The sequence below is a fragment of the Antedon bifida genome, chromosome 8, assembly GCF_963402885.1.
Source record: "Antedon bifida chromosome 8, ecAntBifi1.1, whole genome shotgun sequence".
NCBI classification, from domain to species: domain Eukaryota; kingdom Metazoa; phylum Echinodermata; class Crinoidea; order Comatulida; family Antedonidae; genus Antedon; species Antedon bifida.
In genome coordinates, this window is record NC_136233.1 from 5,509,744 (window position 1) to 5,790,516 (window position 280,773).

The window sequence follows — 280,773 nt, forward strand, 5'->3', positions numbered from 1 at the left end:
ACCACCTGATGTAACCCTGTTTACTAATTAAATTAAGTTAGATAATTAGTTATTGACGATTAAAACGAATTTAGGTTCAACGATTTGCCCCAAATAGGGGTGTTTTCCGATCGTGGTATACACTGTCTAATGGATGTCCATCTTGAAAAATACCCGCCAAAGAAATGCGAGGAGGCTTCGCATTTTCCTATCTCCTCCTACGATAATTGTTTTTAATAGCTGAAAACCGGTTGAACAGCTAGAGTACAGCATCATAATTTCTTTAAAAAATACTATTTTGATAGATTTAATATACGATTATACAAATGTATTGATTTGCGTTGAATGGAACATCCCAATCTCTCAGTCTGCCAGAGTTTGGTTTATCACAAGTAGGTAAATTTATGAGCCCTTGGTTTAACACATACGGAAGGTAAATATATGGGCCCTTTGAGAATAAACTTGCAATACTTTGACAATACTGTAAATACCTATTAACTATTGTTGGTCCTTATTTGAATCGAACATTTCTTACTGTGAATGTTCGTACTGTTAGATGTAATATAAAAATATACACAAATAAACTTTATTACTGAGATTGTGGATAGGCTCTACTGTTAGATATATAAACACATTATTATATACAAATAAACTTTCTACTGACAGTTCCTTCTCAACGTTTGTATTAATTAATAATTACCAAAAATATAAACGTCGTAGTGGTGTATCGTGACATGTACTTTAATATTTCAATCGATTATGACAGTGACAGTTTTAACAAAGTATTAAATCGCAAATGTTTTACTGTATTTATAGGTATATTATTTATAGGCCTATAAAACATGAAAAAAATATTTCGTTACTGAGTGGATAAAGAATATATTTAAAAATTGTTCCTCTTTGTACCTATCCGCTTTCCCATCCCTCAACCCTAATGTTACATACAAAACACAAATTGGGTTTCTTTAAATGACTCCAAATCAAAAATGTGGACTCATTTTGTGATAATTTTCTCCTTCGGAAGTAATTCCCAGGACTAGGGTGCTAATTTTAGTTGACTACATAAATCATCGTGTCTATTTATTCGTTTCTGTAAACGACAATGCATTATAGTCATGCGGTACGGTAAGTACATTTGAAATCGCCAGTTTTGTTACGCTGAAATTACTGTGTATTCGAGAACCATCTAGTATTAAAATATGAGCGCAAAGCGTTGTAGTGCTGCTGAGTTGTGCCTATTGTGTAGTCATAGAATATATAAGGTATAATTATAATATACACGGGTCCCGTATATGTTTTAATGGCATGATGACGTTATCCAAATCAAAGAAAGAAAATTACAGAATTGTAAATCGTCCAAGATAGACAATGATTTATTACTGATATTTTTTCAAAAACACGGGTGAAATGGACTGATACTGCTAAGAGAGAGAAATGCCTAATAAAGTCTACTTTAGTTTTAAAATAAGAAAAAAAAAAGCATTGTATTTTGTAATTCTCACACTCTAGGCCCTTAACGTTTATTTCTGTTTGTTTTTATATTTCTTTAATGAATAATTAAACTTTCTTTTACATTTCACAACTTTAAAGAGGTTTGTACAGCAATAACATTAGTACATTGACAGAGAATGCATTCGCTGGTTTGGAATCATTGGAAGGACTGTAAGTGACGTTGTTTATGTGTACATACCTATGACGTTACTGCACAAATATACACATTATTATTTAAAAACAATACTGTAATTTAAAACTAGTAGTAGTACATAAATATATAGGCCAAATGCTTATTTGTGTCATATTTTAAATTAAATTCTTCATTCTTCCGTTGCAAAATGTAAATTAAATGGTGAGTTTATGTGCTGATAAGCACAAACGGATGTATAAAAGTATTATTGTCAGAAATCTTAATAAATGTGATAATTCATTTCAAAAAATCCACATCAATTTATATTTATTCATTTGAAAAAAATGTTGATTGTTTTTGAATTGTTTAATGAATTATTTAGCAGTATTAGTATGCATAATTAATAAAACTATATCTTTTACATTTCACAACTTTTAAGGGATTTGCACAACAATCAAATTAGTACATTGACAGAGAATGCATTCGCTGGTTTGGAATCATTGGAATGGCTGTAAGTGACGTTGATTATGTTTACATACCTATAAAGTTAATCCTAATGTTATTTACTGCACAAACACACCTTTAAAAACAATATTTTAAAACTAGTACATAAATATAGGCCAGTGCTTATTGTGTCATATTCAAAATTAAATTCCTCAATATTAAACTGTATGAAAGCAAACTTGAGCCTGAAACTGTAAAGGCTTTCCGTTACAAAATGTAAATTAAATGGCGAGTTTAGCAATTATTTGCTGATATGCTCACAATGATTGTATAAATGTGTTATTGTCAGAAATATTAATAAAGGTGATAACTGATTGCAAAGCATTAACATCATCCTATATTTATTTATTTGAATAATTTAAAAAAATTTTGATTGTCTTTTAATTGTTTAATGAATTATTTAGCAGTATAATATGGTATAATTAATCAAACTTTCATATTTCACAACTTTGAAGGGGGTTGCACAACAATCAAATTAGAACATTGACAGAGAATGCATTCGCTGGTTTGGAATCATTGGAATGGCTGTAAGTGACGTTGATTATGTTTACATACCTATGACGTTACTGCACAATATACACAAATTTAAAAACAATATTTTAAAACTAGTACATTATAGGCCAATGTTTATTGTGTCATATTCAAAAGTAAATTCTTCAATATTAAACTGTATGAAAGCAAACTTGAGCCTGAAACTATAAAGGCTTTCCGTTTCAAAATGTAAAACTAAATGGTGAGTTTAGCAATTATTTGCTGATATGCTCACAATGATTGTAAAAATGTGTTATTGTCAGAAATCTTAATAAATGTGATAATTCATTGCAAAGCATCCACATCAGCCTATATTTATTTATTTGAATAATTTAAAAAAAATGTTGATTGTCTTTTAATTGTTTAATGAATTATTTAGCAGCATAGTGTGGTATAATTAATTAAACTATATCTTTTACATTTAACAACTTTTAAGGACTTTGCATAACAATCAAATTAGTACATTGACAGCCAATGCATTCGCTGGTTTGAAATCATTGAAAGAACTGTAAGTGACGTTGATTATGTTTACATACCTATGACGTTAATCTTAATGTTATTTACTGCACAATATATACACATTTAAAAACAATATATTAAAACCAGTACATAAATATAGGCCAATGCTTATTGTGTCATATTCAAAAGTAAATTCTTCAATATTAAACTGTATGAAAGCAAACTTGAGCCTGAAACTATAAAGGCTTTCCGTTGCAAAATGTAAAATTAAATGGTGAGTTTAGCAATTATTTGCTGATATGCTCACAATAATGTATAAATGTGTTATTGTCAGAAATCTTAATAAAGTTGATAATTCATTGCAAAAAATCCACATCAGTCTATATTTATTCATTTGAATAATTAAACAAAATGTTGATTGTCTTTTAATTGTTTAATAAATTATTTAGCAGCATAATATGGTATAATAATAAAACTATATCTTTTACATTTAACAACTTTTAAGGTGGTTGTACGACAATCAAATTAGTACATTGACAGAGAATGCATTCGCTGGTTTGGAATCATTGTATAGCCTGTAAGTGACGTTGATTATGTTTATATACCTATGACGTTAATCCTAATGTTATTTAGCACAATAATAGGCTATATACACATATTTAAAAACAATATTTTAAAACTAGTACATAAATATAGGCCAATGCTTATTGTGTCATATTCAAAATGAAATTCCTCAATATGGTGATATTAAACTGTATGAAAACAAACTTGAGCCTGAAACTGTAAAGGCTTTCCGTTGCAAAATGTAAATTATTTTGCTGATAAGCACACAATGATGTTAATAAGTGTTATTGTAAGAAATCTTAATAAATGTGATAATTCATTGCAAAAAATCCACAATATTTATATTTCAATAATCTAAAAATGGTTCATTGTTATATTTAATAGCATAGTAAGCCTGTGGTGTAATGAATAAAACAACAATATACACAATATGTATACATAGATATATGATGTGTGCTTTTTTAATTAAATCAAATCATTCAATCAAATAACAGGAAATATTCAGGTGTTATATAGTATGGTATAATTAATAAAACTATCTTTTACATTTCATTATTTTTAAGGTTGTTGCAAAGGAATCAAATTAGTACATTGACAGAGAATGCATTCACTGGTTTGGAATCATTGCAAGACCTGTAAGTGTTATTACATCATATCCACATACGTACCTCCATACTGTATATCATGTTTTATACACATTGTACATACATCGTAACCTTATTTGGTTACTTTTGTCGACATGGATTATTTTCATAATAATTCATTATTGAGTAAATCAAAATTATAGTATTTATTAGTTTGTTACCAATATTAGGTAACGGTGACGTTGTTTATGTTTACATACCTATGACGTTAATCTTAATGTTATTTACTGCACAATATACACATATTTAAAAACAATATTTTAAAACTAGTACATAAATATAGGCCAATGCTTATTGTGTCATATTCAAAAGTAAATTCTTCAATATTAAACTGTATGAAAGCAAACTTGAGCCTGAAACTATAAAGGCTTTCCGTTGCAAAATGTAAAATTAAATGGTGAGTTTAGCAATTATTTGCTGATATGCTCACAATGATGTATAAAAGTGTTATTGTCAGAAATCTTAATAAAGTTGATAATTCATTGCAAAAAATCCACATCAGTCTATATTTATTCATTTGAATAATTAAAAAAATGTTGATTGTCTTTTAATTGTTTAATAAATTATTTAGCAGCATAATATGGTATAATAATTAAACTATATATTTTGCATTTAACAACTTTTAAGGTGGTTGTACGACAATCAAATTAGTACATTGACAGCCAATGCATTCGCTGGTTTGGAATCATTAAGAAGACTGTAAGTGACGTTGTTTATGTTTACATACCTATGACGTTAATCTTAATGTTATTTACTGCACAATATATACACATTTAAAAACAATATTTTAAAACTAGTACATAAATATAGGCCAGTGCTTGTTGTGTCATATTCAAAATGAAATTCGTCAATATTAAACTGTATGAAAGCAAACTTGAGCCTGAAACTATAAAGGCTTTCCGTTGCAAAATGTAAAATTAAATGGTGAGTTTAGCATTTATTTGCTGATATGCTCATAATGATGTATAAAAGTGTTATTGTCAGAAATCTTAATAAAGTTGATAATTCATTGCAAAAAATCCACATCAGTCTATATTTATTCATTTGAATAATTAAAAAAAATGTTAATTGTCTTTTAATTGTTTAATAAATTATTTAGCAGCATAATATGGTATAATAATTAAACTATATCTTTTGCATTTAACAACTTTTAAGGTGGTTGTACGACAATCAAATTAGTATATTGACAACCAATGCATTCGCTGGTTTGGAATCATTAAGAAGACTGTAAGTGACGTTGTTTATGTTTACATACCTATGACGTTAATCCTAATGTTATTTACTGCATAATATACACATATTTAAAAACAATATTTAAAAACTAGTACATAAATATAGGCCTATGCTTATTGTGTCATATTCTAAATTAAATTCCTCAATATTAAACTGTATGAAAGTAAACTTGAGCCTGAAACTATAAAGGCTTTCCGTTGCAAAATGTAAAATTAAATGGTGAGTTTAGCAATTATTTGCTGATATGCTCACAATGATGTATAAATGTGTTATTGTCAGAAATCTTAATAAATGTGATAATTCATTGCAAAGCATCCACATCAGCCTATATTTATTTATTTGAATAATTTAAAAAAAATGTTGATTGTCTTTTAATTGTTTAATGAATTATTTAGCAGTGTAATATGGTATAATTAATAAAACTATATCTTTTACATTTAACAACTTCTAAGGTGGTTGTACGACAATCAAATTAGTACATTGACAGCCAATGCATTTGCTGGTTTGGAATCATTAAGAAGACTGTAAGTGACGTTGTTTATGTTTACCTATGACGTTAATCATATTGTTATTTACTGCACAATATATACACATTTAAAAACAATATTTTAAAACTAGTACATACATATAGGCCAATGCTTATTGTGTCATATTCTAAATGAAATTCCTCAATACTGTATGAAAGAAAACTTGAGCCTGAAACTGTAAGGCTTTACTAAATGTGATAATTCATTGCTAAAAATCCACATCAGTCTATATTTATTCATTTGAATAATTAAAAAAGAATGTTGATTGTCTTTTAATTGTTTAATGAATTATTTAGCAATATAGTATGTAGTATGGTATCATGAATACAACTTTTTGTTTATATTTCACAACTTTGAAGGTACTTGGAAAACAATCAAATTAGTACATTGACAGATAATGCATTCGCTGGTTTGGAATCATTGAAAGTACTGTAAGTGACGTTGTTTATGTTTACATACGTTAATCATAATGTTATTTACTGCACAATATACACATATACACATATTTAAAAACAATATGTTAAAACTAGCACATTAATATAGGCCTATGCTTATTGTGTCATATTCAAAATGAAATTCGTCAATATTAAACTGTATGAAAGCAAACTTGAGCCTGAAACTGTAAAGGCTTTCCGTTGCAAAATGTAAATTAAATGGCGAGTTTAGCAATTATTTTCTGTTAATCACACAATGATGTATAAATGTGTTATTGTGAGAAATCTTAATAAAGGTGATAATTCATCAGTCAGTAATCCACATCAGTCTATATTTAATTTATATTTCAATAATCTAAAAATGGTTCATTGTTATATTAAATAAGTATTTAGCAGCATAGTAGGCCTGTGGTGTAATGAATAAAACAACAATATACACAATATGTATACATAGATATATGGTGTGTGCTTTTTTAATGAAATCATATCTTTCAATCAAATAACAGGAAATATTCAGGTGTTATATAGTATGGTATAATTAATAAAAACTATCTTTTACATTTCATAATTTTGAAGGTGGTTGCAAAGGAATCAAATTAGTACATTGGCAGCCAATGCATTTGCTGGTTTGGAATCATTGAAAGACCTGTAAGTGTTATTACATCATATCCACATACGTACCTCCATACTGTATATCATGTTTTATACACATTGTACATACATCGTAACCTTATTTGGTTACTTTTGTCGACATGGATTATTTTCATAATAATTCATTATTGAGTAAATCAAAATTATAGTATTTATTAGTTTGTTACCAATATTAGGAATATTTAGCATTGTTATAGCCTGTGAATCAAATTTAAGTTAGTAAGCTATAAGATTTAAAAAGACATTTTTAATTTTATTCGTATTTATTCATTCATTTTGACACACCAGCCCTGGTTTTTATTCTTACAAAGTTATTACAATTTAATCTCACTCTTATTTGTTGTGACGAAATACCTCTCCTCAAAGAATTGACCAATATACATTAACTATTAGCTTAATTAAACAGGTATTTACAGGACAACAATATAACTACTATTGATCAAGGCGCCTTCTCTGTTTTTGCCTCATCACTTGGAAAACTGTAAGTAATTTATTCTGAAATTCATATGCAGTTTCTCGAAATAATTAATCACTTCAATTAGGTACTTTTCTTATGCTATAAACATGTTATCCAAGAAATAACGGTATCAACAGGATAGGTTTACATACATTTTTTAAACATGGGTAAATTTTTACAAGTTAATCTAACAAGTAGAACAAACAACTTTTTATATAATTAAACATATAAGTAGAAGGATTATCTTAAGTGCCGACGGTGATAAAAATATTATTTTGAGACTACATTGCATCAGTTAGACACTAAATTGATTGTGGTATACCTTCATGAATACGATATCACTAAAACGACATCGGTGCTATCCAAATGAGACATACTCGTAGATATTTAGTTACATGTGAGCTACACTCATTGACACTGATTTGAAATTTGTTTCCATATTTATTTATTTTTACAGAGACATCAGACGCAACAATTTACAAGTTTACAGAGAAAGTACTTTTGAAGAATTGAAATATATAACAGAATTGTAAGTATGATGTCGGATTTAGAAATTCTTTATATTCATTAAATGATATTTTTATTTTGTTTTAACACAGTTACCAATTCCACATGCATGCCGACAGTGGCCCAACAAAATTGTTTATGTAGGCCTACAGCTTTTAGGTTATTTTAAATTTCTCCTTCACTTCTATCTTTTAAATTGGTCGTACACGTCATACTTTTGCTATACGAGTAGATTTGATTGGCTGTAAAGCAGTCGTTATTCCACCTGTTATAAACTTAAAACCATTATAAACATTGTTATAGTAGGCTACTACTGTATTTAACAACTTCCATTAAATTCAATTGTTTTTTTAACATAGATATTCAGATTTGTTTCGTCTCTGTTGCGTTGTTGGAGAAATTGAAGTATGTGAGCCTACTGATGCTTTTGCGTCCTGCACTGACTTACTAAAGAGAGAAATTCTTAGGATATTGATGATAGTTATTGGACTGTCATCTTTTATCGGTAACTTGATTGTCATCATATCGCGAAGGATAAACAAAGAAAATAGGTCTACAGTTGATTCTATTCTACTCACTAATCTTGCCGCATCTGACCTCCTGATGGCAATTTATTTGCTGATCATCGCAGGTGCGGATATACACTACAGAGGAAGATACGCGAAGGTTGCCAGCGAATGGAAAAACAGCTTTCTCTGCTCGTTTTCCGGTGCTATTTCAACACTGTCTGGCCAGTGTTCAGTGTCAACCTTGATGCTTATGAGTATTAACCGTGCTATAAACATCGTCTATCCATTCAGCACCAAGCGGCTCAAACGTACGAAATGCAAAATTATCATCGGTATTGCTTGGCTAGTATGGCTTTGTATTAGTTTCCTTCCACTGGTAGCTAACAAGTCACATGTCGCCATACCGTATTTTGGCGAGAACTACTACGGAAAACAAAGTGTGTGTCTCGCGTTGCCACTAACACGACATCGATTACCAGGCTGGGAGTACGCCACTGCCATATTCATCGCATTCAATGGCTTGGGTTTTTTTGTTATCGCAGCAAGTTATTTGACGATTTTCCTCTCCGTTAAACGATCTGCAATTACGGCTAACAGAAGGCAGAGACGAGAAGAGGAAATCAAAATGGCCGTGAAACTAGGGTTTATTGTTTTCACCGATTTCTGTTGCTGGTTTCCCATCATAGTAATGGGAATTTGTTCAGAGATGGAGTGGTGGAGAATTCCTGATGATATATACGTTTGGGCAGCAACATTTATTATTCCCATTAACTCATCAGTAAACCCATATCTTTACACAATTATCTATATGTGTAAAAGCGAGCGCAGGCCATAAAGCGCTGACATTCCCCGTGCTTTCTCAGTTTATTTATTTACTACATTTATTTATTCAATTTTGATTCACAAGGGTAGCTCTAACAGGTGTACTAGTACAACTGTCTTGAAGAGGACCTTTTGAAAACATTATACAATTATACAAAAAGACATTCAAATATCAAATTACAAGTAGATTCATAAAGCCTGTCATTACAATTTGTTTTATGTATCCAAAAATCCGGGCGATTTCCGCTAAACGGCACAAAATCACCAAAAAACAGCTATTTTTTGGAGGTTTTTTCAATGTAAGTTTGTTATTAATTGACCGATTTTTATGGCTGTTTCGACATTGTAATGCCTAATTAAGTACCTACAATGTCATGTTATTTTTAATTTTAAAAAAACTTAAAACGTCGTCGTCGGCATTGATTTTTAAAGTTAGACGATTTGAAAATTGCCCTGTGTTAAAGAATAGGCTTGTTTTGCCAATTTGTTGAGATTTTTACAAAAACGTTTGTTCTAGTTATCCAATGATATTGGCTGTTCCACCATGCAAAAGCTAATCAATCAAGCTTTCTAATGACCTAAAGTAAAATGTGATTGGTTCAGATACTTCGTCGGCACAGCCCCTTTTTTGAAGCAGTGTTTTGGTTTGTCAGTGACCGGCTAGTGTTAAAGGATAGGCAAAAACCTTTCCTGAGCAGTCAGAACGTAACGTTAAAACTAAAATTACAGTTGCTGAAAAACTACTTATTCAAAACGCTTTATTTTTTCACGAAAGTTAAGAGTTATTATCCCTTATTTGTAATATGTAAAATGTATTTAAGATTAGGGTACAGGATATTTTATATAAGTAGTATTAAAACACTTGGTTTATTTGAAAACCACCAGCGTGGTTTTGCCGTATTGGCGGACTCGTCTATTTTACTAATAGGAAAAGGATTGTAGCACATATATAAAACGTTGAATTTGACCCTATATGGTTTCCATTTCTGTTTTCTAATGTAAAATTAATTATATATTATTAGTATCTCTATGTAATATATAATATATTCATATTGTACTAGTTAGCATCTACATGCCGTTATGCTGCACTTTGTTTTGGTGATTTTTCAATGAATTGTATACACAGTGAGTTGGTATACCATTGGTTCTACTAAAATTATTATTACTTTTATTTGTTTGTGCAATATTTGAAGATTGCTAAAAAATAGAAATAATTTAAATATAATGTATTTAACAGATTAAGTGTACGCACTATGCCTATGGAACAGATTACCTATCGAGCGTAGTTCAGTATGAAACATCTGATAATTCTATTATTACCCTGTATCAGCCTCCGCCCTTTTGGGCTTTTTTCTCCTATACAATACTTATTGTTAATGCACCATAGTTATTTTAAGGGGAGTAGTCTCCTAATAAATAGTTCTTAGCACTCTAACATTGTTCTTTTGTATCTATTGTATTGTTTTGTTTTCTTTCATTAAAAACTTTTGTTAACTGTCTGAAAGTTACCTCCTAGCAAAGTGGGACGACCCAACATGGTTCATTAACCACCACTGTGTTAGGGAGCAGATTGAGATCAAGTGATAAGAGCCCAACGCACTAAAATTAAATAGGCCCAAAAAACAAAACAAATTATTGTAATGTTTCCTGTCGATCGTTAAGTTGCGTTGAGTTGCGCTAAGTTGCGTTGAGTTGACATATTCAACGATTTGACAGGAAAAGGGGGTAAAAAATTAACGTTACAAGTCGTTAAAGTCTGAAATCATAAATTTACAAGTAGATTCATAAAGTTAAAATTCAGGTTTTTAAAAAGTTAAAACATTACAAGTTAAAGGATCAGGTGCCGTTTTCGGCCACCTCGACTTGTATGGACTATACCATTATAAAAAGATGGGAAAATAGGGGTGTCCCATTTATTAATTGAGTGTGTTGATGTGTTAAAATACTGCTAGCTGCTTTTGTTCTTTTGTTTAGTGCATTATGTTTCAGCAACAAAAGGAAAACAACTACGCCCTGCATGCTGTAGAATTAAATTCAAGTTTTCAAGTTAATACAGTATATTATGGCTCTTTATTTCTATATAATTTTTAGGTATCCTTCCCTAATATATTAGGTGGATTCCCTAAGGTGGATATTGAATAGTTTTTACGGATTTATAGATACAGAAAATATATAAAGAAAGTTTTTATTCCAGTTACAAATAAAAAATTTTGTCAATAAATCTGTACCATTTTGTTCCCAGAAAACACAGCGTTTGACATTGCAAGTTTTTAGGTTTGGTTTTTCTAAAACGTTTTAAACACGTTTTTAAACGTCTTCTGTGTAGAAATACATGTTCTAATTGAACAACATTTGCATCAAAACGTTATAATAGCGAATGCAAACCGGGGCTGATAATGTCGCCATGAAGATCAGGATGATTGGTGTCTTCCAATATAGCATGGAATACATCGGCAAGCCGTTCGCTGTCAGAACGAGTCAAGCATTTGCATAGACAAACCAATTACTCTCCCCGCTTGTATACTGTCAGATCAATTATGTTTTCGAAAATCAATCCTTATTTCTTTCGTTTTATTTATGTTTAGTTCAAGAAAATTGTAGCCATAATCGGTAAATCGAATAATATCAGATACAGAGAATAATCGTTGTTTTAAGTCCAACTATAGCAGAGTCGTCGTAAAATAGAAACACATATAATTATGTCTTCAATGAATCTGTTACCATTTTGTTTCTGTATCTACAATCGTTTCGTTTCTGTCAATGAATCTTCAATTGTGCTTGTCTAATGATTCCAGGTTCTTGGGTTTAAATCCATGTTGTTGGGATTTATCCCTTGCAAATAAAAAATATGATTTATCTACCGATAGGATTGGGCCGATTAGAATGCATTTGCCAACATTCTTTTACATATTTTACAACATTATAGAGTGTAGGTAATTTAACCGATTGTAATGTAGTATTTAGGATATTTTAATATCGATTGTACTGTAGTATTTAGGATGTTTTAATTCCGATTGTACTGTAGTAACATGTTTTAATTCCGATTGTATTGTAGTATTTAAGATTTTCTAATTTCGAATCCGATTGTACTAAAATTTAAAGTGTTTAAATCCAGATAGGAAAACATAGGCCTAGTATTTAATTAATATGCTTTAATTTTGATTATACTGTAGTGTTTAGTTTAGTTTTTATATATAATAAGTAAGTATACCTACTTATATAGTTTTTATTTATTTATTCATAGGAATCACCTTTATATCAGTGTCACACATTTATCAGTTAATGGTGCATCCAATTTACAGACAAAATTACAAATAACATAAGCCACAAAGTTCTAAATACTAATACATAACATCAAAAAAAATGTGAACAAATTCATTAATTAGATCTGTATGAAAATACATAATACGTAAATTGTACAATATATATAGGTCTAACTACAAAAATACAGAATAGGCCTAATAAATAAATAAAACATCCTCATAGAGATGTCTGTAGCTTGTTTACTATAATTATTAATCAATTAGTTGAGAGGGGTAATGCTGATAAAATTGTAGATCTAGTAACCCATGCTTTCATGAAATATTTTTTACAATAAAAATCAAAGATTTCTCCTAATGTTTCATTTTCAGTGAATAAATTGTCTAGCATAAGTGGTGTTTTAATTCCTTAGATCCACAATTAAAATTATCCCAGTACATACTTAAATTATTGTCTATGAGGTTGTTCTTAGGATCCAAGTATACATCATTTCTAACAGAGTTTAATGAAGGACATTTAAATAAAAAATGGTTTACTGTTTCTTTTTCGTTAGTAATACACATCTTACATAATCCTGTGTTATGATTTGACCAGGATTGCCTACGACCCTCAAGATCTAGAGAGTTTGATGTTGCTTTAAATTTTTAAATTCATACTCGTAAAATTAGTTTTATCTAACAAATATTGTTAAAGGTTTGGAGTTCCTTTATACATAGTATATTCCGTTAACGTTGTTTTGCATTGGGCCTTTGAAAACCACTCGTTATGATCAACTTGTTTATTATTTTTCCTAAATGGCTTTATCCAGTTAGTAGATGGTTCTTGATTAAATTTGTCTATAAAATTTGTTTTATTTAAAATATCTTTAGTTAATATAGTAATATTGTTACAAAATCATTTCCTAACACAGTACCTAATAATAACATGCCTTATAAAAAGTACATGCATTGCTAGTTTTTGATGTTTTGTATTGTTCCTTGTAGTTTGTACTGTAGGTTACATACAGAACAATTGTATTGTCTTCCCATTCAATAGACACCCTCCTCTACATAAAACATAATACACCACACCCCTATCATAATAATGGTATAGTCCATATAAGTCGAGGTGGCCGAAAACGGCACCTGATCCCAAGTTAAAATATTAAATTTTATTTATTTAATTTTTTATTTTATTTATTTTTATTTTAACCATATTTAATGAGGGTGATCCATCCAGCATTTGCTGATCATTTGGGACCCTCAGAACAGATACAATATACAACAAGGCCAACAGCCATTAAGTCGCGTGCTACAATGCATAGTGATACCGGACCGACAGACAGACCGACAGACCGACCGACATAGTGAACTATACTGACCGAAATTACTGAACATGTTTAAAAATGTTGAAATGTTTAAAAACATTTATATTTTTTTAATTTACACGTGCGTAGCCTGTCACTTTTGACGTGCTCGTATAACGTAATTTCTAGTTGAAAAGTAAGTCAAGAAAACAGAAATCGGGCAAAAAGAGTGCGCAATAACATTTAACGCACTCATGGCAATTTTGTAAACGCTTAAAATTGCCTGAAACGTACTTTTATTTCATCGAAAATAAATTTTGAAAATTTTAAGCGCGCGTACGCATGCGTTACATGCGCTACGCACGTAATTGTTTTGCCCTATGATGATTTATGCCCTGAAATTTATGAGTACCAAATTTTATTTAATTGTGAAGATATGACTACAAACGTGATTTCGTTAAATCGTGCGTAGACCGAGTAATTTTTTATTGCGCACCGTGAAAACATAACCACATCGATTCCTGGCCATAAGGAATATACTGTGAAAAATTGACTTAGCTAGATTAAACTGATATCAAGATAAGGTCAGAAAGCGATAAAACGCATAGTGATACCGGACCGACAGACAGACCGACAGACCGACCGACATAGTGAACTAAAAAACAACAAGAAAAGAAAAGTAAAAGAAAAACCAAAAAAATAAAATTAATTACATAAGACTAAAAATCCGAATAAGAAAATTTGAAAAATAGAAAATAACTGAAATGTTAAATTAAGCAAAATATAAAAAATATATATATAAATAAAAATTTAGATCTACTATTTTACAATTAAAATCTGGAAAAGGATTACATAGTTTTGAGAAAAGTCATAAGTCATAAGAAACTTTACGGAGTAATTTATTTTTGCAAACTACTCCATCAAGAAACTAAAAGAAAATTACTACATTTGAGTTTTGATACTAAATGTATATACGAATATGATAATTTATTTTTGTATTTTTACAAATAAATTTATGTAGTATTTTTAATTATAAAAAATAATTCTTTTTTTGGATTTATTTATTATTTTGTGTGACAGAGGTTCATTTCGGCTGCCATAGTTAACCAATTAAAAACACATCCCTCTGGGTGACAATGGTTAGTAAAGCCGCCCTAACCCTTGTACTCAATAAGATGTATTAAGTTATGAAAGTAAGAGTTCATAAACCGGGGGAAAAATAATAATAATCCTGGATTTATATAGCGCCTAATGTTGTGAAACCTCTAAGCGTTGAACATTATTACCCCAGTCATTTTTTCCTGATCAAACACGTATGGAAACATACTACCATAATGCAGCTAGTAATCAGCGCAAAGTTGTGTCTTGATCTAACATATACATGGTGGAGAGAGACCAACCTTATTTTGAACATCACTCTTCCAGGAGTTGGTGTAGAATACAAGAACTCTTCAGTTTCTCGATTAAAAGAAATGTAGACCATTTTCGAGTTCGCTCCATATCAAAAGATCCTTCGAAATAAGTGTTTTTTTATACCTGAAACAAATTTGTTATACAGAATAAAAACATTACTTTATGTTTATGTTTTATTTTTATTCAATTTGACTTTATTTTATATTAAAAGGTGTACCTATTTGTCGCTAAACTTTTGACCTAAAGTTTCCTTTTAATCGAAATGCTGCCTTGTTGTTGGGGATGGAATCATCCAGGAAATACAATGTTTGTCATCTTGTTATTACCTGAAAAATGTCCATGTCAGAAAAAAACAGAGCCCGCTTCAACGTATACAACTTTTCTTGACTCCCCATCAAAATCAACCGATTGTATAGCACCAGACGATATATCAGCAAAGTACAGTCTTAAAGCAAGAATGTTTTAAATGCGTAAACGTGTGGAGGTTGTTGTTGGAATTAGATGTCAAAAGATTATAGAAGTGGAAGTCGTCGTCCTAAAAATGATTATACTCATCTATTTACCGTTAGAAATATTCTATTCTACCTTTGTGATTTGAAATCCAAAGTCATTCCACTTGCTTTACCCAGTTGGGAGTTCACAATAATTTTCCTTTCACTTCCATCAAGTCTAGCACGCTCAATATGTGAATATATTCCAAGCTCTATCCAAAATATATATCTACCAAAGGACATAGATTTTGTTTTATTAAAATTAATTTGCTCTCTTAATTTTATTTATGCTTTAAAATGTGACACTAAATTAATAATAATACTTGTTTTGTAACAATTACCGGTGAATTGGGTCAACTTCAATACTCGTTGGCTGCACTGTATGAATCACAACATGACGATACTGTCCATCATACAATGACATCATGACATGATTATTAGTAAAATCAGTCCAGTACAGTGTTTTAGATAGATAGTCGATAGCAATACCTAAGAAAATTAATATAACATTACAATAAAACAAATAAATAGTTACACGGAACCAGAAGGTATTATGATTTATACAGCAAATATACCTCTCACTGAACCCAAATTTGTAGAAATCAGCCTTGGTTTAGCAGCTATCTTTAAATCTAAGCTGAAGATTGATTTAACATTTTCATCCGAAAAGAACAAAATTTGTCGTGTGACGTCTGCTTCTAATGCAATTATAAGATGTTGGTTGTATAGCAATTCGTCAATAGCATCGTTTGGTGAGAGAGCATACGGAAAGTTTTCGAGTTTTCGGATAGACGTTTGATTTGAGTATAGTAAAGCTGGCGTGGGGAAGAATCCATCTAGGAAAAAACAACAGCAATTAGCTTATAGATTAAGACAAAATTAAGCGGACGAGATAAAGAGGCAATTCAATTGTTTTTCTAATACATTTATTCATCTTTATTTAATAACACTTTTCTAGTTAAAAATACTGTTGCTAACTGTATTATGAAGCAACAAACTGCAAGCTATAACTTTTGTTTTATTGCTGTTGACTCTCTTTAACCTACCACGCTGACATAGTTTTCCACCAGGCAACAGATAAAATGAGTCTGTACACACGCATCTGTAATCATCATTTTCAGCACTAGTGCAGACATGTAAACAAGGATTGCTCAAACAAGGGGCTAAAAAGATGAAGAAATTACCAACTTAATAATGCAATCTTAAGATTACTCCTACATAAAATTAGGAAGATGTCAATTATTTGTATGCGTTTGTAATGAACCAACAATATATTTTTTTACAATTGCGTTGTTAGAATGTCTTACATACATTGTTGATTTACTTGACTGTCATCTTCGAATAATATTGAAATTCCATATGGGCGCCAATCCAAATCTACGTAAAAATAGACCTGTTCTGACGGTTTATGAATACCCCATACTTTGTGATTCCAATCAGTTATGTAAACATGTTCCTGAAAAATATTGAGAACGTAAGTCTGACTCTTTTAAAACAAAAGCAGCAAACGTTATCTTTTTAAAAATTTACCTGTAAGTTAGTAATAGTAATATGCTATTTAAACTATTCATTAACTAAGCCATCTAAATTTTACTCTGCATTATTACCTTATGTACTTTTAACTTAAAAAACTCAGATGTAAACCTGGGCTTTCTGAAATGAATGCGTCGATATGATCCATTAAGGTCACATGACTCAACCTTAGAATACTCATCATCAACGTCTGTCCAATAAAGTCTAAACATCGAAGCAGCAAAGTGAGCCAACATGTTCATTTTATAAAAGTAAACATATATATATATATCCGATAGGTTATCGACACAATTGCAATTTGTTTTGTTGTTAGTATAAGTTACCTGTTGTCGGCATTAGGCGAGGTTATACCAGTGGTGATAAAATCTGTTCTGTTTGTTCCATCGAGATTTGCTTTTTCTATTTTCGGCACTTTTCCACAATCACTCCAAAATAAAAGTCTGTAAAAGAAAGAATTTATATGGCCATAAACACAGATGTTCCTGGTTTTTTTTTATAAATACACATTCAATAAGACATTTTTAGAAAATAATTATTATTTGCTCAACTCCTACTCTTGAGATTTATTACCCGCCGTTTATTATTTCTTCCTTTTTCAAGTTCTTGCTAACTTTTTTTTAAAAACAATATTTAATGAGGGTGATCCATCCAGCAATCGCTGATCATTAGGGACCCTCAGAGGTTCACAAGACAAACATATACGCAAGATGCTCTACATAAACAAAGTCGTAATTATTACAAATCTTTGGGAGTGGAGTTGTAATTTTGTCCTTAGAAAAAATCCTGACATGTGACGCAGGACCCCTGGAGTGGTAGCCAAGCATCATAACCACCAAGCCACAACAACCGGGTTTTACATTGTTTTAGTAGAGAAAAGAAGGTGACATGTACTTCAAAATTAAATGTACAGTATATATTTATTGCTAATAATTTCTTGTCAAAGTAACCTTAAATAATAAATTGCTATAAATAATATTTAAAAAATACTGTTATATCACCCTTTGACTGGATGAACTGCTATTCCACGTGGCTTGTCTAATCCTTCTCTCACCAAAATAACATAGCGTCGATTGTCCCTATAATTGATTAGAAAAATCCAGTTGTATGTCTGGTCAATAATGTACAGAGTTTTTGCCAGCCAGTCGACAGCAATTCCTTCAACACTTTTGGAGGTTTTATCGATTACTACACTAACACTCTCATTTGCAATCAATTTTGTTTTGTATACCGACGTGCGCAAGCTAGCACTGAAAAATACCGTCTGATCGGTATTGTCAGTGTCTAAAGCAACAAACTTCCCTGGTTCAACAGTAAATGTTAACGTTTTTTCCACATCTGTCTTTGTGCCTGCTTCATATTTCGATAGATTTGCAGACATAGTTACAATTTTTACAGCCGGTACCGATGGGTTTCTTGTGTCCACTTCTGTCCATATCAACCGATCGTCTGCTGATGAAGAAGTTACTAAAACAAGCAAACTTGAAAACAAGACAATTTGAGAATAAAAAATTGTTTCAACCTGTTCAAACTAATCACATAAAAAAGACATATTTGTACAATAATATAATTCAAACAATAATAATAATAATAATACAAATAATAATAATGCAAACAAAACAAAGTATTAAATCATGGAGAAAAGATCTCAGCAAGATCGAGGAAATCCGAAAAGGAAACATGAGATTAAAACACAAAGAAAACAATAGATTGAATAGAAAATACAGCCTCGAAGAGAAAGGCAAGTTTCAGACATATTAAAGCAGAAAATCAAGGCAGGAGGAATTAAGGTTAGGAGATATGATGAAAGATGTCAACAGTTCAAACAGAACCGCCAATTTAGAACAAACCAGAAACGGTTTTTATCAAACTCTGGATGAAAAGGGAAAAGAAGAGCTAGATAAACCTGACCTTGTCCAGGGATACTGGTTTTAAAATGTGTCTGTATTACACCTGAATGACTATATGTCCCAAGGAAATGTGCCTGAGTGGATGGTAAAAGGAAGAACAGTATTAATTCCCAAAAAAAATCCTGCAAAGGGCACTCAGGCAAATAACTCGTCCTATTGCCTGTCTGCCAATAATGTGGAAACTACTCACAGGAATGTAAATGTAAATGTGGGAATAACCTGCGACTCGCAGCCTACTGGGCTGAATTACGCACATGTGTGGACAACACATACCACAACTCTCTACTCCACCTAAGGGTCCCTTCGTATCAAGTGCTGCCACCAAACGGCGCCTGTTCGTCTGTCCACAACGACAGGGGCTGAATGGACCAGTACACCGGGGTAACCCCCTACTTTTCCGAAAGACTTACTGGGTTATTTAAAGTGCACACGAGCCAGATGTGTACACTGGACCTCCAGTTTTAAGTCATTATCCGAGAAGACTTGTTCTACCACCAGAACAATGGTCGAGAAGTGAAAATTACCAAGATCTGGCTTTTGAAATCAATAGAATCCACAGAGCAAAAGTTATTGTGGTTCCAATCGTAATTTCAAAAAATTCAAATACATGCATGAACATTTAAATGTACCGGCTCCGTAGGGAGCGCACACATGTCGGCCATCTTGGGAACAGCACACATATTAAGAAAGTGTTATCGCAGTTGATACATGACCAACAACCCAGAAGAACACTGGAGATAACCGATAAATAATATTCATAATATTAATAAGGAAATCTTATATTACGCCGGTTTCCATCACAAATTAGATGCTCATGGCGCATTGACACAACAATACAATGAATGAAATCATGAAGTACAGTCAAAGTCCGAGATGATGATAAAGGTCTTAAAAGGTTAAAAGCTTTGATTTAAAGAAGTTAAAATAATTATTACTTACAGAATGCATTGTATTGGTTCCATCACGCTCTTTTGTAATTGAAACGTAGCCCTACATTAAATACTGACTATGAAACAAGAATTTATATACAGTAGTAAAAGGAAGTTCATGTCTTTCCAAAATTGTTACATGATACGATGTAGTCTTTGAGCATGCTATTGAACTTTTTTTCCCGGAACTAGCAATTATGAAATTGCCTATTCACATGATCGAAAAAGAACGTGACATTGTGACATGCTGGCTACAACTTTATACAGGCCTACTTTAGCACTCCGAATAGACACTTTTTCTGTATGATGTATACAGAAAATCTAATTATGTGTATAAACAAGTTTATAAATAACGTTTATCCGCATTGAATGTGATGTCCTACATTAAAATTGACGGTTATAACTTTTTAAATATTTCTATTCTCATAAACTCTGAGAAAGAGAAAATTCATCTGTAATTTGTTTACAGGTTTTTCTCGTAAAAAACATATTCATATTTGTAACTTTACATATATATATATATGTGTGTATTTTAACAGGTTGTTTGTAGTATAACATTCGTTTTTGAAAATTAAACTACAATCTCCATATTGTCCCTCTGGAAAATATTTTTTATTTCAAATTTGTTTTTTAATGTGTCATTTTATTGTCACATAATAGTAATTTTACCTGAAAAAATGTAATTTAAAGCAAAAAATACTTAACTTGTCTGTCAGACAATGGTTTTTGGATTATAATTAAACGTTTCTTTTCTCTTTTTATACGTGAATGAATATTATTTTTTTGTTACAGAAGTGAATAACTTTGATATGAAACACAGACTCAATTTCTGTCACTTTAGTTTATTTCGGGGGTTTAAGTCTGGGGGTCACTTCATCACGCCTAGATACTTCAAGTGTGAAGTATCCTATTACAAACAAAAACTTTAATGGACTGTTTTGATAATAATTAAATGATTATCTGACAGCGAATTACAGTATTATATTTTTTGGTCAAATGGAACTCATAAATACCAGAAATGCTTTGGGATTCGTAATTTTATCATGACGTGTCCTAATAGACTCTCTTTTTTGGATCCAGCAGCTGGGAACTATAAATTATAGTCGAGTTTCCATTTTAGCAAAAACGTCAGTACTATAACTGCTGCTTGCTTTCAGCTTATAAATGAGTCATCTCTTGTGACGTAGCGGGCTAGAGCAGCAGCGTGAAAATCCAGCTCTATAGCTTTGAGGACATGTCCCTGTTTTATACCCATGCCAAATCCCAGCTCAATACTACAACGAATAAGGGAGAAATTAGTAGTACTTTATAAATCCGATTTTTTTCGATTGGTACAGTGTTTATGACGTCATAATTCTGAATCCGGTTGAAGTACGAAAATGTTCTCTCTATAGCTTTGTTCACTTATTACCCTTTAGTATATGCATGCTATGTTTCAGAGCCGTCAGACGACGCGTAAAGAACTAGTAGGACTTGAAAGTTGGCTCAATAGTGTCCAGATGGAAGAAGAAGAGGAAGAGGAGAAGATGAGCGAGTCCTTTACTCTGGAGAAATTCAATTCAACTTTAGCTGCAAATTGAGAGGGGTATACATAGCTATGATAGGCATAATAATGGTTTGATAACATTTGATAATATGACATGTACGTTGAAAAAGCAGTCGGATTTACTGATTACATTTTCTACTGACTCATAGCTTGATGGTCTAAATAACATTACAGGTATCTTTTTGAATTATATGTGCTTCCGGGTGATCTAAACTGAACGTGAAATTTTCACGACAAAACGACGAATTTCGTTTCTATTTCGCTAGGCTACACGATTACACCTAACACCCACGACAGATATCTACCCAGCGGAACAGACAACGACATAGGCACTGCTTTTTGTTATCTTAGCGTCTTTTGTCTAACTGTCAGTGTATTGTTCTAACGTGTGCTGCTTAGCAACCGGACTCACTACATACCTGTAGCCTTTGTTTCTTTTTTGACCAAACGAGAGTGACATGGCGAATGCAACTCAAACCAAAGATAAGTACACAAAATGTTCTACAGCCTCAGGAAAGATCTGCATCTCAACGTGTTCTCTCAAAGGGAGCGCCAACAAGGGCAATACCATTCGATGTTGCATATGTGGCCACTGGTATCACGAAAGCTGCCTGAAGTTGAGTGAGGTGGAGTCAACTGGCGTTTGGCCATGTTTCAGTTGCAGACATATGTCATCTGATGTATCCGAAATACTTGTTCTTGTAAAGACTCTCATAGATACAACTAATAACCATTCGAAAGTTATTCGGGAGCAATCTGACAGGATACTGCAATTGGAAGAACTACATATGAAGCAGACGGATACGATAGAAGGTCTTAGTGCTACTATCAAAAAGCTAAACAACGAGACGCTTACTCATAATGAAGATGTAAATTCACCTGAAACTATAGATCAGAGGGTGCAAAAAAACCTGCTAATTGGAGATTCACTTGTAAAAAACATTGTCTCTTTGAAGGATGACTTGATTGTTCATTCAATAAAAGGAGCATGTATCAGCGACATAAAATCGTATTTTGATGATCCGAATACTGGTACATTCAAAGATATTACAATAGTCTGCGGCACAAATAACCTTGCTTCGAATAACTCTGCTGATGAAATCGCAAGTGAATATACAGATTTAATCACGCAGGCAAAGTCCAAATCCGAACAATTGACTGTGTCCAGCATCCCTCCCCGCGTTGACAACAGGGTTGAACCTAATGTGATCTTGGATTTAAACGCAATATTGAAAACTGTCTCCGAAGAAAGTGACATTACTTTCGTTGACAACGATAGCAACTTTCGATACAAAGATGATTGCCCAGACAAATCCCTTCTTTGTACAGATGGTCTTCATTTATCAGAAGCGGGAGTAAATCGCCTTCTACAAAATGTGTCTCTAAGCGAAAGCGCCATCTTTCGAGATGGGAGAAGAAACTCAAATCAGCGTTCCAAAAGGCAGTCTCATCGGAAGGCTTACAAACCAACCCGGCGGCAGCATTACTCTACACTCAACGCGAACAGCAACAGATCATCAGACCGACGTAGACCAGTTACGTGCTACAACTGCAGGCAACAAGGTCACAAGCAACAACACTGCCCATACGAACAATATCAACCAAACAACTGGTATCACGACGGACCGTTTTAACTGTCTCAAAAATAAAGGTTTACATCTTGTACACCTAAACACACGTTCATTGATACCAAAGATGTCGGAACTTCGCGGACTCGCATTAAAGTCAAACGCAGCTGTCATATCTATCACAGAATCGTGGCTTGACGATTCTGTTCCCGACCAAGAAATCAAGATTGATGGCTATTCAACTCTACGCAACGACAGATCAAGATCAGGTGGAGGTGTATGTGTATATATACGTAATGACATTGCTTTTAATACAAGATTTGATCTACACAACGATCAAATTGAATCAGTATTTTTTGAAATTTTACTCCCCAAAACAAAACCAATTTTAATTGGAAATATTTAACGACCCCCGAATGACAATGGTTTCCTCGACAACTTTGAAAACACTCTGTCGAATATTCAACCAGATTACGAATTCATTATTCTGGGTGATCTAAATATTAATTTTAAAGATAAAACCTCGGCTCTTCTCAACAAATTGTTAAATCTTTTAAGGTTGTTCAATTGTCAACAACTTATTAATACGCCAACGAGAGCTACAAGTAAAACAAGTACGATAATTATAGATCACGTAATTTGTAACAACCCTGATAGGATATCTCAGTTTGGCACTATAGATCTTGGAATAAGTGTCCATGTTCTTATTTATTGTACACGGAAAATTTTGCGAAGTTCTATTAATAAACACAATAATGTAAAAATTAGGTCTCTAAGGAAATACACTACCACCGCGTTTATATCTAAGCTATCAGATATTGATTGGTCAAGTATATAATTATAATCTTAATGATGTTAATCTTGCTTGGTTAAATTTTAAGTCAATAATGAATAATGCTATTGATGAGATTGCCCCTTTAAAAGAGGTAAGACTAAAAAATAGAACCGAACCATGGATAGACGATACAATCCTACAAAATATTCGTCACCGTGACTCATTATTGAGGAAGGTTAAAAGACATAGAAATGACGAAAAAATATATTCTGATTTCTGTAATCATGTATTGTATGTTGATTTTGACCGAATAAATGAATGAATGAATGAATGAAAGTACGTTGTGTAAATGAATAGGTGTCATATTGGCTGATAATTAAAATATCTTATTTTGATACCGCGGTCCCCAGCCTTCTTTTTTCTCTCACCATCACAGCAGCCACAATCAACAAACCTTAACTTCTCCCCTGGAAAGTTCAAATGTAGTAACTTTTCCTAGTACAATTTCAATCATAAAGGCTACTTCATTACGCCAGTATGTTCGCTCTTCCAAACACACCCCAGATACTGGGTGATGTGTTTAAGACGGTTCCAGTACAAATTATGTTAGCCACTCCCAACCCATAATCCCTCAGTGGCAGTTTTCAAATGTAGTTTAAAACATTCCCAATAAAGTTTCAGTCATGGTGATAGGCCTACATCCCCACCCCAAACTCCCATCCCCTTCCCAAGGATAATTAAAATACTTTAACGTTTTCCAACCACAATTCTGGTCAATTTGATAGCCTACTACCCCTAGCCTTAGCAAATCCCCACTATCCCCTGAACCCCAACTCCCACACCCTATCTCCCAACCCCCTTCCAACAAAATCCCTGGACTTTTTAAAATGTAGTTTTAAACCTTCCCAGTACAATTGCGATCATTTTGATACCCTTTATCTATGGTTACATGCAGAAACAGAAATTTGTATAACGAACAAACATCGAAAGTGGGGAAAATTGGGCAATTTTGACCACATTTTGGCCCCTAACTTGGATCCCAGATGGCGGATGATGTTCAAATAGTTTAGAACTTCCCGGTACAATTGCGGTCATTTTGATACCCCATATGTAAGGTTACGTGCAGTAACAACAATTTGTATAACGAACAAACAAACAAACAAACGTACAAACTCTCTCACTTATAAAATAGATAAACGACGATTTTAATATTAGACCCTATAAAAGATCTCATAAATGCAAGATTTTTGGTCATCATTGATAATTATGAATGACCACATTCCACCGATTTCTGTACACCTTTCCATTGCCTTCATGTAATTCTAGGCGAATCTGTCTGTATTAGAACGGTCAACAGCTAATGTTGTAACAAAAATTGCCTCCCAGCTAATGTAGTTACTATCGCCAGCTAATGTAGAAAATATTATATATTTAACAAACCTATGTCTAAATTATTTGCAAATGCATCTCTTTACTTAGGTATCTCGTAAACAACCGACTTTCAAAACGCGGCCATCTCGTAAGCGACCATACATCGTAAGCAACCACCCTCGTTAGCGACCACCTCTATTGAGTGGTCGTTCAATAGAGGTGGTCACTTACGAGAGGTGTGGTCGTTATATTACGGGAGGTTGTCGATTATGAGAAGCGGACCCTTAAGAGAGGTGGTTGCTTACGATGTATGGTTGTTTTAGGGAGGTGGTCGCTTACGAGATGGTCGCTTGTTGAAAGTTGGTCGCTTAAGAGAGGTGGATAGATTGATTGATAAGTAAAGAGAGAGGTGGTGGTCCTTTAAAAGAGGTGGACACTTACGAGAGGTGTGGTCTTAAGAAAGGTTATCGATTATGAGAAGCGTTCCCTTAACAGAGATGGTGGTCGTTCAACAGAGGTTGTCGCTAACGAGGGTGGTTGCATATGATGTACGGTCTGTTTTTTGGGAGGTGGTCACTTACGAAATGTCCACCTTTTTGATAGTCGGTCGCTTACGAGAGGTGGATATAGACTGATAGCTCTAATTGTAAAGAGATTCATTTGCACCTGATTTTAGACAAATATATAATATTTTCTACATTAGCTGGCGTTTTCTACATTAGCGGTTGTAACAGGCCTATTCATTTTCGTAGGGGAAAACAACAAAAATAATGATTTCGCTTTAAAAAGACAAAATAAACTAAACCAGAAAACCATTGCCTTCCAGACAATTGGTTTCCAATTGATTTGATTTTTTTTTTCAATTATAACTGCTTTATCAGATAAACATTTTTTTAAATTCGAATTTTTTGTGACATTAGTATAATGTTAAAATGACCTATTCAACAAAAGAATCAGCGGGACAATCCAAAGACCTGGCAAACATGTTATAAAAACTCGACACAAATAAAACACTAAAAATATATCATATATATGTATATCAAAGTTTATTCAATGTACGGTGGTGTAGCTAAAATAGTATGCTCGTGGCGGCAAGCAGTAGGTTTGACTCGTTATGGAATCTTTGGCAGGCTTCAGTCTAGACTGACAACTTCTCAAACGCACTCCGTTCAAACTCAAGACGAAGCTGGTCAGAAATTTGCATAAAATCACAGTAAATGAATGCAGCAGACAGGTCGGCTTAATGATACATTTTTTGATGTTATTTACTTAATTCAGGTTGTAAAAAGTTAAAATCGATGGCACAAAAATCACCCAATACTCTTGATGAAAACGGTAAAAAGCCATAAGGTCATCATTTTGCTAAATGCTTTGGTATTTGTAAAGCAAAGCAATGCTGTAACAGACTACTAATAGAGCACTGTTTTTTTTTGCTGATGTTTTTGCAACAGTGTTTTAACAGTTGCTAAACTAAAATTGTCAGATGTTAATAATGGTCTTTATGTATTGTTATCATGGTGCATTTTATTTCCTAAATGATGTTAGTTAACTGCAACTTTTTAAAACAAAAATGGCAACCAATTACATTTGATTGCAAGATGTTGATTGCAATCAAGGTGTTTCTTTTTGGTAAATTAAACTTCTCGTTTTTTTTTACCTTTTCAGACACTTTATATTGGTACAGAAATATATAACTAGTTTCCTACTATACATGATATACTATTGGCAACACAACGTTGTAGATGTGTGCGACCACTAAGCATACCTAGTTAGCCTTCTACAAAAGACCATGGATACACACTGTATCACTATTGCCAATAGAGGTCTCAAAGTGCATGCCCACATAAAACCAAGTAACCCACGATCCGACTGCATTCCGAATGCACACATCAATCGCTATTCAATGCCCAATGAGTCTGTATTTGCCATACCATGGACAGCCAGAGACTCCTCCGCTTCAAACCTCATTTTGGAATTCACCCGACCCCAAGAACACCACAACTAAAGCCCGATATTGAAATATTTAACCATCAACTTTTACCTACACAGTGCATTGCAGTAACACCCTATTTGCAATCCGATTGATCTAATATTGGAACTAATAACCAATGAACTCGCTTTTCTCGCATTGATGTTAGAGAACAGCTTGAATGGGAAGTGACAAGGGAACAAACCATTTGAAAATGTTTATGATTATTAACCGCCAGTGGGTAGAAAGTTTGACAGGCTAAACAACATGTAGACTTGCCCCAAGTCTGTAATTATTCTGAGGCTTTTCAATGTTTGTCTGTACCTGAAATCGGGCCTGAATCGGGCTCAAGTAAAATATTTATCTTTTTACTAATATTAAGATCAAATGACTGTTTTATGAGTTCCTATCTTGGCAAGGTGAGATCAGTGTCCTGTTGTTAGATTGCATTGGTTTAAGAGGTGCTACAATGTAAAAATATTATTTAAGAACCTAAAGATGTGTTATTTTATATATGAATAATAACAAATGTACAGATTCACATTAAAACATAACTGTTTTCAAGCAATGGTGAAGGCAACCTAAAGCATTTTAAAAAGTAGTTTTTGATTGGTGGTGAAACCAAAAATTATCAGTTAGATTTAATATCCACTGTACCTGCATTCTTACTCAGGAGTGAGAATGCAGAATGTCCAGGAAACTTATATTGTAACAATTGACTGATTTATTTATAGCCTATTGATGACATCAAAGAGCAACCTACCATCAAACCTACTTTCAACACTCCCACAGTTGAACCAATTGGGCGGCCATCACCCACTTTCTCAACTACGACATACGTTGTATCCACTGTCAAAAGTGTTGAGAATGTACAAGGTGAGAAGAAAGGTATAATGCAAAAAAGGTAAGTTCACAGTGGCAGGGATTGAAATTCTAGCTATAGAGAGCATTGTTTCTCATGTACAATGAATGGTAAACGGAAACTAGCTATAGAAGAGTGAGACAAGCTAAAAACAATAACTGAATATGTTGGCATAGACCTGTTAAAAAACAGGAAAGAGCTGCTGTTGTGGTTGTGATCTTCACTTTGCCCCATTGCCTAAAAAGTAAAATACTTGTTCTAACAAAACTGATAAACTCCTAGTATAGCTTGGTTCAGTGGTGTAACACAGGGGGGAAGGGCATTACTAAGGGTAGTTGCATTGGGGCTGCTCTTGCTCTGAGGCTCCTTAAGCTCTGTGGATCCTGGGTCTAGCCTGTGATAACACATAGCTGTCTGGTTTGGATCCACCACCAGGTTGAGCACATAACTGTGTTGATTTTGCCACTAAAATGTGTTATTACTAAAAATGTCTTTCATATAACAAGGTGTATACTTTAAAATCTTAATCATATCAATTTTTTTTATAGAGATAATTATGAGATATCTAATATTATATCTAGATATGCATTATTCAACGTCAAAAGTTTAATTTAAATTTATTTTGTAAGAGTTTATTTTAATTACATATTTTAGTGTGTAAGCATAACGTAAACGAACCAATCAAATTCTTTATGGAAAAAAATAATATTGATCTAATATTTGTTTATTGTAATAATAATCTAAATTATTTTTTTTTTACAGTATTAGTGAACCTAGTTTTTTTGACATATGAGGAAAAATGCACTCTCAAATACCGACCAGGGTGCGAACATAAAACGCGTCATCTAATAATGGGACAAGACAATATTTAATTGGGCCATTATTCTAAAGTGGAAATTTTACCAGGTAGGCTATTTGAGCGTGTACACTATTGTATGTCCTGATAAACTTTCTACTTTTTTAGGTTAAAAATCATTCACTTTTTCTTAGTATTTGTTTACCTGTTGTACCTTTCACTCATACATCAATGAGAGAATAGTAAGATTACATCACAATTGGTAATTGTTCAAAATATTTAACCAATCAGAGAACACATAAGGTGAAATTACCATGCAGAAGTAAGCGCAAGTCAAAGACAAAATGAATCAATATCGGGCACGAGTTGCAGCATTTTTTTACCGACAAATGCTACTTACATAACATAGGCAACACTTGCAGGCTTTACGAATGCATCTCACGAGCCAAACAAATCCATGAGATTCAAAACGAAGACTCCTCTAACCGACCACGACACAGCAAACGAGCTCATTTGAACATTGATAAGCGTAGACATACGCACTCGGAACGCAATCGCATAATGCGCCACTCGGATAAATATAGGCATGCACATTGACAACCCCATTGACCTTTGAACTATAGTCAGTAATTTGTGGAAAAATACATCCTATAGAAAACAATAGTTTGCAAATTGTCCATTGTAGACAATTACAAATAACAGTGTGTTATTCTTTACCTGTACCAAATAGTGCCTGTACATTAAATTAACAGAGAAGTTGTTGTATAGGTTTATCGTTGCCAAAATGTATCTTGTCAAACATCAATTTAGTTATAAAAATGCAACCATTATAAATATACTTATACTAGCAATCATTAAAATACTGTTTTGTATTTTTGCAGTACTTCTATATTCCTTTAAATTAAAAATGTAATTTAGCTACAACAATGATAATAAACCTCTATGTTTGGCAAAATACTGTAAACATTTTCAAGCATCAGGATTAATTAATGCAACCAATTAAAACTCTCCAAAACCTTACTGTAAAAAAAACCCCCAAAATAACCGATCAGTCATACCACAAAACAAATAACACAACCCATGCTCATAACTTCACAACAACTCAAGAGATATGTAAAGAGATTTGAAAGAAAGAGTCATAGACAGGTTTCGCCATCCACCTACCATAAGAAAAACACACTCCTCTCCCCTACAAACTTACCGCCATTGAGCTACACCAAAACAATTCCTGAAAAAAAAAAAGGAGAAACATAGTAAATATAGGCTGTGAACTATTTTGAATAGCTTTAGGCTGTAAACTATTTTTAATAGCTTTATTAATATATTTAAATTAATTTTTGGTGATAGTACATCTCGTATTGCAATCATATTATTTAAATGGCTTTTTTTTAAATCAATTATATCTTGAAGATAGTGGTGGCAAGAAAACCATTAGCAAATAATTTTAAAAACCATGCTGTATTATCTTTACAACAGTTTGGAAACAAAAACTAAACTAATTATAATTTCATACTTAATCATAACTATTAAGCAACGGTTAGAGGCGTATCCAGGAATGGACGCGCACTCCTCCCAAAGTATGATTTGCTATAAAAAAAAAACTGATGTTAGTTAGAACAATGAAGGATGTGGTTTAAACGACTGCTTACCTTACACTTAATAGGGCATGACCATTCCAGGGAGGATTACATCCTCGTCTGGAATGATGCCCGACGAAATATGGATTACGTTTAAGTTGGAGTTGTAATCACGTTCAAAATCACCGGGCAAGTCATCCGGTTCTTTGGGCTCATCTTCGAAGGAGGGCTGTAAAACAAATTAAAATTATCTAATAATTTTCTTTTTTTTAAAAGTACTCTTGATATAAAGTACTCTAGTGTATTAATTTTTTTTTTTATAGAAATTATAATAAAATGAATGTTAAAATCTATTATACATAGCCATAATACATTTGTATAGAAAAAAAAACAATTTCACCAAAACCAACCATCCTATATGTAATATAATATTATATGTATTTATAATTACAACCAAAGTTATACACCTATGTCCATATTGTACTTTTTTTTTCTTTTACATTCAACCAAATCCACCACAAACAAACACCACAAAAGACAAGATACTTACAGATGCACTACCGGATGACCTTCCGGATCGGCGTCTTAGTCTGAGAAACATCTTCCTTAAGTTGAAACGTTCTTTAAGGACGTCAATCCAGCTTTTCTCAGTGGGCACATCGGGAAAAGCAGCCTTAGTTTCTGGTGGAAATTCACACTTTTCGATCGAACCACTTGGGGAATCCCGATCTACCACTGGGGCGGCACTTGGTTCAACTTCGCTGGTAGGAGGTTCGGGTGTGGTGGGTTGTGCTGGAGAGGTTCTATCTAAAAATTAATGATAAAATAATATTATTCATTTCTAATTATAACTATTATTTTTTGAAAATAATTTTTTGCCCAGTATGTATGCTCTTTTAAATTAGGTCAATGCTGTTGTGTTATAAATTGATTGATTTCTATTTTTTAAATTTTGGATTGTTTTTTCAAGTATCCTTTGTTTAATTTTATTTATTTTGTCTTTTATTTATACATTTGAATATTTTTAATTTTATTTTTCATTAATTTTGATTAATTTAAAGAAATTAATTTAATTGTGTATTCCATTATGTGTATTACACACAACATGTTATTTTGCTCAGTTTCTTAGTAGCTTATTAACTTATTATTTACTGTTATCGTTAGCTTAATTGTGTTATAATATACTTTTTACTTGAATATTTTGTTTATTATACTATGATGGGTAAATCATTGTTGAGTTAGCTTTTTGCATTATACCTTTCTCCTCAACTTGTATACTCTCAACACTTCCAACAGTGGATACAACGTATGTTGTGGTTGAGAAAGTGGGCGAAGGGCGCCCACTTGGATCCACTGTGGGAGTGTTGAAAGTTGGTTTGATGGTAGGTTCCTCTTTGTCATCAATAGGCTATAAATAAATCAATCAGTCAATTGTTACAATATCATAATACAAAATTACTATTCTACTTACTTACTAATTACTACTAACCCTTTTTATTATCTGTCTGTAATTACCTCCGCCAGAATGGCGAGAGGTTATGTAGTCGATTGAGTGTGTTTCTATATTTTTTCATTAGTTAGCAGGATTACTCATAAAGTTATTGCCAGACCTTTACCAAATTGAAACCACAGATATGTGGTCATGAATAATAAATAATAATAATTAATAATAATTACAAAATAGTAATAAAAATAAAAAAAGAACCATAGATCTCAACGGTGAGAGGCTGGATACATAACCACACAAAACTCACAAAGCTACTCTCTCTAATTCTTCTCCTCCGCCTACTCCTTATCCACGAAAGGAATACATGCTGGTTTTCTGATAATGTGGGGTCATCAGCGGTCGCTGCTGATGTAGCAGCAGCAGCATCAGCGGCGGCAGCATTAGCTGCGGCAGCCGGTCCAATGGTATCTAATACCTAAACAGCAATAAAAACTATTAGTATTGCAATCATTTCTTAACATCACATTTTGTTGTTTTAATAAAATTATAATTTATCTTTATAAAATGTAAACAGGTCTTTCGATAGACAGAAAAATTAAATTACGATCATTGACATTTTACAATAATTTTAGTCAGTGCAAAGTTATATTTTTATCTCAAACAAATATATCCATGCAAGTTGAAACCCCTCAAATAATACTAAATTGAAAGATTGTCCCCCGAAAAAATTTGTTTTTATACAATTGTTTGTCATATAATGGTTATTCACTTTTCACTAATTTTAATTTTTTATGTTTTGGGGACATCTTTAAAGTCTTTTTGTGACTTTTTGTGAAACCAAATAATTCTGGTCATTATTCTGGAGGTTTATTACCTCCGCCAAGGAGGTTATATTTTCACCCCTGTATGTTTGTGTTTATACTATTATGTTTTAATTGATAGTAACTTTTTCAAAAAAATAATAACACAAACAATAAAACAAACTATGAAAAATTTTGATGAATCACAAATTATTAAAAAAAATCAACATTAAGTATTTCAAATGTTATTGTTAAATGTTAGTTATTATTAGTAACATTAACAATCATTTAAAGCAAATCAGTCAATAATTGAAAACTTTAATAACAACAAATATATAATATATATTATTTAATATTACAGTTAATAACAATAACAAAAATAATTTAATAACACATTTTAAATAAAAAGAAATGTATTATCTTTATTTGAATTGTTTAAAAAATAAATTTTAAAATTGATTAAAATTAAAATTACATGTAATTCTTAAATTTTTCAGTTATTAATTTAATTAATATTTAATAACCCCTAATGATTGGAAAATTTAATCAATACATTATTATATAGGGCTAGTATAAAATAACAATGATCTATAGTAAAATTTTAATTTCCATTTCTTGAGGAAAGTTAAATAAAAACATAATATAAATTAAAATAATTTTAAATAAATCAAAATAGGTATAGGCCTATAAGTATTACAATTTTAAATTATGAATATGAGCTATAAAATTATTTTAAATTAAGTAATTATTTTTTGAAATAAAGTTCAAGTTCATATTTAATTAATAGAATATAAAATATTCATATTTGAAATAATAATATCTAATAACATTAACTAGAAAATAAAATTATAAAATATTAAATTAAATCATTGTATTAATAAATCATTTAAATTGTTACAAAGTTTTATAAAAACGGAAAATACAGAAATACAAATATATTAAATGAGGATACAAACAAATAAACACACAGTGACATAAAATTATTCACATATTTTATTTACCAATAATTCTGCTTATCCCTTGGATAAAAAGTAGGCATCTAAAGAAAGGCTGATTATTAAATACAAGAATACATTAGCACAGAAAACTAATTAACTAACTATGTAGGTAGACTAGGCCTATTCTATTCAATTCAAAGTGACATTTATTTACTTCAAAAAAGAGATAAAAACCGATAACATAAAAAAAAGCAGAATGCTTGTGGAAGACAAGAAGTATAGACAAATAATAAGATTATATTAAACAGACAGATAAAAATAAAATTTAAAAAAATATCATTTAAAAATTAATAATATTTATAGGCCCCTAATAGCCTAGGCCTACTATATAATAATAATTAAAATATACTTTTTAAGTCTGAAAGAAAGCTTTTCTTAGATACCTAAAACTAATAATAGGCCATACACACTGTTGTTGGATTGGATTGGTAATTCTTAGAGAGCACCTAGACTAGCTAGGCCTAGCCAATTATTTTTTATTTGATAAAAAGAAATAAAACAATTTATATTATACATTATTACTAGGCTAGAGGCCTAGCTAGGCCTAGCTAGTTAGGCCTGGCATAGCCGTAGGGACTAATTAAAATTTCTCTTTCTCTAATAATTAAATGCCCAAAGTTAGCCTGGCTAGGCCTATATACTTGGATGTGTATTTTTGATGCGCTAGCTAGCTCTCCTTGAACGTACCTTTTTTCGATCCTCCTCACGAGACGTGCGTGCGCGCAAACACACACACCAAAGGTATACGTACGTACAAACGCTCGTTTTTCCAGCAGGCCTAGTCTCCTGCTTGCTACTAACTAACTATCCTAGTCTAGCCCTAGGCTCCTAGCTAAAATTGAATAAGATCAAACTTTACCTGGACTCTTGAGGAATTGGTTTTGCAACAGCATAGAGTAGATAACATTTTTATTTTAGTACGATTTATGTTAAAGAAACCGTATGTAACTTTGTATTTTATTATTTTTGTAGTACGCGTACGTAGTTAATGGTTACCATGCGCACAACTGTGAGACTATTAATTGCATATGCGCACATACCAAATCATGATGGTGTAGCCTCATATTATTATACACACTAAAAACAGGCTCTCCTCCGCAGATGCTGGCCGGCCTTGTGTGTTTCTTCCATCCTCGCGCGCACCAGCAGCAAGGCTCAATTTAGCAGGCGCGCTTAGCTAGGAGGAGGAGGAGAGGCCAAGCAAACTGTCCAATTTTTGCATTAATTCATTGTTTATTTAAAATTGTACTTCCCAATTTGTATAGTGTTATAAAACTTTACCTCGATTCTTGAGGTATTGTTCTTACAACAGCATAGAAAAGATAACATTTGTTTTAGGTTTTCTGAACGATTACGATACAAAAGAAATGAATGTAACAACTTTGCATTATAGGTTATGTACGCGTACGTAGTAATGGTAACCATGCGCACATATTGTGAGCCTATTTGCACATGCGCGCGGCACAAACGAATCATGATGGTGTAGCCTAGAATTTTGGAAAGCACCATGTTTCTTTGATTCTCATGCGCCGCGCACCTTCTAACGCTCGATTCAGCATGCGGCGCGGCCTAGGCTAGAAGCCCTAGAAAAATGTCAACTTTTCCAAGTTTTTTATTGATTTTTTCAAATTGTCTAACCCCCATACAAACAATTTTATAGTTATTAAACTTTACCTGGACTGTAGAAGTATTGTTTCCGCAACAGCAAAGTAAAGAAGGCATTTTAATTTTAGGTTTTCCGAGTATGCGATGAATGAACAAGTATGTATACTATATGTACGTACGTAGTTATGGTAACCACACGCACATCAATGTGATAGCATCTTTTGCACATGCGCAAAACATAGATGATGTAACCATTGTTGTTTGCGCATGCTCATATGTGACGTTGTATTAAGTATTCTGATAAAATTCAATCTAAAGTACTTTATCTATTTTATCACAAAACAACAATAAATAAAAAATGATAATACTCATTTTTAGTCGCGTGGACGCGACTCTATAGTTCACTATGTCGGTCGGTTGGTCGGTCGGTCTGTCTGTCGGTCTGTCTGTCGGTCCGGTATCACTATGCATTGTAGCACGCGACTTAATGGCTGTTGGCCTTGTTATATAGAGCTTTGCACAAAGGTTCTAAGCGCTTCACATTATTACCCCGGTCATTTTTTGGATCAAACATGCCGGACACATACTACCATAAAAAATGCAGCTAGTAAAATCAGCGCAATTGTGTTTTGACTTTACCATGTACCCATTTGTGCCCCTGGGTGGAGAGAGGCAAACCAACATGTCTTAGAGGGATGATCCTTGTCCACCGTAACATCGTCCATGACATTGCGCCACGCACCCTTCTCCGCGGCTTTTTGAAATTACTACTTTTAAGCAAAAAAATCGTTTTCTTATAGTTACAACATGAGAAAGATAACGATACATATCTGTCCATGGAGGTATAAAATTAGATACCTCCATGATCTGTCTATTAATCAAATTGTATTTAATATGATATTTATCAAAGACAGCATAAATGGTTATTGTATAGTTCTAAAATGAAAACTTTTCAATTTCGTTTGTTTTATGCAAGATACATATTTATCTATTTATCGATGATCGTTACATGGGCCTTTTATACAGATTCAATTTACTATAAAATGGCATAAATTCAAATAAGCCTACATTTGCTTAAATTTTAAAATGGATATAAAATAAATCAAAAAGATAAATACAGAGCTATAGACTATAAAAATATTTCCTGGCCACAACGAGAATATGAATCAAGTTGAGTCAATCAATCAATGAATCAATCAATTCAAATAATATTTACCAAAAGTTAGCCAGCTTTATATATAAAATAAATAGAATAGTAAAATATGTTTCGTTTTATATATTAATGTGAACATTGACTGATTTATTTTTTCAGCAAATGTATATACTGCCATATTATAATATAGACTTGTTTAATAAATAAAAACAAAATAAACGATTTAAAATGATATGTGTACCATTCTTTGCGTTGAGTCAAACTACTTATAAAATGCAGTCAACACAACAGCACCATCAAAATAGTAATTCAATACGAATGGAAATATCGGCATGCAGATTTTATTTAAAAAAAACACAAACAAATCAAAGCAGTAATTGAATAAAAAGAAAGTATTTCTTTGTAATGACGCTTTGATTTCATTCATTATAGAAACAATACATCACATGATAAATGGTCATTGACTTTGAGGCGCATTGATTTAATGCATAGGCTTATAATAAAAGAAAAAACACATAAGACAAAGCATAATGTTCGGTTGCTTTTCGTAAACCAAAAAGTCGGATGATGCGTAAATCATAATTTTTTGTCAATACTAAAAAATGTCCTTTGTGAAAGCAACACAAAAGTTGAGCAAATAATAATTGTCTCCTCTGTACAAAATAGGGATGCAAGTACGTACATGCTCACTTTTAATCTTATTTATCTTTGACTGCAACAAAAATGAACGTCTGTATCCAGTGTAGAGAACCTGTTAATCATCGCCAGGAGGCTGTTTTTTTTTTTGCGAGGAGTGCCAATGATGGCAACATCGAACTTGCGGTACTGGAATAACACGTGCTGCCTATCTTGCTGGTATCCACGACGGCTACATTGATTATTTATTTTGTTTTATTTAATTTAATCAGTTAGTTAATTTGTAACTTAAAATTAAAATTGAAACTGAAATAATAGTTTAAAATAAAAATAAAATATAATCTTAACATTTTTGTAAATTGATTTAATTTTTGTTGATTATGAATTTTTATATAATTGTTGCTATTCAATAAAATAAAATATTTACTTAAAGTTGTTTATATTATAAGTATTTTTGTTTGTTGTCCATTAGGCTATGACTTGATACCACTATAACTACTAATCTATTAATCTGGAAAAAAAAAAGAAAAATTAATTGTTCAAAAGTTAATTAATGAATGTATTCATTTATTAATTTGTGTAGAAATAGTGCGTATGCATTACATTTCCGCAAACACATTACAGTATTACTTACAGTATTCACAACACTACAGTGTTACTTAAGCCCCTTTCTCACAGATGTGCCTGCAATATACCGGTACAGTGCTGGCGTCGTGCCGGTATCGTTACCTATGGAACGCCATCGCTGCCTCTGGCAGCAAACTTTAATTCTATTCGGCTCTTTTACCATTACGTTCGGCTCTTTTAGCATTCGGCGCATTTCTATTCGGCCCATTTACCATTACGTTCGGCTCTTTCAGCATTCGGCGCATTTCTATTTGGCCCATTTACCATTACGTTCGGCTCTTTCAGCATTCGTCTCTTTTTTATTCGGCCCATTTACCATTACGTTCGGCTCTTTCAGCATTCGTCTCTTTTTTATTCGGCCCATTTACCATTACGTTCGGCTCTTTTTGATTCGGCCCTTTTTTATTCGGCTCTTTCTGCATTACGTTGGGCTCTTTTTAATCGGCATTTTTTTATATGGCGCAATTAAAATCTAACCTTTGACATGGGGGCCGGAGGCAGCGATGGCGTTCCATAGTTACCGGCATATACCCATTCTCATCGGACTATCGTGCCGGAAATATAACCGGTATATACTGGCTTTCTGTGAGAAAGGAGTCGGACATATTCGGCCAATAAAAAGTCTCTGACAAAATAATTATTGAGGGCGTCCTTTATTGTTATTATTTTTGTCTAGCGATATATCGCGGCGAAAGTTAAGTTACAGATTATTATTATATTATTATTATTATTATTACCCTTTTTTAGTTTATCCTTGGCCTACTTTAGGCTAGAGGAGAATACTTTTGTTTATGTATAGTTGTTGCTAAAAAGAGTAAATAAACTCTCAAAGATAATATTTAGGTACAATACATTAATTATACTTAGCCTCTAGGCAACGTATAAACTGCACATCATATGCCCTATAACGGAAAATTGAAAATCAGACAATTAAGGAATTTATTTACAAAGACAACGAAATTGTCGGGTGGGTCTGAACGACGAACACCAACAAAACGTGCGATATGGCTATTGGAGAAAATGAAGTTCATGATACTTTTAGAGAAGATGCTGAAAACACTCCAGCGTCCCCAGTTCGTACACGGTGTCTGATCATTTCGGCCGCCAGTCATTTCGGCCGCTGGTTATGGAATTGCCAAATTCATGAAACGCCAAAAAGGACAAAATATGTATTGTTCATTTCGGCCGCCAGAATTGTAATTTTTCTTGAATATGTATGACACGCCATGTGTGTTAAAATGTTAATATTTTACTAAAGACTGTATTAAAGCCCAATCGTCGGTCTTCAATTCCAGAAACAGCAGCGATATTTATGGCGTGCACATTGCCATCACGAATATTAATGATATTTCTTTAATAAGAAGAGGTGATGCTGAAGTTTTTTTATGTGCCAGTCAAAAACACTTTTATTCGTATGTTTTACATTTATTATATTCATAAAGAAACACATTTTTACAAAGCACACACATCTTCGAGACCTGTAATATAAAAAATCAATATTCATTTTGACCAAAATATTCAGACGGTAATACCGTAATATAACTTTAAATCTACGGCAAAAACAAAATGTATTTAGCCCATTGCACAACTGATCTCTGGTTTAAATGACCATAGTTCTCTGTGGCGTTCCATAGACTTGCTAAAGTTATTTTTTTCACTGTAATACTGTACAGTTATTTCTGGCTATTTCAATTTGGTGCGCCATACCTGGCGGCCGAAATGATCATGCCATATTTTGTCCTTTTTGGAGTTTCATGAATTTGGTCGTTCCATAACCGGCGGCCGAAATGACTGGCTGCTATGTCTACATAAAGAAATTTATAATTTATAAGTGCTAGTAAAAGGACGCTAAAAATGTTTGTAATTGAAAAATTTGGATCCACTGTTCTCTGTTTAACAGCAATATGTTTGCAATCTATAGCTCCCATACAGCATGGATAGTTCCAAGATGTGTTGAAGTTACCTGCTACGTCCTTCCATTCAGCTTCAGTGTTTGAAAATATAGTAAATTGTTATGTTATTAACTTTTGTTCTTTTAGACACCTCACGACGACATACTTCTTGATGAAAGTATGAATGAAAAAGATGACGACATTGTAGGGGATGACGCTGGTGAAGGTGAACCTGAACTACCCACTAATAATATCGACAAAAGCCCCAACCAAGAAAAGAAAAATTCCCGTCGTAAACAAAGAAAAGATCGGGAAATGGAAATACTGGTGGGATTAGCCTCAGCGATTTCCATGCGAAAGAGTGAGAAGAAAGATAGTAGCATGGATGAGGTTGTTATGCTACATACAATAGCTCTTCACTACGTACATTAGATCCACAGACACGATATTTGGCACAACATCAAATAAACAAAATTTTGTTTCGTGTACAAACTGGCACAACACCACCCTACATGCCTCATTTTACCAGTGCTCAATTCATTCCTTAGACGATGTAATCAATGTTCAATAAATGTGTTGTTTTTAAACCTCATTCATGCTACAATTTTTTTTATGGTAACACTATAAACTTTTCGCATTTTCTTAATGCATTTGGTGACATTGTATTTGTTATAATAAGGAAAGTTTAAAAAAATGTATTTTTGAATAAAAATTAAAATGTATATATTGTGGTTCATTTAAATTTATTTTATAATATAAAATTTTGTATTTAATATTGCTATAATGAAATTTATAAAATCATTATATTAACCTTCAAATATACTGTATATCTTTCAAGAAAACCGAAAAAGATGAGACTACTATCTGTGTTCTCACTCTTTCAAGGCTAATCCCTCCAGTATTAGTCCTTGTATTATTGTTTATGGTAACAGTATAAACTTTTCTGATTTTCTCAATTCATTTGGTGACACTGTATTTGTTATTAATGAAAGTTAAAATGTTTTGTTGAACAAAAATGAAAATGTTTACATATACGATGTACAATAGTATGTGTTTCATTTAAATTTATATTATTTAACATTTTGTATGACATTTATAAAATCATTCTACCTCAAGACAATTGTCAGGGCTTCAGTCGTCTCATAAATAATATTTGACACTGTTCTTTCTCCAATTCTATACTGATATGAAAGGCTTTTGAAAGTTTCACCTAAAATCCCAATAAAACAATTAAAATTAACTTAAATTAAAGATATTGTCTTCCTGAATAATTAATAGGCCTATATATATATGTTTGATGATGATGTAGATTTGACAAGATAATAAGATATGCCGATATTTCAGACCATATTATGGCCTATCATTAATTATTTCACCATCTCCTACCAAAGTCAGGTAGGCTACTTTACGTACCTGAAGAGTTATTAATAGTCTCTCCTAGCATTAATAGATGGGCGCATATGCGTGTCTCGTTTACTTATCAACAGACTAACCATTGATAAAATGACATTAAACAGGTGTCTGTCCATACGATGGAAGGCCTCCAGTAAGGCTAGGCCTCGGCTAGTCTGCTGCTGCAAAATCAGCACTGTGGTCATGTTGCAAGTGTTGTCAAAACAATATAGATTATCTGATAAAAATCATAGAAAGTAGGAAACCTTTTGTCATTTTTCCCCTGACTGTATAGTTTTTCACGATTTTTTACATACGTATAATTCCCATTACTCTTCTTATTGCTACAAATGTAGCTTGAGCCCTTAGTTTATTTGATATATCTATCGATTGGTGAGATTTTGTGAGATTGTCTTTGCTAGGCCTAGGGTAGTGAAAGCAGTAGGTCATGGCTTCTAAAGTAAAGATCAAGGTGTCAGGCCTAAGCCTAGATCATGTAATGCAGGAGGCACAGTTGATAAAACGATAGTAGATATCGAAGGTGAAGATGAATGTGGTTCATGTGGTGGCCATTTTTTGTCAGGTGGTAAATCTGTTTCATGTAGTCTATGCAAGCTGTGGTTCCACATAGATTGTTAATACACAGGAGAATACCATTTCATGTTCGAGAGCTGAAGCGATTATTAGAACTTGACGTCATAGAGAAAATTGAAGGACCAACACCGTGGGTCAGTCCAATTGTTGAGGTACCGAAGAAAAATGGAGTTCGTGTATGCGTTGATATGCGTGAAGCGAACCAAGCTATCAAGAGAGAAAAACACCCAATACCAACGTTAGATGAAATTGTATCTGATTTGAATGGTGCATCAGTGTTTAGCACATTAGATTTGTCATCTGAATATCATCAATTTTCACTCCATCCTGAAAGCAGATATATTACAACGTTTAGCACACACTGGATCGTTATAGAACGATCGCTTGTATTACGCATGCGTAGAAAGGAAGAAACATTTGCATAATTAAAAAATGCTTTACGTTAGTTGCAGCAAGTCATACGATAGGCGAAAGGTCGTCACTAGAAGGGTGATAGACAGCTATAATGTATAGTAATTTTAGCTATAAAATGCAGTAAATGTATATGAATAAGGGAAGCTAAATATCCTGCCAAAGAAGTGAGTCTAATTATGTTAGTAGAGTTTTAAGTGTGATTTTATTAAGCCGAGCTAGTAGGCTAGCCTCGATCATACTTCATAAGCTACATCGCGAGTAGGCTCATACTGTGATTAACGCTTTGTTGTGCGTTGACGATTAGACATGCGGCGTTGCATGTATTAGGGAGCGATAATTATGTAAGTTAATTGTTTGATTGACGCTGAGGGCGTTTATAGTTTGTTGCATGATTCGCTAGAGTTGAGGGCGTACGTTAAAATTGTTATTATTGTTGTTCTGAATACATTTTGTATGGATTATTTCTGTTTACTTACAGATTGAATAAATACACAAAGCTTATAAAAAGCTTTATATACAATTAGCAGGAGTTGTTGTTTTCTTACGCATTGAGTTTCCCTGACGCACCAACAATTCAATTTCTTCGGGATGGCCGAGGAAAACGAACGACAACTAAAAAGACAAAGACGCAATGCCAAAGCTAAATTCACAAGGTTATCAAACGCAATGGGAACCCTGATAGAAAGGAATCGCCCAAAAAATGAAATAAACGAAGCCTTCTTAAAAATAAGTGAAGCATACGAATCTACACAAACGAAACACGATCAGCTGATGGATGTCATCGAAGATGATGAAGACTGTGAAAGGCAAGAGAAGTGGATGTTAGAATGCCAAGATAATTTCCTAGAACTTTCCATTCGAAATAAGGAATACCATCCTATTGGTGATGATGTTGACGAAGAACAAGAAGCTGATCAACAAGATGAGCAAAACGACCAGATCAGGAAGTATCAGAACAACAAGTTGGAGCTCAAGGAGCCGAAGAAAACCTAGAGGCAAATCAAGTAATAGTTGATGGCAAAGCTGATAGAGGTCAAGCGATCGATGGAAATAATGAAAATGTTGCTCAAGGTCAAATTGTTATAAAATTAGATGAAAATGATGCAGCCAATACTCAAATGATGCCAAGCAACCCATCCTCAAGAAAAAATTATTTATTTAAAATTGAAAGGCCAAAGCTACCTAAGTTTTCAGGGGATGTAAGAGACTACTACATCTTTCGTGCCGACTTCCGACAGTTTATAGAGTCAAGATATAGTAATAGAGAGGCAGTAACCATTCTGAGATCCAGTCTGCAAGGAAAACCACTGGAATTGATTAGAGGCTTAGGTGAAGATTACCGAGCAGCCTGGAGCTATCTGGATAATGTATATGGTGACCCAAGGTTTATAGCAGATGCAATTGCTCAAGATATAAACAAATTCAAGCCACTTAAGGAAGGTGAAGAGAGCAGATTTTGTGAATTAACACATTTAATAAACAGAAGTTATAACACATTAAAGGAAGCTGGCAGACCGAATGAACGGAATGGACAACAATCACGTGTTAGCCATGATAGAGCAGAAATTAAGCATTGAAGACAAAAAAGTTTGGTTTCGTCATCTAGATGATAAGGAAGCAACTTTAAACGAGCTGATCAACTGGATAATGGGAGAAATGAAATCACGAATGAGGGCTACTGCTCAAGTTAGATCCAACAGTAATACGAAAGTATCTCAAGTAAATCAAGTAGCCGCAACAAAAAGATACAAGTGCTGGATTTGCAGTTCGGACAGTCACTGGACGGATAAATGTAACAAGCTTAAAGAGAAAACACCGCAAGAAAGATTAAATGAGATGAAAGCTGGCAAGGCATGCTTTGGATGTCTAAAAAAAGGTCATGGCATGAGTGTCTGTAATAGAAGAAGACAGTGTTCACAAGTAGTGAAAGGGGCACAATGCAAGTATTTTCATCACCCTCTACTGCACACACCAGAAGGAAGCCAAGCAGTAACTACAACCTCTATAGGAAATTCATCAATATTGCCAGTATTAGTAGTAGAAATATTGGGTAGAAAAGACACACGCTGTCAAGCAAATGTGCTTTTGGATTCAGGCGCTCAAATCAGTTTAATAAGAAGTCCACTTGCAGAACAATTACATCTTAAAGGAAAGGAAGTGGTAACTACAATAAAGAAAGTAGGCGGAGAAGAAGAACAGTTGTTTACGAAGATATATGAAACCCGTATTCGACCAATGAGAAGCAAACAAGAGTTTATTATTAAGGCTATTGGTATTCCGTCTATAAGTGACGACGTGGCTGATATAGCGAGACGTTTCAAAATTGATACCAAGGATATTTATTGAGGACATGGTGATGTAGATTTGTTAATTGGAATTAACCACCCAAACATACACATTGGTGAAACTAGAGAGGCAGGCAACCTAATTGCTCGACACTGATCACCATTAGGCTGGGTGATTTTTGGGGCAGTGACAGAAGGTCGACCGTCAAACAATGTATTACATGTAAAGTTTTCACAACCAGTTTACTTAAGAATCCTGAGCATGCAAAAGCTTATAAGAACCAAATCAAAGAGATGGTAGACATGAAATTCGCTAGAAAGTTATCAGACAAAGAGTTATCATCATACGACGGTCCGGTACATTACATCTCTCATCACGGAGTGTTGCGCCCAGATAATAAAAGTACGCCACTTCGAATCACTCTGACTTATAGGTCTGCATCTAACTTAAAAAAGCACTGAGGCCAAGCATTGAGTAGATCAGAGGCTGTCAAATATTTCATTCAACATATCCCAGTAAGTATTACATGCACAATTAATTTCCTAATACAGGAGTATCAAAACTCATTGCTTTAAGACACATTCAAATGGGAAAATAATACTTAAGGCTAATAATAATAAATAACATTTATAAAGCGCAAGAGACAAAGGTTTCAAAGCGCTGTGTTTTCCAAGATCTGTGCAAGTAGTAGCGTATGATTATGCTTCTCTGAAGAGATGAGTTTTGAGTTTAGTTTTAAATGTGATTACAGATTTTGATGAGCGTATTTCGAGGGGTAGAGTGTTCCAGAGTTTTGGGGCTGCGACAGCGAAAGCACGATCACCGTAAAACCGAGTTCTGGAACGGGGTCCAGGTTTTAGAAGAAGTCTGCAGGATGAACGAAGCGAAGAGTTGGTTGACGGAGTAATGATGTCACATATGTAGGCTGGAGCACATCCGTTGATGGCCTTATATGTCAGCAACAGGATTTTAAAACGAATGCGCTGAACTACAGGCAACCAGTGTAAGTCACGAAAAACGGGAGAAATATGTTCATGTCGTTTAGTGCCAGTGATAAGTCTTGCGGCGGAATTTTGGATTCGTTGAAGAGGAGACAGATAAGAAGTTGGTAGGCCGTACAGAAGCGAGTTATGACAGTCCAGACGGGATGAAACAAAAGCATGAACAAGACGTTCAGTTGATGTTTTGTCAAGGTACTTACGAATCTGGCCGATCTGGTAAATTCCAAAGGAAGCACCACGACAAACATTACGAATGTGTTCTTTTAAACCGAGGCTGTTGTCTAGTTGGACGCCAAGATTTCTGGCTGAGCTGGAGGTAGAGACACAAGTATCTCCGATATGGACCAAAGGAAATGATGATGCCTCACGGAACTTTGAATGAAAATGGATCATTTCAGTCTTGGAGTCGTTGAACATGAGTTTATTTTGAATGGCCCATGAGCGAACATCTGCGATGCATGATTCAAGGCTGTTAACAGATTCAGAATGATGTGTAGGTTTCATGATTAAATATAGTTGAGTGTCATCTGCATAGATCATATGACGAACTTCCGGGTGGGAATCAATGATGTTGCTGAGTGGTCCAGTGTATAAGATGAAATCAAGTGGACCTTTTATGGATCCCTGCGGTACACCCCAGGGTAGAGCGAACTCATCAGACATCGAATCACCCACAATGATTGCTTGTCTACGATTCTCAAAATATGAAATAAACCATTTCAATGCGGTTCCACTTATGCCGTATCTTTTCTGAAGACGTTGAAATAATAAATCATGATTGATAGTGTCAAATGCGGCGGAGTAGTCGAGTAGAATAAGTACCGCTTCATTACCTTTGTCTAAAGCAAGTAGTAGATCGTTTGTAACACGTAATAAAGCGGTTTCAGTTGAGTGGAAGCGGCGGTAGGCTGATTGGACTTTTGAAAACAGGAAATGTTCATCCATATATGCTTTTATCTGAGCAGTTGCAATTCTTTCCAAGACTTTGAAAAGGAAGGGAAGATTTGCTATTGGTCTATAATTTTGTAGGACGTTGGAGTCGAGATTTTGCTTTTTCAACAGTGGCATAACGATGACAGCGACATGTTGACGATTTTAGTGATATGCGGTAGTAGAGCGTCAATGCAGTTTTTTAGTAACCATGTTGGAATTGGGTCAAGTCTACTGGACTTAGATGCGCTTTCAGCGATGACTTTGCGTACCGTATCTTCTGATGTTTGCTCGAATTCAGCGAAACTACTATTACATGAATCGTCGACGTTGACAGTTATTAGTGGAGTGTTTATGGAGTTAAGTTTCTTGCAAATCTTCAGAATCTTTTCATTAAAGAAACAGCCAAACTGGTTTGCGAGATCCATTGAAGATGTGTGTTTTGGCAGAACAGGCGAAGAATCGACCGAGTACAGTTTACTTATGATGCGGAAAAGGTTCTTGTCATCCGCATTAGCGATTTCATTGCGATGATAATTGCATTTTGCTAGATCTAGCATATCTTTATATGCTTTGCATTCCAACTTTGTTAATTAATACTTTGTTAAAGACAAAGCGGTACAAAACAGACAGCCCTATTTATTGGCTATCGGACCACCAGCACGCCCAAACTAGTACTTTCTCATCTTAGACCAGCGTTTTCGAGATATAAGGGGTAAAAGTTCAAAATTGACCTATTACAATAATGTTTTATGTATATGTATCTATATATAAATTATGGTTAATTCCGACATAGGCGAGCACAATGGAAAAACTTCGGTATAAATCTCCGCCTTGGAAACCTACCTTATCTATCTTAGATGTACTGTGAAACGTAGATTTGATAACATTAGTTTTCAGTACTACGCTATTGTTCCATTTTTGTCTTTTACAATGACAAAATTTAGCGTTACCTATCGAAATTTGTGGATATCACAGGGTTATTTTAACACACTCGCGCTGTTGTTCAACTGGCTTCCGGGTCCGTCACTTCCGGCAAAATGGCCATTGGTGGCGACATTCAATATTAAATACAAATATTTTAGTGGTTCAACGTATCGTGAACTACTGCAATTAATTTGTTTTAGATATTCCACTATTCAATTATTATATTGATTAAAGGCATTTACTTTACGTGAACTACAATTTGTTTTAGTAATTTAACTATTATTGAAGGCCTTTACTTTTACGTGAACTACAATGTGATTTTAGTGATTCAACTGAATCGTGAACTACAATTTATTTGTTTTAGATATTCAACTAATCAATTATAAAGGCCTTTACTTTACGTGAAATACAATTTGTTTTAGTAATTGGACTAATTATTTATTTATTAATCATTTTATCAAATTTAGACGGGATTCCATGTTACTATAGGAGGCTAATTGAACTAATTATTTATGCTATCTATTAATCATTTAATCAAATTTAGGTGCGATTCAATGTTACTATATAGTCGGGTCAAAATATAAAAATATAGGGCCTAACCCCAAAAAAATTGCAAGAAAATGTTTTTTGATGAATTACAATAAAATATGGTCTCAAAAAACATATATCAAAAGTTTACCAAAATCGGACTACCGCAAAGGTTCAAAATTTGACGTTAAAAAAGATGGCCGCCAATTTTTAAAAATCGGTAACCGCTTGTAGTAGACAGCTGTATTTGGTGTCAAATTGTTCAAAATATATATGTTTATATTTACACTTTTTGAACATTTTGTTGAAACATGACCGGAAATTCCAGTTTGTGACCTTTGACATATATGGCATGACGTTTATATATCTACGTAACCGCAAATCACAGAGTCTTGATATTGGTGTCAAAATGTTCAGAAGATACATATTTATATTTATCCTTTTTAAACATTTTGTTGAAACATGACCGGAAATTCCATTTTGTGACCTTTGACCCATATATGGCATAAAAAAATGTTCATATCTACGTAACTAAAAATCATAGAACCTTGATATTGGTGTCAAAATGTTCAGAACATACATATTTATATTTACTGTTTTTGAACATTTTGTTGAAAAATAACCGAAAACATAAGGTTTTGACCTTTGACACGATGTCTATGCAGAGCCTGTAATATACATACAGGATCTGGAAGAATTGCATGTGAAAATGGATTAAAGGAAAGGCAAATGGCAGTGAAAACAATCAAATGCAAACAATGGTAAAGGATCTTGATTGTGTAACTATACAGTTTGAAAATAATGTAAAAATAATAGATTCAAGAAAATATCATGATACACACCAAGAAATGTCAACAAAAGGAAGAATTAAAACCATCATAGCACATTGGCCTCTGATATGATATCAATCAGTTAAAAGCTGAACAGTTACAGATTAAATCAAACTAATTGGAAGCAATAACAAGGGAGAAGTGAAACAATGCAAACTAGAACGTTTACAAGGATTAAAGGAAGGAGGTTAAAGAAGGAGAAAGTTGTAAGAGCTGTGGTGCAATAATGAAAACAAAATATAATGGAATTCTTCTTGAACATGCCTCAAATCTTGAGCAAGCAAACTTGAAGAATTGACGAAGAAGTGAAAAAACAGAGTGATGATGAAGACGTAATATGAACGTGGACACTACAATGATAAAATAGTTAAATTATAGATTTATTAAACAAGAACAACAAAGTATAATGTTGGAGCTAGAAATGCTATAGACTACATGTGTTTCACAACTTGGATCTTGGAGGCAGATCCGTTATCAAAAATACACATGGATTAGTTGTCATCCTCGCAAGAACTGCTTGACAAATCCAATCATACATTACATCTAGATGGAACGTCTAAAAGAGGAGAAAACTATGGCACAGTTGGAATTGTCACGATTCGAACATCTACCAAAAGTTATGCGAAACTGGGAACAATGATGGCAAATCAACAGATGAATTAATTATCAAATTTGAAAGTAATCATTCACCACAACCATTATACAGGCTCTGCTGAAGAATCTACACCGGATCCACTTTCTCTGCAAATAATTTCCAACAAAATCCAAATACTGTACAAACCAAAGATGACACAATTTAACTTCTCGCTACAAAATATGGCAACAAGAATCATAAAAACATCTGAACTCTCCATCGAAATGTAAATGTGCATCAAATATTCCCATTCCAGATTTTTTTGGAAAGTGTGTGGAGCATTTATACGAGGACGAAATTACAAAGGAGCAGAATCTGAGTGGTATGTCGAAACAAACAATTAAACTGAACGTCCACAAACCTGGCAGTTATTACAAATAAAGATTCCTCTATATTAATCTGTAATCAAGTTAGAAATAAATTAGGTATTTTATATTTAAGAATGTTTACAAAACACTACGTTTGAATCTTCAACACGCTGTGTGTCTAAGTGCGTAAAAGCTGATTACAGGCTCTGTATGAAAATATCATTCGCGTAAAACATGCCTCATATACAGGTATGTGAAAATATTTCATGCCATAAGTATCAAAGGTCAAAACCTTATGTTTTCGGTTATTTTTGTACAAAATGTTCAAAAACAGTAAATATAAATATGTATGTTCTGAACATTTTGACACCAATATCAAGGTTCTATGATTTTTAGTTACGTAGATATGAACATTTTTTTATGCCATATATGGGTCAAGGGTCACAAAATGGAATTTCCGGTCATGTTTCAACAAAATGTTTAAAAAGGATAAATATAAATATGTATCTTCTGAACATTTTGACACCAATATCAAGACTCTGTGATTTGCGGTTACGTAGATATATAAACGTCATGCCATATATGTCAAAGGTCACAAACTGGAATTTCCGGTCATGTTTCAACAAAATGTTCAAAAAGTGTAAATATAAACATATATATTTTGAACAATTTGACACCAAATACAGCTGTCTACTACAAGCGGTTACCGATTTTTAAAAATTGGCGGCCATCTTTTTTAACGTCAAATTTTGAACCTTTGCGGTAGTCCGATTTTGGTAAACTTTTGATATATGTTTTTTGAGACCATATTTTATTGTAATTCATCAAAAAACATTTTCTTGCAATTTTTTTGGGGTAATGAAACAGTTTGACCCGACTATATAGGAGGCCTGGTAGGCCTACCAGGGAAACACAGGGCCGTAACCAGGTTTGACGGCGGGGTGGATCGTTAAGTTCTTTAGTGGAACCCAGGGGCGGATCCAGGATATTGAAATAGGGGTGGAGTAGCTTTGCGAGCGAAGCGAGCAAACATTGGCTGGGGGCCAGGGGGCCGCCAAGGGCCCCCGGTCGGGGTCCAGGGGCCGAGGGCCCCTGGAAATTTTGACGTTCTAGCGCATTGTAAGTCGTTTAAAACGATTTACAAACATCTCATAATGTCATTTACCAAACACTCTAAAGCTCGCAAATTACGACATGTGGAACATGCAGCTGATACTTACCTAGGGTACCAAATGCAAGCTAACAACTTGCCTGTACTTTACGCCCCATACGCCCCCGCTAGATCCGCCACTGGAACCATACCCTCGATTTTTTTTTCTCTATAGGCCTATGGCCGCAAATCGCATTTCCGGCTATTCTCTTTTGTTTATGAACTATAAGTTGGTGTAATTACCAGCCCACAAATTTCAATTGCCGACCTTATATTGTCAGAGGACGGCATTCTCTTGCCGACCGAAATTAGGCTAGATCCCTCCTCCTTTCAAGCCTCCTAGCAACAACATGGTACATTAGGGATCGTATCATTGAGACTTTAACAGGCATATTCACCATCATGTGGTGTTTAGGTAAAAAACCATGGAATTAAGATGATCTCTGAATTCACTCAACCGTTGCATCTTGCACTTGCGTGTGAGCTGCATGCTTTCTCTATCAAGCAGCTGGCTGGGCACGTCACACGCACGCGGAGACCTGTGTAGGGGAATACCCTGTTATGTCAAGCAAACAACTATGCTGTGTGTACAGCTCGCTAGCTCCAGAACCACGATGTTCAGCAGTTATCAAATAGAACTTATCTTGTAAATTTTAGTGTTAGGTTTTTATATTTTTATATATATATTAATTAAATTTATTAATGCTTGACTAGGCCTGTAGTGAACAATCGTCGTGTTGTGTTAGTATGCCCAGCAGTATGCCCAAGCGGAACTCGCTGTTCAGCGGGGGGGATCGTACGATCCCCCCGATCCCCCCCTGGTTACGGGCCTGGAAACACCTTTACTGTTTATATTATCGATTATTTCTGTTGCTTGCTCTATTTATAATTATAAATGGTGTCTACTACAACCGATATATAAGTAGGCTACGAAAGTTGTTATTTGATCATTTTGTTCCAAAATTAACAAGATGCATCACAAAAAAAACATGCATTACTCATCAGTCATATGCATAGGTGTCACCCGGGCTTCAATTTCTCGAGGCATTGGTCATATGTTCGAGAACCATTCGGGTACACCCACTAGAGGGTGCGCTTGAGCGAAGCGAGCGAACCCTCTAGTTATAACAAATTTATTGAAGCACAATTTGGTCTTTTATTAAATTTTTATGATTATATTCAATCACCTTATGAAAAAAAATCCCTTTGTGATTAAGGGTCAAATGTCAATATTGACCAATAATAGAATGTAGCTATAAAACCAAATAAAAACTAATATTTAACAAAAATTTGATGTTTTCTCATCCTGTTAATTAATCATACGTAATGTAAAAGACCGAATACATCATTTCATCAGTTGAAATAAGGTCAATTTCATCAGTAGACATAAGGTCAAAGGTCAACATTTCAATATGCATATTAGAATAGTTACCAAATAAATGCAAAGTTGTCCAAACTATGATATCGATGGTTTTACATGTAATCAAATTATTTGATCAGTAAAGTTATGTATTTCAATATAATTTTAATCAATATTATTATAATACTGTAATTAAAATGGACCTGAAATGGATTTTCGATTTTTTTCATTTTAGAATGACGTTTTGGGGGCTATTAGGTGTTGCTAGAACGTATATTGTTACAAAATATAAATTCGCCCTTTTGGGGAAAGCCCCATTTGAAAATCAAAAAATTTCGCGGGTGACGTCACTTTGCGAATATATTCCTATCCCTCCAATGGACAATTTGCAGTTTTTTGGCTATAACTCTTGAAATCTTTGGAGTATTTTCTAAAAAATGCTTGTGCTTTTGCAGAAACATATTTAGAATTTTTTTATATAAAATTATTACCGTATAAACGGTTATTTATCAAGTAAATGACGATTTAAAATCTCCAAATCGACGGGTTTTTTCTGGCAATACCGACGTTAGCCTGGCAACGTTGTCCAGGATACAGCGCCGTGTGCATGATGCGTATCCATATTTTTCGGTTGTGTATTTTCAAAAATAGAATTTTGTATATCGTTCGTAATTTATACTGCTAAAATAAATGTGTTAGTTTCTTTAGTTTTTAGTTTAGCAGAATTAAATTAGTAATATGAGATGGTAATTTATTTGTCACGAATAAGGCAGTTCGAAAACGAATTTGATTCATATTTTACTTTGGCTTGACAATGAGCAGCAAGTTGTTGATATCGCTTTGGATGCACATGAAACGGAGCCTCGCATGGGTGGGTGGAGGATCGACTCCGGGCGCTGGGGCCTAGGCCTAGTAAAGGTTTGGGAGGTAGGCCTAGGCCTTCTAAATTCGGGTTTTAGTACAAAGTACATTTTAGGGCACTAAATTTCAACAACATTATATATTGAATAAATTAGTATTAGTGTCAGCGCTTCGCGTATCTTTCCTGGCCGTCGATCATTCACGGACTATCGGGCGGCATACACGCTCTCGATCATACCTCCATGCTCTCGATCGTCGTGTGTATATGTGACGTCGTGAATATAGATGCTCCCGACGGCCGTTGAAATAGAATATTGCAATGGCGTGAGTAATTTTCGCTAATTTACCAAGGTATCTTAAAATTTCGTTTTTTCTCAAAATACTATACATTTTGTTTTTATTTGTATGGGTTTGTGTTAATTTGATACATTTAAATAACATGTGTGAATTTCTTAAAAATCGAAAGTCCATTTCAGGTCCATTTTAATCAAATCAGACATAAAATGTTACCTTGACCTTGAATAATATAAACGGTTAAAGCACAACTTGTAAAACTTTTCAAAATTCATAAATAAAGGACGAAAAAAAGATTAAGGAATATATGGAGCTTACATACCTGTCATGATAATATATATTACCGATACACCGCCCTCTATGTCTAATAATGATACACAAATAAAAGTACACGGATGTAACCTGGCCAACTAGAAATGAACCACGTTGTTGTGTTTGCTTATCGTAAATTGCCTCCTACCCTTCCACCCATATGACATGGTGACAGCGACGGGATTATTTTTTGATCATTGACACATATAGAAAGACGGCGAGTATACAGAAAACAAGGCAGTTAGCAGCGCCAGCCAATTTTAACTTTTCCCAACCGGCGGCATGGCCCGAGTGGCGCCTCCGCTTTGAACGATATCGAACGGCTACAAAGCTACACAAGGAAGACGATATACAAGTTAGTACCTTAATATATGCGATGGGGATGGAGGCTGAAACCATTTTCAAATCTTTTACCTTCACCGAAGATGAGGACAAACAAAATTACATTAAAGTAAGAGATAAATTTAACGAACATTTCATCCCCAAAATAAACGTGATTCACGAGCGGACAAAATTCTTCCAACGACAGCAACATGAGGGAGAAACCATTGAAGAGTACGTGCATGAACTATAAGATGTGGCTGAAAAATGTGATTTTCAAAGCTCAGTGGTCAAAAGCGAAAACATCAGAGATAGAATTGTCGTTGGTCTAAAAGACAAAAAGGTTTCAAAGGAACTTCAACTCATGACAAAGCTTACGCTTGAGGGCGTTATACAATTAGCAAGAAATGCTGAACTTGTTGATAAACAAATGGCAAACCAACTGGATTTTAGTTCATCCAGCAAAGTCGAAGCAGCTAATGCAAGCATAGGACGTGGTAGACAAACCAGCAGATACAGACCTGGGGTAAGCGAACCTAGAATAAGTAATGACAACACAAACTATAAATATAACCGTACTGGTGGAAGAAACACCCAACAATGTGGCCGGTGCGGATATGTACATCAAAGTACAACCTGTCCAGCGAAAAGTGCAGAATGCCGTCGCTGCAACAAAAAGGGACACTTTGCAAAATGTTGCCGCGCTAAAGGAGTGGGGAACTATCATTGACAGATGAACCTGAGGAGTTGTACTTGTTAGATACTGTCACATGTAATGATAAAGATGAGGAGCCTTGGCTAGTAAATTTGAAAGTTGGAAACACTACGATCAAATTCAAAATTGATTCAGGAGCTGATGCTACAATAATATCCTAACATGCATATAATCAGCTAAAGCCAAAACCGAAGTTAACTCCAACACACATTATTCTCAAGAGCCTAACAACAAAATTAGTGTCACTAGGCAAGTTTACAGTCAAAACAATGTATAACAATGAAAGTTACACATTTGATATTCATGTGACTAGAGGAACTATGAGTAATCTATTGAGTCGCAGCACGTCATCAAAGATGGGGCTTATTACCGCTAACATACAGGAGATCAATAGTACCACTATTGGACTGTGGAAAACTGAACCGGTAAAAATTTGTCTAAAAGGAGCTATCCCGTACCACAATCACATGTTGTGACGTCACAAGTGCATACAATATTTGTTTTAATGAGAGATGATTTAGCATGCAAAATTTGTATACCATGCAGTTTTTGTTATGTTCTTTTTTTTCATTTTAGGTGTTTTTTGGAATTAAACCACAAAATGGTAAGAAGCGTGAAAAGAGATACAGAAAGAGTTGCCACCCAAAAGTCGAAAAGTTTTGTGAGAAAGTTTTTGAAGCTGAGTGGTTGTAAATCACTGGAGTTTGTCATACTGCCAACAAAACTTAAATAAAAATATGATAGTTTTTCTAAATTAACATGCCAAAATGTTACGTTTTTTTAAATTTCTGAACATAGAAATTTACATAAATGTAAATATGGTAATTTTTGCACATGTTTCAAAAGTGGTTGAAAATATTTGAAACTTTTTCTATTGGGTTGATGTACTTGTACTTGTAATCTTCGCACGTGTAAATATTTGCAATTAGTACCACCATATTTATAGGTTGTTTTTTTTACGCACTGACATTTTTTATTTTAGTGTATTTTTGCATTGTATTTATTTTTTTGGTAGTTCGTTTGCATGCGAAGATTAATGTACAAGTTAAGTAAGTGAGTAAAGATGGGTATGCACCTCAAAAATTAAAATCGTTTTATTCCAGAGGTTTTTTCCAAGAGATGGCCGATTGTGGCTGATTGTAGTTTATATGTGATAAATGCCAGTGAATATGAATGTGAATCCGATTGTGGCTGATTGTAGTTTATATGTGATAAATGCCAGTGAGTATGAATGTGACTATGAATAAATGAAATACTGATGGAAATCAATGCTGCCTTCATATGATTGTGTCCGACTGATCTCGAGCTACCACATCACATATACATGAAATGTATGTAGACATACAGATAACCACTGACTGCTAGAAGTGTTTCTTTACAGATGTTATCTTTATAGAAATATTTCTGTTAATAAACAACAGTGTTACCGTTTGTATACAACACATTTTTTGTTATTGTACAACACCAGTGAATGAAACTAATTGACAGCACATTTTGTGTAAATGTACAGATGTTTTTTTTACAGTGTTGGTTAAAGCAAATAACAGAGTAAGCAAATTAGCTTGTTTTTTTCATGGGAAAGCAGCAAATAAGCCTATCCTACTGCACTGCTAAAATCAGTCCCACTGTCCATTTGACCAATCCTGCACCTTTCTCTAATAATCATCATGTCGAATGTTTAGACACAACAGCAAGTAAAAATCCTTCTCACCATACGTGCAAATCATGAAATCATATCAATGTTTATCAACTTATCACTCGCAGATTAAATATACATGAGTTTGCCTAGAGGCTAGTTAGTAGTAGGCCTAGAGTAGTCCTTGGCTAGAGTATTCCAAGCTTAGTAGAGGCTAGGCCTAACTAAAAAGTTAGCCTAGGCTAGGGTCAGGCTATTTTATATGGAGGTAAAAAATATTTTTTTACCTAAGATTTTCTTTATACATTAAAAATTAAATTAAATAAAATTCTAGATAAGACATTTATTGATAATTTATTAAATCAGATAATCTGTTTGTATGGTCAGATCATTAACAATTTGCCTACTAAACAGGCCGAAATACCACAACTAACTAAATTTCTACAATATTTTTTTTATGCCAGGAATTTGGTGTGAAAAAACGCAACAACAGGTAGTGTATAAACTAAAGGCTCTCAAGGCGCAGTTTTTTTAAAGCAAATAACATAAACAAGACTTCTGGAGAGAGGAGGAACACGTTTTATGCACATGACCTATGTCATGACATACAGTATGGGGCTACTCTGCACTAGCAACACCAGTCAATTTGTTTAGTTCGATTCAAAACATTGGTAAGTTGTCTTTTTTCTTGATACATTTTTATCCCACAAAATATTTAAATTACATTTTGATTATTAAACAGTACACAAACTATGTTTTTTTAAAAACTTAAATAGAATCTGTTGAAAAATCCAATGGAGTAGGAGGTGACAGTGCTAATGAAGAAGTAGTAGTTGAAGTAAGGGAACTAATGGTAGAGAACACAGACGAACCAAAACCAAGCGTAGAAGAGAACAGAGGAGCCGGAGATGTAATAGTATTTCGAGATGAAAGAGTAATCGGAGATGAAAGAGTAATCGGCCAATGATGGTAAACTTATTGTTTCTGAAGAGGATTTCACTAGGATTAGCCATGTCTTTTTAAAATTACATGCTGAAAAGCATGTACCAGCTGAAAAGCATGTACCAGAACGCACAATTCACCTTGGCCATGGATTCACAAATTTCTTATTTAAAATCAAAATTGAAGGATAATGGCTTTCCGAAACTACTGTTACAAGTATCATTAATCATTTTTATGCAAGTGATTTTTTGAAAGGAGCAATTAATGAAGATGAAGATTTTTTATGATCCTATGAGAAATATGTTTTACAAAAAAACTTCAGGCACATTAGCCCACAATCAATTTGTTTGGGTAAAAATAATAATGGTATTACTCTATAGATTATCACTATGCTCCACTGAAAGAAACACTGTCTTAGTCTTCTGAGATACAGTTCTGTACAAGTTTCAAAGCTATGATTGCCATGATAATTCTGATTCAGATGTGATCAGTGATGGACATCTGCTCACAGAAGCTTACAATCTTCCATGATGCCTTTGAAATTGTAAGTAAAACAAAGCACAAAATGTTGGTGACGTGTGTATGGAGTGTTGACAAAGTGCGAGGCAAGCGAGGCACGCCAAATATTTGTGCGAGGCATCATTTTATCATTTCCAAAAGTGCGAGGCATGCGAGGCATATAGTTTACAATTTCAAAAAGGTGCGAGGCATATCTTAACGTGCTATTATGCTATATTATAGGCCTAATAATCAATCGATACAAGCGTATCTAAATAGATTCGTGTATACACTCATCATGAACATAGCAGAGTGAAAATAATATTTTGTCACACCCCTGCGCCTCGATCCGGTAGACCCGAGAGATGGAAAATACCTCTTTACTATTTAGCAGGTAGCGGAATGATTCAGCCCTCAGCTCAGAGGATTGTGGTGCATTCCCCTCCTATAGCACGTGGTTTCAGCAGCAACGCACAGACTTCTCTCTGAGCGGCGTGCCAAAGACATTTTTGACATTCCATTCTCTAGGAACAACACGTGTACCTCTCTCGCAAATAAGGTGAACAGCGATTGCCAGGACAAGTTCAATAACTGGCGGTGAATAAAAGGTAACTGATATGCCGATCAAATAACATGCCGCAAAGAAAAAAATTGCGACAGAATTCTGGAGCGCGTGTGAAAAAAGACTTACGTCCGACAATTGTAATACTAGGCCTAAAATTAAACTCAATTAAAATCAACATCACTACCTAGTCTAGACCTAGGACATCCTACTAAGGATATTATGATGAATTTTTCTATTTTATTCTTTAAAAGGTTAACGAAACCGTGTACAGTATCAACAGTAACATTTTTCCTTACTGACAGTGACAAAATCTATTGAAATTGTACTTGATTTTCACCAAATAATGCGTTAAATATATGGATTCCACAGAGTTTTTAGCCCTCTAATTAATTTTGCTCTTTTGGCGTTCCATAGAAACCAAAATATTGAACATTGAGTGTGCGAAATGCGAGAAAAACAACGTCTGTAAAATCACCAATTTAATGGATTTATTGTTACTTTTATGTGATTTTTCTTCATTAAAGTAGGCCTACTAATTCTAAGCTATGGTATTCAGGATAAAGTTGGTTAAAATACTAGCCTAGCGGGCCTAGGCCTAGGCTACTTCAATTTCGGTGATTTCCTGCCTCGCAGATCCTCAATTAATCACATTCAACTTGTCCTTCTTTGTAATGAGAAGGATCCTAAACAAGTGAGACATAACAAAATATTTGGACCATTAATAAAGGATCTAAGTGATATTGAGTACAAAGGTATAGATATTGTCATGGGATGTATGAAAGGATTTGTTGTTGCATTTTGTGGTGACAATTTGGGTTGTCATTGTGGAAAACTTCAGTACTAACCAGTACTTATGTAGATTTTGTCACATTACTCTTGACCAGTTTCATAATGGGGAAAGTTATAAACTTGCTGAGGGACTTACTAAATTGGTAGCCACTTGGGATTAAATTTTCATCAGTTTTTTGTTGTCTTACGTGGGTTCATCCAACTTTTATTTCCATAAATACATAATATAATAATTTTACAGTATAGTTCTTTTTGAGTTCATCTTTTTCATTATTATCTTTTTCATTATTATCTTTTAACACTTAACTTTTTTTTGTTTGTTTACAGTTAAAGCCCCCTTCCCTACGTTTTTTAGATCTAATTTAAGATCACAAACTATATTTAATGTAAAACTAATACTATATGGTCCTATTGCGATAACTTTTTTCGTCTTTAACCGGTTAAAAATGTGAAAAATAAGTCGATTCTAATAATTATAGCGGCCCGCTATAAATCCCAAAATGCATTGCGCGCGGATTGATATTTTTGTTTTTCACTTGTAATTCGCCCACTTTTCGATCGATCGTGAGGCCAAAACAAATGGAAGACTCCTAACTTTTCAGCGAAAATACCGGGTTTTCCCCAATTTGTATCATCGGAGTCTGGCAAAAATAGAAAGACAATTAATGCAGCAACTATACAACGTCAGGCTAGGTATATAGCTAGCGTACGATGTTCGTACGTTACCGATGTTTACCAGCTAGGCCTACAAAACTAAGCCTAGCTAGGCTAGGCCTAAGACCGTCCGCGAGAGGTCGGTCGCCGCGAGCTACTTAGGTAGTGCATTGTTTCTCACTTTTTATCATAATTTACCATAAAACGTACATTTAAGACAAGGAATGACATGGTTTAATGTTTTTAAAGTGATATATATGTATTATTTTCCAAAAAACGTCCAAAATTGCAGGGAAGGGGTCTTTAAACATATTGTGTTACCTTCTTTTTTTTTAATCCATAATTTATTTTCCAACTAATACATAATTTATTTTTCAACTAAATACATACTTTATGTTCAACATACATTTCTACTAATGTTATTCCATTTACATATATTTTATAGCATAAACATAATTTGACTTATATTACATATTTAAAAAAAAATAATATTTTACAAAATTATGTTTGTATCATCATACATATATTTTTCTGCTTGTATTGTTTTTACTTTTATGTTAACTCATAACATAATTTATCAACATTTCTTATTTTTTAAAAACGTATTTGTTAACATATATACTAAAGTTTTGTTTTCTTATTTTTTGTTTGTTTATTTATCTATTATATATATGTTCCTTATAATTTAAATATATTTTCATAAACACTTTAACGTCGTTTAATACTCCTTTATTTATTATACAATTCCCCCCTTTTTTTTTTTTTTAGTTTACATAGCCTATATCCTTTGATAACTCTATACCCATAAGTTACAATTTCCATTGTATACTTATTTACACTTACAGATAAATAATATTGTACCTAGCCACTGATTGATATCACAACTTTGGCTATGAATACATACTCCTAAACATATATATATATATACATACTGTTTAGCATGCAAACCTTATTTTTTCAATCATTTCATAATTTTACATTTGACTGTTCATCTATTTAGACAATATTCTAGACGATTATGATCTAATTTTTCCAATTTCTTTCTAGCCGCAAGATTATCAATTGCATATTTTATATTTAATTTTTCTTAACATTTTTATTTTTAGTGAATAACAACCATGCATTTACAATTTTATTTTCTGTTTGAAAAAGAACACTTGCCTTGTAAATACAAAAAGTAAAAATTGATAACAACTCATTTACAATATTATTGGCTACACCAAGAATAATATATTCAAAACAAGAATAATCAACAAATGCCTGATTTTCTTTGTTACAAGAGTTTAACATGTTATTAAAATTATACCAAAAGGACGCATTTTTTCACAGTTAATTAGCATATGCCCTTCATCTTCTATTTCTATGTTACATCTGTCACACATATCTGAATCATAGATCTTCCATAACTTAAGTTTCTTTTTACAACATAAAATTCTATGCAACAATTTAAAATTAAATTATATTATATATAAAATTAATATACTTTTCTATGCCATATTGTATTCCAATCTAAAAATTCTAAATTAAGATCTCTTTCCCATTTCGTTTGAACATTTGGTTCACTGGATTTATTCACCAAAAATTCTTTGTAAAATGTTTTTACTGAAGCGTTTTTGCCATATAAATCATATTTTTCCACTTCAGTGTCTGGGAATTGCAGGTTTTAAACAAAAATATTCAACAATCCAGCTCTTTGATGTCTAGTTTATCAACAATTTCTTTTGAAGACTTAAAAGTGTTGTCATTAACAATATCACTAATTTGTGTAATTCCAGAATCAATCCAGTTTTGATTATATAAAGATTTATTGTTTAGCACAATATATTTGTTGCCCCACAAAATCTGTTTATTAATTTCATCTATACCTTGTGGTTCAGTGTAAAAATAATTATTATATTGTGTACAAATTGATATAATTTCTTTATAGAAAGTTGGAATATCAGCTAAAAACTTGTTTTTTTTATCTATTTGCGACATTTCTGATAAGTATCTAACAGGATGTAAAAAATATAGCGGAATACACTTCCACTTTCCTGGATCGGGGCTAAGTAACCGTTTTATCCAGTTTAATTTGAATGATTTTACAACTAAATTAAAATCAGTTAGTTTTATACCTCCGTGTTTAATTTCTTGAAACATAATATCTCTTTTTCTCCTTTTCCATTCCAAATGAACTTAAAAATAATACTGTTAACTTCATTTACAATATTTGTGGGTACCTCTATTATACTAGCATTATAGACTAGTTTGGAGAGTGCCAGTGTCTTACTTTACCAAAAATACTTAAATTTCTTTTTTCCCAGGTTTTTAACACATTTTTAAAATGTTCAATCTTTTCAACCCAGTTTTTTTTGTGGCATTTTGTTTTATCATAACCAACAAACAGTTTTTAACTCACTGCAGTATTTTCATGTAGCTGCTCCTGGATTTCCACCTTGCTTAGGACACGACTTGTTTGAAGGTGTGGTAAATTTTGCTTTGGCCATTTATTTAAAGCAGGTTATAAAAAAGGAAAGATGGTTACCGTGTAAAATACTGAATAGACGATTGAGCAAGTTTAAATTTCTAGGCTTTGATGCAAATAACAAACCTGCTTCTGTAAACATTAAAGGAAAGGTGCTTGGTGGACATGCTGTTCAGAATTGGTGTTTGATACGAATGTTGCAGTTGCGTGAAATAGTTGAATTAATGTGTGCGCCTAATATTACCAAAGGTCATCAGATTGCATATTTGAATGTTATAACTGAAGAATACAATATTAGAATAGTGAGAAGAAGAAAAATGTTTCCTGATTGTAAATTAAAACCTAAACACCACTTTCTTGCACACTATGCTGGTTTAATTTTAAGTTTGGTCCTCTTATACGAACATGGACTATGTAAGCATTCATATTTCAAGAAATGCTTGCAGCACTGCCAAAATTTCAAAAATGTAACAAAAATTTTAGAGTTAGATATGTACACCAACTCTTTCAAGCATATCTTAGCAGTGGTACTCTATTACCTGATTGTATTGATATTGGAAACTTTGTATCCAGACCTATATTCCAAAGATTAAAATGTAAAAACAAATTGTTATATTAAATGTATTTTTACAAACATCGCCCATTCCAATGTCTTTAGATTATTATTATCTTATAGTGATTGCTGTTAGAGATGACCATAGTAGGATACATTACTATTGTGCAATTCCATGTATTTTTTGGTTTTTTTTTTCATTTCCAACTTGGCCAAATGTAAAAATAATGAGGAGCTCGGTCAAATTTGCTGGTGCTCATGTATGGAATGATCTACCGCAATCTTCAAATTATTTTAATTTCAAATCAAATTATAACCAGCTTGTTAAGAGTTTTATGCATATGGAACCAGAAAAGGGCTATAATGAAGCTAAACAAGCCATCGTGAAAAGATATGGTAATAAGTTTAAATTGGCGGAATCATATCTTCAAAGAGTTAACGGTTTCTCAGAGATAAGGCAGAAGATGGAGGTAGAATCTCAACGTTTTCATTACTTCTTTTAGAGTGTAAAAATGTAATGTTAGATTTGGGCTATATGGATAAACTTAATGGTACCACTAACCTTCAAGTAATTATCAAGAAGCTTCCATACAAGATGCCTCACCAAAACTGATGCTATCCAGCAGAACCGTCGAGTTGTATTTCGAGATTTAGTGGAATTTGTGTCTACACAGGCTAGGATACTGGACAACCCAACATTTGGTAGGATAAAGGATGAGAAGGTAATGGGAAAGACCCCATCAAAATATACGAAGAAGGATACTATGAGCGGTGCATTGCAAGCGTAGAAGAAACATCTGACAAGGACTCTCCCATAAAGAATGCGTGTCCGTTAGAAAAATGTTCATCGTTTGCAAAACTAAACAGAGAAGATAAACTTAACTTCTTGGAAAAGGAAAGGAGATGTTATGGTTTCTTAGGAAAGGGACACGTATCCAAGAAGTGCAGTAAACGAAGTACATGTAAAAAATGTAACCAGAAACATCCCACAATTCTTCACAGAGATGATATACCGCCCAAGGAACAAATTAGTGGTGCTTCGGCAAGTCAGCTCGCTGCTACATCGAAAGAATTTGTACCAGCTAGTAGCGACCTGGCAGCAGCTTGCGTTGATGACGATGCAGATTGCGCGCTGGCCGTCGTACCAGTTTTGGTAAAGCTTAATGGGCGCCAAGTAACAACTTATGCATTTCTAGACCCAGGCAGTAACATCTCTTTTATTTCAGATAAGTTAATGCAACAATTAGGAGTAGGCGGAACCAAAGGTTCAATTTCATTCAAAACGATGGGCGTGCCACATACAGCCCCCGCGAAATTAGTGAAGAATATAAGAATACAGGCTTTGGCTGGGAAAGAAAATGATGTGACGATTCCTTTGGCCTTCTCGAAAGAAAACTTACCTATTGAGCGGATATTAATACCCATGCAAGAAGAAATAGATAAGTGGGCCCATCTGGGTTGAGTGAAAATCAACTATATTGAGGCCTACGTTGGGCTGCTGATTAGTATGAAGGTTCCAGGAGCTTACACACCCCTCGAGATCAAGACTGGTCCTGAAGACGCACCTCATGCAACAAGATTCAAAACTAAGGCATTTGCTAAGAGCTTAAGAGAAAAATTTGGAATGAAACTTCTTAATCTACGTATAACACCAATATATTTCTCCACGTAAAAAATGTATCAAACGTGATTCCTAAATACTTAAAACTATCGACCCTATCTACAATGTTATCATTAATTAAACAAGAAATATTACAAAAGTTTGGAAAATTATGTTTGGAACTAAATAGCATGAATTTGGTTTTCTTAACGTTAATTGTGAGTTTGTTTGTTTTAAACCATTTTGACAGGATCAGAAGCAGAACAAAGGACATTAGTGTCATCAGCAAACATTGCACATTTTGAATTAGGAGTTATAATTTCTGGTAAGGAATTTACATAAATAATAAATAGAAGTGGCCCAAGGATGGATTCTTGAGGCACACCAATAGTTAACATCTTTAGGTTCAGATAATTTTGAGTTAATTTTAACAATCTGTGACCTTCCAGAAAGAACCAGTTCAGTGTAGTACCTCTGATCCCATATTGTTCAAGTTTAATTAATAGACGTTTATGGTCAACTGTGTCGAAAGCCTTTTTTAAATCAAGAAAAATGGCAGCAGTGACTTTGCCTTTGTTAAGAAAAATTTCAAACAATTTTGTTAGTGTATTTGTTGACTTAACAGGCAATATTATGTTGGTAACGAGGAGATGGATATGAACAAAATTCTAAACATATTTGAGAGGACAGTGTGCAGTGGTTACACCAACTTTGTTGATCTTGTGGAACAGAATGCTGGCCCTTTTGGGCAAATGTCTACATCTGTCTATTGCCAAAACTCCAAATCTGTACCGCATGTCAAATGTGAATATTTGATGCAAGTATTGCGATGACTTGCAATGCAATTTGTTCAAACAGCGTAAAAGGAATACCATTACAATCTGTTTTATGTACCCAAAAATCCAGCCAATTTTCGCTAAACAGCACAAAATTGATGGAAAACAGCCATTTTACGGTAGTTTTTTAGTCTATTTTAATAAATATTTGACCGATTATTATGGCTGTTTATTATGACGATATTTTATAAGCTTTTTTTATGCTTCATCAAGCTGAAATTTTGTATGGATTTGGAAACGTGTTTCTATGAGCCGTTTGCTTGATAATGTACCAACAGAGCTTGGATACAATTTTAAATTTTCGATTTGTATGTTTTTGAACTTAAATTCTGCACAATCTACAATATAGAGCCCGGGAATTTTGAATGAGTCCGGCCAACATAGTATAGGCACAAGGGCGCTCCAAGCATCTTTCAACTTTAAAACAACTAAATAAGTATTTTTATATCATGTTTTGCATAGCTGTCTGTGTATTGACGATATTTTATGTTTTTTCAAACTGAAATTCTGTATGCATATTTAGCTGAAATTTTGTATGGATTTTAACCATATTGTGTTTCTATAATGAGCCGTTTTGCTTGATAATATACCGACAGAGTTTGGATACTATCTTTATATAGTCATTGGATTGATTTTTTTTTTCGATTTGGATATTTTCGATCTTAATTTTTATGGTATTGATTGATAGCCGGTAAGGAAGGATAATAATAATAATATTCATTTGGAACAACACTTTTTTTAACAGTGGCACACATGCCTAGATGGTGCGTCCATTCAAATTACAACATTTAATACAAAAACAATGGAAAATAAAAACTGAAATGAAAACATTTTTCATATTTGATTATGAACTAAAAACATAAAATTTGACTCGCTATTACAAAACTTATTATTATATTAACTAAAACTACACTAATACAACTACTAATTTTGCAACAGCAATGGAAAAGAAAACACACATTTTTAAAATAAAAAAAGTTGTAATACAATTTCATTTCTTAGTTAGGATACTTCGCTCTGCAAATTGGAAAATGTCATCCATTGGATTTCGTTTGTACCCTTTGCGCCCTTATCTTTGGGCATATGGGATCTAATCGTGGTTTATTTTGAACTAATAATAACACCATATCATCTATTGCCGGGAAACTTGGATCGATGTACATTAATCAGCTATATGGTGATTGTGTTCCTCTGGGCATAAGTAGAAAAACAAAAATCATAAGAACTACAGTTAAGTCAACCACCAATCATGTACTAAATGTGTGAGATGTAACCAACATGGTATACAATGTGACTCATGTGCTATTTGGTACCACATCAGATGTATTGAAATGGACAGTCTGACGTAAGATTGCTAACGTTACTGATTTCTGGTATTGTTTTCAATGTGTGTTGCCCCAATTCAATGATTTACTTTTTGACTCTTCCAGTGTTGACGAATACATAGACAGCAATTTTGTTGACTTTTATTTATTTATTTGTTCTTTCTTTAAACTGAAATACACTTTCAATACAGATGTACTGATTTCCAAAGTGGTTCAGTAAACATATTTACAAAAATAAAATATAAAAGAAAAACAAAAAGAAAGAAAACAGATAAAAAACTATTTACAATTGTGAAGGCAAAAAGGTTAATACATATATGATTTCTATAGTGAAGATTTAAAAGTTGCCAAAGACATATTATGGAGTTCTGATTTTGTGTTATTTGGTAGAGAATTCCATAATTTAGTTGATCTATAAACAAAAGTTCTTTTACCCTGAGAGTTATTCCATAACGGAATAGATAAATCATTATTACTTTGGGAGCGAGTGCATTTATTATGGTTATCTACAGTAAATTGAAATAATATTGTTAAGTATCTTGGAGCTATTTCTTTTAAACATTTAAATAGCATTATAAGAGTATTTTCATTCCATTTTTCTGTAAGTCTACTCCATCCAAGAGTACTTAAGATATCATTAATAGGGGTATACATGTACATAGGCCGATTTAAATATTTATTTCAAAAGTATAAATCAAAGAAAAAATCAGGTGGATTGACAGTTAAAATGTTTCTTGAAAGTTAAAAAAGGTTAAACGCAAAAAACTGAAAATATATGATGCCGCAAAAATTAGAAAGTGAAGGAGACTCAATAAAATGATAAAATGGACAGGGTATTAATGTCGACAAATGGCTTTTTGTAAAGGATACAGACTGTATTTCCGATGCAGTCTTTCATGAAATTAGCAAAACTGATAATGCTCACATTCCAAAACTTAACTCTATAAGAAAGTGAATCAATGAACTAAATTCAGTATTCACAGTCCAAAAATGTCATGATTTAAAGGCAGTTTGTCAACCATTAGAAGAGAAAATAGTATCGGCACTATAATAGCATTTGGTCAAATTAGGACTGGTTGCAAATTAAAACAAACTGATACAGTTACAATAAAAATAGCAGGAGATGGTACCAACTTTGGAAACCACGATAACAAATGTCAGTTTTAAAATTATTTTTGAGAAATATTTTAGCCCAGAGTATGTCATTATAATGGCCAAGATACATGAAAACTATCAACTTTTAAAACCAGTTTTTGCAAACATTAATGAAGTAATTAAAAAACAAAGTTCATTTGTCGTTGATAACATGACCATTAAAGTAAAATATATATTGTGTGCAATATGTTTAAGTTCCTTAACATATGTACAGGAATTGGTGCTATTTCAAACTTATGCTTGCACCCATGCTTATGGTGCACATGTAGCCAGAAACAGTTGCATGATACATTCTTGATTGGTCCATGTGGGATGAAACTAGAACTATTGACGCTAAATGCTAGAAAGGCTGGAAGTAAAAAAAATAAATTAAGTTGCATTAACCCACATATCTTAACAATTCCGATTAAAATGTCATAATGGATATCATTACATTTCTCAGAGTCTCTGATCAACTAATCAGACAATTAATAAAAGAATTGATAACGAAAGACAAAATTGAAAAAAAAAATGTTGATTTGACAAAGTGCATGAATTTACAAAAGTTACAAGAATTCATTCAATGGAAATTCGCAATTGACAAGGACACAATTATTAGCATACCGGGCATTTAGAGTTAAAAAACACTGAAAAATACAAGAAACAATCGATTTAAGAATGTTAGTACCATGGCATAATCACATTTATTTAAGGGATTAGCTTGTCACAAGGTCATTTGATTAATAGAATTTCTGTTTTTCATCTGGCGTTACTTTTTGAGTATTGCCAAGTCAAGTCAGCCCCACGTCAACTCGGCCAACAAATAATCGGTCAACTCGGCCCCGTTAAAGTATGGAACGCAAAAAGTGCAAATGAAGGGGATTGATAAAATAATATTATGTTAAAAATATTTGGTATACTGGGCTTCAAAAATGGTAATGCGACTGACATTTGTAATGTGACTGACTTTAGTAATGCGACTGACCATACTTGCAGAGCTGAATTACAATGCAGGGGCAGCATACTACCACAATGCACTTTGCCTGGCAACTTTGCATAGAGCATTGCAAGATACATTCAAGTTGTTTAGTCTCTGACAGTTTAAAAAGAGACACTGGTCGCTTACATAGACACAGCCCTGGGCCCTCTGGGAGATCAGTCTTTGACTGAAGAGGTCACCCAGTATAAAGATAAAACAAACAAACAAACAAACAAACCTCCCATCAGAAGTTAAAACTGTAAGTTTATGGTCAGATGGCCCACGTTCCCAGTTCAAAAACAAGTTTGTAGCTGCTGCAATTGAAGCCCTTGAAAAAGAGCAAAGTATCATAATCAAGTGGTCGTTTTTTGCGACTTCCCATGGAAAGGGACCTGTCGATAGTATTTGGGGCTCAACAAAGCGGTTTGTGTGGGAGACGTACACACACAGTAAAGAACGCAGCAAGCTTTGCAATGGCTGCATCAGCTATGCCAAAGGTCAGGGTAGAGGAACTGACACCAGATAACATCAAACATAGAAATGAGAAGTTGAAACTAGATGCTATTTTTGATCAAAAATATAGCGCAAATGCATCACATTCAGGTGGTTAAAGATGGCAAAGTTGTAGTCTGGTATTAACTGCTGACAGTGTTGTAGAAGCTGGTGACAAAGAGATGGATGAAGCAGCAAGTCAGAAAAACAATAACAGTGTTTAATAGTGTTCTTGCAATCTATACTTTACTGCAAAACTTTTAATAACTTTCGAGTAATAAATCAGATTGAAGCCTAATAACCCTGTGTTATTATTAGAATACGATGGATTATGATATTTCTGATCTATAAAAGCTTCTATATAGGAAACTATTATTAAATAATCTAACAGAGTTAGATAATTCCATTCGTTCTACAGATCGACTAAAAAAGCGTTGCCGAACAGATACTGAGATAGCTGCAAGGAATTGTTTAATTGGTATTTGTTATTTATTATTATTATAGTTATTAATAAAGTAAATTTAATAATATTATAGATGTAATTATGTTACAATAAAATAGCACGTTCCATTTACTTAAGCCAAATTAGAGAAAATTAGTTTAGTTTTCGAGATAACATTTTTCATTGAAATTAGCAAAGTTGTCATGTTGTTTTGTTTGACAGTTATTATTAAAAGTTACCAAAGTTAACGCATATCTTTGTGTGTCGTCTTTACTAAGTTGTTTGAGATAAACAAACATGGCACTACGAGCAATTAAGGTTCAGCCTCCTAAACTAGATTTAACAAGTGACAGACTGTGTTACGACTGATTTCGTGTATGGAAAACCCAATGGGAAGCGTACATTGCCGTCACTGAACTTGATCAACAGCCCAACCAAGCACAGTTGAGCGGAAGAATTTGATGACTATCTTGTTAGAGGCAGGTAGAATTAACATAAAACGCGAGTACTATCCTCATACTGCTCTGCAGGAAGCTGTAGCCGATATCGCTGCATCTGATGCTCAATTCTTTACAGTGGAAAAAGGAAAATGGTTCACTTGACAATGAGGAGCAAACAGCAAAGACCGCCACAGAAAAGGAAAACATTTCACTTGACAATGAGGAACAAGCAGTAAAGACTGTTACAGACAAAGAAAACGTCAAAACCCAGTCATGTAGCAAAAACAGAGGACCGGTCATATTGAACAGATTACTGAATTGGATATTGAGAACGCAGAGAGGGAAGTAATAATAGAATCCCAGTCATGTAGCAGAAACAGAGGACCGGTCATATTGAACAGATTACTGAATTGGATATTGAGAACACAGAGAGGGAAGTAATAATAGAAGCGTTAGAACCGAATAGACGACAAACGAATGATGAAGAATCTGTCAGTAAAAATGAGAAAGAAAACAACAAACGTCCGAGTGACAGTGACCATGAACATTTAGAAAAAGAAGAAAGCTGGAACCGTCAAGAATCTGAAATAGTTTCATTTATTAATTCCTATCTAGATACCGGTAAGTAGTTTTATTATTGGATTTTAAATATTTACTGTTTAAATAAAAACTAATTTGATACAATTATATGTAATCATTATACTCAACAATAGGCCTATATTTTGGTATTCGGTAAATACTGTAATTCATCCAACTTTTGTCTACATACGCAAAATTGTAATGTTATTATTAACCTATATGATCATTACCGTTCTATGTTACACAGTGATCGTTGCAGTTATCATTTATTTATATTCTGGTTTTATAGATCCAATAAGCACCGTCAATCTACCAAGACTAAGCTCATCTTTTGAAAGCAATACTGACGGTAAGTGGATTATATTATAGCGACGATTGCGAACACTACATTCTTAAAACTATAGGCCTACATTAAACACTGTGTGCGTTATATTTAAAAGAGAAAATGCTGTATGTCTAACTTTGGGATTACCATCCAGTGATCTAGCTCCAACTTTCTGAATAAAGTACAGTACAATTTCTGGGCACATATTAGTATAGTTCCTACAATATTGTCGCCTCAGTTCAATGGTTGGCTGAGGTTATTCATTTTTTACACGTTTAAATATTGTTTACATTTTAATTTTACACTCTAGAAAACGCACCAAAAAGGCATTGTTCGGACGAAATAATAGAAGAATGATAAGAGAAATCATTGACAACCAAAAAATCGCCCAACTCATCGCCAAATGATAATTCCACGACCGCTACTGCTGAAGCAGTTCCAGCTTTATGCGCCTGTAGTAACTAATTCCAACATCGACAGGTTTATCGTACTTGGAAATGTGCAGCCAGAGATACTATTTCCTTTAAACACATATGAAAAAGTTTTGAGATCTGAACAAACATCAACTTTATTAATTAAAGGACTCATGGAAGAAATGTTTACGAAGGCTGAAATGGCTGCAAGTAACGTGGGCGGTAAACGCGGGAAAGATGCGCTGGAGCATAACAAAATTTCAGCAATTTTTAGCCAGACTTGTATACAATTTACAGCGGCCGGCATCAGTTTGCCAAAAAGTGCTGACATGATAAAAGCGGTGAATGACAAATGCCGATACTACAGATTTCATTCGCAACAACTAAATAAATGAACGTTTAATACAATAAGACTAATTTGCTGAAATTACCTGTTTGTTCTCTGTTTGTAATTTAAACATTTTGTTCTCAAAACTTAATATTGTATGTATTGTCATTTATTATTTTCGTATAGTTAAAACTTTTGATCTTTGGGGTTTTTTTAAATATCTTTTTTCAACTACTGTACTGTATTATTTTTGGCAGGTTTTATCAAACAATAAATAAAAGTGATGTGTTTAACTGATTGTTTGTTCGGGTTTAAATGGTCTTGTTTGTTTATACTGATGTAGTTTCTCAATTATTTAATTAATGCAAGTTTATTTACAGTAATTTGTTTATTAATAAAATAGACGTACACAATATTTTGACAGGCGCTTGTACAGAGGGGCGTAAAAACATTATTCATATGCCCAATATTGTAGACACTATATATAAATGTGGAATATATTATTTATACTTTCTAGTGACAGGCCACACTGCACAATTTTAATGTATATATATATATATTATATGTAGCGACAATAAACACGTCTAAATCACAAGCTGAACATTTTATTGCGGTTCACGCGTCGATATGAGCTGTATCATGTTACACCCAGAGACCAAAATGTGTAGTTACTTTCAATAGCTCTACCTCCATCCCAACAATCGTTGCCGGTGTTCAATAGAGAGGCTAAACAAAGAACTAATAATAGCTAAGCTACGTGACTACTTTGCCGAATCATTATGAATTCTGAGGTACGCTCTAAAAATAGAACACTTAAACGATCCCGACCGTCCATATAAACACAAGAATTGCGCTATATTTGGAGATTAAGCAGCATTCACAGCAGGCCGGCTTGTTTTTGAACGTCACATAAATCACAAAATAGGAATTGGCAGAATCTTTATTGTTCTTGACGTTCGCCGAAAAACAAGTAACTCCGAAAATCAATGGGCGTGTCTCCCGTTTCCGGCTGATACTATCCTTATGAATATTCATCAATCTGCTAATGCAATTAATGAAATCCACATGATCATGCATAAACGAACATCCGTTAGGAGCGTTGTGTTTACCGCGTTACACGGAGTAATATAATTTTGACACGGCCCCTTACCAAAGTATGTCATTTATGTTTTCAGTCAGCTGAAGATCACGAAAACCCTGATTCATCAAGTAAATTACTTAAATTATTAAGTGGCATTAAAATTGTAAGAAACATAATTATCTTAGCACAGCAAATTGTCAATAAGTGAAAACCACTTATTATGTATTTTAATATAATAATTTGATTTATTTGTTTCATAATAAAGCACTGTTGAAGGCAATCAAATCTACAATTTTTACTCTAATAGGTTACAAATCACAAAACTGCCAAACAAGCCCCAGCGGTCTTAGTTCTAGAAGAGGATCTATTTGAAATGATGAGCCTTTTAAAAAAAACCTATTCACTTATGAATTAAAAACAAGTACAAAAAAATGTTTCTATATTAATTTACACACTATCTTAATTTTTTTTAGTTGAGCTGTCAAACATTTTCAGAAATGAACATTGGACTGTTAAACGCATTCATTATACAGTGATGTCCTTCAAAACAAAGTTACAATGGATAAGGTAAGTGGAGATAACATTATTTGGTAAATTAGAAAGTTCAAATAAGCTTTTAACACAGTAAAAATTCAACATACCTTGAAGAAATCGCCGTAATTAGGGCATTATAACGCCCTAATACGGGATTATAACGCCCTAATACGGCGTTATAACACCCTAATTACACAATCCGTTCACACATACATGCACATGCGTAGTACATCAACAAACGGATTGTATAAGAAATATTCTTGTATTACCCAGTAGTATACAGAGTTAGCAAGTTGAATGTTAAATTTTATTTTCTACCAAAAAATAATAATTATGTTATTAATACAATATAGATACAACATTCGCAAATGAGGCTACATTAGGTAACTATACATTGTATGTTTCCTTTATGCATAGCTGCCTTGGTTTAAATTACATTTTAACATAATACAAAGAAAAAGATTGAAAAATAAAACTAAAATTAATTATCAAACGTAAATCATGGTACATTTTAGATTATAGGCGTTAGATAAAGAGCTTTAATAAGTTGAAAAGGCATATTTTATATATATCATTTTTTATAGTTTATGTAGAAATGTGTCAAATGCGTTTGGCAAGCCTAGAAGACACCGACACCTAGAAATGCTGCTGTTTGTAGATACCAATAGTAATTTAGGAAAATAATCTTGCTTACAAAAATGGAAATCCATTTTCGTGGGAATAGTTTTCATCAGCATATCATTGATACACAGGATGAACAACCAGAGACTTATAAGGGTAATAAGTATGTGTTAGTCGTCGGTGATTACCTAACGAAGTGGATGGAAGCATATGCCATCCCAGACCAAACAGCCGAAACAGTCTCGAAATGTTTCGTGGAGGAATTTGTACTGCGGTACGGGATACCTAAACAACTGCACACGAATCAGGGCCGAAATTTTGAATCAAGAGTATTAGCAGAGACTTGCCGAATGCTAGGAATAACCAAAACTAGAACAACGCCATCTCGAAGACAGAAACAGGGGTATGATAAACTTGCTAAAAAACCTGGTTTGGACGTTGGAGAATTTGTTTGGATGTTCGACCAGACAAAACGAAAGGGCTTGGCCCCCAAGTTAGAATGCAGATGGAAGGGACCATACTTAATTGTCAACGCTTTAACCGAAGTGACATACCGGATAAGGCTGTGGTCCATTGTGATATGCTGAAACCATATGAGGGACATCCCATCAGAGGATGGGGGCAAGAATTGGAACCAACAATTGCACAAGAATTTGTCTCTAGTAGACTCGGTCCTGAGTGACCCCCCGCAGCCTAAAGTGAAAGTGAGGAGGCTTAGTTGTGGAAAGCCGTCATACCTTAGCTTGGAGCAGAGGAAGCAATTGACAGAGCCAATTGACACGGAGTCTTCTGATCAAGGGTCCGCCTTGCATCCAGCGCTGATGAGCAGAGTGAGAGAAGTAGTCGAGGAAGTGGCGATAAAGCACTTCATGGAAGATGGTCGGGTAACGAAGGTGGACTTATCGATTTTAGTTCCTTAAAGACATTATATCTAGCTACATTTCGTTATATTTGTATTTTATTTTAGTTTGTTTAACTTTGTTTCCTTGGATTCGACTTCACAAGATTCAAGGGACGAATCTCTCTAAGGTGGGGGTAATGTGATGAAAATGGGCCCTCTACAGTTAATTACGGTTCATTTATAAGGGATGTCCCGGGCCATGTGAGTAGAGTTGATTCAGAGCACTTGACCTGAACGGACGCATGAGCCTCATTGTCATATTGTTGTACCTGTAATTTTTATACTTAGTCGGGTGAGTTTTGAATAAAGCAATTGAAACCAGATTCATTGTGTAGTCTTTTATTTGATTATTTTGACGTGGACCAACTAGATAAGTCAGTGGGACACACCTGCTGCCGAACCCGGAGGTTTTTAACGTGACCTAATCTAAAAACGTTAATTATTATTCATATTATTATATTTATTAGGCCCTAACTAGGGGCCTAGGAGGGGAAGCTACCTGTCTTGGCACAAGGCACAGTTATGCTTCATGAATGATGACAGCGACCCAGTTGCATCATGAAGGTCCATTTCTTCCATGGTATTTTGAAGGTCCATTCTATAACTACTAGCTAGGCCTAGACCCTATTATTAATTAGTAAGAAGGCTAATGTAGTTTTAATAAGGTTTATTTTGTTTATTTTAGAAAAAATGGATGACTCTATGATGGAACAACTAATTATGGAGGTCCAAAATAATTTGATACTGTACAATTTGGGGGATAATACAAAGAAGGTAGACGAAAAATGGATATTTGGGACGAAATTGCCACGAAAGTTGGAATGGAATCTGGCAAGTGATATAAATACAGTATATAATTAAGAGTGTACAATTGGTATGTATTTACAGGAAAATGTACAATACTGTTCAGTATACCGTATTGTTCCTAATAAACGCCCCGCCCTTAATGAACCCCCCCTCCCCCCTTCATTTTCTAATTAACACACCTTAGTGCCCAATCTATATAAACAGAGGATTCTCACGTTTAGAATTGGTTTTCAGCTAACAACGTGACAAACATGTAGGCCTACACCGGGCGCGTAGGATGCTGGACACTTTTTTTAAATTCGCGACAACATACATCGCTGGTCTTTAAAAACCAGGAAAACAACGGGGATCAGACAATCGCATGCTTATTCAAACAACACGGAATTGATACAAGGCGTCTGGTTCATGAAGACCTTTCGAGTTGTTAGAACTTTTCATCAAGTTGAGGGCGGATGTCAATAAGGACCCTGTTATATGCAGCCCTAGGTCTTAAAAACAATCTTTTTTTAAAGCACTCCTTTTCTTACAACCAGTAATACCTAGCTTGTATAGTGTTTATGTATTGCCTTTATGCAATATAATCAGGCATAGTTCTAATTGACAACCCGATAGTTGTCTTTAAAAAAATATCTTTATCAAAGGCATTTACATTTTCAAAATGGCCAATTCTGTGGATGACTTGCTTCCCTTTATTTTCAACTATATCCCTGCATCCTTTTGAACATTCAGTGTAATGATCTCGTCCTTTCCTGTTGACATGACCAGAAACATGATAAATTGAAGTCCATTGTACTAATAGAATGAATTCATTGAAATATTAAATCAAATATTATTTATCTTGATTATTTTATTTCAATGTTGTTGACTGCAATATAATCAGGCATAGTTAACACTAGGGTTTTAAACTTTGTTTTATTTTCCAAAAGAATTCATTAGTTTTATGAACCCCAAGCCCTAACAGGAGGCAAAGTATTGGATATATCCATATCCAATAAATTTGAAGTTTCAATCATCATAAAGAACAACCAGACCACAGTTCAGTACAACCACAAAATAGCTGTACCGAACACTACAACGTACCAGTTAGAGGAAAGAAAACCGAATGCTTTTGAATGTTGCACAAAGAGAGCATAAAAAAGAAAAAACATGAAAACCAGACTATGTGTAAATTATGCAAGTCTGGCTGATGGGACAAAGAAGAGAGATGAACTAATTAGTATTGAGAGAAATCATTGTTGGACGAACTAATTGGTATTGAAAGAAATCATTGTTGGCCAGTTCACAAAATAGCTGTACTGAACACTACAATGTACCAGTTTCACAAGAAAACTGAATGTTTTTGAATGTTGCACGCAAAGAGCATAAAAAAGAAAAAACATGAAAACCAGACTATGTGTAAATTATACAACTCTGGTTGATGGGACCAGAGGAAGAAGAAATACGAACTAATTGGTATTGACAGAAATCATTGTTGGATGAACTAATTGGTATTGACAGAAATCATTGTTGGCCAGTTCACAAAATAGCTGTACCAAACACTACAACGTACCAGTTAGAGGAAATGGAATGGTTTCACAAGAAAGCCAAATGCTTTGAATGTACAAGTGCAATATTATTCAGGGCCGTAGCCAGCATGAGGCAGATGATGCACTTTCACCACCCACCCCAATTCCGCAGCACAGATCGTCGTATTTTATATTATTAATTATATTTAAAACATCTTTGCCTTATCTGTTTTTGACTTCTCGCTACGGCCTTGTTATTTATTTACTATTTATTTCTCAATAAATAAAATCTCCCATCACCATTATTTCTTTAAACCTATAAATAATTATATATGCTTCTAAATTAAATATTTTTTTGTGTTAATATGTTTTGAAATGAAAAGATTATGTAAATATGTGTATATAAAGATATGTTTTGAAATTGTCATTTTTAGTATACAGAGTAATAGACCTATAAATAATTATATATGCTTCTAAATTAAATATGTATTTGCATTTTTGTTTGTGTTAATAAATAAATAAGTCTGCTTGAAATTGTAATTATTTCTACTTATTTGTCTTATATACGAAAACAACGTTTAAAAAATTGTTTTCATTCAGTCTGCCAACGACATTTTTTTTGGCTTTGATATGAAATATGAATCAATACCTTTACGATTGACGATTTAGTGACACTTATCAGCATGTTAACGCGGGTTTCAATTCGTGTTAACGCAAATTGGAGCGAAGTAGCAAGATAGTAGGTAATGCAACGCAACGATTTACTGTCACTCTTGCTCGCGATCAATTAGGCCTAGCATCAGGTAAATTTCTGTTAGTTTTACATTTTGCCAGAGACATATGATTATGCGTTTGTCGGGGAATATAATATACAGTAAAAATCGTTCGCGTTCACTTCGTAGCTTCAGCGCCTAGAAAACAATTACCTTCCATTGACCGTAAGTAGACCTACATCAGAGGGATATTATGCACTTTATATGCATTCATTATTTCCAGCGATCATTTCATTTTTTTATTCGACAACAAGCGGTCCAGGGGTTGCGACAGCAACAGAGCGCCATAACACATTTGTGTCCGCAACCCCTGTAACATATAACTTAATACAAGTTAAAAATGAATATAAAATATACAGATTATATTACACAATTTAAAATACACCTATACAATTAAAATAAAGTTAGCGTTTATCAAGCAGATATTTTTTCAATTTCGACAGAAAATTTTTCAAAGGAAGAGTAACTGCTTGATCTTTGATTATGGGGGGTAGTGATGACCATATAACAGGAAAATTGTTGATAGACGAATATTTTAAAGTATCGGTACGTGCAAAAGGGTGGACAAATGTGAGTAATTCAGGATGGCGTTGATTGATATGAATATTATTGTTTACAGTACTACAAAAAGTTACATTATAAAAACAACGAAATATAAAGGAAATTAAAATCATTAAACATCTATCACGTAAGGATAACCATGGATTAAAGAATAGAAGGATATGCATCGACGTGAGATCAAGGGTTCCTTGACTCTCGCCGACAGACCGCGGACCGCCCACAATGTTACAGTTTAATTAACCGCATGGTAACAACGAAACGGTAGAGTGCCTAATATTTTGTTTACTGCACATGTGCAATGACATTTAACCTTGTTGGCTACGCTTCTTTCGCGCGTTCTTTGGTGGCATGATGTTTTAGCGCTAGCAACAATGGCGACGAACACTTTATACGACGACGAATTTAGTTATAACCTTTCTGATGAGAAATTCGAAGTCGAATTAAACGATCTCCCAGATATAGAGTTTCGTGAAGAAGAGGTTGTCTTGGATTCAGACAATGGTTGTGGAGGAAAATGTGTTAATGATGGTCCAACAGGTTCTGTCGTCGAAAGCGAAGGAGACCGCTTAGGTTTAGGCCTGAAGGGTAAATATATTAGGGCCTAGGGGCCTAGCCTAGTTTATTATTCCCTTAGTAGTGCTTAGTAGGCATAGTAGTGTTGTTTCTGAAGATGACGAATTTAACATTAACAACGAATTGCCCGCAACCGAAATTAGTGATGCAGCCAAGACTTGAATTGAATTGAAGCCTTCCCTTGGAGGCTTGGAGATTACAGGCGTACTTTTTTTAAATTAATAATTTAAAATTAATTCATTATTAATGAATCAATGATTAAACTATGCTAGCCTAGTAGTAGTAGGCCTACAGTAGGAGGAGTAGTACTAAGACAGTACACTAACTAAGCTTTCTATAAATCTAGTAGTAGGGCCCCTGGCAATTATTCAAACTTTATTGCCAGGCTAGTTGCAAGGCTACCCTCATACAATATAACAGAGAAGGGGTACAAATTACATAATTGGTTAATTAGATTGTGTTTGGTTATTTGTTTTGTATAAATATGGATAATTAATTTCTTTCCCTGCAATTTTTAATGTTTTGTTTTTACCTTAAAAACATTAAATCAGGTCATTCCTTGTCTGTGAGTGAAAAGTGAAATGTATGCATATGATTAATTATGATAAAAAGAGAAAAGCAATGTACTGCCTACAGTAATTAACTCATATAGAATGTCCTCTCGTGGTAGACCTAGCCTTTCTACAATGAATGACCTATTTAGTTATTTTCACACAGATGTCACCAATGTGACAAAGAAGCCAGAGAAATTGAAGACTACAGCTAAAAAGAAGCCAGATAAATTGAAGACTACAGCTAAAAAGACTAGAAAAAGTAGTAAGAAGACTTTAAATTAATTTTAACTCCCACCCCCATTATCGCCATGGGCATAGGTCGTGTTTCCGTAGCTAAACATAAATTATCTTGTTTTTTTTTAACCAGATAATTAATAAAAAATTAAATTGTTTTTTTTTTGGATTACCGGTTAATTTTTGGCTGCAGAAACACGGCCTTAGTCTATAATAAGACATCAATTATTTTGTTTGTACAAATTGATTTGTTCTTTATACTTATGTATTATTATTGTTCAATTATGGTAAATTATTTCTCTGTTATTTAATCTATATTAGTGGGAAAAAATATAAACACAACAGAAACAGGAGACATATGTCTTACTGTACATTTCATGTGTCATGCATAAGGTGTCATTTTAAAAATCATGGACCACTTTCTACTTTGTAGTAGAGGAAGAGCAAACTTAAATTTTTAACATTCCATTCATTTATGGAATTTCATCTAAAAGCATGACATTTTATTTCATAGGCCGAAAAGATTTAGGGTGTTTTATTATCTTAATTGTACATTTTATATTGTATGTATGTATTTTCAGCTGTTCAAAGACCAACTATTAAATTTACGAAAGAAAATGCAATCAATAATAGTCAGTCATACTTGATGTCAGCGTTAGAACAGGTCATGCACCATCTTGTGTACACAGCCGATTATCCAACAGCAAAAGAAGTTTTAGCTCTTGCCAAAGTGTTACTTGAAAATAATAATACATCAGAGTTTCAGGACTACTCTAAAAACACTGCTAAAGATTTTTGGCAAATTGTGACAACTGGTGACACAAAGACCATTAAACCTGAGGGTAATGAAATGGTCTGTCGTGCATTTCATCAATATTGTATCAATAACGGTACTGTTAGGTGGAAGAATTTAATGGAAGCTTTAAATTTGGACAGTGAAGGTCAACATGCTAGAACATTAAATCACTTTATCATGAGAACAATTTTAGATTTAATGTTAACTGATCGTCACAATAAAGACATGCCCATACCTGAGGTGAAAGACCCAAAACCATTGGACAGCAATGAAGAACAAGTAGTTCGATATGTGGCTGGATACATACCTTATGCACTACTTAAGAAATTAAACAAAACAACCAGCATAACAGCTAAGACCTACTGCAAATTTCTTGCAGAGTGGCAGGTAAAGGGTTCTGATGCGACTCATTCATTTTTGGACTACACACAATTATGGATAGCAAAGCAGACACGTGGTCGATTGTTTAATGTCAATGATGATGTTTACTTATTCTTTAGAGCAATAGAGAATGAAAACAGAAAGTATTTAACTGTGAGTAGACTCGATTCAATGCCAAATGCAAATATCCAGCAGAAAATTCTTGACACTGTATTGGAAAACCCAACTGTTCATAAATATTGGTGCAATCTGATACGCAACAAAATTACAGGAGAGGCATCAAAACATTTGCTTGAATTGATTATCAAGCTTTGGCTCAAGATACGTGTACATGCTTTTTTAAAGGTTTATCTTGATTTAAAAAAGGCAGACAGCAAGTCATTGTCGCGCAAATCTGAGAAAGCGTTAAGAAAAGAATTATAGAAAAGTTGTTGCATGTACACATTTGTGTTCTACACTGCTGTACTTAACCTTTTCAATATGTTTTGTTCTTCTTATTTAAAATTTTAGATGTTTATATGTGTTTATTTCCAGAAAAAGATTTGAGCAATACTTTACATTTGAACAAAAACAATTGTGATATATTTTAATAGCTATTTAAACAAATAAAATCAATTAATAATGATCACTTGTATGGTATGATATGATATATGTATTTAATCATAATTCTTATAAACATTCAGTATAAATAACATCCAAGTCCACAACCTTTATTAAAGCTAAGCATGTTAACTCTACCCCCATCAGGAGAAGGGGTGTATTAAGAGGTTTTTTAACAAATGACATAGTTAAAGTATACCTTTTATAGATACAAATTGTCAGAAAATTCATGGATTTTCTATGGATACATTTACTTCCTTCGAGGTAGAGGTGTCTCATCTAGTAAACTACTTTCCTCCATAATTTTGCAGTTACCCCTTTTGGATGCCTTGGCACAATCAGATGCGACATACAAGGATTGCATATTATGACCAAACTGTGTAACTGTAGGGTTATCAGATGCACCACCTGCTGCTCTCTGTTTACTAAAATATTGCTCTAATGGGTCCTGATTAAATTTCTCACTTAATAAAAAATCAACATCAGGCCTTGCCAGAAATTCTCCAGCGAGTTCAACAAATGCATTAACTAAGGATATAAAATAAAACATATTGATTATTTTTAAACAACATCACATAACAATTAAACAAAGCAAACACTACTGTACATTGGATGCAGAAGCAGAACGTTTTATAATTATTGAAATTAAAATCAAACCTAAATGTTAACGTTCCTTGTTAGGAACCTCATGAATTTCAGCACTTTGACTAACAAATGTTCAGCTATACACAAATTTGCTAACCTGTTATTCTGAGACCTTCTAGTGTCTCTCTACTTAAAAGCATTTTCTTCTTTGTTCCATCACTAACATTTTCGAGGTTATTGATCTCAGCCTCCCATTCGTCCAGAAATCCAAGAAAGTAATTTTTTAGCCACTGAAAATATAATGTAGTGGTTTGCCTATAATAATAATAACAAAGACAACGTCGACGACAACAATAATAATAATATGGATCAGTCTATTAATCTATAACAGTTTCAAATTGTAACCACTGTCAATTCAAATATTTTTTTGTATTACAAACCTTGAATCGCCAGTCCTCATTTGATCTATAGGGTGCTAAGGCTGGCTTAATCTTACTGATTCCCTTATGTAACTGTGAGACGTTCAAACAGTCGAAAAATGTGTCAAACATTCTTACGAATTTGATGGTTGATTTTGTGTCATACCGTCCATGGCATTCGAGTGCATTCGCAACTGTGTTGCTTAATACCTGAAGCAAAGGGTTAAATTAATTAATTGCTAAATACATACATCGATTTCATGTTGCTCTATATATTAGACTTATTTAAGATGAAGGAAAGTGAAAATTCTGACATACCTGCGCAGCCATGTACACTCGCATTCTCAAAGGAGTTAGATGAAGATGCTCGTATGATATCTTATGTAAACGTCGTAACCCTGGAGAACACCTGTCTAGTCCGATGTCCCATTCATATAGATCTAGAAGATGTGACCACTTGATATCTTGCTTGTTGTACTACAGTATAAGAGAAAGAACTTGCATATGGTTTCATGTCATCCAATTAAATAAAAACAGAAATTAATTATTCATTTAACACAAATCAACTAATTTTGTAATTTACAACTTACGTGTAGATGGCGAGTCTTATTATGGTAATTACTGTTTTCAAAGTTGTTACGTGTCGTTTTTATAAGATGTGGAACATCACAGATGAAATATATATTTCTGGATGGGTCAATTGCATTTGTTGTAGAGTATGTAATTGTTTTACAATCAGGATTAGAATGTAGTCTATAAAACTTTCTGTTTGGAGATGCACCATCTGATACTAAAGCGCGAACTCTAAATCCTGCTGTTTCTATATACTCGATCGCTTCCCATATGCAAGAAAATAGTTCATCACTAGTCGCTCCTTTACTTGGATAGTACCCGACTGGAGAATGTAACCTTCCAAAAATACCACGAATCATAAGTACTAAAACATGCGTTGCAATGGGTGGCTCTTGTTCTCCCTTACATCGTCTCTCGAATGCTTTAATTTCATTAGCTAAACTACCTACGTCTGTGAAACCTGTAACATGGCCAGTTTTGACTGAAAAGCAAAGACCAGTCTTCACTTTCATTTCATCAAATAGTAAAGTTACGTCTTTCTTTAGTTCTCCACCCTCTTTGTGTAGACCAATGTCCGCAACTATCCTTTTCAACATTTCTGGTGAAAACCCAGAACTGTTGTCGGCAAAATGGCTGTATGAATGTAGAGTCCTGGGATGCGGTAACTTTATAAAACCAGCCTCCCTTAATAAATTATATGAAGAAGCAGATCGATTTTGCAATGCAACGCACCAACGAATTATTGCCGGGTGCCATCTCATCTGCTTACCTTTATCAACTTCCATGTAAGGTTCACTATAGTGGAACCAGTGCGGCTCATCCTCATGATGTTAACTTGGTCACCGGTGGACCAGGACAAAAGTCCCGCCTTCTGCGCAACTTCTTCATACAACTTCAAACTTGGCAGTGGTTCTGATGGTACTGTTTTACACAATGCGCATTCACGTTCATCAGAAGACAAAAGTGTAATGTTGCAAGTTCTTTTCATATTCCTGGTTTTCCTCTTTCTCCATCTTTTTAATTTCAATTGGCAACAATGACAAATATGTGGTGGATGTACATCTATGTCATCACTAGCAATGTCAATTTCCAATGCATCCTTGATCAATTTAGAAAAAGTATTTTTCAATAACGGTTTCCGGTCCTTCATATAAACTTTACTGCTACCACATAGCATACAAATCGTTTGCAGACACAAATGGTGATTGCTCATTTTCTATCTAGAAAATATAAAATATTGTTGCACTGTATGTATTCATACATATATGAACAGTATAATCAGTGGCGTAACGGCTATGTGTGCTCACTGGCTAAACCCAGGGGCCCTGAAGCTTGGGGCCCATGAGCAGTGCCCAGAGGAACAGGCATAAAATATGTCAAAAATGCTAAAAACGTCCGAGGCCTCGATCTTTGAAACTTTGAGGGCCACTGAGTATAATGTTTATTGAAAACAGTTATTAAATTACATTGTATGTTATTGTGAAGACCCTAGTGTAGGCCTACTTCATCAATATACCAGATAAAAACAATACTATATTGTTATTGGCTTAGAATTGTAGATGCTATAATTGTAAGTAGTATAGGTTTCTGCCGCGATTGATCTACGCTAATGTTTTTATGACATTAAAGTAGCATTTTATGACCTGTAGTAGCCCTACATCTGAGAAAATAACTATTTGTTGTCTCAGCCTACATGTAAAATTACAAAATCAGCAAGGATACTAGGCCTTCTAGGCTTACTATACTAGTAAACCATATGATTTGCTGACATTGATACTGCCTAGGTAGGCCTAGGCTAATCTTAAGTGTAGTAGATACAACGTGTAATCATGTCTATATACTCACCGTTGTCTTACTTCTTGTGTGAATAATAATAGGTACTTCGTTTGTTCCTGATTAAGTTTGCCCTGTGTGTACTTTTCAAAACGACCGCTAGGTAACGAATCGCAACTATACATAGCCAGCCAATCCCGGATCAGAGATCGCTGTTTTCATTCAATTAGACCCGGTGATTGGATGTGATGTGGATGACATAACCACTAGCCAATCACCAGGCACTACAATTTAAATATAATCACATCGATAATTAAGGAGATTTATGAAGAAACCACTGCTTAGCTATATATTAAAAACACGATTGTTGTATGTGTGAACACCGGCCACGCTAACAACATACATGGTCAAATGCATAATTTAATATTCTATAGATTAACGCAATTTTTAATGACAGAAGATGGCAGGCAAATAATGATAATTCAAATATAAAAATTGCATATTTTATTAATATTACCAACTACTTAAAATTACCAGTCGTAAGAAAGTGAACTTTTCGTAGTCCGATTGTGATGAAACTAAAACAGAATTATTCAGCAATATATTTTTGTTGTCAATTAATCATCGACGCAGACATGTCAATAGAACATTCAGACTGCGCATACGATTTCTACATGGTTACGTTTTGGTCTAAAAAAATGTAACAGTTGATTCGCAGCGTTTTACAGAGGGCCGCGGTTAGAGACAATGAGCGTGTTTGTTTGATTGGCAGTGGGGTCCCAGAATACGTCTAGAGGCCCGTCGCTGAACCTGTTCGAGGCGTTCTATGTGTCCTCCATTTCTGGGGCCCCACGCCGGCAAACCATACTCAAGAATAGGTAGCACCAAAGTTTTGTACAGACACGAAATCGCGTCTGGAGAACAATTTCCGGCTACAGAAAAAATAAAGCCTAACATTCGATTAGCTTTAGATATCAGATTATCGATATGAACATTCCAATTCAGTTTAGAATCGATATGTACTCCTAAATGTTTATGGCTATCCACCACCGCAATTGTCTCACCATTAAGAAAGTATGGCTTAACAAAGTTACGCTTTCTGGTGATATGCATTAATTTAGTTTTGTTGACATTGAATTTCATTTGATTCTTATCAGCCCAATTAGATAAAATATTTATATCATTTTGCAAATTAACAATATCGTTGGCATTTTGTCTGTGTCTATAGAGTATTACATCATCTGCAAAAAGAAAACATTCAGAAGAAACATTATGATTAACATCGTTCACAAACATATTGAATAAAATTGGACCAAGACAACTGCCCTGAGGTATACCCGATGTGACTGGAAGTACGGAAGAAGTAGCCCCCCTGAAACACACTTTCTGATTCCTATCAGTCAAGTATGAAGATATCCATTTCCAGATATTACCTTGAATATTAAAACCATGTTGATTAGGGTTAAGTAAACCGTTGTCATACGTAAAGTTATTAATATTATTTACGATAATCTTCTCTAAAATTTTACACACCAAAGAGGAAAGGGCCACTAGTCTATAATTAGTTATCGCTGCCTTATCGCCAGATTTATGAACTGGAATAGTATTCACACATTTCCAATCATTGGGCACAGTACCAGTATTAAGGGAAGTACGATACAGCAACCAAAGGGGATAGGCAATTGAGTGCGATATCGGCTTGAGTAATTTGACTGATATTAAGTCTGGTCCAGGAGCGGAATTAGACCGAAATGTAGAAATGGTGTTAATTATATCATTCGGACTAAATGAAATATCAGCAAGTACAGGGATTTTAAGAGAACAGGGGGGAGGTTCGTTAAAATTAATCCGATCCTATTTGGTTCTGTTCAGCAGAGAAAAAAGATCCGGTTTTATGGCCTACATATTGGTGGCGTGCTAGTCAATCCATCAACAGAAGTTCGTAACCTTGGTGTACAACTTGATTGTAAAATGACCATGGAATCACATATCAACAAAATCTGCCGATCTGCTATTTTCCATTTATGTAACATTGCCAAGATCAGACGTTACTTGAACCAGTGTGCAACAGAGCAGATTGTACATGCTTTTGTTACCAGTCGGCTTGATATGGGAAATTCCCTGCTGTATGGTCTGCCAAAGAAGCAGTTGCGGACTCTCCAGAAGGTGCAAAATTGGGCAGCTCGCTTGGTGATGTGTGCCAAAAAGTATGATCACGTCACACCATTGTTCAAAGAGTTAAATTGGCTACCCATGGAGTCACGTGTTAAATTTAAGATCCTGCTGCTGGTGTTCCGATGCCTAAATAGTTGCGCTCCAAAATATCTCTCAGAATTGTTGACAGTCAAGAAGGGAAAGCGAGAACTAAGATCTAGTCATCAGGTGCTACTGGACATTCCGAGGAGCAAACATAGTTGGGGAGATCGGACTTTCAGTGTTGCTGGACCTAGGCTCTGGAACCACCTACCCTTGAACATTAAACACACATCATCATTGAGTCACTTTAAGTCACTACTCAAAACTCACCTTTTCTGATTTTTTCTACAGCGCCATGAGCAATGAATGTTGGAATGGCGCTATATAAATCGAACGATTGATTGATTGATTGATTAAAATGAACGTTAACATCATTAAAAATAGAAGTAAAATAACGATTAAAACCGTTTACAATGTCTTCAATGTTGGAGTAATGAGAGTTATTCGTTGGATTAATAAATTTACTGGGTAAAGAAGATGAACGTTTTTCTTTCACAAACGCGAAAAAACGTTTTTTATTGTCAGCGGATCTGAATAGATCGTTTACGTAATCCTTATATGATTTCCTGATGGCATAGTGAACTTTGTTTCGCCATTGTTTGTGAGCATCCCAGTGTTCTTGTATGCCAGAACGTCTAGATTTTTTAAAAAGTTTCTTTTTCTTCTGAATCATACGTTTAATATCCTTAGGTATCCATGGACTGCTCTGTTTACGTGCTCTGCTTTTGACCCTCGGGAAACTATCGCGAACTGCGGCATCAATAATGTCCATGAAGCCACTCCATGATGCGTTTACGTCATTTTCGTTAAGGAACATACTCCAAGGTGCCAAATGCAAGAGATTATTTAGATGATGGAAGTCACCTCTGTTCCACTTAATAAATGAGCGTATTGTGGATGTAGTTGGTAAACAGAGACGACAATCGATATCAAATTCAATTGCATGGTGGTCGCTCTCAACTGGATTGTCAACGACGCTTATATTTCTTACTGAGGATCCCGTATTTGAGAACACGAGATCTATCTGTGAGCCATCATTAGCGTTTGTGGAAGGTCAAGTATTTTGGTTTACTAATTGATCGAAACCATACATGTTTAACACGTCGATGAATTTATGTGGTGCATTAGGCCAATTGATATTAAAGTCGCCCAAAACGACAACCGATTCATATTTATGGAATGAATGTTCTTGGCTAGCTAGTGCAAGTTCAAATTGATCCCAATAAGAAACAGTTGAGTCAGGGGGTCTGTACACAAGGCATAACAGATGCGATTTGTTGTGACATGTGATAGAGACCCATAACATTTCAATGTTCAGTTCAGATGCAATAACCTTTGATTGCAATGTGCTGTTTATACCAATCAGTAAACCTCCGCCACGGGTAACAGATTCGCGATCGCGACGAAAAATGTCAAATTTATTAGAAAAATGTAACATCTGCGTATCATCCTCGGAGTTCAACCATGTTTCCGTTAAGCATATAATGTCTAATCCATCTGATTTAGTATCGCAGAAAATATCCAAATCAAGAGACTTATTGCGAATACTGCGACAGTTGGAGTGTAAAACCGAAACAGATTTTTTGGTTGGTCGATCACTATGGGATTTGTCAGAGTTGTTGACTGGTCCTGGATTAGGATGGACATCCCCGGACGTGAGCAATACTTTAAAGTTGGCGGTTGAGTTTGGATAGTACTGTGTTGGTGCTTTGAAAAATTTCCGTTTGTGTGGCCTGACTACCAATCCATTGTTGTTGGTAAATGGAGCGTGAATAGCGCGAAAAACAAAAGATTGTGTCCCGTACTGATCGATGTAATTAGGCCTATAATACATATATTTATGCACGTCGCCACTAATTGATGAATATAACTTCATAGGTAATGATGTATCAGGACTATGAATCATAAATATAACAGTACAAGTCAATGCAATTAAAAAACGAAAGTTTATAATGGCACACCTTACCGCCGCCATACTCCGCTCTGTGACACAAATTGCTGATTGAAATTCCGGGTCCAATTCCGAATAGGATCACGACTTGCTGAATAAAATTCTGGGTCGGAATCTCTGTTAAAATAGCTCCAATACTGATCAAAACGACAACTACAGTGTCAAGATTGAAGAGGCCCGGCAGCGATGGTATGAGAGCGAGTTAGGCCCAAGGAGTGGCTCTGATGCTCCAAAAGTATTACAGGCGATGAATGCCAGTGAGGGGTAGCAAGGTGAGCAGAAGTGTAAACAAATGTAGCTTAGAGAGCTCCACGTGAACACGTCCAATGCTCATCAACATTTTCCGTACCTAGCTATTAAACATAGCTAGGTACGCACTTGTCTGGCGGTATCGCTTTGTACGAATCGTTCAGCGTTGGGTCCACACACGTGATATCATGTTCCATCCAGGGACCAAAATGTGTACTGTAGTTACTTTCCAGGCGAAGTTTACAGACGGTTACTTCGTGTACGACCCAATGGGAAAAAACCTCGTTTGTGGGTTTCCGGCCGTTGTGTGCATAAACTTGTAACGCAGATATATTTTCTTTGCAAGTGGCCACTGTTTTAAAAGTGTAGATTTCCAAATAAATTATTATTAATAATTCATTTTTTGTACTGTAGTATGTATTACATTTTTTTTGTAATTCGCAGATTTAAGTGTATGTTAAGTAACAATTAACGTTTTGACCTAAACAATGATAAGCTAGGCCTAGTCTCAGATTTGTTGGTTCTGTGAAATGATACCAGGTTGGTTAACAACATAGGCGGTAATACGCGTTTTCTATCTATTGTTTCACCATACAAGCAATACAGACGGGTTTTAATCACTCAGACGCGTTTTCTATTGTTTTACCTACTAACAGCGAAGACGGGTTTCAATCACACAGACGCGTCTTCACCGCGATTGGGTAGCTCATGAATATTCATAATAGATCGCTGATGAGTGGCAAGTTTCCAGACGCGTCTCTGTGGTCTGAAATAATTTGTAGATGACGCCTTAAATGAAACGGTATAAGTTTTAGAAGAGCGACACACATCGCTCAACATCCATGATCTATAACAGATGACAGGGTTGATAGATTTCTACAATACACTTTGAAAATGAGAAGACTGAGAAATTATGAGCATCGGTTAATCGCAAACATGGATGAAACACCAGTTTGGTTCGAGTCACCAGGAAAGTCTACTTTAAATAAGAAAGGACTTTCAGAAGTTTCTGTTGCCAGTACGGGACATGAAAAACAGATGTGAAAAATGATTCCCTGTCCAAGGCATATAGACATAGAAGACTCAATGACATTGTCAGTTGATGATTATGACATTGCTGTAATGCTGTGCAGAAAGCCTATAAAATGTTCTATGTCAAGTACCCGTCAACACATCATCCAATGGAACATAACTTTTATTTGTCAACATTTGCTTGTTGCAAAGAAGGATGGAACGCTTCATCTGTGCATATATTACAGTAAGATTAATGCAGTGACTGTTAAAGATTCATTTCTGCTTTCAATGTTGATGAAGTTTTAGATGTACTAGGAGGATAAAGACCTTCTCAGCGCTTGATCTGGCTCATGGCTAATCAAGTAAGAAACAATGGACAATGCTTTCAGTGTACCTTGGGGCTTATCTGAATTCCTGAGGATGCCGCAAGGATTGAGTAACTCTGCTAATACATTTCAACGACTAATTGTTTTTATATTTGCAGACATGAACCTAAATGACCTTGTATTATATCTCGACGACATATTAATATTTTCCTCCACATTAGAAAAACATCTGGCTAGATTGGAGAAGGTGCTATCAAGAACCAACAGCTAATTCCCATCTGGTTCATCACCACCAATAAATGAATATAGGTGTACCTCTCATCAATGAGGTGGCACATGAATGGTCAACTTAATTTTTCTGTTTAAATGTCTTAATTCTAAGTTTAACTGTGATCTTGTTGTTTTATTTTAATGTCCCTGTTCGTAATCCTCATTGTAAACCCCTTCGTTATGTTAAATTTTCTTGTGTTGTGTTGTGTTTAAATAGTGTTTTCTGTAGACTTTCGTTGTTGTACAATTCTTGTCTTTTATTTTATAATATATATATTTTATGATCAACCAGTTATTGGTGCCTTGCACTGTTGGTTGAAGAATAAAGAATAAATAAACATTACTGACAGTATTACATTACAGTCACAGGTGACGACTAAAAGACTATCATATCCATGGATATGGCACTCTACAAGAAGTGCATACAGATCTTTGATGCAAATGAAGACATGAAGATTACCAAGATTGGGTGAGCTCCATACAACAATGGCTACCTTGAGAGCCTTATGAAAGTAAGTCAAGATGTTAAAGCATCGTTGATACAATTAAGAGAGAAGCTAGACAAAACCATATGGACAAAGTTTAGTGGCTGGATAGATGCAAAGTCACAACATGCCATGCTTAAGTCTTAATTAACTATACTAATCGCTTGGAAATTATACTAGAATTTATTATAACCCAGACATCAAACCTCAAGCTCCATATCATATCTGGTGAGCAGCTTGGAAAGATATGTTTTGGCATGGACCGCCTTAAATATATGAGGCTTTGGCCAAGATATATTGCAGATATGAAATCGTTGGAGAGTGAAGACACATAGATATGGATGCAAGATAAGATTTCTGTAACAAAGTCAGCAATACCATTCAGGAGTAGACCATGCTGTGGAACAAGTGAATAAAATATTGAAGAGGAGGGTTAGTTGGCATGTCAAACTGTAACGCTCGACAGTGATGGAGACGAACAATCAGGATTACCACCATGAAATGATGACAGTCAAATGCAAATGATTTAACAGAAATTTTCAGAAAATTAAATCAGCTTTGTCAAAGAATGGTAATCCATTTTCCATTGAAGGTAAGAGGCTGTTCAATTCAATAACAATGGCATACTGTACATACTAATTGAATATTTCAAATCGATTTGAATGGACAAGCACTGTACGAAAGTTACTTTCGGCAAACAAATTATAAAAGCAAGCAGAAGTCTGTGGTTAAAATTGAAAAGGTCAAATTCTAAACTTTACAGTTCGGAAACTACTTAAATCTTGGAAAGTTAAAGGTAAGAAAAAATATATGAGAGTGGGGTTTTAGTTGGAACATGGTTATTTTAGGACATATGCAAAAGTAATTTGTTTGTAGTCTGCTGCCACCAAGTGTTAGGTATTTGTCATGGTCCAGGTCATCCACCATATTGCCTGCATGCTTATTGATACAACCATGGAGGTAAAACAACAGTGTTGAATTGGGAAAGGTATGTGTGTTTTGTTTCCTTTTAAGTAATTTCTTTGGTAATGTGTAAATATTTAATTATCTTAATGATATTTAAAAAAAAAAAAAAGTTAACATTTATTTTTAAATATCCATTTGAAACAAAATGAAATTGAGTATCTTAATGATGTTCATGATCATATATTAGGATGAATAGTTTATTGGTATATTAGACTCTATTACAAGTTACACAACTAAAATAAGAATACATGTTATTGAATGCTTTGTTCCCTGAAACATGCTAGAAAATATCCCATGTGCTCATGGGGTTTGTTGGAACATACGTTTTCCAACTAACCCCTATGATACATTATGATATAAACCATAGATTCCAACTGTCAAAGCGGGATTGTGCACACACGTTTACTTCGGAAGGTTGGAAACCAGACTCCACTCAATCACTTCAGCGATACCTCGGTATGTTAAACTACCTAGCGAAATTCATACAAAACTTGAGCACAGTAGCCGCCCCGTTAAGGTAACTTGCACATAACAATGTCCAGTGGTGCTGGTATGATAAACATCAGAAAGCGTATGAACAACTCCAAAGCATGATATGTAACGCACCTCTGCTGAAATTTTATGATGTACGCAAAGCTATTACACTCACATGTGATGCGTCACAATTCGGTCTAGGCGCTGCATGCTTACAGAATGGTGAACCAATAGCATATACAGCAGGGAACCCAGCAGACATTGGTGCGTTGAATTGTTTACACATCCGGTTAGCGAACCCAGCGCATCCGGGCTATCTTTTGATCATGCGCGTGACAATCTTCAGTTGTGGTAGGCCCTATTTATGTTAAATCTTTGTACTTTTGTAACTCTTCACAATAAATGAATAATAATTCGTCAAAGTAACGAATTAAAATCAAGATAATAAAAATAAGTTAAAATAGCTTAATTAATTAATTCTCATTATACTAATTATTAATTATGAATATAGGCCTTAACCCTTTCACTGCGTATACCCGGTACTACCGGGTATAAACAAACGTCGTTGAAATACGTATACACGGTAATACCGGGTATGGGCAATACATTGATTTAATCGTATTTTCCTATAATATATAGCACCCTCTATGTTTTTTCGATGAACTGGAATATTTTTGCAAGTCATTGAAAATATTTTCCAGCAAAAAAAACGGCCCTCTATAGTTGTATTATCGTCTTGAAAATCATGCGCCCTCTATAAAGTTTTCTTACGCGTGACTAGTTATTTCTTTCTTGGAAAGTTGTTTTGAGTAGCGAAATGCGCAACAAAGGTTATATGATGTTAGTGAAGCTTTGAATCAGATATTTGCTGATTCAGACAGTGAAGATGACTTTGATATCAATGATGCAAGTCAATCGTTCCCGTCTGCTGACTATAGTTCCGATGATAGTGATTCTATGATGAGTGCTGATTGTTCGTTAGATGTGGATAATGAACCTGACGTAGGCCATGGATCACAGGATGTAGATATGTCTGTGGACAGTGACGGTGAAGCGAGCGTAGACAGTGACGATGAAGCGGTGAGTTCTGATCGTATATCAGTATCAGATGATGATGAGCCAGTGCCAGTTGTGCGTGGTCGTGGTAGAGGAAGACGTGGTGCACGTGTTCGTGGTGGAGTAAGACGTGGTGCACATGTTCTTGATGGCAATATAGATCTACATGGTGTACGCGGTGGCAATAGAGGAGGCAGACGTGGGCCACGTGTTCGTGGTGGTATACGTGGAAGAGGAGGTCAGAGGGGCCGGCCTCGTGCTAGAGGACAGGGGCGCAGGCCTGCAAGAGATCAGAACCCAAAGATAAATTGGGACATTGATCCAAATGATAGTTTTCAACCAAAGCAAATTCCATTCTCTGGTGGGGAACGACTCAAAGTTAGAATGGGTGATAATGCTTCAATTGAGGAGTTCTTTTTTCAGTACTTTACTGATGATATATTTTCGCATATTGTAGAGGAGACCAATCGATATGCTCAGCAGTTCATCAATGCAAACCGTGATAAACTGAAAAGTCGAACCAGGGTTCATCAATGGGTTCCCACTACCGTTCCTGAAATGAAGACGTTTTTCGGTTTACTTGGACTGATGGGTATTATTCACAAGCCTAGGCTAGAAATGTATTGGAGCACTGATGATTTGATACAAACACCTATATTTGGCCAAATAATGAACAGAGATAGGTTTTTCCTGATAATGAAATTTCTACATTTTGCAAACAATGAAGACCCTGCACATGACCCCCACGGATGTCAATAGGGACAGGCTCTACAAAATTAGGCCTCTCATCAGAATGGTTCGAGAACGAATGCAGCGTGTTTATTCGCCATCTAAAGAAATCTGCGTAGATGAATCCTTGCTTTTGTTCAAGGGGAGACTGCTGTTCAAGCAATGCATTCGAACAAAACGTGCACGTTTTGGAATCAAGTTTTATGAACTATGTACATCCGATGGCATATCTCTTGATTTTATTGTATATTCAGCTGAGAATATTTTCAGAGATCATCAAGACCCTCATCCTCAAATGCTTGTTACTGAGCGTATTCCTATAAACATGATGCAGCCTTTTCTTGACCGAGGCCACACACTTTATGTTGATAATTTTTATACATCTCCAGCTCTGGCTACGTACCTTCTCGATCATGATACATACCTTTGCGGCACTGTCAACCCAAAGCGTTCCGGTTACCCCAGTGATCTAGGGACAAAGGCGCTTGACAAGGGAACATCATGTTTTATGAAGTCGCAAACGGGAAACATGTTAGCGGTAAAGTTCCGGGCGCTAAAAAACAAATCAAACAATAAACCAAAAGAAGTGTGCATGCTGACCACGGAAGGCAGGGCCGCTATGATCCCAACTACAAAACGTGACAAAGACAACAATCTTATTCACAAGCCATCATGTATAATTGCGTATAATCACAACATGGGAGGAGTTGATATGGTGGACCAACAGCTGCACAGTGTGAGCATTGTAAGAAAAACATACAAGTGGTATAAAAAAATAGCTCTCAGAATGTTCATGCAGTGTGCTCTAAGTGCCCACAAACTCCATCGGAAGTTCACGCCATCTACCAAAGATTTTTTGGCTGATTTCAAAGATCTTTTGACAGTACTTGTGTGTTCAAGCCCTAGATTGAACAAAGAGGTAACACGTCATGAAGTTGTACAAAGGCTAACTGGGAAGCACTTTCCCGTGAAAAGAGAAAGTAAAGACGGCAACACAAAAAACAAGAAAGACAAAATGTGCCGGGTGTGCTGGGCTCGTGGTCACCGCACAAGTGCTGGAAGAGAGATCAAGACAGTGTGGATTTGCAAAGATTGCCCAAGTAACCCAGGTTTGCATGCCGATAAAGATTGTTTCAGGGCCTACCACACAAAATTGGACTATTCTAAAGAGGATGATGAGTAAGAGAAAACCAAAAAACCATGACGTCACATAATAACTTTGATTTGTGCATAATTTGAATAAAACAATGAAAAAAATTCAATTTGTTTTTATATTTTTATTTGTTATACGTATCTTCATCAATATCCAGTTGGAAAAACATATTCCATAAGAATTTCTTATAGAAAATATAGTTTTTATCATTGATTCGATAAAAAACACGAAAACCAAAATATCTGTAATGACGTCACATAATAACGTCATGGCGGCCATTTTGAAAGTAACAAAAATTTACCTGCCCCGATAGGGCAACATCTTGTTTATCACAACACGCAAAAAAAAAAATTTTTGAAACAATAGTTAGTTTTTGTACTATAGTGAATTTTTGGAAAAAGTCATTATTTTCACGATTTTGCCCTAAAACTTTGATTTGTGCATAATTTGAATAAAACAATAAAAATAATTCAATTTTTTTTTTAATTTTTATTTGTTATACGTATCTTCATCAATATCCAGTTGGAAAAACGTATTTCATAAGAATTTCTTATAGAAAATATAGTTTTTATCATTGATTCGATAAAAAACACGAAAACCAAAATATCTGTAATGACGTCACATAATAACGTCATGGCGGCCATTTTGAAAGTAACACAAATTTACCTGCCCCAATAGGGCAACATCGTGTTTATCACAACACGCAAAAAAAATTTTTTTGAAACAATAGTTAGTTTTTGTACTATAGTGAATTTTTGGAAAAAGTCATTATTTTCACGATTTTGCCCTAAAACTTTGATTTGTGCATAATTTGAATAAAACAATAAAAATAATTCAATTTTTTTTAAAATTTTTATTTGTTATACGTATCTTCATCAATATCTAGTTGGAAAAACGTATTCAATAAGAATTTCTTATAGAAAATATAGTTTTTATCATTGATTTGATAAAAAACACGAAATCCAAAATACCTGTAATGACGTCACATGACGTCATCAATATGCAAATTTTTTTTTTTTTTTATACCTAACTGTAGACTAACCCTTTACTTATCACATACCACAAAAATAATTACACAATTATCTCAATTAGTATTTTTTTGCAATTTATTAAAATATCATGTTTTTCTTAAATATTACTACGCACAGAGGTGGGAATAATGCACTGCAGTGAAAGGGTTAATAATAATAATGCCTACTACCAGTCACAAACAGACAGTGCACTTCCCTTAACTCATTTAAGACTCAACTCAAGAAATTCCTTTTCCAACAAGCTTTTCATTAATTTAACATTTCCTGCTTTTATTTTTGATGTAAAGCGCATTGAGAAATTGCTTATATGCGCTATATAAGAACAGACTATTATTATTATTTATAATACTAATAGATTTTTTAACGGTCTAATTTTATGTATTGGAAATGAATAAAATGAATCAAATTATTGTTGTCTAGGTCACTATGTGTGGTAATCAATAATAACGTTTCGGGTCGACGGCGGCAACAAAATACTAGGGTATGTACGTACAACCCTGAGTCGTGCGCATCGGAATCCAACAAGATTACCACGACTATCCCCGATGAATTGTGCGTCGGGAGCTGTCGAACACGCTAGATTTGTTAAGACCGGTTCAATAATAAAGTAAACAGAAAGATGCATTTATTGTATGGGCCTATATTATACAAAACAATTATTAACGAAAGCAAGTTCAGGCAATTAGCTAGTTTCTCAATTAAATTAGGGTAAGTTCATCCGCACACTTTACATCTGGAACATTGTTGAAGTTTAATTTATAATACAATTAAACATTATAAATAATTATTATTTAGGTGATAATGATGAAGTTGGAAGTGTAGAACAAGACTCTGGAAATATATTAGATGTATCCAGTGGTAAGTGGTTATAACTTTTTTTAAATGTACAATACAACCACCGGGCCGGATCCAAGGAATTTTTAGTGAGAACTGTTGAGCGAACTGTTGAGCTACCATTAGTCTGGAAATTAACCATTTCGGTAGAATACTATGAAGCAATAGTTAACGATCCAGCAATTCTAAGCAGAATAGAAGACGTATTCATGGATTTCCAGGCAATGTCTCATTCCGATGTACCCAATCAGGAAAGATGCGCAAATTGACGAAGGTGTCTGGCCATAATATGGATACATCTAAAACTGAAGTTATGAAATCTTGAGCAAATTGCTCTAGCTGTATTAGTTATCCCACACAGTAATGCAGCAGAAGAAAGAGTATTTTCAATTTATTATCTTCTCATTTAAAAATGAAGGAGTGGCTTAATGATGCACCTGGCGATAACATGCAATTCGTGCCAGCATTAATTGATTAAGCTGACTTTCTATTCATCTACCAATCCGAGTTTCAAAGGCAACTATTGAATGAAGTTTGCTTGTTAGAAGCCACATACAGAACAACGCGGTACACTATGCCTCTATTTTCATCTGTGTGAAAACAAATGTAGGATATAGTGTTGTTGCAACTTTTTCTACAATACTTGAAGATCAGCTCACCATTGCAAAGGCACTTTCTATAATAAAAGAGTGGAATCTTCAGTGGAATCCTCCTTTTTTCATGGTAGACAACAGTGAAGCAGAAATAAAGGCAATTGAGAAGACATTTAAAGTAATACGTTGTAAAGTTTGCGGTACACCATGTGCAAGTTTCTCGACGTTTCAAACAATATCAAAATCGAATCAAATTATAAGATGTTCATAATGTACTGCCACAGTTAACAAAGACAATATAACAAATAGTTAAAGCACTCTTACTTAACTTATTATTCATGTTTTGGTTTTTTTTATAATGCACAATTTACTTGTGTCTCAATCGATTAGCAATCAATACTAATAATGGCATCGAAAGGCAGAACCGTACTCTTACATACTGGAATGTTACAGACGGTGATCAAACGTTTTTTGCCGGAAATGCACCGAAGGTAAATGTAGGTCTATTCCTAGCAAATGAAGTGATATCATAAAAATAATGTAATAGCACTATAACAATAACAATAATACGAATATAAATTGTAAGACATTTCTTATAACCCTGTAGGTACATCAGAAGTAATATCACGGCGTAATCCGAGTATCGACAATACAGCTCAATTCTACCAAACTTTCTAAAGAATCGACCAAAACAACTTGTTGATCACTGTCGAAAACGGTTGCCAGTTAAAGATGAGATGCAGGCTGCCATAAGTGAAACCGAAAATGGTTCCTTCAAAGTACCCAGCTTCACTTCATCTACTGCAGATTATATTGTAAAGCCTTGGTAATCATGATACTACAATATGCTGTCGTTTTAGTGTTATGATTGGATACACACTGGCCATGCAAACACCTCCTTGCAGTTATGCTGTTAGTTACACACGGAAAGTACATGGGAAAATCTACCAGAGTACTACCGGAATCATCCACTGTTTACGCTGGATGAAGAGTGTGGCAGCATTCCAGAAATTGAAGACAACATGGATATAGGTGACTCAAATGTCAGAGAAATTATCTCTCCTCCTGAAGAAAGTTTAAGTATTAATGACATTAAACTGTCGGACAAAATCCGAAGAGAAACTGACAAAATTCGCTTCATGTCGTATCTCAACATTCCAGTAGATATCCTCATCACAGTGACACAAACGCTTGAAGAGATACGTAAGAGTATGTGGGCTACAGTACCTAAAGAAAGTGGTCTCCCGTCTTGCAAGAAAACCCAACCGTTATAAATACAGAAAGGTTGCCATTTGGGATAAGCAGTGGCACCAGGACCGGTAAATATTATTAGTTATGGAGGAATATATATATATTTCCTTCATGGTAACCAGGATACTGAGATCAAATGGTTTATCTGTGGCTGCTTCCCGCGGAGAATATGTAAATATTACCGTACTGTTACGAGCTTGACAAGGTGAGCTCAGTGTCCTGTTGTTAGATTGCCTTGGTTTATCTAATATTAAAAGCATTTTTCATTTTTATCTCCATATTAATAATTATCTTTATGTATTTTTTTAAGTGTTTAATTATAGACCATAACATAATTCATGCAACATTATGATTAAGAGTGTCAAATGCTTAATGCAAATCAATAAATTGGAAGGTGGAAAGTGCTACTATTGATGTTGATTTTTATGCAAAACATTTAAAATAGTCCTACTAAATAAAACAATATAAATCAACTGTCTTGTATATGCATGGTTGATTTTACATTTGTTAATGAAATATATTTTATTTATTTGAGATATTAGATGATGTTTTCTAAATAATGTTTCACAATTTAATAAATGTCGGAATTCTTTAAAACTACTTTTCAATTAGACCTTTTTTCAAAGTGTTTTATAGTAAAATGATCGCAGAGAATACCCCTTTCAAAACGGTGCATTTAAAACGAGAACATTACTGTATGTACACACAGAAAACGCTTAAGTTGATGCACAAAGAAAGGCAAATAAAATTATGGATGAAGAGTAAAAAAATCAAAACCAATGGAAACTAGAAAGTATCCATAAAAAAAAGGCAAGATATTGCAAGAAAGAAAGCAAAGATAGAAGAACAAAAAGTCCAAAGAAATAAAGAAAAGAAAGTTGCAAAAAGCAAAACCAAATTCCAGCATCAACAGCATCTACATAGATGCAGAATCCAACCTCTACAAATAGCAGCACAGGAAAATCAACATACAAGTTCCATCAACATTTATGCAGAGTTAACAAATCATGTAAATAGGATTATAAATGATAGCACACCAAAACGCAGAAAAAAGGGTAACAGTTAAGTTTCTGAAAGACAACTCAAGGGTAATGTCTAACAAAAAAGATCAATGGTGTTCATGTAGCAAAACGGCATCTTCTATGTACACTAAAAAGTAAAGAAAAAGATTTCAAGTCTTTTACATTCTATAAGATGATACCCAAAAACATTAGATGTCTTTGCCTATCTCACCACCCCACATCTCACTATTCGTCTGCCACCTCTTTCGGACAGGTCTCAACCAAAATACCATAAGAACGTATCTAAGTGCCATTGCATTCATGCACAAAATTACCAACAATCCAGACCCTACTAACATACCATTGTTAACTATTGTCACAAGAGGTGCTGGGAAGCTATACAACGTTGCCAGCCGCCGCTGACGCCTTTACCCGGTTACCACTACCATAATGGAGAAGCTTCTCGCTCAACTCAAATTTATTAAGAGCAACGAATACGAAAGGAAACTTTATAAAGCTTTGTTCCTCACCTGTTACTACGCTTGTGCGAGGGCAAGTGAAATGGTACGGACCAATAATCCGGAACACGTTCTAAAACTTCGCGACATTACCATCTCACACACCAAGGTCACCTTCCAATTTAATTCATTCAAACACCACAAGGGCGATTCCCAACATTTCAGCATTAACAAAAAAGGAAACAGCATATTATGCCCGGTAAAAGCGTTACAGGATTACAATTCGATCAGGCCTACGACTCGGGGGAAATTTTTCATATTTCAAACTAGAGCTCCACTACTTAGGAAACATTTAAGTCATACATTAAAAGAAGCCGCGTTACACGCCAACTTAGACCACACCCGGTACAACACACACTCGTTCAGAATCGGAAGGGCCACGCAACTTAGGGACCTGGGCGCAGATGAACAAGAAATTAAAGCTACCGGAAGATGGAAAAGCGACGCATATAAACGGTATATCCGACCCCACTGCATAACCCTTAGTAAGGACTAATAAAAATGTAAATTTACATTATAACTCACTTACATCCATGCGACTATTTACGTTTTTTTTTTTTTTTCTCTTTCAGTATTGTTTATTGGCGATATGTTAGTACAACTTTGCTCCCATTGCAGTGCACGGTAGTGGAGCCCTCGGATTAGCCTTGGGTGGAAGGTGCTGATGCTCAACATACTGCCATGAAGTATCTGCGTATACTTTCATGGGGAGCATCGTTGTATTAATGGTGATTTTTTTTTCTTTGGAGACTTTCCCGGGGAGTCCTGGTTGAACCATTTTAAAAAAAATCTCAGTTTCAAGTGGGTAAATGAACATTAATTCTTCCTTGTTTCCTGCACTTTGGTGGGCTGCTCTTGGCGGTGCCTTGGCACCTGCCGCGGGCTATTTTTCTCTGAGCATCCCTGTTGTGCTTACTTAGAATTGGAAAATTATTGCTATATATGACTTTTATGTGCAGTTTTACATGGGCGAATGTTCATTTACTAATAAACTATTTAAGCCAGAACTTATGTTGTATGCATCTTTATTTAGTATTCTATGAGTTTGTTAATCGTCGCTGTCTCCGAGTAGCAAAAATCAAGAATTGGGTTGTGAACACAATTCTATTTTGAGAACGGAGAGGGCGGGTTTTCGACCTCTTTGATCAAGCACGCTCTCTGTTAACACGATCACTTTAAGTTGAAGACAAATTTCCCTCCCTCCCGCCCAATATTTAGACACTTAATAAGGGCTATTTTTCTCTGAGCATCCCTGTTGTGCTTACTTAGAATTGGAAAATTATTGCTATATATAACTTATATTTGCTTATGACTTTTATGTGCAGTTTTACATGGGCGAATGTTCATTTACTAATAAACTATTTAAGCCAGAACTTATGTTGTATGCATCTTTATTTAGTATTCTATGAGTTTGTTAATCGTCGCTGTCTCCGAGTAGCAAAATTGCAACTAAACAACAAATTACTGTTTGATAGCTCTAATGAATCCATCTGTCCTTACAATAAGATTCCTAGTGTGAAGTGTGTCCACCGAGAATGTGATGCTTGTGGAAAAAGTATGCTGTAATGTTCGAGGCAATGTTAAACAATGCATTGGTCATCAAGTACCATCAGTGGGAAGGAATACGACTCGTAATATAAACAAACATGGAAAATGGTGAAAGATGGATACAGGCTCAGAAAAAATCCAACTCAAAGCTGTGATTTCTATGAAATCTACCAGCCAGCATTGACTTTTGTCTTGCTGTAATGGATTTCTCACAGAATATAACCATTCAATCAACAGCAAGATGAACTAGATTTGAACTCGTCGGACGAGTTAGTTATCCGCACGACAAACGCCAGGTGCAAATCATACGTAACTTACATTAGAATATTGCGCACGGAAAAAGATTATGCCATTATTAACCTGAATCAAATAATGTTAGTGATGAATTCTGTCTATATTGTCTCATATGCTATTATACAGTATACACAGTGCAACTGTATACATACTACATACAGTGTATTAGCATAGGTGAAATTACGAGCAACATTTCAATAGCTTCTATAATACGTTTTAATCATGACTATAACTTTAAATTCAAAGAAAAAAATATAGAAGACTAACAACGACTTTTACAATAGCAACAGGTGATCTTTTAATTGTAAAAATCACGTAATAAATGGTATTTACATTAGTTATATTTTTTAGTTGGTTTGCGTTTAAACGTGTAGTCAACAACTCTACTATTAGTAACTTTCCACTGTTTGGCTCTTAAATACGCAGGTAAACACCGTCCAGGGCAGTAACCCAGATGAACATACCATCAAAACAAGTCATTAAGGAGGTGTTATTAAGACAATCTGCTTGTAAACAAGTTACAGTATAAGGGTTGTTTACAGTAAAATGACAAAAACAGTGATAGAACCTGATTGGTTCATTTTAACTTTTCATAGTAGTGATTGGTGATAACCCAACCCCACCCAGTTTTTGGCCAAACAATATTTTTTTTTTAGTTCGTTTAAAGTTTCACAAAAGTAAGAAGTGTTTTCAATTAAAATGTTAAAAAAAATGTACATCGTGGAGAAATTTGAAAAACGAAAGAGGACAAAGGAGGGGTATTTTGGAGTGGGCATGATAATTGAAGAGGGGGGGGGGGGGGTAAAATGGTTATCAGTTGTTATGTAAATGATGTTGAGTCTCCAAGCATGAGCAAATTGATGACTTTGGAAACTGGTGTAAAGGTGATAATTACAGACGTAATTGGGGGAAATGATTGTTTGAGGTTAACAGCAAAATCTAAGGTAATGTTTTTAGTTCGTTATTATTTACTTGTTAAAATGACGTTGTTTAGTTTTGTTAACTGCGCATGGATATAGAAAATCTTGTAAATTGAAGACCTAGTCTAGGAGGCCTAGTCCTGGAGGCCTAGTCCTGGAAGAAATAATACAGAAGTTACAATATAGGCCTATACTATAGTATAAAACTTAATTGAGTTGAGTTTAGTCATATTATCAATACTTTAGATTTTAGATTTTAAATATTTCATGAGAATTTGTTAGGCCTAATTTCCGTTTTTTATTATTTGCGATTGTAGGTCATGACGAAAGTGGCAAACTTCAATGTTGACATGGGGATAATAAACAATTTTATCCGACCAGAAGTTGTGTCTCTATCGGAGGCGAAGGGTAGTCCACAGAAGAAACGAATTTCGGTGCAGGGATGTGTTGTTGAGGTAATTTTATATTTCATTTATTTATTTTTTTACATATTTATTGTTGAAATTGAGAATAATTCAGAATTTCGGATAATAATGCTGGGGTAAGTATTAGGAATTTTGTTGAAAAGTTGAAATGACAGTGTGATTGATAGTTTTGGGTTATGTAAAATTATGAAATGTTATTACCGTTGTTTCATTGCTGTAATTTTTATTTTAGATGGGAGAGTATGTATGTACTAATTTGTATAAGAGAAGATCGATAACGTTAGGAAATGGAGATATAAAGATGGAAGTAGTGCTGTGGGGTGAGGCGGCGGCACCCACCATTGACTTAGTGGCAAATGAGGTGATAATCAGTGCAGTTGTTGTGCAGGACAGACAACTAAGAAGTACGCCGTCGACGGTGGTAGAAGTAAGTTTTGTTTTGTTATAACTACTTTAAACTGAAATTCTATTTTTTTATATTGGAACGAAAAATGATTAATTATGATTTAATTTCCAGCTATTGTAAATGAATATCGAGTAGAAAGAATTGTATAATCGACATCGCTCTGTATTGTCAAACTCCATTTGTTTAACCAATTAGTAGTGTCATTTAAATTACTAATCAATATTAATTATATTTTATATTTGGTTTGTATTATAGGCGAATGGTATGGATAGCGTAGAGGGTGTGATTATCGCTGTTGGCGACACCAGTGATGGGTATGTAAAATTCTACATTATTGTATTGATGCTTGTACAGTGTTATTGAATGTTTTAAAAGGGAAATTGTGACATAACCGTATTTTTAAAAATAAACGCCCCGGGGTGTTATTTGTTAAGTGGTAGTTGCGCTCCCTCGATAGCCTGGTCAAAAAAAAAAAATAAAATCAGTGACTTCTGTTACAGTGGCGGACTCAAACGCTCACATTATCTTATCAGTTAAAAATTGACATGCACCCTCACATTTTGCTTCAAGGATGGATCCACATGGATGCACCACCCTGGCGCAAACGCGCTGGATCCGCCCTTGAACATGAAGTTTCATGTTTAAGATTATTACTATCGTTTTTTAATGTAAATCCACAAAAATATACAATAACTTTGAAAATGAAAATCAACATATTTGTGTTAACAAGTTATAAAAACTGTATATTTTTTTTTCATTAAAATTCACTTCACTTAACAGACATGGAATATTTTAGTATTAAATTTATAACACAACAATATTTGAATGCTATTTTGTAGTAATGCTGTTTAAATTTATTTTTATTTTAGATATCCAGTCGATATTTATTTGGAAACAGAAGAATTTTTAAAGCTTCCGGAAAGTACACATTTTGATATCAACCTTATCACTTTACCCTGCGGTGTAGAGTTTTCGGCCGACAGTTCGGGGCTTATATCAGAAATCAAAATGCTACATTTTGAGGACTAAATTGTGTAGGCCTACAGATTATATTTAGTTAATTAGTGTTAACTGTTTTGATAAACGACTAACAATGTCGAGTCGATAAAAAAATGGTAATAAACGTTTAATTAATATATATTTAAATTGTGTCATGTGAAATATGTTTATTGCTTTTTTTGTAAAAATAATGTAGATTACATCTGTACTGTATTTATTTTCATAAATACCCTCTTCTTCGCGTTCTTTATGAAACATTGTTTAGATAGCCGTCCTTTAATAGAGTTTTATAACATTTATACACACAATTGTAGGATATTTTAACATTATAGTTGTAGTCAAATTGTTGATTGCAGATGATTTATAAATTTGTACTGTATTATATTTATTAATTTCTTGTCAAGATGTATAAAATACAGTACTAAAAGTGTTTGTTTATTGTATCACGGTGAATGATATTCTATACGAAAATATTTGTATTGATTTATATTTCTTATACCAGAATATCGTGTATAGGAAAATAGGTTTTTTTTAATGAACTTTGAGGTAACGGTTCCCGGTGGTTCAAACAAAAATCTAGAGTTTCTCTGTAGAGATAGTTTGCGACATGAGCGATTCACGTCAGGCGCCGTACACCACCCCGCTTCATTTGCCATTTCAATGCCAAAACTTTGATATGAGATATTTTGCGCTGACGTAATTTTGCAGGCGCGTAAATTATTCAGCTCTAAAGTTTTAGCGTTGATGATAATTGTATGTATCGATGCAAAAAATTCTTAATTCAGTTTTTTTTTCTTTTCTTCCACGGCCGTTTAGCGAAGCTTTTACAGAATCTATCGAATGCAACCTCAATATTTGTAGGAAAGTTAAGTATGGGCCTGGATGCACCAAGAACATACATTATGATCTAATGTTCCATATAGAAATGCGTTTCATACATCAATTTCACTTGATAGATCCTGCTCAAGCATAGCCAATTCCTCCAGTCTAATAATCTGGAGAACAGGGCATGAGAAAAAAATATTTTATATCTTCTTTATTATATCTATGCCATCATCTCAGCTATTAACCAAAGATATAGCGCTGGAATATGAAATCTTTGTCGGATGTGCGTTTCAGTCCAGACGTTGGCGGTGTCTTTTTTATTTTCTATTGACGCGTGCGTTTTTGAAAGTTTATACAAGCCCAAATTAATAAATTATTATTTCACAGGCTAGGCTAGTAATAACGAATGTTGATTAAATTACCCTAAAGCCACTTTAACATTTAATTATATTTCTGGTTATTATTTTACTTTTGCCTTTTATGATTTATGGAAAATACGTTTATTTACAGCGGTGCACTGTACTATTTGAGTCATAAAATACACAGTATAGGTCTATATAAATAATAAAGATTTCGTACAAGGCGCAAATGCAGTTTTGTACCCACCCTTAAAATCTTTAAATTGTTTCAATTACCATAACAATAGTTGATATTTTAAGATGACCTAAAAAGTAATATTTATGGATTTAAATGCAAGTGAGCGATTTGTAGAAAATATCTGAAAATTATAACTCTAGTCTTCCTATGTTGGTTTATTTTGGCGCTAACGGCCGCCCATAATCATGGACATGCGTGATTTGATTGGTAATCTCTTCTTCCTCGATCACATTTTAATAGATGTCACGCTAGGCTGAACAACACTCTCATGAATAATAAACAGTTAATTACGTCATACTATATATATACGAGGGTTAACAGCAAAACAATATTTAGAAGCTAAATACAGCAGTCTTTCAGAAGTGACGTCATTACAGCTATTTTGGGAGTCCCTGTATTTTTAATTAAATCAATGATAAAAACTATTTTTTTAAAGAAATTATTATGGAATTAGAGTTTTCCTAGTGGATATTGATGAATAATGATACATTAATGGCAAATAAAAATGTCAAATATTTGTATTGTTTTTTTTAAAATTAGAATTAAAGCACATTGAAATGAAAATTTTAAGACAGTAATAAACAAAAGAGGGTGCAACATTTAGTCCTGGAAACACATTTTAATTAATTGCAAATTTTATTCAAGTTTGTTGAAAAAAAAAATATATTATTATATATTATAGGCAATTATGATTTAGTCATTGTTTTTCCCGTACCCGGTTATGCCAGGTATATATGTGCATTTAATTGACATTTGTTTATACCTCCTGGCCTGTCCAGATACACGCAGTGAAAGGGTTAATTTTAGTAATGTTTTCATTACAGTGAATATAATTATTGCTGAACAATATTCTAAATTGTTTACTGTACTAAAATAGTTGCATGCGAATCTTACATTTTATTTTAACCCAACTTGAAATTTAGGCTAATTTAATGTGGCCCCACAGTTTGAATTGTGGAAATTGTTTCATTTATCAAGTGTAAACATTACAAAGAATGAATAATTAATTTGCACACATCAATTTAGTCAAAGTGTCAAATTGAGAATTTTTGTCAATTACGAATACATTCTTGTTTAGAACGTTATAACACCAGTGGTAACAAAAATACAGTAAATCCTTTATTTGCCACTGTTTTGGATTTTGTGGGGAAATGTTGGCAGCCTTTGGCTACAAAGCTAATTTGGTTAGTTATGACCATCTCCTCTGTAAACAATTTTTTTTATATTATAAATTTTTCTGAAGGTTGATCACATTTGTCCAAATTATGTGATAAAGCAATTTTTACCAATTTATATTTTAATTTTAGTTTTCTTGATAATCAAGATTTATTGGTACATAATATGACAACAATTTCGTTCCTCAACCTAGATGTTTAGTGTCTTTAACACGTTCACTGCCACGGCGTATTTATACGTCAAAAATTGCGTGTCGCTACTTGCCAAGACGTAATACTACGTCAAAATCGTAGCACTTTTGTATTGTATGTAGAATCGCTGTCAGTGGTGATTGGAACAGGAATTATCGCATGGCAGTTTATGAATGATGTACGTAAACGATAATCTAAAAATAAATGTCATATGTTTGTTTGTGTTTATTCCCTCATGCATTGAATATGGTTGATACGATGGCGCCCTCACACTCAATATAATCATCTCAAACATGTCATAAATTGCGCTAATAGTAAATAAAAATAATAATGCACGTGGACAATGACGTATGAGCGTGGACAATGACGTATATGAACAGTTTGACCGATTTTAGCGCGGAAAATCCCCGACGTATATTTACGTTCCTGGCAAAGTCAATAAAATTGTTGGACCATTGCCAGTGACGTATTTATACGTCTCAACGGTTTTTCCCGCCATCGTATTTTGAATGACATCATGATAGTCTGTGACCAGATGTTACACTTTCAAACTGTAATTTAATATGTAAACGGGACTTGGCACTGGGACAGAAATTACGGAAAATGCCTTGGCAGTCAATGTGTTAAGTGCCAGATCTTTTTGATATATATATTTTGGGCATGAAGTCTGAAAATAGAAAAAGAAAAAAGATAAAATTTATCAAAGTAGAGAAAACATTTGTACAATGCAAAGACCACCAAATTTTAAATGGACATAATCGAAAATCATTAATAAATATTGATTTTTTTTTGCCATATTAAGGTATCTTATTTATTCAAATAAATGCTCTGTAGTGTTTATTGTTCAAGGAGGCTTTTAGAGAGGCGTTTATTCAAGGAAGGCATTTATTTGAAGGTGGAGTTTAATTTTTTGGTGTGAAATGGGAATATATCCTCAAAATTACATCCCTTGATATGAAAACTACAATACAATTAATATCAAGACATGATAAAACAAATACATTACAAATTGTTAAAAATGCAAAATAAAGTTTACATCATTTAAAATCGGTAAAATCTACTACAGGTACCATGAAATGTGTTATACAGTATTTTGTGTATTATGAGTGTGCTGCCGATTAATCATTATTAATTTTACATGATACCTATGACAGGGCCTTATTAAAAAAAATACAATAGTTTTTGTAGTTTATTTTAACCTATAAAAAAAATTGGGTTATGTAAAAGATACCAACTAGAATCATATAGTTTGGACTACATTATTTTCAAGTTATGACTCACAACATAGTATGTTTCTTTGATCTATCATCTTTAACGACTAATGAGTTTAATTAAGCGATTAATTTCATAAACAATCACAAAGATTGTGAAGTGAATGATTATATCATGCGTATTATAATTACTAATACTATGCAAGAATTTTCTCTTATAAGTCATAGGGTAGAGAAAAAATATATATAACATTATTAATAATTTTTCTTTCTCTTTTATTGCAGAGTTTTGAAGAATTAATCCGCTGGGTCTCAGAAGAGACCCGGATCTCCGAAAGAGATCCTGCTCTCAGAAAGAGAGTACCAACGAGGATTAACCGAATAATGTATTACATATCAGCAACAACGAAAGCAAAATTTAAAGCAAAATCTCCACTGGATGATTTAAAACGAAATCTTAAATCTTTTTATAGACAGCAGTCTATTATCTATCTATCTATCTATCTATCTATATCTATCTATTTTCTATTATCTATAGAAAGTTTATCAAGACTTTTGCAGAACCAAAAAAGTTAGGCATAGTGAATATAAACATTAGTTGTCTCGAAACACAATTTGGAAAGATAAATATAAGTTTAGCAGGAAAAAAAACATATTTGTATAAAGTAATTACGAAGTAGAATACATCAATTGTATAGAATTTGAAAACAATTTCTGGATTTGATTGTCCATACATAATGGATACACAATTAATAACCTTTATTATTGGTATGTTGTTTTTAATGTTCTTCTTAATGTTATGGTGCTTTTTTTAGAATAATAAAGAAAATACAAATAAAGAGTACAATAATGTCAATACAGCTGGTAATGTTGATAGTGGTATTATAGATACAACAGAATTTGAAACAGTCATTGATGAAATCTTGGACCTACTTGATCAATGTTGTTTATCTAAGAATGTCAGAGACATGAGCACTATAAAACTGGAAAATGATGATACATGTAATGTCGATTGTGAAGTTATCAAAGATACAGCAGAATTTAAAGAAATAGTTGATGATATCCTAAACTTATTATCTTATGGTATAACGCTTGCCTCAGAGTTTAATAAATGTGTTCTATGTAGTATTGAAGTGAAAGCAGACGATACGTACATGTCATAATATTTCTGTTCTGATTCCCTGTGTTTAGATAAGGATGCTTTAGACTAGGTCTGCTTAATTTTATTAGCCAATCAAAATCGTATAATTTTGGAGGGAAACTTTGGAGGGAAAATGTTATCCTCCTCTGAAGCCCCTAATTTGCATGTCCAGTATAAGAGTAGAATGTAATAGATATTAGAGGAGAAGAGAAAATAAGATCAAAGTAGATAGACGTATAGATTATAGAGAAGAAAGGTCTAGACTGGTAGAAAGATGTATTAATCGAGTTACAAGAAATAAAAGTTTTAGTTGAATACAGTAAACTTTTTGTATGACAAATCATTCAGTGTCAGTGTACGTCGCGTGGATTTATATACGCCTGAGAATGCTCGGAACCAACTCTATATATTCACTACATGGTGGCAGCGGTGAACATTTTTGTTTAAGATACATGATTTAAGTATCAAGAAGAAGAAGAAGAAGTGACAATGCCTACTCTACGGGCCTGTTAAATCGTTATTCAGTGTCAGTGTACGTCGCGTGGATTTATATACGCCTGAGAATGCTCGGAACCAACTCTATATATTCACTACAGTACATAATATGTGACTGTTGCAGTAAATATATCCACGTGACATGTGTAAGAGATATTTTTGAAGACAAGCTATGTGATTCCAGAGTAATTTGGATTTGTCCAATGTGTGGAAAAAGTAATTTTGCTGGTAATTTGTTGGGCGATATAGGTATTCCTTGTCATTTCAATAGGTATATGATTCTAGAACATGATGAGTATGTCACTAACTTTCAAGAATTAACTACAAATGAGTCCAAGTCCAACCGACAGAATATAAAAAGAATAATACCAAAAGGAATTGTCAACAAACAGGAAGTGAAGATTTACTTGATAGTAAATGGATAAAGGTAAATCAAGAAAAAGTACCAATAACAGAAAAAAGGAAATAAAAAAAGAGGGAATAAGAAACGAAGAAAGCGGGTAATAAATGGTATAATAACTATAGAGCCAAGTGTTACATATATTGGTAAAGCTGTAAAAGATTTCTATTAAAGACGAAAAAAGAAAATGAAAGTGAATCAAAATGTGGATAGAAAAAACAATGACGGGGATGTACTAGACAATTCACAAACAATAAGCGCTGATGTAAGTAGGCCTACAAGTGGTGTTTTTTCAGAAGTAAACAATACAAAAATAACGAACACAATACAACAAGTTTCTGGTGGTGGTTCTAACATGAAACAATTACGAAAAAAAGGTCGTTTTGTCAAAAGTAAGAGGTCAAATAAGAAAGAATCACAAGAAAAGAATGATAACCATAAAATGGAAGAGATTAGTGAAATAATATTTCAGATTACTTGGCTAATGATGACAATTTAAAAATAAAACGTAATGAAGACAACATTTACACAACAGCTAGTGATGAACCAAAGAGTAATAGCAAAATTAATCATCAACTAACATTAGATAGTAGTTTTGATGATCATGAAGTATTAATAATTGATAAGGAACAAACAAAAACATCCAATGGAACAATTAGGCAAAATACACAACCTAGAAATGAATTTAAACAATATAATATGAATGATGATAACAGTGTCGATATTAAAGTTTCAACCAATGCATGCAACATATCTGATGATGATACTAAAGACGTTGCGTCGTTTAAAGAATATAAAAGTGTTGTAAACCCATGTAATAGTATTACTAATAATAGAACTATAGCACAGGGTAGTTTTAATCAAGGGAATCCTAGATTTGGCTATGCACGTGGTAAACAGTGTGTTGCAAATAGTCTTGTAGCTATTCTTTATTCAACTAAGAGGAATGGAAATGTATTTTACACAAAAGATCTTGACACAATATTGACTCTTGGAAATGAATTGTACTACTATATTCAAAAAGATTCCACTATCAATGAGGACCCGTTAATGATTTCTGAACTGCCAAAAGAATTGGATATTTTGGATAACACATTTGTAATATCTCCCAAAGAATTGGTGTTTGGTATAATAGATGGTAATCTCGAATTGATGGCTGAATATAGAGCCTTGTCATTAAATCAAGCTCTTGAACAAGAATTACACCAATATGATGCATGTTTCATGAATTTTAACACAAGTACATTTGCTGTAATTAAACGTGTAAATGGTTTCCTTATATTTGATCCACATGCAAGAGATTGTGTTGGTTGTGTTAGTGAACATGGAAAGAGCATTTTAGTTTACAGTACATCTTGGAAAGGTGTGTACAGTTATTGTATAAGATTAGCAAGATCAATGAACTGTAATTTAAATAAAACGGAGTTTGAACTGACTGGTGTAAATGTTCAAAATAAGTCTATGGTTTTATGTTCCGCTTCTTCTGTCATATTAAATGATAATTATGAACAAAACAACTCAGAACATTTTGATGTTGATGAACCTAGTACGTCTCGCCGATATAGTACCACGACATTACCTGACAAGAATATTGATTCTAAATTAAAAGTAAAAAGACATTGTAATAAAAAAGGTCATGTTTCAAGAAGTAATAGATGGCAAACTAATGACGACATTGAAATTGTTAATGTTGAATATGGAGAAAAACAAGACAAGAATTTTGAATTTATTCCGATCTTAGAAGCACAAAAGAAAAACATGTGTAATAAAGTAGGCATTAATAGTGAACATACTGGTAAGAATGTTGGTATTATCAACGCTAGTTTTGGGAACCCTCTACAAATTAAGCAAATTACTGGTGATGGTAATTGTTTTTATCGTGCAATTTCATACATTATTTCAGGAACGGAAAATAATCATTTAATTCTAAGAAAAGCAATTGTTAATCATTTATTGGAGACCGATGAATTGTTTAGTAATACATTAAGTCATGAATATAGAACAGTTAATGAATATGTGTTTAAAAAAAGAGTAATGGATAGTGGAACATGGGCTTCTAATACTGAAATAAGTGCAATGGCAAACTTGCTTAATGTAGATATTTATTCATTCAATGATCAACTTTTGACTTGGCAATTGTTTTCAGCACGAAAACCAGGAAGAATAAATGATGTTACAACTGACAATGGTATATATATTCTGTACACCAGAAATGTGCCCTTTAATGTAATAGAATCTGTTGACGTGAATTTAAATTATGTTCAGGAAACAACAACAATTGTAGATAGTGATCTGGATATCTCATCAGAAATGAATGTACATGACCCTACTGTCATAAACGCAAAAGAAAAGAAAGTCATAAAGTACTTGAAGACGCTAAATATAGATGACCAAGTTTTAACAAAGTGTTTTACTGTAAAATATGCTGATGATACCTGTCTTGTTGGTCTTGTAAAAGATAATTCTACTCGATACTTCGATAATGTAAATCGGTTCTCTTATTGGTGTAATGATAATTACTTGAAGTTGAATATCATGAAAACAAAAGAGGTTATTATTGATTATAGGAAACATGATAAAAACCAAATTGAGCTGATAATTATGAATGATAAGGTTGAGATTGTAAAACATCATAAATAGATACAATAATTGATGATAAACTTAACTGGAAAGAACATTCAACATATTATTTGAAACCAAATTTTTGTTTATAGTGAAGGACAAAATTAAGTTGAACTTACCCAACGTTTCATTCGTACTTTTTCAAGGTAGTGATGTCAGCTTGATTTGCCGACACTGATCATGGCATAGTCATGTGATGTTATTGTGACATGCGCCCTCTATAAGTTGTTACTTGAAAACCTGGGTTCATCATGCGTATCATCATCATATATGCGTGGCAGCAACTTTCCTCCTTGATCTCTGTTCATGTTGTTTTCAGTTTTTCTAATTATAATTGCTTCTTGCCATCCTCTCTTATGTTTCCCTCTTTCTTTAACACTTTCGCCTCCCAATTAGGTGTATGGTTTTCCTTTGTAGCATGGTCTGTAATTGCAGATTTATGTGTTTGATGTTTGATTGTGACATTCTGCTTGACCTTGTCATTACCCCCTTTTTATGTTCTTTTATTCTGTTTCCCAGTTTTCTACCGGTTTCTCTTATGTATATTAGGTTACAATTCATACAGGGTACACCATACACTACTCCACTTGTGTCCTCCGGCTTAATCTTATCTTTTGGGTGTACTAGAATGTGATCTTAATTTGTTTTGGGGTACAAAGTAAGAGTTAATTTTATGGCTAGTGAGTGTTCTACGTATCTTTTCCGATAGCCCTCTCACATAGGGTAAAGCTACGCTGCCATGCATGTCTTGCTTATTTTCTCCTTTTTTCCGACTATTCTTTTCTTTTTTGTTGTTTATCACTCTATCAATGGCCCAATTTGGGTATTCACATATATTAAGTACTTTTCTTATGTGATTCATCTCTTCTCTTTTGCTCTGCTGTGTTGTTATTATGTTTTGGCATCTGTCCACTAATATGTTAACGACGCTCAGCTTATGCTCAAGAGGATGATTTGATTTGAAGTTCAACTATTGGTCTGTATGTTTGGGTTTCCTGTAAATCGAAGTTGTTATTGTACCGTCAGTTTTTTAGTCCAGAAACGGGAGAGTGTTGTCAGCCATTCTTTCTGTAGTAAACTTGATACTTTTAGTAGGGTCTATGGTGTTAAGATGTTGGTTAAGATCTTCTATGGATTCTTTTTTAACCACAGCTAAAACACTGCTACATACCTTCACCAATAAGTAGGTCTGATGTTGTCATTTGCTCTGCTTGGCCTCAGTCTCCAACCATTCTAAAAACAGGTTTGCAACGATTGGGCTAATTGGACTTCCCATAGCTATGCCAGATTTTTGCCTGTATATGATGTTTCCAAAACTAAAGTATGTGGTGTTCACGACCAGAGACAACAGTTCCATAACGTGGGACTCACCCAGAGGTTTTTAAGTAACAACTTATAGAGGACGCATGTCACAATAACATCATGTGAGTATGCCATGATCAGTGTCGGCAAATCAAGCTGACATCACTACCTTGAAAAAGTATGAATGAAACGTTGGGTAAGTTCAATGTAATTTTGTCCTTCAGTATAAACAAAAATTTGGTTTCAAATAATATTGTTGGAAGGAGATGAATTTTTTCAATTCTAACATACTATGTTACCAATAGTTGCAAACAGAGGCTTTATTTTTTAAGACGTATGAAGAAATAATAATAACAATAAAATTTTGGTGTTGTTTTGCGAATCAGTAATTTAATTAGTTTTAACATTTTGTGCAATAGCTTGGTTTTATAGCGTCGATAAACAATGTTTGAAGACAGTAGAGAAAATCAGTAAAACAACTTACAGAATAATAGGAACTAAAGATAGTAAGAATGCTAAAGATATTGTTAACAGTGCCATAAGTAAAAAATTTAAAGTAATTATGTCGGATAAGTATCCATTACCTTGTCTTTAGTAAGTCAGGGCATTTAGTGTACAAAAGATGGAAAACCAATAGAATGAGAAACTCGTTTCAACAGTTGTACCAATCACAATTAACCTTTGTATGAATAAAAGTGGTGGGATTCCTGGATACCACACCGAGTGTTATCCTCACAAGGGACTGAAAGGTAAATTTCAGAATATATAATATTAATAATAATTATAATAATGTCAAGCACTTATTGCCAAGGCCTCTAAGAAAATAAAAATAAGAAGAAAAGAAAATATCTGTAAAAGTATATACTGTACTCAACTGGTACAGCGTAAAACAGAATGTGTTTAATTCATTCATCAGCAACTTGCCTTTATTATTCCTAGATTCATCCTTTAATTTGATTCCAACTCCATTAACTGTCATTGTAATTTAGTATCTGGTCACATAGACACTGTAGCAATGAATATTAATTATTGAACACTATTCTTTCACAGCACAAGAAGTGTTGGAAACTACTCCAAACGTTGAGGAAATTGCAGGTGATGAACAGCAAGTTCCCAAGATTCTTTTGTGATCTATGATGCCTGAAGTTGATGTTGATCGTGCACATGCGTTGCCACCACTATGTATTGCTTGTAATTGTGTACAATACAACTAATAGCATTTCAAGAAAACGGGGAGTGGAGAAGTTGGTGCAGTGTGAGACAATTGATGGAGGATGTTTTTAAAAAAACAATGCTAAAGAAGATCAAGAAATGCTATTAAAAAGATTTGGTAGCTATTGAAGCTAAGTATCACCAATCATGCTACTTAAAATGTACAAGAGTATGTAGATGCTACAGTAAAACTGAAAACCCAGATGTAGATCTATACAGAGAATAATTAAAGGTAACAAAATGTTGCGTTTGACAAAGTTGCTTGAGGTATTATATCTACTGTTAGTGAAGTTAAAGGTCTAGATGCTTCTAGATACAGATCACATAATAAAGAAACGACTTAATATGTGGTATTCAATTTTAAGATTTATTTGCCCATACAGAGTCACTGATAGTGAGATTGTGTGCATCGTAGTGTAGGAGAAGATGCTATTGAGGAGGCAGTCGGAGAGTCTTGAACATCAACTGATCTGAGTGAATGTGAATCCGCTGTAAATTTTCAACCATTTGTGGTTGAAGGGACCAAGCAACGATACTCAGCAGCCCTGATCCTAAGACAAGTAATGTAATCATGTAGGAAAAGCACCTTGAAATACACCTTGTGCCGCCTTATATGGAGAGCTTGGTTGGTCTCCAATTAACGAGTTTCATAACGCTCTTCGTATGAAATACTTCCATAGAATTATAAAGATGGAAAACTATCGATGGCCAAAAATTATGTTTATTGGAATGCTACAACTTAATTGTGAATTTAAAGACTTAAGGTATAAGTTTCTATCTTGTATAAACGATATTCTCTTGAAGTGTAATTGTGAATCCAAAAATATTTTCACCACTCTCTCAAATTATAAAGAAGTCTACTTTCCAATTTCTGAAATCTTAAGAAAACTTAACTCTATAATGATAGATGAATGGAGATTGAATTACAAAATAAATCAAGTCTCCACATCTATGAAACATTAAAATCAAAACCTGGACTTGAAAACTACTTAATTGATAAAACTAATTTTGAAGGTGCTGCATTAAAATTTAAAGCTCGTTCAAATACTCTACCTTTGAATGATAGAACTGCAAATTGGAATATTGATAATAATAAAAAATTCGGACGAAGACATCCATCATTTCATCCTTAATTGCCCAGCTTTAAATAATATACGTAATCAGGAATTATTTAATTTATATGTGGATATGTATAGAAATAGCAGCAAAGATATGTTTGATACTTTTTATACTTCTCATGAAAATGACAAACTTAAATATATTTTGGGATACTCAGATAATTTAATTGATGAAGAGTGTGAAAATATTTTGGATAGTTTTTGTAAAAGATACCTAAAACAAGCATGGAAATTTTGAAATTAATCACTGAATTCCATGACTCAATAACTATGTTATCTACATTGCTACATTAAGTAAATTGAAAAAAAAAAGTGGGGGGAGGAGGGGGTTGGTGGGTTTTTCGTAATAAGCTGTGTTTATCAGTTGATTTTATTTAATACACTTTTACTATATCTTGTTTTGTATTCATTTGTGTAAAGTAATGATCTACTGTATGTATCGATGTAAATTGGAGGTGTGGGGGGGGGGGGGGGGGAGGTAGGTTAGGGGTTGATAGTTGCTTTTGCCTTTTTTACTTTTCTGTTAATTGTTATATTTTATATTGTGAAGGATGCACCTTTGTGCTAAGTGTGCCACCGATCTAAAGGTGTAATTCCAAATAAATAAATAAGTAGGAACACAAACAGTGTATGGCCGCCTACTTCAGATGAGTTTACATTGGAGAAAGTGAAATCTTTACGCCCGTATTCTTAAAGGCCAGATTCAGGCAGGATTTTTGGATATAGTATTTGATTTAATATACATAAATAGAAAATGTGACACAAAAATCATTACGAAAATGCACGATTTTTTCTAAAAATTGTTACTTAAAAAAATCCGTCAAATTCTCCTACAAAATCTAGTTAAACTTTTTTTCAGTAGTTAGGTAGTTCAATAGTTCACTACTAAATATTCATGAGATGATTATGTGCCATATCCGGTATGCACACAACAAACACCACAACGCGCGACAACCTGTGACCTCAGGACCTGTTTCATTCTCCTCATCGTTGTCACTGTCGAAACATCTTGAGATCGCACGTTTACACAATTTAGCCTAGATAAAAAATGAAGCACTGCATGGTGTTTAAATGCCATAATAAGTCGGGAAGGAACATCAATGTCACGTACCACCGGTTGCCGTTGGCAGACAAGAAGATGTTAAAGAAATGGTTGGATATTTTGAAATTGAAAAATCCACCTCAAAATATCAACACAAGGATATGCAGTGACCACTTTCCCAAGGATTCGTTTCAGCCGTACGGGACAAAGGGAAGACGTGTTCTACGGAAAAATGCGGTTCCGTCACTTCTTTTAGGCTATGATGATGCTGCTAAGGATAAACCACAATCTTCAAGAACATCATCATCACGGGCATCATTATCATCATGTTCTGTTCAAACGTTAGTGGCTACTTCGGAAGAAGAAGAGGAGGTAATTGTTTTGCAATATTTGTTAGGCCTATTTTACTTGGCTGCATGCATATAGCCTAGGCCTAGCTAGTTAGGGTAGGTAGGATAATATTACTTTTAAAAACTGAGAGAGTTATGAGTAGATGACTCCACAGGTATGTCCTTGGCTTGAATAGATTAGCTTTTATTAGGGCTTACATTCCATGATGAGATTAATGTATTTACCTCCATCATGGCCTAGGGGCATGAAGCTATGATGAGTTAAACATACTGTACCAAAATTAAGGATTAACCAAGGAGGGCCTGTCTATGCTTATTTATAGGCTATTTAACTACTGTACAAATGTATTTCTGCATATATAAAGTATTTTCATGGGTTTTCATTCAGACACAGTTATGTTTCATCACATTTGTAATAGATGTCTATCAAGGCAGAGATGTAAATCTTCTTGGTCTAGGCTAGGTCAATTAATAGTTGATGACTATATCATGTACTGTATATTTTTTTCACCAACAGATGGATTTTGCACCACCTTCAACATCAACACCAAAAAAACTGAACAAGAGAGCTGATGATAGCGAAATCGGTGAATGCAGCTCGTTTGATATAACACCTCAACAAGACAATGACCCTTCATTTAAAATGGTTAGTGATTCTGATTCGAGTGACTCCTCGGATGATGAGATGAAAGATGTTGATGAGATTGTGGACTGTACAAAGTACATAATATACGACAAGTGCTTACTGCAGTTGGTACGGTGTCAAGAAGCTGGATGTGGTGCGCCAGTACCAGAACCATCAAAATCTACATCTGGCAGTATGTTGATAATCAATGGCACTTGCCTTGAAGGGCATAAGTTTCATTGGTTGTCGCAGCCACTGTGTGGAGAGACAAAACGTCCTGCTGGCAATGTTGCAATAGCAGCCGCAACCCTGCATACAGGCAACACCTTCACTACCATGAGTGAAATTTTTGAAGAAATGAAGTTGGCAACAATTCATAAATCCACTTTCTACGAGTTGCAGCGAGATTTCTTGTTGCCAAACATTGAGAAGATGTTCAATACTCACATGGAAGACGTTCGTAGAAGTAAGTTTTATTGTTTACTTCTATAAAGTGAACAATCGTTATTGTTCATTAATCAATTATTTAATGTTTTAAACAATTTTTTTCAGGTACTTTTACCCTTCCAATGTTTTGGCATGTACAGTAGTGTTATTTCTTCTATTTAATTATTATCATCATTTTTCCAGCATATGAAAATCTTGAAGACACAGTTGTAGTTGCCGGGGATTGCAGACATGATTCGCCAGGGCATAATGCCACCTATGGAACGTATTCATTGATGGATACAAAAACAAATGTTATTGTAGCATCCCACACTGTGTCGGTAATGGAAGAAGGTGTGCCAAACTCGCACCATCTGGAGAATGTTGGGCTACAAAGATGTTTAAATGAACTGAAGGTAAAAAAAATAATTTTCTTTTGTCATTCATGTCAGATTTGAAAGATAATTTTTGATCATGCAAAATCATTTTAACACTAAATTTTACAATATAAAGTACTGTATCTAGTAGAATCATAACAGCAAATTTTATATTTGTAGGAGCATAAATTTAAAATTGATGTACTGGCAACCGATCGTCATCCCATGGTTGCGAAAAACATGCGAGAAAACTACCCAGATATTGTTCACGAATATGACATTTGGCACCTTGGGAAATCATTAAGGAAGAAAGTTGCTGCAGCAGGGAAAAAACATAAAGAGCTGCAGCAATGGCAGAAGGCAATAGTAAACCACTTGTGGTGGTCAGCGGAAACTTGCGGTGGCAGTGAAACCCAGCTACTGGTAAGTTTATGTATGGTGTGTTGTAGTACCAAATTTATAATTTACTATATTGTACTACTAGTGCAAAGAAATAGTAATTTAAAATGATCATCGGTATTACTCAAGAAAGAAATGTGGTTTGCATACATAACATGTCGTACCATTTATTTATTTCTATTCAACAGGAACGCTGGACGTCCATCATACGGCACATTGTGGACGATCATAAATGGATATGCGGGACAGAGTTCCTAGAGTGTGACCATGAACCCATGGATGAAAACATGACCAAGCCATGGTTAGAGTTTGAAAGTGAAGCGCACGAAGCTCTTAGGGATATAGTAACCAACAAATTATTACTCAGAGATCTAAAGCAAGTAAGTAATTGAGTTATAAATTATTCTTTACAGTGGCACTATATCTGAGGGATACCAGAATCCAATCCCAACATTCTGGGCTGAAGCTTTGTGTAGCAAACATTTGTAAATAGTAAACAGTTGTAAATACTGTAACTCTATATTGTTTCTCTGCAGGCAACAAGATTTTGCCATACTGGCAATTTGGAAGTTTTTCACAACATGCTCTTGAAATACCTTCCAAAACGCTGCAAATTCGAACATGAGGGTACAGTAGCTCATATAAACCTAGCTGTGTTGGACAACAATCTAACTGCAGACAGAGAGTATGCAACGGTTGGCAACACAGATGAGCTGCAATACTGTATCGTTTGGTCCAAGAAGACAAGGGTGTATGTGGTCAAGCGCTTGAAAAAAGCAAAAGACTATACATTTAGGGAAGATCTGATGAAAGGTGTTTTTGACCGAGTCATTCACGGTTAGTCATTTTTTTGTTCATATTACTGTAAGTGGCAAGGACTCGGAAATATTATAGGTGGCGATCACATAACATAATGTATAATTTGACATAAAGTACACCTAAAATGCAACCCCCTGTAATTATGTTACACTTTGTATTCCGACCATAACTTTGTGATTTTTCTGTAGAAAATTAGAAATTTAAAATTTTATCCCAACAGGTATCAAAGATAAGTCAACTCTGGTTAAAGGAAAGCTTAAAAGTACAGCATCTGTAAGGGGTGAAAAACCAGCCAAAGCCGAAGCTGTCGCTGCTCATATTTCTAGACTCAATAAAGCGATGTGAGAGAGATGCTCGAATGACAATGCAACAAGCTTTTGTTATTACTGTGCTGTAATTTCAAGTGGTGCTACATAGGCCTCATGTCCAATGTTTCTTTTAATCTTTTATTTTATTTAACCATTTGCTGCATCTTGCTATCAGTTGTCTCATGTTTTTGAATAGTACCAATGACAATCCGCAATTGAAAATGTTTATTTTTATTTTAAAGGTTTGTTAATAGTCTACCGAAAAACCAACCATGTCCTTAGCTGTCAATGCACACAAAGAAGCAATCTTGTGTATATCTTTTACCTCTTTATTTTATTTGCTGCGTCTTGCTAACAGTTGTCTCAGGTTTTTGAATAGTAAATACCAAAGGCAATCCGCAATTGAAAATGTTTAATATTGTACAGCGTATTTTCATTTAGTAATACAGTATATCTTTTATATTTTTATTTTATTTGCTGATCTTCCACATAGTTGTTTTTTGGATAGTATGTATAAATAGTCAAAGCAATTGAAAATGTTAAATACTGTACAGTTTATTTTTTTATTTTATACATTTATAGTTTACATAACTACAGTGGTATTGATTTTGTGTGAAACCAGTGCAGTATACATTGTACATAACAAAGATATCTATATTTTATACAGTTTTACAATATTTACAAACAGTTGGCTATTGTTCATTTTTTTTTATCGAGTTGTCATTGAATAAAATCACTTGCATTATGAATTTACCATTGTAGCCGACTGGTTTTGTTTTTAATCCGGAGGCAACTATTTTCGCCAATACTTTCAATTAACTCTTCTCGTTCCTGACAGCAAATACTCCCCTTCACCTCTCCTACATATCGACAATTCCGCACCGACACCACTCCATTGAAGTCAGCCTCCACTCGTCTAGCCTAGGCCTAGTAGTAGGCTGTTGGTGTGCCTCCTGCCGCCGTCGATTTTGCGGCAATATGGGCCTCGCCTCTGGCTCAAATGCATATCCTTGGCTATGGCTAGGCCGATCTGATATATTACCAAACCTTCTTGTCGAGCTTTCTTCCATTAATTTTAAATAAATCAACAGAAAAGATGCACTTTATGATGGAAAACCCCGATTCGATTTCCTCTCGCGATCTTACCGCGGGTGGATTTTGCATGCATCTCTCTCTCCCCCGATGATTATGTAGCAAGTTCGCGCATGCGCAAAGATCATAGAAATTGACTCTCCAGCAAATGAAAAAAGTGCAAAAAAACTGGTGTATATGTGGTGGATAATTTTTGATATAGCGCGAAAATAAAAATCGGAATCGAAAAAAAATTAGCAAAAATGAAAAATTTGAGTTAAAATACATACAAAAAGTCATTTAATGACAATTTTTGCCATACAGTTAACTTTTCATGGCTTTTTAAAAATGCATCCCTATTTAGAACATTTTTGTACAAAAGAATAGGAATTTTACTGTGTAATTTGAACTATCCCCCCACTGATAAGAAAGTGGTTATTTTTAAAAGTATCGTAGTAGCCCAAACAATTTCAAAAATTTATGAAATATAGGAGAAACTATAGATCGATAGTTATTGAAATGTATGATCAATAGAAATTTTGTGCCCGCACCTGGCCTTTAAACCGGACTTTAGTCGTAGTTCGAGCTAAAACTAAAAAAATGACGTCATTTTAATTCATAAACCGAACTTCAACTAAATCGCCGACTAAATCAGGCCAACCTCAACTAAATCGAGACGGATTTTGATCGATTTTTTTAGTTCTGGAGGGGGCAGGCTAATTGGTCGACTAAATGGTTTTTAAACGATGTTTATGAAAAACGTGTCATGAATAAACGTATCACTTTTGTTGTATTTTGAATTATGAAATGTCTAGTTTTTTATTAGCTCATTACAATATTATTTTATATTTATTTTGATAATGCAAATTAGGGTTTTTTAACACCGTGTCATAAATTACTTGTTTTGTAATGTTGTCCGACTTAACTTGGTTGGTTTTTAATAACTGTGGCGAGGCAATTCAACGGCTGTGTTCAGCGATATGATTGCTTAAATTATCGCAAAATTTAAGTAATAAGAGATCGTTCAAACCCCCTATTTGATTATGACGATTCCCAATTCGTCCAAAGGTATCGGGTTTCTAAAGAGATTGTTGTTGAATTGTTAGGAATTCTTGATTTACGTAAGGATACCAGAGGAGGTGGTGGTCACCACCGTTGTTAGAGGTTTGAGTAGCCCTACGCTATTTTGCTACTGGAACATTTCAGTTAATGCACGGGAATGCAAAAAATATATCGCAACCTATCCTTTCCAGAATAATCGCAAACGTTTCTCGAGCTTTAGCACAGGAGAATAGAAGGTGGATTGTGTTTCCAACGGGTGATGACAGAGATATCATTCAACAAGGGTTTAGGGCGATTGCTGGTTTCCCTAATGTAATCAGATGTATCGACTGCACGCACGTACGGATACCTTGTCCAGGTGGACAGAAAGCCGAACTATTTCAGAACAGGAAGGGATATTTTTCTATAAATGTCCAAGTTATAGGTGACCATCGTCTAATGATTAGAGACATTGTGGCTAGATGGCAAGGGTCCGTGCACGACTCTCGTATTTTTGTAAAGAAGTTAATGGTGATGAAAATGTAGACGATGCATTAGCTGGTAGAGTCTACAGACAAGCTATAATCGACCAATATTTTACATAAGGACACCCGTCTACGTTGATCTCTATATCAAGGTACGTCATATAACATTGTAACATAATTTCCCCCTTCCATCATGCGTGTGGGACGAAACGAAGCACACACGACAATTTAATAGCAATACATTTTGATATGAACAACGTGAAAAGTTAAATTTTGGACAGATTATACTGTAGTATCATATTCTTATGTGTAAGTACCAGTAAAGTAAAACAATTATAACGTTACCAGTAATCAAAAGAGGCAGTTTGCATGTCATGAGAGCTGGCATGCTAACTAGCCTAGGCTAGGCCTAGGCATATGGCCTACCTCAAAAGGCCTTCTCACGGTGTAACATAAAAAAGGTATCCTAGGCCTATCGTGGCGAATGTTTATATTTTGTGCTTCAGTAAATCCAGGGGCATATCCAGGGTCGTCGCCCTTCGTATGATCGTCTGATTGGTTATTTACTAGACATATTGCACCAGCCATTGTAACCTCGACTAGAAGCTCGACTTCATTAAGTCGAACTGCAAACTTCGACTACATCGTTTTTTAATCGAATTTGAAGTAATAGCTCGAACTACGACTTTTTCAAGTCTAACTTCGAACTACAACTAAAGTCCGGTTTAAGAATACGGGCGTTAATCCCTTGGCAATTATTTAACTTTCATGTATGGAGTTTAGGTATCAGTGATGAGGTAAATTTGACTGGGTTACTAACAGTCACAGCTAAGCAGGAAAGACGCATTCTCTCAATTGCTCAAGATATGGTGCATCTCCAAGTGATCCTACATTTTTTTGTATTTTATTTTTTATATTTTATTTGTTTTTAACTGTTCTGTATATATCTTTTAAATTAGGCCTACTGTGTATTTATGTTATAATTTTTATTTACTTTTAAACTTATAACTGGACCATTTTGGAAAGCAGTACTGCGTTACTGAAAATGCAATCCAGTCAAAAGAAAGAATAAATAAAGGAAGGGTTATGGTGTCGAAACACTCTCCATGAGCAATGGCATCACTTTACAGGTTCAGCCAAGATGATTGGCCTTCTAAATGGACTTCGTTACCAGAAGCTACTCAAGACATTTTTTCAACCATTGTTGGGACAATAATGATTTTGAAGAGGAGACAATTTCTGGAAATAGTACAACGCATAACACTAATGGAATAATAGTTTAGCGGACTTTAACAGTCAGAATTCCAATATGTCCAGTCTCTGTGCCCAATTCACATTACAGGGGTGCAGCCAGTAGGGGGGTTACGGGGGTCTTGACCTCCCCTTTTTTCTTTGGAAAAAAATAAAAACAGGTCATCGTCCATCAAAACGAATCGTCAATTCGAAAATTTCATCAACTCCAAAAAAAAAAACAAGAGTTTCCTGCTACATTAACGGAAGCTATTGTAAAATTAGCGGATCCTGATGTGTTCCCAAATGTGCGTGCACTTCTTCTAATCGCATGTGCACTACCCGTAACGTCTGAAGCTGAGCAGAGTTTTTCGACTTTACGGAGAACGAATTCCTGTTTGCAAAATCACATGTCTTATGAGCGGCTTTCGGGATTGTGCCTCATGAACATACACTTTAACGTCATGAAAATTAATACAGAGAATGTCATTCGCGAATTCTGTCTCCAAAAGCCAAGAAGAATGTTCCAAAATGCACACTTATTGTTTAAAGATGCTGCATCACGCGATGTCTAGAGCGCCGTTAGTAACTAACGTAAAATGTATAATACTAATTTAGAAGTTATTTATTAGAATTATGTACAAGCTATCACCTATACTATACATTCAAACAAAATAGGTATATTATATAAATATTGTATGTACAGGCAATAAATATGTTGCATGGGACAGTGTCCCATCATGCCCCAAGTAATATTAAATTGGAATTTAGAGGATTTTAAAGACATGACTACATATTTTATATTACATTTAATTGTTTTTTTAAAATTTTTTTTATTAACTGTGTGGTGATTGTTTGGTGTTTGGATAGGCCTATCCCATACATGTAACCCAGTATGCAGTCAAGCATTAGTTAAATTAAATTTCCTCAACCATATTATATTCATGCTGTCCATACCACCACATACCAGCCACAAGATCCAGCCATTGGACCGTACATTCTTTGGTCCCCTTAAAGTGTACTACGAACAAGAATGCCACAAATGGATGATGTCCAATGCTAGCAAACGTATCACAAAATATGAAGTTGGAGGGCTCTTTGCAGCTGCATATTTTCGTTGTGCATAAATTGGGAAGGCAGTAAAGATTTAAATGTACAGGCATTTATCCCTTCAATCCAGACATATTTACAGATATTGATTTTGCACCTGCTGAAGTGACAGAGAGGGAAAATCCCTTTGAGGAAAATGATGCAGATCATGTTCAAGCAGACCCTGCAGAACCTCAAGCAGACACCCCAGAGACTCAGGCAAATACCTCGGAGCCTCAGGCAAACATCTCAGAGCCTCAAGCAGACACCACAGGAACTCAAGCATATCCCGCAGAACCTCAAGCAGATCCCTCAGCACAGGTTTCAGCCAAGACTGTTGCTGAACTGTCACCTTTACCAAAGGCAGACAGGCCAACAGAACAGAAAGTGGAAAAGAAGAAGTGTAATAGGAGTCCATTTAAGAAGACAGCAGAAGCGAAGGAGCAAACCAAAATGAGCATTACACAAAAGAGACATGATAAAGAAAATAAAAGTGGACCTAGTTCATCCAAACAAAGCAAAGTTAAAGGGAAAAGTAGAGCCAATCCGACTAAAGGAAAAGGAATTGCCCTATCAAAAACTCAATCAATTAATGAAGAATACCTGTGCATTTTATGTGTAGATCGTGTAAACAGTGGTGCCATGAGGCTTGTGCACATTTAGACGGCAGTGTATTGTTCTAAAATATAATATACAGTATTAGCTTCTTTTTTTTGCATTTTGCTTTTATATATGCATTACTGTGTAAAGGCAGGCAAAAAATAGTTTGCAATGCTGACCCCCATAGGCTATTAACCGGTGACTATATTAATATCATATTAATACTTTTTGTTTGCTTTGCTTTTTTTACAGAAGCACAGGAAATTTGCTACATAGTGACGTATGGGCATGTCACATTTTTTTGTCACATAAAATTTGAAAGTGTAGATAGAGCTTTAAATATAAAAAAACTATTCCTGCAAATCTAAAAGGATCACTCTCTTGTTTGAAATAATCGAAGGCATAAAATATGATGTTCAATTTTTAAAAAAACAGTTACAATAAAAGTATGGTCAATATATTTTGTTTATATAAAAGGTAGACATTGTTAAAAAACTACACATTTTGTACTGTATTCAACCTACAAACATCGATGTCCGCGCGACTCTGAATGATAAAATTTACGTCATCGTCAAAATGTAACTATAAATCTTAGGATAGCGTCGCTTCTAGGGAACAGTTAAACACCAAACAGTCAATCGCAGCGAGGTATTCAGAACCGGCGCGAAATGTGAATACAGTACCTGCCTGTACAGTGTACTGTACATTATTTCCGCTGTTGCCGTGAGAGGAAGATCGAAATTAACAATCATCTGCTATAGTATAATTCATTCATTCATTCATCAAGAATTTACACAAAAGGACATAATTTTGGTGAGTTATTGTTTCATGGTATGTTGTATTTTTTCAGTTGTTATTGTTTAATAATTAATTGGTTATTCAGGTAATAATTTCGCCAGTGTAGCATAGCAAAAGGCTATACAAAACAACCGTTTTGCTACAGATTTCTAAACTGTGTAGCAAAAAATACAATACAAAACTATGTTTCTCGACTCAAAAATCAGTTTGATTAGCAATATTGATAAACAAAATTTTAAAATGAAATTTTCCCCTGTTATTATTTAGTTTAGTGCTTTAAATTTACCACGAGGTGAATATATATATAAGCTCGTGGTAAATTTAAAGCAGATGGTGTAGTAACGTAGCTTTTATTAAGCATAGTTGATTATTTATTTCTATATACTGTATTATTTATTAAAATTGCGGGTTGTTATTATTATACCTTAACTTTTATTTAGGATGGGTTTATATTTTAAAGAAAAACGTTACGGGTATATTATTTCTTCCATGACATTTGTCATTTTAATTTCGTTATGAGGGACTTTACTTTTTAAATTTAACCATCATAAATTATTTATCTACACACTCTTGTTAACAAATATTGACCGTGATATGTTAGTAACATCAGAATCAGAAGTGAATCGGATTCTGAAGATCGATTAGCTGATAAGTTGGCCTACTGGGTAAACAAAAATCAAGTAAAACACAATAATACGGATAAGTTGTTGAAACTGCTTCAGCAGTCAGGTCACCCTTCTTTACCACTCGCACTTTACTTCAGACACCAAGACATATTGAGTTATCAGAAATATCTGGCATGCAGTACATTAATTTTGGACTAAAAGAGCAGGCTATTAGCTGTATTTTATAAGCATCCAAAGCATGTACAAAACAAATACAAACTATTAAATTATCTGTTAATATCAATGGAATTCTTCTGCACAAAAGTTCAAACAAGTCTCTTTGGCCTGTTTTATGTGCGATAATAAACATGGAAGTTGTTGTTGTATTTCCAGTAATACTGACCTATGGTAATTCAAAGCCAACTAGCTTGGAGTTTCTTATAAAGAAATAATACAGAATTTAAATAGTCTGATATCAAATGGGTTTACATTTAACATATCAAATATTGATAAAACTGTTCCAGTACATGTACAATGCATCGTCTGTGATGCACATGTGAAAGCAGTAAAATCTTTAATTTAATTTAATACTCCGGCTACTACGGCTGTGAGGATAGGACGAGTAACCTATCAAAACGCAGAACAGACGAGTCTTTTCGAAGTCAATCCAATGAGGGTCATCATCTTCCTTCTAAAGGAGGAAAACTCCACAAACATCACCATTTTGTGATTTGCCCATATACGTGGCTCAAGTAGTTCTTATTCAGAAATTCTTTTTTTTCAAATGATTATGTGCCTTTTTTATTGTTTTATTTATTGATTTTTGAATGTGAATTTTCAAAGGACTATTAACAAAACAAAATACTGTAATGTAAATGTCTCAAAAAAAAAATGTTATCCATATAATATTAGTTACTTATATTTATGAATTCTATTAGAGTTATGGCATATTTAAGACGATGGAGAAGAATTCGTTCAGTTGTTGAAGCCTTGATTAGGGAGGGCAGTACCCTTTGAAAAAAAAACTACCGTCGTTTACCGTAGATCACTGTAAAACAACACTTTTTACTGGTTATTACCGTCGTAAACTATGGTAAACACCGTTGCAGACTATGGTAAACAACGTTGCTATAAATGTCATAAAATACATCACCAAGGTAATCCCTTGTCACCACTAATTATAACCAGGGTCATATCAATAAACATGCCGGTGATTTATGGAAAGGCTATTACTACTAGGCCCCTCCCTCTACTAGGCCTAGGCTAGATAGGCTTGCTTACCTACTACAGTGTATATTACATTACGTTTCTTAAATTGGTATTTTAACCAATTCTAAAAACGCTTTTATTTCAAACTGTATAATAAGCCTATACAGTACTAGCCTAGGCCTAGTACCAAAAACTGTTTGTGCACACATATCCAATTACACGGCGGCCATCCAAACCATCATCATCTCTGCAGCTCATCGCGCTCTTTCATACACGTTACCGCCGGCGGCAAAACCACCATATCCATCAGATGTGCGCCCTCTACATTCACTTTATTAAAGCATGCAAACATCTCTTTGATTGAGTATTCTATCTAACATTTTAAACAACGATGCCGCTTTCAATCACGCGAGTTTGTTGGACTCAAATAGGCCTACAACTTGCTATTATTTGTTAATATACAAATTAACGGCGAATCAACGCGCATTCATATTTTTTACGTATTTACGATAGTAAATAGCGATACCGTAATGTTAATTTAACGACAACGGTATTGAATATCGTTATGTTCAGTTGTTTTTTTTAGGCCTAAATTGATATAGTAATTTACTTTTTGATACGCGTATGTTAAAAATTGAGCATTAGGCACACACTAATCTGGTTGTTGCCATTACAATTTTTTTCTATATGTTGTCATTTAAAACGTTTAAATGACGACACCACTGTCCATTAATCACTCTATGTTTTCAATGAATTGTCGGCGAATGTTTACCTGCCTCGTTTCAAATCCACAACAACGTTGAGCAACGTTGTGGTATATAAAATTCAATATTCCCTTAGAATGACATGTGTTTAAAAATATAGACATTTATAATTTCCTATGAACCAAAACATGAAATTTCCTCTAATTGTTTTATAATATCACTCTATGTTTCCAATGAATTGTCGGCGACAACTAATTACCGATATAAATATGTTACACATAATAAAAAGGAGAGTATTTGGTATAACATGCATGTATGTATGTGCTACCCATTATAAATATTGGGTATCACAACTAATTACCGATATAAATATGTTACACATTAATAAAAAGGATAGTATTTTGGTATGAAATGCACATAAAGTGTGCCACCCATTATAAATATTGGGTAGCACAACTAATTACCGATATAAATATGTTACACATTAACAAAAAGGATAGTATTTTGGTATGAAATGCACATTAAGTCTGTGCTACCCATTACTGTATTAGGTAGCCAACGTTGCCAAAGGGATTGTTAGCGAAAATGTTTTCACTGTCCCGTTTACACAACAACGTTGAGCAACGTTGTGTAATATAGCCTATTGTAAAATGGCTATTCCTGCCTTAAAATTGGCACTGGTATAAAATATAAACATTAATAATTATTTAAGTATCAGAAAACTGAATTGCTTCGAACTGTGTTGTAATGATATCGGTAGGTCTTCTGTTACTAAGGAATGTTAACGAATGTTTCCCTGTCCCGTTTACACAACAACGTTGAGCAACGTTGTGTTATTATAACATTCTATCCTTGCCTTAAAATTGGCACTGATATAAAAATATAAACATTAGTAATTACTTAAATATCAGAAAATGAAATTGTCTCTAATTGTGTTGTAATATCGGTAGGTCCAGCGTTGCCACATGGATTATTAGCGAATGTTTTCCCTGTCCCGTTTACACAACAACGTTGAGCAACGTTGTGTTATATTATAAATGCCCTATGGGCCATAAAATTGGCACGGGTATAAAATATAAACATTTATAAGTAATTTTGAACCAGAAAATGAAATGCTTCTAATTGTGTTGTAATATCGGTAGGTCCAGCGTTGCCGAAGGGATTATTAGCGAATGTTTTCCCTGTCCCGTTTACACAACAACGTTGAGCAACGTTGTGTTATATTATAAAATGCCCTATGGGCCATAAAAGTGGCACGGGTATAAAATATAAACATTTATAAGTAATTTTGAACCGGAAAATGAAATGCCTCTAATTGTGTTGTAATATCGGTAGGTCCAGCGTTGCCACATGGATTATTAGCGAATGTTTTCCCTGTCCCGTTTACACAACAACGTTGAGCAACGTTGTGCTATATTATAAAATGCCCTATGGGTCATAAAAGTGGAACGGGTATAAAATATAAACATTTATAAGTAATTTTGAACCAGAAAATGAAATGCCTCTAATTGTGTTGTAACATCAGTAGGTCCAGCGTTGCCACAGGGATTTAGCGAATGAGTTTCCCTGTCCCGTTTACACAACAACGTTGAGCAACGTTGTGATATATTATAAAATTCCCTATTCATAAAAGTGGCACGGGTATAAAATATAAACATTTATAAGTAAGTTTGAACCAGAAAATGAGATGCCTCTAATTTTGTTGTAATATCGGTAGGTCCAGCGTTGCCGAAGGGATTATTAGCGAATGTTTTCCCTGTCCCGTTTACACAACAACGTTGAGCAACGTTGTGTTATATTATAAAATGCCCCATGGGCCATAAAAGTGGCACGGGTATAAAATATAAACATTTATAAGTAATTTTGAACCAGAAAATGAAATGCCTCTAATTGTGTTGTAATATCGGTAGGTCCAGCGTTGCCGAAGGGATTATTAGCGAATGTTTTCCCTGTCCCGTTTACACAACAACGTTGAGCAACGTTGTGTTATATTATAAATGCCCTATGGGCCATAAAATTGGCACGGGTATAAAATATAAACATTTATAAGTAATTTTGAACCAGAAAATGAAATGCCTCTAATTGTGTTGTAATATCGGTAGGTCCAGCGTTGCCGATGGGATTATTAGCGAATGTTTTCCCTGTCCCGTTTACATAACAACGTTGAGCAACGTTGTGTTATATTATAAAAGTGGCACGGGTATAAAATATAAACATTTATAAGTAATTTTGAACCAGAAAATGAAATGCCTCTAATTGTGTTGTAATATCGGTAGGTCCAGCGTTGCCGAAGGGATTATTAGCGAATGTTTTCCCTGTCCCGTTTACACAACAACGTTGAGCAACGTTGTGTTATATTATAAAATGCCCTATGGGCCATAAAAGTGACACGGGTATAAAATATAAACATTTATAAGTAATTTTGAACCAGAAAATGAAATGCCTCTAATTGTGTTGTAATATCGGTAGGTCCAGCGTTGCCACATGGATTATTAGCGAATGTTTTCCCTGTACCGTTTACACAACAACGTTGAGCAACTTTGTGTTATATTATAAAATACCCTATGGGTCATAAAAGTGGAACGGGTATAAAATATAAACATTTATAAGTAATTTTGAACCAGAAAATGAAATGCCTCTAATTGTGTTGTAATATCGGTAGGTCCAGCGTTGCCACAGGGATTTAGCGAATGAGTTTCCCTGTCCCGTTTACACAACAACGTTGAGCAACGTTGTGATATATTATAAAATTCCCTATTCATAAAAGTGGCACGGGTATAAAATATAAACATTTATAAGTAAGTTTGAACCAGAAAATGAGATGCCTCTAATTTTGTTGTAATATCGGTAGGTCCAGCGTTGCCGAAGGGATTATTAGCGAATGTTTTCCCTGTCCCGTTTACACAACAACGTTGAGCAACGTTGTGTTATATTATAAAATGCCCCATGGGCCATAAAAGTGGCACGGGTATAAAATATAAACATTTATAACTAATTTTGAACCAGAAAATGAAATGCCTCTAATTGTGTTGTAATATCGGTAGGTCCAGCGTTGCCACATGGATTATTAGCGAATGTTTTCCCTGTCCCGTTTATACAACAACGTTGAGCAACGTTGTGTTATATAATACAAAATGCCACATCCCTGCTTTAAAATTGGCACTGATATAAAAATATAAACATTAATAACTACTAAAGTATCAGAACATAAAATTGTCTCGAATTGTGTTGTAATATAGGTATCGAACGTTGCCAAAGGAATTATTAGCGAATGTTTTCCCTGTCCCGTTTCAAATACACACAGCAACGTTGAGCAACATTATACAATTCTATCCTTGCCTTAAAATTGGCACTGATACAAAATATTAACATTAATAATTACTAATTACTTAAATATCAGAAAATGAAATTGTCTCTAATTGTGTTGTAATATATCGGTAGGTCGCCTTTGTTGCCACTAATTGTTTTCTCTGTCCCGTTTCAAATACACAACAAGGTTGAGCAACATTATAAAATGCCTATCTCTGCCTTAATTGGCACTGATATAAAAAAGATAAACATTAATACAGTAATTACTTAATTATCAGAAAATGAAATTGCCTCTAGTTGTGTTGAAATGATATCGGTAGGTCGCCTATGTTGCCAAGGGATTAGCGAATGTTTTGCCTGTCTCGTTTCAAATCCACAACAACGTTGAGCAACGTTGTGTTATATAAGATTTAACTATAATTCCCTTATATAGACTGAAATGTGTCTAAGAATATAGACATTTATAATTATCTATGAACTAAAACATGGCATTTGTAAAATCACTCTATGTTGACAATGAATTGTTGGCGAATGTTTACCCTGCCTTTCAAATCCACAACAACGTTGAGCAACGTTGTGTTATATAATATTTAAGTATCACTCCCTTATATAGACTAACATGTGTCTAAGAATATAGACATTTATAATTAGGCCTACCTATGAACCAAAAAAAAATAAAATTTCGTTTCATTGTGTTATAATATAACTCTATATTTTCAATGAATTGTCGGCGAATGTTTACCTGCCTCGTTTCAAATCCACAACAACGTTGTGTTATATAAAACTTAACTATAATTCCATTAGAATGACATGTGTCTAAACATATAGACATTTATAATTAACTATGAACCAAAAAATGAAATTTCACTTAATTGTGTTATAATATCACTCTATGTTTCCAATGAATTGTCGGCGAATGTTATAATTAATTGTGAACCAAAAAATAAATGTCCTCTACTTTGTGTTTAGGAAGCCTATAACTCGTTCAGGAATTGACAGCGAATGTTGTCATATTCCGTTTCAAAGTTGTGTTATATATAGGCCTACAAGTCATATTTAATATTACCATAAACTTATATGGGTATAAAAATATAAACATTTTAAATATAATTGTCTATAAAAGGGACATCGAATGTATATAATTTATTTTTAAACCAGAAAATAAATTTCCTCTAATTTGTGTTTAGGTAGCCTATACGTTGTTTAGGAATTGACAGCGAATGTTGCCATATTCCGTTTCAACGTTGAGCAACGTTGTGTTATATATAGGCCTACAAGTCATATTTAATATTACCATAAACTGATATGGGTATAAAAATATAAACATTTTAAATATAATTGTCTATAAAAGGGACATCGAATGTATATAATTTATTTTTAAACCAGAAAATAAATTTCCTCTAATTTGTGTTTAGGTAGCCTATACGTTGTTTAGGAATTGACAGCGAATGTTTTCATATTCCGTTTCAACGTTGAGCAACGTTGTGTTATATATAGGCCTACAAGTCATATTTAATATTACCATAAACTGATATGGGTATAAAAATATAAACATTTTAAATATAATTGTCTATAAAAGGGACATCGAATGTATATAATTTATTTTTAAACCAGAAAATAAATTTCCTCTAATTTGTGTTTAGGTAGCCTATACGTTGTTTAGGAATTGACAGCGAATTTTGTCATATTCCGTTTCAACGTTGAGCAACGTTGTGTTATATATAGGCCTACAAGTCATATTTAATATTACCATAAACTGATATGGGTATAAAAATATAAACATTTTAAATATAATTGTCTATAAAAGGGACATCGAATGTATATAATTTATTTTGAAACCAGAAAATAAATTTCCTCTAATTTGTGTTTAGGTAGCCTATACGTTGTTCAGGAATTGACAGCGAATGTTGTCATATTCCGTTTCAACGTTGAGCAACGTTGTTTTATAATATATAGGCCTACAAGTCATATTTAATATTACCATAAACTGATATGGGCATAAAAATATAAACATTTTAAATATAATTGTCTATAAAAGGGACATCGAATGTATATAATTTATTTTTAAACCAGAAAATAAATTTCCTCTAATTTGTGTTTAGGTAGCATATACGTTGTTCAGGAATTGACAGCGAATGTTGTCATATTCCATTTCAACGTTGAGCAAAGTTGTGTTATATATAGGCCTACAAGTCATATTTAATATTACCATAAACTGATATGGGTATAAAAATATAAACATTTTAAAAACAATTGTCTATAAAAGGGACATCGAATGTATATAATATCTATATCTATAGGTAATAACATGTTAGCGACCCATCAACATTTTATACGACTGCATTTATTGAGAATATAAAAATTTACAGTGAATGAAAATTAAAGTTTTAAAACTCTTTTAGTTAATTATAAACTTTTAAATATTGATTGTAACTAAATATACAGTATACAAAGTAACAAGGATTCATCATTAACTGCTATGTTTAATCCATGTGTTACCTTGACATCTGAAACCCAACAATGTTAAAACAATAAATTTAGCATGTTCCATTATAAACTTAGGGAAATTATCAAACACCATTGACGAAATCAGAGCTTCTAAACTGTAAGCTTCTGATTGGTGTATTACCTGATAGTGACCGGCCTATATACAAGATGATGTTGTCATTTAATTAGCAAATGTTACGATCAACCTGAAGGCCTAAGTCATAAACACATTTGGGTAATTGCGATGACTGATGACCAGCCTAGGTCAGGTCAATCGATGTGTCGTTAAGTCTAAAAAGTTCAACAGTTAAACCTATAATGAAAAATATATGAATATTGTTTGCGTTCAATCATGGAGAATTTCTCCATGGTTTAATGCAAACCCATGCAAACGTCAGGGTAACTTCCGGTACGGTAATACATTTTCTAATAAATATAATCAATTAATGCAAATTAAGTATTAGCCTACCAATTAACTATAAAAAAATTGACAAAAAATGAAGCTGCTTTAATAAATATTGAACACAAAGTTAATTTGCAGAACTGTTACTTCAAAGTTCGGAACGTCCGATAGGGTAGGCCTACTACACGGAAATACAAAAAAAACTATGATGAACAAAAATATTCTCTTCTCAGCCCTCTACTTCTATAACGTTATGGACGTCAGTAGTGGGTACTGTATAATAAAACTAATTTAGTTTTATACCTTCCCGTTTACAGAACATACAATTAAATGCGATCAACATTTTAATATAGTGGCAGAAAAAACATTTACTATAAAAATCCAAAGGGTAAATAAAATATCCGCGAACAAAGTACAATGTACCCGGCCACGCATGAAATGGCCAAGTGGCGTATTCGTAAATAAAAAAAAATCGTTTGCGTAAACTTTTTTTTTGTATGAGCGGGCGAAATGTTATCAATAGTATACGACAGGCTTATTCTAGTCATTGGAGTTGTAAACACAACGAAAGTGACAGTGGGCAGAATTTTAAAAGTAACTATGGTATGGTATGGTCCCTGGATGGATGTGCAGTAGCGTGACCCAGATCGACGCTTGTGAATTGGGCGAACTTCTAAATATAGTTCTAAAATTCGTACAAAAGGGCACCGCCAGACAAACGCGCTGTACGCTACTGGTCTACTCTACTATACAAGCTTTTAGTCACTGTAACTTGATACATCTCATCAGCATTTTAATATTGAAAACGAGGCTAGTATTATTACTCTATATTCCACTATCTTACTGTAGTTTTATCAATTCTGTTTACAGTCATCGAATAATTCTATTCAGCTGAATTAACCTAATCTATGCTTTCCTGTTTATTGATGTCCCATAATTTGGGTTCCTATTGTTCCTTATTTTTTTTTTTGCTGGTAGACACTGTGTATCAAGAGTGTGTATATATTAACATAGTACTGTATATTCCTTTGTTCATATACTAATTGATATGCTAATTTAGTGTCCAAGGTTATGTATGTGGGTTGCATTTAATTGGTATTAGTATTACAGTTTATTTTTAACTTGGTTTTATCGAACTTCCGTTATTATATTTTTATACTCATATATTTTTATATTGTTTATTTTTATTTTAACCATATTTAATGGGGGTGATCCATCCAGCATTTGTTGATCATTTGGGACCCTCAGAACAGATACAATATACAACAATAACAGTAAAGTAAAAGAAAAACCAACAAAATAAAATTAATTACATAAGACTAAACATCCTTGACAAATAGAAAATAACAGATATGTTAAATTAAGCAAAATATAAAATATATATATTGTATGTTTAATTGTGTTAAGAATGCACCATTATTATGTGTGCCGCTGTTCAAAAAGCGTTTTCCGAATAAATTATTATTATTATTATTATGCCAAGCTAGCCAAGGCCGAGAGATTTAATATACAGTACAGTATTAATGTTATTTAATACATGTAGGAGGCCATGATTTCAGACCGTGATATTTACTGTATATAGGTACTGTATCATGTATAGGATTTGTACAATAAATAATCCTACAATAACATTGATTTTTGATAAAAAGCCGTTTTATATCAAAAATTAAATTGGATGATTTTGAACTATGCCGTAGAAAAATGAAAAGGCAAATTACACTTAGAAAAAATGGCAATGCTGATGACTGGATCTCAAAGGAGATACAAATAAAACTAGACATGAACTCGACGAGTTAGTTATCCGCACGATAAACGCCATGTGCACGTCATACGTTGGAGTTTGGCACACAGAGAAAGATTATGGCATTATGACCTGATCTGAAGAATATAATATGTTGTTACAAGTATATTCTGTATACATATTATTACATACAGTGCAGAATAGGTAAAATTACGGGACCCGTCATTTATTCCTATTTTTAACATGGCGACGGTATCAAAATGAAACACAAAGATAGGAATTTTGGAAGGAAATTATCTCAGCAACAACATATTAACGTGTAGAAGAAATTTGAATACGTAAAATATAGATGCACGCTCTTTTAAATGTGATGAACTATAACGCAAGAGATGAAAATATTACTTTTTTTATCATCTAAGAAAAGAGCCAAAATATGAAAAAGGGTGACATCCTTTAAACAGGGCCCTGCTTTAAAGTTGTTAAACATGATGTATAGATATTTCTTGTGAGCAGCAGGCACAAGTTGAAGTGAGGTATAATCATCATCATAATGAAGATAATCACCTTAGTTGCCTAGCAACTGGCAAAAACACATTCCTGACTTCCCAACAGTGGTCACTTTGACCCATTTGGAATAAGCTGCATTCTTTTCTACTGACCTATAAACTATATTATTATTATACATTGTAAAAACAGATACATTCAAATGAATAAAACCAAACAGAAAGATATAAATGGAAAAAATGTATTCATAAAAAATCATAGGGTTAAATTTTATATGAACACTCAACACTTATTCAGACATTACTTTCTATAGCTTAAGTTTTACTTAAACTTGTTCTGAGTGTAATTTTACAAACGAACATCTCTTCGTTCCCAATAGTAAATACTGTTTTGAGAACTTCGTTCATATAGCTAAATTCGGAAATTTCACCCATCTAAACCATGTGATACGGCAGTAAATATCACCGTTGTTTTTTTAGTTAGGCCTAACACTCAATAACACCGTAGTTTACCGTCGTTTACCCTCGTGAACAAAAACAGCTAACGGGTCCGAATAAAAAATACCGGACACGCTATTTTCACTTTACAATCATTTAAACCACCGTTTTATATACATACATTATGTAAATATATTTATATCGTTTTGAGAACTTTGTTCATAGATAAATTCGGAAATTTCACCCATCTAAACCATGTGATACGGCAGTAAATATCACCGTTGTTTTTATAGTTAGGCCTAACATTCAATAATACCGTAGTTTACCGTCGTTTACCCTCGTGAACAAGAACAGCTAACGGGTCCGAATAAAAAATACTGGACACGCTATTTTCACTTTACAATCATTTAAACCACCGTTTTATATACATACATTATGTAAATATATTTACATCGTTTTGAGAACTTCGTTCATAGATAAATTCGGAAATTTCACCCATCTAAACCATTGTGATACGGCAGTAAATATCACCGTTGTTTTTATAGTTAGGCCTAACATTCAATAACACCGTAGTTTACCGTCGTTTACCCTCGTGAACAAGAACAGCTAACGGGTCCGAATAAAAAATACCGGACACGCTATTTTCACTTTACAATTATTTATACCACTGTTTTATATGCATTATGTAAATATATTTACATCGTTTTGAGAACTTCGTTTATAGATAAATTCGGAAATTTCACCCATCTAAACCATGTGATATGGCAGTAAATATCACCGAATAAAAAATCTTATACACTAGTGTACATAATTAAAATTTTTTGTGTAGGCCTATCTCCATCATTTGTATTTTTACCTATCGTATTATATCAGCGAATGATTAAATAAACTGCACTCCTGATTTGGCCAAGTTCAAATAGGCTTACCTTTTGCGTTATTCTATTTTTTTATATATTTTTATTATACCATCAACTGGGCTATAGAGGGCTTTGTTGTCTTCAAGAAAACTATCTGATAAAAACTAGGAGGAAGAGGACACGTGTCACGTCACTAAATACACTTGTCTTCAACCCTCAATTAAAACCGGACTTTGCCATTGGTCTATATATTTGAAGGGTGGAGCTATTCAGTAAGTTGGTGATTGTTAAACAAGCCAACTAATAGATTGCCTTCAGCAACCAATTAAAAGTCCGTCATGAGACCCATTAAAACATGTAAGTAGGTGATTAACCTTGGTGATTAGTACGACGTTGTTTACCGTTGTTCAACACTGGTAAACGACGGTAAATTTTTTTTCAAAGGGTAGTGGCGATGAATCTAACATTAATTCAGCTCAGGATGTGGCAGATACGACACCAGAGTTGACCTCCGAATCAGACTTTAATTATGACTCCACATCTTCAAATTCTTCCGAAAATAATTTTGAAGATAACAAAAAAGAAAAAAACATTGCTATTCAACTTCGGGCATGGGCCACAACACATGCATGTAATAGACTTGCCTTGAATGACTTGCTTAATATTCTCCGCAATCATGGTCATACTAGTCTCCCAAAAGATGCACATACTTTATTACAAACTCCAAATACTGTTCCTAGTGTTGACAAGTGTGGTGGCAAATATATTTACTTTGGTAATCAATCATCTCATATTAAATTAAAGATCAACATCGACGGTTTACCTCTTTTTAAGTGTTCAGCTCTGGCCAATATTGTGCAGCTTTCATAATTACCCACCATTTATAGTTGCATTGTTTTCAGGAACTGCCAAGCCAGACCCACTTGCCGATAATCTGTTTGATTTCCTTGAAGAATTGAAGCACCCACAGACATACAACCTACCAGATTGAAATTGAATCATTTATTTGTAATGCCCCTGCATGAGCTTTTTTAAAATGCATAAAAGGTCACAATGCATACCATTCATGTGAGAGGTGTCAAATCAAGGGTTCCTGGGAAGGAAGAGTTGTCTTTAATTCAAACTCCAACTTTCCTCCTTGTACAAGGACACAATTTGATATGGTTGGTTACAAAAACACCTCTCATCGACATCTGTATAAACTGCATATCACCCTAGACTACATGCACCTGGTGTGTCTTGGTGTGGTACGCAGAGTTCAAAGATGACAGTACTTATGTTTGTGATTGCATTTCCGTACGACATACAGTGGCCTTTTATGACAGCCCATGTGATTCTAAACAGGTTTTATCAATAGTATTCATTGAGGAGGAGGCAATGAGAGTTCACACTCACCGTAGACTTGTGGAAGAGAAAGACCTACAAAGAAAGGCAGTACAATTACCTTACAACAATGGATTTGTTCTCTTTCCATTGTTACATGGAGTTGAATGGAATATCAAAAAAGTTGATTATTCCATGACATACTGTAACATGTACAAAATCTTTGAATAGGCCATATGTGACATTAAAATGGCATATTTGATAACAAAAATGAAAACAATTTTACATAATAGCCCTGTGTTTTATTATTTATATGTACTATGTGGAACTTTGTATGTACTTTATCGTTTTGATTTAGCTTTTCGCTTTTTTTTTGTATCTCCATTGAGATCCAGCCACTGATACCCACAGCATTGTCATTTTTTTCAGTAATTTGCCTTTGGATTTATATATATCAGAGTAACCAAACTGGCCGCATTTTTCGGATAAGACAATCAATTAATTGTCTAACCAAAAACGTCATTTATCTCATATACTGTAATATTTGTGGCAAACAGTACGTCGGAGAAACAAAAAACACTCTCCGTATGAGAATGACACAACATAGATCAGCTATCAAAACATTAAAGCTTGATCAACCTGTAGCCGAACATTTTAATTCAGTTGGTCACTCGATTGCAAATTTCAGAGTTATTGCAATAGACCACGATGTCAAATGGAGCGACAAAACTCGCAAAGACAAAGAAAACCACTGGGAATTACTACTTAAAACCACAAAACCTTTTGGACTTAACATTAGGAACATACTCCCAGATCGGTAAAATTATTCCATTGACTACCAAAATTTAAGTTTCAATATTAACCACCATTTTAGCTTTTTTTAGTTCCATTCCAAAATTGTTTATATCTCTACCAAGCTACCTTCTTTGTTTTCTACTCTTATTCAGTCTCCACCCACTATTCAACACGCTGTTTCTATTGTTATATTTCTTTTATTCCTGTCCACCCAGGCAGCACTTGCCAACTCATATGCTATGACTTTATCCAAATTCCCTCACTTGCACTGATGAAGGGCTAGTGTTGCCCGAAAGCTCTGCTAACTTTTCTGGCTGTTTACTTTATCGTTTTGATTTAGCTTTTCGCTTTTTTTTTTGTATCTCCATTGAGATCCAGCCACTGATACCCACAGCATTGTCATTTTTTTCAGTAATTTGCCTTTGGATTTATATATGTATGTATGTGTATATATGTATGTATGTGTATATTTATATGTATGTATGTTACAACTGACTAACTTTATCAATTGATTCATAATTATACATAAAGAGACTCTGTTTTGAGCAGTTTAAAATTACATTTTACGCTCAAGCACGTTACTTACTATACCTCAATTTTTCTAAACTCTTAATTTGTATTTGTTCTGTGTTTTGTCTGTGTTTTTTGTGTTTTTGTCTTATATGGAAGCACCAACTTTCAGTAACAATGACAATTTAAATCGATTATCAAACCATCTAAACCCTCATCAACTGCTAGTCAATTTGACAACATCGACCCGGACAATAATTTTTTTAATGATCAAAATATTTCTAATTACTATTTACCAAATGAATTCAGAAATTCAATAACAATGAATTTGAAAATCGTTTCTCTTGTATACATTTTAATGCTAGAAGCTTACAAAAAAACTTTGAATCTATTTCAAGTTGCATTCAATCTCTTAATTTTGACTTTGATGTCATTTCGGTAACTGAAACTTGGATGGACTATGTTAGTCCACTTATTCATTTACCATTTTATTCACTAGTTTTCCAACCCTGTTCATATAAATGCGGAGGTATCAATATTTTTATCAATAATAAGTGTCATTATAAAATTAGAGATGACTTAACTCCTTTAACCTATTTTTGTAAATCTCAGTTTATTGAAGTTAAAACCGGAAAAGAAGATATAATAATCGGAACTATATATAGACCTCATGATATTTCTATTCCTTTCTTTACACAGAACTTTGAACTCCTTATTAAAAACATAACGAAAGAAAATAAAAAAATATTTCTCCTTGGTGATTTTAACATTGACTTACTCAAATTTGAATCTGATAACAATATTAATGATTTTGTTCATTGTCTTTTCAATAATTCTCTCATTTCGCCTATTCATAGACCGACACGCATCACCGAACATCCCGCTACCCTAATTGACAACATTTTCACTAATGATCTTGAATCGTCTGTTAGTCATGGTATCATTATTAATGATGCTACAGATCATCTTCCTGTTTTTAACATCAGTTCAAATAAACCGAGTAAGCGAGTAATCAATACCAATCTTAAATTTAGAAATACTAGTGAACACAATATCCTTAATTTTCGTAATGATTTATCAAATTTTCTATGGAATGATGTCGTGAGTACGCAAGACACAAATCTGGCATATAACACATTTATTAATAATTTTACCACCTTATATAACAAACACTTTCCTTTAATTGAACCATCCAAAGCTAAAGGTAAACTTAAACCATGGATGACCGATGGACTTTTGACCTCGATTTTGTACAAACAGAAACTTTATTCTAAAAGTCTACGCCATCCAACACTTTCTAATATATCCAAATATAAGCGTTATCGAAATAAATTAAACAACCTTTTAAAAACTGCTAAATTTGATTACGTTTGTGAAACTTTTACTAAGCTTAAGTTCAATATCAAGGCCACCTGGCGTGTCATCAATTCTCTTCTTAAGTCAAATAAAAATGCACCTGCCGATATTGAACTTTTAGCTGATGGAAAATTAATAAAAGAACCTTTAACAAATATTGGACCCAACCTTGCTGGAAAAATAAACAATGACTCTGATAAAACTTTTCATCACTTCTTACATCCCCCTATTCCTAACTCAATTTTTCTTTCACCTGTAACCGAACAAGAAGTGCACAAAATCACAAATTCATTTAAAAGCAACAAGGCTTCTGGCATCGATGACATTTGTGCTAAAGTTATCAAAAAATCCATTGACACTATTCTCTCTCCTCTCACTTACATTTTTAATTTATCTCTTACATCTGGTGTTTTTCCCAACTCCCTAAAAATTGGTAAAGTTATTCCAATTTTCAAGAAAGGTAGCAAGTCCGATCCAAATAACTATCGTCCAATCTCCATCCTTCCCTTTTTTTCAAAGATTCTTGAAAAGATTATTTATAACCGCGTCTATGATTTTATAAGCAAGCACAATATTCTTTATAATAAACAATTCGGATTTAGGAAAAACTATTCTACGTCTTTTGCGTTAATTGATTTAACCAACAACATTATTGATGCAATTCAAAACAATTCTTTTCCCTCTGGCTTGTTTATTGACCTTTCGAAAGCTTTTGATACCATTGACCATCATATTCTGATTACTAAACTTTCAAATTATGGTATCCGTGGTGTTGCTCTTAAACTTTTAAACAATTACTTATCAAATAGATTTCAATGTACTTCTGTTAACAATCATACCACTGATCTTAAGCCCATTACCTGTGGTGTTCCCCAAGGGTCCTTGCTTGGCCCTCTTTTATTTCTAATTTACATCAATGATTTACCAAACGCCTCAGATATCCTTACTTTTTATCTTTATGCAGACGACACAACTTTATTTTATAAAAGTGTTAACTTTGAATCAATTTTTCATACTTTTAACCAAGAATTAATTAATATCAATGATTATTTTAATGTGAATAAACTTTCAATAAACCTAAGTAAATGCAACTTTATGTTGTTTGGAATACGTCATCAAAAACTGACCGACAAGTCTCATAAAATTCTGATTGGTGATCAAGTAATTCCCCATGTTAAGCAAACCAAATTTTTAGGTGTTTTAATTGACCAAGAGCTAAATTTTAAAAATCATATAAAAGAAATCGAATTAAAAATTTCTAAAAACATTGGCATACTTTATCGTCTTTCTTCCTTTTTACCGTCTCAAATTTTACGCAATATTTACTGTTCCTTTATTCTGCCTTTTATTAGTTACTGTAACATTGTATAAGCCAATAATTACTCCTCAAATCTTAACAAAATACACGTCCTTCAAAAGAAAGCTGTTCGTCTTATCTCGGGCAACTCACGTCTTGCCCATTCTAATATCCTTTTTTATAACCTTAAACTCTTAACTGTGCACGATATCAATAAACTCCAACAATGCATTTTCGTTTATGAACATATTAATTTCAAACTGCCTTCTAACTTTTCCTGTAATTTTTTAACTAACTCTGAAATCCATTCGTATAACACAAGAGCATCACAGGACCTTCATCTTCCTCAACCTAAACTAACTAAAATAAAACATAACATTCACTATAGTGGTTCTAAACTATTCAATAATCTACCTCCCGAAATTTCATCATCGTCCTCTAGCAAAATGTTCTCTTTTAAACTTAAAGAATATCTTATTTCAAATTATAACTAATTGTTTTCTCTATTTTGTAATATTTTTTTTTAACTTTAGAAACTTTTTCGAAATTGCTTCCTTTACTGTTGGTGTGTGTGTGTGTGTGTCTGTTGATCTATGTGTGTGTGTCTGTTGATCTATATGTGTATGTGTAGTTATATGTTTACATTTATATATATAAGTATATAATTTTCTTACATGGCTTCCCAACATACAAGTTTTCAATTGGGTTTTTTTGCCTCTTTCATTTTTTATATAACTGAATCATCTTTTTTTTATACATTATGATTTACTGTATTATATCTCTAAAAAAAAAAAAATATTTATATATAAAATATCAGAAATTTTAATGTTTTACTCAAATTTGAATATGAAAGAAATAAATGTTTATTTGATTGATTGATTGATTGATGTGTGTGTATAGCCTTGCAGAAAATAAAGCCACTTTCCCTACAATTGTTGACGTTTTGTAAATATAATGCATATAATATATTACTTTAAAAAAATTAAACCAGGTCATTCCTTGTCTTAAATGTACGTTTTATGGTTAATTACGATAAAAAAGAAAAACAATGCACTGCTTAAGTAGGTCACGCCGAATGTCCTCTCGTGTGGACGGTCTTAGGCCTAGCCAAGCTCAGTTTTGTAGGCCTAGCTGGTAAACATCAGTCACATACGAACATCGTACGCTAGCTATAGGCCTAGTCTGGGATTTTCTATTTGCTGTATTGTCTTTCTTTAGCAGGAAACGTTAATACAAATTAGGGAAGACTCTGTATTTTTGTTTAAAAGTTACGAACTTTCATTTATTTTTATTTCGAGATTGATCGTTTTGCACGATGTATTCTGGTATTTATAGCGGGCCGCTAAAATTATTAGAATTGACTTATTTTTCACATTTTTTCTGTTTAAAGATGAAAAACATTGTTTATTATTTAAACAATTTTTTTTTCTCCAGAAACATGGCTAGTTAAGTTAATCAAAATCAAGATATCTTCTGGTACTTTAAATTATTGCTAAACATCACAGTCTCTTAAGATTACAGCATCATTCTTTTTGTTATTTTGTCGACCAACACAAATAAATAAATTGCATAATATACTATATAGTATTTTAAAATAATTAAGAAATACTGTATGACAGACCAAATATAATCCCAGGCCATTAAAGATTGAATTGTTCCCCAAAAACAGGTAAATAATTTTTTCCGGTCAAATTTTTGGTCAAAGTGAATACCATTATTATATGCAACATTAAAAAGACATACTGGTACCGTATTCTACAAAAGAACTTGAATAAATTATTTTTTCAAGGGATAATCCAATACAATATCTTTATCGTAATCTGAATAACCCACGCATAAATGTTCGCCTAATTTCGTACCCAGACCCATATACGATAAAACATCATCATAAATCATGTGTGTATAACTTTTTAATATTAATCATTTTATTTTATTTCATTCTCATTAGAAAGTAAGGATGAGTGTGAGGAGTACGATGATACAGATGAAAGTAGTCATGAAACCCCAACTTCAACAGGCCGGGGTAAACGGACAACCAAAAAACACCACACGCTTGAGCTTGAAACGTGAAGAATTTTTCATTGAAATCCTGAGCAGAATTATAAAAATAGGTTACGAAAACGAAATACGAATCATGTCCTCAAATAACAGCAAGGAAAATAAGGAAAAGAAATCTAGAAATGAAAGAAAACCAGGCGAGAAATTTCGTAGAGTATCCCCCAACAGCCCGACAACAGGCGAGGGAGTAGGCTGCGATCCAGCCAGTGTAGGCGAAAAAAGAGAAGCACATGGTCTGGCGACAGCGAGCTCGGAGACAGCAATGGCGGACACGAACAAGCTAAGTATTATTATGGAGAGACTAGATAAGCTGGATATGCTAGATATGATAAATAGTAGGCTTCAGAATATTGAAAAAGAAATGCTAATCATGAAGAGGAAAATAGGCGATGTGGAAGAATCTCAAACATATTTATCAAAATTAAAAGCAAGGCCGGAGTAGTAGAATTTGATTTGCTTGCTTGCTGACAGGGTCGATGAACTTGCGAATCGTCTTCGCAGAAATAACTTGGTTATTATCAATGTTCTAGAAGGTGCAGAAGGTGGGCCTACAGGGAACCAGTTTGAAAAATGTACATCGTTTGTTAAAATGCTGTTTGGGAAACATTTACAAGTAGATACAAAGAACATTATTATTGAACGAGCACACCGTACTCCCACCCGATTTGATACGACATCAGGCAGCACGCATAGGAGACCTAGGCCTATATCCATAAAGCGGCGTGTTTTATATGCAGCGAAAAATTTGATACAGCACCCTTTCCCCGGTGCAAAAATTATTGTAGCTGAAGATTTGACGACAAAATTAAAAGCTGAAAGGAAAAAGTTATGGAAGAAGCGATGGGAATTAATGCAGGAAAATCCAAAGAGAAAGATATTTGTCAACTATCCAGCCAACCTTCGTACAATTGAGCCTGATGGATCCTGTACTGTGATAAAAGCGAACGAAATTAAATGAGAAATGATATTATTACGCTCTTAACTGACATAACTCGGTCCGTTTCAAGCAGGTGTTGGGATATGCGACCTTATTTTTTTTCTATATATATTTTTTAAGTAAAAAATATATATAGACCTACAGAACCGTAAGTCGGACCACGTGAACTCTGCTTGTGTAGTCAAACATGGTCATCCCTTCCTGGATTAACATACACTATTGTCTATGAAGAAGTTAATGTTTAACCATTTTTACTCGTACATGTTTTACTTTCTGTTGGAAGGTGAATTTTTTTGTTATTGGAATGTGTTTTTTTATGTGTTTTGAGGATGTCATCTAGTGGAATTTTTTCTTCTAATTTTTCTCCTCCTTTTTTTAGTATTGTAATGGTTACTACTTCCTCTTGTAATAATATTGTAGAATTGCACTCCTGGAAAAATTGTAAGGTGAATTTTATTGTTCCTATGCTAAAGGTATGCCTCTAACATTTATTATCTACATGGTAAATGGCTAATATGAAGGGATTAAGAGATAGGAGAAAAAGACGTGAATTATTTTTATGGTTAGAAGAAAAGAATTTTTCCTTTTATGTTTTACAAGAGACCCATAGCTCCTGTATAGAGGCCGATTGCTGGGAAAAGGAATGGAGAGATAAAATTATATGGAGTCCTGGTACTTTGAATAGTAAAGGAACTGCAATTCTTTTTAACACCCGAAATAATTTCGCGTATACCATTGAAAAAAGCATTACAGATCAAAAAAGTAGATATGCTATTGTTGATATAAAAACCTCTGATAACACTTTTACATGCATTAATATATATGCCCTAATGCAGATAGCCCTCAGTTTTTTTAGAGAAATAGATAAATTACTAGATGAATTCTGCTGCAATCACATTATTTATGGAGGGGATTTTAATTGTGTGCTAGACTTAAATCTTGATAAAAAAAAGGTGGTAGAATGCATACCAATTTTAAGGCCTGTGATGAGATAAGAAAATGTATGGAAAAAAGATCTTTAATTGATATATGGTGTAAAATGAATTCGAACTCAAAGAGATTTACTTGGCAATCGAGTACATTAATTTAAGTTTTAATGTCATTTTATAGGTTATATCCTCTGGAAATTAGAATAAATTATCAGATCGTTGTGAATTTTAATCTTTGCAACAGATTACTCCTCTCTTATTTTGAAGCTCCTCTTTTATTTGCTAACCTAAGCAGATCCCACATGCCCATCCACCACCACTTTCGACAACCACATAATTGAATCAATCAAAAGTCAATGATATACTCAGGTATGTAATGCTACATAACAAATATTGAAGCCCTGATGTGAAATTTCATTTCATTTAAGGTCAGCATGTAAAATATCACACTTTATATTAAATATTGGTTTTAAATTCTATATTTTTTTACTGTGATGGTTGGATTCAGTATTAATTATTAATTAATAATTATCTGATAATTATTTAATTTCCCTTAGTTATGCATAGCAACAGTTGGAAGGTGAATTTTTTTGTTATTGGAATGTGTTTTTTTATGTGTTTTGAGGATGTCATCTAGTGGAATTTTTTCATCTAATTTCTCTTCTCCTTTTTTTAGTATTGTTGGTTTAGATCAAGTTGAATTAGATGAATGTACAATTGCCATGAAATCTATGGCGAATTCAAAAAAGTCCGGGATGTGACGGCTATCCAGTTGAATTTTATAAACATTTTTTGGAATCAAATTGGTGACATTCTGGTTGAATCATTTAATTATTGCTTCAAAAATGGTAGATTATCAGATAGTCAAAGAAGAGGGGTAATTTCACTAATTCCGAAGGATGGCAAAGATGAATTATTATTAAAAAATTGGAGGCCTATATCCATTTTAAACGTTGATTATAAAATAATTACAAAAGCCATTTCAAACAGAATGAGGAATGTACTGGGAACAATTATCTCTAATGATCAGACTGGATTTTTGCCAAACAGATATATAGGAAAAAATGTCAGATTAAAGATGTATTGTCCCTTTGACTAATTCCAAAAAAATAAAAAATAACAGATTTCGAAAAAAGTTGGGTAATTTTGAAGTATCATAATAGTTATTAACTATCACCAAAAATTTGTTGAAAAAAAAATAAATAAAAGTGAAATACAGACGTTTTTTGTTAAAAAAATAACTTTGACTTCCAGTCAAAGTTTTCGATCAAAACATATCCCATAATGAAACGCGCTTGTTTGGCTACTCTGTATGCATAATTACAAAACTTCCTCACAATCTGTGTGAAAATACCTTCTCAACCGTGACGAGTTGTAAATAATCCTAATTAGCATATGCATAATGCGTACTCGTGGTTTGAAATCTTTGTTTACTTTCGCTCGCGACGATTTTCCAGACGAAATGTAATCAAATCAATTTACCTGTTAATTACGTAAACTTGTTGTTTTTGGCTCGAATTTTTGACTTAAAGTGAATAACTTTAATATTACTTTGATATGGCCAATTTAAATTTAGAATATTTTGACCTTCATTTTTTTGTGTTTCAAGGGACAATACATCTTTAATAATAGACATGATTGAATTTTGCAGATACAAACGATATTCCAGGAACCTTATTTTTTATCGATTTTGAAAAGGCGTACGATAAAATTGAATGGTCTTTCAATAAATGCCTTGATCTCTTTGGTTTTGGAAATGACTTAAAGAATTGGGTCAATTTATTTTATACAGATATAAGTAGTTGTGTTATCAATAATGGTTATCTATCCAACTATTTTAAAATAACGAGGGGCGTGCGTCAAGGGTTCCCACTTAGTTGCTATATTTTTATTTTGTGTGCTGAATTAATGGGCATTGCAGTACGGGAAAACAACAATATTAAGGAATTTGTGTTAATCCTGACAGTCAAATAAAAATCACCCAGTTTGCGGATGATACCACTCTAATTTTGGATGGAACTGAAACATCCATAGCTAATGCAATTAAACTTATAGAAAACTTTGGTGATATTTCCGGGTTAAAATTAAATAAGGCAAAATGGTAGGCTGAAAAATAAAATTAAGAACTTCACTCCTGATTATAGATTGACTAAAGGACCCGTTAAATTTCTGGGAATAAACATATCTTTGGATAAAAGCAAACTCTTTGAATTAAATTATGAGGTTCTATTTGAAAAACTAAACTGAAAATTCTGAATATTTGGTCCCAAAGAGATTTAACACCAATAGGTAAGGTTGCAATTATCAAATCACTGGCACTTTCTCAATTAACATATTTATTTTCTGTCCTCCCATCCCCTTCTAGTGAATTTATGAAAAAATTGGAGCGAACTCTATTTAAATTGATTTGGAACGGGAAGCCTGATAGAGTAAGTAGAGAGACTATGTACAACGATAAAGATAATGGAGGTATAAAAATGACAAATATTTATAAATTTAATGAAGCCTTAAAAATAACCTGGGTTAAAAGATTTCTTGACACAACATCTAATGGAAAATGGAAACAATTATTTGAGCATCAGTGGGGAATGGATCTGGCTTTGTAAACCAAAACAGGGAATAGGAATTAATTATGAATATCCTGGTTTAAACTAAGAAATGATTATGGTGATGATGCATCTGATGAGGTATTGTGGTATAATCAAAACATTAAAATTACCGTAGGTCCTCGGGTATAATCCCACCTACGACTTTACGATCACCTTCACACACAAGCATATCCCCGGGCAAAGTCCCAGTGTATAATTTAACATTAGGACAGAGTAGGCCTAGGCCTGGCTAGGCCGACGTCAATTTTTTTTAAACAAATTCTCAAAAAAATTAGGCTAATTTCTCGGAATTCGGCTGACTTTAGACTCTTCTCTTATTTCCCCGTTTGTGTACCTGTGCATATAGGCCTAGGCTTTAACTAGGCCTAGACATTTTAATGGCTGTTAACATCATCACAGTCGGTGGCGGCATGCGGTGTTTCGATTTTTGTAAGCTACGTTTTTCGAGATTGTTATACTGTACGTATGAAACGCAATATGTGCCAAATGGGAGAAATTTGTAAAAAAAGTGAGTTTTAGGGGTTTTATCATGTTTATCATAGTCAATCTATTGACTAATGGCTTTATATATCGGTCGGTTCGTTGCGCGTTAGTTAAAGTGTGCATAACTTCTGCGTAATGTCGCGCTCATACGCAATTGAATGTGTAAAGTTGAAAAAACAACGTGTCCATTGTTTGATCTAGGCTAATCTAGGCCTACTTCGAAAGTTGTTTTTTTGAACGAATTTTATAGTTTTGCGGTTCAAATTGTGGTTATCATGCCGAAGAGAAGAAATGCTGGACTGTTGAAGAGAAAGTGAGAATAGTAGAGTGGCACAGGAGACATGAAAACAACCAGTCTCTGACCGCAGAGGAATTTGGGGCCTGCAGAAAGTCTATACGCGAATGGAATCAAAATTATGAAAACCTACTGCAGCTCAGTGCCGGCACTTCAACAAAAAAAATGAAGAAAGTCCATGATGAATGTGAACCATTGAGTGCTGAGGTGGACACGCGTGTATTTGCATTTTTAGAAGAAATGAGAGAGGAAGGACGTACAGTCACCAATTACCGGTTACGGTCATATGCCCGTGAGTGCGCTGCAAATTTACATTTGCAGAACTTTAACGCTTCCAATGGATGGCTCCATCGATGGAAGAAACGTTTTAATGTGGGAATGCGTCGGGGCACTAATGAGAGCCAAAAAGTTCCCGAAGATTATAGGGATGATCTTATGGCATTCCGAAGACGTATCATCCGGATCCGTCAACAAATAAACGTGCCCCTGAGGTACATAGTAAACATGGATCAGACAATGGTTCGTTTCGATATGCCGTACGCCGCAACCAACGTGCGCGGCGAAAGAAGTATACGAATAAGCAATACCGGAGCAAAGAAAAAAGGTTTCACAGTCGGTCTAGCCGCTTCCGCCGATGGACACAAGTTACCAGCTGCTATAATTTTTAAGGAACTCAACGGCCGAATCCCCCCTCGGGTTCGCATGAGGTTGCAAATCCCAGCAAATGTGCGTGTCAGTGCATCACCAAACGGATGGATGCGTACAGAGGAAGTGCATCACTGGATCGAAAATCAACTAGTAAACGTCAGAGACGACGACAATGAAGAACTGTTAATAATATTAGATAGATATGCAGCTCATAGATCGGTAGCAACCCTTGATTTGCTCGAAGATTTGAACGTAAGTGTTGTCTTTATACCAGCCGGATGCACTAGTATTTGTCAGCCGATGGACGTCAGTGTGAATCGTCCATTTAAATCCACCTTATGTCGTCTTTGGACTGACTGGATGGAGAATCACGACGAAAAAACGCCACACGGAAACCTGAAGCAGGCTTCCCGTCAGCAAGTCGTGAATTGGGTATCCGAGGCATGGGAGCAGATTGATCCAGAACTTGTGCGTCGTTCTTTTTTGCGCTGTGGAATATCCAATGCGCTTGATGGATCGGAAGACGACGAATGTCGTGATGAAATACCAGATCATGATGAAAACGAAGAACTTGAAAATGATCTTGCAGGAATTGTGTTTGCCGACGATGGTGAGGATAGCGATGAAGAATTTGACGGCTTTGTCGACGATGACAATTAACATTGGCGCGAAAGTGAGCTCTGCAAAGTTTCTGTCTGTTAAACCAGAAGTTGTATTGACATTATGGATTTTTGTTATAATTCTTTTTTATATTACAGTTTACGGTGATTCTGAAAGTTATTTGAAAATGTTCCAAACTTATCGCTGGTGTTTTTTTGCCTGACGTAATATGATTATGTTGTTCGAAAGTTGCTGTTAGATCTTTCCCATGCAGCGCGCCCCCAGCGTTTTAAATTGTATTTGTGAGGTAGAACGAACTTTGACTTCGCGTCGGGAGAGTGCAACTAGCATCAGTCGGCGATGCACGTGGGTTTATTGATGGTAGAAAATGCCAGATTTGCGAGCGTAAATGCCAAATTACACATTGTGTTCAGTAGCAGATGATTACTGGTGAGTTAAAGTTTATAAATAAGTAGTTTTAGGATTCTTTACGAATCGATTCGCTTAGTAATTAAAGATTTAATAAGGTGTTGACATGTTGATTTGTATATTCGCCATGATGAGTCCATTGTTTCAACGGAATGTTAACATTGAGCATAATTGTATACGATTCTAAACAGGCATTTAACTAATGTATTACTGTTTCCAACATTTTATAGACATGCCTAGACTATACACATGTTATTACTGTTCATCGACGTGAAGATATTATATGATTTAAGCCTAGAATTGTTAAGCTATTCCATGTATTGAATATCGTATTTGATCTTACCGCTGTAGCATGGTACGCTGACTGATTTCTCAGCTCATGAATATTCATTAGCTATGCAGGGAAGTTCTATTGTATTGTGATGCATTTGGCCATTGGTTAATGATTGGTTAACTAAATTACTGGATCTCTGCTTATCTTAATTATTCAAGATATTTCTTGTGGATGAATAAAGGCATTCTTTGTGTCATTTAAGTAAACTAAACTATGTGCGTGTTAATTAGAGAAGGATTTAGACATGTTTTATCATGGTTTCATGATCAGTTTAATTGACATTTCCTATGCATTTATCATGTGTTGTGTTATATTTTAGACAAATTTCTATCAATATATTTATGTTGATTATTGTTACAGAATTGAGATAATGTTTAAAAGGAGAATATTGACATAAGATTTGAGGCTTAGAGCAGTCATATTCACGTAAGGATTTGTTCTATGCATATTATTGATTGACATGTTAATTAATTGTTTGTATGTGCTGTAATTCAGATGATGATACTGTTCACATTGTTTGCCATTTTTTAATGTATTACTATGATTAGTACGGTAACTGAAGAAGTTAAGTAATACGGAATTTAATATAATAATTGAGCGTAAGCATTGAATGATGACGATAATGAAGGAATTTATGTTAGACGATTATAACATGTGCTTTGTGACGATTTGTATGATTCCTTTACTTCAGTTTTATTTTATGGTAACTTGTATTTATACTTTTGTATTTAGTCACCGAACGAACTAACGAAAGGTAGTCAGACAGACACGGTTGGAACATAATAAATTGAAGATTGTTTAACTGATGGTCATAGTGTTGCCTTGTTCGCGTTTGTGTGACTTGACTAAACGACGCCCTCTACATTCCAAACTTGCTCCGAGCCCAAGAGCAGTTACAGTGAGTGAATGACAACTAGCAGTGAGTGACGACGTCGACGACATCGTGTAAAGCTACTGTAGAAAAGTACTGGTTCTTCAACGACTGGAAGAACATCTGAGCACAACATGGCTACTCAATATAGTAGACAGCGGAGAAACTGTAAAGGCGCGATGACGCGAGCAGTGAACCTGTGGAAGTCTGCTCTTGACAAAGAGGGAGTAAACATCAAAACCGTTGAGGATCTCTTCCAGAAAGTGACAACTACATTTGAAGCCGTGGAGTCCGCGCATCGAAGCTTGTCCGACGAAATCGAAGACGACGAGGCCTACGCGCAAGAGGAGAAATGGATGGAAGAAGTCCAGGGTACCTTCCTGGAAGTAAGACTTGCAACCGAGAGCTTTCTGAAGGATAAGGTTCGTCCATCCAGTGATGGGAGTGCGGTAGTTGTACCTACCACTACTTCAGGTAACCATGATAATATTGATGGTGATAATGTTAGTAACATAAGTGTGTCATCAAATCGTTTAAGTGATTTCAAAGAAATTAAGTTAGCACTAGAACTGCCTAAGGCAGAATATCTCAAGTTTTCTGGCGATCCTATTGAATATTTTTCTTTCATAACTAACTTTGAAGTTAATATCGAATCAAAACTAAGTTGTAATGCTACTCGTCTACAACATTTGAAGACTATGTGTAAAGGCAAAGCGCGTAGCTATATCGAGTGCTGTGACTTGTTAGGCGACGGAGGCTATGATGAAGCCAAATGCATTTTAAAGAGCCAGTTCGGTCAACCTCACATGATACTAGGCGCGCTAATGCATGAGCTTACCAACAGAAATCCTGTTAGGGCTAATGATGCCGATTCCCTTTGGGATCTTATCGCCTCAATGAAAAAATGCTTTGTTACATTAACTAAGCTCGGCTACACAAATGATCTAAATAGCACTACAAACATCTTAAAGGTGCAGGATCTTCTGCCCAACCACTTGCAAACAACATGGATTAAAAAGGCGCATGACATGATAACTAGTGAAAATAGGGAGCCTGGGTTTAAAGATTTGCTTAGTTTGCTAGTAAAGAACGCAGAAATATCGTCAACGATGTTCGGTAAGAATCTATCGAAATCCAGACATTCTGCGAGTGACAGAAGGAGTCACAAGCCAGTTAACGTTCAGTCTAATCACATAAGTAGCAAGCCAGTAAGGTGTTTTGTTTGTGATGGTAATCACCAGGTTTACAAGTGCAAAGAATTTGTTGAAGGTAATTACGAAAAGAGAGTGGAAATTGCTAAATCCAAGAGACTGTGTTTTAGGTATTTAGTATCCGGTCATATAGGTTCTAGATGCACAAGAAAATGGACCTGCAAGTGCGGATCTGAGAAACACCATAACATGCTGCATCCGCCTTCTCCCCCAGTCGTTAAGGTAACGAACGAAGCTAAGGTGAATTCTGGAGTTGTTTCCAGTGGAAACAAGGTATTCATGAGAATCCTGCCAGTGATCGTGACAGCGAAAAATGGAAATCAGGTAAGCACCTTGGCTTTGTTAGATCACGGATCAGACACAAGCCTGTGTTCTGAAGACCTCAGATGTGCATTAGGTGCTAGAGGCGAGAGACTAAAGTACACGTCATCCACCATCAATGGAGACTTGGAGAACGAAGGTTGGAAGTTTGAGTTAGGAGTCAAAGGTAAGTTTGAATGCCAAGAAATGAATGTCGAATTTCTGACTGTAGCTAAAATACCAGCACCAATGGAGAGTTTCCCTACTGTTGAGGAACTAGGTAAGTGGGAACATTTAAGGTCTTTTCCATGGGAGAATCCGAAGTCCGCTAAAGTCGACCTCTTAATCGGAGCAGACTCACCTCAAGCGTTTTGGGTGTTGGATGAAAGAAAGGGAAGACCTAAAGACCCTTATGGCGTAAAGACACCTCTTGGATGGTCGATTATGGGGCCAGGAGGACACGGTACCAAGAAGAGTTATTTTAACCGAATCCACGTCAGTAACCAGCGGCTTCTTGATGAGATTCAACGTTCATGGGCCATCGAAAATAGTGGACTGTCAGACGAGCAAGACTCAAAGGAAGACATCAGAGCGCATGAAATTATCCGCTCAACTATAAAGAAGATGGAAGATAATCATTATGAGATGGGTCTGCTTTGGAGAAGTGAAGACAACAATCTACCCAACAACAAATCGATGGCGTTGTCAAGACTTAGCTCGCTAAAGAGAAGACTAGTATCTGACGAGACCATGCACTCTAAATATACCGAAGTTATTGAGGGTTACATCAAGAAGGGATACGCGGAGCCAGTGCTCAACGAAGGAAATGCCGGTAATGTCTGGTTTCTGCCCCATCATCTGGTTGTGCATCCTCATAAAAGGAAAGTTCGAGTCGTATATGACTGCGCTGCCAAGTTCGCTGGGACATCCTTGAATGATCATCTACTTAGGGAGCGTGCCCAAATGTTTTTACTCCGTTTAACTTGTTGTAACGCAACTAGTTTAACGATTTACCGTTATATGCAAGCTAATTTAAATGGGGTTGGGCGTGTTCAGTGAGGCATATCAAGCCCTCTGTTTACTAGCTACTATGCTGTTATGATCACTCCATTGTTTAACGCGTAATTAACGGGAGACCGGACATGCCGTTCAGTGTTGCGTAACGATGATTCCAACGCGTTATTAACAGTCCTTGTTATGGTATGTTGCGTGAAATCCTATGATGACTCAAAATAACGGGTTATTAGCAGTCCGGTCATTGTTGTTACAACGCGTTGTTAACACGATTGTTAATTCGTTTAATAGCTTTTTGGGCTCGTATGTTATGTTATAATTATATTTATTAAAATAATCATGTATTATACTGTATCCTAGGCCTACCGTAAAATAAAAATATATATAGGCCTAGGCCTACACGGTAAAATAAAAATATATAGGTCTAAGCATACTATTTACGATCCGATTCATGGTATTTTTTAGCCTGGTACGTCGGGCGACACGTGTCTAAATTTCTAATAGCCGACTTTCACCTGAAAAAAAATACGCATTTTTGATCCCTGGATGTAACATGATATCGACGCGAATACCGCACTACAGAGAGCTAGGCCATGAACGATTCGTTAAAAGTACACCGCCAGACAATCGCGTAGCTATTGTTTAGATTACACTATAAACAATTAATAACAAAGAAAGCCTAGAAAGATAAGCTCCTCCTCTCGTTAAAATTGTTAAATAATTTTGCTTTGACTGAGCCATTTTGTGACGGTTTCAACTCTTATCCATAACATTTCATTAATTAAACAATCAAATATAGATTTGCACTTTAGACAATATTTTTTAAAATAATTTATTGTATCAGTTCAGGCAAGGCGTTTAACTGACACAAAAACTCAGTAAATTGTGGAATGATTCTACTCTATTGTAATTCAATACTATCGTCCGTTAGATCGGCGTTTAACGGACACAAAAACTCAGTAGATTGTGGAATGATGCTACTCTACTGTAATTCAATACTATCGTCCGTTAGATCGGCGTTTAACGGACACAAAAACTCAGTAGATTGTGGAATGATGCTACTCTATTGTAATTCAATACTATCGTCCGTTAGCTCGGCGTTCAACGGACACAACAACTCAGTAGATTGTGGAATGATGCTACTCTACTGTAATTCAATACTATCGTCCGTTAGATCGGCGTTTAACGGACACAAAAACTCAGTAACCTGTGGAATGATGCTATAATATGCTGTCATTCAATACTATCGTCCGTTAGCTCGGCGTTTAACTGACACAAAAACTCAGTAAATTGTGGAATGATTCTACTCTATTGTAATTCAATACTATCGTCCGTTAGCTCGGCGTTTAACGGACACAAACACTCAGTAACCTGTGGAATGATGCTATACTCTATCTGTCATTTAATACTATCGTCCGTTAGATCGACGTTTAACGGACACAAAAACTCAGTAGATTGTGGAATGATGCTACTCTACTGTAATTCAATACTATCGTCCGTTAGATCGGCGTTTAACGGACACAAAAACTCAGTAGATTGTGGAATGATGCTACTCTACTGTAATTCAATACTATCGTCCGTTAGCTCGGCGTTTAACGGACACAAAAACTCAGTAAATTGTGGAATGATGCTACTCTATTGTAATTCAATACTATCGTCCGTTAGCTCGGCGTTTAACGGACACAAAAACTCAGTAGATTGTGGAATGATGCTACTCTACTGTAATTCAATACTATCGTCCGTTAGATCGGCGTTTAACGGACACAAAAACTCAGTAAACTGTAGAATGATACTACACTCTATATATTAGGCCTACTGTCATTTAATAATATCGTCCGTAAACTCGGCATTTAACGGACTCAAAAACTCAGTAAAACTGTGGAATATGATGCTATATAATACTGTCATTCAATACTATCGTCCGTTAGCTCGGCGTTTAACGGACTCAAAAACCCAGTATACTGTGGAATGATGGTATACTCTATAGGCTTATGCTGTCATTCAATACTATCGTCCGTAAACTCGGCGTTTAACGGACACAGAAACTCAGTAAATTGTGGAATGATGCTACACTCTGTCATTTAATACTATCGTCCGTTAGCTCGGCGTTTAACGGACACAAAAACTCAGTAACCTGTGGAATGATGCTATACTCTATATTATGCTGTCATTCAATACTATCGTCCGTTAGCTCGGCGTTTAACGGACACAAAAACTCAGTAAACTCCGGGAATGATGGGTATTCGAATGATGCATACTCTATATACTGTCATCTATCGCCCGTTAACTCGGCGTTTAACGGAACAACGCACTGAATAGTAAATTCGCCCTTGGTTGAGAGCAAGTAGGGGAATTCCCTTTTTTGCGACGCCTCCCTACTGCAAGAAGGCAATTGCACATTGTTTTTATATATTTATTTTATATATATACTGTATAAGTGTTTTGCCTATTACACCATTTAGGCCTAAATAGAAACAATAATTGTTAATGTACACAGTTTTTTTTTGTATTTTGTAATAAACATGACACCCTAGCAGCAGCATCACGGAGGCTGCCAAAAACACCGTGGTGCGTGTGTACATCGCATCGCGGTGATAAAAAACCATGTGCTTGCTAATAACGTGACGTCATATCGCCCAAAGTTTCATCCTCTGTTTTTGGACACATTCGAGGTCAGCGATAGTTAAAGTAATGATTTATTTACGTAATACGTACAATAATTGTTCATGTACACAGTTTTTTTAGTATTTTGTAATAAACATGACACCCTTGCAGCAGCATCACGGAGGCTGGCCAAAAACACTGTGGTGCGTGTTGTACATCGCTTCGCGGTGATAAAAAAAACCATGTGCTTGATAATAACGTGACGTCATATTGCCCAAAGTTTCCTCCTCTGTTTTTCGTGTTTTGGACACTGCTACTCCTCGCGCGGCAACTTAACTACAGTCAGTAAATGTTTTAGCTCTAGATAGACGCCGACCGGTTTCTATATTGTTTGGTCCATACCGTCTCCATAAAGGCTATACATGCTGATACTATCGATACGACAGTCGGGGTTTTATCTGTGTTTACAATTTCGCCATTTTTTTTTTCGGTCAAGTGTACAGGGTAAAAAATAAAAAAGGAATTAACGTCAAGCATGCTAAACAAAAAATTAGTATATTATAGGAATGTTCTATAAGTTGAAAATGTTCAACAAAAATTGTGGAATTGTAGATGCTGATAATTTAATGTTGGGTAAGGTTGTTTTAACAGCATTTTTTTGCCGTCGAAATGACGGTTTACCCATCACATTATCTGCAGTTTCAAGACCCTTTCTACAGCAATTGCCGTCGATCTTCATATTACTATTAGATATTATTGTATTGAACTCTGTAATGTGTGGTGTGATATTGTCAGTACAAGGGTCCGTTAAATGAGCGTTTAACGAATATAAAAACGATCTGTTAGGTCGGCGTTTAACGGACGAAAACAACGGACGTTGTTCTTCCGTTGTACGCGTTAGATAGTATTAATTCAATTTCATTGTACAGTATTAACCACTATGATACGCTCTGCTGAGTACAGACCGCCCAACTCATTAACGTTTTGCATATTATTAACGCATTTAAAAGTCTATTAACGGAGTAAAAACATTTGGGCACGCTCCCTTAAAGGGCCAGGGTTTATGAACGATCTGTTAGGCGTGCTTATTCGATTCCAACAGAGGAAAGTAGCCATAGTTGCCGATATCGAAGCCATGTTCCATCAAGTAAGGATGATCGACTCCGACAGAGATGTGTTAAGATTCCTGTGGTGGGAGAACGGCAACCTAGATGCTCAGCCTAAAGAGTACCGGATGTGCGTGCACTTGTTTGGTGCAACCTCATCGCCATGCTGCTCTAGTAAAGCCTTGAAGCAGACAGCAGATGACAACGAGAAGCAGAATGAAGATGAAGTTGGTAAGATGGCCATAGAGACCATACGTACTGGATTTTATGTTGACGATTGTCTCAGCTCTGTTGAAAGTATAGATGTTGCGAAGCACTTGGTTCAGAGGCTCTCTGGTATTCTTAGTGAAGGTGGCTTCAGACTGACAAAATGGTTAAGCAATAACAGAGACGTGCTCGATAGCATAGACGAATCTGAACGAGCTCCATCAGTGTCGCTCTCTCTCGATGAGTTACCTACGGAACGGACCCTTGGTGTCTGTTGGGATGCCGGAAGCGACAGTTTTACTTTTCAGCTTACTCCCAAAGACAAACCGATGACCAGAAGAGGACTGCTGTCAGTTACCAGTTCTGTATTTGACCCCTTAGGTATAGCTGCCCCATTTGTTTTATTAGCAAGGTCTCTTCTTCAAGAAGTTTGTAGGAGAGGTGCTGATTGGGATCAACCTTTAACTGAAGACGAGAAGAAGACATGGAGTCAATGGCTCGACCGTACATCTATTCTATCACAGGTCAGCGTTCCTCGGTGGGTAAAACTTGATATAACTACTGCTGTGCAAATGCATATCTTCTGTGACGCGTCCGAAAAGGGGTATGCTGCAGTGGCCTATTTTCGTATCGAACCAGACGGTAAGAAGCCTACAGTTGAATTCATCATTGGTAGAGCTAGAGTTACACCGTTGAAACTTGTAACTATTCCCAGATTAGAACTGATGGCCGCAGTACTAGCCGCAACCCTCGACAGTACCATTCGAAGAGAACTTTCTTATTCCATTAACGAGACCGTCTACTGGAGCGATTCTATGATTGTCCTCAGTTACATCAGAAATGAAAACCGTTGCTACAAAACCTTTGTAGCTAATAGAGTATCTAAGATACTTAGCGAATCCAGCAAACACCAATGGAGACACGTGCCAACCAAGGAGAATCCCACTGACGAAGGTTCACGGGGTACTTATGAATTGGGTAAGTGGTTGACAGGTCCTGACTTTCTGTACAAAGATGAAGCCTACTGGCCTGTGTCGAAATTTGTAGACAGTGATCAACTGACTCCTGATCCGGAAGTGAAGAAACCAGTGGTTGTAGTAAACCAGATCCAGACCTGTGAAAACAGTTTCATAGCAACATTGTTATGTACTATCATCAAAGTGTTGGACATAATGGATGGTCCGCAACGTTGAACGCACTCCGCGAACGGTTTTGGATCCTGAAAGGTAGGTCGGTAGTAAAAGGTATCTTAAGACACTGTGTTATATGTAAAAGACAAAATGCACGACGAGGTGAACAACCAGAAGAACGTGTTACCGCAGATAAACCACCTTTTACTTTCACTGGGATTGACTACTTTGGACCCATAGATGTCAGACAAGGTCGTTCGACCGTGAAACGATATGGATGCATCTTCACATGTCTCGTGACAAGAGCCGTCCACCTTGAAGTTGCTGACAGTTTAAGCACAGACTCGTTTATAAACGCCTACAGACGATTTGTAGCAAGACGTGGCGAGCCTTCTAAAATATTTAGCGACAACGGAACCAACTTTGTTGGAGGCGAAAGGGAACTTCGAAATGCTCTAGCTGAAATGAACCAAAGCATTGTAGAAGAATTTCTTCACACCAAAGGGGTTGAGTGGCACTTTAACCCACCCTTAGCCAGTCATTTCGGAGGCGTATGGGAACGCCTAATAAGGTCAGTGAGAAAAACATTATATAGTGTTCTAAGACAACAAACAGTTACTAATGATGTACTACAAACTGTTCTAGCTGAGGTTGAATCCATATTAAATTCTAGACCTCTTACAGACCTGTCACCAGAGGCTTACGATGATGAGCCCTTAACCCCTAATCATCTCCTTTTGATGAGAAAGGGACCTGCTGCGCCGATAGGTAGAATTGAAGCCTATGGTAAAAGACGTTGGCGTCAGGTTCAATATTTAGCTAATATTTTTTGGACCCGTTGGAAGAAGGAGTACCTCCCTCTTCTCCAAAAGAGACACAAATGGACGACGCCTAGACAGAATGTGGAGGTATGTGACATTGTACTTTTAGTAGATGAAACCATGCCGAGAGGTAGATGGCCTATGGGCAAAGTTATCTCAGTCTACAAAGGCAAAGATGGAAAGGTACGTAGCGTTGATGTCAAGATTGCAGGTGGAGTTTTGAAACGTCCTATCGCAAAGCTTTGCACAATATACAGAGGATCCATCGCTAAAGATGTGAACCATTGTTAATTACACATAATAAATTGAAGATTGTTTAACTGATGGTCATAGTGTTGCCTTGTTCGCGTTTGTGTGACTTGACTAAACGACGCCCTCTACATTCCAAACTTGCTCCGAGCCCAAGAGCAGTTACAGTTGCATTTACATTAATGAAGTATGTAGTACTAAGTGACTAAATAAAATTAGACATACGGGTAATTGTGTTTTTTTATCAACGAATACTGTACCTGCAGTATTTTAATTATGTCTATAAAAAACTTTGAACATGAATGCTTGCGCCACGCGGTAGCTAGACGGACGGTGATCCAACTTATATTTGACCATTTTTTGAAAAATCCGTGTACTATAGTACATACATTTTTTCCAAAAAATGGTTGAAAGATAAATTTGGCACACATGCCGTTTCATACATTTTATAGACAAAGATCAAAACACAAACTGGTGGCGCATGTAAAAAGTTCTTTGGTGTAAAGCAAACATGGAATGAGTGGACGGATTTCGTAGCCGTCGACCGGAAGCGCGTTGGCTGGGCCCCGGGCCGGACGTTGGCAGACCCTTTGCCTAAGACGAGGTATTTATTAAAGTCCAATAGCTATATTGCTATATTGATATTGATTTTAATACCGAAATATAGCTTTAAATAGGCTATTTTGGATCATAGGGTAATTGTTCAAATAACACTCATTTTGGTCATAACGGGATGTCATTTTCGGTTCACGTACAGGGAAATCCCCGGGTATAGGCCCACCTCCCAAATTCGGCCAAATTTCACGTACAAGGGGGGTGGGATTATACCCGGGGAACTACGGTAATAAGAAAACTATATTTTAAAGATCATGGAGCTTAAAAGGTGTAAAGTATATTTCAGATGTAAGGCTTAACAACCAACGCTTTATGACATACTGAATTTAAAAATACCTATGCTATAAATTACAATTTCATTCTTTTTTTTGGTTTAATTAATGTTATCTCTCAAAATTACCGGGACAAACTAGCTAATCCCAGCCCTACAAGAGAATCGCCAGTTTTATTACAATTAATGGAAGTTGGAGTGTAATTTATAGGATGCCTTACGAATGTACTCTTGATACTAAAACACAGTACCTGCAATTCAGATTTATACATATAATTCTTCCAACAAATGAGTTATTGCACAAAATTCTAAATTGTGGGATGATGTGTTTTATTGGTTCAGGAAATTAGACATCCCTATTAAAATAAATTATATAGACATATGTTTTGGTATTTTTGAATATAAATATTCAACTTTTGTTAATATGATTTTACTTCTTACTAAGAGATATATATATAAATGCAAGATTCATGAAATTCCTCGTAACTTCATTCATCTTAAAAGATAGGTATTCTTTACAGAAACTGTGGAGAATAATATTGCAAAAAATAGAAATAAGTTATAATGTCCATATTAAAAAATGGGAACCATTATTAGAAAGAGATAACGACAATTAAAATGAAACACACCCACAAGCGACTACAATATTTCACCTTAGTAAATTTGAAAAATTTATTTCTCTTATATTATTTGTTTTGTACTGCAGTTTCGCACACCTTTATATCTTCGATTTCTTACCAAAATTTTCTTTTTTCACACTCACAACATAATATTATGTAACAAGTCTATACGATTTGACCACTTACGATGTAAATTTCCCAAAAAACAATATAATTCTCAACGCATTTTAACGATACTTGGCTCGCTGTCATCAACGCGACAATTGCTCGCCATTTTCGTTCAACTAATTGCCAGAATGTTTCATTTGCCCAAAAATTCATAACTATACAAACTATAGAGGGCAGTGTTATAAAATCTAGTTAGACTTAGGTGACGATAAAATCCCAGTACAGTAGTTGTAATTCAATGACATGAAAATGCACTAATATCACAAACAAAAAGATATTTTCTATAACTTTTAATACTAATGTACGTACGTCACAACATATTATGTTAAAATATTAAAGTTTGTCGCAGCTGAACAAGAATGGTTTATAGATAAACATTAAAAAAATTGAATGTCTTTGGTTAGAATATGGTGAGATTAACAGCTATGGTTTTATGGTCGTGATAAATAACTCAACTATAACGGTTGCATATTGTTTATTATATTATTTGAAAAAAAATTCAAATCTTTCTAACAACTAGATAAGAATAACAGACAACAGCATTGTTTTAAAAAACAAAATGTTTTTAAAGTTCAGGCTTTTGTCAGCAGATAATGTTACAGAGGATAGAGTTCCGTGGCTATCTGATTCCATAAATGAAAAAAAGCGCATCGCTAAATCGCTGATACCACATGAATTCTGGGAGGTAATCAGCTATCATTGCTCTGTTCGTTGGACCGTGCATAGCCTTCATCTTGCTTTTTGCCCTCTTCCACATAGATTCCACCCGATTGGTGGTAACTCCCGTTTGAGGGTCGACAAAGTCTCTCGTATGGTTCACCGTCCCATGGACGTAACCATGATTGGCAAGTTGACCATATGCGGCCCACATGTCGGACCAAATTATTGATCCCGGACGTATCCACTGTGTGATTATCGGAATCAAAGTTGCAGCGTTTCTTCGTGGCACTGGTACCAGTAGACCAAGATGGGTGGCCGGTTCATATGCTCCAAAAATCCACTGCTCTGGTACAATCCTTCCTGCGTGGTTTTTCTTTTTTGCGAAAAGAGATTCGTCTATCTCGACCAATATTCCCGGACCTCCCAGCTGTTGTGGATGGTTTACGAGGTAGTTTGCAACAACGTCTCTGCAGAATTGCATCCAGTCCACTACAGTATGATCTGACCCAATCTCAAGTTCTCCCTTGACCGTTTCGTATGAGGATCCTCTGGATCGTCCACAGTTGGTTGACCAGATGTAGGTTAGACCGACAATCTGCCAGAGTTCAAGATGGCTCTTTTCGAAGAAACTCCCCTTTCTTATATTGATCGTTTTTCGGCATTGGCGGTTTGGACATCTCCACGTTACTTGTTCAATCGATTGAGCATATACTTTTTCTTCACACTGGACATTGCATGTCGGACACTCCATGTTTAAAGCCAACAAACCATATCGCCGACACCAGTTTATTAAACCGTTTCTGTCGTCCCGAAACCTACGGCCAATTTGTATTAAAGTGATAGATTGAAACTCTTCTTCCTCTGGTAAATTCGGATGTACTGCTTGCTGAGCCATGATGTTAATAAATGTGAGTTTGTATTTTTTTTTAAATTGGTCACCAATGATAACGAAAAAGCGCGTGCATATTTGTAAATATTCGTCCTCAAAAATGTCGGTCCTTCCATTTGGTTTATTTCGGCGTCGTTGATGATACGTAACTTTAGTTATAAATATATATTATATATATATGCGTAAGTCGGTATTGTTTTTTAGTTAAAGTTTGTAAATATTTTTCAATTATACTTCCCGAAATGTCAGCAAAGATGAACTTTCGGCATCGTAGAGCTTGGTTACCATTAGAGATATGTGGCATGGGCATAGACGCAACGCAAGCGAGTTGACCATGCAATGACAAGGGACAGTTAGTTCAAATCGCTTGTGATGATTGGTCAAATCGCTTACGTATAGCACCTAGGTCCAACCGATGCCTACACGTAAAGGACGTAATCAACGCAAGTGATTACCACTCACGACACGACTTCGGTTGGTCTATCACGTCGTAATGTTTTATCATATTTTTGTATGGAAAGTAATGTTTTATAGTGTAGCTTGAGAGAGTTAATTTGTTCTAAGTTTAAAAGAAAAAATTTCAAAGTTGTTGGTGACGCATTTTGCGAAAATTTAAAGTCTGTAATATATATTAAGATTTCATGTCACTCCTTAGTCTAATTCATTTCCTTTTTTCATAAAAGATACTAAAAGAAACATTAATTGTCTTCATAAAAAAACCAAGAATCAATGCCGGTTGTCAGCAAATCCGATTAAAAGATACATAATTATATAATATATATTAGAATTAATGTTCTTTGCCTACTGTGTGTATATATAATATATTTAATATATTTAATAAATATATATAAATATATAATATAATAGATTTAATGTTCTTTGCCTGTTGTGTTGCACAACAGGCAAATAACATTAAATCGAAACTGGCGTCACATCACCCTGACGAAGAGCTATTGTTGCCCGAAAGCTCTGCAAACTTTTCGGGCTGTTTTATTTTATCGTTTTGATTTAGCTTTTCGCTTTTTTTTTTGTATCTCAATTGAGATACAACCACTGATACCCACAGCATTGTCATTTTTTTCAGTATTTTGCCTTTGGATTTATATATAATTATATAATATATATAAATGGACTAAAAATGACAAAAAATGCAAAAGTGTAAAACAGTAATATTAAAAATCTTTATCCCGGACTACACCAATTTTAAGAAGCAGCGCTTAGATCCTGCTCTCACAGAATTAATGAAAAGAGCATGGAGCTTCTCGTATCTTCTCTGTTGAATAACTGCCCTCTACAGTTTCAAAATAAAAAATTTAAAGAAATACTGTACATTGATTTCTGGCAATTTTCTGATTCTAAAATGGTCCTTGTTTGTTTGTTTGTTTTCGAGAAAAAGATGCCGTTTTGAAAGGCCGATTTTGTGGTGAAACAGGTACTTTAACGGTGACTAAATCATGTAAACATGTTACATAATGACCCAACATGGTATGTTGTGAGTATGAGAGAAAAATTGGATGAGAAATCGAAGATATAAAGGTGTGGTGCGAAACTGCAGTAGCGCCTTGTTTTGTAACCTGGGTCAAAAAATAATATAAATAATAATATAAATTGAAAATTTTGTCTGCCTCATGCTGGCTATGGCCCTGACCCTACTATTACTACTAGGCCTACTACTACTGCTATTGCTACTACACTAATACAAATTATTAATTCACAATTAAATTAATATGCTACATTATCTTTTCAGAATCCTTACCAATGAATTAATGAACGAAGGGAAACAGAAACAAAGAAGCTTTCGGGCAATCAAAATTATGATCAGTTGTGAAAGGTATGTTTAAAATTGTATTAAAGTATTATAATTAAAGATATTGTTCCCCTGAAAAAAATAATTCTTTAAAAAAAATGTTTTTGAATATATGCCATTTTATTGTCACATAATAATAATCCACTTTGACAAAAAATTGGATCGAAAAAGAAATGACATAATTTATAGCAAAAAATATTCAAAAGCAGTGACTTTCGGGAAAAAATTGAACTTGCGTAAGATGCGTCAGTCTTACTATACATCGTATACATGTGAACTTCATATACTATTAATTGGCTCTTACCTGCGTTAAAATTTATTTTTCAGAGAGTGTAAAAAGAACTCAAAATAGCAGAGTCTGCTATTGCCAAGTTCCTAAAATATGCGCTGGACAGAAAAGGAGGCAGAGGGCGCCGATCAACTGACAACTGATTGCATACCTGGCTGGGTGTCACAAAACCTACTGTAAGATCACGAAAAAGCTAAGACCCAAGACCAAAGATTGCAAATTCGAAGATATATACAAAAGATTAAAAACAATAATTGTTCATTTTGAACATAGGTTTCTTATTGTTAATGCCTTTTACCATAAAATAATTAAACACTTACAAATAACCTCGATTAACTGAGGTGTTTATTTTAAATTTTGGGTAAGAAATGTAGCATAATTTAATTATAAAATCATTAATATATGAAACATCTTGTAGTTAGGATATTATAATTAGCTACTATATAGGCCTAGAATTTCTTTTTAACTATCGTACCTTTTAGAATTTTAATCTTAAGACTTTTCGGTTCTTTTCGGTCTGTGTGATCTTAGTTCTTCGGGTCTTTGCTTTCGCGATCTTAGGTTTCGCGACAACCCATTTCTGGACTTCATATGTTAAATCTGTTTAGTGCTAATACAAGTTAATTATTGAATGTATAAGACATAACCACCCAGGACAATTACAAATTAATTTGAAACGATTCAAATGAATTTATTTATGAAAATGTAATTACGCTCTATTTTGTATAATTTACGTCATTTACAGTATAGTTATATAAAGCCTATTTTACACTAGACGAATTTATTCGCGCGACGGGAATTATTTCGAGGATACGCATGTGCCGTTTTTTCCTTGAAACGTCACCTTCGCTGCATCGCTCTAGCAGCTCACAATTTTTCGCCGCTCCGAAAATGTGAGTTCGACCAGTTTTAACTTTTTCGTTGATCGTCGCAGCGAAATAAAGCGCAAGCCAATCAAATCGATAGAAATTTTCACATCATACTTGTAACCTGACCAGACCTGACCTTTTATTCCTCATCCTGAGAAAAAAATGGATGAAAATAATATGTCGTGGTTCGGCGATACTAGTTCAATTAATAGTACAATTGATGCTACTGATATCGAGGAAAACGGTCAGAAGTGGTCAGAAAATATAGATGTCTCTGGGACACTCACTTAACAAAGACGGTAAGATAGTACTAGACCTAGCCTAGGTATACTACTGTTCTATAATTTTAGTTCCGTAAATAAAAATATCAGTCTGTGATTAATATGAAAACGATGGTTAATCAGGGCCGTAGCGTGGTCAGGTTGCGAGCGCAGCGAGCACCATTGTTGGCTGGGGGCCAGGGGGCCGCCAAGGGCCCTCGGTCGGGGGACAGAGTAAAAATTTGCTATTCTACCCGTCCTAGAACTCATTTTAATGTTTTTTGTGTGTAATTTCTTCAATATCTATTGCAAAATGTATATGCAAAAAATATAATCCAGACCAGAAATGTAATAAATTGTAGAAAGTAAAATGAACGATAATATGAATTGACATTTTTAATGGAAATAAAAAGTCTTGATGAGATGATGAGTTGGAATTGGAAGACCAGGAATATCACCTTTTAAATTCGCCATTTCTCACACTTAACAAGAAATTCAAAATACCTGTTTAAATAGTGTTGGAAACTGCTGCTAAATGATTCCTGAAAGAACTAGCTTTAAACCTTAAATACTAATATTCAAGTATTAAACAAATAAAATGTAAACTAGAATTTAATTCGTCACTTTGACGAATTATAGGTGATCATTTTTATCATTTTACTGAAATTAATTTTTTTTAAACATGCACGTACGTTAACATACGATCGGAAAATGTTGATGTATGCCATCCTATTATATGCTTATAGTGCCGAGTTGTGCCTATACGCCATATACAATATGTACAGTATATACTGTATATCTATATACAGTGTAGCATAGGTGAAATTACGGGACACACATGTTCTAATTTTTTGGCATGACGTTATCAAACTAAACTTTAAGATGACAATTTCGAAAGATAAATTAATTGAGCAAAAAAATATAAGATTTGGAAAAAAAATTGGCACGTAGAAGCGCTGTGCGCGCTCTTTGAATTGTGTATAACTTTGACGAAAAATATGAAAAAACTACTTTTTCACTTCAACTGGCCATATGTTAACGTCACAACATCCGATAGGCTTAATTTTTATATGAATTAATATCTACATTTCATCAGCTTTCATAATAAATTATAATCATCAAGGTAACCTTCAATTCTGAAGAGCTGTAAGATATTCAAATTTACTGCGAAGGTGAAATTACACGGCCTACGTTATTCAAGTTTTTACGCGTGATGACGTCATTAAAATGAAGATAGTGTCAACTCATGATAAAGATAATTAATTAAGCAAGCACATACTGAAAGTTGTGCGAAATTCGAGCACACATAACCAAGATGCGCTCTGTTGAATGTGATAATCTACACAAAAAGATAACAAATCCTAATTTTTAAATTCAAGTGGCCATTTGATGACGTCAAAACATTTTGTACGTAAAATGTGTACATGAATTCATATCTACAACTCAATGGCTTCCAGAATAAGTTAAAAAAATCGGGGGTCATCTTGCATTCTGAAGAATTATTTTCATTTTAAAAAAGACCTATTTTTCACCATTTTCAGAACTTTTGTAAAATTAATGTGCGCATTTTGTAATTTTTAACGTGCTCGTATAGCGTTATTTTAAGTCGGAACTGACTCAAATTTGGTGAATGTACTAAGGATGGTGAGTAGAATGAGATTTGTAAAAAAAATTCATATTTTTTACGCTTTTTAAGTATCGCGCGCGCAAATTTTTTTTTTTGCGCAGTAATTTTTGGAAACACGCAAATGGCCTAATTCATGCTCTAAATTGATCAAAACCTAATTTTGCGCGTTTTAAATTTTTAGCGCGCGATTTCACATGCATGACCTTGAAACGCGCAACTTTTTATTTGCTAATATTTTTACCCTTGATCTGAAGTTTACGTGTAGTGAATTTCATTAATATGTGATAATGAATTTTGGAGATATGATTGATAATGTGATTTCGCAAAATGGCGTATAAATGTCGTCGCGGATGAGTGATCACGCTGGAAAGCTTATTAGGATTAAGTTATATTATTTGAAAGATATTCTGAAATTTTTGTAATCATTGACATTAAACTTTTTGAGATAATTGTTACACAAAATAGTGTACAGAAACAATAAAAAGAAAAAAAAAAATAATAAAGATTTTATACAATAACAATAGGTGATCATTTTATTCTAAATGATCACCTAATAAATACATTTTTAATTGTTTTCAGTTGAGTTCTTGCAGAAGCAAATGAAGAACCTCAAATACAGTTTGAAGAAATGCCTAAACAAGCGAACCAAACTGACGAGATCTGGATTTCTGAATTGAATTGTTTATTATAGACAGAAACACCCTGTCATTTCAACAATTGCTCACACCAAGTTAATCAAATTGATAGATTGGACTGAAAAATCATGTCATGTACAACAGTGTACACTTGCACAAAAAAAGTGACACTTCCATCCAATTAAAAATTCCATTACAAGCAAATTTGTACAGTAATCTATATATAAATTTACGCAAGGGCAAAATTCGGTAAATCGCGCCTTACTTCTAGAATTTTTACTCGATGGTATATAAAGTTGCTTCGTACTTTTGGTACTGATTTTAACCACCTGATGTAACCCTGTTTACTAATTAAATTAAGTTAGATAACTAGTTATTGACGATTAAAACGAATTTAGGTTCAACGATTGGCCCCAAATAGGGGTGTTTTCCCGATTGTGGTATACACTGTCTAATGGATGTCCATATTGAAAAATACTCGCCACAAAAATGTGAGGAGGCTTCGCATTTTCCTATCTCCTCCTACGATAATTGTTTTTAATAGCTGAAAACCGGTTGAACAGCTAGAGAACAGCATCATAATGTTGAAGACAGGCCGATTTTCTTTAAAAAATACTATTTTGTTAGATTTAATATACGATTATATAAATGTATTGATTTGCGATGAATGGAACATCCCAATCTCTCAGTCTGCCAGAGTTTGGTTTAACACAAGTAGGTAAATTTATGAGCCCTTGGTTTAACACATATGGTAGGTAAATATATGGGCCCTTGAGAATAAACTTGCAATACTTTGACAATACTGTAAATACTTTTGGTCCTCATTTGAATCGAACATTTCTTACTGTGAATGTTCGTACTGTTAATGTAAAAATATATACAAATCAACTTTATTACTGAGATTGTGGATGGGCTCTACTGTTAGTATAAACACATTATTATATACAAATAAACTTTATACTGACAGTTCCTTCTCAACGTTTGTATTAATTAATAATTACCAATAATATAAACGTCGTAGTGGTGTATCGTGACATGTACTTTAATATTTCAATCGATTATATGACAGTGACAGTTTTAACAAAGTATTAAATCGCAAATGTTTTACTGTATTTAGAGGTATATATTATTTATAGGCCTATAAAACATGAAAAAAATATTTCGTTACTGAGTGGATAAAGAATATATTTAAAAATTGTTCCTCTTTGTACCTATCCGCTTTCCCATCCCTCATGTTACATACAAAACACAAATTGGGTTTCTTTAAATGAGTCCAAATCTAAAATGTGGACTCATTTTGTGATAAGTTTCTCCTTCGGAAGTAATTCCCAGGGTGCTAATTTTAGTTGACTACATAAATCATCGTGTCTATTTATTCGTTTCTGTAAACGACAATGTATTACAGTCCTGCGGTATGTACATTTGAAATCGCCAGTTTTGTTAAGCTGAAATTACTGTGTATTCGAGAACCATCTGTGGGCACGACCTAGATCCACTACTATTGACGTTAAATACTGAAATATTAAACGTAGATATCTCTCAGCAGAACCCGAGTTAATCTAAAGGAACCTTACAAGCCTACAGCATTAATTAGTTACAAAGTTCATCTTAGTTAAAAATGAAAGCCCTCAAGTATAATAATTAATGTATTAATTAATTAATTACTCCTCAGATGAAAGTAAATCGAGGCGAGGCTCTGCTCATATACGACGAGATATCCTCATTGTACGAACAACTCGACCACAATGGAGGGTCACAATCTGACCAGAAAATCCTGCTATCCCTCAACAATGGAGATGGCTGGTGTCGATCGTCACAAAACAGTGGCCACAACACTATGAGCAAAACTTTATTCAATTACACAGGTAAGAAAAAAAAGCTGAGCGTTCATATAACGTAACTAAACAACATTTCCGGGCTCTACCTCACCATATCTAAATTAGTTTTCTATACATTCCAAATTAGATAGCATGACCACTTAATCTACACCATAACAGGTGTTATTCGATTCAATGTCATTAATGTATGAATACAATACTACTTCTGTAATTGCCAAATCCTAATGGGAAATACTCCATTATTCATGCTACTGCAGACCAGCAAACATTAATACACCTGGTATACTAGTTAGATACCAATACATGCCACATTAATCAACTTAATTCAGTTAAACATACATTTTATTGATTTTTGCAGGATTTATGCAGCCATCAATCGCCATAAGTATGCTCAATCTAATGGACTATGATGGCTTTAACGATAGGCATATGGCCATCTTGTGTGTTCAAAGGAAACCAGTCATGCTGCGCAACATTAAGCGTCCACAACCAGGGACAATCGAACTAGGACACATCCTTACAGAGATACGATGTCACCATCAAGTAGGCAAAAAGTACACTTTATCACAAGTCAAAATTTTGAAACTTTTTTTGACGATACTGAAGTGCAAATGATGGAGGTAAAAATCTCATAATTATCTTGTACATTACTTAAACTTGTTATACATAAGGCCCTTGACAGACAACATTTATGAAAGCAATTTTTTGAGGAAGATCTATTTATAAACAAGACGATTTTTCTCACGTTATGGGACAATTACCTAACAATAATGAAACCTTTCAGTTTTACACAATATCAAATGAAGGAAAACTTAACATCTTACAACAACTTTATGCTGCCACAAATTGACCAGTGTAATATAGGTCAATACTATACATAGCCTAACTATATCACAGGCCATTTTCATACATTGTGACACCCACAGGATGATGTTATACCTAAACATTTAAATCTGTTCCATCAAACCTGCAACCTGTCCAATGCTGTCAATCTATACATTGACCCTAACTGTACAACCCTATTTTTGATTTGCTCATAGGTTGACAAGGCTGATGACCACAAAGGCATATTAGCAAAATCAAAAGGTCAGACCGCACGACTTGCCATGGTATTGCAAGCAATTTTCAATGCTGTAAAACGAAGACAACAGCATGCCAATGCCAAGCAAGTTAAAACGAGGCAATCCAAGTGACATCCTATTCCATGAACTGTGCAATTGCTGCGGTAAAACTTTGTGTGAAACACAAATTTGCCATGATGACTCCATTGACAAATCCACCAATACTAACACCGACGGACAACACGTTTGGCAACATAGCCGTAGAATACCCAACGAAACTCAGAAAGCTTCTTGTTAAATTGCAGCCACAGACCAAATATTCAGCATATTGGATAGCGGAGCAACACCTTATCCCGCCTTCGCCCACTAAAGAAGATAACCTCCAAATACCTTCAACTTCTAAATCCCAAAGAAAACAGCATACCCAACATCAAAGGCAATAGAATTTATAACAGAAGTGGCCAAACTTGGGTTTGGCACCACAATGCATAACCAGAAACATGTATACAAATTCCAGAAGTATTTCTACAATGACCTTAATGCTGATGCTAAAGCTATACTGCATTAGCTAGCATGGTTGTAGCATTAAAATAGCCAAGAATTCTTAACGTCTTAACACAGAGAAAAGCAGAAGCAAAGCCAAACCACCCAATCCTGCGCTTTACTCACATTGGCTTGCCTTCTGAAAGAATGCGTTCGTCGTTTATTTGAGGCTGGTTTAACTGTAAAGGCAGTTATAGTTGACCAAGGGTCTAACAATAGACGAATGTACAATATCATGGGTGCATGTGAAACTAAGCCTTACTTTTATCATCACCAACACAAGGTGTACACATTGTACGATCCTCACATTTGATGAAGAGTGTCCGCAACAACCTGAAGAACCACAAACCGATTGTGGATGTAAAGGTCATAAAATGGGACCACATTGTTGAATTTTTCAACAAGGATTCAAAATCGGCATTACGGCGAAACACATCGAATCACCTCCGTTTTCGCCAATGAGGTTGTGTTTGGCAACGCAACTGCTAAGTAACAGCGTAGCGTCAGGCATAAAGACGTATGCATCGCTGGGAATACTTCCACCAGATGCAATGCACACAGCAGACTTCGTCAGTAAGATGGACAAGCCACAGACAACATCGGGCATACACAAAACCACCACAGATGTAATTGAACATGATGGCTCCATTAGAGCAGATGATTGTCTAAGTTGTTTAGATGATTTCGACATAACAGAACTCAACACACTTGTATACGTGGCTGGTTATGTTGTGAGAAATGTACTATCAAAGCACACCAACTGCAAGCATTACTGGGTATACAAACTGGGTTAACCCACTTATCGATAAAATTTTAAAAAAGAAAAATTTAACAATATGAATGGAAAGAGAATTGTCAGTAAGACGTCTCTGGTAGATTATGTCCGTATTTATTAAGGACACGATAAAAATTTAACAATATTTACTTGACAAATTAGAATTTGAAGGAGTATCACTAAAATTTAAACTTTGATCAAACACGTTACCCTTGGATAGCAGAGTATCTAGATGGTGTATGTACACTTGCAACGCTGAGCAAGAAGTCATTTTTCTTTCGTGGAGGAGTGCCGCTGTTAAAAAAATGTTCTATCTAAATAAATTATATTATTAAATTGCATAAATTTGTTTTGTCTCGTCTTAAACAATAAATCGTATTGTTATCATAAAAGCATTGCAATACAAGAAATGAAACGTATTCAATGACGATAGATGACAGTAGTGATGACTACACTTTACCAACTTTACTTTTAAGATCTTTGTGTACGTTGATGACCTTACTATTAGTCTAGTGTTGTGTCCTTCGCTGATAACGCAGCTCTTTTTTTTTTTAATTCCGACCTTAATATTTTGTTTAACGACTGGTTCAAATTCAAACATGTTTTCATATTATTTTTTTTCATGTCAAGAATGGTGTTGGGTGCAATCTACAAATGTGTAATGCACGACAAATCAATTTCCATGTTTGACAAATCACTTGAAAAAAATGTTTCCAATTAAACCACTTTTCATGACAAATTATAATTTGTCATTCTTTGAAGGCATGACAAATTCCTATTTCTTGTATTACAGATGCATTACAAATCTATATTGTATGACAAATTTTTAAATTTTCCAATTAGATCATGTGTATGACTATGTATGATTTTAATTTGGATTAATATTTTCAGTGCAGCCGACAATGTTTTTATGAAAATAAATAAAGATGATGAGGGAAAAGCATGTGAATTTAGCTTAAGATATTAGGAGAACATTCATGCCTTGAAAATGTCTGAAATGCTAAAGAAATGGAGATGGGCAAATAAGCTTCGGTTTCAACTTTAACCTAACCTTATAATAAATAAAACAGTTAATATAATAAATAAAATATAAAATAGAATTTATTGATTTAAAGGTTTTTTAGCATATTATTTTAAAACTTTATTAAACACCAATTTGAAATTGTGTTATTTAAAGTAACAATCTGGATGTATTAATTATGTAGAAAAGCATCTTTGTTCATTAAATAATTGATAAGATATGCATCCTTAGTCATTTAAATAGATAAAAGGCCAACTAGGCCTATAATGAATAAATTTATGGAAAAAAAATTAAGAATTATTCTAGGTATTTTCAACATTTTAACAGAAATTTCAAAATGTGACAATTCACAGACAGGGCAATTCATAGCAGAATATCTAAAGGCAAGATAGCCCATCGAAAGCGGGATACTGTAGATGGAATCTATGTATGAAAGATATTTTGAATGTGTGCAGTCAATCCTTTTAGCATAAACATTCAATATGGAAACAAATTAAGAGTGAGGGTAAAAGAAAATGAAAAATAAACAAAATGTTGCATTGTGTAGACTGCAACAACAGTGTTCCAATGTATGAGTGCATCTTATAAGAAGCATCAAGAGTTTCTTGTTCTTGTTCAATGTTTTTAGCATGATAGAGATGTCTTCTTCTTCAAGATGCAGCACTCCTTTTTGGGGAAAAGTTCCAGTGGTTTATTATTGGGATGGTTGATACGCCTCCATGTACCTTTGTTTCAAAGACAAACAATATACTAGACATGAAACTCGTCACTTTGACGAGTTAGTTATCCGCACCACGACAAACGCCACGTGCACGTCATACGTTGGAATATTGCACACAGATAAAGTTTATGGCATTATGACAAGAACTGAAGAATATGATATGCTGTTAGTGCTGAATTCTGTCAATTTTGTGTCATATAGTATATACATGCAAACAGTATAAGCTGTATACATATTACATACAGTGTAGAATAGGTGAAATTACGGGACCCGCCATTTATTCCAATTTTTAACATGGCGACGGTATCAAAATGAAACACTTAGATAGCAATTTCAGAAGGAAATTATCTCAGGAACAACATATTAACGTGTAGAAGAAATTTGAATACGTAAAATATAGATGCGCACCCTTTTAAATGTGATGAACTATTACGCAAAATATGAAAATACAACTTTTTTTATTCAACTGGCCATATGATGACGTCACAACATCCGATTGGCAAAATGTTTACATGAATTCGTATCTACAATCCAACAGCTTCCAGAAAACGTTTTAATCGTGATTATCACATTTTATTCTTACGAGCTATTACAGATTAAAATTTACTGTAAAGATGAAATTAATGACCCACGTAATTAAAATTTTTAGGCATGATGACGTCATAAAAATTAAAATATTTTTATCTCATGCTAAAGAAAGTTGATTGACCTACACAATATATAAATGTAGGAGAAAAAGGAATACAGATAAGCGTGATGCGCTCCATTGAATGTGATGAGCAATAACGAAAGAGACAAAAATCCTATATTTTACATTCGTGTGGCCATACGATGACGTCACAATGTTTTTTTAGCCTTATTGATGCATGATCCGATATCTACAACTCATCAACTTCTAGATTTTGTAATAAAAATAAACGGTTAACGGTTTACTTTAGAAACTATGACTGTTTAAAAAAAGACATAATTTTGACGATTTTTTAAGCTTTTTCATAAAAAACGCGCACAAATTGTCTAATTCAACGTGTTCGTATGGCGTTATTTAAACTGAAAAAGGTCTAAATTGTTTTCAAAATTACTAGGAAAGGCTTGAAAAATATAATTCAAGAGAAAAAAATATGTTTTTAACGCTACGTGCGCACCGCGCGCGTAAAAAATTGCGCGCCCGTGGGAATTTTTGACATGCTCAAAATGACAAGAAACGCGTAAAAAGTTGATTAGAAATTAATTTTGCGCATTTTGAAATTTTAAATGCGCGTGCACGCGTAACTTCTTGTGAAACATGCCATTTTAAATCCGTAGAAAGTTTGCCCCTGATATGACTTAAATTTTGTCAAAGTGTCAATACTAAATGACTTTTGGTTTTTAATCTATGATCAATCATTGAAATTCATAAAATTGCGCGTAAGTCACGTTGCGCAACTATGACGTCATTCAAAAATAGGAGGTGCACAACTTCACATAAATGCCCATATGTTGTCAAAGTTATGAAATGTTATGTTTACACATTTTAGAGAAACACGACTCACAAAAAGGAAGGAAGGAAAGAAGAATAATACAGAAAAAAAATATTGATCTCATACAATTACAAGGAGTTATCCGCTTGGTATACGAATACGAATACGAATAGAACTTTATTGCAATCAAACGAAAGATTGAAGTTTAACAAAAGCGTTTCACTCAAAAAAATAAAATGCAATATACAAATATAAAAGACATTCAGAAATGTAGAACATACAATCAAAAAATTAAAACAAAATTACAATTAAAAATCACTTATTATAAAAACAATAAATATAAAATACAAATTGTTAAAGACATAGGCCTGCAGGATAAAAATTTAAAAGTATTAAAAATGTTTACAAATTTAAAAAATGTTTAAAACTTCAAAAATGTTCAATAATATTTACACACAAAGGTACGGAAAGTCGCGGAAACATAACACAAAATGTTTACCATTTTTGGAATAATCCGTGATTAATAATAAACGTTTTTGAACGGTTAGTTTTAACTCTAGGGATACAGAACTCACGGAGTCTTCTAAGATTATAAGCAGCAGAAGGAGCCTCCGGTAACAAATGATTCAATCTGTGACTGGGGTCTTTGATTTTAACAAAAAAATCCTTGCACAGTCGAACACGGCGGTCTTCTAAGGTAGAAAAACCAAGGAAGCTGCGGGCATCGGAATAAGTAGCATGCGGAAAAATTAATTTAAAGGCCCTTCTCTGAATTTGTTCAAGTTGTTGATTCTGTTGCTTCGTAATATTTGATCCCCAAACTGGGGCCGCATATTCTAATATAGGTCTAATGATACTAGTATAAAATTGGACAAGTGCGGGGGCATCCAGGCCTGCCCTCCGCACCTGTTTGAGAAAGTACATTCTAGAATTACATTTACTAATCATTTGATCAATATGAGGTTGCCATGACAAATTATGAGAAATAATTACACCAAGAAGTTTAAATTCGTCAACACGTTCCAGATTACAATCTCCAACATGGAGTGGCTCAAAAGCAGTCTTTGACCTTTTACAACTAATTCTCATCTCTTTCGTTTTCTTAATATTAAGGTACATATTGTTATCCTTAGCCCACTGGACAGTTTCGTCAAGAGTGGTTTGAAGTACAGTTGCCCCATCGTTGCCGACGCGTTCATGGATGGAGGTGTCGTCCATGTATTTCATGCACGGCACCCCATCCAGAAGATCGTCGACAAAGATGATAAACAACATGGGCCCCAACCAGGATCCTTGGGGGATACCACCCTTAACGACTGTCCAAGGGGACAATTCATCGCCTAGTTTAACACGTTGTTTTCTATCACATAGAAAAGCATAGATCCAAGAGATTAGATGGTCTTCGACCCCTAAATTATACAACTTATCAATTAATATATTATGGTCAATTAAATCATAAGCCTTTTTGAAATCAAGCAATAATAATCTCATTTCATCTCCTTGGTCAGTAGCATTAAAGCATTCGGTTAACAAATGTATAAGAGCGTCAGTGGTAGACACACCCTTAGAGCAACCAAATTGATTCAACTTGATTTTATCTTTAATTTGGACCCAAATCATTTCCCCTACGATCCCTTCAATAACTTTCATGGTGGTGGAAGTCAGCGAAATAGGACGCAAGTCATTCTCAAGAACCTTAGGTGGGTTAACCTTTGGAATGGGGATTATATCGGCTGACTTCCAAAGCATGGGGAGAACCCCTTCCCTTAAACTGGAGTTAACTATTGCACTTATTGGCTTGGAAAGGACATTGGCAAAATCACGTAGTACCCACGGAGGGATTCCGTCCGGGCCTGGGGCTTTATTACATTTCACAAGTTTAAGCTTAGACTCAATTGTCTCTGGCGTGATAATTAAATGGGGTGGTACTACAGTGTTACAATCATTGGTTTTTGGTTCAAGAGGTTTGAACTCAGAAGTCAGGGACTGGAAAAAACCACTAATTTTCGTGGTAAGATCGTATACGTTCCCGTTACATAATTCATTAGCCATAGTTTTAAAGTACTTAGTACCCTTTCCGAGATTAAGAAATTGTTTAATACCCCTCCACCAAGATTTAGAATCGGACGAGAATAACTGGGCAATACTATTACGATAAAAATCACCTCTCAAAGATTTAGCCATTCGGTTAGATAAGTTTCTAAGTTTCTTATATTCGGCAGACATGGGGTCAATTGCAAAAGCTGCTTGCCGTCTAGAAACGATACCTTTAAACGCATTATTTACCCATGGCTTATCTTTAAGAAGTCTTTTAATCGTTACTTGGGGGAAGTGTAAATTTAAGAGTTCAGAAATGTTCTTATGATACAGTTCAAACTGGTTACAACATCCATCCATTCGATATAGATCTTGCCATCTAATGTTATTAATGTCGCGTTCGAAGTTTTCCTTGGCACCCGGTTTACAGCTACGTTTTGTATGGTAAGCGAAGACGTTAGGCGATTTAAATGTTCCTACGATTGGGGTGCATACGATGACGTTGTGATCAGACAGTCCTAAAGGTGATTCTTTAGTAGGTGCATTAAAAACATCGCTCATATTAGTATATATTAAATCAAGTGATGCGCGATCTCTAGTTGATACTTTAACGATCTGTTTTAAGGGATACTTAACAATAAGGTTGTCTCTCATTCGGTTGAAGTCTCCTGTGACGATTATTCCTGATTCCGGATGTTTACTACAAATATAATCTAAACTCTGTGTAATGTGAGACGCCATTTCCCAATCATTATTTACAGAACTCTCCGGGTGATAGATAAGGCCGTAGGAGATGTTCGAATATTGTCGCGGCAAACGTTTTGGCCGGGTTGTTATCCACACACTTTCCAGTGATTCGTTATTAAGTTCAGACCAAACTCGATAAGATAGGTCTTCACGAACATACATGATGATACCTCCACCGCTGCGATTTTGCCTATCACGTCGCACCATCGAGTATCCCTCTAACTCTATCAACTTGTCAGGAAACGCGGGATTTAAGTGAGTCTCAGTAATTGCAATCACGACAGGTTTAGATTTCCTAACGCGTGTAGCCAGTTCATCCATTTTATTATTTAGAGATCGAGCATTTGTCATAAATAAAGAGGGAAGAGTCCATTTCCCATTAGAGAGTTCAACTAGATTATCTTGCTTAATCGTTCTACATTGACTTTTCGACGATCGGTGTTCCCCGTTTCTGGTTCTACGTGGTGTAATTCTAACCTTTATTTCTCTCTGTTTTCTTTTTCCGGCACGACATCCGCGGGGCTTGGTTGATGCTATTCCAAGCTCATTGATTCTCATAAAAACATCTTTGGTGGGAACTGCTAAGTTCAGTTGTCCAATTCTATAAAACTCGCTTCTAGTGAGACACATGTTGATAAACGCTATGTCGACTCAAAATTCCGTACCACAAATAATATCAATCAACGGAAAAAGACTGCAGTATAATCCAAAGAAACACACCAAGATTAATACAGTACTAATAATACAGACGATTCACCAAACACAGTCACGAAAACAATCACCAAAAAACACCGTACCGGGAACACTGACTACAATAGACTGGATACAGACAGTTCAGCACCGCATAATATAAACAGCAGATCCGCTCCGACATGCAAATTAGATGTTGCTGAATTACAATCGCTCTGGAATGTTGGTTACGTAATACCTCAGGCGAGTCGATGAGTGAACAGCTTAGGCCGAGTATGTGAATTTAGCTGGAACAATACGGTACCGAGAACTGTTCTATTGTCCCCTGCTTTGCTGTTGAGCGGAGCGAGTCAGGGCTAGGTACCGGCTCGGGATAATTACACCAAAACGCCAATAATAATTCAAAATTAACAACAATGGTACGCCACTATAAGAAAACAGGTAACACAGAAAAATCAACGCATATAAATTCAGAGTGGAAACACAATTCTAGAGGAAAACAAAACTTTCCTCAGCTGCCCGAGTTGCCACACACTCAGCGCGTCAATACATAACAACGCATACCAAGCGGATAACTAATTATATGATTGATGCAAACTCAAATTCAGTTATATATAAGCTATAAGGCCATGTTTTTGGTGCATATGGTCCAAGAAGACTTTATCTCGCAAGTAACAAGAATCTATAGAATATAAATAACAATGAAAGCAAATAAAATGGATAAGGCCGCGTTTCCACAGCTATAACAAAATTATCGATTAATTTGTTAACCAATCAGAAAAATAATTGTAAAAATGAAGTACACATGATCAGACATTACTGAACAGTAAGTGCTCCCAATCACAACATTTCAACAGGTCGAATGTTAAAAAATCGCATTTATCTGATAATTATCTGATTTGAATGATATAATTATAGGTTAATTTTTCTCGATTGGAATCTGTTGAACCTTGCTTCCACAGGAATTTTATCTGTTAATTATCAGTTAATTTTTATCAGTTAATTTTTGGCTGTGGAAACACGGCCTAAGAGTTATGAAACACATAAAGAACATGAGAGAGTTAGAAGAGAGATGCCCAACTGATTACAACGGAAAAAAGAATTAGAGAAACTAATTAATGAAGAAACTTCTATGGTAAAGAAAAAGGGGACAGCAACAAGCTGAGAAGTATTTAAGACCAGAAATAAAAATAGATAATCTCGAGCAAGGCCAAGTTCCCAAAAAGAGCAAAAGGAAAAGGACAGACTAAATAAGCAAATTACATGTTCAAGAAACACAAGAATTCAGTAATTTTACAAAGCTGCAAATTGATAAAAATAGATATTCCAAAGTAAAAAATCACTCAAAATCACATAATATTATTTCTAATAAGTAACTGGCTACTTATTCGCTGTAGAGGGCAAATTAGGTCACTAGGTTAAGGCCAATATGGGTCCAGCTATTTAATGGTCACATATTGCTTTGTTAGAGAAAGGAACAAACGCCCTCTACAAAGTTGTGGTTTTGGAGTAATACATGTGAGAAGACTGCATACCTTTCTGAGAAAACATTAAGAGAAATAATTGAGTAAATTAACACTGTTGTTTAAGAGTATTTTTAGAAACGATCGGTGAGTTAAGCTATTTTATTGTATTAAACGTGATTATAAAAGTATTAGTTATACGATACAGTATTAGAATGATTTACATGCCGAAATCATAGTCTATAAATACGCCTAACAGTATAGTTGGTGAACTTGTAAGTTTGAAAGGAAATTACTACTGTATGCTTAATTACTTAATCAGTACATTATAGCTTATAGTTGAACTAAGTTGTGGATTGAATGATATGGCATGTATTAGTAATGCATGTTACTTGTAGATGTTTAAGAATATTATATTATTGGAACTATATTCTATCAGTGTATTAATGTAAGAGTAAAATGTTGCACAAGTACATAACGCGGATTGATATCATTTAGAGTTTCTATTGTGCTGAGGTTGGGGTTCGGCTCGTGAATGTTGATCCCTGATTAATGGTATTTTGTGGTTAGAAAGATAAGGAGAGATTTTATTACTTTGATTTGATCTACCTGTATTAGTTTTGAGCTTATGATTTTACGGAATGATTTAACATGTATAAACTTTCTTGTGTTTTTTTTAGTTTTGGATGTCGAAAAGTGTAAGTTTGAGTATACACTTCAATCATGAGCTGAACTTTAATTTTAATTATTAATAGCTTAGATTATACATTTGTTACCGAGTTAAAAGTGAAACGTTTTAAGGTTTACGTAGTATTGTATTTGTATTTTATTGATAGGTTCGAACAACCTAATTGAGATAACCAGTTGGGACACAATAAATCCACTATTCAAGTCAATCTGAGTTCACAAGTTTTTTTTATCAGTTTTGAATATCGAAACACATATGCCTGCATAATTGATTTGACAAAAATCGCATTAGATTGAATGCTATTTTGCACATATTCACTGTAGAGGGTCACTTGCATTAATAAGAATAATTAATGTTAATATTACGCCTTAAAAGTAATTAAGAAAAGGTTATTTCATTGTCAATTGGCTGTACGTGTTTACATATGGAGAAGAGCTAAAGCCTGTTTTCCTGTCGACGTTGAAATACGTTGAGTTGCGTTGAGTTTAAAATCGTTAAAGTTGAAAAATTATAACGACAACGGTGATCGAGTCGGACCGCCAATATTTTACACAACTTTTAACGATCGTTGAAGTTGGAATTCGAATCAAAAAATCGTTGAACTGATCGAGCATCACATCATGCCAAAACATTGCGGTGTGCCCGGTGTAAAAATCTACTGTAATTTTAATTGTACTGTTGTTTATTTACTCATTTGCCATGGCCCCTTCTATTAAGAAACGTGAGAAAATGAAAAAAATTCTGCTTCTAATGGAATTAGACAGAAATAAAAAGCAAAAGAAAGAAAAAAGGAAGCATCATATGTGGGTCCGGGACTTGCTTCACCGTTGTCAAAATTTAGGCCAGTACCATGTCCACTTCAACATGATGAAAGAGCGGGACAGAGAGTGGTTTTTCAAGTAAGTATCTGGGCTAGGCCTAAGCACAATCCAATTATTAGCATTATGGAAGGCCTTCTTTGAATAAAGTATTTTTAGGTCTAGGTGGGCCAAATAGTATTAATATTAATATTAAACTCATTATTATTAACTGATTAGAAACAACATAGATACTATTGTGCTTTACATTTATTATTGTTCCTTTAGATTTTTCAGGATGTCTCCTGAGAGATTTGACCACTTGCACCAACTAATTAAGCCCCATTTAAAGACGCGGGTAAATAGGGGTCGAGTGTCTATTAGCTCAGAGGAGAGATTGTCAGTGACAATCAGGTACCTTGCTAGTGGCAGTAGCATGAGTGACATGGCCCTAAACTATTGCATGGCCATATCAACAGGTAAGACATGTTATTGTTATCGATTTTAAATCATGAATTAAATATTCTATCCATTCAACTCACATTAATTATTTGTTTATCATCAAACAATCATTGTAACAGAACCATTTTCTGTCATATTCAAATAGTACTCTTTTTATATTAAATTTAAATCATTTTTTTTTATGCTTTGTAAATGTTCAGTATCCAACATCATACGAGAAGTGTGCACAGGTTTATGGGATGCATTAAATAATACCTATTTAACCATGCCAGGCAACGAGAGTGACTGGGCAAATATGGCAAAAGAGTTCTCTACCCAGTGGAATTTCCCAAACTGCATCGGTTGCTTGGATGGGAAACATGTTATGATTGAGAAGCCACATCAATCTGGGAGCAGCTTCTACAACTATAAGGGATACTGCAGCACCGTAATCATGGCTATGTGCGATGCGAATTACGCATTTACATGGGTAAGTCTGGGTGCAGAAGGCCATGAAAATGATGCTTCAATATTTAGTCGGACAATAACATAGACAATAAAATACTCCATTTTTTGCTAGAGGTATCATCGACTCTCTCCTTCGCAAACCGTGCCATGTTTGGTATCGGCAGAAAGCTTTTATTAGATATTATTCTAACCAATTAAACATCGTCTTATTGCCGTCTCGTTGTTGCTACCCTGGGCCAAAAAAATCTGTAAAAACTACGCTGCTGATTGGTCAATTTTCATTACATCATTACTGAGCATGCGCATTTGCTATGTTTACGCTTCGATCTGGCTACCGCGCCTGCGCGAAGTAGATCGAACAACACATGCTCCAGGGAAATTCTCACGAAAACTTACTTTCTTCATTCATCTAGCTAGGTCTAGGCCTATTTGCTGATGATGACGAAGTGGAGAATCATGGCCCTCCTAGGCACGTTATCCATAGTAGACGTCCTTAGATGTAATGAAATGCCTCTGTAAGTACATTATTTCTTCTTGTATGTAAACTAAAATCTGTCACATTAAATGTTAAATATCACTATGAAATAATATAGCCTAACTTAACTTTATATTATTAATATTACTAGGCATATGGTCGACTAATTCAATAAATTAGTTGAGGTAAAATAAAGTAAACTTAGGCTAATTAAAAATGTCAATAAGCAAATTTTATTTTTACAAATACATTCATGCTTGTTTGTTAAATTAAACTGTATTTGATTTTCTTTAGTTGTGACAAAACTGCTAAATTCGAGGTAAGGGATATTGTGTGTCCAAGCGAGTAAAGGTCCTGTCGCAATATTGTTGTAGAATTAAAAATCTTGTTTAGCAATTTATTTATATGCAATAAAATTAATATAGATTTTAAGTGACAGTTGCGGCAATTTAACTGGTCAAATCTTTTTAATTATTAAAAATGTGCAATCTATTCACTTTTCTAATAAATGAAATTTTATATTATTGACGATCATACTGGTTTAACTTTTTAACAGGGCAATAACTTTAACACTTTGACTGCCAAACACGAAGATCTTCGTGTTTTGCGTTTTTTTACGAAATCCTGTAGATAGGTTAATTATTGGTATATACTATAAATATGAACACTATATTCGGTCTGGACCGTCAATATTTTACAATTTGAAAGTAACTAATCTGGTTACGAACGACTGTCAAAATGGTACCTGTCGAAATAACAAACACAGCGCATCATAGTAGCGCGTAGAGCGATGGCTTGGCGCATTGTGTATCGGTCGCGCGCTAGCTATGCCGCCGAAGAATTACAAAGGTTTTTGTGGATTGACATGTTTGTTTGTTATCTGAATAAAAAATAATTTTCAATATGAAGTCTTTAATTTTATTATTGTATGTATACCCCAATTGTTTTGGTGTTTTACTGAAAGTGACCGAGTTTCACGCAACAAACTTGTTTTGAAATGGTATGGATAATATCATCAGTTTACTATCTAGGCTAGTAGTACTAGGCTAGCCTAGGCCTAGTCGTAAAACGGTTCCGGACCAACTTTAGGCCTGGTTAACTAGGCCTGGTGTCTTTACTATGTGGATTTTGGCGAAACATTGATGTAAGATTTATGATTTATAAAATGTAATACATTTTTCAATAGTGGTAACTTGTTTTTATAGGCCTATCGGTGCCGTGTAAGTAACTTTTTTGTTGTTTGTTGATCTCACCGGGCGATATTTTCATATTGTGATGTCATGCGCGAAACTACGAAAAACTCAAAAAGTGAGTTACTTTCATTTTACTATTACGATTTACATATTGCGATTTAAAAATCGTTCTTGGTACCATTGTAAAGCTAAAATCTTTATGATTTAATATTTTAGTCTAAATTACATATAAATCAGATAACATACATGGTTTCAATCAGCTTTAATAAAAACATCGAATTGGGCTAAAAACGCTGGCGGTGGCAGTTTCTAACTGGAAAAACCTCTGGCAGTCAAAGTGTTAATGGCAATTTATTGACAAATACTTTCATTTTTTTTTCATTGTATTGTTATTGTGTGTGCAAAATTTCTTTAGAATCAGACAATGGGAACTTTACTGTTGCTATGGTGTTTTAACTGTCCTTTTCCAAAACTAGCACCCTTAACTCTTTTGATTTCAAAGTCATTTTCCTCTAAAACCTGGACTTCCTTTTAGTGAAAGTGCTGTTTAGTTTTTGGATAAGTTCAACTAAATTTAATGTATGATATATCATTGTAAAGCTTAATATGTAAAGAATATGAATTTATAAAAAGATAGGAATAAAAAAAATTGATCTGGATGCTGATTTTGAGATGGAGCACCTCAAATGGTATTTTGGTAGGGATTATTTTTTTCAGTGGTTGTTTTTCTTGGCATCTTCGCACGACATCCATGCAAAGTCAAATAAAACAATGTTGTTTAACAAACAGAAAAAATTAGCTTCAATTCAATACTAAATTAGCCAGATTTTGATGAGAAAGACTAAAAAATTCTATAATAAAAAATAATAATAATAACTGATTTACATATCAAAATAAAGAGTATTTAAAAAAGCCTGATAACACAGTGTTCTCCCCAGGCCTTTGAAGCGTCACGGTACCGTGACGCTTAAAACTTTATCCGTGACGCTTAAAAATATCAACCACAACCAATCTAAAAATAGATTAATAACAGGCAGGTACTTTCTAGAGCTGAGGCGCGGCATATCCATGCATAAAGAGCCTAATGCATACGAGACACGTGACATGACCACAAGCCAAGAAACAAAAGACTGCGTGTTTCGATCTCTAGTATTGGCTGTTGTCTGAATCGTCTAAAATGCGGTAACTTGTATATTGTAAATAAAACAGTGATTGATTGTATTGTTTTTCTTGTAAAAATGTTATGTGTATTAAAAAATAAATATCAATGATATTTTCAATATCACACTGAATCGACTCTCTTATGGATCGGTGGGATTTACTCTTTCGTCAGTAACGTACAGGCCTCGAATTTTAACGCGGCCAGTGCCGTCGGTGCCCTCCCAGTTGGCCTCAATGCCCTCGAAAAGAACAGCACCCACGGCCACTACTGGCCTGCCCTTTTTTGCGTTGGCCGTGAGTGCCCTTCCCGAGTTTTACCACAATAAAAACCACTGAAGTAGATAGAAAATAATGTCAAGAAGATTTGTTTACACGACGAGACACAAAACTATCGCCTGTCTTCGTTGCAAGGGATTTCCCTAAACGCATTATAGTAATACACAGTAGACAAAACATCGAACATATTTGTGTAAACCAAAACAATATCGTCCCGGCCGCCATGTGCGTGGTATAGATAGTTACGTACATTAAAATACAGGGGTGTACACTTTTAATAATCAAGCTAAAAACGTTCCTCGATCGGAGGTCACTGAAAGTATTAAAGTCGCACCACCCCCGCCTCAATAATCGAGCTAGCCGCCTTCGTTGAAAAAAAATTACACGCACTCCTAGCTTATCCTCCCACCACCGCCGATCCGATCGAACACACGCAATTCAATACATTGGGAAAACAATTCCATTTGACGCACATGCACCCTCTGATAAGAAATTTCACACGACGTGTGTACGACAAAGGATCGGATCGTTGGAAAAACAATTCCTTTTGACGTACACGCACCCTCTGATAAGAAAATACCATGTGCGTTCCTGCATGTGGTGTAGTCCATTATACGTGTAAAATTAGGGGTGTCCACTTTTAGTACCAAAGTTAATACCTCAACCCGACGATCATTGGAAGTATATTATATTTATATTTTATCGCACCCACCTCAATAATCCAGCCGACAGATCATCGAAAAATCTTGTTTAACAACGTCGTTGAACTACAGTTGTCCTACTGATGAGTAGGCATATTTTTTTTCATTGGGGACTTCTCCTTGACGTTCGTAATGAACGCAAAAAATGTTTGTTATCGCGTATGTTTAGCGGCGGAAAAAGTAGGCTATGCTACGATCGTGCTGTTTGCTAGCGGGCTATGAAGTGTCCTTTCCGGCCAACTACAGCGGAAAATTAGTTTTATTTCATCGGGGACTTCTCCCTGACGTTTGTATTGAACGCAAAAACATTTTCTTATCGCATATTCCGGACAAACAACATGAATGTTACGTGCGAGAGTACCATTTAGGGTGTCAATTACCAAAAGTCGCTTCGCCTGTGACTCATGTACTTAGTGTCGGAATGGTCGCCCCCCCCCCCCCCCCACCCCTCTTGGGGGAAAGGGGCGGAAGCGTGACGCTTGATGTGAATCCTGGGGAGAATACTGTAACATGCAATAAAAATTACTCCCCCACCTATTATGGACCTCGTGCGATCGTGTTTTGAAAGGTTGTGAGCATATTTAAAAATATCTATAGTATTAAAGTACCTGCCTCAAATAATGCACCCACTGATCTTTTCCAAATTATGGTCAATTGCCTTGTACAAGAATTCAATCCATGACATATCACCTTCTGTGCATATATGGCTTGATTTTGTCCTATCTAGCAGATTTCTAGAAATCCCAGCCAAGTGATCAGTCTGAAAAAAAACAAAGAGTCATATAACGCATACCTTATTTCTAGCACATATTTTACTCTTTTTTTAAAAGTTAATTTCCATTAAGAAGCATTTTTACGTTATTGGCAGTTAAGTGAACCTGAACTATGTGGAGAAAACAACAGGTTACATGAGTCGAATAGGCTTGCTTCTAAATATCTACATTGCAGTGTATTGATATCAAAATGGTAGAAGGGCATGGACAGGACCTATCAATCAGCAATCAACCAATTTATTGAGTACAAGTTTAAATTGAGTAACATCAAAGAATATAGTCTGTGGTTATGTAAAAAAAGACAATTTTTGGGTAAATTCTTGGAAATTGGGTTTAAACACATCATAGATTCTCTTCATGTTGGATTTGATTTTGATTCCAGCTTCCTGCTCCCCATTGTCATTGGTCAATTTTTAACTTTTCTTGAACCAATTGGTCTGAAATGTGAATGAATGTTTCTGATATTTTCGCATTGCCTCCTTTTTGTGGACGATATCAAGCTTTATTGCGTTGTCAACAACTTAGATGATTCGTGTTTACTGCAGCGGGACCTGGAAGAGTTATACAACTGGTCTTCTACCTGGAAAAGTGTCAGGTTCTTTCGTTGACTCTCAAAAAACAGTTACTGCCTTATGATTACACGATGCAATAATTGAAAGGGTCAATGTTCAAAAGGATCTCGGAATACTTATTGACTCCAAGCTTAATTTTAACAAACATGTTGATTATATTGTTTCCAAGGGAAATAGAATGTTGGGTATGTTTTATTTTAGAGATATTGTAAAGATCTTGACAGTAAAACTAAGCTTCATCTTTATGTTTCCCTATACTGTATAGACCTATTTTTATTATTCCTCTACTATTTATAATTCTATATCCGTCTCTCAATCAAACCGTATTGAGCGGCTTCACTCAAAATTTATTTATTTTATTTATTATCACAATGCTGGTCTTCCTATTTCTCTGTCGCCGCTTCATAGAAGAATTTTTGATATGGTTTTGCTCTTTAAGTGTCTGAATTATCTTTTGATTGCCCTCTTCCATCCGTATTTCTGCTTAAAATCCATAGACCAAATTTACGCAACACTGACTACTGTACTGTTCCTTACAGTCGAGTTAATGCTACCAAAAATGGTTTCATTCATAGATTTTCCTTTCAATATAATATGATTTCATGTAAAATAAAACAGATAAAACTATTGACATTTTCTATAACAATATTTCCATGTTCAAAATTAATTAATTAATTACCACTCCGGTAAATTAATTAATGTTATCACTTAAATGGAAGACACAGACAAATTGGATGAGCAATTGTTGATGCTAGTTTTTAAATGTTTAAAAGATATTGCTTCTTCATATCTATCAACCAAGTTTCAATTTATGCACACCACTCATCATAAAAACACACGTAGTCAATCATCAAATACCCTAGTTACTCCAACATGGACAAAATTACCAATTAATAAATTTAAAAGTATTTAAGGTACGGTAAGTTTTTTTTTACATATTTATATATTTTACTTTAATTTTGTAGTTAAGTCACAAATCTGGACCTCATGGGAGACCAGTACTTATGTATTGAATGAGTTTTCCAGAATAAAGAAAGATATGAAATGAAATGAAACAAGTGAATACAGGGGCGTAGACTAGGGGTGCGAGGAGTGCACAACCAGCCTACGCCTTTGTAATAAAGTATTCAGTCTAGGAGCAATCCGCATAATGATCTGTTTCTAGGTATTAGGTGGAAAATTGAAGGGGTGGCCTTGCTTGAAGAAGCTAGTCTGTACAAAAAATAGTATGGCTAATTCACATATAAATCAATGTTCGAGACAAATCATGAATAAAACCTAATGTCGAAATGGTGTAGGATGTACAAATGTAAGGTAATGATACCACAGTTACATGGTACGAGAAGGTTAACTGGCAATTCTGATCACGGACCACATTATATCCACAAAATATTATATGCATTACTATATATTGAGTTTGATGTTTTGCGATCTATTCAATAATTAGTTGCCACCAAAGGTCATTTATCTGCTATTACAACACTTCTTCAGAGCTAGTATGCCATGCTAAAAATTGTGAAAATGTGCAAGAGTTTGCTACTAAAGACTTAAGGCACTAGACAGTTCCATTACTCCATGGGAGTAAAGGCTGCAACATGACATAATAAGGAGGTCATGACAAATCTATATTATAAGTGAGAGAGTTTGTACGTTTGTTTGTTCGTTACACAAATGTTTGTTATTGCACGCATAGTATACATATGGGGTATCAATTGTATCGGAAAGGTTCTAAACTATATTTGAACATTATCCACCTTCTTGGATTCAATGGTATCAAAATACCCACTTTTCCCCACTTTCGACATTGGTTCGTTATACAAATTTCAGTTTCTGAAACATATGGGATATATTAATTTGAATTATCTTTGGGAATCGGTTGGGAGTTTGGGGTGGGGTCTATCAACATGACTAAAAATGTATTGAAAATATTTTAAACTACATTTGAAAACTGCCACAGGGGGGGGGGGGGGGGAGGGAGTATGGGTTGGGAGTGATGGCTGATACAAAAGCCTTTAATGAAATTAGTATTATTGTTGTTATGTGACATTTTATAAAGTCTTTCTAATAAAGTCTTCTTTAGTCTATATACATCCGCTCATGTGAGAGCAGGCATTCATCTGTTAACACTTTGACTGCCAAACACAAGAATCTTCGTGTTTGTAAACACAACGCTTGACTGCCAAACAAGAAGATCTTCGTGTTTTTTTACGAAATCCGGTAGATAGGTTAATTATTGGTATATACTATAAATATGGACACTATATTCGGTCTGGACCGTCAATATTCGACAACGAAATAACAAACACCGCGCATCACAGTAGCGCGTAGAGCGATGGCTTGGCGCATTGTGTATCGGTCGCGCGCTAGCTATGCCGCCGAAGCATTTACAAAGGTTTTCGTGGATTGACATGTTTGTTTGTTATCTGAATAAAAAATAATGGAGTCATTTTCAATATGAAGTCTTTCATTTTATTATTGTATGTATACCCTAATTGTTTTGTTGTTTTACTGAAAGTGACCGAGTTTCACGCAACAAACTTGTTTAGAAATGGTATGGATATTATCATCAGTTTACTAGCTAGGCTAGTAGTACTAGGCTAGCCTAGGCCTAGTCGTAAAACGGTTCCGGACCAACTTTAGGCCTGGTTAACTAGGCCTGGTGTCTTTACTATGTGGATTTTAGCGAAACATTGATGTAAGATTTATGATTTATAAAATGTAATACATTTTTCGATAGTGATAACTTGTTTTTATAGACCTATCGGTGCCGTATAAGTAACTTTTTTGTTGTTTGTTGATCTCACCGGGCGATATTTTCATATTGTGATGTCTTGCACAACATCGTGAATATCTCGACTTTCTTGCGCGAAACTTCGAAAAACTCAAAAAGTGGGTTACTTTCATTTTACTATTACGATTTACATATTGCGATTTGAAAATCGTTCTTGGTACCATTGTAGTAAAGCTAAAATCTTTATGATTATTTTAGTCTAAATTACATATAAATCAGATCACATACATAGTTTCAATCAGCTTTAATAAAAACATTGAATTGGGCTAAAAATGCTGGCGGTGGCAGTTTCTAACTGCAAAAACCTCTGGCAGTCAAAGTGTTAAAAGTGTTGCAAATTTATAATGCAAATATCATGGATTGCTCATTTTTCCGATATAAATATATTCTTTGGTAATATGAAGAATTTAAAAATTTAATGAACAAACTAGAAATGCTTCCATACCCTGATAGTAACAGTCTCATATTTCATTGGTGGATATAAAGACTCGGCTAGTTCATCAACTGCAGGACTAACAGTAACACAAATATCTGCAATATCATCAAGCTGTGCCACATGATGCTCTTCCTCCCACTGCCCATTCTCTTTCAATGCTAATGTAACCTTCTTAAGGCATGTTCTAGTGACCTTTAGCAAGCCAATACATGATAGCAATACATCCTTATCTTTCTCAGACCAAGTATTTTCATTACTGTTGTCTAGTCCTAGGTCTTCAAATCCTTGCCAGTCATCACCTTGGCTATCAGACACCACAGCCTAAATGATACAAGCAATTTTTGTTAGCATAATGTAAAGAATTTAGTAAAACATTACAGTATTTACTATTCATAAGGGTTTTTCACACAGAACTGCGGCAATATCGCGGTAAGTAAGCTGACGTTATGGCCGGTATAGACCCGTTCTCACAGAAGGTAATTTTACGTTTTCTGTGTGAAAGGCCATAGATTGAAAGGCGCAATATTCAAAGATTACTGTCTTCATAAAATAGAGGTCGCACTTTTTTAGAAAAAAAAAAGGCAGGCACCGTCGACGAAACATGTCATGCGTGCACATTATGCGTTTTCTGCTGTTGTGTTTCCGTCATTTAGTTTTATAGGTTTTTATATACGCTGCATAAAACTGTTTTTGCCACCACTCTGTGCTAATAATTGCCCTATCGTGATGGCCATTCTACAAAAACAAAATCTATTAGGCCTACAAATAGACGCAAATTTAATTATTTATGAGCCGGCACGAGACTAGAGGCACGCGCACTGGAGGATGTTCCCTGCTATATACTAGAACTATACTAACTAGGGCCTAGGCTTACGATACAGCATGTTAAATAATCTTTGGACCAACATTACTTTATTAATATTATTGGCCTATTTCTTCCATTGTATTATTGACACACTAACCTAAACAAATATATATTGATATATAGTAATCTAATAATTTAATACTAATAGGCCTAAAATAATTTTCACAGTCTTTCTCAAGGAAAATGTTTCGAATTTAAACTTGGTTTGTTGTAATGCTTCGCTGCGCAAGCAGGCGTTATATCATGGACTCTTTCACACAGATCAGGCTTACAACCGTGACGATAATATTACCGCAATTTTACTAGGTCCAGAGTTAGTCTAACGGAAGCCGGCATTAAGGTGTTTTTACCCTTTCATACATAGGCCGGCATTCATGAATTACCGCAACATTACCGTCTTACAGCTCTGTGTGAAAGGGGCTATAGAAATAAGTTTTAAATACTGTTTTATCATCAACAAACAAAAATGCTCACAAATATTTTCTATACACATTTACTTCCTTCATAAACATGTGTTAAATAGAATGTCACCATTTATGTGAATTATGTTCATCCAACCAAGGCAATCAAACAACAGGACACCACACTTTCCTAGATCAAACGGAAAAATGTGGCACCCAATACGATTTTTCCCCCGCCCCTAAACTTTTGATTGATTTGCCATTGGCCAATTAGCTTCCATAAAAATTCATTTATAGGATCCACGATTTTTTCATGTGACTGTATATATTTGTATTTATATTATTTTATAATATATACCTCTTCTAATTCCAACACTGCATCTTTCACTAAATCTTTCACTTGGGTTATTTTAATGAGGACAGCTGTTTTGTTGTTTTTAGGAAGACTATCAAATAGATCACATACTTCCCAAACACTACCAGTTGACTGAAGCTGACTTTGTGATCTGTATACAAAAATAATAGAAATTATCAAAACAAGTGAATAAAGAAGGCTAACAACCAACAAATAATATTATGTTTGCTGTTACTTAATATTACTTTTCAGTTACTGCTACAGTCCCTATTCAAGTATAGTTGTGGCCACCTTTAATTATGATAAAATACTCATTGTCGGCAATGTTAATTAATGCATTATTGTTGGTAACAATGATTTTGTTATAGTCTTACAAAAGCCATGGTATTTGAACAGGCTTAATTTTTAACAAATGTCTTTAGAGGTTACTACCTATCAACTGCTTTACAATTTCATATTTAATATGAAAGTGAGTGAGGCATCACGTCAAAATGTTTAAAAACGATGATTCTGCGTGAAACGCGGTCTCATGTTGGTCCAGAATTCTCTGTCGTTTAACGCGTTGAGCATCTGAAACCAGCTCATTAATTTTACTCATTGAATATTCAAAAGCTTAGTACCGCCTACTATTATGTCGGTTAAAGACGCGATTAACGCAAACATCGCGATTCAATACTATTCTGAAATCGTTTTCACATTGAACACAACGGACACTAAGTATTTGGGTCACTTTCCCTCCTCATCATGAGAAGTAGTTAGTATGCAATGATCAAACATCTAATGTAGCCAGAACAATATTATTAGGAAAATTTTGGTTAATTTTCCGATTGAAGTCCGTGGAGTCCTGAATGTAAATTGTATGACAGGATATCAGTCACATATGGTCTAAGTAAATCATCCACTTATTCAGAAATTCTCTCTGTAGCAGTGCCATTGCTCGAAATGATGGGTCTACCAGGATATCCTGCTTTGTGGATTTAGGTAGAAAGTTAAATCCGCCTGGAACTTGATTGACCTGTGCCAAATGAGGTCCAATATTTGGATCAATGGACATTTCTTGACCATCAAAGAAACAGATTTTACTACATTATCGGCAATTCCCAGTCCATTGCAAGTTTACGATAACGAAGAGGATTGTTTAGTTGTCTTAGGGATCCCTCTTCATATAATTTGATGTTCATAGCGACAATAGCAAAGTCTTTATCAGCGAGTTTAATGATAATATCATTACGTTATATTTTATTGTTACTTGTTTTTGATGTATTGTACGTATCGTATCGAACCTGTAAATGGCGGTAATTATCGCTGTTGGTTTTGAATGAATAATATTTTTAAAAAATAAAATAATTGGACATAACAAGTTCTTTCCGTAGTGGAATGTATATATGTTTGAAAACGAGAACATTAAATACGAAATTAAATGGAAGAAAGTGAACCATTCTAATACAGTATTATTATTAAACAATGCAACCTATGTCAACAAGACAAATATTATAATAGTGTATGTAAAGCTTGGTTCCCACTAGAACGTAACGCAAGGACGTAAACGCAACGCAAGCGTTTTAACCAATGACAAGCGAAGTTATAGACAGTTAGCAATCACAAGCGAATAAGCCATCGCTTGTGATTGGTCAATTCACTTGCGTTGCGTTACGTCCTTGCGTTGCGTCGCTAGTGGGAACCACGCTTAAGTCTGGAATTTGTTCACTTTTACCAAAAATACGACTTCTGTGTAGAATAGAATACAGTTTCTATTAAAATACCACACAGAAAATAGATACAATAGACTAGCCAAATGAACAATGATGTGGATCGGCACTGATGTGGATGCTTGCATAACTTAACTACATAAACAATCTCTTCCTGTGAATTGTACTTCATATGAATTCTTTACTCAGTCTAGCACCTACAGTGTGCAAATAAAATGTTGCAATTTTAACTTGGGTAATTTATTATCATGATCAATAACTTGAACTGTACTTAAATACTATGTAACTTATTATTACTTATGCAAATGCTAAAGTTTAAACACTTATGATTCATTTATTTAATAATTTATACTATTGTTTTTTTTATTTATTTACTTTTTAAATTTTTTATTTTACTTATGTCTTTTTACTTTTTATTTTATATTCTTATGTATATCTTACTCGTCATACCCGATTATGTTTATGTATCTTTTCTGGTGGTTAAGCCTTAAGGTTAGTATTGTTAATTATGCATTACGGGGAGTAGTTAAAATACTGATTTAAAAGTGAGGTTGTAATGTATTATGATTGAAAAACCTTCAAGACTAACTAAAGGCTAATGAATAATAATAATAATCAGTGGCATTTACCTCATTTTTATTGCCTTTTGTTTTATCATAAACATAAACATACCTACCATGTAGGAGGGATTAAATTCTAACCATCCAATATTATTAAGGACTGTATACAATAAAAAAGCATTTTTTGTTTAGTAGTTTGGTATAAATGGCGGCAGGAATGAGTGGTGGCCGGGGAATCGGAGTGATTGGCTACTGCGACAGCCAAGCTCTTGGGGCCTAGCTTTTGGTCGGAGGTCTGAGCTGGCTTAGCTGAGCTGTATAATTAAACAATACTTTAAAGGACAACGTGACCGAGGACCATATTTTAACAAGTATTAGGGATGTGCATATGATTTCAGAACCATCGCGTTGCCGTAAATTGCTGTGACGTCACAGGTGCATCGCAAAATTTACGTCATGAGTTTTCACTGCTGTTGTTTATTAATGTCAATGGGATCAGAACGCACACAAATCAAGGATAGGTCTAGGCCTAACAAGAACATACTAACATTGTTCAAACCGGTCGATCGACAGCGTAACCAGCTTACTTTTATTACATTTTTATTTTTTTTTAAATGAATAAAACGTATGTAACGAAGAAAACGAGTTATTATCGTTATGGTTAATCGCGTTTATGCAAATATTCAGTCAAACATGCACTGGGAGGCGGAGCTATATATGAGCTGTGCATATTTATGTTTTTCACATCGTTTCACAATTGAAAGTCACGGTCAAGTTTAGAGAGCAATAGAATATGCGTTTAACACATAGTCATCGTTTTTAAACATTTTGAAATGACGCCTTAGTTGATAGGTAGTAGCTTTTAAAGACTTCTGGAAATTCCTGAAAGAGAATAATAATATTCTCCTTCATGAATTTTCAGGGTGTTATGAATACAACTCTAACATTTTTTATACAATTTAATAAACTAATATTACATTATTATTAATACTAATTACTTTCAATTTACTTTAAAGTACATTATAAGGTCATAGGTCTATAAAATCTACACCAAAATTATTTACAAAGTGTAATTGTAACCCAAAATATTATTTTAATATTTGGTTTTTAACTCTTGTTGTTAAACCAAAAAAAATGGCCACTGTACTTGGATATGGCATCTAGGTATGAATTAAAATTATTATTAGTTATAGTTGTAAGCTTCTATTAAAATCCTGAAAGTTTGTCAAAATGTACAATTTTAGCAATTGTGTACATTTATAGTTTTAGCATCTGAGTACCGTGCCATTTTTCCACAAAAGGAGTAAAAATCATTATGTGCTAGGTTTTTCCAGTCTATTTGGCTGCTGTTTGAAAAGCCTAAAAGGAGATTTGTTCAAACCTTGACTATGGGCTTTGTCTTTTTTTCTATCATTCACTTGATTCATAATGGATTTAATTTTGTTTTCTTTAGTCAGAGGTAATCGACATATTCAGTTTGGTATACTTACGATTGATATTGGTTAGTTTTAATCTTAGAAACTAATAATTTTACAGCTTCTACAATATTAACAACAGCCTGTTTAGTAGACTTTCTAAGAACAATTCCTGAAAAAAAGAGATTTTTTTAAAGTGTCAATATAATAGATGTGTATGGTTTGTTTTCTAGCGAAAGCAAGCACCATATTTTTATAAAATTTATAAAATCCAAGCATTCCAAATCCAGATACAAAATAAAAAATTATGTCAATTTATACTTTAACTACTTAGCGTAGACAATTGATAAAGTTGAGATTAAATAAAGTAAAATAAACCACTACTTTAAATTTTATAGTGTAAAGTAATTATAGGATTAATAAATATTCAATCACAGTTTCTACCTCTATTCTTTGGTAATCCATAGAAAACTGATATGAGTGCAACAGCATTCATTTCTAGGGAATTTAGCATTGATTGGCATTCTTCTACAGTTGGAACAGGCGGCTTTGAAAAAAGTACAGATAACTTGGTTGCTTCCTTGGATATTGATTTAAATACTTGGCCTAAAACAAAAAAAAAATCATTCTTAAATTTGTTAGCTATGTTTACATTCATTTCTGTATTGCAGGTAATTATGACATGATCTGGAAAATGTACTGTATCTAAATAATTTCAAAATTCATAATTTTCCTTTCAACATCATGACATTTTTCACCCTAAACTTTTCCCAATATTTCTTTTTTATTTGTCTCCCTAGACACGTCCCCAATGACATCATTCCCCAGACCATTGCTCCACTAGGACCAGTATCATTATTCAAACAAATTTACATATATTTTGAAGAGTACAGTATTTACAAAACTCAAAGATTAATAGTGTATTTTGTTTCTTAGTCTTATAAGATTTGAGAGATCAAATTAAACTAAACTTTTTTTTCAATTCAAATTTATTTCTTTCATTTAAAATTAAAATTAATACATTAAACATTCTAAGATTTTCTTTTTGAGAATTATAATAAATCATGATTGGATCAAAAAATTATATTAAAATTTAAAAATTTCTAAATTAATATTGATTGTTGAAGATTAATTTACTATACTGTAATGACTTTAAATAAAACATAGAAAAAAATACATAGATTTGAAAAATTACACCATCCAAAGAAATGAATTTGAGTTATGATATTAAATTAAATTATACATTGTGTATGTGTAGTCTATAGTATATTACTATTAGTTTATCATATATTAATAATATAATTTATGTTGCACCATACATTTAATGCAAACTAGATGTGAACTACTTTGCGATTTTACATTTTCAACTATTTCGCGACCTTTTATTTTTGCGATTTGAGTTTCTTGTGTAATTTGTTGAACCAAATTGGCGAATGTATTTGCAATGAACGTCAAACAACAATTGAATAGCGTCAGTAAAATTAAAGAATATGTGGAATTAGGGATGTACATAAATAAACGTTTTGGGTACACAATGTGTTTAATAGGATCTTGGATAGTGAACACCACCATCATTAATGTACTCTACCAAATTATTGTTTGTTTCTACAACAACAACAAACGGACGCGACACCGGCTGGATGAATCTCATGGTGATGGTATTTTTGCCGTTTACTACCGGACCACTTTATAATTACTTTATGGACACATTACAAGTTATTATATGATTTAATTTCATAAAAAAAGAAAAAAAAAAGCAATGTTATAAGCTTTTTTATTCAAATTCGAACATTATTTTGGCTATCAATCCTCCCACACTTCTTGATCGCTGTAGAAGAATTTCATCATTGTTTTAAGCGAGGCGCAGGCCGAGAAGCATTTTCGGTGAGTTACAATTTATTTAATTTTAATGTGTTAATTACATCTGAACAAATAATATAAATAATCAGGGATTGTGAATGTTTCAAAGAATACAAAATTAGCTGTTTAGCATTAATATTTTTTATTCCTTTTTTCCATATAAGCCTGACTAGGCTAGGTAAACAACATCGTTGAGAATTTTGTGGGCCTTTTATTTTCGCGATCGTTGTTCAATCACGAAAGTTGCGACATTTTGCAAAGAATTACATTTTAAACAAGAAAGCTACTCCGAGAGTGCATACTGTACCTCGGCCTACTGTAAAATTCTCCTACTGCTACATAAGATTTCTCCGGGGCGGTAATATATTTTATATGTGTCTTAATGCTGTGTGTGATTTAGGCTAATTTCACTACAAGCATGTGTATGCGAATTTCAACTAAAACAATAGTATCAGTTGACTAACAATAGCACAGCAACGCCAAAAACAAACGGGTGAATTTTAAAACAAATAGTTTTTAAAACTACTCGTATAAAAAAACCTGTAAATTAAATCAAATTATGTTTAAAATTATAACTCTTGCCTCTTGTACAAAAATTAAGTTTTTTGGACAAGTAGTTCTCAAGAAAATCCAATTTCTGTTTACTTGTTACTCTAAGACTGCTCGCCGGCTTTTGAAAAATTCTGTCCCTATCACTAGCAGGTCTGAAAATTATACAAAAAAGTTGTCCAGCTTAAGCTTAAAACTTTTAGTTTTGGTTCCACCAAAGGTTAATTTTAATAATAAGAAAAATGAACTTTATATTGGTGGTGAAATTCTGAAACCATCAGATACTGTTAAGAATCTACTTATTTCCCAAGTAGTTTTAATATCTGAGACTCCTATATTTTTATATATTTATATATTTCCTATATGTCATTTAATTAATTGAGATCTCTATTTTTATATAAAAAAAATATGTTAAGCGCTTTGGACTCTTTCAACTTGGAAAAGCGCAATATAAGCATGGCATCACAAAATCGGCATAGTGTCGGAACTAATAATTTTTTAAATTTTTTTATATTCATAATCTATATTTAATAAGCTTTAAAATGAGCCGTTGTTTATTAAAATTGGTTTATTATAAGAGTTATTAATGAAAACATACAAGTCGCCTTCTAGCTCAGGAAATCTTCATTTTGAGAAAATCAACAATGAAGTAGCGACGCCGATTAGCTGGGCCTGGCCTAGCCCGCCAATCAACGCGACAAGACTCTCTGTCAAAACTCGCTATTCTCTTTTCAATAACGGCAAGCTAGTCAAAAATATATCATGTGGTACATAATAATTAATATTTTTTGTTATTTTAAAAAAAATATATGGATAAAAATAAATACCTAAATATTCACAAAATGTTGAAACGTTCATTTGAGAAACTATGGTGGAAGCCATGCTGTTTCATCGTAAACAAAAGCGTCAGCCAATCAGAGAGCGTAATTTATCTCTATAGATTTTTAAAAATCACTTAGGTTGTTTAAAAATTATGGTAGCTGATATATTTTCGAACAAATAGGTACCAAACGACGTGATTCGGGTTAGCGGTTTGTTTACAAAAGCGCCGTAAAGAAAGTTCATTTTTGAGTGAACAAAAATACAATTTCCTAATGATTTTCAATGGAAACGACTTAAATAATTGTAAAATACACATACTTGTGATATTTTTTCATGAACAAGAGTTTGATATGTTAAAGATAAGTGTTTATGGTATCGTTTTTTTTATTGAAATTTTAAAATGGATAGGTTAGGCCGTTTTTCACATTCTGAACTTCAAGGCTAAATATCTCAAAAGTTTGGGTTGCGCTTTTGTGATGCCAGGCCTCAATTATTATTATTATTTACCTCCGCCAAGGAGGTATATGTAATTTAGCTCCGCCAAGGAGGTATATGTAATCGGTAGCGTGTGTTTGTTGTTAGCAGTGGGAAAGCCACTACGCGTTTTGACCGTTAAATCGTGTAAAAAAATAAGTGCTGCTTTATTTTAAGCTCTCATGAATATTTAAGAACCGCCCAACATTTCCTATTATGGTAAAAACATTTCCTAATAAGTATAATTGGATAATCAAAGAAACCTAAGCTAATACAATACATTCGGCGACTGAAGTCGGGACTCGGGAAATGTGGTACGATTTGACTACTGTTTTGTTGTCCATTTTGTTTGATTGATTGATTTTATTTGATATTCATACATAAAAGTTAAAATATACAATGTATAAAAAGAATACCTGGATAACCCATTAAGTCGACAAAAAAGTAAACTTATTTCCAATGGGGTCCAATCCGTAATGACTGAAAAGTGAGTGGTTGGGCCTAGTACAATTATCGTTAAGTATGACTCAGTAAAAATGAAAAAACAAGAAAATACATACAAGACAAGAAAACATCAAAAAAACAATATTAAAAATAGCTTAATTAAACTGAAATACCAAGCTGTTCATTATTAAAATATTCTTTAAGTTTTATTTTGAAGGTTGCATTATTTTGTATTGATTTGAGTGAATTGGGGAGCCTGTTCCAGTCACGGATACCTAAGAAATAAAAAGTCGTATCATTAACGCCAGTAGCCTTAGGAGTGACAAAATTAAATGTTGTACCCCTGGTGAAATGGTTGTGATGATCAGAAATTAACAAAAAGTTATCCTTAAGGAAAGAAGGCGTATTAAAGTTATAACGAATTTTGTGAACATAATTTAATCTTAAAAACTTATTTCTGAGGCTGACATTAAGAAACCCAAGATCGGAAAGCTCTTTGGCACCTATGTGAGACCTCGGACCAACATTTAAAATGAAACGTGCCATCTTGTTTTGGGCAGTTTGTAATTTATGTTTAAGATTCTTATTGACACCGCCGTACCATGCCGAGGCAGAATAGTCAAATGTACATTGTATTAAAGCAGTGCTTAATAGTTTACGACATTTTTTATTCAAGCACGAACTTTGCCTATGTAAAAACTTCAACCTTGACTTAACTTTACTGATAACACTAGTTGCAATGATATCACATGATACATATTGGTCTAAATCAATACCCAAATATTTAACTTGCTTAGTACTTTTGATTCTACGGCCCATTAATTCTACAGAAAACTCTTTTACTTTGTTAAGCTTCGCTCTGCTACCAAAGATAATACTTTCGGTTTTGCCAACATGTAAAGATAATTTGTTTTCAGTTAACCAGTCCTGGCACTTAGCTAGGACAGTACTTAATTTATGAGCGATTTTGGTGGCATCGTGATGAGAATACAGAATCGTAGAATCATCAGCATAAAGCAATAATTGAACATCAGAATCAATACAAGAAGCAATATCATTTAAATAACATAGAAAAAGAATAGGGCCCAAGATGCTACCTTGCGGTACACCATGAGTAACTATAAGAGGTTCAGAGCAGGTACCATTCACACTGACAACTTGTGTGCGGTTAGCGAGATAAGATTGAAACCAGTCAGTACACTTAAAACCCATGCATTTTAGCTTGTTAATTAAAATCACATGATCGACGGTATCGAAAGCTTTTTGTAAGTCAATTAGAACCATTCCAGTAAGAGGGCCTTTGGACTTATTGTTTTTTAAACCGTCGATGAGATTTATGAGGTTGCTTTCAGTTGAATGGGCCTGCCGAAAACCGGATTGATAGGCATAAAGTATATTATTTTTGGAAAGATACCTTTCAACTTGTATAGCTACAGATTTTTCAAGAATCTTAGATACCGTAGGCAGAATACTAATCGGCCGATAATTCTCAACATTTGTTCTAGTATTTTTCTTAAATAGAGGGGTAACTTTAGCAGTTTTAAGATCATGAGGAAAACAATTAGTTTTAAACGAAAGGTTAATGATATGAGCTATCGGTTCAGCCAAGATTATCGCACCGTCACGTAAGAATCTTGAGGGAATATTATCTAGACCGACGCTTTTGTTTACATTTAGGCTTTCGAGTTGAGTTTTAACAAATTCTATGGTAACAGGCTCTAGCTTAAACATTTTTCCTTTTAATTTAACGTAGTATTTAAGAAGATCGTTAGTGGACATGGTGAAAAAACCTATGCATTTTGGGAGTTTTTTGACGAGTGTTGACGCAACATTCGTGAAAAACTCATTAAAACGAGAGGCAACGCCTTTTGGACAGAAAGTTTGTTTACCATTGTCATCGAGAACGATTTTAGTGTTTGTTTTACATTTCTTCTCGTATCCGAGCTGTTTGAGGGTTTTCCATAATTTTTTAGGGTTGTCTTTATTTTCATCAATCTTATTGAGAAAATAATTAGATTTAGCTTTTTTGATCAGCCGCTGAGCTTTGTTCCTAGAGGCACAATAATATTTGTATATATCTAGATTAGATTTATCTTTCTTGAATTGTTTTAAAAGTGTGTCTCTTACTTTGATTTCATCGGCAATTTCGGAGGTAAACCAGGGTGCTATGTTTTGTTTAAGTCTAACTTTTTTTATTGGCGCTATTGAGTCGATCACCTTAATGATGATATCTTTAAGAGTTAACCACGCGATATTTACATCGACATTATTAGTGACAACAGACCAATCGATATCGTTAAGTGTTTCAAGATAGTTATTTACATTATAGTTTTTTAAAGATCGTAATTTTGCGGAGTTGTGTTCATTTTTATGAACATGAGACTTAGGTATTTTTCTAGTGCAATAAATAAGAAAATGGTCACTAAGGCCAATGTTAATTACTCCAGATTGCTTCACATTATTTTGTACATTAGTAACAATGTGGTCCAAACATGAGCTTTTTTCTTTTCCTATTCTAGTTATATCCTTAATAACATTACTAAAACCATTTCTTATAAGGCAATCATTATATCTTTGCGATACTGGATTAATATTTAAAGTACATATGTTAAAGTCACCAAGAATATAAATTTCACTACTCTCTTTGATTTTTGATACAGTTTCTTCAAAGTTGTTCTGAAATAAAGTTACATTCTGTTTTGGAGGGCGGTAGCATGTACCAATCACAATTTCCTTTGAACGAGGCAGATATATATTTATCCAAATTGCTTCAAAATCGTCGATATCCAGATCATTTCTACGTGTGAAGGCGCGTTCATTTTTTACGTAGATACAAACTCCACCACCAGACCGGTTTCTGTCCTTCCTGAGCGCTGTATATCCATCAATTTTGATCTCGTTATCGGTGATGGATTCGTCCAGCCACGACTCGCTGATGGATATAACAGTAGCTTTGGTCTTCGATGCGATGTGCCTTAGTTCAGACATTTTATTAACTAATGACCGCGCATTAAGGTGAATAAAATGTAGGCCTTTGTTAAACACGTTGAATTCCTCGCTTAAATGCTCGTAAATGTCTTCTGTACATGTATGTCCATCTTGTTGGGTTTCATTCACATTATTTGTGTCGGCAGTAAATTCGTCATGAATATTAATGTCACTGATGCATTCATCATTCGGAAGCTGATTGAAGAGGCATTCTTGACATAACCAATTATCTTTCGAGTTCCGTTGCTTATCATATACAATTTTATTTATTCTTCCGCACTTGATATGGTAGTTACATTTACATTCAGTGCATTTCATTGCCCTGTGCGTTTTCGCAATCGGTTTTTTACAAATTGAACATGGGTTTCTGATTGGTCCTGGGTTCGGAGAAACGTCTCCAGCGATAATAATAAGTACCATCAGGAAACTTGGGTTTTTTAAGTTTAAGCGGCAAACTGGATACGGTTTAGAAGATCCGTACAATGTCCATAAGGGAGACATTATATTCAGGTTATCCGTATGTATCTTCGGTTGAATTGCCCAGCTATCATATATGCTGGAGTTTAACGTAGAAAAAATGTCCGAGTTTAACGTTGGGCGGCAGGTAAAGTTAATTCTCACTAGAAGGCATAAAATAATAAGAACATTTGTAGTAATAGGTGAATAGGTGCATCCCACAGAATTAAAAAAATTATAATCAATTGTTTTATCAAGAATAATATTGGTGATCTGATCCTCCCAAACTCTCTTTTTTTATTCAGTACTATTATTTTATTTTTCATTTATTTGATTTAGTAGATTTAATAAATAATAATAGTAATACTGTAATTTAAATAATAAAATACAGCCCCCATTTTAGGCCATCATATAATATTATAATTATATAATACAACCAGACATATATATATTTTTAAAATAATATTTATTAATTTTTCTGAAAAATCGCTCACTAAATAGGGCTAGGCCTCGGACTCGTATACAAGTTATTATAATAGTTATTATAAATATTCCTCAACTAAAATTTTTATTGTCATAAATAATCAAGTAATAATATATGCTGTAATGGAATGTACAGTATTTATTTATATGAATACAATACTCGGACAATAATAAACATCGCGTATATCGTTCGCTATAAATAAATTCATAAACACAATGTGTTTACAAAATGGCGGTTTCGCTACTTTTCGATGGAACAAATAGAGGTATCTTTAGTTTGAATAGTCGGAGCTGCATCCCACTTACCAAATTTTGTATCTTAATAACGTATTCTGTAGATTATTCATTTTTAAAGATCTTTTTAAAGGACTGTTCAATTTTTCTAAATATTTTATTTTAAACATTTTTTAGGGTACAATTTCGGAAAAAAGACATCTTGGTTGATTTTGCCATTATATTACAGATTATCATTTTGTTCAAAAACATTTAATTTTACATGACAATATATTAAAACCATTTATGAATTTGTTTCACTAATAATATTTTTCCCATAATCAGCTAAATTTACAAATATTGTGGCTTTCCCACTGTTAGCAGGATTACTCAAAAAGTAATTACAAGATCTTTACCAAAATGAATATACAGATAGATATGTGGTCAAGGACCATTCCATTTTACATTTACATTTTGTACCATGAATTTGAATAAACGCCCCGGTTTAAATAAACGCCCCCATAAAACATCATTTGGAATAAACACCTCCCTGGCGTTTATTTATTTTCTCGATTAAACGCCCTACCATCATGCATATATACACAATATTGTATTACAACACATTTCCATTTTGATACAATTTTTACTGTATTTGATCACTTCTTGATATTAATTGTGGTGTTGTTTTTTTTCATATCTAGCGGTACTGTATTCATTTGATTATACATTTTACCATATTGCACCAAAAAAATTAACGCCTGGCCAAAACAAACAGTTCCCTCAAATAAACGCACACCCTTCATTTCCTAGTAGGCCTTCTGTGAAACACTTGTCACCTTATTTCACAACACCATCAATTTGTTAGATTCGGTATTAACAAGAGCATAAATTGTGCAAATGCCACTTGTGTCTGAAGTGTATACATACAGTACAAAAGCCTGGTTACAACTTGTTACAAGTTGTAATAATTTACGCAGATAAGGGTATAAAAAACAAACCTATCTTGATCCAAAAATCTTCAAGCTTAAAGTGTTCACCGATTTGTCTTCTGGTTTCTCCTCCATGCAATTCATCAAGTATTAATTGAAGATTTCCTAATACTGTATCAAACACATTATCCATGTTACATTGCAACATTTCAGCCATACTTCTGTAATGGAAGTGTACAATAATAATTAATATGATTTGTAAGAAGAAAGCCAAAAAATTTAGTTTAGTTGTCTAGTTGTTTGTGACCTGGCTGCTAAATATTTCTATGGTCATTTTCTTGATCAGTGGTCAATTGTTCTCATTAGAGTGATATCAACATGAGTGTATTTTGATATCAAGCAAAGACAACATCCACGCAAAAATGTTTGTACCAGCTAACATTTTGTGTACAGTATTTCTGTTGTATTATTAGAGCCTTGCACTAAACCTTGACATGGTGGATTGGCTTGCGTGTTTTGTTGATCCGGAGAGCTATGCTGGTGGGAGCCTTGGCTCCTGGTAGGGTTACCCAAGCCAGACAGGTCAAAGGGGAGAAACCAGACAAAGATAGTGCAACCCAACCAAACCCATGGCGCGACTGTTCCAGCATCTGGCGGCAAAGTGGTAGTTGTAACCTCTGTGTCTGGAAGTAGTTTTCGACAAGTTATAACTATTTTTAACTGGCTGTAGAATTGGCGAGCGCAGTCAGTATATTCAGCCACCGAAAGATTTAAACGACTACACAATTTCCCCGACGTTCATCCCGCATCGCTCGTCGCGCGGTTAACCAAGGAGCGCGTTCTACCGCTGTCCTGGATTCTCCAGCGGAGTCCGAAAAGTCAGCTAGAGATCCAAAAACAAAAACAAAAATGAACTTGCTGAAATGCAAAAACTTCATCATTATCTCAACCTTTAATGTTCGTACTTTGAACACTATCAATCAGATACCTGAACTTATCGCAAACTCGATAAATTGGAAAATTGACGTTGTGTGTATTCAAGAACATCGCATATTTCACGAAGCCAACGAATTAGAATACAAAGATGCTGGCAAAGGTTGGACCCTCATCACAAGCTCTGCTACGAAAAATGACATAAATGCTACCATAGGAGGCGTCGGCTTACTCCTAAGCCCCAGAGCAATTAAATCCCTTAACAAAATCGAGAAAATCAACTCCAGAATTAATATTGCAAACTTCAACGGTAACCCAGAAACCACAATTATCTCTTGCTACAGTCCTACAAACGTAGCAGATGAAGATTTGGTCACTCAATTCTACATCGAACTATCCTCGTTAGTTAGAGATGTTCCAAAACATAATCTTTTATTGATTGGAGGAGATTTCAACGCTCAAATTAGCATGGAAAATAACAAAACTTTTTCCTTTCATGATCAGACACACCGAAACGGTGAACTTTTTCGGGAGTTTGCTGTTGAAAACCGGCTGCTGGCTCTGAATACCAAGTTTCAAAAGAGAATGGGTAAACTTTGGACCTTCCAATATGCAAACGGTAGAAAAGCTCAACTTGACTACCTTCTTATAAACCACAAATGGAAAAACAGCTGCTTAAACTGCGAAGCATATAACAGTTTTGCCAGTGTGATATCAGATCATCGCATCGTTTCCAGCCGTATACGACTGAGTCTTCGAGCAAACAACAAAAAACTTGATAATCCTCCGCCATATTATTGGAAGTCCTTAATACACGATGGTAATACCCTCGAGCGGTTCACCATTGAACTTAGAAATCGATTTGATGCTCTCCAAGATGAAAGTGTGATCGACAATCCAGATACCACCTATGAAAACTTTGTGAAAGCACACCGGGAAGCCGCTTCCAACTGTATTCCCTTGAAACCTAAAAAACGCAAAAGAGTACCCTGGGAAACGCAGGCTATTCAAGACCAACGAGAGAGGATCAAACGATCAGCAACTCGTAAAAATGGTAACCCTACACCCCAAAACATCTCAAAATTCAACAGAGAGAAGTTACAATTGACGAGGCTCTATCAAATCGAAATGAAAACCTATCTGCAAACTAAGATTGACTCGATTAAGCAATATTCGGTGAATAAGCAATCATCGATGGCCTGGAATACGATTAATGAAATCTCAGGTAGAAAGCGCATTAGTCAAGCAAAGCTGAAAGCCACCAGTCAAAATGATCGTCTAAATCAATGGAAAAACCACTTCAAGAACCTTCTTGGCAACATTCCCAATATAACCAATGTGGAAACCATTGAGCTATTTCCAGCACAGACGGAATCTAACATCAAAATCGGTCCTTTTAACGACAAAGAGTTAAACAAAGCACTCACAAAAATGAAAAATGGAAAATCCCCAGGACTTGATGGGATTCCTCCTGAAGTGTGGAAAACGAAACATTTTAACAACGTACTCTTGAAGTGTTGCAATGAGGTCTATGAACAAAGACCTATTCACTACTGGACAAGAGGCTGCATACTACCTTTTCCAAAAAAAGGAGATCTTGGAAAGGTCGAAAACTACAGAGGAATAACTCTCACCTCCATTGCTGCCAAGATTTACAATCTCATGCTCTTGAATAGAATACAACCATGGATCGAGACAATACTTCGTAAAAACCAAAATGGTTTTAGACAGGGACGTTCAGCAAGCAGCCAGATTCTCACAATTAGGAGAATACTTGAGGGAGTGCGTGACAAAAATCTTCCTGCAGTCCTCCTCTTTGTAGATTTCGCAAAAGCCTTCGATTCTATCCATCGTGAAAAGATGCTTAAAATTCTTCTCGTCTACAAAATTCCACTTGAGATTGTCAAGGCCATAATGATGCTGTACAAAAACTCAAGTGCCCTGGTTCGTTCTCCAGATGGTGATACTGATCCGTTTCAGGTAAAAGCAGGCGTCCTTCAAGGAGATACTCCGCTCCCTACATCTTCATCATCTGTCTTGATTATGTTCTCCGCTCGGCTATTGATCCACTCAACAAACACGGCTTAACTTTGAAGCCAAGAATCAGTAAGAGGTTCCCTGCGACATTGGTAACTGACGCTGATTATGCTGACGATATAGCCCTGTTGTCGAACACGATCGCTGGAGCAACAACCCTCCTACACGCCCTTGAAAATGCTGCATCCTCAATCGGCCTTCACTTAAATGCCAAAAAGACAGAAAGTATGAACGTAAACTGTCAAGGTCAAATTCAAACTAGCTCCGGATACGCTCTCAAACAAGTCGACCAGTTCACCTATCTTGGCAGCAACATTGCCTCAACAGCAAAAGACGTTGATATACGTATGAGCAAAGCCTGGTCAGCTCTCAAACGCCTGACTGTCATATGGAAGTCCAACATCTCAAACAACATGAAGAAAAATCTCTTTAAGACCACAGTCGAGTCTGTCCTTCTCTACGGGTCATCGACATGGACCCTAACTAAGAAACTTGAAAACACTCTAAACGGAACATATACTAGGATGCTACGAGCCGTTCTTAACGTTTCGTGGCAAGAGCACCTCTCGAACGCTCAGCTATATGGGAATCTTCGCAAGATCACCGATGTCATCAAAGAAAGAAGAGTCCGCTTTGTTGGACACTCTTTCCGCAACAAAAGTGAACTGATTAGCGAACTTATGCTCTGAATGCCATCACATGGGGCAAGAAGACCAGGCAGGCCCCCAAAATCATTCATTGACCAATTAGTTGCAGACTCCGGCCATAAAATTGAAGAGCTACCAGGAGCAATGATGAACAGAGACGGCTGGAAAGAAGTAGTCAAAAGAATCCGAGCAAGCTCGACGCAGTAGTAGTAGTATAGTATTAGAGCAAATATAAATATAATTTGAGACTAAAATTATAACTTTCTGACTAGTGGTTGCTGAGATATTGATATGGTTATTTCCTTGATCAATGATCAAAAATAAAGTTTCACAGTCATTTTTGGCAAAAGTTGTCCATTAAAGTGATAAATAGAAATATGCTCCAAGCCAAAAAATGTTTGTGCCGATTATATGTCAAAGGTCAAAATTAGAGGTTTTTTGACAGTTTTATGATTTTTATTACATTAGAACAAACAAATAATTTGAGACCACAATTATCACTTTCTGACCAGTGGTTGATGAGATATTCATATGGCCAATTTCTTGATCATTGGTAAGAAAAGGGGTTTCTGTCCACTTTGGGCAAAAGTTTCCCATTACTAGAGTGAATAGAAATATGGGTCCGAGTAGTTTGGCAAAAAAAATATTCCAATACACCCATTAGTTATCAAGAAGTTACACAGTCCTAACTTTTACCATATTGACATTTTGGCCTCTCTCTGTACTAACCAAGCATCCAAATTTTGTTTAGGCCAACAGCAAAAAATTGATTTGTATTGATATGTGACCCATTCTGGCAAAACCCTCTCTTTGTCGGCATTTCAAAATTCACGTAATCAGTCAAAATACGTCCAAATCGACTACCCTGCCAGATGTTTTTGCATTTTCAAAATATTTCACTCTTTAAGAATATGTCCCGAAATTTAATTAAAATTTTGAAAAAAGAGAGTTTTAAAAACATGTATTTTCCTCAAGCCTAACAATTTATTCACGATCTACGCTAAAATTTTGATTAAATTCAGTTGAAAGTAGCCGAGTTTGACAACATTTTGATCCATTTTGATCGCCAGTTCGCTGCACAATTTTGACACATCAAAATAAAGCTCATTCATTTGACCGGTGTCTGATCATTTCGGCCGCCAGTCATTTCGGCCGCTGGTTATGGAATTGCCAAATTCATGAAACGCCAAAAAGGACAAAATATGTATTGTTCATTTCGGCCGCCAGAATTGTAATTTTTCTTGAATACCGTATATTTCGGTGTATAAGTCGCACTTTTGACACGCAAATTTGACCTCTAAATTAAGGGTGCGTCTTATACACCGAACATAAATGCCTCACCACACAGATTGTACATATAGGCCCTATCGTCACCTCGTTGGCTAGGCTAGGCCTGAGTAGGCTAGGCCTAGCTACAGTGTACTAACGTAACGGCAACCTGCTTCTGCCTAGTTTTCAATCCATTTTAGCGTGATGTTATACTAAATATGAAAAGATTTGTTCATTATGGAGCTGTTTTAGGCGCTCCGTTAAAATTTCATTTGTAAATGTTTACGATTGGATTGGAATAGTATTTATTTATAGTTTTACGCACGATCGCCGACCGCTGTACCCCCAGCGCAAGCCCTTCTCGGCGGCCACATGGTGTACGGTATTCGACTAGTATATTCTCCAGTTGATTATAGCATGGACTTCTCGGATACATAGATACTAATCGAATACGATTGTCTGTGAAAACGTGCGCCCTCTCGAAATGATCGAGCGAGGCTAGCCCACACACGTGCGTGTGTTACACACACGGTCATGCACTCGATGTTGCGGGTGCGAAACTCGTGAATAACAAGTTAGAAAGAACTTGTTGAGGCTGGGTGCGGCCGAGCCTAGGTAAGAAAAAACCTAACTAAAGGCCGCCGTTGTAGATATAACAAAATATATTATTACAATAATATTGATTACAATTTAAAAAAACATTGTTTTGATGAAATATAAAGTGCGTCTTATACATCGACGATATAAAAAATACCGATATTTTACTCTCAGTTAGGGGGTGCGTCTTATACACAGGTGCGACTTATACATCGAAATATACGGTATGTATGACACGCCATGTGTGTTAAAATGTTAATATTTTACTAAAGACTGTATTATTAAGCCCAATCGGCGGTCTTCAATTCCAGAAACAGCAGCGATATTTATGGCGTGCACATTGCCATCACTACAGTGAATATTAATGATATTTTTTTAATAAGAGGTGATGCTGAAGTTTTTTTATGTACCAGTCAAAAACACTTTTATTCGTATGTTTTACATTTATTATATTTAAAGAAACACATTTTTACAAAGCACACGCATCTTCGAGACCTGTAAAATAAAAAATCAATATTCATTTTGACCAAAATATTCAGACGGTAAAATACTGTAATATAACTTTAAATATACGGCAAAAACAAAATGTATTTACTATTAGCCCATTGCACAACTGATTTCTGGTTTAAATGACCATAGTTCTCTGTGGCGTTCCATAGACTTGGTAAAGTTATTTTTTTCACTGTAATACTGTACAGTTATTTCTGGCTATTTCAATTTGGCGCGCCAAACCTGGTGGCCGAAATGATCTTGCCATATTTTGTCCTTTATGGAGTTTCATGAATTTGGTCGTTTCATAACCGGCGGCCGAAATGCACTGTAACCATTTGACCGATTTCAGACGCCACCGAAATCATCATAAACCGGCGCGGCCTAGAACCTACAGACCCCGCTACTGTACTTTTCGTACACAACAACAAGGCCTCTCTCTCTCTGGGCATACAACTTCACGGTCATTCCATATAACCACTCGAGAGAGGGATGATGGATCACGGGCATTTTAGGTACCGGGCTTTTTTATAGGGTTATTCCATTCGAAAAAATAGGGGTGCATTGTGTATTAAGTCGTGGATTGTATTTAACTAACAGTTGACCCAGAACGGACTGGTGACGTTTCGAATGTTCCACTTTAGCTACGGGGGAGGTAAATTAATGTACAGTGTATTTTTTTAGGCCTACACTTTTTATGTGCAAATATATATTTGAACATTTTAATTATATTGTGTTTTTGTACAGTCATTTTATGTATACATTTACAATGTATTTAATATTTCATTGCAGAGTTGTAACTTGAGGCTATTGTAGAATCAAACTATAGAAAGAATATAAGAAGCAATATAAATACGTTATTTCAAGTATCAATCTCCATATATTATTTTGTTTACATTTAATTTTAACTGTTATATTAAGCCTATGTAATGCGTGTGCGACTTAGAAAAAATATAAGAACCAATAAATAATATGTTATTTCAAGTACGTAATCCATATATTATTTTGTTTACATTTAATTTTAACTATGTTATATTAGGCCTATGTAACACGATGCTAGAGACTTGGCCAGGCAGTCCCAATGAAAACAATGGAAGCCGTATACTATAGGTGCGTAACAACAATGGAGACGTAAATGGAAAGCTTTGTCCATTATCTAGCCAATGAGTCATGAATCAACGCCCTATAATTTTTTTTAGCAATGTGTACATAGATCCTATAATTTTATAAGATTTAGAGTCTTCTATGTACAAATTTCTAAAAATAATTAAAATAAACATCTTTTCTCCTATACTACACCGTTCCCCGAAGTTCTTTACACGTTTTTATCTATATTTACACTGGAGTCCTTCTCGACAATAATCTATAAATCGTATTGGTTTTTGTTACCTTGTGTAATTATTCAATATTATTAAAAAGTAAAATGAAAATAAATAAATATACAAGTGTAATAAATAAACATAATTATGTTGAATCATATATTGCTGGTCTCTCTCACTCATTGTCAAAGGAATCATCAATGACGACGACTTGAAGAAAACAAGAACAAGTAAATGTAACTTTATTTTAGGTAAGATTATGGGACTACGGAATTCTCATTTTGCCTGTGTTACAATATAATAATACTACTGTATGGCTTATCAACTTAGGTGATGTTTATATCACTATAAAAAACCGACAAGGAGACAAATATTTGTTGGGCCTAGACTGCACTTTAAAAACAACCTGATATCCTGGTCAATCAGTGATGACAATAAACTGGTATCACTTCACCAGATATCCTGGTCAATCAGTGATGACAATAAACTGGTCAAAGAGACCAGATATTCCTGGTTAACAAAAATGTAGAGATGAACATAACACAAGTAAAAATTAATCTAATAATAAACAAACCTTTACGCCTACAGTACTAGATTGCTTATAATTATAAAATAAAGAGTTTTTACGTTAGTTTGTTATACACATTTTTCCAACACATAACATGTGTGTTTTGAACTAACTGTACATTTGAAAACAATTTCTTGTACATTCTATGTAATATTGTATTTTCTATATCCATATAAAAATTGAGATGGAAACTGATATCTATTAAAAATTATATTGTTTTATGTGTTGCTTTTGTGGGCACCGCAAAAATATCACCTTTGGTGGGGCGAAACAATAGGTGTTGTTACTTTGAGCGCACCGCATCAAACGCTTTGTTTTGCGCGAAAGAATGTACGATTTACGAAGTTGTTTGCGCACGCCGATAAAATAAGAGTATGAAAACGAAGTTAGCTTTGTCGGTGACTGCAAAATAGTATAAAATGGAGTTAGTTTTCAGAGTATTCACCATTTTCCTAATTTATCTTGCGAACTTTATATCGAAATCTACAAATTACTTACTATCATGCTGCCAGCGATTGGAAACCATCGTTTCAATAGCCGAGATGACTACCTTGAATTTTTCCAGAGAAGAGGACTCTTTCCGAGAGATAAAGACTGTGTACATTGTGTGACACCTATGTACATATCAACTCGTGCTCGTAAGTTTATTCTCGTTTTTTCAATATTACACACTTTTTTACCATGCGGCTATAATTATGGAATTGTGATGATATTTTGATACTTTGCTATTTAATAAGTAGGTTGTTTAAGAAGTAGCACTTTAAATGTTAGTAAAAGGATCAATGTTTGTTATTTTACTTGCTACCGACACAACAAAGCAAATTGAATTGAGCATGTCATACGGTATATTGTAATATTTTAAATATATGTTGTTGATCTATTTATATTAAAAAATTACTAATTCAAACAATTTTTTTATAGGTTCTGATGGCTTGACCTGGCGATGCCATAGATGCCGCCGCACTGTTTCTTTGCGACAGGGAACTTTTCTATCTGGGATGAAATTACTTATGGATCAATGGCTACAGTTGGTGTATTTTTGGTCACTTGATATACCAGTAAAGCAAGTACGTACTGTTTTTTTTTTTGTGAATTAGGCTACTAACATTTCTTACATTCATTATTTTGTCTATCCTGCCATTTTATGTCCATTGTCATGTTACCAAAACGAACATCTACTCATTCTTATGTATTAAATTACACTCTTGTCTCTCCTGCCATTTCAATCATGCCCACTACAATGTTACCAAAAACGATCTACTCTTGTGATTAATTTGGTATGATAAATATTTTTGTGACAGTCCTTTATTACAATGTTTTATCCTGCAGTTTGTACAGCTCATAACAAAAAATCGTGATTATACCCCTGTAATATTACTAAAATAATTCTTATGTATTAAATTATACTCTTCTCTTTTAGACTACGGTACTCACAGGACTAAAGCCGAAACAGGTAATACAGCAATTTCGGTACCTGCGAGATGTCTGCTCTCGAAAACTCATCGACACGCCGACTCTTCTTGGTGGACCTGGAGTTGTTGTCCAAATTGATGAGAGCTGCTTCAGCCACTCTCGTAAGGTAACTATTGCATTTATTTTTATTATGTCTCCTTTTTATTTTAACTTGACATAATTATTATGTGACATGCTTACTCTTTGACATATCTTTTCTCCAGCTCCTTAACTATGATTTTAACCAACAGCTTCCCTTTTTTTAATTTAATTTTTCTATGTGTATTTATATGGGTTTTTATTATTTATCTTTCAGAATGGTAGAGGCCGTGCACCAGCCGAAGAAGTCTGGGTGTTTGGACTAGTAGACACGACCACAACGCCAGCAAAGGGACACATGGAAATTGTACCCGACAGATCTGCTGCAACACTGTTACCAATCATCGAGGCAAAGACTCTACCTGGAACTATCATTCATTCGGACCAGTGGGCTGCATATCGCCGTGTTGCGGAAATACCAACAATTGAGAGTCACCGCACCGTCAACCACTCCCGCCACTTCGTCAACCCCGTAGATGGGACACACACCCAAAACATCGAATCATACTGGTGTAAAGCGAAATCTAAATTCAAGAATATGAGAGGAGTGAAACGAGAATGGCTAGGCGAATACCTGGATGAATTTATGTGGCGAGAGGAACACGGCAAGAATTTAGAGACCGCATTTGACACTATATTAGCGCATATCGCTGAAATGTATCCACAGGCCTAAGTTTAGTTTAAGCATAAAAATAAATAAAAACATTGTTAATAGTTAAAAGATTCAGAATAAAATTTTTATTTTAAGTTAAAGTTTCTAATTTACTTTTCTAATTATTTGAAGAATTTAGGAACAAAAACATTGTTAAACGATTGAGAATAAACATTTATATTTTACGTTTACTTATTTAAATTTACTTAATTATTTTGAGAATAAAACAATTTTGAATACTTTAACTGTTATTGTTTTTGATTTTTTACAAAGCTAAGTTTAAGTTCTATTATTAATTTACTTAAATAAATAATTCACTTTAACCATACATCAAAACAACTGTGGTAAAAGAAATGTGAAATGACCTGTAGAAGAGAATAAAAATAACATTGTCGTTAGTATCAATTAATTGTGTGTTGTGTAATACACTGTACATTAACTTACCTCCCCCGTAGCTAAAGTGGAACATTCGAAACGTCACCAGTCTGTTCTGGGTCAACTGTTAGTTAAATACAATCCACGATTTAATACACAATGCACCCCTATTTTTTCGAATGGAATAACCCTATAAAAAAGCCCGGTACCTAAAATGCCCGTGATCCGGGATGATCCCGAGAGAGGTGCAAAAGTGCAGTAGCAATTATTAATATTATAGAATTTTAATATAACAATACTAGGCCTAGTCGATACCTACGTTTCATCGGCCTCGTGCGCCGACTGGTACTTTGGTGCTCGGCAGCAGCAGCAGCAGCATGCAGCAGCCAGGCACATGGTGGTGCAAGAGTATGGAACGCCATTACTGCCTTCAATTTCGGAACTCTTTCAATATATTGCTCTGTGCGCTCCATGCACGCTCTATACGCGTGCGCGTTTAGTTTGTACATCATCGATTTTCTTAGTAATGCATACCTAGCAAGATCATGGAAAATACGAAACAATCTTATACAACTCGCAGATAGCATGTAATGTTTTTGTTTTGTTGCGGTATAGAGATCTTTTTATTTTGAGTTTTTAATATTACTATTTTTTTTTTTTTTAATTTTGGTACAATATTTTTTGTTGTTTTTTTTTTTTTCAGTTACTGTACTACTTAAAAATTGTTTGTATTTCTTTTCTTTTTAACTCATTGTATTTTGCATAAGTGCTGTACGACTACGATAGCCGCGATCGAGTCGGCGGTTGATAGTTTTATTTTGTATCTGTTTGTTTTTATTAATTTGTATCTGTTGAATGTCTATCTGTATATAGAACGCACCGTGTATGAACGGGTGCCACCGTTGTAAAGGTGTAGTTTCAATAAATTATTATTATTATACTACGGTAACTGCTCAAGTGGACCCAATTTAGCACAAGGGTAGCACAGTGATATAAAATAGAAATAAAGTCACTAAATTTTAATATCTTTTCGTATGTTAAAACACCGTGCTCAAGTGGACAGAATTTGGCACCAGGGGAGCACAGTGATATAAAATAGAAATAAAGTCACTTAAGTTTCAATATCTTTTCGTATGTAATACACTGTGTTCAAGTGGACCTAACTTGAAGTCACTTAAGTTTCAATATCTTTTCGTATGTTAATACACTGTACTCAAGTGGACACAATTTGGCACCAGTGATGCAAAGTGATATAAAATAGAAATAAGTCATTGAATGTTAATATCTTTTCGTATGTTAATAACTGTGCCCGAGTGGACACAATTAAGTTTCAATATATTTTCGTATGTTAATACACTGTGCTCCAGTGGATCCAATTTGGCGCCAGTGGTGGAGCACAGCGAAATAGTCACATACAAAAACATCCAGAAAAAATACTTCTGGAATTCAACAATAATTCAAACTTGGTATATATGTTCAATGTCGGTTACTCCATCCGTAATGCAAAAGAAAAATTAGTTTCAAGCCATATCAGTGATTTTAATAGCTTGCGTTTGTCTAACATAAATACTTATTTAGTGTCCCCGGAAAGTGCACCTTCATTTTTAGTACTCTTGAGTGGGCTTCTTTTCCACATGGAGTTCTTTTCGAGAATACTTTTGCAAACTAAAAGAGGGGAGCTGCTGAGTTCCGCCCGGAAAATGTTTTATTTACATGATTTGAACAATCTTCTAAAGATTAACAGCATTACTTTTCATGGATTGATCATTCATTTCATATAAATAGACTATTATCAGCTCTTCAGTCATGTACTGATTTGTGGCGTAACGGGTAATGCTCAGGTTTGAGTGCTCTCAGCATTGGGTTCGAACCTCTACGGATATTTTATTTTTTTATTTATTTTTTTTTTTATTGAAAATAAATATTGTTTTTGAAAGTGAGATATTTTAAGGGTTGTAATTGTCAGGCCTAAACAAGTGGACCTTTTTTACAATCAGAAACAAAGTTGCATGGCATTATTTTTCCTTAAATAGACTGCCATAAAGCCTCGAAAAGAAGCCCATGTGCTCCTTCATTTTTAGTACTCATGGGTCGGCTTCTTTTCCACCTGGAGTTATTTTCGAGAGCTGCTGGGTTCCCGCCCGGAAAATGTTTTATTTACATGATTTGAACAATCTTCTAATGTAAAGATTAACGGCATCAAAATTTAACAGTGTGGCGTGTTGACCGCGAATGACTAACATATTATCTTCCCCATAATACACATGCACAAACTCATTTGCATAACAACCACGACGGCATACCAAACTGTTTAAAATAGAGCTGCAAGGTCCCCGAAAATGACATCTATTATTTTTTCAAACAACATGCATAAGAATCTTCAGTACCCCACCATGTTTGGGGCTGAGCAAAGACAATTTTGAAAACTAGAGCTGCATAGATTCCCGCCCGAAAAAATGGCACATGATTTGAAATTATATGAAACAAACTATATAAGACTCACCAGGACAACAGAGCTTGTCCCCGGAAAGTGCACCTATTCATTGAAATATGAAATTAAATATTAAGTCTCCAGTAGGCCTACTAGCCCACCATATTTAGGGCAGAGCTAATAATGAAAATAGAGCCCATAATTGCACTTATACTTATTATACTATACATAATCACCTATTTTATTTATGATATTTGTTAAAAATTCATCTATCCAGATGCGACTTCAACATTTTAGGTGGAGTTTTCTACTTTAAAAACTCGACTTCGTATAAGGCCTAGCCCGGCGGCGGAATTAGTCTAAGCTTCGAAATCGGTATGGAAATCGGCATCTTTGCAAATGTTCTATATTTGATCTTATTTCACTCTCCATTAACCCCATACAAAAATCATCGGAGACAAACTATCTGTTTAAAACATGTTTATTCTGGGACGGTGCGGCCATACACACCAACTACTATAAACGTTTATTCGTAACATATTACAATACAATATCTTGCATGAATCGGACATTTCGCTACCAATGTAGGAACATTGATTAACAAAATCAAAATTCAACAGTGTGGCGTGTTGACTGCGAATTACTAACAATACCATCTTTCCCATTACACCTGCACAAACTCATTTGCATAACAACGAACGGCATACCAAACTACGGTGAGACATACATTCTCTTCTAAACACGTAACGAAGATAATTAATTTCTTTTTTTGCATTAAAATTGAGGGCGCTAAACATAAAATTTACCAGATCAAGTACATGTAGCGAAAGCAAAAAAAAAAGTAAAAAATGTGCTCTCCCTGCCTCAGCACTAAGGCCCTGCCACAGCCTTGGGGTCGTTTCCACCACATCATCACCAGATGCATTGCTAGTGCCTTCTCAAGATGTGTGGTGGAAAGGGGGACGTATAATTCTGTGAACCCCAAACACAGTGGTCGCATACCTTTAACTCTATTCCACCGACCAGCGTGGGAATCGAACCCACGACATTCGTGTTGTCAACACGACGCTCAGTCGCCTGAGCCAACTGGTCATTTTGGTTTTAACAAAGTTAATATGATATTTATGACGTAATGATGAATTACGTAATACACGTATAAATAGACTATTATCAACTGGTCGGTGTGTACCACTTTATGGCGTAGCGGGTAATGCTCAGGTTTGAGTGCTCTCAGTATTGGGTTCGAACCTCTACGGATATTTTTATTTTATTTATTTTTTTTTTAAATTGAAAATAAATATTGTTTTTGAAAGTGAAATATTTTGAGGGTTGTAAATGTCAGGCCTAAACAAGTAGACCTTTTAATAAAATCAGAAACAAAGTTGCATGGCATTACTTTTCATGGATTGATCATTCATTTCATATAAATAGACTATTATCAGCTCTTCAGTCATGTACTGATTTGTGGCGTAACGGGTAATGCTCAGGTTTGAGTGCTCTCAGCATTGGGTTCGAACCTCTACGGATATTTTATTTTTTTTATTTATTTTTTTTTTAATTGAAAATAAATATTGTTTTTGAAAGTGAGATATTTTAAGGGTTGTAATTGTCAGGCCTAAACAAGTGGACCTTTTTTACAATCAGAAACAAAGTTGCATGGCATTATTTTTCCTTAAATAGACTGCCATAAAGCCTCGAAAAGAAGCCCATGTGCTCCTTCATTTTTAGTACTCATGGGTCGGCTTCTTTTCCACCTGGAGTTATTTTCGAGAGCTGCTGGGTTCCCGCCCGGAAAATGTTTTATTTACATGATTTGAACAATCTTCTAATGTAAAGATTAACGGCATCAAAATTTAACAGTGTGGCGTGTTGACCGCGAATGACTAACATATTATCTTCCCCATAATACACATGCACAAACTCATTTGCATAACAACCACGACGGCATACCAAACTGTTTAAAATAGAGCTGCAAGGTCCCCGAAAATGACATCTATTATTTTTTCAAACAACATGCATAAGAATCTTCAGTACCCCACCATGTTTGGGGCTGAGCAAAGACAATTTTGAAAACTAGAGCTGCATAGATTCCCGCCCGAAAAAATGGCACATGATTTGAAATTATATGAAACAAACTATATAAGACTCACCAGGACAACAGAGCTTGTCCCCGGAAAGTGCACCTATTCATTGAAATATGAAATTAAATATTAAGTCTCCAGTAGGCCTACTAGCCCACCATATTTAGGGCAGAGCTAATAATGAAAATAGAGCCCATAATTGCACTTATACTTATTATACTATACATAATCACCTATTTTATTTATGATATTTGTTAAAAATTCATCTATCCAGATGCGACTTCAACATTTTAGGTGGAGTTTTCTACTTTAAAAACTCGACTTCGTATAAGGCCTAGCCCGGCGGCGGAATTAGTCTAAGCTTCGAAATCGGTATGGAAATCGGCATCTTTGCAAATGTTCTATATTTGATCTTATTTCACTCTCCATTAACCCCATACAAAAATCATCGGAGACAAACTATCTGTTTAAAACATGTTTATTCTGGGACGGTGCGGCCATACACACCAACTACTATAAACGTTTATTCGTAACATATTACAATACAATATCTTGCATGAATCGGACATTTCGCTACCAATGTAGGAACATTGATTAACAAAATCAAAATTCAACAGTGTGGCGTGTTGACTGCGAATTACTAACAATACCATCTTTCCCATTACACCTGCACAAACTCATTTGCATAACAACGAACGGCATACCAAACTACGGTGAGACATACATTCTCTTCTAAACACGTAACGAAGATAATTAATTTCTTTTTTTGCATTAAAATTGAGGGCGCTAAACATAAAATTTACCAGATCAAGTACATGTAGCGAAAGCAAAAAAAAAAGTAAAAAATGTGCTCTCCCTGCCTCAGCACTAAGGCCCTGCCACAGCCTTGGGGTCGTTTCCACCACATCATCACCAGATGCATTGCTAGTGCCTTCTCAAGATGTGTGGTGGAAAGGGGGACGTATAATTCTGTGAACCCCAAACACAGTGGTCGCATACCTTTAACTCTATTCCACCGACCAGCGTGGGAATCGAACCCACGACATTCGTGTTGTCAACACGACGCTCAGTCGCCTGAGCCAACTGGTCATTTTGGTTTTAACAAAGTTAATATGATATTTATGACGTAATGATGAATTACGTAATACACGTATAAATAGACTATTATCAACTGGTCGGTGTGTACCACTTTATGGCGTAGCGGGTAATGCTCAGGTTTGAGTGCTCTCAGTATTGGGTTCGAACCGCTACGGATATTTTTATTTTATTTATTTTTTTTTTAAATTGAAAATAAATATTGTTTTTGAAAGTGAAATATTTTGAGGGTTGTAAATGTCAGGCCTAAACAAGTAGACCTTTTTATAAAATCAGAAACAAAGTTGCATGGCATTACTTTTCATGGATTGATCATTCATTTCATATAAATAGACTATTATCAGCTCTTCAGTCATGTACTGATTTGTGGCGTAACGGGTAATGCTCAGGTTTGAGTGCTCTCAGCATTGGGTTCGAACCTCTACGGATATTTTATTTTTTTATTTATTTTTTTTTTAATTGAAAATAAATATTGTTTTTGAAAGTGAGATATTTTAAGGGTTGTAATTGTCAGGCCTAAACAAGTGGACCTTTTTGACAATCAGAAACAAAGTTGCATGGCATTATTTTTCCTTAAATAGACTGCCATAAAGCCTCGAAAAAAAGCCCATGTGCTCCTTCATTTTTAGTACTCATGGGTCGGCTTCTTTTCCACCTGGAGTTATTTTCGAGAGCTGCTGGGTTCCCGCCCGGAAAATGTTTTATTTACATGATTTGAACAATCTTCTAATGTAAAGATTAACGGCATCAACATTTAACAGTGTGGCGTGTTGACCGCGAATGACTAACATATTATCTTCCCCATAATACACATGCACAAACTCATTTGCATAACAACCACGACGGCATACCAAACTGTTTAAAATAGAGCTGCAAGGTCCCCGAAAATGACATCTATTATTTTTTCAAACAACATGCATAAGAATCTTCAGTACCCCACCATGTTTGGGGCTGAGCAAAGACAATTTTGAAAACTAGAGCTGCATAGATTCCCGCCCGAAAAAATGGCACATGATTTGAAATTATATGAAACAAACTATATAAGACTCACCAGGACAACAGAGCTTGTCCCCGGAAAGTGCACCTATTCATTGAAATATGAAATTAAATATTAAGTCTCCAGTAGGCCTACTAGCCCACCATATTTAGGGCAGAGCTAATAATGAAAATAGAGCCCATAATTGCACTTATACTTATTATACTATACATAATCACCTATTTTATTTATGATATTTGTTAAAAATTCATCTATCCAGATGCGACTTCAACATTTTAGGTGGAGTTTTCTACTTTAAAAACTCGACTTCGTATAAGGCCTAGCCCGGCGGCGGAATTAGTCTAAGCTTCGAAATCGGTATGGAAATCGGCATCTTTGCAAATGTTCTATATTTGATCTTATTTCACTCTCCATTAACCCCATACAAAAATCATCGGAGACAAACTATCTGTTTAAAACATGTTTATTCTGGGACGGTGCGGCCATACACACCAACTACTATAAACGTTTATTCGTAACATATTACAATACAATATCTTGCATGAATCGGACATTTCGCTACCAATGTAGGAACATTGATTAACAAAATCAAAATTCAACAGTGTGGCGTGTTGACTGCGAATTACTAACAATACCATCTTTCCCATTACACCTGCACAAACTCATTTGCATAACAACGAACGGCATACCAAACTACGGTGAGACATACATTCTCTTCTAAACACGTAACGAAGATAATTAATTTCTTTTTTTGCATTAAAATTGAGGGCGCTAAACATAACATTTACCAGATCAAGTACATGTAGCGAAAGCAAAAAAAAAAGTAAAAAATGTGCTCTCCCTGCCTCAGCACTAAGGCCCTGCCACAGCCTTGGGGTCGTTTCCACCACATCATCACCAGATGCATTGCTAGTGCCTTCTCAAGATGTGTGGTGGAAAGGGGGACGTATAATTCTGTGAACCCCAAACACAGTGGTCGCATACCTTTAACTCTATTCCACCGACCAGCGTGGGAATCGAACCCACGACATTCGTGTTGTCAACACGACGCTCAGTCGCCTGAGCCAACTGGTCATTTTGGTTTTAACAAAGTTAATATGATATTTATGACGTAATGATGAATTACGTAATACACGTATAAATAGACTATTATCAACTGGTCGGTGTGTACCACTTTATGGCGTAGCGGGTAATGCTCAGGTTTGAGTGCTCTCAGTATTGGGTTCGAACCTCTACGGATATTTTTATTTTATTTATTTTTTTTTTAAATTGAAAATAAATATTGTTTTTGAAAGTGAAATATTTTGAGGGTTGTAAATGTCAGGCCTAAACAAGTAGACCTTTTTATAAAATCAGAAACAAAGTTGCATGGCATTACTTTTCATGGATTGATCATTCATTTCATATAAATAGACTATTATCAGCTCTTCAGTCATGTACTGATTTGTGGCGTAACGGGTAATGCTCAGGTTTGAGTGCTCTCAGCATTGGGTTCGAACCTCTACGGATATTTTATTTTTTTATTTATTTTTTTTTTAATTGAAAATAAGTATTGTTTTTGAAAGTGAGATATTTTAAGGGTTGTAATTGTCAGGCCTAAACAAGTGGACCTTTTTTACAATCAGAAACAAAGTTGCATGGCATTATTTTTCCTTAAATAGACTGCCATAAAGCCTCGAAAAGAAGCCCATGTGCTCCTTCATTTTTAGTACTCATGGGTCGGCTTCTTTTCCACCTGGAGTTATTTTCGAGAGCTGCTGGGTTCCCGCCCGGAAAATGTTTTATTTACATGATTTGAACAATCTTCTAATGTAAAGATTAACGGCATCAACATTTAACAGTGTGGCGTGTTGACCGCGAATGACTAACATATTATCTTCTCCATAATACACATGCACAAACTCATTTGCATAACAACCACGACGGCATACCAAACTGTTTAAAATAGAGCTGCAAGGTCCCCGAAAATGACATCTATTATTTTTTCAAACAACATGCATAAGAATCTTCAGTACCCCACCATGTTTGGGGCTGAGCAAAGACAATTTTGAAAACTAGAGCTGCATAGATTCCCGCCCGAAAAAATGGCACATGATTTGAAATTATATGAAACAAACTATATAAGACTCACCAGGACAACAGAGCTTGTCCCCGGAAAGTGCACCTATTCATTGAAATATGAAATTAAATATTAAGTCTCCAGTAGGCCTACTAGCCCACCATATTTAGGGCAGAGCTAATAATGAAAATAGAGCCCATAATTGCACTTATACTTATTATACTATACATAATCACCTATTTTATTTATGATATTTGTTAAAAATTCATCTATCCAGATGCGACTTCAACATTTTAGGTGGAGTTTTCTACTTTAAAAACTCGACTTCGTATAAGGCCTAGCCCGGCGGCGGAATTAGTCTAAGCTTCGAAATCGGTATGGAAATCGGCATCTTTGCAAATGTTCTATATTTGATCTTATTTCACTCTCCATTAACCCCATACAAAAATCATCGGAGACAAACTATCTGTTTAAAACATGTTTATTCTGGGACGGTGCGGCCATACACACCAACTACTATAAACGTTTATTCGTAACATATTACAATACAATATCTTGCATGAATCGGACATTTCGCTACCAATGTAGGAACATTGATTAACAAAATCAAAATTCAACAGTGTGGCGTGTTGACTGCGAATTACTAACAATACCATCTTTCCCATTACACCTGCACAAACTCATTTGCATAACAACGAACGGCATACCAAACTACGGTGAGACATACATTCTCTTCTAAACACGTAACGAAGATAATTAATTTCTTTTTTTGCATTAAAATTGAGGGCGCTAAACATAAAATTTACCAGATCAAGTACATGTAGCGAAAGCAAAAAAAAAAGTAAAAAATGTGCTCTCCCTGCCTCAGCACTAAGGCCCTGCCACAGCCTTGGGGTCGTTTCCACCACATCATCACCAGATGCATTGCTAGTGCCTTCTCAAGATGTGTAGTGGAAAGGGGGACGTATAATTCTGTGAACCCCAAACACAGTGGTCGCATACCTTTAACTCTATTCCACCGACCAGCGTGGGAATCGAACCCACGACATTCGTGTTGTCAACACGACGCTCAGTCGCCTGAGCCAACTGGTCATTTTGGTTTTAACAAAGTTAATATGATATTTATGACGTAATGATGAATTACGTAATACACGTATAAATAGACTATTATCAACTGGTCGGTGTGTACCACTTTATGGCGTAGCGGGTAATGCTCAGGTTTGAGTGCTCTCAGTATTGGGTTCGAACCTCTACGGATATTTTTATTTTATTTATTTTTTTTTTAAATTGAAAATAAATATTGTTTTTGAAAGTGAAATATTTTGAGGGTTGTAAATGTCAGGCCTAAACAAGTAGACCTTTTAATAAAATCAGAAACAAAGTTGCATGGCATTACTTTTCATGGATTGATCATTCATTTCACATAAATAGACTATTATCAGCTCTTCAGTCATGTACTGATTTGTGGCGTAACGGGTAATGCTCAGGTTTGAGTGCTCTCAGCATTGGGTTCGAACCTCTACGGATATTTTATTTTTTTATTTATTTTTTTTTTAATTGAAAATAAATATTGTTTTTGAAAGTGAGATATTTTAAGGGTTGTAATTGTCAGGCCTAAACAAGTGGACCTTTTTTACAATCAGAAACAAAGTTGCATGGCATTATTTTTCCTTAAATAGACTGCCATAAAGCCTCGAAAAGAAGCCCATGTGCTCCTTCATTTTTAGTACTCATGGGTCGGCTTCTTTTCCACCTGGAGTTATTTTCGAGAGCTGCTGGGTTCCCGCCCGGAAAATGTTTTATTTACATGATTTGAACAATCTTCTAATGTAAAGATTAACGGCATCAAAATTTAACAGTGTGGCGTGTTGACCGCGAATGACTAACATATTATCTTCCCCATAATACACATGCACAAACTCATTTGCATAACAACCACGACGGCATACCAAACTGTTTAAATAGAGCTGCAAGGTCCCCGAAAATGACATCTATTATTTTTTCAAACAACATGCATAAGAATCTTCAGTACCCCACCATGTTTGGGGCTGAGCAAAGACAATTTTGAAAACTAGAGCTGCATAGATTCCCGCCCGAAAAAATGGCACATGATTTGAAATTATATGAAACAAACTATATAAGACTCACCAGGACAACAGAGCTTGTCCCCGGAAAGTGCACCTATTCATTGAAATATGAAATTAAATATTAAGTCTCCAGTAGGCCTACTAGCCCACCATATTTAGGGCAGAGCTAATAATGAAAATAGAGCCCATAATTGCACTTATACTTATTATACTATACATAATCACCTATTTTATTTATGATATTTGTTAAAAATTCATCTATCCAGATGCGACTTCAACATTTTAGGTGGAGTTTTCTACTTTAAAAACTCGACTTCGTATAAGGCCTAGCCCGGCGGCGGAATTAGTCTAAGCTTCGAAATCGGTATGGAAATCGGCATCTTTGCAAATGTTCTATATTTGATTTTATTTCACTCTCCATTAACCCCATACAAAAATCATCGGAGACAAACTATCTGTTTAAAACATGTTTATTCTGGGACGGTGCGGCCATACACACCAACTACTATAAACGTTTATTCGTAACATATTACAATACAATATCTTGCATGAATCGGACATTTCGCTACCAATGTAGGAACATTGATTAACAAAATCAAAATTCAACAGTGTGGCGTGTTGACTGCGAATTACTAACAATACCATCTTTCCCATTACACCTGCACAAACTCATTTGCATAACAACGAACGGCATACCAAACTACGGTGAGACATACATTCTCTTCTAAACACGTAACGAAGATAATTAATTTCTTTTTTTGCATTAAAATTGAGGGCGCTAAACATAACATTTACCAGATCAAGTACATGTAGCGAAAGCAAAAAAAAAAGTAAAAAATGTGCTCTCCCTGCCTCAGCACTAAGGCCCTGCCACAGCCTTGGGGTCGTTTCCACCACATCATCACCAGATGCATTGCTAGTGCCTTCTCAAGATGTGTGGTGGAAAGGGGGACGTATAATTCTGTGAACCCCAAACACAGTGGTCGCATACCTTTAACTCTATTCCACCGACCAGCGTGGGAATCGAACCCACGACATTCGTGTTGTCAACACGACGCTCAGTCGCCTGAGCCAACTGGTCATTTTGGTTTTAACAAAGTTAATATGATATTTATGACGTAATGATGAATTACGTAATACACGTATAAATAGACTATTATCAACTGGTCGGTGTGTACCACTTTATGGCGTAGCGGGTAATGCTCAGGTTTGAGTGCTCTCAGTATTGGGTTCGAACCTCTACGGATATTTTTATTTTATTTATTTTTTTTTTAAATTGAAAATAAATATTGTTTTTGAAAGTGAAATATTTTGAGGGTTGTAAATGTCAGGCCTAAACAAGTAGACCTTTTTATAAAATCAGAAACAAAGTTGCATGGCATTACTTTTCATGGATTGATCATTCATTTCATATAAATAGACTATTATCAGCTCTTCAGTCATGTACTGATTTGTGGCGTAACGGGTAATGCTCAGGTTTGAGTGCTCTCAGCATTGGGTTCGAACCTCTACGGATATTTTATTTTTTTATTTATTTTTTTTTTAATTGAAAATAAGTATTGTTTTTGAAAGTGAGATATTTTAAGGGTTGTAATTGTCAGGCCTAAACAAGTGGACCTTTTTTACAATCAGAAACAAAGTTGCATGGCATTATTTTTCCTTAAATAGACTGCCATAAAGCCTCGAAAAAAAGCCCATGTGCTCCTTCATTTTTAGTACTCATGGGTCGGCTTCTTTTCCACCTGGAGTTATTTTCGAGAGCTGCTGGGTTCCCGCCCGGAAAATGTTTTATTTACATGATTTGAACAATCTTCTAATGTAAAGATTAACGGCATCAAAATTTAACAGTGTGGCGTGTTGACCGCGAATGACTAACATATTATCTTCCCCATAATACACATGCACAAACTCATTTGCATGACAACCACGACGGCATACCAAACTGTTTAAAATAGAGCTGCAAGGTCCCCGAAAATGACATCTATTATTTTTTCAAACAACATGCATAAGAATCTTCAGTACCCCACCATGTTTGGGGCTGAGCAAAGACAATTTTGAAAACTAGAGCTGCATAGATTCCCGCCCGAAAAAATGGCACATGATTTGAAATTATATGAAACAAACTATATAAGACTCACCAGGACAACAGAGCTTGTCCCCGGAAAGTGCACCTATTCATTGAAATATGAAATTAAATATTAAGTCTCCAGTAGGCCTACTAGCCCACCATATTTAGGGCAGAGCTAATAATGAAAATAGAGCCCATAATTGCACTTATACTTATTATACTATACATAATCACCTATTTTATTTATGATATTTGTTAAAAATTCATCTATCCAGATGCGACTTCAACATTTTAGGTGGAGTTTTCTACTTTAAAAACTCGACTTCGTATAAGGCCTAGCCCGGCGGCGGAATTAGTCTAAGCTTCGAAATCGGTATGGAAATCGGCATCTTTGCAAATGTTCTATATTTGATCTTATTTCACTCTCCATTAACCCCATACAAAAATCATCGGAGACAAACTATCTGTTTAAAACATGTTTATTCTGGGACGGTGCGGCCATACACACCAACTACTATAAACGTTTATTCGTAACATATTACAATACAATATCTTGCATGAATCGGACATTTCGCTACCAATGTAGGAACATTGATTAACAAAATCAAAATTCAACAGTGTGGCGTGTTGACTGCGAATTACTAACAATACCATCTTTCCCATTACACCTGCACAAACTCATTTGCATAACAACGAACGGCATACCAAACTACGGTGAGACATACATTCTCTTCTAAACACGTAACGAAGATAATTAATTTCTTTTTTTGCATTAAAATTGAGGGCGCTAAACATAACATTTACCAGATCAAGTACATGTAGCGAAAGCAAAAAAAAAAGTAAAAAATGTGCTCTCCCTGCCTCAGCACTAAGGCCCTGCCACAGCCTTGGGGTCGTTTCCACCACATCATCACCAGATGCATTGCTAGTGCCTTCTCAAGATGTGTGGTGGAAAGGGGGACGTATAATTCTGTGAACCCCAAACACAGTGGTCGCATACCTTTAACTCTATTCCACCGACCAGCGTGGGAATCGAACCCACGACATTCGTGTTGTCAACACGACGCTCAGTCGCCTGAGCCAACTGGTCATTTTGGTTTTAACAAAGTTAATATGATATTTATGACGTAATGATGAATTACGTAATACACGTATAAATAGACTATTATCAACTGGTCGGTGTGTACCACTTTATGGCGTAGCGGGTAATGCTCAGGTTTGAGTGCTCTCAGTATTGGGTTCGAACCTCTACGGATATTTTTATTTTATTTATTTTTTTTTTAAATTGAAAATAAATATTGTTTTTGAAAGTGAAATATTTTGAGGGTTGTAAATGTCAGGCCTAAACAAGTAGACCTTTTTATAAAATCAGAAACAAAGTAGCATGGCATTACTTTTCATGGATTGATCATTCATTTCATATAAATAGACTATTATCAGCTCTTCAGTCATGTACTGATTTGTGGCGTAACGGGTAATGCTCAGGTTTGAGTGCTCTCAGCATTGGGTTCGAACCTCTACGGATATTTTATTTTTTTATTTATTTTTTTTTTAATTGAAAATAAATATTGTTTTTGAAAGTGAGATATTTTAAGGGTTGTAATTGTCAGGCCTAAACAAGTGGACCTTTTTTACAATCAGAAACAAAGTTGCATGGCATTATTTTTCCTTAAATAGACTGCCATAAAGCCTCGAAAAGAAGCCCATGTGCTCCTTCATTTTTAGTACTCATGGGTCGGCTTCTTTTCCACCTGGAGTTATTTTCGAGAGCTGCTGGGTTCCCGCCCGGAAAATGTTTTATTTACATGATTTGAACAATCTTCTAATGTAAAGATTAACGGCATCAAAATTTAACAGTGTGGCGTGTTGACCGCGAATGACTAACATATTATCTTCCCCATAATACACATGCACAAACTCATTTGCATAACAACCACGACGGCATACCAAACTGTTTAAAATAGAGCTCCAAGGTCCCCGAAAATGACATCTATTATTTTTTCAAACAACATGCATAAGAATCTTCAGTACCCCACCATGTTTGGGGCTGAGCAAAGACAATTTTGAAAACTAGAGCTGCATAGATTCCCGCCCGAAAAAATGGCACATGATTTGAAATTATATGAAACAAACTATATAAGACTCACCAGGACAACAGAGCTTGTCCCCGGAAAGTGCACCTATTCATTGAAATATGAAATTAAATATTAAGTCTCCAGTAGGCCTACTAGCCCACCATATTTAGGGCAGAGCTAATAATGAAAATAGAGCCCATAATTGCACTTATACTTATTATACTATACATAATCACCTATTTTATTTATGATATTTGTTAAAAATTCATCTATCCAGATGCGACTTCAACATTTTAGGTGGAGTTTTCTACTTTAAAAACTCGACTTCGTATAAGGCCTAGCCCGGCGGCGGAATTAGTCTAAGCTTCGAAATCGGTATGGAAATCGGCATCTTTGCAAATGTTCTATATTTGATCTTATTTCACTCTCCATTAACCCCATACAAAAATCATCGGAGACAAACTATCTGTTTAAAACATGTTTATTCTGGGACGGTGCGGCCATACACACCAACTACTATAAACGTTTATTCGTAACATATTACAATACAATATCTTGCATGAATCGGACATTTCGCTACCAATGTAGGAACATTGATTAACAAAATCAAAATTCAACAGTGTGGCGTGTTGACTGCGAATTACTAACAATACCATCTTTCCCATTACACCTGCACAAACTCATTTGCATAACAACGAACGGCATACCAAACTACGGTGAGACATACATTCTCTTCTAAACACGTAACGAAGATAATTAATTTCTTTTTTTGCATTAAAATTGAGGGCGCTAAACATAACATTTACCAGATCAAGTACATGTAGCGAAAGCAAAAAAAAAAGTAAAAAATGTGCTCTCCCTGCCTCAGCACTAAGGCCCTGCCACAGCCTTGGGGTCGTTTCCACCACATCATCACCAGATGCATTGCTAGTGCCTTCTCAAGATGTGTGGTGGAAAGGGGGACGTATAATTCTGTGAACCCCAAACACAGTGGTCGCATACCTTTAACTCTATTCCACCGACCAGCGTGGGAATCGAACCCACGACATTCGTGTTGTCAACACGACGCTCAGTCGCCTGAGCCAACTGGTCATTTTGGTTTTAACAAAGTTAATATGATATTTATGACGTAATGATGAATTACGTAATACACGTATAAATAGACTATTATCAACTGGTCGGTGTGTACCACTTTATGGCGTAGCGGGTAATGCTCAGGTTTGAGTGCTCTCAGTATTGGGTTCGAACCTCTACGGATATTTTTATTTTATTTATTTTTTTTTTAAATTGAAAATAAATATTGTTTTTGAAAGTGAAATATTTTGAGGGTTGTAAATGTCAGGCCTAAACAAGTAGACCTTTTTATAAAATCAGAAACAAAGTTGCATGGCATTACTTTTCATGGATTGATCATTCATTTCATATAAATAGACTATTATCAGCTCTTCAGTCATGTACTGATTTGTGGCGTAACGGGTAATGCTCAGGTTTGAGTGCTCTCAGCATTGGGTTCGAACCTCTACGGATATTTTATTTTTTTATTTATTTTTTTTTTAATTGAAAATAAGTATTGTTTTTGAAAGTGAGATATTTTAAGGGTTGTAATTGTCAGGCCTAAACAAGTGGACCTTTTTTACAATCAGAAACAAAGTTGCATGGCATTATTTTTCCTTAAATAGACTGCCATAAAGCCTCGAAAAAAAGCCCATGTGCTCCTTCATTTTTAGTACTCATGGGTCGGCTTCTTTTCCACCTGGAGTTATTTTCGAGAGCTGCTGGGTTCCCGCCCGGAAAATGTTTTATTTACATGATTTGAACAATCTTCTAATGTAAAGATTAACGGCATCAAAATTTAACAGTGTGGCGTGTTGACCGCGAATGACTAACATATTATCTTCCCCATAATACACATGCACAAACTCATTTGCATAACAACCACGACGGCATACCAAACTGTTTAAAATAGAGCTGCAAGGTCCCCGAAAATGACATCTATTATTTTTTCAAACAACATGCATAAGAATCTTCAGTACCCCACCATGTTTGGGGCTGAGCAAAGACAATTTTGAAAACTAGAGCTGCATAGATTCCCGCCCGAAAAAATGGCACATGATTTGAAATTATATGAAACAAACTATATAAGACTCACCAGGACAACAGAGCTTGTCCCCGGAAAGTGCACCTATTCATTGAAATATGAAATTAAATATTAAGTCTCCAGTAGGCCTACTAGCCCACCATATTTAGGGCAGAGCTAATAATGAAAATAGAGCCCATAATTGCACTTATACTTATTATACTATACATAATCACCTATTTTATTTATGATATTTGTTAAAAATTCATCTATCCAGATGCGACTTCAACATTTTAGGTGGAGTTTTCTACTTTAAAAACTCGACTTCGTATAAGGCCTAGCCCGGCGGCGGAATTAGTCTAAGCTTCGAAATCGGTATGGAAATCGGCATCTTTGCAAATGTTCTATATTTGATCTTATTTCACTCTCCATTAACCCCATACAAAAATCATCGGAGACAAACTATCTGTTTAAAACATGTTTATTCTGGGACGGTGCGGCCATACACACCAACTACTATAAACGTTTATTCGTAACATATTACAATACAATATCTTGCATGAATCGGACATTTCGCTACCAATGTAGGAACATTGATTAACAAAATCAAAATTCAACAGTGTGGCGTGTTGACTGCGAATTACTAACAATACCATCTTTCCCATTACACCTGCACAAACTCATTTGCATAACAACGAACGGCATACCAAACTACGGTGAGACATACATTCTCTTCTAAACACGTAACGAAGATAATTAATTTCTTTTTTTGCATTAAAATTGAGGGCGCTAAACATAACATTTACCAGATCAAGTACATGTAGCGAAAGCAAAAAAAAAAGTAAAAAATGTGCTCTCCCTGCCTCAGCACTAAGGCCCTGCCACAGCCTTGGGGTCGTTTCCACCACATCATCACCAGATGCATTGCTAGTGCCTTCTCAAGATGTGTGGTGGAAAGGGGGACGTATAATTCTGTGAACCCCAAACACAGTGGTCGCATACCTTTAACTCTATTCCACCGACCAGCGTGGGAATCGAACCCACGACATTCGTGTTGTCAACACGACGCTCAGTCGCCTGAGCCAACTGGTCATTTTGGTTTTAACAAAGTTAATATGATATTTATGACGTAATGATGAATTACGTAATACACGTATAAATAGACTATTATCAACTGGTCGGTGTGTACCACTTTATGGCGTAGCGGGTAATGCTCAGGTTTGAGTGCTCTCAGTATTGGGTTCGAACCTCTACGGATATTTTTATTTTATTTATTTTTTTTTTAAATTGAAAATAAATATTGTTTTTGAAAGTGAAATATTTTGAGGGTTGTAAATGTCAGGCCTAAACAAGTAGACCTTTTTATAAAATCAGAAACAAAGTAGCATGGCATTACTTTTCATGGATTGATCATTCATTTCATATAAATAGACTATTATCAGCTCTTCAGTCATGTACTGATTTGTGGCGTAACGGGTAATGCTCAGGTTTGAGTGCTCTCAGCATTGGGTTCGAACCTCTACGGATATTTTATTTTTTTATTTATTTTTTTTTTAATTGAAAATAAATATTGTTTTTGAAAGTGAGATATTTTAAGGGTTGTAATTGTCAGGCCTAAACAAGTGGACCTTTTTTACAATCAGAAACAAAGTTGCATGGCATTATTTTTCCTTAAATAGACTGCCATAAAGCCTCGAAAAGAAGCCCATGTGCTCCTTCATTTTTAGTACTCATGGGTCGGCTTCTTTTCCACCTGGAGTTATTTTCGAGAGCTGCTGGGTTCCCGCCCGGAAAATGTTTTATTTACATGATTTGAACAATCTTCTAATGTAAAGATTAACGGCATCAAAATTTAACAGTGTGGCGTGTTGACCGCGAATGACTAACATATTATCTTCCCCATAATACACATGCACAAACTCATTTGCATAACAACCACGACGGCATACCAAACTGTTTAAAATAGAGCTCCAAGGTCCCCGAAAATGACATCTATTATTTTTTCAAACAACATGCATAAGAATCTTCAGTACCCCACCATGTTTGGGGCTGAGCAAAGACAATTTTGAAAACTAGAGCTGCATAGATTCCCGCCCGAAAAAATGGCACATGATTTGAAATTATATGAAACAAACTATATAAGACTCACCAGGACAACAGAGCTTGTCCCCGGAAAGTGCACCTATTCATTGAAATATGAAATTAAATATTAAGTCTCCAGTAGGCCTACTAGCCCACCATATTTAGGGCAGAGCTAATAATGAAAATAGAGCCCATAATTGCACTTATACTTATTATACTATACATAATCACCTATTTTATTTATGATATTTGTTAAAAATTCATCTATCCAGATGCGACTTCAACATTTTAGGTGGAGTTTTCTACTTTAAAAACTCGACTTCGTATAAGGCCTAGCCCGGCGGCGGAATTAGTCTAAGCTTCGAAATCGGTATGGAAATCGGCATCTTTGCAAATGTTCTATATTTGATCTTATTTCACTCTCCATTAACCCCATACAAAAATCATCGGAGACAAACTATCTGTTTAAAACATGTTTATTCTGGGACGGTGCGGCCATACACACCAACTACTATAAACGTTTATTCGTAACATATTACAATACAATATCTTGCATGAATCGGACATTTCGCTACCAATGTAGGAACATTGATTAACAAAATCAAAATTCAACAGTGTGGCGTGTTGACTGCGAATTACTAACAATACCATCTTTCCCATTACACCTGCACAAACTCATTTGCATAACAACGAACGGCATACCAAACTACGGTGAGACATACATTCTCTTCTAAACACGTAACGAAGATAATTAATTTCTTTTTTTGCATTAAAATTGAGGGCGCTAAACATAACATTTACCAGATCAAGTACATGTAGCGAAAGCAAAAAAAAAAGTAAAAAATGTGCTCTCCCTGCCTCAGCACTAAGGCCCTGCCACAGCCTTGGGGTCGTTTCCACCACATCATCACCAGATGCATTGCTAGTGCCTTCTCAAGATGTGTGGTGGAAAGGGGGACGTATAATTCTGTGAACCCCAAACACAGTGGTCGCATACCTTTAACTCTATTCCACCGACCAGCGTGGGAATCGAACCCACGACATTCGTGTTGTCAACACGACGCTCAGTCGCCTGAGCCAACTGGTCATTTTGGTTTTAACAAAGTTAATATGATATTTATGACGTAATGATGAATTACGTAATACACGTATAAATAGACTATTATCAACTGGTCGGTGTGTACCACTTTATGGCGTAGCGGGTAATGCTCAGGTTTGAGTGCTCTCAGTATTGGGTTCGAACCTCTACGGATATTTTTATTTTATTTATTTTTTTTTTAAATTGAAAATAAATATTGTTTTTGAAAGTGAAATATTTTGAGGGTTGTAAATGTCAGGCCTAAACAAGTAGACCTTTTTATAAAATCAGAAACAAAGTTGCATGGCATTACTTTTCATGGATTGATCATTCATTTCATATAAATAGACTATTATCAGCTCTTCAGTCATGTACTGATTTGTGGCGTAACGGGTAATGCTCAGGTTTGAGTGCTCTCAGCATTGGGTTCGAACCTCTACGGATATTTTATTTTTTTATTTATTTTTTTTTTAATTGAAAATAAGTATTGTTTTTGAAAGTGAGATATTTTAAGGGTTGTAATTGTCAGGCCTAAACAAGTGGACCTTTTTTACAATCAGAAACAAAGTTGCATGGCATTATTTTTCCTTAAATAGACTGCCATAAAGCCTCGAAAAGAAGCCCATGTGCTCCTTCATTTTTAGTACTCATGGGTCGGCTTCTTTTCCACCTGGAGTTATTTTCGAGAGCTGCTGGGTTCCCGCCCGGAAAATGTTTTATTTACATGATTTGAACAATCTTCTAATGTAAAGATTAACGGCATCAAAATTTAACAGTGTGGCGTGTTGACCGCGAATGACTAACATATTATCTTCCCCATAATACACATGCACAAACTCATTTGCATAACAACCACGACGGCATACCAAACTGTTTAAAATAGAGCTGCAAGGTCCCCGAAAATGACATCTATTATTTTTTCAAACAACATGCATAAGAATCTTCAGTACCCCACCATGTTTGGGGCTGAGCAAAGACAATTTTGAAAACTAGAGCTGCATAGATTCCCGCCCGAAAAAATGGCACATGATTTGAAATTATATGAAACAAACTATATAAGACTCACCAGGACAACAGAGCTTGTCCCCGGAAAGTGCACCTATTCATTGAAATATGAAATTAAATATTAAGTCTCCAGTAGGCCTACTAGCCCACCATATTTAGGGCAGAGCTAATAATGAAAATAGAGCCCATAATTGCACTTATACTTATTATACTATACATAATCACCTATTTTATTTATGATATTTGTTAAAAATTCATCTATCCAGATGCGACTTCAACATTTTAGGTGGAGTTTTCTACTTTAAAAACTCGACTTCGTATAAGGCCTAGCCCGGCGGCGGAATTAGTCTAAGCTTCGAAATCGGTATGGAAATCGGCATCTTTGCAAATGTTCTATATTTGATCTTATTTCACTCTCCATTAACCCCATACAAAAATCATCGGAGACAAACTATCTGTTTAAAACATGTTTATTCTGGGACGGTGCGGCCATACACACCAACTACTATAAACGTTTATTCGTAACATATTACAATACAATATCTTGCATGAATCGGACATTTCGCTACCAATGTAGGAACATTGATTAACAAAATCAAAATTCAACAGTGTGGCGTGTTGACCGCGAATTACTAACAATACCATCTTCCCACTACACCTGCACAAACTCATTTGCATAACAACCACGGCATACCAAACTGTTTAAAATAACCAATATCTTGTCAATACCAAATGGTTATGGAGATATGTCCAGAGACTATACTGAATAAAAATCCTTGTAAGCTATTCTCTATGTCAAAGGTCAATAACTTTGCTTCCGGACATTTTTAACAAAATATTGCATTACAATAAATAAAAATAGATAAGGTCTGAGCAATTTGAGACCATTTTAAAATTGTTATGACCAGCCGTTTTTAAGATACAGTACGAGTCAAGGGTCAATAGCACAGAAAAATAGCATTTCCGGTTGCATTTAGTAAAACTGTTCTATTACAACGAATATATAAATATATATATTCCGAGTACTTTAATAATAATAATAATAACTGGTACTTGATATAGGGCATTATGCTGAAAGCCTCAATGCGCTTTACAAAGACAGAAAATTTAGAAAAATTACAAATTAAAAAGGTGGGTTTTGAGGAGAGATTTGAAGACACTGGTGGAAGTAGCCTGACGGATTTCAATAGGCAACGCATTCCAAAGAGAAACGGATGCCGAAGAAAATAAACGATATCCATAAAACTTAGTGGAAGGATGAAATATATGGGCAAGAAGAGACTGAGATCTAGATCTCAGAGACCGCTTAGGAACATAAGGTTGAATAAGTTCAGAAATAAACTAAGATGAAGAATTATGAAGAGCTTTGAAAACAAATAGGATCTTGAAGGTAATTCTTTGTGTTACCGGAAGCAAATGAAGCTGTCTCAGCACAGGTGTGATATGTTGCCTTATATGGGGCTTTGAACGACCAATCGGGCAGCTGTGTTCTATACTCGCTGAATTTTAGAGATATCCTTTGCTGGTAAGCTATAAAGTAATGAGTTACAACAGTCTAGCCTTGATGTAACAAAGGCGTGAACAAGAATCTCAGTTGATCTTGAATCCAGGTACTTTCGAATGCTTCCAATTTTACGAATAGCGTGAAGCCCAGCTTTGCAGATGTTATGTACCTGATTGGACATGCAAAGCGTTGAATCCATGACAACTCCAAGGTTTCGACAGGATGACGAAGGTTGAATGAAAGAATTAACAATCTTAACAGAGGCAGTCCAACACGCAGGCTTAAAACGAGAAGAAAAATGAATAAGTTCTGTTTTAGCATCATTCATAACCAGGTTGTTAGATGACACACATGCTCTGACTTCGGCAATACATGATTCAAGTTTACTGACAGCAGAATCACGCTGATTAGGGTTGAAAGTGACATAAAGCTGAGTGTCATCAGCATACGCCATACACTTCACATTGTGAGATTCAATGAGGTCAAGTAGTGGGGCGGTAAATAAAATAAACAGAAGAGGACCAACCACAGACCCTTGTGGAACACCAACTGTAAGCAGAGTCGGGTTCGACAAAACATCCTTGATGACAATGGACTGGGACCTATCATTCAGATATGAAGCAAACCAATTATGACCAATTCCAGAGATACCGTAACGTGATGATAGACGATGTAATAACTGCTTATGGTTGATGGTATCTATCCCATCTATTCAGATATGATTGCAGCTGACTGGACACAACCCTCTCAATAATTTTTCCAAGAAATGGAAGATTGGAAATGGGTCTGTAACTTGCAAATTCCTCAACATCCAAAGATGGCTTCTTTAACAATGGTGTTATGCAGGCATGTTTGAGTGAAGATGGAAAGATACCTGAGCTCAGTGAGGTGTTGACAACTTTGGTAAAGAAGGGAAGAAGGGTAGGAAGACAAATCTTAAATAATTTAAGAGGAAGCGGATCCAGAGAGCAAGAGGTAATGGAGGCTGACCTAATGACATTAAGTAAATCATCAGCAAAGGTCAAAGGTATTGAAATTACTTTTACATGATTGAGATTCAACAGAATGAGGAGAGGTTGATGAAAAAGTGCTGCAATATCTCTCAATCTTATTCTTAAAAAAAAGTCAGAGAATATATTTGCAAGAGTTTTAGCATCATCATGAGCTGGAAGAGGACTATAATGGCAGTAGATGTTAACTTGTCAACAACATGGAATAACTTGCGTTGATCACATCCTAATACCTCATCTTTGTGATACTCCGTCTTGGCCTTGAAAAGATGTTCATTGTAGTTAGTGCACTGATTATACGGTACAGTTGTTTGTCTACCATGAGACCAGATTTCAGCCACTTGCGCTCCAGTCGACGCTCCTGCTTCATTGAATGATGTTCACCTGTATACCAGGGTGCATGAGGGCGAAGCACAAGAGTGCGATGCATAGGTGGAGAATGAGAATCTATTTTCTGTAACGACACATTATACCCCTTCACCATAGAATCAATGTCAGAGGCCAGGGAACATTGTGAGAGAGAATCATGAACATCTGACTGGAATTTGACGATGTCTATGTTTTTGACATTTTGTGAAACTACGTTTGTGTTATGCTGGGCCCAGGACGATTGATGTCAACCTGACACTTTGATACCAATATCTTGTCAATAGACCAAAGGGTTATGGAGATATGGCCATTTGGTCGCCATTTTGAACTTGGGGCTGTTACCATGGTTACGGGATCGTGAAAATTTGTTACCTAGCATTTTTGGTATCCTAGCACCATAATAAAGTGAAATCAAGTGAAATCTCACTTTGGGCATGGCATTAAAATCCTACGGAACCCCTATTTTCATACATGAGGAACCTGACTTAATACCCGAGACTCTTAAAATAAAATACAAAAGAATAAATATTTTAAAAATACAAATTTTAAAAAAATAAAAAAAATAAAAAGGTATTTTTGAAAATTACATTTTACTCTCTGAGAAAACTAACTTTTTTTTGTTGTTAAGATAAAAAAAGAAGATTGTTTGCATTCTTAAAAGTTACATTATGTTTGCTTATGCCCTTGTGCCTTTTTTCATATTTCTATTTATAGGCCCTATATATACTGTTTTGTAACAGGGTTTCTACTTATAAGCTGTGCTTTAGAGATTCCCCCTTTCCATTCTTTTGTTTTGTAATGATTATTTGTGAATGGAAATAAAGAAACAAACAAACAAACATAAATGGCGCTCCGTAGAGAAATTGAGAATGCTCCATCGTCAGAATGACGCTCTGAATATAATCAAAGAACTTATAACTTATAAGTTCTTTGATGTAATGCCACACTATTATATGCGCGTCATCACTTTTCCTGGCTATGTCAGCTGGTGTGTTGGTCAGGTGACTGTGTCACATGACTTAATTCATCTTGTTTTTACTTCCTTCATTCCATTCAATTCTCTTCCGAAAAGCCTAGTGAAATGTCGTCGTATCGTTATTTTACAATGCTAAAATTAACGATTATATTTCTCTGTTCAACAACAGTGTTTGGCTTGTACTTTAATGATAAGAAGAAACCATGTTATAATCCCAAGTATGACGTTGGGTTGGAAGAAGGTGTAAAGTAAGTGATCCAACCAACCTCACTCAGTTTCAGCTGGTCTTACTAGGCCTAGGTAGGGCCGGTCTAGGCCTATGCCTATAATATCTTATTTAATTTTAAACCTTACTACTAGACTACTAGGCTAGCTAGGCCTAGCCTAGGCCTGGTAGTACTAAGGCTTACTGTAGGCCTAGGCTATCTAGATCTATCTATCTGATTTTATTCAGTCAGTTAATCAGTCCGGGCCAAAATCGGTCCGGCGGACCAGTATAGTAACAGTATGGTCCGGTCTTACAAATGGGTCATTCTTCAGTAAGTGTCTAATTTCAGGTTTATAAAAAATCGATTTTAAAACTTGCATTTTTTAAATTTTAAAAGTTTATTCAGATAAATGTATTACATGGCAAGCGTATGTCACATTTATGGAATACAGTATACAAAGATAGAAAAAATAATGGGTTAGGATTTATACAATTATTTCCATTATTAATTCTTTGATACTATACAGTATTTTTTTCGGGGAACAGACGTTCGGGACCACGGACGAATAATAATAATCGAATAATTATTTTTTGAAATTTTCAGAGAATGTTTTGGGACTGATCGTCTTATTCATTGGGCCCAATCGTCTTGGCCCGATCGTCTTTCACCCTTGATGGGCCCGACCATCTCACGATTTGGGCCCGATCGCCTGGGCCCGATCGTCCGTGGTCCCGATCGTCTGATAACCTTTTTTTCTCGATTAATCAAAAAATGATTGTTTTAACATTTATTATTACTAGTGTGATGTTTACACTTTGATGTTTTGTATACCGCCGCCACCGAGAATAGCATAGCGCGTGCATGTGCGATCGTTAATTGACAGGTTGTACTACCCAATCAGGAGCGCTTCTACCCGGTCAAGCACAGTGCACGTGAACGTTTTGTACACGCAACTATTTAGCAAAACCGTTACAGCGTGCGTCAACCTCCTAGCCCGGCCCACAGTACCACTCTCTGTGTATTCTTTAGGCCTAAATACATTTTTTATTGAATTTGGTCGTAATTAGAAACAAATTAAACATATATTTACAATTAAAAACAATTTACCTTTATAATGTAGGCTTATATTTTGTAATTATAGTCGTTGTTTCACCTTAAATTAACAACGGTAGGCCAAAGAGACCGACATTCTTTTTAATTAAATTAGGGTTTTACACTAGCCTAGGTAGGCGAGATCATAGAGGGAATTATTTCCTTACATGACAAATAAAAACTTATTAAAAATGATTTATATTAATATATTTGTATATATTTATTTGTAACTATAGTATAATTTATTTATGCCTATATACTATATAATTAATAATAATATTTAATAAATATCAGAATCGTGGCTGTCGAACCATGTATATTGTAGTTGATATCAGTGAAGCAATCTGAAAAATGTAAAGAAAAAAATTTTTATTATAATTTAATAAATGATATAAAGCAAAATAAATAGGCTAGTTTTCAGATTTTATTAGTCTAGAAAATATATATATATAAAATAAATCCAAAGGCAAATTACTGAAAAAAATGACAATGCTGTGGGTATCAGTTGCTGGATCTCAATGGAGATAAAAAAAAAAAGCGAAAAGCTAAATCAAAACGATAAAGTAAACAGCCAGAAAAGTTAGCAGAGCTTTCGGGCAACACTAGCCCTTCATCAGTGCAAGTGAGGAAATTTGGAAATAATATATACCAGTAAGCCGGCTAGGAAATAGAAAAATTTGAATAGGCCTGCTTAGGGTACCATATCTATTTGGTTTAGGCCTAGGCTATACTAGGCCTAACTCTAGAGAGCATTCATTCCGCACGCCGTGAAAAGAAGGTTACCCGTGCCTGGCCATGTGCGCCTCTCCAACACAAAGCGTTGCACAACCATTTTATTGTGTTGAGCCTGTTTTGCTTAATAAGGGCCTGGACGGGCGCACGTAATTAAGCTATTTGCATACTGTTCATTATCACGTTTTATATATCAACATGACCCTAGATAAATGATGCAGTTAGCTGACTATTCAAAAAAATATGTTTATATTTAAATAAATAAGATATAACGATAAATTTAACTTACTATGCGAAAATTTCGCTTTCGGCGCTTCCCCTCACAACAAGCAAGGTTTCCCTAGCTAAATTATTTATAGTCAACTAGGTGTTCAAAGTTATGAGGAATCCAAATTTTCTATCTAAAAACCGATCTGATTAGTCAATTTTTTGGAATCTAGGCGCTACGAAATGCTATTTTTTGTATTCAATTAGCCAATCCGCGACTCTATAACACAGGCGCTCGAGCTACAATTGCTATGACGTCATATTTCGTGAAGTGGGCGGGGCTTAGTTTCAATGTTAGGGAAGAGCGATAGTGTAATGTGTGTTATACGTTCAAAACCATTTACTATTCCAAAAAATAATAATTTTCAGAAAATATTATGACTGGTACTGATGTTTTACAAAATTCTGTTGAACTACTGTAATATTACTAACTATTGACATAGTAGAAGAATATTGTTTATATTTCAATTATACCACATAATTGCGTTCATTACTGAAATATTTTAAGATAAATGACGGAGACGAAACCGTGACGAATATGACGAACCTAAAAAATCAATAACAAAAGTCCTGTTATCAAATATATACGGCGATCATAAAATTGAAGATGTACGATCGGGACATGAGGTTTTAGGGGGTTGCCTGAAACATTTTTATAAATATTAACAATATCAATATTATTATCTTTGTTTATCTTTAGTTATATTTACAATAATGTTGATTATGATAAAGTCAAGAATTTATATTTTTTAATGATGAATTTTCAGTCTCTATCCCACCAAAGTATCGGACAGATACTGAAGAATGACCCAAATATATGGTTTGCAAAATGAGTCATAATGTATATATATCATTAAAATCATTTTCAAATTCAAATATCGTTTTTTATTTATTTTCTGTTGCTAAGTATGGAAAATTTCTTACCAGGCTAGACAAAAAAGAGTATTCTTATTCTTAGCTAGGCTACCACTTGATTGGTTTTATTTTGGTCTGGTATTTTGTATGGAGTGCCGCTAGATGCTGTCATATCGGTTGCGTTTGATGATCGATTGCGTTTTATTTTGGTCGTGCTAACTAATTTTGTATACATTATGAATATGTTTATCTCTTATCAAAATCAAAATATTCATTTACTACTACATGTAATACACATAACAGTGATTTTTATTAGGCCGTCATCTGTTCACCCAATAATGAGTTTTACAATAACAACCCATTTTCACCTTACTCAAATTATTATATAGATACGTTAGTTGTGTTTTCATTTTTATTTTACAGGTTTCAATGACGTAATGTGGTTTTTGAAAATCATTAAAACAAGTTTCTAAAGCGATTGCGAGAAAGATTATCACTGATTTAAAGTTTTGATATGTTAATTTAATATGATTTTAAAATCAGTTACCAGAGCTTGCCTATTACCTATTTTTAAACCGTGCAATTACTATGACACCAGCTCATTTTTGCTTTAGTAGTTTTAGCATAGTACATCATCATTATTAATATTACTGTGTTCCTACTGTATTTATTGAATGGAATGCCTAATTTTTAATTTGGAATATGATGCAATTTTGTTTGCAAAATTTTCAATGTTAATGAATTGTTTTACATAATTTTTTGCATATATAATAAGATACAGACGTAGCCTACATTCCCTATAAAATTTCACATTTAAACAAATATGTACTGTTAACATGCCAAATAAACTATGTTTACAAATTGTCATTTTTTAAGGCACCGTTATCTAGATATCATCGCAAAAATCGGTGTGACTACAGCAAGGTTTCCCATTCTTGTTCTGGTGCGTTGTAGTGCAACCACGTCGGAGTAATTATTGGGGTATCGGAGTAATTACAAATAATACTTAAAGAATTTTAAACTATTTTAACGTTTAGGGGCGATATTGCGATGGGGCGACTTTATATTGGGGAAAATTTGCGATGGGGCAACTCTACTTTGGGGGTGATGTTGCTCTCGGGGGACTTTGCAATGGGAAGACTTTGCTATGGGAAGACTTTGCAATGGGAAGACTTTGCAATGGGAAGACTTTGGGTGAGGCAACTTTGGATGGGAAGACTTTGGATGGGATGACTTTGAATGGGGAGACTTTGGATGGGATGACTTTGAATGGGGAGACTTTGGATTGGGCGACTTTGGATGGGGAGACTTTGGATTGGGCGACTTTAGATGGGTAGACTTTGGATTGGGCGACTTTGGATGGGGAGACTTTGGATTGGGCGACTTTGGATGGGGAGACTTTGGATGGGATGACTTTGAATGGGGAGACTTTGGATTGGGCGACTTTGGATTGGGCGACTTTGGATGGGGAGACTTTGGATGGGATGACTTTGAATGGGGAGACTTTGGATTGGGCGACTTTGGATGGGGAGACTTTGGATTGGGCGACTTTGGATGGGGAGACTTTGGATGGGATGACTTTGAATGGGGAGACTTTGGATTGGGCGACTTTGGATGGGGAGACTTGGATGGGATGACTTTGAATGGGGAGACTTTGGATTGGGCGACTTTGGATGGGGAGACTTTGGATTGGGCGACTTTGGATTGGGCGACGTGACTAGCATCCGGCTATAGGGACCAATCAGGGTGGGTAACCGTATGCAAGAAAAAAAAAAGTCATCGCAAAAAAAGGAAAAATGGCAAAATAAATTATGACACAGTAGCTTAAATAGTAAATTAAAACTTGATCTTTTTTCAAGACCAGCACCGTATATGATACTATGAATGATGATTAACACACAATTACAAGTAATAACATCAAAGCATTTGAACTTGTTTTAAAATTCACGGATAATGTTTAAATCTAGTTTAAAACCTTCTTGGTACAATTGTGTATAGATGCGAGCAGTAACAAAAATGTGTATTAACGAACAAACAAACTAGCCCTCACGCATAGCGCGATACTTGGCCAAATCCAAATTGACCTTGACCCGATTTTCACCAAAAGTGTGTGTCTTAATGCGGTGTGATTTAGGCTCATTTCACTACAAGCATGTGTATGTGAGTTTGGTGTAAAGATTATGTAACCAGCCTTTCAACTAACAATAGCTTCAGTTGACAAACAATAGAACAGCAACGCGAAAAACACACCGGTGAATATGAAAAGAAATAGGTTTTTTAAACTCCTCGCATCAAAAAACCTGTACATTAAATCTAATTATGTTTTAAAATTACAAATCACAAATTATAACTCTTGCCTCTTGTACAAAAATGAAGTTTTTTTAAGTAGTTCTCGAGAAAATTTAATTTATGTTTACTTGTTACTTTAAGACTGCTCACCGGCTTGTGAAAATTCTGTCCTATCTTTTAACACTAGCAGGTCTGAAAATAATTCTTGCAACAGGCAACATGTATGTTAGTAATTTAGAGTCATTCGAATCAAAATTGTGAGCGCAAGAGTGATGACAAATGTCCTACATATGTATCGACCTTATTTGTTTATGCTGATCTTGCTAGAAATACAATAAAAGGGCCATTACTTTGGAATGCACTTGATGAGCAAATTAAAAGTCAAAGTAAAAGTGTAATCTTTACAGAGATCAATTCAAACAATATCTTATCTCATTTTATATTTAACTTTCTATAATGCTGTGTTTTTTTCGTATATTATGCAGATATCTATAATGTGTGTTACTTTATTTTTAAAAAATGTTAGCTTATATTTGCTTTGTGTAAGTAATTTGTCTTATTTGTTTATGTATTGTCCTGTCATGTTTTTATTTTCATTGTTCGTTTTATATGTATAAGGTTAGCCATAAAACCAAGCATTGCTCTTTTTGTTTTTTCCCTCCATTTTGTGCATTTTTTTAACTATTTATCTTATCAAATAATTTGGAATTTGGAAAAATAAATTGAAATCTTGACAAAATAAATGTTGATGTTTGTTTTATCAGGACACATGTTCGTCCACATGAGTACTTGAAGGCAGATTCACTGCCAACAGAATGGGATTGGAGGAACGTGAATGGAACCAACTACTGCAGTACAACACGTAATCAACACATACCACAATACTGTGGATCATGTTGGGGTATGGGTACAACCAGTGCATTAGCAGGTAAAACAATGTTAACTTAACAATACTTCATCTAATTTGAATATTACTATGTGCAGAATTCTTCTCATTGTATATCTATATTGTGTTGCGTATCTGGAATGTCTATGCCTTCTTTTCTACAATGCTGTTTAGGTTATGTAATTTATTATAAATATAATAGTTTGTACAGTATTTTGTTAAATTAGTAAACAGAATACATTATTTTTCCTGCAGACCGAATCAACATAAAACGTAAAGGGGCTTGGCCGAGTGCTTATCTTTCCGTTCAGAATGTCATTGACTGTGGAGGTGCTGGAACCTGTGAAGGTGGTGGTCAAATTGGAGTTTACAAATATGCACACGAAAATGGCATCCCTGATGAAACTTGCAATAATTATCAAGCCAAAGACCAAAGTAGGTCATTTATTCTTAAAAAATGCGTATAAAAATACATATACATAAAGAAGTGTCCATGATGAAATGAAAGTTGGCTGCTTACAAGACTAATAACAAATCTAAAGTTTAGATAAGCCAATCTAGCTTTCTGTAGTAGTATGACTTACCTAAATAATAGTTAAAATATAATCTTTCATCATAAACCAAATGCCATTATTTCTACCATTACACGAATATAAAACATTCATTATTTGTTTTATATAACATCTAAATAGATTCCTGTCATTTGAATCAAATAAAAGGTAGGCCTACACAAGGCCTACATTTGATTAAAACAGTAACAATTGGTTTTTAATAATTATATTAAATATTATTATTTATATGGATTTTATCACCTCACCTTATCACCTACTGTAGTGTTAATTATGTCAACAAATGGCCAAACAATCCTAGGCCTAGCAAGGCTAAAACGCCTAGGCCTAGCCTTATACTAACAGGCCTATGGAATTCATAATAGGCTAATTGTGTTTTTTCCAACGATTTCACGTCTTGTAGGGATGTCCCCATTAATTATTCAAAATCCTAAAAACTATCTAAAGCTAATTTAAATGCCTTTTTGAATGAAATGAGTACATATATCTCCAAATCGCTGCATATCTTGGTGATGTTTACAAACAAAACAGAAGTAAGACAACAGGTGGCGCTGTTGTAGTTCACAGTTATTTTGTACACTAGTTTTTTTTCATCCGCGAAACGTTTTTATTTCGTACACAAATACAAAAAACAAAAAAGTACTATTAAACGTTTAATAGTGCGTACTATTGCACGCCATGTGGCCCACAATCAAATGGCAGGAATTTATTTAGGTGTTATATAATAGTGAATGTCTGCTGCAAGTGTAGAAAGTAATGTGATCTGCAGAGGAGAAAAACTGGTCAGGATCTTCCTATTGCTTATTTTTTTTATTTTTTTCTACAGAATGTGAAAAATTTAATCAATGTGGTACATGTTCAACCTTTGGAGACTGCTTTACCCTATCAAACTACACACTTTGGAAAGTTGGTGACTATGGATCTATCAGTGGTATAAGCAAGATGAAGGCTGAGATATATGCAAATGGCCCTATTAGGTACGTACAAAGTTTCATTTTCAGAACTAGCAAGTCTGGATTTCTTAGATTACTCCTAGATTTGTAAGTCACTGCATAAAGTGATTTACCAGTTGTATAAAATATTGAATAAAAAATTGAAACTTGGGTCAATTTAATTGCATTGCTAATTATTGTACTTAATATTTTTTTTGATTATTTTTATGTATATTCTTTAAATTAAGGTTACATTATAAACAATAAAAAAAACTTCTGTCTCCTCTATCTTCTTCTTTAAATGCAATCAGATCACAAAACAACTATTGCGTAGCTAGCCCTTAGCCTACGATGATTAACTTTTGTATGAGCTGACTTAGAGGAGTTAGTAAGTGTAGCGGCCAGTTAAAATATGAAGAAACAAATAAAGTATGATTTGGGAAAACTTATTGCATATCTGGAAGCAATGAATTATCAAATACAGGCCTTTTTTGTTAGCTTATTGGTAGCAAAACTGCGTGCCACTAACTACTGTAGGCCTAGGCCTACCCCAACCAAGTCCATGTTTGTGTTTGCTTCGGCCTAGCCTAGCCAACCAAATTGGGTGGTATGGTATATAGAACAAATATTTACTGGGCTTTCATCAGGGCACGGTAAAAAAATATAGCCCTCGGTGATCTGGAGACATATCCATTGACAAATATAAAATATTGCTAAATGAAATAGTTTTGCTGTATATATTCAATCGATATAGTAATTGAACTAAACTAGATTGTCAGATGTGGTTTTTGTTTTTGATTGGTGGGAGTAGTGGATGATTGCTTAGATTAATGGGGTTTACTGTACTGTAAACCCCCATGCCCTGCCTAAAAGCCTGCTACTTTTAATGTTTGCTGTTTCATGTATGTATTGATTTGATTAAATTATACTTGATATTATTGTTGCAGTTGTGGAATCATGGCCACTCCTACACTAGAAGCTTTCAAAGGTGGCGCTATCTATATTGAATATGCCAAAGATGTTGAAGTAAGTAAAACTTTAATGTTTAATTTTTTTTATTAAATAGCTGTGGTGTCATGGCAACCAATGCATTTGAAAAGTTTCAAGGTGGAAGTATTTATACAGAATTTCACCTTATTAATTATGTAAGTACACATATACGTCTTGATTTTTGGCAAGATTCGCAATCACAGTGTCTTTGTTATATAGTATCAGGATTTCTTCATTTTATAATTAATAAAATACTTTTAATAATCATAATAGTAGTAAAGATGTAGAAGAACAAAAGAACTCTATCAAAATTAAAAGTTATTTATTACATAGATCAACCACATTATATCAGTGGCTGGATGGGGTGTGGAAAATGATATTGAGTACTGGATAGTTCGCAACTCGTGGGGGCAACCTTGGGTAAGTATAATATGAATATTTACCTTTTTAGTATGTCATTCTTTTTTTTTTCCTCTGTCTAGGTGGTCATCCTATGAATATTGGTTGTAGTATTAAATGAGCATGTATAAAAAAATGTCAACTCAAAATGTTATAATCATTGAATAAATGGCCATTTCAATGATTGAATTCAGTAAAGATGTGTAGAACATGTATAGTTTTATGCAAATAACCCAGTTCGTAAATATTTACTGTATGTGTAAATCGTATATTTCCTCGAGTACGATGATATTGACTGAGTAATTTTCGCGTGATTATTGTGTCCCTGTCATTAATCATATAAAATCCAGTAAATTCTCGAGGAGTTTGATATCTACTGTGTAATTTGCGTGTTTGCGTAGTTTTTTCAGCATTTAAAAAAATTTCATTTCCACGAATTTCTGTGCTCAAAGAACACCAAAGTACAAAACACACAAAAATATGATCATATCAAACAAGATACATATCGAACTAAGATACATTGCCCCGCACAGAACAGACAAAAGTCACACAAACTCATTCCGAAGTCAACCTGCCCAAGTAACACAAAGGCTATCAACCCGACCACAGGAATCCACATATCCCAAAACAATCCACCCCTTGGGATTTCTTGCGTAAATCACACATGAAATTCCAGGCAACCACCTACAGAATACCCTCTACAGAATACACAAACACAACGCCTAATCTAACAGCACTCATGTCACCCCACAATGGGCAAGTCAAATCAAGAAATCATCCCTATGACTCTCGGCCATTCCCAGGCGACAACATATCTTTAAATAATAATAAAAAATGTTAGTAACTGTTTTTTGATATTCTTTATTTTAGGCTGAAAATGGTTGGGTTCGTCTTGTAACCAGTGCATACAAGGGTGGCTCTGGAGACCACTACAATCTTGGTGTGGAAAATTCCTGTGCATATGCTGATCCTATCGTATAGAATTATCGTATAACATTAATGTTAATTCATAATGTTCATTTAACATAGCAATTACTTAATATACTGTAGTTTGTTTAGTACTTCAGGTGGAGGCATTTTCTGTTTTGTTATTTTTTGTAAGTTAACCGATATTTTATATAGACAATTTCAGTTAAATTGGACCTTTGAAAAATACAATTGTGGACACCTCATAAATTTGTAATTTTACAACAAATAAATAGCTTTTCATTAAACTATTGTAAAACAATTTCAACATTAATTTACAATTTGAATTGTTTTTGATTGTAATATATTGTATTTTTATATTTATGTATTTATATTATAATATATCATTATATTGTAATACAAGGTTTAGATCATTAAAGTAGTGTTTCTGAAGATAGATTGATCCAATGACCCATTTTCTTATCTTTATTATTTCACCACGAAAACATACAAATAATGTAATGTACAAAAATGATTGTTGAAGCAAAGTTTAATTTACCTCCGCCAAGGAGGTACTGTATATGTAATCGATCGTATGTGTCTGTCTGTTTGTTGTTTGTTTGCAGGATTACTCAAAAAGTTATTGCAAGATCTTTACTAAAATGATGAATACCAAAATACAGATAGATATGTGATCAAGGACCACTCCATTAAATTTTGGAAGTAACCCGGATCGCGGTCCTAATTCTGGACCACTTTTTAGTATTATTTTCAGACCTGCTAGTGTTAAAAAGTAAGACAGAACTTTCAAAAGCCGGCGAGCAGTCTTAAAGTAACAAATAAACTGAAATTGCATTTTCTCGAGAACTACTTGTTCAAAAAACTTTATTTTGTACAAGAAGCAAGAGTTATAATTTGTGATCAAATTCACCAGTTTTTTTTGGCGTTACGGTTCTATTGTTAGTATATATATACTCTATATTTTACCGGAGAAATCTTATGTATTTTACAGTAGGTGGAGGTATGATTTGTAGTTTTACAGAGCCATATATAGAGAGAGTTACGACTTCGAATGGATTAGAAGCCATGTTTGTGTCCAACTATTCCTATGTAGCGTATGGAGTTGAGTCTTTTGTTTTGAAAATGTATAACGTTCAAAAGGCTTTAATTATCGAATTTAATATCAAAACAATCAATTTGATTAAAGGTTTTTGTTAAAATAATAAAAAAATTTTAAAGTTACTGCGAACATGATTAAAAACAATAAAAATAGCAATTTCGGAACGGCTCTGGTTGTGCGCTCTACGCGTGCGCGTTTAGTTTGTACAGCGATTCTCTATAGTAATGCATTGTTTTTACATTTTGTTGTTTAAAAATCATGTTCGCAGTAACTTTATGATTTCGTTATTATCTTAACAAAAACCTTTAAACAAATTGATTGTTTTGATATTAAATTCGATATTTAAAGCCTTGTGAATGTTATACATTTTTTAAGCAAATGACTCGACTCCATACGCTACATAGGCATAGTTGGACACAAACATGGCCGGCGTTCACACCACGTGACTTTCTAAAATCCGTGAACGCAAAGTCGTAACTCTCTCTATATATGGCTCTGTAGTTTTAAAATGAATGTACTTTATGGATTTAAAATACTGTATAAACATTTTACAAGATTTATTTGCTTAAATAATCTAATTTAATATTAGGCCAATGTAAGGAAATTAACGATAACAGTAAAAAAAGGGAAATGACTACTTTGAGTTGTCTTTTTTGGGTAAAATTAACTTATTGATTAAAATAATATTGAAAAGTTAGTCGCACAATTCCTCCGTGACGCCGATTAATAAATACAGTCTATCAATACTATACCGATAAATATACGTTCATATATTTCTTGACCGCCCTCTTTCGTGTCTTGGAACAGTAGTGATAGAGAATCCCTTTGAATAATAGTATAGAGTATATGAATATGTTTATTTGTCACTGAATTGAACAGACTTTTACACTTACAATTATGCTTGTATATATTATAACTTTTTTTGCGAATATAATTATATTATATAGCCTATAAATAAAACCGTTATTTTCTGTTAATTCTGATTAAAATTATACTGTGCTTTAAAAAAAAAATGTTTTATGGTATTTTATACCTTCATGCTCTAACAATATGTTCGAGACCTAAATACAAACATTTTTAAACAATTACAGAAGCCAACGTTAAATGATTCACTGCTGACTAGCCCAAATTAGGCAGACCAAATTACAGAAAATAGTAAAAAAATATATTATATTTTCCAGGTTCAAATTTTATCTGGTACGCCTAAAACGGTTTAATTCCCGCACAGGCCTATTTAAAACGAACTCCATAATGAAAACAGTGAAGAGCGGCAATGTTCATCAATTGACAATTTAACTTTTTGTTGATGAAATCATAATGAATGAACATACAAGCAAATTATATACATTTCAGAATCAAACAAATTATACCGTCAGCATTTTGAACAAAATATTATTATGGATTTGCGGAAATATAGTTACAAAGCTAGCAACATTCACTGATTTTAATGTTAAGTTATAAACCAAAAAAGCCATTGGAGTTTTTGTTGAATTTAGGTGACTTGTATATTTCTTTTACATTTGGCAATTAATATTAATTTTTGGATGTATCGGAACATCTTTATCTTGTCTGGGTTCCAGACTGAGTTTGTCTTGATCATGTCTAAATATTAGTAACAAGATAAATATTTGCACATATGGCGTTTCATACGTATACTACTTGAGCTTGTATTTCCAGACAAAAATCAAAACGTCGACTGGTGGACCAACATAAAAAAGACAATAAATACAGACTTGGAGCAAGTCTAATCTTCGTTCGTAGAATTTATTTTTAATTTACTTCTTTTACAATAAATCCATAAAGTTAGATTTTACTTCCTCTCCGAATTGGTTTGTCTGTCATAACTCCAACGCACATCGAGTCATTTATCCGGATTTCTCTCATCGAAAACGAATTTAACATCGTAGCAAACTGGGTGGGCAGTATACCATGACGTCAAATGCATTAAAGTTTTATATATTACTGTACTGGTAATTTCTTGCTCTTAAACGAATTTGTGTAATAGGTCAGCAACCTTTTATCGATTGCCTTTTATTTAAATCCTGTGTTTTCCAAAAGAGAAAGATTTAATCACCTTTTTGTTATATGATTATAATATTGGAAGTAGGTTTTATTTGTTTTGTTTTCTTTGTTTATTGTTTTACCATACATTCATAATAGAAAATATCCTAATCTAAAGGGGTGATTACTAAAAAAAGTGTCAATGCTGTGGGTATCAGTGGCTGGATCTCAACTGAATTTAAAAATTGTATATATTTTTATTCTGCGCACGATAAACAACGACGGTAATGATAGATAAATATTCATAGGCCTACACAAAAGAAATTGATATTGTAACTATACTGTCTTCGATAAAAACAAAAACAATAATTGCTTTCAAGTCTAATCAAATGATGTCATGATCACAATAAATAACTGCGATTGATTTTTTTTAAAATATTATTTTCATCGAGACAGTATGAATGGTTATTCTGCAGTTGTTAAATGAAAACTTTTCTACTGTTTTCTTTCGAAAAAATGTATATATATATATATCATTTTATCGTCCAGGATATTATACGTGGTTTCAACATCATTGCAGTCAAACAGTTCTACATTATAGTATTTTACAAAGCATAATCAGCATTGTGTCCTTATATTAGCTTAATATTTATTGTGATCATGAACAAAGGAAATTCCTTCACCTGCGGCACTGGAAACGAACACTTATATTAAAACTAAAATAGTTAAGCAACACATCTTTCCCATTGCACTAATATAATTAGCGTCCTGTTCCACGACATGTTGGAATTTGTGTTCGAATTTACAATCCATTTAGCAATCCACGAAAGCGTTCGCCATCTCCAATCACTTAATTAGCAAACGAAACAACTTAGTAATCAATATATGAAATGAGAATATTGAAAAAATACACAAATCAAATCTTCTACATGGTCATTGGACGTATGAATGCTATGCTTTAGCAGACCGGGCATTTATGGGCTTTGCCTCTCCTTTACCTGTAGCAATTTGTATGTGAAACACTATACATGTTGATCTAATTCTATCGTTAATTATCTGTGCATTAATAAAAAGAACAATAACATTGTAGACGCTGGCTAAGCCTATACATTACTATATGCGATAGATGATCTTGTTGTTCATGATGCTATTCATTTATTAATTATATTAAACATTTATATCAAAAATTTATTATTTTTTCAGCAACAGTACATCTTTCGTCTCCCCATATGATTGACCAAACACCTTTGTGTGCAATAACGGCTTAATTCCAGAGATCAACCCACTTATAATTGTGTGAGCTACATCCTATAATTACCCGATACATACAACCCATTACACCAATTGGGTTCATGCTATTATATAAATATATATAGGCCTATCGTGGAACAACTCATTCTACTAATTGAAATAAAACGTTTTGATTAATCTTAAGGCACTATCATTATGACATACAATAGAAATAAATTATATTATGAGTAGGCCTTATTATCTATATTGTATCAGCTAATATTGTGACGGTATTCAGTATACCCTAAAGTTAATAACTGGAATGGTCTTATTGCATTTAATTGATATATCTTTGATTAAATTAGTCAGTATGACCAAGGTATGACTCAGTGTGTTTAAATGCGCTGCTTTTATATCAGGAATTGTATCGAATTTCGTTGGGAATATGCCTTCATTAACCATCATATAATAACTGTTTGATTTATGCTAATTGTAAAGATTTTTTTCTTCAGGATCAAATGGATGATTTATATCTCACAGATGGTAGCCTATTACTAACCATATACATTATATTTTTATGTTCTGTGAATTTTTGGAATACGATGACGCATCGGTTGAATCCGATAAAATACCAATCGTACATCAACTCGAAAAACAAGTGTCATTGAGATTTTTTTTTTAATTAACAAACGCCCTCACTCACAAAAAGACAGTGTCCGTTTCACAAACATCAATTGTGTTGATTCCATTGCTTACATTGTGTAAGTTACAAAACTTGGGCCTATTCATTAATAAATATTCGTTAACACAATTAAATAAATCACATTTCTGAATTATATTGTAGGCCTACTTGTGTCATGGTTTTTACCAGAAATGTTTTTCTTAGCCATGTTAGAAAAATTCAAACAAACTTATATTTGTTATTTTTTAATGTATGTGATATTTCATTATATATAGCATTATATTACAGTAATATCTAATTATACATAGGCCTACATACGAACAGCATAGAGTATGAGTATACAGTAGGCTTATAATATTTTTTTTTGGTCAGATAGGACCATTTATTTACAGTTTATGTTTCAGAACATGAATTCATTTTGTAATCAGTTAATTAACCTCATATCAGGATATGTAATAATAATAATAATAACTTTATTGTTTCTCTTTTATAACAGAGGCACAATTCTCAAGAGATGTGCAACAAAATAAAATAAATATGGACTTATCTTAATACACAATCAAATACAAACATTTATAAAATATTATTACATTAAAAAATATATAAACATTAGCGTATAAAAATAATGTAATATTTCAATATTTAGTAGTTGTTTGATTTCTGCTACCTTGAAAGTAAGGTCCATTCAAATACCTAAGCCTGTTTAATTCTAAACATTATTTATTTCTGGCTACATTTTGATTTTGGAATCTGAAATCTGAAATTATTTTGTATCCATTATGATAATTAGCCTCGATATATTCTCTATGGAAAAATAAATGTATATAGCTTTAATGACCAAAATTAATTTTGCGCATTCCCAATAGGGTTGTATTATTATTTTAAAGCTTAACTGTTGCATTTAGACCCTATGTTGAATGCCATCTGTATGGCAAATGTATTCGCGGATAAGAGATTAACTGAATTTCAAAGGAATACATCTGTCAAGAAATAGACCTTTTGTCTTTCATGAGTTTCCACAATACATTCTCCGAGTGGTGCTGGTTTTCTGTGGCAGAAGGCGCCCAAGGCTCTGCTGTGATTCTTATCATCAGTCAGTTAATTTTGTTGCAAATGTTACATCGGTGGCTTCGTGGTTCTGTCCAATTGTCCATTATTCAAGGTGGATGTTTTTATATTATTATTATCATCACAATCTTTGTTTTCAATCATTCTCTGTAAGCACTAGGCCCTTACTTTTATTCGACGGAAATTGAAATGAACACAAGCAAAAAACATCTACATATATTACTTACTTAGTCCGAACTTACGACTAGATTCCTCCATAACTTTCTATTTGCCATTGTGAAAGCCAGTTCCTCTCTCTGCATACATATATTGCGTATTAAGTATCTCATCACTATACGTCACTACATTATGTGTATTTGTAGTATTGAAATTCATTTAATTAATAGGCCTAATTTATATTATTTTTTTGTATTATTTTGACTAATAATAATATCACCAAATGATGAACATGTTTGTAATCAAGCATCAATTTCAATGATATTTTAGAAAAAATATACTTTATTATTAGGCCTACTACCGATTATGAGTTTAAAAATTAGTATTACGATCCTATGGCCTACTGTTACAAGTAGATAACATGTAGATCATGAAGTGTTGCTATATCGATAAATAGAATGTTCTTAAGCGAAGTGAGGTTAGTATATCAAAAGATTGTTTCAGTATCAGTAAATCAATATGAAGCTTCCAGTTCTACAGGGTCCTGTCCAAAAGTGTGCAATCGATTCATTAGAGCCATGGATATATCACCTCGGGATGTAATAATTTGACTTGGTCGATAGGAGACACTCTGTAGAAATATCCATGGCAAAGTTAGCAAGAAATGTATTGATTTTTATGGGTGATTTTTAAGCAACTGATTAACGACGCGTTCCTAAAACAAAGACGTAGCGGAGACATAGAATCCCTCTGGAGACAGCACACTTTCTGGCGAAATCACACATTCTTAAGAGTGTGCAATCAGCAACAATTCGATTAAAGCCATAATTGTAAATTGTAATTTAATCCTTTAAAAGTTATTTTAAAGGAATAAATACATTTGTATTCATTTCAAGACACACGCACACTTTGTGTTTTTATATATATTTTTCGTGTTTGTGGTGAACGATAACCATTACCTTTTTGTTACCAGGACCTGCTATTTTAGATTGTAACCTACATACACCTAACTTTCACAATGTGAATATTATAGAAAAAAAAGATATATAACAGACTTTATATTACACCTAGGCCTAAATAAATTCTTATTTAATTGGACGAGTGTGGGTCACATGGCGTGCAATAGTATACAAATAATGAAGGCATGTTTATGAGTGTGATGGTATAAACAATTATCGTTATCGTTATCATGTGTTTTATTTTAGGCCTATATGAAGAGTTTTTTGGCAGAAAATGTAGGTTACAATAATTAATTTATTATAATCTTAATGTCAGCGAATTTAATCAGCACATTCTCCGCATAAATGAATGATGATATATACATTAGGCCTATATATCGACAAGCCATCAAATTCACTACGAAATCGATAAATCGCCAACTTTTATGGCCGCTGGTACGAATAAACCAAAGTAGCCATCTGTTTCTTGGGGCAAGTACTCAATGGTTCTGTAATAAACGGTATCGTCCAGCCATACAATAGGATGAAATCGTAACAACTGTATAAACATTCAGAAATGCAATAGTCTGCCTTCATTAAAATCTTGAGTTGGTATATTATATACAGTTATGCAGACTATCACCTGTAAATGTCACATCGCTGGCGTAGCACTAACAACGAGGGAGCAACAACTGGAGCATACAATTACTGGCAAACATAGTGTCATTTACAAAAATGAAATTCCATAATTTCATGACCCGTTTTTCTTCCACCATGTTAATTTTGATCGACCAATTCTTGAACACTTTTTATTATTTTACTAATTTTAGGCCGTACGTCTAGAATACGGATCTTTATCACGATTCTTGATCCTTTTTTCTCTTTTTTTTGGCAGAGGGTGCAACTCTCTGATTGCTATTGTACTGTTTTTAAGCCATCACCTCATAAATTATGCATAAAAATATATTAAAGCTTAGTTGACCATAATACTGTATATCAAAAATCCTTTTTCTCTTTTTACAGGCGGAGTGTAACTCTCTGATTGCTCTTGTTTTGAATCGTTTTGTTTTACAAACGCACGGTACTAGGACAAAAATGCTTCATTTAATTCAAGCCCTGTACTGTAGCCCTTCCATGACACACGAGCATCATTAGGTCTTTCATTTGTGGTTAACTTTTTAATGTTTCTTTTAAATACTTAAAGGTTTAAAAATTTGATTTAAAAATGTAATTATACCAACGAAAATACAGCAATGGTTGCTATCATAATCATACACTTCATCAATAGCCGCAAATATTCAGGAATTAGGAATATAAATAAAGTTAGGAAAGTCAAATGTGTGCGTGTTTATACTTCTGAATCAGTGTTACAGAAATATTAACGAATCCAGTTGTTGTATTTCTTCACCCGATTCTGTAGCTGTTAGTACACTCAGTGTGGAAGACTGTCGACAGTCTGCCAGAGACCTGTCTGACTGTATTATTATTAAGTACTTTTAATACACGATATCGCTGTCATTAGGTTCATATCTATAGACAATTTGTAACGTTATAATATGTATTCAATATAAAATCCACTCGGCAACCAGAATAGTATTAGTAGCAGGTTTATCGTATTGCCATGCATGGATAGGTGTTTTCCGCCGCTTTTAGGTCTTCTAGGCCTAGGCTAGTAAATTATTGTTATTGATTATACGAATTACGTAATTAGTTTAGTAGCTCATCTACCTTTTTAGCAGGGCATAATGAATATCGTAGCTAGGCTAGGCCTACTAGCGTCAAATCAACCAATTATTTGGGTGGTACGAGTTTAGGGAGTTAAGTACGAGTTGGCATGTACGAGTCGACCAGGGGGTGAATCGACAGGGTACACCTACTAGAGCATAGGCTATAGTCCTGCGAGAATGGGAAATCTGGCCTAGATAGGCATAGGCCTACATTGGGTATGCCCAAAAAAAGCTATCCTATCATATCCTATGAGCATAAAAAGGCCTCGTAGAGCCAGAGGTGTTAGCCTACTATGGATCACTATTATTATTTAGGGCTAGAGTTAATTTTAAATTAAGTAGATAGGCCTAGGCTCCAGTAATTTCGGTCGCGTTTTCGGCCTATTTTTCAGGAAATGTGAGAGGTGAGGTGGGTTAGCCCAGCTAGGCTAACCTAACCTGTAAGTAGTATTCTAGCCCATCCATGATGGGTACGGGTTGGCATTTGTACGGGTTGACCCGTATCTGTATTCTAGCTAGGGTGCTGGTCAACCCGTACCCATGCCAACCCAACTTGGCTAACTCGTACCCAAATCATTGGTCAACTCGTACCCACTTGGGCTAACCCGTACCCAAACCAATTCGTATGTAATATAAATATACTTTTAATAGCATTCGCCATTAAACATAGGTACGGGCCAGCCCATGATTAGTACGAGCCAGCCCATGATGGGTACGAGTGAGCCAAAGTGTTGGGTACGAGTAAACCAAAATTTGGGTACGGGTTGACCTGTACCCTTCTAGCTAATCGTACTAGGCCTCGAGTAGGTCTACGCTAAAGTCCGGCTACAATAATAGTCTATTCTGTTTATAGCTTTATTGATAGCTGGGTTCAAATCTGGATTGGGACGGCTTTTCCTCATTCTAAAACAGATTTATGGAAGGCAATCGCCGCCAAAAATACAAAAGTAAAACAAACAACGTACTTTCACGATTTCCTTATCATAATAAAATAATATATGAATTTAACTGTAATATTGTATACATAGTAATTGCCATTGCATATAATTATTATTATATATTATACGGTTTGGCTTTATTTGCTCTTATGCTTATTTCCTCCAACGTACAGAGTACGTAGGGCTTCCAATTTGCTTTTATACCTGTTAATTTAAAAATTGTTTATGCCTATTGTTGCATAACGTTCAAATTTAGACTGTAAATACTGGGATGATCACCCTAAATTTTCTTTTTCAATGAACAATTTTATATTTCACAGCTAGAAAAAAGCATACAGAGTTTTTTTTATTCATAACTGTTGAATTGCATCCCAATACATGGTACCTATTGGTATTATATCTATAAATATAAAGTACTCTCTTATAAATAGATATCCAAACTACTCCAACTACCTAATCTAATAATAGTACTATTAGCATACTACTGTACACTTTGTAGACAAGAAATAAGTTGTATCCACCTAGAGGACTTATGGTAGTACTGTACAGTCGATCGTCCTCTCACTGGCCCGGTCAACATAATCTACGCCTAGATTATTACAGTAATTAAAATACATATTTACAGAGATTTTTTTTTTTTTGCAGAAAAGTTATGTGTAGAGAAAGCAGTACTCGTATTAAAAACTAAGCAGGTTGTACTCTTGAACGCAAACTGGCAGGATATTTTAAATATTTTTTATTGTTGAAATGATGGAATCCTAACTTCATTTTCCACGAATTGGAGACAAAGACATATTACGATCCTTTTATTTAAATTTATTTGGATAGACCTCCATGTAAATTCATTAAAGGCTATATGATTGTTTTATATTTTAAAATGTGATAGAAAATCATTGTGCATAATGAGGACTAAGAATCTAATATTTACTTGCATTCTCATCTTTTTAAAATTGTATTTATAATGCTGGTAATGAGTTTACTATTGAAAAAGTCATGTTTCCACTTATCTCAAATTGTGGCACACCTCTAACCTTGTTAGAACTGACTGTGTTCTACATTATTCTGCTATATAATAGTGCTTCCACCATACTTCAACCTGGTAATTGAATAAATTTCACCGGGTAAAATTTAAACCAATTTGTCATCCTTTAACATAAAGTATCCTCCTGAAACATGTATTTGTACTGTACTTCATCTAATATCCATTACTTAATACTAATTTGGGTGATTTATGTCTAACTTCAGGAATGATCTGAGGCTAGAAAAACGAATTTCTGTACATATAATTTATATAAAAAATAAACCAATGTTTTCCTAATAACTTAACCCCTAGGTTGATAACTAACAAAGAAATTATTGAAATTGTGTTCTTACAATATAGGTGTACTGTATCTACATATGCATACTGCGTTGAAAAGAAGAATGTTTTATAGTTATTATAGGTTATTTCCAAATATTAAAGGTCTGAAATCTAACAGAATCTAAATGTTACCAAACTATGTTTTTGAAAATCTTTATGATATAATAATTATAATAATATGAACATAATATTAAATTATATTGACTATTTTTGATAATCATCAAGTCCTTATAAATTCATTTATATTTATTTTGTGGTAATATAGTTCATATATTATGTATTAAATAAATTGGTAAGGCCCTATACTGTTTATATTTAAGGAAAGTTTATAATACACTATTATGTTATGCCTACCAATATTAGTATTAATTGTTTATGTAACTATTTTGTCTAATTGCATTGAATTTGTGTATAGGCCAATGGCATTAATGTTTTTCTCAAAGTAAATTAGCCTGAAAATGCCATATTTAGACACATAATTCATTGATTTCTGATATTCTGTACTTGTGTATGCATTACTAAAATAGTAGTTATTTTATTACTTTTATAATGTATGTATAAACATTTATTCATTTTTTTTTACATTTTTAAATTTAAAAATTATTAAAATACCTATCTACCTTTCTGTTATTGTTACTATTATAATATTTTTTGAGGCAGATTGATTTCAATAAAAAAAATTTAAAACAATTAATTTGACTTATACTGTACTATGTTAGTTCAGGAGATGAAGTGTGTGTGGGCAGAATCTGGTGTGTTGGTGATGTGAGGTGTATTTTTGTCACTTTAAGACCTAAATTAGATGTTTTCTGAAGAAAAGAAGTAAGCGGATAGGCTTTCAAACAACTTCAAGAAGATTCACACAGAAATAATTACTTCCCAATAAAATAGTATGTAACAGTTTATATTACAGTACGTTGAATAAACTCGAGCGGAAAAATAACACACATAAAAAAACATTCATTTTCTTGTCGAAAAGCGCCCTCTCTAGTTTTCTATTAATTTATTAATAATTATTATTAATTAATGAGTAATATAAACATATTTTTAACATTTAATGCTTGAAGCTGATTCTACTCATAACAAAGTTTCATACCTCCAAATTTCATGAACGTATTCAAAGCACTTCAATAAATATCACATTGAACATTAAAAATTAGGGTTATGATAGAATTTTGCTTAAAAACATATACAAAAAACATCGATAAAAAATACTTTTCGAATTTAAAAACATTTGAAACTTTTTTAATATGTTCAATATAGGTTGCTCTATTCACAGAAACAAAATTTCATTCATGAACGTTTTTTTTTCGTTGTTTTTTCAAAATCGTTATTAGGTTTAAAAAATGCGTTGGAGTTGTATGATCTTTCATAAGTGTACATTTTGTAAAAACGTAAATTTAAAAAATCAGTGATATGGCTCGATATTTATTTATTTTTTGCAATATGGATGGAGCAACCTATATTGAACATTTCTACCAAGTATCAAATGTTTTTGAATACGAAAAATATTTTTTATCGATGTTTTTTGTATATGTTTTTAAGCAAAATTCTATCATAACCCTAATTTTTAATGTTCAATGTGATATTTATTGAAGTGCTTTGAATACGTTGATGAAATTTGGAGGTATGAAACTTTGTTAGGAGTAGAATAAGCTTCAAGCAATAAATGTTAAAAATATGTTTATATTACTCATTAATTAATAATAATTATTAATAAATTAATAGAAAACTAGAGAGGGCGCTTTTCGACAAGAAAATGAATGTTTTTTTATGTGTGTTATTTTTCCGCTCGAGTTTATTCAATGTACTGTAATATACACTGTTACATACTATTTTATTTGGAAGTAATTATTTATGTGTGAATCTTCTTGAAGTTGTTTGAAAGCCTATCCTATTACTTCTTTTCTTCAGAAAACATCTAATTTAGGACTTAAAGTGACAAAAATACACCTCACATCACCAACCTCCAACACACCGGATTCTGCCCACACACACTTCATCTTCTGAACTAACATAGTACACTATAAGTCAAATTAATTGTTTTAAATTTTTTTTATTGAAATCAATCTGCCTCAAAAAATATTATAATAGTAACAATAACAGAAAGGAGATAGGTATTTTAATAATTTTTAAATTAAAAAATGTAAAAAAAAAAATGAATAAATGTTTATACATACATTATAAAAGTAATAAAATAACTACTATTTTAGTAATGCATACACAAGTACAGAATATCAGAAATCAATGAATTATGTGTCTAAATATGGCATTATTAGGCTAATTTGCTTTGAGAAAAACATTAATGCCATTGGCCTATACAAAAATCTAATGGAATTAGACAAAATAGTTACATAAACAATTAATACTAATATTGGTAGGCATAAAATAATAGTGTATATAAACTTTCCTTAAATATAAACAGTATAGGGCCTTACCAATTTATTTAATACATAATATATGAACTATATTACCACAAAATAAATATAAATGAATTTATAAGGACATGATGATTATCAAAAATAGTCAATATAATTTAATATTATGTTCATATTATTATAATTATTATATCATAAAGATTTTCAAAAACATAGTTTGGTAACATTTATTTTCTGTTAGATATCAGACCTTTAATATTTGGAAATAACCTATAATAACTATAAAACATTCTTCTTTTCAACGCAGTATGCATATGTAGATACAGTACACCTATAGTGTAAGAACACAATTTCAATAATTTCTTTGTTAGTTATCAACCTAGGGGTTAAGTTATTAGGAAAACATTGGTTTATTTTTTATATAAATTATATGTACAGAAATTCGTTTTTCTAGCCTCAGATCATTCCTGAAGTTAGACATAAATCACCCAAATTAGTATTAAGTAATGGATATTAGATGAAGTACAGTACAAATACATGTTTCAGGAGGATACTTTATGTTAAAGGATGATAATTAGTTTAAATTTTACCCCGGTGGAATTTATTCAATTACCAGGTTGAAGTATGGTGGAAGCACTATTATATAGCAGAATAATGTAGAACACAGTCAGTTCTAACAAGGTTAGAGGTGTGCCACAATTTGACTTTTTCAATAGTAAACTCATTACCAGCATTATAAATACAATTTTAAAAAGATGAGAATGCAAGTAAATATTAGATTCTTAGTCCTCATTATGCACAATGATTTTCTACTATCACATATTAAAATATAAAACAATCATATAGCCTTTAATGAATTTACATGGAGGTCTATCCAAATAAATTTAAATAAAAGGATCGTAATATGTCTTTGTCTCCAATTCGTGGAAAATGAAGTTAGGATTCCATCATTTCAACAATAAAAAATATTTAAAATATCCTGCCAGTTTGCGTTCAAGAGTACAACCTGCTTAGTTTTTAATACGAGTACTGCTTTCTCTACACATAACTTTTCTGAAAAAAAAAAAAATCTCTGTAATAATTACTTTAATTACTGTAATAATCTAGGCGTAGATTATGTTGACCGGGCCAGTGACAGGACGATCGACTGTACTACCATAAGTCCTCTAGGTGGATACAATTTATTTCTTGTCTACAAAGTGTACAGTAGTATGCTAATTAGGTAGTTGGAGTAGTTTAGAGAGATACATCTATTTATAAGAGAGTACTGTATTTATCAAACTATCTGTGTTGGCCACCTTTGTATTTTTAGATATAATACCAATAGGTACCATGTATTGGGATGCAATTTAACAGTTATGAATAAAAAGCTGTGAAATATAAAATTATTAATTGAAAAAGAAAATTTAGGGTGATCATCCCAGTATTTAAAGTCTAAATTTGATACAACAATAGGCATAAACGATTTTTAAATTAACATGTATAAAAGCAAATTGAAAGCCCTACATACTCTGTATTTGGAGGAAATAAGCATAAGAGCAAATAAAGTCTTGACCACAGGGTGTAATTCACTATTTTAAATCAGTAGTATGGCTGTACTTATGTGTTGGACCATACTGTAATGTGGTCCAGGTTGACGGGCCAGGAATGATGGTAGTACCAGTATACCGTGTACTGTAGTTTAGCCTCAAGAAAATACTGATGATTCAGTATGATAATTTGTGCTGTGAAAGACAAAATTGTTGAATTGTGAAGAAAATATTGTAAAATATAACAAGGAAATTATAGTTTTATACTATAGTATAATTAAGGGGTAACCGTATATGATATAATAATAATAATAAATGCAATGGCAATTACTAATATTATGTATACAATATTACAGTTAAATTCATATATTATTTTATTATGATAAGGAAATCTGTTTTAGAATGACAAAAAGCCGTCCCAACCCAGATTTGAACCAAGCTATCAATAAAGCTATAAACAGAATACCATTATTGTAGCCGGACTTGGTAGCGTAGACCTACTCTACTAGGCCTAGTAAGATTAGCAAGAAGGATACAGGTCAACCCGTACCCATGCCAACTCGTACCCAACATTTTGGCTCACTCATACCCTCATGGGCTGGCTCGTACTCATCATGGGCTGGCCCGTACCTATGTTTAATGCTATTAAAAGTATATTTATATTCATTAAAAAGATTCATTCGGTTGGTATTCCAAATAAAATATAATAGTTAATTATATCTCAACAGTAACAGTAATAGTAATGGTAAATAAAATAATCGTTATTTACTAATATTACTATTACGGTTGAGATATAATTAACTATTATATTTTATATTTATATTACATATGGGTTAGCCCAGGGTACGAGTTGACCAATTATTTGGGTACGAGTTAGCTAAGTTGGATGGCATGGGTACGGGTTTACCAGCACCCTAGCTAGAAGAATACGGATACGGGTCAACATGTACCAATTCCAACCCGGGCGTACCCATCATGGATGGGCTAGAATACTACTTACAGGTTAGGTTAGCCTAGCTTGGCTAACCCACCTCACCTCTCACATTTCCTGAAAAATAGGCCGAAAACGCGACCGAAATTACTACTCGAGCCCTAGGCCTACTTAATTTAAAATGAACTCTAGGCTAGGCCTAGCTAGTAGTAGTAGTGATGCGTAGTAGGCTAACACCGCTGGCTCTACGAGACCTTTTAATGCTCATATGATGGCTTTTTTTTGGGCGTACCCAATGCGATGGGGCGACTTTGTATTGGGCGACTTTGCGATGGGGCGACTTTGCGATGGGGCGACTTTGCGATGGGGCGACTTTGCGATGGGGCGACTTTGCGATGGGGCGACTTGACTGGATTCCTGTAGGCCTATGCCTTCTAGGCCAGATTTCCCATTCCCGCAGACCTATAGCCTATGTTCTTCTAGTAAGGCTAGTGGTTGTACCCTGGTCGACTCGTACCATGCCAACTCATACTTAACCTGAGTGTAGTAGGCCTAGCCTCTACGATATTGAGTATGCCCTGCTAAAAAGGTAGATGAGCTACTAAACTAATTACGTAATTCGTATAATCAATAACAATAACTGACTAGAAGGCCAAAAAGCAGAGGAAAACGCCTATCCATTCTTGCATGGCAATACGATAAACCTGCTACTATTCTGGTTGCCGAGTGGATTTTATATTGAATACACTATTATAACGTTACAAATTGTCTCTAGATAGGAACCTAATGACAGCGATATCGTGTATTAAAAGTACTTAATACAGTCAGACAGGTCTCTGGCAGACTGTCGACAGTCTTCCACACTGAGTGTACTAACAGCTACAGAATCGGGTGATTTCTTGATGAGGTCAGCTCTAACACTTTCAAGAAATTATAATTTTTAATTCCATTTATGTGTCACCCTATTCCATGGTTGCTTTTATGACACCATCAACCCGTTGGCGGAAAACTGTATCGCTGAATGATTTCATCCACGGGTGAAACATTCTCTTGGGTAATATTTTGACACCTGTCGCATGGAAGGAATACACCAATTTGCTTGAACGTGACACGCGCCTACCGATCGATATATTGGTCGTGCGTTGAGTGGTTTTCTGGCATTTTCTCTGTATATTGCCCACCATGAAAGTAATTCAAAGTTGATATTCATCAGCGCAACTGAAATAAATACCGCTAGGCCTAAAATGCCCGCTCGGCAAGAATGAATACAATAAACTATATACGAATTAGAAAAATTACCTTGTTAAAACTTTTCTTTTTTATAGAATCTGAACATGGAGTTTGATTTGTCGCAACACCTGTATGCCTTCCGTTTGTAATAATTGTATAGGCCTATAAACCACACAGTATCTACTTCAATAAACATATTTTTCTGTCGCAAATACTTGTTTTCAAAATTGTTACGACTGTATTTTTTTAATTTCAGATTTGTTGATACATATTTACCTAATGTGTCATTAGAATTTGAATACATGTACATTTTACCTATAATGGTGAAAGAACATTTTCTCGGTCAATGAGCCGATCCAGTGTTAATTCAGGGCTATTTCAGTATGTTTACCACTGATAACTGTTTCCCATTATTTAGCCTATGCCTTTGCAATTAGTCGGTTCGCAAATGTTTTATAGGTTTTTATAACATTTAAACTCCCATTTCTATTGTATTGCTTATAATCTCGATCTTGTTCTTGTAATTTTTAGTCGCGTGCAAACGCGACTCTACAGCTCACTGTGTCGGTCGGTTGGTTGGTCGGTCGGTAAACATTAACTCAAATTTGAGCACGCGACTGCAGCCTATGGCCTTGTTCTTGTATATTGTTGTGTTAATAAAATTGGTTAATTAACATGATGCCAAATGAATGAATGAATATACTGTATACCTTTATAAGTGTTTTAAGTACGCCTTGCCGGTTAATTCAAAGACATCTTTTAGACTGAATTTTACTTGACTCAACAAACAATAACAATTAAATAAATGGGATATGAGTCGGGAAATTTCACATCAGCTAAAATATTTTCAAACAATTCGTAGTTAATTAATTCGACGTAATTTGTGAACCATTTGATTGGTGAGATTTAACGATCGTAAAGTTTAACCCCACCTCCCCCTCCCCCACTCTTTCCTGTAACAGGCTTTATTACCTTTTTACCTAGGCATATAACTTACTCAAACATATAGGCCTAACAAGTAGGCATTTCTAATGATTCCAGAACAACATCCACATCGAGTGCAGAACTGCACCAACCGAGGGCAAAGATCTGAAGCTCATCATCCGGGATAACAATGACCACGACGAAATATACGCCGATGATTCAGTAATGTACAATTGGGATCTAGAACAACTTGCTACAATCATAAAACTACTCAATGAAGTCTTCACAATAATACTAAATGATACAAATACGATTAAATGATGTTGTTATTAAAGTATCATACAACAAAAATATTAGATGGACTTTCAAATTTATTTTCTATAGAAGGATCGGGGTCGTGTTACACTATCACAATGACACAATGTCCATGTTACGTCATCATGACGTTAAGTGTTGTATTCTCTTCATAGTATCTACTTTGGATGAAAGTTGATCTGTTCTTTTCTTAAAATAGACAAAGAGGGATGAAAACAATATCATACTCATGTGACTGTTTTGAATCATTTATTAAACATTTACCAACTGTTTCGAATTATGTTTAAAAATGTATATTATAAATATATTATAAACTTACCAACAATTTATATGCATACGTACTCATATACTCATATTATGATGTCATTAAAAAGAATTTATATTTTAATAAAATAGACTATTATACAAGAATACACAAAAATAGACTGCACAATAACCTGCTTCGGTAAGGAAACTTTTAGTTACTTATTATAAACTTATGATATTGTAAAAGTTTTTAAACAATAACAGCAACAACAACAACAACAACGGGAAATCAGGAACAGACGTCATCGTCTATCACATAATGATTAACCTGCTTAGGCAGTACCTAATCAGATTGGTTAGTTCTTGATAACTTGTTTATGCAATAATAACAATGACGAACTTTAGTAAATTGGATATTTCTTAATGGTTGCGTTTAAATTCCTGAATGTGTTTCGTCAGTTTGCACAGTTAAAGAAATCATCTTGTTAGAATTACTCATGCGCACCAAGTCAATTTCGTTGCGAACAAAGCCATTTTTTGGTGGTCACAAGAGACCAAAATTCAAGTATTGTACGGCAAGAGGTTGCATCGGTCGAGTGATGTCGTTAAAACTATCAGATTAGGCGGTTTTTGCTGAAAGCACGGCGTATTCTCTGCTAATTAGTATCCGTATAATTTCAATGAATGTTGAGTGCAGACAAAATACGTTAGTCCGTAATTTCATGCATTCTGAGATAAAGTATGTTGATGGTAAATAAACAACGTTTGCAATGCAGGCCTATTTTAACATACATTTTGTAAGATATAAAACTTATTTTTAAAAAAGCATTATTACTAATTAGTAGGCATACAAGGCACGTCTCTAATGGTATTTTGATTGTTATGTGACAATTGTATTATTGATTTTATTACGGCATCTGCCCTTTGCTAGTAGAAAACTATTATTTAAAAAAATTTTTAAATAGATTATATTAACATGAATAAATCAACCTAAACAATATTTAGGCTTACTTTCTTCTCCAAATTAGTTAATATTTGTGTTCAAAACCACACTATTCACCTGTCTAGGTTCTAGACTGTAGGCCTTTCGACTTAATATTGGCAAAAAGATAAATGTTTTGGCACACATGGCGTTTCATACGTATATTGCAACTAAGACTAATGCCTTTTTTATTAGCGAATATTATTATATACTATTCGCGCGAATCGAACATTCCTGAGTTACGTATTTTTGCACGTCACAAAAATTAGATGAAAAATAATAACATGCATGCACATTTAAGTTTTTATCTTCCAACCTTACGCATGCGTATAAGCTGACGCTTTCGATTCGCGCGAATAAATTTGTCTAGTGGAACCGGCTTAAAAAAGACATTAACTACAAACTTGGGGCATAACACACCACACTTTTCATTAAAGATTAAAAACGACTTCTCGACATCGAACTTTAGAAAGCTCAACAAGGTTACATGGCTTAGGCCTACACAATTCACTAGTTGCTTTCTTTATTTAATTTCTTTCACAATAAACTTCCTCCTGTAATGTCCAGTCGTTTTGAAATCAAACAAATAATTCACAAATATAACCTACGTAACACAGGCATCCCTTCATTACGGTACTCTACATTCCTCGTGTAAATGTATTTCTGTGTATCTGACCAAAAGTTATGGAACAATATTAATACTAAATTTTAAAATAGTATATCTCTTCCTGTTTCCGTAAACACATTAAGAGATAGGCCAACTATATTTCTCAATACAGTGAACTTAACTTGTAAGCCGATGTGATTGTGTTTATTGATTTTCTTTTTTTACGGTTTAGGCCCTATATACTTTTTAAACTTAATTTATGATTTTCTTTAAACTGGTATATCACCTTTTTTTATGGACTTGAGCCGGTTTGGCATGTACTTTTTCTTTAAATATAGTTATGTTATTCCTTAAATAGAATCTATTTAGTTTGCTTTGTTCTTTTGTTGAAAAATTATGTATTAAAAAATCCAGGATTTTCGTCTATGGAGTTCTCATCCAATTTAAAACTAATGAAAATAATACAGAATAACATAACTGTTAAAAAATACTTTTTTGTGGGTCAATTGGTATTAATAATAATAGGCTCTATGAGTGTCCCGTGCGGGAAAAATATAGATGAACCTGATCGATTAAAATTATATCCAAACAATCAGTATCAATGATCAATTTACTTTGTCTAAATTGTGATACATCGAAATGTAACGGTGTATTGACCTTATTTTTTATTCTCTTTTGTGGGGGCGGCCCACATCTATTGCACATATGATAAACAATAATAATAACAATAAGATAAACGTTATATCTGTCTATCTATCTATCAATAAATATTTAAGTGATATTACACAGTCAAGATTTATATTACAGAGCTAAAACGATATAAAGATTGACATTCAGTATTAAAAATTGAGATTCGGTATAATGATAAAATGGTATATTGCATTATAAGATTGTGCTTTGTTTGAGTACTTTGATAAAAATGTTATAGTTTTACATTGATAAAGACATTTTGAACATAATAATTGCTTTCATTAATTACATGAGTTATATGATAAAATAAACTAATATTTGCAAAGCTAAACCCAAACCAAAGTAAGGGGATACGCGCTCGTCGCTAGCCAGGTTTATTTTTATAGTTCTAGTTTAAGTCCTGGCTAGCACCAGTTGTGTCTCGGTCATCCCGGACTCGGGCGCCTCATAGAAAACAATAATATAATAATGGTGGTAAACTAACAATTAATCCGAACTCAAGAAAATATATACGGTACGTTTATGTTTATTCTTATGTGTATTTCTTAATTTAATTTAATTGTATTGATTATTTTTCTTTTTAGATAATTGATTCAAGAAGTTTTTCTTTAACGTCATTCCATTGTCTTTCTGCTTTGTTTAGATTACATAAGTATTCATTTGAAATTAAATTTTTTAGTTCTATCTTAAATAAATTCCAAGTGATAATCCAATCTTACGTTTGCTTGTTTTATATATAATGCAAGATTTGTAAATACTAAATGTAAATAAAGAAATTAGTTGATTAACAAGCGTGTGCTGAGTTCCTATGGCATGTCTGACCATTCAGGGAAACCTGGCCGTAGTGTTTCATTAGTCGGAATACATTTAACAATCAGTTTTAAAATGTTATATATTAAAAGAAAACAAAATTTAAATCATATTTAATTATTGCTAAATATCAATGCCTTGTGTTGGAATTTTATTTTGATGATTTCATTGCATGCTGTGACAAAAATAGATACTCGAATTAAGAAGAATAGAAGATCAGGTGCATCAGATTCCAGCAATTGAGATATTAAATGAATAATATGCCTATAGTATATAGCACTTCAGTCAAATGACGGCATCACCCTAAAGAACAGCTTTAACTCAACATGCACTTCTCGCTACATTGGACGACACAAAACCTGATGAGCAACACTTGATAGTCTGTTCAGTTATTTAGTTATGAATAAGGATCATAGAGAAGTCAGTCACGTGGGAATACTACGTTATTATGAATCATAAAACACAAAAATAACTTAATAGTATAAAGCTATTTTGTTTTCGTTGTTTGTTTGTTACTTAAAAAAATCCACTATCGATTCTTACACATTTAATAGTAGACCTATACAAGAAAGCATTTATGTTTTTGTGAAAATGAAAATTCAATACGTATATGCGAATGTCAGTAGCCTACATTGCATTCAAGTACATTCTTTAAATCGTATATATTAAAAATATATTGACAAATTGAATAATCATAATAATAGTAATGATAATAGTTAACATTTTCGAATAAAAATGTGCCGGCTTGTTTCCACTTGTAGAGTGTTTTGCTCAATGATTTCAGACATTTTGTGAACCGTGGATTGTAAACATTCATCAATATCGACTCTCAAACGCCTCGTTTATCTTTTGCAACTATTATTCACATTAGAAATAGACAGTTTATGGAAAGCTTGGCCCAACCAAGCATTACTTCAGCGACAGATAATAAATGAATTTCGCATACACTCGTGAATGATGTCAAATATTGTTACAGAGGCTGTGTTTCACTAACAGAATTAACATTCTGCTTCTAAACTTGATTAGGCGCTGTTAGGTTTTTCTTCTTGGTTAATTATACATAAACGGTGCAGTAAATAACTGGATTAACTAAATTGAAAAACAAAATTAATTCTACTTTGGTATACTGGCGATTGCGATATGCGTTTGAGTTCAAATTATGGACATATACATCTGGGCAGGTTATTTGTCGACAACATGAAATTATTTTGATATGCGATTGTTGAGCCACGAGACACGATACTTCGTAGACTAACGGTTAATTAACTGACCATATGTCAGCCTTTTATTCACTGATACAGGTTAAAAATATTTCAATTTTAGTTTAAAATTTGAGTGTGATTTAATATAAACGTAATCAGCAACAGTGAATAATAATGATCACCTCACATACATTAGAAATTCACACGTTTCATATGAATATAGATCTCATTATCTAAGCATAATACGAAAATCTTGTATAATATTGAAGAAGAATGATAGGCCTATTCCTACTGGAAATTAACGTACCGTAATACATTGGAAATTATTACGCAAAATTTATGAAATTAAACTTAAAAACTTGCTACGCTATGGTGTTTTAATGGAATGTATACTATAGAAAGCCTTGTAGGTTGTAGGGCCTATCTCTGAAATGAAAAAAAAATAATAAAACTAAACCATATTAAAAACAATTATGTTACAGAAAAATTAAATTATTAGGCCTCATCATCATTACAAATTTGTCAAGGCCATAATATTGAATTAGTTTAATAATAGATTAAAACGCATAACATAACCTAGTCTTGAATATTACATCCACATAGGTTTATATATTTGAAAGGTAATTGATGTGATTTGCATAACTCAAAAATAGTTTATTTCTTTTTAATAGGAATATAATTATATGTATTCTTTGAATATGTATTTTTTTTTGTT

General features: G+C 34.4%; 10 protein-coding genes, 2 long non-coding RNA genes and 4 pseudogenes across 14 annotated transcripts; 11 read left to right on the plus strand and 5 right to left on the minus strand.

Moving 5' to 3' along the window:
• Window positions 1-1,081: 1,081 nt before the first annotated feature.
• LOC144850389 (G-protein coupled receptor GRL101-like) lies at window positions 1,082-10,866 on the plus strand. The gene is made up of 14 exons (XM_078707664.1): window positions 1,082-1,104; window positions 1,570-1,641; window positions 2,043-2,114; window positions 2,563-2,634; window positions 3,075-3,146; window positions 3,603-3,674; window positions 4,225-4,296; window positions 4,933-5,004; window positions 5,991-6,062; window positions 6,425-6,496; window positions 7,076-7,147; window positions 7,557-7,631; window positions 8,065-8,136; window positions 8,474-10,866. Exons 1-14 carry the CDS (start codon window positions 1,082-1,084, stop codon window positions 9,456-9,458), a joined length of 1,875 nt encoding a protein of 624 aa, XP_078563790.1. The 3' UTR covers window positions 9,459-10,866.
• Window positions 10,867-15,985: 5,119 nt separating this feature from the next.
• Window positions 15,986-17,670, minus strand: LOC144850390 (low-density lipoprotein receptor-like). The gene is made up of 6 exons (XM_078707665.1): window positions 17,503-17,670; window positions 17,207-17,351; window positions 16,942-17,058; window positions 16,471-16,731; window positions 16,237-16,384; window positions 15,986-16,124 (listed from the first exon to the last, which is right to left on the minus strand). Exons 1-6 carry the CDS (start codon window positions 17,668-17,670, stop codon window positions 15,986-15,988), a joined length of 978 nt encoding a protein of 325 aa, XP_078563791.1.
• A 12,663-nt stretch (window positions 17,671-30,333) lies between these two features.
• On the minus strand, window positions 30,334-31,323 carry LOC144850287 (uncharacterized). Its single transcript, XR_013614066.1, has 3 exons — window positions 31,279-31,323; window positions 30,801-30,957; window positions 30,334-30,379 (listed from the first exon to the last, which is right to left on the minus strand). It is a non-coding gene; the product is annotated as an uncharacterized LOC144850287 (long non-coding RNA).
• A 10,917-nt stretch (window positions 31,324-42,240) lies between these two features.
• On the plus strand, window positions 42,241-44,872 carry LOC144850391 (uncharacterized; annotated as a pseudogene).
• Window positions 44,873-79,635: 34,763 nt separating this feature from the next.
• On the plus strand, window positions 79,636-81,481 carry LOC144850392 (uncharacterized). The gene is made up of 2 exons (XM_078707666.1): window positions 79,636-79,909; window positions 80,463-81,481. Exons 1-2 carry the CDS (start codon window positions 79,747-79,749, stop codon window positions 81,479-81,481), a joined length of 1,182 nt encoding a protein of 393 aa, XP_078563792.1. The 5' UTR covers window positions 79,636-79,746.
• Window positions 81,482-97,394: 15,913 nt separating this feature from the next.
• Window positions 97,395-100,775, plus strand: LOC144850393 (uncharacterized; annotated as a pseudogene).
• A 2,847-nt stretch (window positions 100,776-103,622) lies between these two features.
• LOC144850148 (uncharacterized) lies at window positions 103,623-105,834 on the plus strand. Of its 2 annotated transcripts, none has more exons than XM_078707364.1 (5): window positions 103,623-103,951; window positions 104,245-104,382; window positions 104,585-104,779; window positions 105,014-105,072; window positions 105,628-105,834. In XM_078707364.1, exons 1-5 carry the CDS (start codon window positions 103,814-103,816, stop codon window positions 105,785-105,787), a joined length of 690 nt encoding a protein of 229 aa, XP_078563490.1. In that variant the 5' UTR covers window positions 103,623-103,813; the 3' UTR covers window positions 105,788-105,834. The 2 variants fall into 2 exon arrangements, with proteins under 2 accessions (XP_078563490.1, XP_078563491.1); XM_078707365.1 differs by having other exon boundaries at window positions 103,867-104,142.
• A 6,658-nt stretch (window positions 105,835-112,492) lies between these two features.
• LOC144850395 (uncharacterized) lies at window positions 112,493-114,433 on the plus strand. The gene has a single exon (XM_078707668.1). It carries the CDS (start codon window positions 112,493-112,495, stop codon window positions 114,431-114,433), a length of 1,941 nt encoding a protein of 646 aa, XP_078563794.1.
• A 5,149-nt stretch (window positions 114,434-119,582) lies between these two features.
• On the plus strand, window positions 119,583-121,524 carry LOC144850396 (uncharacterized). The gene is made up of 5 exons (XM_078707670.1): window positions 119,583-119,594; window positions 119,957-120,530; window positions 120,695-120,906; window positions 121,048-121,290; window positions 121,396-121,524. Exons 1-5 carry the CDS (start codon window positions 119,583-119,585, stop codon window positions 121,522-121,524), a joined length of 1,170 nt encoding a protein of 389 aa, XP_078563796.1.
• A 13-nt stretch (window positions 121,525-121,537) lies between these two features.
• Window positions 121,538-122,423, plus strand: LOC144850751 (uncharacterized). Its single transcript, XM_078708159.1, has 2 exons — window positions 121,538-121,646; window positions 121,803-122,423. The coding sequence occupies exons 1-2, from the start codon at window positions 121,542-121,544 to the stop codon at window positions 122,106-122,108; spliced, it is 411 nt and encodes a 136-aa protein (XP_078564285.1). The 5' UTR covers window positions 121,538-121,541; the 3' UTR covers window positions 122,109-122,423.
• Window positions 122,424-140,867: 18,444 nt separating this feature from the next.
• LOC144850397 (uncharacterized) lies at window positions 140,868-142,231 on the plus strand (annotated as a pseudogene).
• LOC144850856 (cyclin-D1-binding protein 1 homolog) lies at window positions 141,645-222,213 on the minus strand. Its single transcript, XM_078708341.1, has 8 exons — window positions 222,194-222,213; window positions 211,507-211,658; window positions 202,664-202,825; window positions 202,295-202,391; window positions 198,539-198,686; window positions 196,924-197,235; window positions 192,955-193,102; window positions 141,645-141,942 (listed from the first exon to the last, which is right to left on the minus strand). Exons 2-7 carry the CDS (start codon window positions 211,652-211,654, stop codon window positions 192,956-192,958), a joined length of 1,014 nt encoding a protein of 337 aa, XP_078564467.1. The 5' UTR covers window positions 211,655-211,658; window positions 222,194-222,213; the 3' UTR covers window positions 141,645-141,942; window position 192,955.
• On the minus strand, window positions 167,193-168,308 carry LOC144850398 (uncharacterized; annotated as a pseudogene).
• Window positions 220,111-221,520, plus strand: LOC144850399 (uncharacterized). The gene is made up of 3 exons (XM_078707671.1): window positions 220,111-220,363; window positions 220,717-220,875; window positions 221,065-221,520. The coding sequence occupies exons 1-3, from the start codon at window positions 220,295-220,297 to the stop codon at window positions 221,518-221,520; spliced, it is 684 nt and encodes a 227-aa protein (XP_078563797.1). The 5' UTR covers window positions 220,111-220,294.
• Window positions 222,214-246,932: 24,719 nt separating the features above from the next.
• LOC144850858 (cathepsin Z-like) lies at window positions 246,933-257,451 on the plus strand. Of its 2 annotated transcripts, none has more exons than XM_078708344.1 (7): window positions 246,933-247,116; window positions 253,077-253,240; window positions 253,454-253,633; window positions 254,594-254,744; window positions 255,766-255,844; window positions 256,023-256,109; window positions 256,959-257,451. In XM_078708344.1, the coding sequence occupies exons 1-7, from the start codon at window positions 246,974-246,976 to the stop codon at window positions 257,067-257,069; spliced, it is 915 nt and encodes a 304-aa protein (XP_078564470.1). In that variant the 5' UTR covers window positions 246,933-246,973; the 3' UTR covers window positions 257,070-257,451. The 2 variants fall into 2 exon arrangements, with proteins under 2 accessions (XP_078564470.1, XP_078564469.1); XM_078708343.1 differs by lacking the exon at window positions 255,766-255,844 and adding an exon at window positions 255,647-255,725 and having other exon boundaries at window positions 246,934-247,116.
• Window positions 257,452-270,333: 12,882 nt separating this feature from the next.
• On the minus strand, window positions 270,334-273,940 carry LOC144849992 (uncharacterized). The gene is made up of 3 exons (XR_013614034.1): window positions 273,698-273,940; window positions 272,103-272,316; window positions 270,334-271,645 (listed from the first exon to the last, which is right to left on the minus strand). It is a non-coding gene; the product is annotated as an uncharacterized LOC144849992 (long non-coding RNA).
• Window positions 273,941-280,773: the final 6,833 nt, after the last annotated feature.

Excerpts from the sequence above, each read along its gene's own strand:
- LOC144850389 (XM_078707664.1), top strand. The coding sequence starts at position 1,082 with ATGCATTATAGTCATGCGGTACG. Across the intron at positions 3,147-3,602 it reads TTGAAATCATTGAAAGAACT|GTGGTTGTACGACAATCAAA; the intron begins GTAAGTGACGTT and ends ACAACTTTTAAG. Across the intron at positions 5,005-5,990 it reads TTGGAATCATTAAGAAGACT|GTGGTTGTACGACAATCAAA; the intron begins GTAAGTGACGTT and ends ACAACTTCTAAG.
- LOC144850390 (XM_078707665.1), bottom strand. The coding sequence starts at position 17,670 with ATGAACATGTTGGCTCACTTTGCTGCTTCGATGTTTAGACTTTATTGG. Across the intron at positions 17,352-17,502 it reads TTAAGTTAAAAGTACATAAG|GAACATGTTTACATAACTGA; the intron begins GTAATAATGCAG and ends AATATTTTTCAG. Across the intron at positions 16,125-16,236 it reads GAAGTTGACCCAATTCACCG|ATATATATTTTGGATAGAGC; the intron begins GTAATTGTTACA and ends GTCCTTTGGTAG.
- LOC144850392 (XM_078707666.1), top strand. The coding sequence starts at position 79,747 with ATGTCCTCTCGTGGTAGACCTAGCCTTTCTACAATGAATGACCTATTT. Across the intron at positions 79,910-80,462 it reads TAAAAAGACTAGAAAAAGTA|CTGTTCAAAGACCAACTATT; the intron begins GTAAGAAGACTT and ends ATGTATTTTCAG.
- LOC144850148 (XM_078707364.1), top strand. The coding sequence starts at position 103,814 with ATGGTTATCAGTTGTTATGTAAATGATGTTGAGTCTCCAAGCATGAGC. Across the intron at positions 104,780-105,013 it reads CGCCGTCGACGGTGGTAGAA|GCGAATGGTATGGATAGCGT; the intron begins GTAAGTTTTGTT and ends TTTGTATTATAG. Across the intron at positions 105,073-105,627 it reads GTTGGCGACACCAGTGATGG|ATATCCAGTCGATATTTATT; the intron begins GTATGTAAAATT and ends TTTTTATTTTAG.
- LOC144850395 (XM_078707668.1), top strand. The coding sequence starts at position 112,493 with ATGAATGATGATAACAGTGTCGATATTAAAGTTTCAACCAATGCATGC.
- LOC144850396 (XM_078707670.1), top strand. Across the intron at positions 120,907-121,047 it reads GATGTTTAAATGAACTGAAG|GAGCATAAATTTAAAATTGA; the intron begins GTAAAAAAAATA and ends TTATATTTGTAG. Across the intron at positions 121,291-121,395 it reads GCAGTGAAACCCAGCTACTG|AAAGAAATGTGGTTTGCATA; the intron begins GTAAGTTTATGT and ends GTATTACTCAAG.
- LOC144850751 (XM_078708159.1), top strand. The coding sequence starts at position 121,542 with ATGGATGAAAACATGACCAAGCCATGGTTAGAGTTTGAAAGTGAAGCG. Across the intron at positions 121,647-121,802 it reads TACTCAGAGATCTAAAGCAA|GCAACAAGATTTTGCCATAC; the intron begins GTAAGTAATTGA and ends GTTTCTCTGCAG.
- LOC144850856 (XM_078708341.1), bottom strand. The coding sequence starts at position 211,654 with ATGGCTGAAATGTTGCAATGTAACATGGATAATGTGTTTGATACAGTA. Across the intron at positions 202,392-202,663 it reads TGGATTACCAAAGAATAGAG|GAATTGTTCTTAGAAAGTCT; the intron begins GTAGAAACTGTG and ends TCTTTTTTTCAG. Across the intron at positions 197,236-198,538 it reads CAGTGTTGGAATTAGAAGAG|GCTGTGGTGTCTGATAGCCA; the intron begins GTATATATTATA and ends TGTATCATTTAG.
- LOC144850399 (XM_078707671.1), top strand. The coding sequence starts at position 220,295 with ATGAAATTACTTATGGATCAATGGCTACAGTTGGTGTATTTTTGGTCA. Across the intron at positions 220,364-220,716 it reads TTGATATACCAGTAAAGCAA|ACTACGGTACTCACAGGACT; the intron begins GTACGTACTGTT and ends CTTCTCTTTTAG. Across the intron at positions 220,876-221,064 it reads GCTTCAGCCACTCTCGTAAG|AATGGTAGAGGCCGTGCACC; the intron begins GTAACTATTGCA and ends TTTATCTTTCAG.
- LOC144850858 (XM_078708344.1), top strand. The coding sequence starts at position 246,974 with ATGTCGTCGTATCGTTATTTTACAATGCTAAAATTAACGATTATATTT. Across the intron at positions 255,845-256,022 it reads AATTTCACCTTATTAATTAT|ATCAACCACATTATATCAGT; the intron begins GTAAGTACACAT and ends TTTATTACATAG. Across the intron at positions 256,110-256,958 it reads ACTCGTGGGGGCAACCTTGG|GCTGAAAATGGTTGGGTTCG; the intron begins GTAAGTATAATA and ends TCTTTATTTTAG.